Source organism: Megalops cyprinoides, chromosome 1, assembly GCF_013368585.1.
Source record: "Megalops cyprinoides isolate fMegCyp1 chromosome 1, fMegCyp1.pri, whole genome shotgun sequence".
NCBI lineage: Eukaryota > Metazoa > Chordata > Actinopteri > Elopiformes > Megalopidae > Megalops > Megalops cyprinoides.
Window position 1 is genome coordinate 19,501,145 of NC_050583.1, and position 286,752 is coordinate 19,787,896.

A 286,752-nucleotide genomic window follows, 5' to 3' on the forward strand; every position below is an offset into this window, starting at 1 on the left:
GATATGAAGGATTATGATGTCCCAAAAAGTGCCTGCTATGAAAAATGCTGCCAAATATTAGGGGTGATCAGGGAGGAAGACAAAATGGAGAGAGAGAGAGAGTAAACAAAAGGCCTGGTTTTATTACAAGCAACAATTTTAACAAAGATGAAAGACATCTGGTTATCGGCACCCCGCCACCACCAAGACGATTATATATATACCAGCACAACACAATGGGCGCTGCTGCACAAATAAAGTGGTTCTTGTGGCTTCGCTGCACATACGCTGCACTTTTGCCATTTTTAAGAGAGGAAGTCACACGTAAGGTACAGCACAAGTTGACCAGACTTTCCCAGGCCTGCTGTACAGTATTGGTTGTAAAATGGAGCTACAATTTTGCGGTACTTGCTTGGCCTAAGTGATATTTCCCTGATTTATTTTCTTCACATATTTTATTTGTGAAAAAATGTTTTTGTTAGTATGTGGTTATTTGGTTACATTTTGCTTGTCAGAAGTTCCTCTCAACTGTTTTAAGTAATGGTATAAAAATGCTCATTGACATAGCATTACATTGTGTTAACTAAGTGCAAACAAAATGGTAGTACATTTAACAACAAAAGGCTTATTCTGCTGCTCTTCTTACTGCTCTACACAGGATTGTGTATGTCAGTGTGAAAATGATTTACATGTCACTTGATGTCATTTATATTTGTAATCATATCATAATGTAACTTAGTGTAAAATGCTGTATTTTGAGTCTCGTAAAATAGCTTTCTTATTAAATGTGTGCACTCACACATATACAAATCCTTTGAATCACAGTGGCCAGGTCTCCCAGTCATTCCAATGCTAAAAAATGCACAAAAAACAACTTTGAAAGTGTAGGCAAATTCAAAGGCTCCCGCTCTCTGTTGTGTTGTAGGTAATAAGGCTGTACAATGTGCATGTTTTCCCCCTTCATTATCACATTACACAACACGGCCAAGCCTCACCCATGTCAATATTATCAGTAAACATTAACCCAAGTCCCCTTACTTGCTGCACGACAGAAACGCTCATAGTCGGAACGTATACACATCCTCACTGACCAGGCCTTCAGACTCAGTGTGAGGCCCGACCCAGGAGACCGTGACCAGCTGGGCCCAGCAGTGATAGGAGCAGGCTCCACAGGAAATCTGGGTTTCTAAAGAGAACAGCCCTCTCAGCACTACCAAGCCGGTGAAAGGGTGGAATGCAGCAGTGGGGTTTGTACCAGCCCGTACACTGCGTGTGAACTACAGGGCTGTGTGACCAGCCTCTTCTCCCTTCACCTTCCGTGTACACGGCACACAGCACTCACAGAACACGTCAGACATGGCCCTGGAGAGGTGAGTGACTGACCGAGCACCTGTTTCAATAATTCATTTTTAACCACTCTAAAAAAGGTTTGTTTCTAGGAAAGCAGGCAATGTGCTTTTAGAATTATACTGGTGTTTTGTGTGTTTTATAAGTGCAAATAACAAAACAAATCGGAATATCTCATTAAAGCAGCATACTGTATCTATCTTAGAGCATATATTTCTTAAACCAGAAATGCTATGTAACAGTTACATTACAGTTATTGAATTTGCTTATCACATGTTTTTACTCATGTAAAACACTCATGTTACTCTTTCAAACATGAGCTAAATGTTTCACCCCTGTGATCTCACGGTGACATGACAAAACAAATAAAAAACAAGGAAAGGAAACAGAACATGTGCATAAAATGCACTTAACCATATCCAGAGTCCTGCATTTGTGCAGAGTGACTCTGAAGAGGCTCCCCTGAGAGACAACTCTCCCAGTCACAAGTGTATATGTAAAATGGTCTCTGACAGAAGATACCCTTTTGTTTTTGTTTTTTGCCTGGAATCGAATCTGAGAGAGATTAGTTAGTTAGTACCTAAGTGCCTCTAACATTTCCTAATTTCCAGGGAGTGGCAGCATAAGCATGGCACCACTGCTAAAGCTATGGGTTCCCAGTCAGGAGGACTGTGAGCGTAGGTGGTCTTCATCAAATGTTTCAAATTACTTTAACTTGGCAAATTAATTGCTAGCACAACTTCAGTCCTCATAGTTTTTAATCATATGTAGTAACAGTGAAAATTAATTACCTTTTATTAGAACTACTACACCACTGTAATATGCAACATTACACCTCTGTTGTATGTAAAACTACCAATCTGAGATGGAAATGTTTCTTTTGCATGTTATTTTGTTCTCCATTTAACTGAGAAATTACATGAGATTTGTCCATTTCTATATTGCTGAATTTTTCTGTGAAATTGTTTTAATTTTATGAAAGTACTATTGTTTAAAATCCCATATAATGATAGATGGCCTCAGATCTATGGCCGCAGAAAAATATTTTGGGGGCCTTGTACTGCATGCATTTAAATCACTCTGCACTGTAAAGAAACTGCTGTTGACTGAGGTAACCTCTCAATATGGAGCTAAACATTCTATAGCTGATCATTTGCAAATTGATCATGTGTAAATCATATAAATCAGACATATTGAATGATTTGTGTGACAATGTCCCATTCTCCCCCAGTGTGCCAGAGTCACCTGGTCCGGATGGCACGGTGCAAGACTGGGCAGAGTGGGCGTTGCATCGGATGAGGGTGGAACCCTGGGCCCTGGGTGGAGCGGTTGTCATAGCAGCCTTCCTGGCAGGGTTCCTGGCCCTGGTGCTCTACGCCTTGGTGTATGGATGCTGCTGCTCTGGCAGCAAGAGCCAGAAGGACAGGAACAGGGTGCTCTAAATACCTGATTGCACCTGCGATTTCCCCCCTGAGAGCTGAACAAAGCTGTGTCAGTTACTCAGCAGTGACTCTTGAATTGTATAAACCGACCACATTGGGAATCCGCCTAAAGCTCCAGAAATATGAAGATCAGCCTGGACATGTTGTATTTTGTGCTCAGGTGACCAAATGCATGCTTACTGACAAAGAGTATCCTAAATAAATACAGAAGACCCTGCATTAATTCCTTTGAGCTGTGCTGTCAGACCTCTGCTGGCACTAACAGCCCAAAATGTCATGAAAATGTATGCGTCAATGGTGTTTTACTTGCTATTGAATGTGTCAAATCAGTTTACAAAAAAGATTTCCATATAATTAAAACGGAAATATATACACTCAGTTCTGTGTAAATTCATTCAGCGAAGGGTCAATACACAGGAGTGGTTCCCTAACAAAGCAGTGTCCAGTCTATTACATACAAAACAACACAGGAATTCTCCACAGTGTCTGATTATCCATATTCATATTTCTGAATACTGAAATTACTTCAGTAATGTCATCTGCTCACCCATGGACATGACTTTTAGAATAATTTATGGAGACCATATCCAGATCAATCCCCCAAGCCACAGAGAGGACCCTTAGAGAAGACCACAGATTCATTGTAACCAAAAGAGAGTGAATACTTATTCTGCAAGTTAAGACTGAGAATAATTTCATTGTGGACAGTAAAGGACACAACTAATAAACTCAAAGTTAATCATTTATATAAGAAGAAGCAAAATCTGGGTCTACCACACACATAATTTGAGGACAAGCAATCAATCCCCAAACAACGACGAACAGATGTGACAGGGGGAGTGCATTCCACCTCAACCAGCCAACCCAAGGCTTCGAAGAGCTTGATCAGGTTATGGCGTGTGACAACCCTACAATTTCAGAGCATGACAATAAACACGCTTGACCAAAGATGCCATTCATGTTCATCACAGCGTGTTATGTAGCCAGCTCCACCATCTACTGTTGATAATCTATTTTTAACATGTATATATATATTTTTATTAATTCACATTGTTCAGAAGTGGTTAAATTGGGTAACAGAATGCAATGAGATCGAGGATTCTGATTCTGATTCTGACAGACTGGTCTACAAGCCTAACTGCACAGACAAGTGCTCTTGGTACTTGTCTGTGCAGTACAAGTGTCTCTCTGGGGGATTTTGCTCATTGTTAGATACTTTTAAATACATAAACTTCATATAGTCTGGTCGGTGGATAAACAGTATGCAGGAATGAATTCAATATACAGTACAAAAGCTTGTGACAATTAAAAATGATATTAAATTATACCAGGATTGATGTCTTGGAAAACTTCTGGTTTACATAAATGCCCTGATTAATTATTTAACTATCTGAGTCAACTGTTGGCCGACTGTCAGTCGCTTCACAACAAGAATGACAGTATAAATATTCTCTTTCTTATTTCTGCACACCTCAGCTCGTTATCTGGTACTGTTTAAAAAAAATCACACAATCCATTAATCCAATAAAGTGGCTCTGAACTTTTTTTGTCAATTGTATCCGCATGCAACTGTATCTACAGTTAGCTACGGCTTGTTATTTTCACACACCACTACCGTACTTACTACTTCACCACTTTCTATACACTTTGTAACATGGTTCATGCGTCATCATAGTTTACCGCTCAAGCATGCGCACATTTCCCAGCTGCGACCACAATCCCGTCGTAAAGTGACGCAGAAATTGTGCGACTCAAACAGCAATGGCGAGCGGAAAGAAGAGTGTACCCCTGTCTTCGTTGGCGGTTTACGAATCAGACAATGATTCCGATGCAGAAACTGAGGATACAGGTAGGAATTGAACCCTGCTCTTTTGCCATGTTGGCAGAAGAATATTTTAAATGTTTTGTGTTTGTGTTCGATATTACTCTGTACAGTCGGAATTTGGCCTCGAATGTCGTATCAAACTGTACTCTGACACAAACTGCGTTAGCAGGCAAGCGAGGCACCTGGCTAAGCCTTGCCTCAACCCAGAAAATGTCCCGATTTAACTAGGTTATCATTAGCTATCTGCAGAGTCTTTCCAAAACCTTTACACTGTCTAGCTAGAAGGATAAGCTACAGAGGTTGTTCATTGTTAGCATTCTAGGTAACGATACGTCAAATGAAATTGCACGTAGTTAGCTAACTTGGCTAGCTAGCCTGGTCATGCAAAATCAGCTATGTAGAACTTTACGAAATTTCAGATGTAACTCTCAGAAGACGAAAAACTTGATCCGTATGATGTATTAAAGGCAATTGTAAGTTATAGAATCATAAGTATAAAGAAAATCAGAGGTGGTGTTGTATTGTGTCCCGACCTTGTTGTGAAGCTAAAAGCATGTCATAACATGAGACAGGAGTTGGAGAAAATCTTGCCTGTTGTTTTAGCTAAATGAACCGGTTTTTGGTCTAAGAAGGTCCGTGTCTCTACATACGAGTAATGTGGACTCTGTTGTTCATAGATGCTGTTGTTCACACGTCTTATTGGTTTGACACAAACATTGCTTTTACGCGTGCTTTGATCCATCACTCAGTTGCAGGTCATTGCTAAAGGTAACGTTGCTCTCGGTCTAACTGAAGCAACATGGTAAACAAAATATTTAGATCCTGGCGCGCTTAGCTAATTCGTTGAGTTAGTAAAGGATAATTAGCAAACAAACATAGCTAACCGAAGGTAGGCATGAAGGATGTCGTCATGGTTACCAGGTATGTTTTAGGCCTGATTCATTCAGCCACAGGTATGACACCTTGTTGATAAGGGAAGCTGTGACTGATGTGGTGGACTGGTTAAAGCAATGTACATTGACCCTTGACAGCGTGGATGGGTAATGAGACTGAACCCTTGCTTTATCAGTGCCACAGTAGACTTGCCAGGTGTCACGTTTTATGCCATTAGTTTGTTTCTGGTTACAGTACAATAAAAATGTTCTGCAAGGGGTATTCATCTTGTTTCTTGTATCACTGAAGTGTTCTCTGATTGAATCCAGCCTGGTGTGAGTAGCCTACTGACAGGATGCGCTGTCTTTCAGAGGGTCATGGGGGGCTGGTGTCAGCCAGCTATGGGGAGGACGACGTAGGCCGGATGGAGGAGGGTGAAGACAGAGCTTCGGGGGACGAGGACAGCGTGGACAGCTCCAGGAATTCGGTCAGTCAAACCTTCGCAGAGCAGCTGCCTTTAATAGCCTGTGCTTGGTTATTGGTCAGAATACACATTTAGTTGCCCCCTTGCAATATGTATTAAGTATTGTGGTCTAACTGTAGGGGGGTACACAACTGAACTGGTTCAGTGTCCTGTTTGGGAGAGTAGTAGCTGGCGTTGAACACATATTCTTTCAGACACGTAAATTTGAATGTGTGTGGATATGTCTGTGGTTAAAATCAGGAAGACAAATGTTTCAGCTGGCAATATGGAGAAGATCAGTTAGATCGGAGAGATGTGGTTTAATTGTGAGTGTGAAAGTACATCCTCCAAATGCACAGCAATTCACCTTAGCAGACAACAGAATAAGTTAACATTAATGTGGAATTAATAACAATAAATTGAGTGTGCAGGGTTGCCTGAGTTAGCAAAAGGAGGCATTCTTTGGATAGAATTACATTAGCAGCAGTATAATAATATCAGAGATGTGATTTTGGCTTGAGAAATTGCATAATAAAAAGCTTACTAATGTCACTAATGTTGTCTTATCAATTGTCAATAAAGTAAATTTTAATTTTGCAAAACTTTTAAATAAACTAAAAGTAAAAATGTTAAAACAAAACCCAGTTTCACGTAACTCAGGGTTGGTTTGGAGTGAATTCCAAATATAAATTAAAAGCTTGACTGCTTGACGATGGTAGTAACTGTCACTCATCAGTATGTTCTGTCAGTGGAAGTCTGACATTTGTGGTGAATGTGCACTTTAATGTCAAGACTGACGTCTGGTCCCTGTTTGTTTAATCTGGTAAATGTAGGCAGGAACTACGCTCTGCTTAATTATTCCTCCCCCTTAAACAGTGCAGCAAGTACTGTTGTACTCATTCGTTTTTCTTTCTGTAGCTTCTAATGGAGGAAAACAAATGAGTGATTTAATGTTGTGGTTAATGGTGAGACTATAAGCAATGGGTCAAAAAAAAGTTGGCTTGCTTAGATCCACAGGAAATGAATAGCATTAAATTTTGCTGTGATATATACTGAGAGGCATGAGAGGTGCTACGAATGTTTTTGGCAGTAGTGTTGCTTAATAAGGAAAATGCAGATTCGTTAAAAAATATTCCTTGGACCGTAAAATTGCCTGGCACATAATTCTAGGGCGCTTGATGCATGGATCTCCTGAGACTTTCACTGATCCAGATCATTCCAGAGGGGCTTTCATAGGTTCAGGTGAATACGGCGGCCCATTTCTGACAGCCGTGCGTTGCCGTAGTTGGAGTGTCTGACAGCACGTGTATGTCACGCGCATTTGCATTGTCAGCGTGAACGTGACGCAGTGTGTGGGGAAAGGCGCGGTGTTTCTGCTGTCTATCGCAGTCTGTGAGCCATCACTAAACCGGGATCTCCACTCGCAATGTTCTGCCGCCCGTGCCATCACACCGCCATCTCGAAACCAGTCCGCTTACGCAAACACTAGCGTGAATGATGCCGCCGTCCCCGTCAGCAGTACGCTCTCGCTCTCCGCCCCGCTTCTGCACCAGAACAAGCGGAACCCTGACTCACACCCGAACACCACGCTGGGCCGGTTCGCTTTTGGCCGCGCGCTCAGGCACAACATGTCGCCCTACGCGGGTTACTCAGCACCAAGCTGACGCGTGCACTGCGGGCTCTTAGGTCTTTGTTCTGTGGTATGTCGGACTGTAGGATGGTGTCTATCCCTGGGTGTCCGTATCAGAAATGTCTGCAGGCCATTCCTCCATTTATCGCGTGTAGCAAATATGTAAGACAGCTATTTGGTTAATATGAAGTGAAATAAATTGATTTTTATTGGTAATGAAACTGGGAAATACTGGTCATCTTGAATACACACTTCTGGGGAGATATTGTATTGCTTTTGGTAACAAGTAATCCAAAAACATGGAGATGGAATAGCTTGTGTTCTCACAGGTTGTATGTATTGTACACACACCCAAAAAAGCAGCTGTAATGTAACGTGGGGGTGCATTTAATGAGGCTTAAACACAATAGAAAAAAACACAAGATCAGTGTCATGATCATCATGTTTCAAGTTAGGGTTCAATATGAAGGAGACCATTAGGTTGAAATATGTTCTTACCAGCTCAGATGCATGTTTTTAAAAGTCACTGTTTCATATATGAGCATCCATTTATGCTCATATATCAGACAGTCCATCCTCTCCTTGTCCCTCACGGACAATGGTCTTCAATTTGGATTGGATGGTCTCTGCGGAGGAGCACTGTGCTTGTGTTGGTGTGTAATTTGACAGCATTTTCCCACAGATGGAAAAAAAGATCCCAAAAGATGGAAAAAAAAATGAGAAATGAGAATTCCTATTGAATGCAGACAGTGAAGTCAAGTTCATTTCATTTTCATGTTATTCTGATGTACAGAAATGAGGGGTTTCTTGCAGTTCGTGCAGACAGAATGCATTTAGACCATGACTTTTGTGTGTGTTATGTGTGTTAAGATGCAGATTGCTTTTTATACTGTATTTGAATGTTTTGAATTATTTCAAGCACTGTACTCTCAATGGTGTGAATCTCTCTCTCTCTCTCTCTCTCTCTCTCTCTCTGCCTGAGGCAGAGTCACACAGTAGCTAGGGGCTTCTGCTTTCAGGGTCTCGAGAAGAGGCTGTATTGACAGGTTGTACTTTGTCTTTAGAAAAGAGGAGATGGATACACCATCTCCTGTTGTTCAGACAGAAAAGAAAGGGCAGGCGTTTTTTTCAAACAAATATGAAATCATCAACAGTATTAAGATGCAAATGTTGCCTCGTTGCATAATGTGTGCTGCTGTGAACTCTGAAGAGCAGTTGGGATAATGTTTGCTTTTACCTGCACTGTAGTGGTAGAAAGCCTTGCATTGTGCACTTCTACACTGCTGAGTGTTGCTGTAGGTTAAAGGTCAGCGATGGTGTTGGATTTTTTGACTCCTCCTTGTGTTCAGCGACCCCCCCCCCCCTCCCCCTTGTGTTAACCCTTTGCATTCTTGTCTTTGTAGGAAGAGGACGAATCAGACGTTGAGGGGGGAGACGCAGATGATTTGAAGGTATTTGAACCCCCTCGTTTGAGGCTCCCAGTGGCTTGGTCAGGAAATTGGAAGGGGGTACAGATATGTTGGGGAGTAGGGAAATTTTAAAGGCACTGAAAATAGGAATAAATCTGTGCAGTTATTTGTTGATAAAAATGTCCACTAGGTGGAACCCTAGGTTTAGATTTTAACCCTCATTTGGAGGCCATTTTCAAGTTCAGAAACAGCAGTATCTGATGTCAAGATGACTGACAGTACACCTAGGCACATTAGCATGTAATGGAGTGTGCATTTAGTGGTATCAGAGTTGCATTAGTGACTTTGCATGATAACAAATGTTTCATGAGGAAAGAAATATAAAAAGTTGCTCCTTTTTTAACGGTTTTGTAACTCCAAATAGAGCAATTTGGAAAGGAAAGAGATTTTATAAATCATATACAAGTATGACCATACATCCTACATGTGAATATGTGTACATTTTTGTTTTTACACATTACACTAAATTTATTTCCACTTTGTTTTTGCTAGAGGAAGATGCAGTTGAATGTGCACCATTGGGACTGTCCATGTATTTCTGTACTGTGTATACACACTCAGGGAGCTGCAGTGGTTTACATAGTTTAAAGCTATATAGCACAATATGTGAGTCTCACTCTTTAAAAATTCCACTTCTGCAGTATTGCTTCTATTGAAAAAATGGATAATATGTAAAATGTGAGCCGCCTTAGATGAGAGCTTTTGAAAAATTGGTAATATAATTAACTGTAATCCACTCAGAGGTGAAAGGGGTATGTAGAATATAATCTCTTTGCCACCCTAGGATATCTAGTTGTGTAATATTTTGTTGGTGGTAATGGCCATTTGCCATTTCTGCTTGTATGGTATGCACTTCATGCCACCCTGCATAACGGTGTTTCCCAAATCAAGATTGTTAATAATAAAGACATACAAGTAATAGTGATACTACTACTACTGCCAGTCATAATAATAATAGTAACAATAATCACAATAATGGCTATAATATTGATAGTCACTTATTCTCATATCCTCTGTTATCAAGGCCATTTCCTGACTGAAACACCAGGAGGAGGTGCAGGAGGGTTAAACTCTAAACGAACACGTGAACAGCATCCAGGCACAGAGCTGTTTGTTTCCTTTCAACGTGCCCGTTATTCTAGGAGAGATTGTTGGCATTGGGGCCGCTGGGCCTGGCGCTGGGGTTGAGCCCGCGCTCACACAGGGGCTGGAGCCTGGTGGCCACAAAAGTCAGAAAGGGGGGGGGTGGGAGGGGAGCGGGAGTGGGAGCGGAGCCACTGCTGTTGTAACTGGCACATGCTAGGCCTCCGAGGTCCTTGCGACTTTATCAGGGAGGCTGGTATTTGTACAGGCCTGTCTTCCTATAGCTGTTTTTCTCATTGGCATTGGGTTTGTCTGCGGCCCTCCTGCCCTCAGTTTGTTTGTGTTGGATGGAGGCGTCACTTTGTTGGGCGCTCCTTGGCCTGGAGTGGATTGTGGAAATGGTGAGGTCCAGTGCTCTGTGGTAGTTGTGTGTTGCTGAGGTTACTGGATGATCAGTTGGCCTGCCGTTTACTCATCAGTCCTTCCACATGCTAACGCCAGCCATGTAATAGAGTTCACATTGAAAAGGGCGTGCTGTCAGTGTGAACTCGAAGAGCAGCTGACCCTCAGGTAAGGCCCCAACTGCTCTCTGCTCTTCTGCTCTGTGAATGCGCTCTATACATAAGGGAATGCTGCACCCAAGCGCTAATGTGCTCTTATTTTACACTTCTATTGTGTGAGATTGCTCTCATTGAAAATTAACCAGAGGAAGCAGGATGGAAAGACGATTACTGTATGTCTTTTTTTTTAAAGTCAGGTTCAAGTTTATTTAAGACAAATGAAAAAAACCTCAGGGGTTAAAGCAACACAAGCTCCAAGTCCAGACTGAGGTAAACCAAGGTAAAGCTCTGGCGCAGAGCTTTGAAGCGCACAAAGCTCTCTGGCTCTAAGCGGTTAAGAAATGGGACAGTTGCGCAACCAGAATGTAGATACGCAGCTGTGTCAGTGGCTTTGTGTGCTGCGTGTTCGCATTTGGAAAAATGGAACCATTTTTTGCAGTTCGCAGCCTCTGATAGCCTTTTAAGTGTAACGTCTGAATATTGAATCTTGAGTTTTTGAAAGTCAGACTTTTTCGTTGGTCACTTCTGCTGCCCTGACTGTTAAGAGGCTGCTGGTGAGTCAGTGTAAACGGCCCAGTGCCTTTTGGCTGCCCGGCCGAGGTCCTTGCCAGGATTATGTCTATGGTCTGTAGCTGTGGCTGTATCTGTACATGTCAGAGATACGAGCTTCCTCTTCAGGGTGTATCCTCTTTTGCAGTCTGATACCTGATAAACAAACACAGAAAAACAGGTGGAGAAATCTAGAGGCAATCCAGGAACCTGTGCTGGAGTTTCCTAAGAACATGAGTAATTTCATTTTCATTCCCTTTAATTTTCTTATCAACAGTTATGTTTCCTTGTCACATATGAATATTTGGACCAAAGTACCATTGTGGATGACCGTCTGAAATAGCTGTTGTTTGAAATTTTAGTTTGGCAGCATAATGTCAGCATTTTATTTAGTTCAGTATACAGTTGTGTTCATTTTCTGGTGCTGTGAACCTGCGAAAAAGGGGTCTCTCCCCTTTGGGATACTTCTCGCTGCCTCCAGCGTAGGTGTGCATACTGCAAACGTGTGTTTTGGTGACTCATCTCTCAGACTCCAAAATAACAGCTCTCCCGTTCCCGCTTGCACCGTGACGGTATTGGGTATCTTTTGCCGTGAAATTCGGAAAGAACATGTAGTTGAAGCTGATGCAAAACGAACTGCCGTGTACCACCTCCAGATTTCTTTGGACGCAGGCTTGTAGCCGGATTTATTTTCCTCTTTGTGGAGAGCGGTCTGAGGAACAAAAAAAGCGACAGCGGGGAGAAATGGGCTCGTTTCCACAGTTTGCAGTTTACTGTCACACATCAGGCTGTTGGAGAAAAGATGGTCTGTGCCCCTGGACCCCCCTTCCGCACCCCCCCCAATTCCTCCCGGACCGTGAAGAAGCAAAAATGTGGAATGGAGGCCATTTCACAGAGCTGCAGGCTGTATTAATGTTTTCTTTCGTGGGAAAAGCGCTATTGAGGTAGTGGCAGGGTAATTCCGGAAAGCTCTTTATTTTCTGATTTACTGTACGCCGTACCCCCCCACCTTTTAGAGCCCTCCCCACGGCTCCCCTTTATTTTTGTGCACTTGGTACTTCCCCCCTCTCCCTCCTCTCCAGGACAATGCTTGGATGTGCCCCCGCAGTTGCTAGGTAACTGGGTGGCAAGTATTGTGTGGCACTCTGAGGTATGTATGTGTGTGTGAAAGAGAGGGAGAGCAGTGAGTGAGTGAATAGGAGCACTGTTTCCCCTCTGCTGAACCCATGTGATGCCCAAAGTCTTGGCATGAAAAGGCAACCTTTTCGAAGCAGCGCTGATTACCCCACCCCCACCGCTGCATACCTCATTGTCTCAGATTGATCCAGTCTCTTTGTTAATAGAGATTTTGTCCCCCCTGACACCCCCCTACCCGCCACCACCCCCCCACCCCCCACCTCCCCCAGCAGGATAGAGATGGTGGAATCGTCAGGTATCTGTGTATCTCTTGCGTATTGTAATGATGTGGAAATTTATGTGAACAAAGTAATTCCAGTGTTGACTTTTCTGTGACCTTGCCAGCTGGTTAGCTATGTCACAGTAAAAATAGCTAATTGGCTGTTTAGTTGTACATTTACAGATGGGCACAGGCAACTAAATTAAAAAGATTAAATGTTATTAGATAATATTAAAGATAATATTATTGGCAAGTCACGTAATTGGAATGCTGTATTAAATGTCAACATCACCGGGGCTAAGTAGAATGATAGCATACTAGTAATTTGTTTAGCGGGTAGCATTATCGTGGGTGAAGTCTGAGCTATGATAATGATACATCAAGACGTGCAATGAAATGAACCAACAGACCACAGTAGCTGAATATTCACATTTTCAATGTTCAGCATCAGCTCTGCACTCTCCTCACTTGTGAATGCCCTTCCCAGTGAATTTAGAATACTCACCTTTTACAGTGACTAATACTGTGTTTCGTAATCACTTGTATAAAGTGTTTAAACATTTCAGTGTACTTTAGAGAACACTTGAGCCCATTTTGAACGCGTCAGGTCTGGATGTACCATATCTCTCCCTCATGACTGGTCTGCCAGTTTGGCCAGTTTGCTGTGCAGCGGACGGGTCTCACGCTGGCGTGAGTGTGAATGCCACCTAAGGAGCCCACGCCCACGTTACTCATCGTGACTAGAACAGAAGATATTAGGTGTGAGACGGCCACCGAGCCACTGACACATACATGCAGGCAGCAGAACCACTGACTTATAGGCCACACCTGTCAGGGCACTGAGGAGTTAAACAATGCAAATAGAGGGGTGAAATAATACACCGGAACAAACACCTTTCTCTGTACGTAAGCACACTTAATTAGCTTAACTTTAATTACACTATAAATTAGACAAAAAGTGTCTGGATTTTATGGTAAAGAACCTAGCTTGTACCTTGTCTGGCCAACCATTGAAACCTGGTCATGCAGCACTTCTAATATTGTTGACCCTTTATGGTTTTTTGCTTGTGTTGTACTCTGCTTCACTTGTAAGTTGCATCGGATAAAAGCATCTGCCAAATGAATAAATGTAAATGTATCCTCATACAATTTTTGGTAAAATCTGCTAAGGTTTAAGTGTTAAAACTGTAAATTGTGTAAATATAGTAGTACTGAATAAGATTATTTAGCGAGGGGTTTTTTATGTTTTTTTTTTATTAGTGGGCAGGGGGTGAATAGTGGAAAAAAAAAATCAAAATGTGGCATACAGAACCATTTATTACTCAGGGAGATGGGAGACAGACTTTGCTCTCATCACAGCCCAGTTGATGGTCCCACAATCTGTACAAAACTCCTTCCTTTTCCACTCAATGCTTTAAATCGCCAATTGTACATCTCACCGTGACAACCTCTGCACTCACACCTTGGCCAACATACTGACACATACGCACCCAGCCTACCTTGGCGGAAGGGAGCCAGTTTGTTCCCCCGCTGTGGGCTCTCTGTCGGTAGATGTTACAGCCCGATTCAAAGCCGTGCTGTAGGGCTCAGCAGAAACCTTGTCAGTTTGTACCAGACGACGGATCAGTGTGTCAGACATGCCCACGCACATCCCACTGATCTAATATTAATGTGGAATTGTGTGAGATTTCTACCTAGCGCCCGTTTTTTCCAGACTGGCAGAATGCCTTTTTTTTTTTTTTTTTGCATTTCGAAATGCTCCCTTGTCGAAAACTGAGTAAGCACAGCAGGACGACTCAAAGTCGCTGTCCGTGGGTGGTGTGGACAAAGCGGACATGGCTTGCATATGAAGACGGTGGCTGAGGAACACCTCCTGCTGGGCTTACATCCTCACTCTTGCTGTGGCTGTCTGTGTGTGCTGTAACCTGCGGTTTTACCTATTGTATGAGCACATTCTGTTACTTGAAAAAGCCAGAAATGTGGGTCAGCGTAGGAGCGCAATGAGTTGTTCCCTCCACGGCTCTCCAAGCTGGTTACCCAGGACCCCATCATGGGTGTTTAAGCTCCAAGCTTCATTTTAGTGGCGTTTCAACAATGATGCAGTCTGAAAATAGTTTAGCTTTCCCTTTGATTTCATCATCAATTTCATGACAGTATGGTTAAGACATATTTTAATTAAGTTCAGTCCAGCAGCTGCTGACTTCTATACGTATCACTTTGTGCATAATAGGTTCTGTGGGTTTCGTGCTCAAGTGACTCCATTATGTTGGTTATGCCAGTGACGCAGTGGATGTATTGGGTGGTTGTGCATCATTATTGCTTTTGGATGTTCTGGCAATTCACTTATTAATGTGGCAGATTCAAAGCAGGAATTTTGGAATCGTTTGAATGACTTGGAAACTGTCTATTCATTGTTGCACTTGCTGTTTGCTAATGACTAAAAGCCTACTTTCTACTGTGCTTTTTTTTTTTTTTTTTTTTTTTTACAGGATATCTCTGAAAGTGAGAAGAGGGACCCCAATGAACTTGTTGGTGAGTCAGCTTTATGCACAACAGCTACCATAACTGCTTGCTGCCTGTTCTCCTGCTAGGGCTGGTTCATACTGTGTTGGTGGGTGGGTGTGTGTGTATTCAATATATTGACCCGAGCTGTGGAACACGGCCGTTGTTGGCTTTGAGCCTGATAAGAGTACAGTAGACCGTTTGTCTGACATAACGCCACACACAGAGGTGCAGGTTACAAAAGTGCTACAGGAAGCTGGCTTCACCTTGCCCTGTGTCACGTGATCAGCACTCACTGGTTGTCATGGGTATTTGATTTTGTGAATCATCACCCACCCTGCTGTTAAATTCTGAAAACTGGCTTTCCTGATGGTATCATAGCCGCTGGGTGGGGCATAGTCAGGGGCAGGGTAAGCGTGCCAAAGCGGCACTACCCAGGAAGTGAGGGGCACGGCAAGCAGGATGAGGCGTGGCATCACTCTGGCGCTCTGCTTCACCAACTGGGCGTAAGATAGCGGAGGAGGTACTGCTCTTGTCTGTTTGAGTCACGTTTGCCAGAGGCTTTGCGCACACATGACCCCACAACAAGAGGCCAGAGACAGCCTGTGTGTCAACTTGAATAAATGCCACGCCAATATCCGTCACAGGCTTTTTACCTGTCTGAAAGGTACAGCACCCCCAATAGAACTGTACACGGTCATAGCTGCATTATTGGAAGCCCACACCAGCACTTGGAAGAATGTTAAGTGTGATAACACCTGTTTTTTGTGTGTTTGTGGCGTAAGTTGCTTTGAAATTTCGTTTGTATGCATGAAAGTAGGATTAATTGTGAATTCCTGGCCTGTTTCTTTCACTAGCGATACTATCGTGTTAGGTCAGAGTACTCTGCGAGTGGCTGCCGTTATTTCCTGAGATAAAAAAAGGAAGCATAAGCGAGCAGCAGTGTGCCCTCATGCTCGGCTTGGCTTTTGTGCCAGTCATAGAACTGGAATGTTGGGAGGGCATTTCTGTTTAATTTGATGGACCAAACACAGAGGGAGTAAAATGCTGGAATTTTCTTGTAAAGGTCTTGGGAGACGATTTTGAAGATCTGCTTTGTTTGCGGCGCACAAAGGCGGCGCTGATTTGGGCATTTTTCGGGCCTTTTCGCTGGTGTTGTTTGCGCCTGCGGTCAGTCTCTGTCAGCCTGCCTGTCTATGAGTGGGGACATTGTTACCATGCCACTGGCCGGGGTGGAGACACGCACCCCGCCCCGGCTGTCCCCTCCATGCTCCCCTCGCCCCAGCCTGGCAGAAGGCCCTGGAGAGCTTTACATGCACACAGAAATCTGTAGTAAGTCAGTACAGTATTGTCGTTTAGCAGACGGTCTTATTCAGAGCAACTTGCATAGGTTACAATTTTATCCATTTATACAGTTTTTGATTATGTTGTGTCCTCCTGCCACCTGACTGACTTAGGATTTTGGTCATTTGATGGTGTGAGTCAGTACTGGCAGTACTGCAGTTTCACACTGCTTTAAAATGCATGAAGTCTCTTTCTTCCCATTCCATTCCCCCTAATGCTTTAGTGTCTGCAGCTGTGAGCACTGTGTGACGTAGAGTGAGTGAAGGAGGAAAGAGAAATGGTTTACAAGAGGACAGGAATCTAGCATGAGAGATAATTGGTTAGAAATGGCATCCACCTGAAATATCGACACACAAGGTTTGGGCACCTTCCAAATGCTCAGATAGTTATCATAGCTCTATGCTAACTTTTTTGACCTAGGAGTATATCTCCTCTTAAGATGCAAGATTTAGATACACAGTAAGTGGTTAGCGAAAGGAAATGGTTTATTGAATTAATTTATTTCATTCTTTAGTTCATTAATATATTCAAACAATTACATTTTCCCCACAGTAAACAGATTGGGCATTCTGTAAATATGGTCTACTAGAAAGATGTGATAGCATGCATTGTTCGGGTCTGAAGTGCTCAGTGAGCATCCCGCTAATCTTCTGTTATTGAGCTACGGACAGTTATTTGCGCAGAGTTATTAATCCTCTCACACATTCATTACAGCCTTTCGTTACAGATCTGCTGTAGTCAGGATTCTGATGCACTTAGTATCGGCATGCAAATGTCAAAGCATCTGCTCTCCAGCAAGTTGATTGCCAGCAGTTTAATTATAACATTGTAATTCATCTGACAATCCATCTGAAAGGAGCAGAGCACTTGATTTCACTCTGCTGGGAGATGTACAGGTCTCCGTCAGTCAGAGCTGCTACGTAACGTGTGTATTTCACGTGAGAAGCAAAACTGGCTTTTGTGTGCTTTGCTGTTTGCCCTGTCGTGTCCCGTTATGTGATTGGGGTGACATGCCAGACTGACACTTCATCACTTTCCTTTCATAAGCAGGACACATTTTGTGAAAAGCAGTATCCCTTTGATGTAAACCCTGCTCGGATATTGCGCTCATTGGCCTGATGGCGCCTTCATTGGATTGTGCAATCCGCCTCTTCATGGCACAGGAAGTTGGTGCACATGAAAGGACTCTTGGGCTGATGTGCTCACGCATGAACATGGGGAGCTGTCTGAACACATTTTCCTGCGTTCTGACAAAGGCTCACTTTGCAGTTTAGGACCTTGTCTTTTTGCTGGATGCCAGGCAGGGGGAAATCTTTTTCCCGTCTGGAGTGACGTGTCCTCATGTAGGGGTGCTTCTGACAGGGGTGCTCCCTACATTTTTTTTTTTGCTTGCACTTGCTATAGGCCAGGCCCACACAAATTAACAACATTCCCCTGATACATTGCCATGGATTGTGAATCAACAGTGGACGATTTGGTTAAAGCTCCGCGTGGAGCGCAACCACTGCACAGTCGACATGCCTTAGCCCAAATGTTTTATTGGGCTGAATTTCCTCCCTTTCATGCTAGCCTAAACTTGTCGTAGACATACACCTTAGTAGTTTGAGTGTTTGTGGGCGCATGAGCGGTGATTTGCATATGTGAAAATCAGGTGCTCTGCCAAGCTCTGATTGTGATGGTGAATAGAACGGTCTGTCATTTGGAAGAGCTGTGACAAAGAATCCGATCCTCTGCGTGTGTCGAATAACTGTCCCCGTACCCGCAGGCACGCAGGGAGATTGCCCTTTTGGCTTTGTGTTTCGGGCTGGGAATGTGCTGTTAGTCAAATGGAGTTGTCTGACTTGCCCGGTCAGGTTCGGAGAGTGAGAAAGACAAGGGTATTTCATGTCCTGCAGGCAGTGTTATTTCTCCTGCTTTCCAGCATGAATCTTTCTCCTGGGCGTGGTTTTGAGCGTCTGTGTGTGTGTCAGGCTGGGCGATGGGCCAGGAGTGGGCGAGGCCAGGCCCAACCCAGTAAGTGTTTGTCAGGGCAGGGTGGGCTCCAAGGATTTCAGGAGTGTCTACCTGAGCAGAGCTCCTTCAGCAGCCTGGGGGGAGGGGTGTAGGGGGCACTGAGGTCAGCAACTGCCTGTTTGAACTGGAGCATTTTTGTATGTGTTCAGCAGGATATTTTGTGCATACATTCTGTTGTGAATCCCACTTCAGAGGGTTTCAGAGCACTGCAAAAAGCCCTCAGTTACACAGAATTCTATCAAAAATTGTGCAAAAGCTGTAGCTTATTAGCATGTCCTGTAGCACTGGTAAGGGAAACCACTCTGATTTGCATTTGACTCTTTCTTTTGTGTCTTCATCAAAAGGAATGCATGGCAAGATTGGTATGAAAAGTATGAAAAACAGGTATGAAAAGTAAGCCTGTTGGTGCATTTAGACAGGGGGACTGTTCTTCACTCACTGGTGCCTGGGGCTCCTGCAATTGAACCTGCTGTGAGTTAAAGATAGAAGCAGCCATGTGAGTTTTGTTAAAAAATCTTGCATTTTCACATGTGCGGACCTCTATTTAATGCCGGGAAAACTTGGCAAAATCCCAAGCCAATCTGTCACAACAAAAAGTGGAAGCTTCTGCAAACTAAGAGATTGTTTACCTTAGCTACTGGAGTTGCATTTTGGCAGGGAGAAGGAGAGGGTGTGGAGGTGGGGATGTTGATGGTAGCCAGCTTGCACAGAGAGGGAGAGATAAGTGACTTCCATGGTACTGTACTGAGGAGCCTTTGAACAGGTCGGTAGTGTTTGCAGTCAGAGCCTCAATGAGACTGGGATATTTTCTCAGAGGACCTCGTCCTGAGAATGAGAACCTCGTCCTGAGAACATGAGAAGCTTCTCCCAAACATGGCTCTGCCTCCTTTCGTCTAGCTCTCACACGCACACTCTAGGGAGAAGAGGACGGTAGAAAGCAACCAAGCTGTTTAGGGGCACAAAAGATTAAGGGGGGAATATAGAATGACGTGCATCGATGCCGTCCCTGCAGTTAGGAACAGAACATAACTGTACAAAAAAAGAGCTTCCCTCCCGGCACAAGCCCCGACACACCCAAGCTGGGTGGAGCTGAGACCTGCTCATTCCAGGACTTTGTTTCTTCAGCACGATATCTGTTGGCAAGAGTCTCAGGGATTGCTCCATCCTGACTTTTCATTCCATCTTAATTTCTTTTCATCATCACAGCTCTCCACCATCTTTCCTATTTTTCAACACATTATTTACCACAGAGCCGTCTTGCTTTAGACGTGTATGTGGCTTTTTAAGTACACAATGTGTATACAAAAATTCACATCATTCACTGTTTGTAACATTCACATGTAACCTGGAATAGGTTGAGAAAGATCTGCATAAACAGTATTGCAAATATTACAAGCATACCATAGCATTTTAAGGCAGCTCATTATGCGACATACGACTTGCATACAATCAGGCCACATGCGCGAAGTTGCATATGGTCCTCCTGTAGTCTCTATTGTCTTGTGCTGTGTGGTTGTTGCTGTAATCATCCTCTGCTGAGAGTAGTCTGTGTGGAAGCTGGTGACAGTGCTGTCAGTGTAAATCCTGCCCTGAAAGTTTGTCATTTTTGTGCTTTACAGCTCAGTTTTCAGAAAAAGTGAGGAACATGTCGCCGGATGAAATTCGGATTCCCCCTGAGCCTCCAGGACGTTGCTCTAACCACCTGCAGGTGAGTCCTGTCCACCTGCCCACACACCTGGACAAATGAATGAGTGGTGGGAAGGAAACTACCAGATATGCATCTCGAGTTGTGATTGGATAGTAAGGCTTTGTCAAACACAATAAAGCGTAGTGTTGCCATGTCCTGTCAATTGCCTTTTGTCGGAATCAATCAAGAGACTTTGATTCCACCTTACTGTTTCAGATCAATGAATTGCTCTTCACAAATGATAGCGGTGTCCACTTTCTTGTTGATAAAGCCTCACTCCCCTGTCAATAATCTCACACAGTTGGCCTGAGCAGAAATTGGTTGTAATTGTTGAAGCGATTAACACATTTAGCCCAGCTGAACAGGTCATTAATAATTAACCTTTATATGCTGCTGTAATCAAGCCCAAGTCCGTTTCTCAAGTAGTCAAACCTTCCTCTTTTGGCCGTCTGACTCCAGACATCCTGTTGGCTGGCTTCTGATGCTCATTGAATTAGGAAGCAGGATGACAGTCACTACACCTGGCAACGATAGTCAAACCCAGTGGCGATATTTATGACCAAGGGGTGGTCGTCTTCATTCCACAGAGACGAAGTTTGCATCTTCCTGTTGTTGATGCAGCGATATAAAGTGTTTCAGTATCTTCAAATTTCTCACCACTCAGCAGCGATACATTACTATATTTGAAACTCCTTTTAAATACTGATACCCGTAGTTAGGAAGGAAAGAGACCTTTGGGCGTGTGTGTCTGCGTCTATAGGCATATTATGGCGGGAGGCAAGTTTGGCAGAGCTGGCTGGCGCAGACGTACCCCTGAGAGGCCTGATAAACACAATGGTTTCCAGGTAGTAAATGGCCGCTTGGCTCCCTGGCAGACTTGCTGCTGGGCCAAGCCTCTGTATTGTCACATAAACAGAATGATAACCCTTTGGAAAATGTTCTGTGGAGTTATTGAACAACCTATAATAAACCTGCCTGTCTTGGCTGACTTTTTTTTTTTTTGAAAATGCTTTGATAAGCACCTGGTTGTCTCGGGACCTTTCGATCTTCACGAATAGATAAGTTTGGTAAAGTCAGAGCCAAGCCAAGGATCTGTGCCCTGTTGAGCTCATACAGGTGTCAAGAGCTAATTCAGTAAAACATTCTTCTGTGGCAGGCGTCCATGTTTTTTATTCATTGAATAGGTGCAGAAGCTCAAGTTAGTTCTTCAGTACTTCTAGCAAACCAGTATTTTGATTACATTTCTAAGTAGTAATACTAATACCATCTCACAAAGGCAAAGCATATGAAGGTAACTGGATAATATATGTTACTATGACAAGGGTCCTTCTCATCACTCTGTTCTGGCTCCAGACACAGTGCTTTTAGCGTAGTCGATTCATGCACAGTAGACTGCCATGGATTTCTCAGCTACACCAAGGACACTATTGGATTCCTCTTGCAAAAGTCTAGAAAACAGTGATGACTTGATGTGCAAAAATGCACAAATTTAAAAAAGTAAAAAACTTGGTGCTTGCCTGTCAGGGTTTGACTCAGATGTGGAACAGCGAGAAGCAGTTGGATTTTGTTGTCATCAAATTGTGTTTTTTTTTTTTTTTTTTGACCTCATCACACTGGTTTAGCAGAGACCCACAAGTTAATTTGTTTAGTGTCTAGCCCACTGTTTTATGTCCACAGCTCAGCAGGGTCATAGGTTAATGAATCTGAGTGAATGGCAATGTTACATTGTGCCGATGACACACAGTGGTACTTTGGGTGCGCCTGGGCACATTCACTTGTTTACTCTCTCAGCTTTCCTCGGAGCTCATATACACGCCCATAGCTGTGAATTTGGCTCTTTATCGTGGATTATATTTTACATTATTTATTTGCTCAGCTGACGCCCTTATTCAGGGTTCAGTTCTTTTGCTCAAGAGTAAAAGAGCTGTGTCCCACTAGAGATCTAAACCAGTAACAACCTTGTTTGAAGTCTTCCAAACTCCTGTTGCACACTGCTACCTGCGGGTAGAAGTAGGACGCTCTGCCGCCTACTCGGCTGTGGAGGTGTTCTCTGTGGTTGCTGCGGGCGGGTGGGTGTGGGAGAAATGCACCTCTGGTACCTCTGGTCCCACACTCGGCTCCACTCCTTTGTCAGCCTCCTCGTGACTAATATCCTGCCCCTTAAGCCCAATAACTGCCCCTCTGCAGAGGAAGGGCTGGGCTCTGCTTTTTCGGATAAAAACATTTCGTTGTTAGGGTACTGACTTGCTCAGTGCCACAAATTTTTGCCGTTGGAGTTTCCTGTTATTCGCTGTGCTGCTGTGTTTGCCCCCCTCTTGCCAATCTCGCTGCATGTTCCCTGCGCTTTTTTTTGGTATTTCAGTAGCTACACACCTGGAATACCCATCACCCCTTGCCTCTTCTCTACTTGTTTTCTATTGAGACCAACAGAGCGAGTGGAAAGACGGATTAGGCCTGGGTCTGTGCCAGTTTCCGGGGTCTCTCTTGAGCCTGGTTGTCAAATATTGCCCCCAGGTATCAGAAATGGTGGTCACACAATGACCCCATTCAGAGCCCTCTCTTCCCAGGGTGCAGTGGGATGAGGGTCAGCCTTGTGAACATACTGAGTGCAGGCCATCCTTCTCTTTCAGTGAAAAGACAGACACCGTGCACACAGACACACAGACTAACATGTTCAGAAAGGAGACAACTACTCATACATGCAGAGGTTTACAAAGATGCTGACACAGCACAAAGTCTCAGAGCCCCCCCCCCCCCCCCCCCATCTAGCCTTGTACTATGTTGGGACAGAGATATGTAGTAACTTTTATGACAGGAAAGTATGTTTCTCTCGACAGGAAAAGATCCAGAAGCTCTATGAGCGCAAGCTACACGGTGACTTTGACACAAACAGCCACATCCAGAAGAAGAAGGATTTCCGAAACCCCAGGTGTGTCACCTGGCTGCCACAGCAGTGTTCTTACATGGCATCAGTTAATACACAACAGGGAAAGGCTTGTGTAGTAAGAATAATCTCCGTTTGGAGCGCTGATGCTAGGACTGACAACAGCAGTAATGGCAGTTACACAGGGTCTTATTGTACGTAATCTGTAATCTGTGTTTGTTTTTGCAGCATTTATGAGAAACTTATCCAATACTGTGGCATTGATGAACTTGGAACCAACTATCCAAAGGTAAGGGTTTATGTCATCCATAATTAAGAAGTGTCCTTGCCAAGTATTTTAAGGTCAGATTAATTGAGATCCTCAGACCTTGCGTTTTAGCTGTGAGACCCCGAAGCAATTATTTCTCTGTAATCTGATTAAAATTCTTTGTGGATTGCTCAGGTCATTAAATCAGTTGTTCTCTTGTAGTGTCATTACCAACAGTAATCACGAAACAATTCCTCTTAATTGCAGGGACATTGGTGTCTATACTAGCTGGTGGGAGGCCAGCGTTCTGTTGTGGATATTGGTGGCGCAGATTGTATTCATATTGTGACAGTGCTTTCAGTGATTGGTATGTTCACGTTTAGAAAAGGGAGTGTTAATTGTGTTTACGTCTCCTCTTGTTTCAGGACATGTTTGATCCACATGGCTGGTCTGAGGATTCTTACTATGAAGCTCTAGGTACAGCGTCAGATTATTGTTTTGCTGATGTTTTGACTGGCTATTCCTTTTACTGCTGTTTGGCCTCCCAGTCTTTACTCAATGTGTGGATATGTGTGTACCCTGCAGCCAAAGCTCAGAAAGTGGAGATGGACAAACTTGAGAAAGCCAAGAAGGAACGGACCAAGGTGAGAGCCACAAGGACTCCTTGACCTGCGTAATCCTCTGCTGTTCACACATTCTGGAGAACAGTATGATTTTAAATCTCTTCTCAACACCGCAGAATTAGCCGAATGGTGTACGTCGCACAAATAGCAATTACGTGTCTTGTATATACTTGTATATGCCCATCCTGTGTGTGGTTTTGTTCTCCCAACCACATTTACACTGTGATTTCAAACACTGAATATGTCCATCACTTATGATGTGAAAGGATGCTTTTTGATTCCCTCACATGGATCCTCTCTGTCTTTCCCATTCTCTCCACCCCCCCCCCCCCCCCCTTCCCGTGCAGCACTTCTCCAGCCCAGTGTTGTGGGGAAAGCACACGTTCCAACACGCTCTGTTTAGTACGCTTAACATTTATTCCCGTTTCCACTGAAATACACAGATGTATCTGCGCGTTGCAGAGCCGTCTCTCTCTTCCTCAGAGTGGCAAGTTTTAACAGCTTGGGCCTGTTTACCCCGGTTTGTCATGATGACGCTTATTCTTAAACGAAAGGGTGTAGAACATTCTGTTCGATGAGTGCCCTCCTCCGAAATGCAAGCCCCGGAGGCAATGAAAGTCATTACCTGGCTTTGTAAGAAGCAACCTAGCACAGGGTGTGCACCACAAACACACACTGAAGAGTTTGCGTGTATTCACAAGACCACGATTGCGATTTTTGGCTGCCTGGAGTCGTGAAAACACGGGTTGGCAGGGAGAAAGGGGGGAGAGGATTTTGAATCAAATGTTTGAATTGTCATGACGACCACTTACAACCCAAGTTTTTATTTATTTATTTATTTATTTATTTTTCGCTTCAGATCGAGTTTGTGACGGGCACCAAGAAGGGCACGACCACCAATGCTGCAGCTCCCACCACCAACACGACCAGCACCACAGCAACAGGTATAGACCGATTCTGCCCTGAGCTGAGCCTCGGCACCGGTCCACGAAACACTCAATGACAGTCTTTCAGCTCTGCTTTGGTTAAGATGCCCTGATTGAATGTAGAATACTTTGTCTCGTTGTGATCTGTTTGATTGATGGGTTTGTAAGTTGCAGTGATTGGTCACCACAGGGCAGTGTCAGTGCTGAGCCTCTCTTACCTGTCTCTTAATCCTCACTGCTCCTTCCTGACAGAGGCCCAGAAGAGGAAGAGTAAGTGGGACTCCGCCGTGCCGGTGACCCTGGCCCAGCCGGCGCTCCTCACCACCACAGCCACGCTGCCCGGCGTCGTCTCCGTCACCACCACCGCCAGCGGCACCAAGACCACGGTCATCTCCGCAGTTGGCACCATCCTCAAGAAGGCCAAGCAGTGAGCAGGAGGAGAGGGTGTCTGTGTGTGGCACGGGCTGCCTGGAAGCTGAGGGGGGGGGGTGTCCATGGCAAACAACACAGAGCGTCCCCAGCCGCTGCTGTATCAGCCTGCCAATAGTGTGAAGCGCACTCACAGAACACTTCAGTCTCCACAACCCCAGTCCCCTCTCCATAACTCCCTCACCCTTCGGGCTTCATAGACATCATCTCAGGAGCCCCCCCCCCCCCCCTTTTTCCTCTTCCATTCTGCTGAAAAAAAGGTCATGCTGATTGTATGTTCCCCTCTATCTATGACCTCGTCCAGCAGCAGTGAGCACGTATGCGGTCCTCTCTCAGGGTCACAGGTTGAGCTGGCTAGAAGACAGACAGGTACGTCATCAGAACCACATGGTTACTTGTGTCTGCTCAGGAATCAAAGAAGAAGGAGGTGTTTCCATCTACCATTAAATTGGTTCCAGGATTCCTTTTCTTCATAGGATTTGGTTTCGTAGTGGTTGTGTGTATATATATTTTTTTGTCTTGATCACTTGGCCATGGAGTCGATGTCTGACCATCTTTTTTGCAGAGACGAGACTGTTTGGGTTTGGTGTTGGGCTGAATCGTACTAAGGGGTCAGGTACCAGTTCAGTCTAGTCACTCCTCCTATCTTCTTACTGGTTCTACTTCCATCAGGGACCTCCTCATTTTTGAGACAGCAACCAAACAAGGTGTTCAACAATTCAACTCCATAAAAATCCTTCCATTTTGGTGTCCAGTACAACTGGAGAGAGAGGCTGTGTGGGGGAACTTACTGCTGTTGAAATGTCACATTTGGAAAATGTTGAAATCAGTTTAGTTTGTGTTTTTTTTCTTTCTTTCACATTTTAAATGTAATTGGATTTTACTGCCTGTCAAAAGCCCTTTTTGGTAGTATTTTTTTTTTTTTTTTTTTTATACCTGTATATACCGCTTAATGACAGTAAGGGAAATAAAAGAGAACTCCATACCGTCTTTACAAATGACTGTCCTTTTTGTCTGCCTTTGAGTCATTTGCTATGTAGAGACTAAGGTGTTTTATTCTTCCTCCTTCTTCCTGTTCACTTCTGCTTCGCATTGGCTCATCTCATTGTTTCTATGGTCGTAAATGACAGCTGTATTCATTCCCCCAAGGAAATTACTGAACACAAAAGACAATCATAACTCAAAATGTCTTCCCTGTGTTCATGGGTTTGGTAAATTTGCACCCTCTTGCAGAGGACTATATATATATATATATATATATATATATATATATATATATATATATATATATAAATATAAATTTTGTTATTGAGGTTTCACCACATGGTCCACAATGGCCAGGCCTTGTACTACTGAAAGGGTAGATGAAACCCCCCCTGCCCATCTCCCTGTGAGCTGGGTTCAGTACAGCTCCTGCCAAACACCATGTGTTTTTTTTTTTTTTTTTTAAAAACATAACCATAAAACCAAAGGGAGGTGACATCCTCATAGTTTAAACTGCATCCATTCTAAATAACTTTAAGAGCAAAGGTAGTTTGGCTACAATAAAAAAAAAAAATAGTGTCTACAATTATGAGTGTTCACCAAGTGTGCATAACATCAAATCCTAAAAGGAATGCATCTCGAAATATTTCACCTTGAAACCTAGATAGGTTAAAATTCATTTCCAGTATGAATTTTGTAGTAGTGATTTAAAACCATAAAATTAAGTGTAGAAAATAAAAAAAAAAATCCTAAAAAAACTATTATATATGACATAAAATTGATCCAATGTCTTTACATTTTTAGTATTTTTCTTTGAGAGTTTTATCTGAAGGGTAAGGGATATAAATGACCATTTCTAGTGTTATTTTGGCATGGTGGTCTAGTGTTCTAATCCGCTTGATTTAGGACGGATCAATGCAGAAGAATGCTTGGCACTTTAGTCTTCTGCAGCTTTGAAATGCATGTGTTTTCCAGGTGAGCATTTGGTTTACACTCTTTGCTCCTATCTGTGCATCTGTTTCCAATCTTTCCCAAATGATAAGATATAAACTGACTCCAGATCTGCTACAGGAGCCCAAGGTAAGTGATTTGGATAGCAGAGGTGCATTACACAAACGAAGGACTACAGTTGGGTAAGAGTTTTGGAGTGGTGGCTGTGCACTCAGTGTAAACACTTTGTATATTAATTTCCTGTGGTCCCATCACAAGCAACGTGTGATCTGAAAGTGAACTGCTAAGGAAAATGTCCAGCCATTGGTTGCCCAGGAATTGTAACTGATTTTAACCTAACATTTTAAGTCAGAATTCTCCTGGTATTAAGAAGGCCATAAGGTAGCTGCTTTGTGTCAGCCTGTCAGTGAATGGGCCTTTTTAACAGTTTTAAGGAAAGGTCGTCATTGACGTGTCTGTGCTTGCCATTGGAGCCCAGCGGTGGAGGTGCTCCCTGCATTACTCAGACCAGTGTCTGTGAGTGGTTTTTAACCCAGGCGAGAGATCGGAATGAGATGTAGTCTGACCGCCAGATTTACCGACTCTGACTGGCTGTTGCGGTTTGAGTGCTGTATCAGCAGAGTGGTGTTAAGGCGGTTGCTCACAGTGTTGAGTGACGAAGAGGGAGAGGTATAGGTAGACAGCTGGTACGGGTTGAGTCATCCCTCGTAGGGGATGTTGTGTGAACCTCAAGGTAAGGTAAAATACAAAGGGTTGGAATCTCCAAGTACAGTTGGAGCTGCAGAAATTGCATGTTGTACCTTTCAGAACAGATTACCCTAAGTCTTCTTGCCAGAGGAAAAAATCACTCAAAGATAATGCCCCAACTGAGGGATATTTAATTATTCAGAATTGTTATATTTTTTGAAGAATGATAGAGTAACTAAATCTTTATTCGTGGATTGTGTCCCTTGTTTTTTTTTTTTATTATTTTGTTAGTTTTATTAGAGACTAGCACATTTTAAACCTTTGACAAAACTGGACACTTAACATCTAAATGTTTTGCAACAAGGACTTGGAAAGATAGTCGGATGGTACAGGTTGACACATAATGTCTTGGTCTGAAGAATTCTTGGGTAGTGCGACAGCGGATTACCTCAGCATATATGTATTCCTGTAGGTTGCGGTGATCGTGAACAGATAGTTCACAAATAACATGGCTGCCATATATCTTCAGCCATTAAGGTCACGTGTTACACCTTAAGACCTATCCCCCTGTGACCTGTTGAGAAACCAGGAGGAGAGAGGCATTCCTGCTGTAGACTTTCAGCTTGAGAAGGGCCTCATCTCATACTGTCAGGAATGTCAGGTTTTATTGGAAATGTGTTTGGCAGGCAGTACTTAAGCGGTACATTAAAGCAACTTTCCGTTTGGCTGTCTGTGAGCATAAAGGAAGGAAAATGAAAAAACTGAACAATGAGATCTTGTTACAAAGTAGAAATGTGTGTTGGGTTGAGGATATGCACACTGTAATGTAATATTTCATAAAATAATATAATTCACATATTACATTCCTGTCTTCTTTTTTTACCTTTGATATGGCGGACTATATTTGCATTATTGCAGTTATACTGTGAGCACATTTTTGCTATGTCAATGAGGAAAAGTAGCCTTGTTTTAGGCAGAAACATTCAGAACAACAGGAATCATCAGTGGTATCCTGCTCTCCCATTCTGTTGCCTACCTCAGTATCCTACTCGCACCCTCTCCTTTCTATTAGGTAAGTATCAATAGGTGTTTGCTGGAGATGCCAGAGGCAGATCTGTGCAAAAACCTAAGCACAGTGATGTTCTTTAGTCTCCGCAAATTCAGCTGAAGTTACGGATGTCACATCCGTTGACAGGATCAGTTTGGAAGAGCCTGCCTTTTTGGGTGAATATGCCTGTTTGCAGCCAGATACTTCTCAGCTGTGTTGGGTTGATGTGTTGAGCCTGCAGGTGTGATTTTTTTTTTTATCTGTCTCTATGTTTTTACACGTCTGCCCTTCCCTCACAACAGCCTGATCTGAAGGGGTTGTGGATGAATCATGAGACACACCCAGAGCATGCTGTACAGGCCTGGACCACACTCTTTTGCAGCTATTCATCCAGTACTCTGTGACACAAAGTTTACTCAGGGCCAGAGTGGGTGAACGGATGTTAATGAACACTCACTTAACCACAGAACATTAATTACACGACTGACCACTTATCATATTCTCTTCAATAACTCTGAAAAATTCTCTGCTCAGGTTTTATTGATGAGAATAACACACCAATTAACAGTGATGCTGCAAATACCAGATGACAGAAACGTCATTTTTTGTAAACCCTTCATGATATTTATGCTTAAGAGAATATAAAACCACTTATTTATTTTATTCCAAAAGAATAATGCAGTTTGACTGTTTAAAACTTAACAGTTAATATGTCCTCTCTCATGGTTTGGTAATATTGCTGTACAAATAATATTAGTTCTTGTACTAATCAATGACTTCCTTCGATCGGCTAAATTATTATAGTACACAAGAAATACCATGATGTCATAAAATTATAGCATATAAAACGTAACAATAATGGGTAAAAATATTGTCTGTATTTCAGAAACAAAAGAGATACTGCAGCAAAAAAACGCGAGAGGGGAGTTTTACCATATTCTACTAGTCTTTTCATCTCATGTGCATTATTTCGTTTTCTTATATATTTTATTGTAATAATTTGACATTTTGTCTTTAGTTGTGTGCCATTAATATTCCTCATGACGCTCTTTCGAAAACGGTTCATGAACTTGGTTCTTTCAGTCCACCGAAAAGTAGCCACACAAAGACTGCTGAATAGGTTCACTGATCTAAGAACGTGCGCAATTGTCATGGAAATTCTTGGGAGCTGGACTCAAGAGCGCAGGGGACGCAGAGAGCGGGAGGGAGCGAAGGACGGAGTTTGGGAGACAGAGAGAGTGGAAGCCTGAAAATTCCGGACCGGTGTTGACCTTGCCTCAAAAACTTTGCGTTGTGACTCACACTGAAATATTATGTAGCTCGATTTTTCGTCAACAAAAATGCGCTTGCAAAAGTCGCAGGCTTTTTCAACAATTCGTCAGGAAGGAAAGGACGCGAACGAATAACGGGACACCTCTTTCTCTCAACTAAAGTAAGTTGAATTTCTTTAATTTATTGCATTGCGGCTACATTTTCCAAATTATTTTGCAAATGAAATTTGTGTTTATCATATTATGATTTGGTTGTTTTGGAGTTGTGATACAATGTTTTGAAGAAAACGCTTCCCTTCGTTTCCCTTCGTAATATGCTAAATCGAATAATAGGTAAATTAAGATGAATCTAATTTAAATGCGGACTAAAACTTTTTTGGTCGTCACGTGAACAGGTGCGTGTCAGTCAGACATGTTCTGTCTGTTCTGCCATCGTCTGTATTCAGAGGATGAAAAACCTGATAGAAAGCCCCCATAGTCAAAAAAAGTTTTCCCATGATACTGAATACATTTACTCGCGTGCGCTATACGCTATCTACCAAGCTTGAATTAAACCGTTTGTGTTACGTCTTGTTGTATGTTGTGTTTTGTGTAGATTAAATAAAACGCACACACGCACGGGCAACAGCAGTTGTTGAACATGTCCACATGTTATTGTGCTGTCAGACATCTCCACAAAATGGGGTGGGGGGCAGGTGTGACCTGTGTGTGTGTTGGCAGTGTTTACATGCTGGGTGCATGAGGGACTGAACCTGATTTAGTCAGGAGTTCTAACGTGCAGAGCTCAGACTGCAAGGTGTCCCATGATGCTGAGAAACTTTTTGGAAAGGAGGGGGGGTGTCACACATAGGCATGCTGGTTTGTGTACTAGTGGGGTTTTCCCTGTGATGAATACAACAGAATGACACCCTGTCTTGCTAATGTCAGTCTCATAGCTGTTTGCTCATGTGTATTACATATGTTTTATATCAAACCCGTCAGTAGTACAGGGCCTGGCTGCTGCTTAGGGTGTGGTATGTAAGTTAAACACAGTAATCCAAAGGCACACTGCGCATAAGGCTTTGGTTTTACTCTGGATCTCTCCCTAACACTCTCCAACTCGTTCTGTCTGATCTCCAGCTGAATGTGCTGACTGCGAGATTCAGCGGTACAACTGTGGGCCGGTAGTGCCACTGCCCGTGACAGCGGCAGGTCCCGGACTTTCATGCCACAGGTCTACCCGCTGTTATAAAAGGCTTTAGGAACAGCACAGCCACCAGACCTGTGCGTTGGTGCCTTTGTTGCATACAGCACAGAATTTAATACCAGGCAATGCATGTTCTTATTTATTTTATTTATTTTTTTGTCTTAGAAGGAATAATACTGTACATTTTCACCTTATTTCATAAACAACAAAATTTAGGCCTAGTGTAAAACAGTGTTTAAGTGGCTGTACCAAAAGGAGGAAGAGGAGTGGATGTGGGGGAGAGGAGATTCATTGTAAAATAAATCTTTCTGTTAGTGCCTGTCAGAAGCACGGCTCCTTGCTTTATTTAACTGCAGATTTGGACGCAACTTCTGAGCAGGAAATGATCATTTCACCTGTGACTCATGTGCGCTCATTGTGTGGCAGCCATCACAATGTGTCACTATGGGATACGGCCCCTCTGATCTCTGATGCCCCGCTTGTTGTGTGTCTGGAGGGGAGATGTTTGCAGTATTCTGAGTCCTCCTTGCCGGAGCTCTTATCCTCCTGTCTCATCGCATAGGGAAAGCCAAACACCTGGTCAGTGGTTCGGAGGTTGCAGAGATAGAATAAGGGCCTTTCTGCAGGTAAATGGCATGATGGGGAATGTAGAGGCCCTGAGCTGAATGGTTATAATCTGGTACTAAAATGCAAAAGATAGGTATATTTTCAGGTTATATAGAAATGTTAATCTAGGCCTGCTCAGGCTATGGGCATTGAGTGCTTCCTTGTAGTAGTGTATCTCATCCTGGGTGCTGTTTCTTTAAAAGCAGTTCCAATTCACTGTGCAGCATGCAGCAAACGAACAAAAAGAAAATGCAAGACTCCTGAGGACAAATCAAGGCTGTAGATTGCTTTTGAGAAGCAGAGCCCTGGATCGGGCTGGAGAAAGAGCGTGTCTGGCTAAAAACAGGTCACTCTCTAGGGGGAGGGCAGCAGGGCTCCCTGGCATGACTGAGTCCCTACTGCCCAGGAATGTACTGCTTGGGACTGCCTTGTTTTCTACCCCAGTGACCCTGCAGGTCTATCTGCTGCTCAGATGTGTGTGTGTGTGTGTGTGTGTGTGTGTGTGTGTGTGTGTACACGTGCTTGCAGGCTAAAGTTTGAGAGTGTCACTCTTTGACTCCGAGCAGGATGTTTGCATGAATATGCCCGTGCGCCTCTGTGTGAGAAGGAACATGTGTGTGTGAGCATGTGAGAGCCCAGCTGCATGTGTACCTGTGAAAAGGAGAATGTACATGAGTGTGTGTGTGTGTGTGTGTGTGCGCGCGCACGCGCGCCTGAGAGAAAGGGAGAGAGAAAGAGTGTGTGTGTGTTTGTGTACTCCTGAATGCGAGCCAGTGCTTCCTTGTACGTGAGGCAAGGTACTCCCTGCCAGCGAGCAGTTTAAAGGAGCAGGACTTTAGCCTGTTGGTCTCAAGCCCGCACAGGTGAGCCACGGTTGAAGGAATGCGGGAGGGAAGGGAGGAGCACAGAGGTGTCACCCAATTTAATTTCTGACACCAGCAATGCAAAGGTAAGAGAGAGAGAGAGAAAGGAAGGGAGGGAGGTGCTATCAGCTCACCTGTGTTAAAGGAGTGCGTAAGTGCAAGTTGGAGGAGGGGTCAAATAACTGTGGGTGCACGCTAGCTGCTGTTCAGTCTGCGCTCCTCTCCTTACCTCTCTCACTTCAGCACGCCAACACACACGCATACACACACAGACACACAGTCCAGCTCAGAGGCTCAAGGGGATAAAAGTCAATATTTGATCAACAGCGGAGCAGCACAGAAAGGCAAGAAAGAAAGAAAAAAATAAGAAGTGTGTGTTTGCTTTTCTTTAGCATTGCTGTACAGAAAAATCTCACTGGGGACAAGGTGAAAGAAAGTTCATTTGAACAACACAGGTGGATATTGGATACGCCAGCCTTGAGTCTGCAGAAGTTCCAGGGGAAAAGACAAGGGATTTACTTCTTTTACCAGATTTTGGTTTGGACTTTGAGACTAGGATCGGGAAGATCGTCATTAAGAGGTTTGTGAGCTCTATAATCTCTATAAAGACCTGCAAAAATGTTCACCTTGCACATTCATCTTGTGTGTGTGTCTGTGTATAGTTTTGAGAATGGCCTGACTGGTCTACAGAAGAGGTGGAACGTGGTACTATTGCTACACTATATTGGCTAACTGGACAAAAATAATCTGAAAAGCTATGTTGTTTATGTGGTGAAATGGAAAAGTGAAAATGGGCTTTGTTCACCTGCTGTTAAACTGTGTCAGACAAGGTGTTTTCACAGCTCCATTGTACTTTTTTGTTCTGTGCCTCTCCCTCTTCCTCCTTGTTATTGTCGCTGATAGTTAGGTGAGCTGCATGAAAGCTGTGGTTAACATGCCGTTCTGGAATTCTCCTCAGGGGCTCGAGAAGAATTTTGTAACTTTGCTGGGTGTATTAAAGCCCACTGCTGCAGTACCATGCCTGTTTCACACTGCTGTTTATCCACAGATGTAACTCTGAGCAGAATAGATATGAAACTATAGATATAAGAGCAGTATAGAGCTTTGATTTTTGTGTTCTTAGGTCTGTCAATTTTAAAAGGTTTGTCATTCTGTTTTGTCATGTTAGTTTCAACTTGTCTGTTTCTGTGGTCTTCATGGATATTGCTCTAAAAACCCACAAAATGCCTTTGCAATGCAATAGTTACAATAGTTTAAAACACACACAGATGCAAATTGAGATATTTTGTGGGGCTTGACTGCCTCAGATTACTGTACTGTATGACCTTGGCATTTTTGTGTTTAAGAGGCATAATGCACTTTGTCTTGTAAGCTAGAAGAATAACATATTGTGATTGAAAACAGAGAGATGTCAGGTTTCAGAATGTATCTGTAGCAGCAGAAATCTTTAGGGAGATAGCTGGCAAAAGCTTCAACATGCAGCTCTCTGCCTTCAGTTTCTGCCAAGCCCTGGGTCGTAACTCATCCAGAGGGTGCGACTCTTGTCTGCTTTCTGAGAGAGATGGTGTACTCCTCAGCAGCACTGGCCATCCAACTATCAGGCACTGTGCTGCACCCCAAACCCTCGATATGACTGTTAACGTGTTGGAGGTTTGTATGTGGAGTTTATGGCTATAGACTGTATGGTTATTGTACAACAACAAAAACGTCAAAGAATTGCGAGCACATGAGCGCATGTGCAAAAGAATGGTACATTATCCTTAAACTTCTTAAAATGCTTAAAATGCTTTCCTTTCGCTGCGGGGAAGGGGGTGGGGTCAGGTGAAGCGGTCCAGGTGTGGTAGGGTGATCTTCGGCAACATTGTGCTCCCTCACGCCTGGGACCCCACCCTCCCACGCCTTCCTGATGACGCCCGAGGAAGAATGGCCTCGCCCGGCTCTGGAATTTTCACCTAGCAGGCACGCTATTTGCTCGCACAGAAGCGGAATCTGGAATAATGCACTTACATCCACATGAGTCACAGCCGTCGCCCCCAGGGAGGCTGGTGCGCTTCAAGGTGGAACTTCCACGCTCCTGGCTGGCTATCATCCTTCCTGCGTGTTTTTGTGTCTCTTCTTCGTTTCTCTTGGCTCTGCAGATAACAAAGAGCTCTTTGTTTTGTTTTTTTTTTTATTTCCAAGGGAGAGAAGTAGGTGCTCTTTTTTTCTTAGCACCATATGTGATTTATGTGACAGGCTAAGGTTGTGGGTACAGAAGCTCGATCAAGTTCACGATTCAGTGCAAAGTCACAGTTTTCCCATATTTTCTCAGAGGCACGCCGTTTTAAAGTCGGCTAGGTCCCTCTCACCCTCTTTAGAAATTCCTGCTGTCAAGACTGAGTGAGTGTGAGTCAAGACTGAGATGGGGATTGTGGGGGGTATTGCAGGAAAGCTCTGAGGACCTCCTCAGTACCCCAAACCCTGGTGTTCAGAGTGACAGGAGGCTGTCCTCACAGGTAGCAACCCTCAGAACTCATCCTGACCTCTGGTGAAACTTTATTCACAAACCTACTTCCCCTCTGAAGAGGAAATCAATCTGGATGTAGAACTGTAGCGGAGTTCAAGTGCTACATTCAACTGCACTACAATGTTCTTCACTTTGAGTAATGAATGAACAGTGTTACTTTTTGATAATGATGCATAGTGCATTAAGTGTTTTCTGGAATTAAGAAAATATTTTTAACAAGGGAGAAATAACATAATTTAATTGGTTGTTCAAAGTTCTCTTTAAAGTTCATTTAAAGTTCTCTTTAAAACACTTTAGGTGAGAACTCCAAAAATTAAATGAATTATCATTCGGCCAGTTAAGTGTCTGCTGGTAAAAAGCATCAATTCGCTATCCCTTTAACACCACTGCGGAGCATGTAAGATTGATTATCGTGGTGTGGCTGGGGCAAAATAGCTTTGAATGGCCGGAGCTAGAATATATGGGGGGTGAAATTGCCTTTAAACTTTTGAAGTCTGTTCCCTGTTTGCTTAACTGTGCACCTCTCTCTCTCTCTTGCTCTTAAGAAGACTGAAGCAGACAGCAGGTCTGGCTTTGGAAGGCAGGTGGATTGGGTTTCACCACTGTCTTAAAAGAAATCGTCTGCTGCTGACGTCATGTGCACTAATGCGATGCAGCTGTCCCCCTCCGCGTTTGATGTGGACATGCTCACCTTCAGCCTTGGAATCCTTATTTTGTTAGTCTTCTGTCTCTTGGTCAGTGTCATTGTGCCGTTTGCAGTGGTGGTGGTTTGACGTCTTGATTTAATTTAAGTAGAATAATCAGTTAGTTTGGATAACAATTTGTTGTAAGGTAATGGACAGCTGTAGGGTAAATATCAAATAGAAATACAGTGGTTTTCATTTATTTATTTGGGAGAAGTCTGTGTCTTGGGCAACCAACCAACAGAACAAGACACACTGATAAACATTCATTCTCTTGGATCCTGGTGACATGAAATGTGAATGATTTTTTTTTCATAAAGTATGATATCCTTTGGTAAAGGTATTTGTGACTTGGGGAACTGAACGTGGAATTAGTATATAATATCCACAGATGTTTTCTTTTTTTTCTACAAAGAAAAGCGTAGCCACTCCTTATGTGTAATGAAGTGAAAAATGGGTACAGGTGCTTGCGCACATTGATGATCCGGTTTCCACCTCCAGTTGACGAATTCCACGAGGGGGTGTTAACATGGTGTCATCTCCCCTGCATCACAGACCCCATTGCACTGAAGAAGAGCCTTCGAGATGAGGGCATCCTCATGTGGTCTGGTGATTTGAAGATATCGCCAGTGGCGTGCAGGGGTCCTCTTTAGTTTATGCACATCTCTGGTGGTGTCCCTCCTCAGAAAAGGCATCCGGTTGTGACTTGCCCCTGTGTGAAGTTAGAGACCCTGACGGTGTGCTCTGCTGTTCTGTGCTGCAGGAAGGAGATGGGGAGATGGGCTGTGCATCTCTCCTTGGGGGTGGTCCTTTTCACACTCTACTGGACCTCTAGCCATGCTGAACAAGGTAATGCCAACATTACACTACAGCCATCTGGGCTGAACTCTCACTACCCACAATTCCTGTTCTTCACGTTTGCGATAATTTGGGCTATCTTGCAAAACTGCTAATTTTTTGTAGAATGGATATAACAGGTATGCAGGCTCTCTCTGACGGTTTCTCCTCGGTCCTTTCCCTCCAGTCAATCACTGCCTGGCTGCTCAAGTCTCGACCTGCTCAGAGTGCATCCAGACTGGGAGAGGCTGCTCGTACTGCCCTGATGAGGTGAGATGGGGAGCGTGCCGGTTCTGTTTTACCTTTCCCCCGCATATCTACCAGTCCCTTGAATTGCTTATTGTTTGCAGCAAAATGAATAGAATGATAGTCTGACTCCTCTTCTGTCTGTACCATGTTTATTACATTCTCATTTCCCCTGCTCGTTAATACTTACTTTTCTGTCTGCTCTGTGTCTGTGTCTACATGTGTGCTTCATGTGAACACAGATCTTTGATTTTCCACGGTGTGACCTTTATGGCAACCTGGTTGAGCATAAGTGCAGCACTCCAGTGACCGTGAAGAGCGAGGTGATAACGAAGGAGGTGAGAGCTCTTTCAGGAATTGAGTCCAACGTGGATCAATGACCTCGAGGAATAATATTTTTAAAGCACACATTTTTAGAACACACAATGTCACCCCCCCACACACACACCTCCAGAACAACACTTCCCATTGACACTGGCTGACTCCATTTGTGTTGAGGTTCATGACATCAGGGGGCATGGTGCACACAATGGAAGCGTGCAGTGACCCTGCATGTGTCTTCTCCTGTGCTCCACAGAAGAAACAGATCAACGTCATGCTGAGGCAGTCACAAGTTGCTCCACAGCTTATGACAATGCGCCTTACCCCAGGAGAGGAGCGTGAAGTAGAGATGCAAGTCTTTGAGCCTGGCAGGGGTCCCCTTGACCTCTACATCCTCATGGACTTCTCCAATTCCATGTCAGATGATCTGGACAACCTGAAGAAGATGGGGGCACAGCTGGGTGAGTCTGGTGGATGTCTGGTAATGGTTGGAGTTGGCAGTATCGATGCATTGTGTTTGTGTGTGTATATATACAGTACCAGTCAAAAGTTTGGACACACCTACTCATAGAAGAGTTTTTCTTTATTTAATATACTGTTTTCCACGTTTTAGAATGATAGTAAAGACATCAAAACTATGAAATACCGCAAATGGAGCCATGCAGTGACCAAAAAGTGTTAAATCAAAACTATCATATTTTAGTTTCTTCAAAGTAGCCAAAAATATTTTTTAAAATTTTTTTTTTTAATGAAATTCATACATCAGCTTCACTATTTATATTTGTCTATTTTATTGAAACAAATTTCGAGCATTTAAGCATTTAAGCATAAGTCTTTAGATCAACATGTCTTTGTACATTTCCCATTATCTCCATTGTCCAAATTATTGACTGGTGCTGTAGATATATATAATACATATATGCATATATACATGAGCTTGCATTGTGCAAAACAGACAACACTGTGAGAGCCACTACCATGTGCTGTTTTTCCTTGGTAGCGGAGCTGGTGGGCAAACTGTCAGACGATTACACCATTGGTTTTGGGAAGTTTGTGGACAAAGTCTCAGAGCCACAGACCGATATGAGACCTTCAAAGTAAGGGAAATAATTTCGTGCTTTAAATACACAAGCACAGCGTGTGTCTGTGTTTGGATTTTCCTTAGGTAATTAGGCATTAATAATTAATTGTTCAGTCATTTCCAATTTTCCTGACTCTGAGGCTGTTCTCACCCCTGTCTCTGCCCTCTCCCAGACTGAAAGAGCCATGGCCAAACAGCGACCCTCCCTTTTCCTTTGAGAATGTGATTACGCTCACCAGCAACATCACCTCATTTCGTGAGAAACTGCAGAAGGAGCGCATCTCTGGTAACTTGGATGCCCCAGAGGGAGGATTTGATGCCATCTTGCAGGCTGCTGTGTGCCAGGTATTGCAACTTTCACACCCTCCCATTATTATGATTACCGACAGTGTGATGCCACTTGGTTTCCATTTATACAATTACTATTATTCTTACTGTCTGCTTCCATTACGATTCTCAAGATGAGCAAGTATGTTAGGGGAGATGTTTATCTTTTTAGCCACAAATGCTGGACAGAGGTTAATTTTTAATGTGACACAAAACAAAATTGGCTACACTGATTTTTTTGTAGCAACTGGCCAACAATGTAGCCAATTTTGTTTCCTGGTCATTGCTTTAGGTTAGTGTGCTTCTGATAGTTTACTTTCACATCTGTCATACAGGCGACATAAAGTGGTTTGCAAGAAATGCAACAGAAGAAAGCAGACTTCACAGATATTACCATGGTACTGAGCTCCATGAACAAATCTGTATCTTTCCTCTGTATGCAGAAGGAGATCGGCTGGCGACCCGACAGCACTCACCTGCTGGTCTTCTCGACGGAGTCTGCATTCCACTACGAGGCAGATGGTGCCAACGTGCTAGCTGGCATCCTGCCTCGAAATGACGAGGCATGTCACCTGGATGGAAAAGGCAAATACACGCACGACACGCTACAGGACTACCCATCTGTGCCCACTCTGGTGCGGCTGCTGGGCAAACACAACATCATTCCCATCTTCGCCATCACCAACCACTCCTACACATACTATGAGGTAAGTAACGCCATCAACCACATTGGTATAAGCTTTGGCAGGTTGGCTGGATCTCACATTATTTTTGATGCTTAAGTTCTTGGTTGATCGGAGGCCTGGGCCTTTGGACATAGCAAACATAATGCCCTTTTTTTCCTCCATCCCTGCACTCTTCTGAGGTTGCAAGTTCATCCATTCCTACCCTACATAAATTAACATCTCCCTAAAACCTCCAATCCACTGCCTTCTTTCATTTGTAATGCTTGAACAAGCCCAGCTTCAGATCTCAGCATTCTTTCCCCAGACTGTCCATACTGGGCTCTCTGCAGTCTGGATTTTGTTCTTTTCTCTAGTTATAAACAGCCAGGGAGACAGCTTGTATATTTGTAACTGTCCTGTTTCTGTCCGCTTTGTGTTCATGATCATTGCTTTAAGTCCTCTTGATCTCTCTGCTGTTCTCCATTCTCCTGCTGTAGAAATCCTGGGAATCACTCTGGAATAAATACCTGTCCTTCTCTGTATATTTTTTCTTTGGTTTGCCCTTGCTGCTTCATCTTATGTAACATTTGTAGAATTCCATCCTTTTCATGAGATGGTGTGAGTTCTACACATGTCTGTGGTCAGGCTTTGGTCATTTCGCATTGCATTGTGGATAATGTAGTGTTTTTTTGCTTTACTTCCTCTGACACTCTCTTTTCTTAAGTTAGTAGAGAATTCTGCTCAGCTTTGCACTGCTCTTTCTTACCCCTCTATTGCTCAGATCTTTTCATTGGCCCCCTGTTGTTGTTTTGATCCAGTCCAAAAGCTTTGCTCCTGCTCACCGCTGTTATTCTTCACATTTTATTCAACTTTTGTATTTTTATTTTACAGTTTTTGTTTGAGAATTTTTTTTTCTTAATGCAATTCATACTGTACACCCTATACATGAGGGTGGCTGCTAAAGGACATATTATTATATATTATATTGTTATTATTAACTATTGTTCACTGCTATTACTTCTAATACTACTATTAATGCTGATTGTGATAGTAATTATAATGATAATAATATTCCAAATTATACTGATGACACCCTCCATCTGTTTGCAGAAGTTACATCACTACTTTCCTATTGCTGATGTGGGACAACTGCAAGAGGACTCTTCTAACATCCTAACTATCCTGGAAAAAGCCTTTGAGGTAAGAGACACATTTTAATTCATTCATATACATTCATTCATTCATTTGGCAGATGCTCTTATCTAGAACGACTCACAGAAAGCATATAGTCATTAGTGCCGTTCTTGAAATTCCTTCATACATTCTGCTAACAAACCCAACAAGAACAACAGGAAAGATCAGGTATAGGGCTTATAATATGATGCTGATAGTTATCTGCCCTACTGTTTTTTTCTGTCTCCTCTGTTTCTTGACCCCCCCACCGTGTGCTGTCCTACAGAACATCCGTTCAAAGATCAGCATACGGGCTGAGGAGAGACCCAAGGCTATAGATACACAGATCTTATCTGCCAGTGGCGCAACGACTGAGTCCGGCATCTTCAAAATTACACCTGGAGAAACTGTAAGCGGCATCGTTGGTAGTCACTAATGTTAATGTTACAAATAAAAAGCTGAAAAGAGAAAAGACAAATGTCCTGTTTTTTTTTTCTTTTCAGTTCTTGCTTGTGTCTCCTCATTTTGTGTGATGTGAGCGTCTCTCTGCCCCCTTCAGGGCACATTCAAGGTTCGAGTGAAAGCGCACGAGAAAGTCGGTGAGCAGCACGTGTGCCAAATGCCTGACCAGGAGCGGGAGGGCACCATGAGGGTCAAACCCACTACCTTCAGTGCCGCCCTCAGGATTAACACTGGGGTCATCTGTGAGGTCTGCGACTGCGAGAAGGTATGGAGCGCAGGAGCAGGGTGGTGTGGAGGAAATATGAGGGGAGGCTGAAGAGGAATAAATATTTTTACAGTTTCGGAGAGTGATGGAAAGTGGGCTCTAGTGCTTAAACGTACATTGGAGCGGTGCCAGGAGATTCCACCACCCTTTTCCCACTTAAGTATTTATTCAGAGTCGGGCAGATGTTTGCTCTGGGTGATTGCACAGTGCGTGAGCTGTGTGTCTTGTGTTGCTGCTGGTGTTCTGGTGCCTGGGACCTCACTCCGGGTCTCTCTGCTATTGATTGCAGACCCCCAGCAGGAAAGCGAAGAGATGCAATGGCAACGGGGACCTGGTCTGTGGGAAGTGCCAGTGCCATGACGGCTGGTGAGGCTCGCGCTGAGACTCCGCAGGCAGACTCCATTTGAAAAGAAACCGATGGGAGAAAAGTCGAACGCCGTAGACTCTTTTAAGCAAAAAGTGTGAAAGAGTGTGGAACAGCAGTCGTAATCACAATGCTGGTCATAATGATTATATCACTTTTTTTTAACAACTAGCTGTAAAATTTCCGCTCATCATGTTATGAGCCAGCAGACGAAGGTTAAGTGCACATCCACAACGAAACCTGTAATCCTTTATGTAATTGTTAATGTGCTTTGGTGTAACATCTTCATCAGAATGCATTAGCGGTATAATGGTGGCCGCGCCCCTGACCATGCTGTGTCTGCAGGCTCGGGCCCTTCTGTAACTGCTCCTCCAGCAGCACATCGGACAGCAACAGCTGCTTGGCGCCAGGCATGACACAGCCCTGCTCAGGCCGTGGGGACTGTCTGTGTGGCAAGTGCCTCTGCTACAACCCCAAGCAGTACGAGGGCCCCTACTGCCAGTTCGACAAGACTCAGTGCCAGCGCTTCAGCGGCTTCCTGTGCAACGGTAAGGTTTACTTTTGGTGGCCGTCGCAATGGATGCTTGCGCTGCGTATGAGTGTGTGTGTGTGTCTGTTTCTGTGCGTGTTCATTGAGGTCTGAACATGTGTCTGTAGATCGCGGAAGCTGCTTCATGGGTCAGTGTGTGTGTGATGATGGCTGGGAAGGATCGGCCTGTGAGTGTCCCAAGAGCAACCAGACCTGTGTGGACAGTAGAGGGGTGAGAGCCGCCACTGTCCCAGTCTGCCAGGGAAACACTTATTATCACATTCTCTCTCATGTGGTGAGTTTAACCACGTGACTGAGAGTCTTCCGTGTCTGCCGTAGGGGATCTGCAACAATCGTGGCACATGCAAGTGTGGACGCTGTGAGTGCGAAGCCTCCCAGACGCCGCTGAGCTCAGTCTGTGAAGCCAATTTCCAGGTGAGCAAGATGGCCGTGCACAGTTGTGTGTGTGTGTGTGTGTGTTTGTTTGTCTGTGTGTGTGTGTCTGGGGAGGGACATGACTACAGCTGATGTACCAGTGAGAATATGGTATACTCCTATGTTTTCACCTGCTGTGGTCACAACTCCTTCGTCCAGGCCCAGCTGGGGATGTGTGAAGGCCTGCGCAGCTGTGTCCAGTGTTGGGCCTGGAATACGGGAGAGAAGAAGGGAAAGTGTAAGGACTGCAACTTCAACTTCGTCAAGGTGGATGAGCTCCAGAAGAGTGAGTGCAGCACAGAACACACTCGCAGAGCGTTTCAGCTAGGCTGTCCGAGAGGTGGCGGGGAGAGGTGTGATCTCGGTGTGCTGTGTTTGCAGAGGAGGACGTGATTGAAACCTGCACTTTCCGGGATGAGGACGACGACTGCACCTACCACTTCACTGTAGACTATCCCACCACCCCTGCTAAAGAGTATGACGTCCAGGTGCTCAAGAAGAAAGGTGAGTTTAGTTTGTGTGTGTGTGTGTGTGTGTGTGTGTGTGTGTCCTCTCACATTATCGTGAATGGTGTTGTCTTGCTGTGTTCCAGAATGCCCTCCTGGAGGTTTCCTGTGGCTCATCCCCCTCATCATGTTCCTCATGCTGCTGCTGGGCCTGCTGCTTCTGTGCTGCTGGAGGTACTGCGCCTGCTGCAAGGTACAGCGCCCGCGCCCACTGACCGCCCACCCAGAGCCCGCGCTCCTCTGTGTCCTCAGTAAATTCACCACCTCTGATGACTGCACACCTCTGTACTTCCGAGAACTTTGTGGGTCCTCCCACAAGGGCCTTAACTGAAATGCGTCCTCCGCGGTGTGAATATTCATGTAATGTCCGTTTATGCCTTTAACCCTCGCTCTCCCCCTCTCTGTCTCTCTCAGGCCTGCCTGGCACTGCTGCCCTGCTGTGGAAGAGGTGGGTACCTAAGATGCTTCCTGTGTCTTGGATATCACATTACATTACATTCATTTAGCAGATGCTCTTATCCAGAGCGACTCCCAGCACAATAGAACGTAAGTGTGTCCATTCAAGTTGAATGAGCAACAGTGTCCGACTAGGCTAACGACACTCCCAGACCCATGAGTGTAAGCATAATGCTATTCAAGCCCAAGTTAACTTGTGCAAACTGACTAGACAAGTGAAGCCAAGGATACTACATACATCGCTAGACCACAGAATCAGAAACTCATTGTGATATTACACATAAAATAAACAGCAAGTAATACATGTAGCAATATTCATAGAGCAATACTTCATAGCTCTGGGCATATTTTATCACTTGGTGAGATGACATGAGCCCTCCGTGTGAACGTGTCTTGACACCGTAGAGTAATGAATAATACCTGTGAAGCTGCACTGTGTTCATGACTACTTGCTTTATTTTTTAGGTCGCATGGTGGGCTTCAAGGAGGACCAGTATATGTTGCGTCAATCCCTCCTGACCTCTGACCACTTGGACACACCAATGGTGCGCACTGGACCACCCAAGAGCACCGACGTGGTGCGCTGGAAGATCACCGACAACGTGCACCGCCCACCCAACCATCCGCTGGCACAAATTATGCCAAATCCCAAAGAGATCAGTGAGTCGCCTAGTGCCTAGCGCCAGTCTATGCCGCTGAAAAGTCAAGGCCATTGAAGAAATCCATGAAGTGTTGAAGAAATTCCAAAAACTATATCTCTGTCACTTCCTGTTTCTCCCTTGTCCCCCTCTTTGCCCCAACTAACCATTTTTTCCTGTTCTCCTTCTCCTCACCTTCAATTTCCAGTCCCGCACCCAATTTCTCTACGACTTAATCGCCTGTTCTCCGAGAGCCTGTCCCGCCCTGAAGCCCGGGACACCGAAATTTTGCGTAGAGAGGTGGATGACAACGTGAGTGACACTTAACTTTGTGCTGGGAATTTGTGGAGAGAAGCTGTTTTGCTGGTTCACTAGCATGACTCATGTTGTACTGTGTTTGTCCCTATCACAGCTCAATGAAGTTTACAAGCAGATCCCTGGCGCACAGAAGGTTCAGAAGACGAAATTCAGGTGAGCCAGATGGATTTGTACAGATGGACCACCTGTGCAGATGTATTTTATGAAGTGATAAATCAGTCTTGTATGCAAGTGGTAAACTTGCAAGTGGTAAACCCACATAATATGTGTATGAATATGTTGTAAGGTTTCAAGTGGATTACTATTAGGTTTTATTATATTTTTGTATATTGTTCTATGTATGTGTAACAATAAAATAAATATTTTAAATATTATTATATTTTGTTCTATGTTTGACGTTTTGAATGCTTTTCTTGTTTTAGGATCCAACCCAATGCTGGTAAAAGGTAATAAAAATTATACAATTATATTATTATATATATATCATATACTGTTATATTATAAATGTATATTATGATACATTTAATAACATTGAACTGCCAGAAATAGACAGAAAAATTAAATGAAATTCTTCAATGTTTTCACTCAAAACTCAGAGTATTAGACTAGTTGAGCTTCAAACTTCAGGCGAAATGTTCCAGTTTTGCTAAAATCAGATGAGCAGAAAAAACTCCCTCAAGTGTCCCTCAGATAAAGCAAAAATGATTTGTGTAGTCTGCGCACTTTATTTCTAAGCAGTTGGAAATAAGTGATGTTCTGTATGACATTTTTGGACAAATTTCATGAAGTGTTTAATGGGCCTTAAAATATCATGAAATAGGCCCACTTAAAAAAAGGTTACAACAAACAGGCAAAAGAATAATGATATAAATAATAAGACTATGGCTCATACCTAGCCGTGAGCCTTATCTGCCTCTTTATTCTTTCCCACAGGCAGAACCACACCATTGTGGACACAGTTCTGTCTGCACCCCGCTCTACCTACCCTGACATTGTCAAACTGACAGAGAAGCAGGTCCAAGCCGCCAACTTCGGAGACCTGAAAGTTGTACCTGGCTACTACACTGTGGCCAATGACAGAGGTCAGACCCCGACCACGCCTATGCACGCTTGCACATACGTACACACACTTCTGTATCTGACAGCAAAGACCTCATTTCAATATGTTTTCCTTTCCCTCCTGACCCTGGCCTTGTAGAAGCGACAGGAGCAGTGGAGATGCAGGAGGGTGTTGAGATGGTGGATGTGCGTGTGCCGCTCTTCATCAAGGACGAAGACGATGATGAGAAGCAGCTGCGGGTGGAGGCCCTGGATGTTCCTCTTGGCATCGCTGAGATTGGCCGGCGCTTTGTCAACATCACAGTAATCAAGGAGCATGGTGAGAGCCAATCACACCTGCCACCCCTGAACTCCCATCCCTGAGCCCTGAGATTGGCCCACACCAAATATACTTCTGTTTACCACACATTCATTCATTCAGCATAGTTGCACCTAGGATTATTTATTACACTGATGAAAAATGGCCACAGTGAAAGACATTACAGCTCTGATTTGGATTTCCCATGAAGTTTCATAGACTAGCAGTATGAAACACTCCTCAAGTATTCTGGCCCACAGTGGGTGGTGCCACCCGATGCCCTTTGCTGCCCCCTAGTGCCTAGCATTGTGTTAGCACTGCTGGAAGTGAGTCTGATGTACTGTGCTCCCTCCTTCACAGCAAAGAGCGTCCTGACTTTCCTGCAGCCCTCGTACACTTACAGCCGGCAGGACGGCGTGGCTAATATCCCTATCAGCCGTGAGATCATCGAAGATGGGCGCACACAGGTCACCTACAGCACCCGTGACCTCACTGCCAAGGACAAGAAGGTGACATGCCCACGACACCTGTTTGTTTGTCTTTGCTCTCAAGGCATTGCTTTCATGCAGGCAGTCATGAAGCTGAAGTTCCATTCCAGTTGTACAGATATGATGTTGAGAAGAATAGGCATATTTTTAAATATATTTGACGTTTGCCAACAGTTGTCTCCTCTCCTTCTCCCTCTCTCCCTCTGCCTCACCTGCTTGATCCTGCTTCCTTCTCCATCCTGCTTCCTTCTCTGTCCCATACTTTCGTTCACAGGATTATGTCTCAGTGGAAGGAGACCTGACCTATCAGCCGGGAGAGACCCAGAAGATGGTGCCCGTGAAGCTGCTGGAGCTAGGCGAGGCCGACGCCCTTCTGGATGATAAGCAGGTCAAGCAGTTCGTCATGGACCTGAGCAATCCACGACAGGGTGCCAAGCTGGGCAGATATCCCCGCACCACCGTCACCATCACCGACCAGCCAGGTGAGCGGAGGGATGTCCGCCTCTCTAATAACAGACCGTGAATGTGCTCTGATTAGTGTCTCTGTCCCCTCTTTATGAAAACCAAAACCGATTATTTCCTGGAACAGGCTCAAGGTATTAAAGATTAATTAATTACAACTTAAATGGAAATGCAAACACAAACCAGATCAAGGGGATTCAAGGGAACTGGCAGTTTGTTTCTTTAGAAGAATGTGAAACTGACTGAGAGTAGACAGTGACAGTGACAGCACTGCAGTGAGCTGCAAGGATTAAGTCCAGTGTGCTCAAGGCACTTAACCTCTCCGCTCCTGTTGAGTGCAGAGCCCAGTGTGATGATGTTCAAGAAGAGCACCCAAAACTACACGACTTACGACCCAAGCTACTCCATCCCTGTGGTGAGGACCCGCAACCAGGAGGGCCCGGCCACCGTGCACTGGCGTACCCGAAAGGCCTCACGCTTCGACCTGTCGGGCGCCCTCAAGTTCGGTCCGGGTGAGACGGAGAAAAACGTGGTGATAGACCCGCTGGCGTACGCTGGCCCCGTCAAACCTGAAACCTTCCAGCTGGAGCTGTTTGACCCCAGTAGCAACGCTGTCGTCGGGGAGAGGAAGACCACCCTTGTCAATGTCACAGACCGTGGTGAGTAGTACAGGTCCCCACGATAGCAACAGTCTATGAACACTGGCATACGCAAGAACACATTCACACACACACACACACACACACAATTTTGACAATTAGTGACCTTTGCATGATTGAAGAAAGCACCAAGAACATTCTGATGTGAAAAACTCCACTCCCTGAAAAGAAGGCCTTGTCTGGCTCATCTTCCACAGGCGACAATGCAATGCAGACCATGGGGTTTGTCAGCCAGGTAGCCCAGTCACCTGGAGGACGGATGTTTCCCCCAGGAAACATCAAAGCCACCGCCACTGGGCCTAAAAACATTCGTCTCAATTGGACTCCGGCTACCAACGCCCTTGGCTACAAGGTAAGAGAGACATGTGCAGACTCACAATAATGTCCAGGGTATATACAATGCATTTTTTAGATCACTTCACTCTTCCACTCTTCGTCATCTTCCTTTGTCTGCTCTCACTCTCTTTATTGCATATTGTTGGAAAGTGTAAAGGTTATTTTACCCCTCCCTAATTTTCTGTTTTGTATTAGTCTGTCAAGCCTGGTTAAATGTTCATCTCTTTGTTCTCAGGTAAAATACTGGATTCAGGGAGACCCAGAGGCTGATGCTCAGGTGATTGACTGCAAGACACCACAGGCAGAGCTGACCAACCTGTACCCCTACTGCGACTATGAGATGCGTGTCTGTTCCTACAATGCAATGGGAGACGGACATTACAGTGACGTGGTGTACTGTCAGACACTGGAGGATGGTACGTCTGGTCTTTCTGCTATGCTGCTGTGAATTGAGGCAGTAACCAGTACAAAAACAAGCATTGTGGTGCTTTAAAGATCTAAACTCAACACACGTATGTACGTTGGATGCACTTCTCTGGTCAAGCAAAGCCTGAGTGCAATGATAAAGGCCCTTTTGATTTTGGATATCCTCTCTGTGGGAACAAACAAGAGTTTCCAAAAGGTTTAGTCATTTTCACCTTTTACCCATTTGCCTCCCTCAGTTCCCAGTGAGCCTGGTCGCCTGGCCTTTAATGTCATCAGCCCAACTGTCACTCAGCTGAGCTGGGCGGAGCCAGCTGAGACCAATGGCATCATCACTGCCTACGAAGTCAACTACACACCCATCGATGAGGACGGCAGTAAGATGCTTTTGGCTTTCTCTCTCCTTCCCCTTATAGATATGAACAGAATTAGCTGGATGATCTCAGAAGGAGCAGAGATCATCTGTAATGTGATAATTATGATAATTATGTCTCAGCCTGTTGCTTTGTGCAGCTCCTGACACCTTGTCTGAATCCTTGTCAACCGCAGAGCACACGGGTCCCACGAAGAAGGTGAAGATTGACAACCCTAAGAAGCGCATGCTGTTAATTGAGAACCTGCAGGCCTCGCAGACCTATATCTACAATGTCCGTGCTTGCAACAGTGTTGGCTGGGGACCCTTCAGAGATGCCACCATCAACCTGGCCACGCAGCCTAACAGGCCCATGTCCAGTAAGTCCAGAGAGCAGAGAAAGAGGAAGACAGCAGAGGCAGAAGAATGTTAAACGATACAGAAGGCTGACTTTAAGTTGAGAAAAGAGATAAATGAGAGCACAACAGAAGAACAGAACAGGAGAGCACAGGGAACTGAGCAGAAAGAGAGAGTAGAGTGGGGCTACAATTGGCATATATCTGACAGTAGCTGAACTGGACAGATTAGCTTTAAAAACCTAAATCAAGTAAAGTTAAAAGAATTTCAGAATTTAATCCGTCACTTGCTTACATGTGTTTTGCGCTCTGCTTGTACCTTGTAATGCATCTGAAGTCAACTTGGATAAGGACAGTTGCAAAATTTCCATAAGATTATTAGTCCATGTAATAAGGTGCAATTGCATTCTTCTGCATTCTGCACCAAACATTTTTTCTGATGGCCGGTAATAACCGCTCTCTTTGTGCATTTTACCTCTGATCAGTTCCCATCATTCCCGACATCCCCATTGTGGATGCGGATGCGGGTGAGGGCTACGACAGCTACCTGATGTACAGCAGTGAGGTCTTACGTTCCCCAGGTGGCAGCAAGAGGCCCAGCATGTCTGATGAAGGTTGGTATAGAGGCACTGCCACGTAGCACAGTCTCCTGACATGCACCCTGTATCCTATGCCCTATATATTTTACCATACACTGTAGCACATTTCAAAAGCCTTTACTAAGCTTTTAATCAGAATGCACTTTGTTGCACATATTAGTCCCCATTTACCCTCTTTCCCCTTGCACACTAAAATGTACTCATATACATGCTGTAAAACATCAGTACATCCCACTAGCTACACATGTATTGGGAATGTATTTTTTTTTCTTGCATAAGAAACACCACCCTCCCTCCCGATCTGCATCAGCAACTCTGATTCAGTACAGCCTTCTTCTGGACCGCTACATAGCTTCCTCCACTTACCTCAGACTGTCATTTTGAGCTCTATGGATTTATTTATTTTAATTTTTTTATTGAATTATTTTACAGAGAAGATGTTTGCCAATGAATTCATTTTTGTATTTTTTTGTGGTATGGTGTGCGCAGCACATTACTGTGTATTGCATCACTCCCTGATCTGTGAGATCTGGTGAACAGGAAGAGATGAGCGAGACTCACAGCAGCTTTGAGACCGGGACTGCACCAGCAGACTTCAGCAGTCATTATCTGCTGCAGCAGAATCACAGGGGGAAAAATGATTAAGAGGACACAGAACACTGTCATGAATGAAAACATTCGCACACATTCACCCACGGCAGTCTCCAAGCTGCAAGGCTTGTGTTTATTGTCTGTCTGGATTCAGTGATTGAAATGGTGTCTCTCTTCCTCCTTCATGATTCCAGTGCTCGTTCTCACTTTTTGTTGTTCGCGTCTTGATACTGGAGTGACAACCTCAGCTGTAAAGGGACTTCCAACAGTTGAGGGAAGCCTGAATGTGGCAGTTTTTGCCAGGTGTTTTGGTTCATTCTCTTAAATAAGACACCGCAAGGGCCGAGAGACAGCAACTTCAGAATACGGCTTTGTGAAAATGCATTGCTGAATTCAGGCTCATTGTACACTCACACCCCCATGGTTTCTTCTGGTTTTGAGGTGTCTATACCCCCTATGTTGTAGTGTATATGAAGAACCTCACTCACCATTCAGGCCTTGCCAGCCTCCTCCTCTCCACTCCCACTCCCCCCGGCCATCCTCCCCTGCCCAGCTTAGCTTAAAAGCCAATTACCCTGCCAGCAGACCGATCAACCCCCCCCACCATGCTTGCTTGCTTTCCCCCGAAAAAGGCTTGCGCTGGAAGTATGTTAAGCTGGTTGGTGACGACCTGGACCTTCGCAAGGTGTCCTGGAGGCTGCCTGCCGATATCATCCCCCACCGACTCAGCACTGATACAGAGGCCAGCGATGAGCCACCCCGTCCTTGCCGTGCCCAGACCCCGCTTCAAGGTGAAGACCAACCTGGTAGACGCATGCCAGCTGCTGCCAGCCCCTGCCAGTCCCTGCCAGCCCTTCATTGCCGCTGCGGTGCCCCCCTTCTCTGCCCCTAGCCCCTTCTGTTCAGACTTAGCCTGCCTGACTGAAATGCCCGTTGGTCGCGCTTTCGCCCTCTCCTGCCTGATTCGCCAGGTCAGAGAGGGGGGATCTTGCTGGCATCAACTGCTCCGCCCAGTTGATGATGGGAGGAGTCAGCATAGGTGGCTATGCCTCTCCTCTCTTCCCCTCGCTGGAGCGGAAATGGGAAGGAGGAGGCTTCTAGTTCTTAGCGCTGCTGCCCCCCCCACGAGTACAAAGGCTTAGTGTTGCTGTAGCGTTGGTGGTGTGTCCGTGCAGAGGAGGTTGTGTGGCCTTGGTCTGTTGTGGTAGTGTGTTTTTTTGTGCTTTGGTCTTCCTGTCACCGTCCTGCTGGTGTGAAGCTGCACTGTCTCAGCTTTCACTCACCATCGGTGGGTTTGTCTTTATTTTCTTGTGTTTGGCAGATCAGTTCAATGGCAAGTGGGACCAGAGTTTCTTGTACCCGGGAGGGACAGGTTCACTGACGCGCAACATGACAACTTCATCCTCCAGCCACACCCAGATCTCGTCACAGCTTAGCCCCAGCTACCGTGGGGCAGGGGGCACCATGAACATAGAAACCACAACCACCTATCTGTCAGGTCAAGGTAAGTTAGTATGAAGTGATTTTCACTTTTATCTTAGGGAAAATTCAGGTTCCTCAGCACCTTGGTTTGGTTTGTCAATGAGACCATTCAATTAAACCTCCTGCCTCAGCAAATAAACACTTTATGTAACCAAGTAACAGATTCTCAACACTTAATTTTTGCAATGTTTCTGTCATGCCCTGTCTTTATATCCTAGCCCGTTGTTCTTTGAGTATATCAGAGTGTAGATTTGCTCACTGTATGTTGCTACATGATACACCTCCTGCCAACACTGCCTGCTGTTCTCACAGGCTGCTTTCAGAAATATCCAGGGTTTAGGTGTAAAATCCCAATGGTGTGATTACTGTTATACTCAGGTGTAAATGGTAGTTCATGGGTGCTGGAGCACGTAATACAGAGAAACAGAAGATTGCTGGTTTAGTCTTGTACTGTGGGAGCTAGCCTACTAGATATCAGGCTGCTGTTAACTGGCTGAGATGTAATCCTTTAATTGATCTTTTTATAGCTACTTTGAGCAAGTTCACAGCCAGAGCCCTGTCGGAGGGTTAGAGAAACTCACAGTTGCACCAGTCACCAATTCTCTTTATGTGTAGCGGCAATTATTTATAAAAACTAACTTATTTTTAAAAGCTAAAAAGGCTGATGCAGAGAGTGGATATATCTGCCACTGTATGACACTGCTCTGAACATCATAAAAAGCAACCCATACGGTATTGCAGACTGTGTATCTTGAAATCCCAGCTCCATTAGTTACCCAGCACTTAATTTATACACTTGTGGGCCACTGGTGAAAATTGAAGTGTTTCTAATGTTCTGCCAAAGGAAGAAGTAGTTATCTATGCGTTTATACTCTGATTTTACTCATAGATTGCAGCAGTAGTAGGTCTTGTCTGTGGTGCTCACTTGATTTACTTGACTTACACATTAGAGACCAACTTGCTTTTGTGAGTGCAGGCTAATAGGGCCCACCCACTTGGAACAAATTTAAAGATCAGCACTGATAGTAGGAGTTCTGGAGGGGTAAACCTCTGTTCTAGAATATTTTGTAGAACAGTTTGTTACAGGTAGTTGGGACACAGTTAATTCCATTCCAGGCTTTGGAGCCCTGCTGAATTACTCGTGACTCAGTTCAACTCAACTGAGTTATCAACTCCCGCCTTTATCAGGGCAGCAGCGACTGAAGTAGAATCGGTCGGTCTCCCACAGCTAATGCTGCGGTACCTGTCCTGGCTTCACCAATACTCACCTCTGTTCTCCCCCACCCTGTACCCCCCCCCCCCTTCTCCACATCCCACCCCACACAGGGAACTCACTGTCACGTAGACAGGGAGCGACAACTAGGACAGAGGAAGTGGTCCTGAGGAAGCGTTCTGAGAGGGGTTACTATGACAGCGATGGCGTGAGGGATTCTATTGTCATGGTGGACATGCCCGGCGGGTTCACAGACAGTCTAGGTATCTATAGTCTCTGGGTATTCTTTTTTGTTTTTCTCTTTCCTCCACAAAGAGCCTGAAAGTCTTGATAGGGTAAATAACTACATCATACTCATATCTTCTGGGCCTTTCACCATTCATTGAGTTTGAATTGCATTCGGCCCACCCCATATACTGTAAGTTCCTGCATGTACCTGTAGTTTGAGGCAGAGAAACCCCTTGACACTTACTGGCTCAGTTTTTTATGTAATGAAATTAATTTAAAGAAAAGTTGGATGTGTCCATTACCTGTACTTTGGTGATCCAGTTTATTTCTAAAATGGGAAGCAATTATTTTTCCTTCTCTTCTTCTGCTGCTGTCTGCAGCCAGATAAACAAAATTACTCACCTCATGAATCAATATTTTCCCATAAATAAGGAGCTGCAGGAACAAAGTGTAATTTCAGAATAAGAGCTAGTTATCTCCCTGTGTGTCAGCACATCTATGGAAAAAAGAAAAGCTTTTCCCTTTCTGCGCATGGGGGTGATGGAGGGGCCTCTTGGATGAGGGGCTCTTTGGTGTTTGAATCTGCGCGTGCTTGCCCATAGCTCCTGCAAGACCTCTGCACTCACTGTCCCCATCCCCCTCTCTTTATTCCATTCATATCCCCCTCTTTGTATACACTACCCCAACTTCAACTCCCGCCCCTCACTTTTCATAAATTATTCCTCTTTTCCCACCTCATCTACACACCCTCTTCCTATACTTCCTTTACTCACCCACCCAACTCCCTCCTTTCTTTCCTGTCCCCCTCCTTTGCCCTCACCTGTCTCGCTCCCTTGCTCCCTGCTATCTCAGGTGGGTCGGGCTACAGCAAGACGCTGGTGAACTACAGCGTGGGTCACAGCTCCAGGGCACGCACGCAGTCGGAAGACGTCAACGACGCCCTGCAGAACCTGGACAGGGTGCTCCAGGGTGAGTGGACACACAGCCCATTACAGCCCTCACCCTCCAGGCTAGCCCAGGGCGCACCTGTCCGAAGCATGAGCTGTGTGGAGGCACACAGAGGGATTGGACTAACACAATCCTTATGAACTGAATTTTAAAATTCAAAATCGATGGAATTTCGCATGTGCTGGGATGAAAATCTACTGATGTTGGTATACGGCATGTGGTCATGGTTTTGGACAGGTGAAAAGTGGAAAAAATTGCTGTAATTAAAGAAATGAGAGTGGGTGAAATAATCATTTTAGTTGTTTGTGTTCCTTAAATTTAGATCTACATTTGATCCTTGTTTTGTAATTTTTTCCGCTCATAATATTTAATTGTAGTTTGTTCATACAGAGTGTGAGGGTCTCTAATGGGCTATGTGTCGCTGTGCTGCTGTGTTTTTGTGCGCCTTCAAGTGTGTTTGAATATGTGTGTGTGTGTTTGTGCATGTTTGGCTTTCTTATTCTTTCAAAATATTCCATGTATGTTTTTTCCTTTGGGGTTTTGTGTTAATGTGTGTCAGCTTGCACTACCAGTCTCAGTGCGTGAACTGCAGGTTTCCCAGTACATCTGTGAGTGTGGGTAGATTCTCACCTCAGCGTATCAGTTCTCCCTCACTCACTTTCAATCTGCCTGTGCCCTGATGCCCAGACTCCAGGCTGAATCCGGGAGTCCCGGACACACCCACTCGGCTGGTGTTCTCTGCGCTGGGGCCTACCGCCCTGAAGGTGAGCTGGCAGGAGCCTCACTGTGAGAGGGACGTCCTGGGCTACTGTGTTCTTTACCAGCTGCTCAATGGAGGTCAGTGCTGTGGGGTCAAAGGGGAAACGCAGAGTGTTAGTCTCTCTGTCTGTCTTACCATTCCTTTGTTCATGTTTAGACTTTAATAGCTCAAAAGCTCTTCAGAAGCTCCTTGCAGTTTGTGTTGAAGAAGATTATTTAAAGGAACACTTTGCTGTGAACTTTGTCATATTACTTCTTACTTGTAAAGTGGTGTGGATATGTTATGTTATGTCAAAGATTAATGTGTCTACCCTGAGCTGCCATCTATACAATATTGCACACGTGTTGGAGACTCCAGTGTTTTTTTCAGTGAGTTAAATGTGCCTATTAACATACCATACATTCTGCTTTGCAGTCTAAAATAATGTGGAAAAACATCACAGCAAATAATGCTTGTGACCTTAAGCAACCCTAAAACATTTTTCTCCCTTAGGTGAGGTGAAACGTATTGATGTGCCCAGCCCATCGGAGAACTCAGTGGTGGTGAAGGACCTCCTGCCCAACCACTCCTACATCTTCAAGGTCAAAGCACAGAGCCAGGAGGGCTGGGGCCCCGAAAGAGAGGGCGTCATCACAATCGAGTCCGCCGTGGACCCCAAGAGCCCCCTCAGCCCTGTCCCAGGTGATCCCCACACCCCTTTCCTCTCTCTCACACTTTCCGCTCCTCTTGGTCACCTCTCCCTCTCTCCCTTCTGAAACCTTTTTCGGTGTTTCCTTGTTTTAATCTGGAAATTCCTGCTTTTGTCTTACCATTATTCCATCCCATCGTCCTACTTCTGTCCTCACACAGTTTGCCAGGCTCCTCCCATTATGAATAAGCTGCCTTTAGTGAATCCACCTCAGTAACACGGCTCTCTCTCCCTCACCCAGGCTCCCCATTCACCCTCAGCACCCCCAGTGCCCCCGGCCCCCTGGTCTTCACTGCGCTCAGCCCTGATGCCCTGCAGCTGAGCTGGGACAAACCTCGCAAGCCCAACGGGGACATCCTAGGCTATGTGGTCTCCTGCGAGCAGCTGCATGGGGGAGGTGAGGACTTGGCAGGGTGCCACCCATTTAGACAATACCTGTACATTGAATGTGACTGGTGTGTGAGTCTTTTAAATTTCCCATGCAGCACTGAATTTTGATTAGTCTCAGAATGCTCAAATCTACATTGCATGTCAATTATGTTTCATACATCAGTTCCTGGCTGACAGTCTGTCACCTGTCTGTTTGCAGGTGACGTTCGCTCCTTCCAGGTCAGCGGGGACAACGCAGAAACCAGTCTGACAGTGTCAGATCTGACTGAAAATGTACCCTACAAGTTCAAGGTCCAGGCCAGGACCACACAGGGCTTTGGCCCAGAGAGAGAGGGAATCATCACGATTGAGTCCCAGGATGGAGGTATCCTCACTACATAGCCTTCTGTACTGTATGCTCAGTGCAATTCCACAGTTTTGACACATTTGCTTCTGGCTGTGCACCCTCCAGGCAACATGTCCCAGTACAACAGCCAGTCAATGACGAGGAGAGAGGTGTTCCAACTGCCTGGGGAAGTCAGCACTCTAACCAATGTCTCCCACACCACATTCAACGACCCATTTTTCTCAGGTACGGTGATCACCGCTATTAACTCTCCATGTCCGACACATGCTCTCGGTGCTTGTTGTCTATGGATGTATATAGCGCCATTTTGGAATTAGCCTGGTCATTGCTACACGCCCAGACGTGTTCACGCTCTTGGCTCCCCCCACAGATGGGATGATGATGACCACACAGCACACGGAGACCAGGGGCACAGTGACCCGACACATCACCAAAGAGGTGGTGAGCAGGGGCGTGGTGTCCGGGACCAGCATGACCAAGAGGGTGGAGAAGTTCTACGAGGCTTGAGGACCTGACGCCCCTTCAGAGTGAAGAGAAAGTCTTCAAGCCCCTCAAGCAGCAGATCATTCCCAACTCTCTTTCTTTACAAGAAATGAGGAGGGTGGGAAGGGAGAGGGTTCTAGAGTGGCCCCTCAATCCTCACCTTTCTTCTACGCATCTGTTACACCCACAGAGGGAACTTTGGCATTTGCCCCTGCTGCAAGATTTCCCTTTTCAAGTCTTTACTTATTTCTGTCTTATTTAACGGGAAAAAAAAGCTTGCATGAGTTATATTGCTCTCAGAAAGAACTTCCTTTTAAGTTAATGTTTGCCCCAGGATTTGTGTTGGGCTGTTACTGTGTCCCTTACTGAGGCTCTTAGATTAGCCTGGCCAGTTTATGAGACCGATCACACGGACTTTGCCCTTGTGAGATTAGCTGTGTGTCTATGCCCTGCAGGGAGCAGGCAGACACAGGCAGAGAGCTCACAGGCTGGAGGGACCGCAGACCGCAACACCGGACAGCAGCTCTTCACAGAATTATTACCTTTCCGACATCACAGTGATGAATGTTTTCTCAAGCTGCACTGCGGTCTTTGCAATGCGATGCAGCAAGGAAAGTTGTCTTAAAAATATATTTGAATCCCTCTAAAGCCATCTGAAAAATAGAAGTCCCTTTTATTTAATTCAAGCCTAAGATACCTGTACTAAAAAAGATCCATTCCTGATCCTGATACCAAATAACTGTAATTTTTTTCATACAAAGACAAAAACTGAATGTTTCTGTTTAGGATGGAATATTTCAGTTCACATTTGTATAGAAACTTGCAACATAGAACATTTCAGAAATGTCTCTATATTTCCTAAATCAAAAGTTTCACCTAAAGCATTTGATGGCTTTTAATGTTTTTGTATATAAAGCATTACATTTTAAATGATGTTAAGCAAAGCTTGGGTGCAAAGTATCCATGTCAGATACTGTATGTATTTACTTTGAGCAACCATTTTACATTGTTTTACTATGTCAGTGTTCTCATGGGATGCCTCAGTAGATTAGTTTTTTAAATAAGTATTTTGTACTAACAAATGCAGCCTTAAGCCACTTACCTGTGCCATAGTGCTGATCCACAGGACTAAGGTCCACACATTCACACTCTTAACCTGCATGACAGTTATCACTTCTTTGGCAACAACAAAAATATGTATAGATAAGATTGTATTTTCATTATTACATATATTATACATGTAGCTACATTACTCTTTGGTACCCTGCTATAAAATTGGTCACCATTAAATATTCAGAGCACCCATTTTAGAATTCCTTTTAATAAATGTCTTAATTTATGGTTAAGTTATGAGTAGCCTGCATTTAACGATCCAAATCAGTTGTGTTCAGCAGTATACCAACATTTCACAGGTAAACCAAAAACTGATGGACAAACCATTTGCTTTATTTTTATTTTTCAATAAAAATACACTTTTATAATTTATGGTGTACACCTACATGTCTACAGGTTCTCTAATGTCTTCTAGTTTGGTTTTCATCAAGCATGTCAATATATATTGCACTTACTTGTAATAAAAATGGCAATATGCTTTTAACAAGGATTTTGATTCCCTGAGATCATTCTATCTAGCTGTTGTAAATAGAACTTGTAATGTCATGTGCTGGCATATGTGACATAACTGCGTATTACTTAAAATGCTTACCGAACATTAAGGGGAAAAGAAAAAACAAAAAGTCAACAAGTTCAATTTTTGTAAATTTATTAATCACAGAAAGTACATAATTATTGCAATATTCAAATTGTACAAGTCAACAATAACATGACAACAATATTTTCTTTCAAATTTATGCAAATACACAGTATGAGCTCAATACACATTCTAGCAAGCTGGAATGAAGGAATCAATGTGAAAAGCAGCCAATGGTGGGCAATCATTTGAAAAGCATGCTGGTCTTTACAGCAGTGGATCTTTGTCTACTTACTGATTACAGGTTCTCAATCATATCTGTCTGACTAGGAGGGGTGGTGAGGATAACCAATCAGCCCCACAGACACGGACCACGGCAAAAGCAGTGGTCTCTTGTCCCTGCGGACCTGATGACCAGGTCCTTGATGATCTCCACGGTGCCAAAGAGCGGGTAGAGTTTCTCTGTGAAGGTCTCGCAGTAGGTGTAGATGTGCGAGCGCTTCTCCACGTTGTAGAAGGAGAGCTGGCCCTCCTCGTAGTCGAGGTACACGCCGACCTTGCGGGGAATGAGAGCCTGGGGCAGAGGTGTGAAGGGCACGGTGAGGGCCTTCAGCTCGGTACCCCTCTCCAGCCGCAGGGTCAGGTACCCCGTCTGCGTGTTCAGGGACTTGTAGCCCTTCCTCAGAGCCGACTCCTTGGCCACTCCCAGGCGCCAGTCCCTCTCGCCCACCTCCACCTCCCAGTAGTGCCGGCCGGAGGTGAAGCCCTCCACAGCCACCGCGCACCACCACCCGTCGAAGCGCTGGTGGTAGTTAGGCACGTCCTTCCTCTCGAAGCCGCACCGCATCCTCTTGTCATCGTGAGAGATCACCAGGTCGGGGTTGGCTGTGTCTGGGTCAAGGGTCACCTCCACTGCAGGAAATGTAAGGGATAGCGGGAAGAGAAGTGAGGGGTGCCATCTAAGCATTAGCCACATAGCGTAGATATCAAATGTCAATGGCCACCGCCTTACCTACTAACTATGAGAACAAAATGCAATAATACAAATTAAAAGTGATACTCTACCTGCAGCATCACAGATCCAGTTCCATACTGCAAAACAAAAAATTGATTTTAGGATTTTAAGTCAAAGTCCATGAATATATTCTTATGAAGTATGTTTTAGTGTATGAATAAAGTTGGATCATCATCCCTATCCTCATCTCCACCCTCAATTCCAGCACATCTGATTGGACTTTTTGCCTACCTGTGTGTGGAATGTATCCGGTAGCATCTGAAAGGAAGCAAAAGACAGAATCAGGAGGGGAGCTAACAAATTAACACGTAGTCACTCCAACTCCTTTTCCCTTTTGTAAACCTATTTATATCACAGTAAATTAAGTTATATTTGATTATTACTACACATTTGATTGTTTTGCTAATATATTAAATATTCCAGCACTCAAGAGAGGCCTCAAAACAGTTAACCCATGATATATAGCATGATACATACTTAAAATTTTGATTTTTTTTTAAAACTCCTGACCCCAGAGCTCAAACTCTGTGCTCACCAATGTTCTGACACCTCTGCTTCCTGGCGAGCCACTGCTGGGGGATGGTTTCCTACAAGAACACAGCCTCAGTGTGAGCCTACTTATCTCTGGTCTGGAGACATTGTAATGAAACATGACCATGTACTTTCACATTCCTATGAGGACAGAAACAGCAGTGTTGATGAGGGGAGAGTTTATGGTTACGAGCTTTGCTCATGCGCATCAAGCCTTATGTGGGCGTGTTGCAGTTCTCAGTGAGAGGCAGGCCAGCCCAACCTTGTCCTGGCCTTCTGTCAGCATCGCCCACATAACCAGCTCCATGGCGGACAGCAGGTTGGGCATCCGGCCCTTCCGCCACTGTGTCTCCAGGTCGTCCAGCATCAGCACCACAGGCTCCCCGGGCCACACGGCGTGCTGCTGGGGAGAGGCGAAGAGACGAGAGGCACCTCAGAAGTCGCAAAAACAGTGATAAAAACCAAAGTGACAGGGAGAGAGAGAGAGAGAGCGAGAGAGAGAGAAACAGAGTTCTACATGAGAATAAACTCCAGACTAGCGAGGCGTTGTCATTCAGCCTCTGGCAGGATGAATTTCTGAGCGCTAATCCTCTTTTATGCCCTAAACTAACCTTACATAACCTCCTACATATTTATTTCTGTTTATCGCCATCTTTTCCTGAACACGCTGCATATGTACATGAGGCTGTTCTTAAATGCAAAGTGTATGTTAGTCTGTTTATCTGTTTTAGAATGGGAGGGAGACAGAGGAGAGGAGACAGAGACAGACAGAGAGAGAAAGTGGGTCATTGAGCTACCGTTTAATCACAGGCTCACATATTGCACCAGAGAGTGAGAGGGAGGAGGGGTGGTGAGGCTCAGATGATATATGGGTAATAAGTTAATCACAGAAATGCACACGCTGGTTTTCAAGAGGGAGGAAGTGTCTCTGGCTCTCTGCCTGTGGACTGATTTTGACACACTGCAGCACTAATAATGAAGAGATTGCCAAAGCACAACATTTCACAAGAGGCACTTTTAAATTTAAATGGATGAAGGGACAGGGTTAGAGAGTTAGACAGTAAATTCCTTAAGAGCGCCCAAAGATGAAAGCTGTGAAACAGCAGTGAGTCAAACCCTTCCAACAGGCAGTATGCCATGACAAATATATTATGCACCAAAAGGGACTGATCACTCCTCTCCATCCGCCAGCCTCTATGCTGCACCCTTTTACCTCAGGCCTGTTCTTCACCTCTCTGGTCCAGTCCAATATGATCCTCTTAGAGGTCTCTACGTCCTGCTCGCTCCCCTGCACCAGCACCCCCAGCAGCTGCCGTTTCCAGTCACGCATCCCTGGCCAGCCGTCCGTCTGCATGGGCCTTTCCTGCACACGGGAGGCACGCGAGAACTTCACTGCAGGTGCCCTTCCAGACTGGTCATGCCAAATCAACAACAGCCTCTGCGGTTTTGGAGCACTTCTCACTTTTTCCCCCCGCATTCACTCTTTGGCCCGTGGTAAGAAACAGATAAAAAGCAGATGGGGTGATGAGAAGTTCAGCACCCTCTGACACACATCAGGAGCGAAGCAAGTGCCTGGCAGACTATAGTCGTCTGTCACTCCGCAGCGCGACCCTGCTGCATGGCTGCACACTCAGCTACTGCAGCACTGCACACTGTCCAACCTGCAATGGTGGACAGAACAAGCTGCAGCCCTGTCTCTCTCCAGGCCTTACCTTGCTCTCCAGCACGGAGCCCCACTCCAGGATGAAAGCACGGCACAGCAGCGGGGGCCAGATGTCCTCGCAGGTCCATATGTGGCCGAGAACGTTCGATCTCTGCAACACAGCACAAACAGGGCCTCAGAGCGTGAGAGCATCAGGGCTGTGCATGGAGGCATGCCTGTGTGTGTGTGTGTGTGGAGGTGGGTGTATTGCTGGGTCTGAGTGCTGTGAATGTATACGTGACTGTGGGGTGGTACTACCATTTGTGAGTGAGTACCTGGCACATCCGGTTGAGCTCCCTTGCCAGCTCCATAATGAACAGCTGATTCTCCACAAGAGGCTGTTTCTTCTCATTCCTGACCCTCTTACGAGACTCCTGCCAACAGACCCAAGGAGAGAGAGAGACGAATGAGAGGAAAATTGAATCAGAGAGAGACAATGACTGAAAAGGAAGTGACTGGCAGAGTGTGTGTGAGAGAATGGAATTAAAGAGAAAGCTAAGGACAGAAAAAAAGAGATAATAAGAGGTGAAAAGTAGGGATATTGTCATGGAATAATCAGCATGCATGACACGTTCAACTTCGAAAACAGCAGGTCATCCCTTTCTCACAACCTCCAATTCTCCAACTCAAATGGTGATATTTTCAGCAGTGAATTGACATCAATTGACAATCAAGCACAGCCGGTTCTGTGATTTCAAGTAAAGAGAAAAGCAATTAGACAACCATTTCCTTGTCTCTAAATGATGCAGTGAAATCAGATGTAACTGGGACCAATAAAACCCTCTCTGCAGCCAGAAATGACAGACATGTTTCCAGATTGTTTTGATGAAGTGGGCTGAGGGTGCAGGTGAGTCCTCACTGTTGGAAACACTCATCACACATAAATCGTATGGTTGAACTGGTGCATCTCAAAGATTTTTTTAGAATGATTTTAGATGCGCAAGGTCAACGTTAATATTGAGATGGTGAAAGGTGTTTCCTGTTGGTACCTTGAGCCGTATTTTGAGGTTCTTTGCAGGCTCGATGAGGAACTGTAGGCACTCCTTCATCATCTTGCTAGATCTGTGGGTGTCACGAGAACAAAAAACAAACAAAAGTAAGTACACAGGTCAGAATCAGTTGTAAAAGTATACCCCCAATGACAGGGGGTCACTGTTCCATTCATTTCTCAATCACCATTTCAGATAGTCCAATTTCATCAGCATTTCCACCAGGCTCTAATATATCTTTTCATTCCTGCACCAGAATTGACTATGTTCCAAACTGCTACTGCAGTCCTTTTTATCACCAGGGTGCTTTAACTATAAGATGTTACAGTGGGAGGGAAGAGATGCATTCAGCACTGTAAGGCAGAATGTGTGTGTGAGGCTCCGCACTGCGCAGGTCTGCATGTTACCCTGCAGACCCAGGGAGTCCACTGGGGACTCATTAGGGACTTGTACAGTTGCCCACTCCCATCCGTTACTTGTGAAATGACACAAAAAATTGCCCTATCACATGATTTTGAGACACTTTGGTGCTGCAACTACATCAGCTCCTCTTTATAAAAAAAAGAACAATCCAAGGAGATCTGAAACAGCATCTAAGAGCAGTTTTTTCCACGAACAAAGGGGTCAATAGTTTCACTCAGCTGCACTGAATCAGCATCTCTCTACAGCGTTGAGTGTGAGGGAGCACAACCCCCACCTCCCCCTCCCTTTATTTTAATCCCCTCTCCAATGTGCTGATCGAATCCCTCCGTTGGTGAGGCAGAGAGCGGTTTGGGGTGAACGGGCCAAGTTCGTCTCATACCATCAGCTCTGCCAAACAGAGCGCAGCGAACAATAAATAATTAAACATAAACAGGGGAAAAAAAACGCTGCGGGAGCCTACAGTTGGCTGTTTCAAATCCAAACACTTACTTGTGGGTGACAAAGGTACAAAGGACACCTCACTGTGTGCTTTTAACACTACCATGAAACCAAAACAAGACTAATGCCAGGTGTACGGTGAGAGTGAGGTGAACCACAGAGGTTATACAGCTCCTCTGATACACATGATACCTCAAATAAAACTGTCGACACTGCCTCTGCTGTAGACGCTGTTTCTTAAAAATCATAAAGTGAGCACAGCTTTTGGCTTTTATCCTATTTTTCTGTTTGTAACCAATGAATTTAACAAACGCTGAGTGCACGAGACAACACACATCTGCTGTTAAGCCGTGCTGGGTGTGACCACTCTGAGCCCCTTCGGTGCTGCTGCCAAAACAAATGCCCCTGAAAATGTTTGCATTCTCCCCACCCACCCCACTCCACCCCCCACAGTCAAACCCTGGGTTTAAACTGAAGCTACGGCAGCTTTGCTGTCACAGGTGACAGTCTTTACGAACAGGGCACGTGTGTGTCCACAGGGACAGCTCCCCGTGAACCCCTGCCACTGAGCCGGTTAACGAATTACACCGTGTAACCTTTTAAAACCTCTTAAGAACATGAAAGAGTGAGCGAACCATGGAACGACACCAATCAAGATGCGGGATGAGAAACGTAACATTGGGTAAAATACCCTAAATCTAATTAAGAAGACAAGTGGGAATGCGAATGGAGGGAAAACAAATAGGTGGACAATTACACATGGGAGGAAGTTGGGTACACCTGAAAGATTGCACAGAGAGATTAATGGAAAATCCACGGATTAATATCCTGCTAGGGCATAACAACCCGAGAAAGGCGTTTCCATTTTGGACACTGAACCTCCCGCTATATTCAATAAATGCAAATGAACAAGCAAGCACACGTACACACTTATGTTAAACTCATACTAAAAAATGAAACCATCAACTGCATTTAGGAGAGCGTGGGACATTTCTATAATAAATCGACTCAAAAATACATTTATTCTCTGAAACGCCAGTAAGCCACCTTGAGGAAACTAATGAAACGTCTGTCTCAAAAACCATTTAACCATTTACAGAGCATACACAGATCGGAACTGCGCAGTGTCTGGTTTATTTCCATGTTCGCGCTCGATAAAATCAGCAAGCTACTTTTCTGTTCTAAAAAATAAAAACCAATAAGCAACACATTCGACGCAACGCCCTGTTATTTGGAATGATTATTACCATTACCATTATTAATATTGGGAGAAATACTTCACTTTACCAATCCTTGCATCTAACATGATTGCAAACCTTTCACACTAGATTTTAAACCATGCCTTCATTTCAATCAATAACGGGGAGGAATCATAGCCTTGCCAAACCTTCCACCCAATCTGCGAATAATGTTAAATGACTGAAGTTTGCACCTGTGTACTATACATATCCTATGTCTGGACCAGACTATCACACGCACTAAAACAGTAAACATGTCAACACGGGTGACTGGCTATACATCGTTCCATTCAGATGTGCGTTTACCTCCATAAACAAATGAAAACTTTTTGTAGTTGAACTCATTGCCTTTAGCTCTGACTGTCGGAGCACAGTTTGCTAGTTTTTCGCATTTACAATAAATGTTAACGCTGGCATGCTTGTTGTCTATCTATTTAGCTCGCTATTTCAGCACCAGACATGTTACAGACATGGGAGAGGGAATCACAAGTCAGCCAATCAATGCTGTCATCAAGTCGATAAATAAAGTCTGACTCACCAGAACCGATTGCAGCGCTAACTAAAGTAGCTTTAGCAGTGGTCTCTTGCTACAGGTATACAATGCACGTAAGCGTGAACTCTTCTCTAAGCCAGCGAGCAGCGTTGTGTACTGCAGTGAGCGTCTGACCTTGTTTACATATTTGACAGGCGGAGGAGTGATCAACGTTCGAGCATCTCCGACTCATTCACGAAGACGGAGAAAGCGAGCGGCCATATTTGTTGTGGATACTGTAGTCCCACAAATTTTCTCTTTCTAACGCTACGGAGGTCAATATTTTCAAGTTGTTTTAAAAGAACTTTTTAGTGCCATGTTATGTAAGAACTGTAATCACACGGTGCGTAAATATGAGGTCCATGGCTTTTTCTAATGGTGTTTTTCCTACATCTCAAAGAAATATACAGACCGTACTGTAATTTGTAGCCTATCCACGCTACCCACTCTCGTCCACAGGGAGTCGCTAAAATGTCACGGATTATTCAATGACGGCGTTTGATTTTTAAGATTTAAACACTGGCTGTAATAATTTTCAGACTGTTACTACAGTGGTGTAAATCGCACAATTAAAACTGTACTTAATATGTATCATACAGAAAAGCATATTATGTCAATAGTAAGTCAATCATGGGTGTTGGGCTGTCTCTTGTTTTTCCGTTGTGGAATTTTTTTATTTCCCTCCCCCGCCGCCCTTATCAAAAACGGAGGCTGTCCCGGTATGTAGGTGTTTGCGGAAGTCTGCCAGAGATTCAAGGCGTTTTGACAGACGGTTGGCTCGGTCTCCAACGGTGGGGAAGATCATGTCACCCAAAGACCCGCTGCTCGGCACGCTCAAAGGTACTGTGGCTGTGTACGTTTGAGGAGGAGGGGAGGCGGGCTGGTACGAAGCTAGATAGCTATCTTATTTTACCTCAGTGGGTGATGCACTGTACTCGCTTATCGAACAGTGACACAGAACAGATTATCTGTCATTTAATTTCAATTTCAGCCATGTATTTATGTGCATTCGCTAGTCAGTAGTAGTTAGCTTCCGTCTTGTGTAGATCATCAATCATGTACTATGCAGCTTGGTAGCCACCTCGCTTTGAAATATGAAGGTGGACCGTGCTCATGCACGCTTTTCTGTCATTGAACGGCTAGATCTACAGGATGATAGGCAAGTTAGTAGCTGATGCCATTGATTCCTACAAGGTAAAATGTCATGACTGTTAGTTCCAGTGGTGGCCAGAGTAATGTGACCTGTGTCTACTACAAATACGACTGCAAGTCATCTGTTGCGTCTGTGTACAGGATGACGTGGTTCCAATGTAACCTGGAGCTGTCAGGCTGGCACAAACAGTTCTTATCCTCGTTTTTCAATGGCACGAACAGGTTTTCTTTTATTTACCTTGAACTCCCAAATTTGATCAATTGCTGCCTCAGAATAAGTCTGTCTGCTACTTAAAGTTCAGGGTTTGTTGGTGCTTTTAACTGTGAGACATGTAGTATGCTTTGGACATCGTCTACGCTGAAGTTTATAACATCTGCAGGTAGTAACTTGCAGTGATGCTTTTTACTTGAAAAAAACAAATAAAGTCTTTCATTGTGGTTATTTGTTCATCACAGTGTGCATCCTAGGCCTGCAGTCAGATGGGGCTACCGTGACCGACTCCAGCCCTCAGCTCTCCTCCTGCTGCCAGTTACTGGAGCTCATCTTTCGCAAGGGCCTGCAGCGTAAGTGCATGCTGACGGTCAGATCTGAAAACCAACCGATTTACAAACCGACTGATGGCAGCATACTAATCCAGTGAAGCGTGCAGCTGAGCGCACTGACCAACTGAAACACAGTCTGACTGGCACACTGACTGAGAAACATACTGACTGCTCATTCACACACATTGCTCTAGTTAACAAGTTAAAGCCCTGTCTGAGAATTCTCACCAGATCTGGTGCTTGTTTCTTTCTTATAATGGACCAGTGTTGTGGGGGTGGGGGGGTGGGGGGTGTTCTTTTGACATGACCTTAAAATAATGCCATGGAGATAAAGAGATAAGGAGATGCTACAAGGTGTATTGTGTCTTGTCCCTGAGTGGGTACTGGGATTCACAGTGTCATGTCGCTGGATGGTTATGGTGAAGTTCTAAAGGTGCAATGTGTTGTGCCTGCTTGGAAGGGATGACGGCAGCATTGTGTGTGTTGGATGCCTTCAGAGCCGGTCCTGGGGCTGGTGCGCCGGGACTACTGGCACTGCATCGAGCTGCTCCTCCAGCAGGACACCTGCAGCGGGTGAGCAGCGGGATCCCCTCCTCTCAGATGCTCTTTAGTAATGCATCAGATGCTGAGGATGCATTTTAGAGACCAGAACACAGACAGGGCAGACAATGCAGCACCTCACTTTCACACAGCATAAAAAAAAACATAAAAGTGTAAAATATGCCTAAATAAGAATTTGTATCAATAAAGGAATTAATTAAGATTTGTTGTAACGCTGTTCTTGTCTGCCTTGAATACAGGCTGAGTGCTCTCTCTTTGGCAATGGAACAAACATCCACCTGTAGAAAGCTGTTGACGGCTCAGGGCAGGGGCCGCTTTTTCTTGAGGTTGGCGCTCAACCGGAGGATTTTGGGAAGTGTAGTCCAGCACATGTTGCACACACCCAAGGTGCTAGAGGTTAGTATAGCATTTAGCCTACATAAAATTGTTTTGAATTTAAAGCTGGTAAATAAGAAATTTGTTCATCATGGCTCTCCCATTTTTCCAGTGCTACGATCCTGCTGTTTCTATCTTCAGGAATGAAGAATTTGTAGGTGAGTTTCCTTTGCACACAGGAGCCCCCATGGCCAGTCTGACATCAGCTGAGCAATGTGTCCAGAGATTATGACAGTTTGAGTTGATGGAGCAAAGAATACACTTATATCTTGTATCCCTACCACAGAGCCATTCCTGTCCCTGTTGCTGGTCCTGTCAGAGATGGAGTTCAAACTTAATATTGAGGTGAAAATGTTATGCAGCCTGTTTTCTCTTCTTTTCCAAACTTTGCATCCTCAGTGAGATATGTTTAAGGCATGTTTGTGTGAAATGACCCAGAATGCACAAATGTCATTTCCTGTCCCTGTTCCATTACTTTCTGTGCCCTTTTGTCCCTCTAGAACTGCAGCTTCTTGGATGAGAGTTGGCTTCTACCGGTGAGTGTTCAATATGAGCGTGTCTTGTTGGTTTGTTCAAGCCCTTAAAGATAGAGATGCAGATAAAACTGCATATGCACTGTGGACAGAAGAGGGTAGGGGGTGAGTTGAGGGCTCTCTTGTGTGTTTCAGGTGTGTGAGGTGTATGAGGCAGTGCCATGCCGGGAGCTGGGAATGGTGCTCAGGTAGGTTTCAGTCTTGTGCTTCTTTTGCCTGCCTCTTACGCTTTTGCATGCAAGCACACCTGTATTTTCCTGCTTGTGGGCTAGGTACCTGGCTGGGCGTGTCTTTGTGTTGGACCTATTGGAGGGCAGCCAGGCACAGGTAGACCAGTGTGTGCAACCAGGTGATGTCATTGATGAGATCAACGGGATATCCCTGAGAAACGCTAGCAATGGACAGGTGAGGGAAGGGGTGAACACCTTCATAACACATGTACACATTCATAGCAATTGGTCTGCCCAACCTTCTGCTGTACTGATATTTGTATATGCATAGAAGTCACCAACTGGCCTAATATTGGAGCCCATTTCCTGTGTCCCCTGCAGGCAGGTGTGGTGCTGGCCAGGTTGAAAGGTCGTCCGTTGTCCCTGCGCTTGCTGCGATGGAGAGGGGAGGATGGGGCAGTGTATCCACCCCTGATCAAACTCCTGCGGACCCTCCAGCAGGAGAATCCATCCCTGCAGCTAAACTCCAGCACAATCCTCAAACAGAGAGGCTGTGAGGGCCGGCAGCCAGGGCAGTCTCAATGCCTGAAGGAGGGCAGGTGGTTTCTCATTTCAGTTCTCTGTCTCACTGTATCACCCAATTGACATATACAGTACACAGTACAGCAACATAAAGTGCACTCTATGTTTACGTAAATGCCTGATTAAAGAGGATGGTACAAAATAAACAATAATGTATGTATTGTTTTTTGAAAGTATTGTTCCCATATTTGAATAAATATGGAAGGTGCTGTATATAATTGTTACATATACTATTTATAAGTTTATCTACTATTACTATGCTATTAATGATTAAATTCTCAATCAGAGGTCTCACTCCCTTTCACGTCTGCTCCTTCTTTCCTGTAGGATTGTGTACATAGTGCAGTACCTAGGAAGAGCAAACATTGGTGTGGTAAGTATTTGTATTTTGAAGAAAGTAGTTAGAGTATTAGTGCATTACATTACATTTGCTTAGTAGATGCAATTCAGAGCACATTCACAGCTATTGTGACAAAGCCAAATTGTAAGCTAAAAAAGTTTAGAATTTTTACATGGTATCCATTTATATAGCTGGATATTCAATGTTTCAATTCAGGTTATGTCCCTTGCCCTAGCCTTATACAACACCTCTAGCCTACCTGGGAGTCAAGCCAGCAACATTTGTCTTACAAGCCCTATTCCTTACGACTGCACAACCTTAGAATTTGTGTAACAGTGACCCCACTTTTATTTATTATTTATTTTAGTATAATGAAAAATGTTTGTGCACCTGGTTTGTGTATTTTAGTACGGGGGGAAGGAGGTGCTACAGCAGGGCATTCCCCTGGTGCTGGAGAAGAGACACCCCAGTAAGGTACAGCACAGGACCGCGATACGTTCAGACAGCAGAGGTGGGAGAGACAATAGCATGCGCCCTCTGAGTGCATCTAAGAGGAGTACACAGGGGATATGGAGACTTGCTGACTGAATTCTCCAGTGTACTCTCTGTATGAGCTTGCTGCCTCACAGCTTCCTCGAGGATTTACCCAGCAGTCTCAGACTCCCAGCTGTTTACTTCTGATGACAGCAAAGCAAGCACCTTGCTTTCTGAGTTCTTCATTTTGGTTCTCTTCCAAAGTAATAATTTGTTACAAGCCCAGTGACACTTGCTACAGAATTGGTGAGGATATAGTGGCTACTGTGCAGGTGATCTTGCTTATCAGTCAGAGAAATGCTGTGCAGTAATCATCACAAATGTAAATCATTGTGGTTAATTTACATTTATATTCTTTCATGCAGACAGTATTATTTGACCTGAAGGAAACTCACCTGACCTGCACTGAGAAATCAACCAAGCAAGTATGTGTCTTTCCTGTAATCATGCATACACCTCCAAAAGAGCACATGCAAAATGAAGTGCATTCAGGTACAACAGAAACGAACACACTCCAAATATAATAATGCTGTACATTGTAGATTTTAAAAAATAGTAGATTTAATGATGGACATTGTCCAGTGGAACAGCATTATACTGCAATAAGGTATCTCTGTCTCTCTCTTTCTCCCCCTGTGTTCAGGAGCTGTTCCAACATCACTACCCAGAGATCTCCTGTGTGGGGAGGTACAGTCAGCCAGACTACACCATCTTTGCCTTCTGTGTGGCGTAAGTAACCACCGCAAGCCAAGGCAGGGGTGCACACACGTCTGACAGATTATGCCAACATATATGACAGAAAAGGGAACACGCCACTATGGAAAATCCCTTTATTTTACAACCAGCATTGTTCAGAAGAGCTATGTAATGAAATACTGTGCAACTGTGGCATCATGATTTTAGATTGATTCATTTTAATATGATTTCATCTTTTATATCCAGTTGTTGCTTTGCTTATTAAAAACATTGAATGTTGTTAAAGCCACTGCTTGCAAGCATGCGCACAGCCCAGTTTATCTTCCTAAGAGTAGGCGGCAAATCAGAGGCAGCTCAACATCCTGAATAGAAAAAGTGGTTACATCCTGTCTCTCTGCAAGCCCCTCGCCTCCCTCTCGAGACTTCCTGGCAGCAGAGATGGAGAATGTGTGGGGAAGGGAGGGGTAAGGATATGCTCAGAGTGGTTGCCAGCCAGGGAGATCTGTGACGTGATTGGCCAAACCCAGATGTTTGCTGAGTGCATGATTGGTTGTGTTGCAGAGACTGCCCAGAGACCCCTGAATCGACTGGCTTCTGTTGTGTGGTGCTGCAGGCTGGCTCTGCCAGGGAGTGTGAAGATATTGTCAGTCGAATTGGTGAGTGAAGCGAGCCATTTTGAAACTGTTTTTGGTGGCGGGGGACTATTAAAAGCGAGATAGTAACAACTGGAATATTACCATTTTCACAGTGCAGAAAACATACGATGTCAAGTCAATGTTACATAATTTCAGACCATATCGATATAATTTTTTTACTTAGAGGTATTACAAAGATCATTAATTCTCATTATTTTACCCTCTCCTCAGCTGCTGGTTTCAAGCACACGGAGTGGTTTGTGTGACTCCATTGTCCAAGACTCTGCCAGCCTGGCCAGTATTGTGACCTCACACTCCTCTAAGCAAAGAGTAATGCCACCCTCAGGAAAGATGGCCACCATTTTGAAGAACACTCATGTCATTGTGAACTATTTGCAAATGCTTCACATCATGGACAGGTTTCACAGCACTACCACAACAAGATAAATGCAGTCACCCTTTTATTGCATTCAGCACTAAGTGGCTTTAATTTTACTTCTGGTTAAAAATCTTGCCAAAAGGAGAAATTCAGGTGTCTAGTTGCTGGTGGGAACAATGCCACAACTTACAAACATGCACTTTCTCACACCAGTTGACAAACCAGGATATTCAGCACTACTCAGCTCCTTCAAATGGTCAATACTAAGGAATCTGATGAAGGTGACATCAAGCATTTCACTCTTACATTACAGGGTTTTCTTGCCTTTGTGAATCAGTGCTACTGTAGCATTTATGCAGTTCACCAGTGCCATAGCAAATATACACAAGTTTATTCCTTATTGTATAATTCCAACTTCCCATTGTTGTAAGATGTCATTGTTCCTGTACATTTTGAAGGCCTCATTTGGAATGGATCTGTAACATTTCAAAAGCCTGTTATTGAGTTTTTTTATACAACCATGTGCAATTAAATGTTACCATATTGGATATGCAGACTTGCCATTCTAAGTTAGCCATTTTGAAGATTGCTTTATAGAGCAATCAACACCAAGAGCCATCTATTGCTGGGGTTGAACATATCTCCCATTTTCTTAAAGAGGTGTGCTTTGCCTCAGACACGGTACATGCTTCACAAAAATGAACACCACTCAATAGTACTCTTAAAGTTGTTTAATAGAAACACTACAATGTGACAAAACTTCATAAATAGTATTGTAGCTGCCAAGGTTTACATTGAAGAAAACAAATTATATAAAAAGCAGCCCAGAATATACAAAGGGCCTGCGCTGCTCCTGAATGACCGAATTAGTGACAAGTATCCAGCCATACTCATGACAGAGTGTACTGCCCAGAAGGGGTCTGCTGACTGGTGAGATTATTGCATGAGGGACCCCAGCCAAGCCAAAGCCCCTCCGAGACTGGAAGAGAATAAATGAGCCACCAGAGTATGCAACATAAATACACCTCCGCCCTATTCACAGCCTCTAGCACTAACAGGTTCTTTTTTTTTTTTTTTTTTTGCACGTGAAGGGAAGTTCCCTGCAATTTTACCATTTAAAAAAAGGATAGTAATTTGATATTGAGCTATCCTCTTTAAGAGGACTCGCTTCCCAATTCACATGCAAAAAAGAAAATGTTTAATACACAACATATAAGGACAATGGGAGAGTATCACTGAGCACCAGGAAGTAGTCTACAGAGACCAATCAGTTAGGACTCAAGTAACTCAGCCTGTAGTTAGTTCATGGAATGATTACAATGACCTCCATCCCATTTTAAATACACATGACCAAAAAAAAAAAAAAAAAGGAAGAAAAAATAAAATCCATAAATTGTCCACAACGTGGAAAAGTATGATAAATAGATTGTGTAACTGCCATTTCAGGCAAAATGATCAAATCAGCTGAAATGCAGTCTAGGCTCTCTCTCCTCTTATCCTACGAGCCAACTGGATGTCTTTGGGCATTATAGTCACCCTCTTGGCATGGATTGCACACAGGTTGGTGTCCTCAAAAAGCCCCACCAGGTATGCCTCACTGGCTTCCTAAAAAAAGAGAAAAGCCCAAGTATGTTAGGTAATGCCCTGAAAATACAGGAGTGAAATAACGCTTCAGATGAACATTCTGAAATGCAAGACTTATTCACAGTAGTGAGTGAGGTGGCCCAGAATGATTAAAACATGCATTCAGGTGCCCTTGCATAGGTGTAAGAAAAACAACGTGCCACAAACCTGAAGTGCCCCAATAGCAGCACTCTGGAAACGCAAGTCGGTCTTGAAGTCCTGGGCAATTTCCCTCACCAGCCTCTGGAAGGGGAGCTTGCGAATCAGAAGTTCTGTTGACTTCTGATAACGCCGGATCTCTCGCAGGGCGACAGTGCCAGGCCTGGTGGAGAAGAACGAATATTGAACTGTAACGTCTAACTGTTTAACGTCTAAATGAGTCAGTTAGGTTTTTAAACTGAGCGCTTGTCCAGTTGGAATAGTGAAAGTTGTTCGCTACCTAAGTATTGTGTTTGGCTTTTGTAGCGAATCCATAAACCTGTACAACCGCTTTTTCAAGACCTGCAAATTATAGACTTTGCCAGCGAGCTAACTCCGCAGTGGAGGTCAAGGTACCTGTAACGATGCGGCTTCTTCACGCCACCGGTGGATGGTGCACTCTTCCTAGCAGCTTTGGTGGCCAGCTGCTTCCTCGGCGCCTTTCCTCCGGTAGACTTACGAGCCGTCTGCTTAGTACGTGCCATCACTCACCTGAAAACGTGACAGGAGTGATAAGATTCCGCTCTGCAATTCATGAATGCACAGCCTCCACAGATGGGTTAACGTTAATTAGCTTCCCTAATGATCTCACCGCTTCAAGCACCGCTAACGTCAACACTGGGCAGTCTAGCGAATTTAGCCGTTCAAGTCGTATTAATACGACAGACTGGACTGTCACGAAAACAGTTTCGGTGAAACTGGTTTTAACCAGCAAATCTTCAAGCAAACGCTACCAAACTACATTTAGACATATTCCAAGTCATCAGTCGTTATTCAGCCAAATTAATTAGACAATGTTAGTCTAACTGTAAAACGAGCAGATACTCTGGGTCTCTGCTTGGCTGGATTAATTTGGCCCACTTTTGTTGGCCACCACTCTCCGATTGGGTTACCAGTATCTACGGCTCAACCAATACAAGACTAATTTAGCCACTCGAAATTGTATTCCTAACCCAGCTATTACCTTGTAAAAAAAAAAATCAGAAACTCGTGTAGAACCACCACTTGAGGAATAAATGTTTCCAACTTATCCAATTCATAAAATACGCTTTAAATCTGAACGGTGTGATTGCTCCCCTCCCCCTCTCACGGCCACTCGATCTCAAACACCCATGACGTTACGCCACTGGGAGGCGTCTGGTACATGAATGCGCTTCCGCGCCTGTGCCATTCCGATTACGAACAGACCGCGGCATTCACATCCCCGCGTTCACCGCAAGGCCCAGTTCCCAGATCTTACGCTGCGTAAATGGCCCTCCGGTCTTTGTTCAGCGTACCAACAACCAACATCGATGTCCCGCTTAAACGCCATATTTAAACGTTCTACCGCGCTAGTCAGGATAGGAGGCATGACAATATAACTTCCCAACTAGCGAACCAAAAATCTAGTTAGGTTTAATTATCTAGCCAGCAAGACTTAATTTACCGAACAATTACTAAAATTATGTGTCATTACTCGATTTACAGACCATATATACCAGCCAGTTAACCGTGACGGGATCGCTCGCTACCGATATTATAGAGATCGTGTTCCCTGTTAATTAGCCTGCTTAACCTTAACCTCTGATACGCTACGAGGACACGGTTTTCATACGAAATCAGCTATAAAGCCCCTAAATCAGACCAAGAAAATATTTTCAATAGGCCCACCCGCCACACACTGTTTGGTTAGTCAGAATGTACAGTTGACGACCCATAGGTATTTAGCTAGCATTAATCACCATAAAATTCAGATTTAAGCTATCTAGAGGGCTAAGAAATGTTACCAGCAAGATGAAATGTAGTGCACCACATACCGTATTGTATGCTCGACGTCCGCTTGAAATAAAAAGTAGAGCTGCCAATGTTCCGCACTACGCGAATCCACTGTCTTCTCCTTGCTACTCAGAATTCTATTTACATCCGAGAGGATGAAGATTTATAGTTTTGCCTGACGTCATACAACTTGATTTTTGAAATTTCTTTCGCCAGTCTGCTGATGATTGGATCATCGCGCAAAGGATTCTCAAGCCTATTGGTTAAAAAAACGAGAAATTTCATTGGCTTTCAGTGTTACTTTGCGATTGGCTCGTTGCAGAGTCTGACAAGCCATTTCATGACGACATCTGTCACTGTTAGGCAAAAACGTTGATGGAAAAAAATTGTCGTCCCATGTGGGTGAAGTGAATATAAACAATATCATATTTAGTGGAATGTTGATATAATACATATTTATTGCAAATTAGAATTGCCTAATTAAAGTAATTTGTATTCAATATGTTTAATTTACGAAGATGTCATATCCAAAAAGTCAGCAATCTAGCAGTTTTACTCCTATGCATGTTTTATATTTGAAAACATGTCGTTGTCACCTACAGCCTGGGTAAAATCTTGCCTATGTATCTCACGAGGGTTCTGTTCTGGACATTCAGTAACAAAGTCAAAAGTCAAACCACAATACAATAGTGGCCTCTCAATATGGTGTCGATGATCGAGTCAATGTGAGATGCAGAGAACACAGACGTACAATCCCCCGTTCTTAATTTGCAACAAATTCCAAAATAACCGGATCGGTATGGAGGACACACCACACAGTTAAGTTAGAAAGATAGTAACAAATCTTATATCACACTGCTGAATTTGCTACAGTAGAGGAAACATAATTCACCCCGAAACTGTAATTCCGTCAAGTTATTAGAACAAGCAGATCCAGATGTTTCAATGCATCATTCAGTTAGTAAATTTAGTAATGTAAGCAGGGTGAAAGAGACCATTTTGGCTATTAAGAGCAGACCGCAAAAATCAGTTAAGTTGCCCGCTTGATAACATCGTGACACACGAGCAATTGAATAAACTTAGGACCGCAGTGCCAGTACAAAAAATGCACTGTATTTGCACAAAAAGATCATTTGCATTTACCATGGCACTGTTCACTTCGCCTAAAGGCACAATTTTAACGTGTGTTTTAATACATCTAATAAAGGCTGACAGACAAAAATCTGCACAACTTATGTTATGGTTGCTTATATGAACATTGGGGGGGAATGCCTTTGTTTGAAATTCAAGTGCTACAGCCATTTTAAGGAGGAAACAATGGCATGAACAAGTATGCTTTGCTGATGACACACGGGACAAGATTGCAAACCTTTGAGTGAAACAACAAAAATAATTTTAAATGGTGACGTTGGAGGCCAGTTGGCTAATGCGTAGAAATACTTAATATTTTATGAAAGGCGATCATGGGAGATTAACTTGTAAAAGGTAGAACAACTGACTGAGTGTATTAACACAAAAAGGAGAGAAACACGCTTGAACGACTGAAGAGAGACATAGAACAGACGTACAGATACAGACTGCACAGCTGATTGGAACTAGGTAGCTCTTCACCAATTTAGATCTTTGGGCATAGTTTTTGGACCTTAAGTTTTATATTATGGCGATATGTAAAGACAATCGTTACTACTAAGCTTCCAAAACGAATCCTCATTCAAGGACGTACCTGCTGTCTACTTTCCTAAGGAACGGTCAGCTGATGGAAGCTAGAAAAGGTTAGTGACAAGCCACTTCACTAGCGAACGTGTACCAAACCAACTAGCTATATGTGGAACAAGGAAGGGGTGATGTAATTTTTACGCATGAGAAATGCTTTCTTTTCCAGCCGTCAGGAATTATATAATATCGAATGCCCTACATGAATAGCTATCTAGCTAGTTAACAAATTATGGCTTCATAGCAAAGACTACTTCCTTCATCTTGTGCAAATTTATGTCTTTCGAATGGTCTTACGTTAATCAATCACGATGTTTTTGACAACAAGTATGTTTACAGTTGTTATTGGTGCATTTGGCGTTGCTATTATCAGAGAAAATCCCCGATTGTCCCGGGGAACTACACGTCCCATCACCCTACACAATCCCTCCGTCCCTGGGCTTCCCCTTCCTCGTATCAAGCGCAAGCGCAATTCGACGAAGAATGCGGACCTCGAAGCGCTCAGAACAGTAATAAAGAAGGCAGGCAAAGAAGCCTTAAAAAGGAAATATGTCGAAAGCGCCTGTACAGGCCAATTCTTCCTCGGGGGCAACAGCCACCGCTGGACCTTCTTCTTCCTCCTCTTCCTCGTCGGCCGGCGGCTCGACGTCTCCCGCTAACGTACTGCACGTACAGCCCGAAAAACCGCAGCACTACACGTACGTAGCTAGCTAACACACCCTCACGTGCGCAGACACGCATAGGCCATACCAGAAACACCTGACGTGGCTAGTAAACTGGAGTTAGGTGTCTTCAGCGAACTGCCCGGGTCTGAAACACTTAGTTCCAAAAGGTCCATACCAGTTCGCACTAGTCCAAACCAACCCAGGATAGTTGAGGCCTACATGAGACTTTGCTCTTGGTAGCTAGCTGCAGTCCAGAAAATTAGGTCGTGGGTTGTTCTGCAATACCGAGTGGGTTTGCGGTCCATGATGATGAATTTCTCGGCAGTCGTGTCACCCTTGGTATCCGATGGTCGTATGTCTACGGCGAGTTAATAGGTAGCAGCCCAACGAGCTAATTGTATTCATGGTCACTACTGTGGTGATGGATAGAAGAAAACAACACAGGTCTAAAGGTTAAAAATAGGAAACTTCCTTATCTTGTGTCCTTGCGACCAAGGATGTTCTACTGCCATTCATTCATTCGCTTTTTTTCTTGGGAGTTTGCTAACTTTTGAGAGCCTACAGTCTCAAACAGAAACGCAGCGTAAGCAGGGACCGTAAACCAATGAAAACGTAACTCACTAACTACACTGTGCTCGCGTTGGGTGTTGTTGTGACATGGTTGTAAACATTGAGTTACCTCACATTGGCAAAACACTTGTCATTTTGTCCGCATTCTATTTGTACAATTACAAGCTGTGACATAATCATAGATTGTTTTGACGGGTATGTTTTATTTATTACTATGTTTTACATATACCCCCTCAATGCAGATAATTACCCCTAGGTGGAAATTCCTGAGTAATACAGCAATCTGTTTTATATGGCAAACAGCAGTGCTGGAGTACTTGTACATACTATGATATATGACATACAAAAATGTAGATCGAAATGGAGTATAGTGTATCTTGCTAGCTGTTTTGATGTCTAAAGAGGCTAGAAAAAGCTTAGAAACAGGACATAGGAAGCCAGAGAAGTAGGATAGCACTGGAAAGTTTTAGTTTCAGTGCTCATGTTGGTATATTATTTGCCATTTTATCAAAATGCCAAGGAAATATACCAATTTTAGATTTTTACAGGATATTGCAAGTACTTTGTGGATTAGATATCTTGCTCACAGTACATATATGTCCCGATAAAATTTCAGGCGTAGAGCTGAAAATTACAGTGATTTACAGTGAGCCATGTGCTGCACACCACTCATCCCTCTCCTCTCCCGTGCCGGGTTCAGGTACCTGAAGGAGTTCCGCACCGAGCAGTGCCCTCTCTTTGTGCAGCACAAGTGCACGCAGCACCGCCCCTTCGCCTGTTTCCACTGGCACTTCCTCAACCAGCGCCGCCGTCGACCCGTCCGGCGTCGCGACGGCACCTTCAACTACAGCCCAGACGTGTACTGCACCAAATACGACGAGGGCACGGGGACCTGCCCAGACGGGGACGAGTGAGTCGAGGGCGGGGTCAGGTGCCACCAGACAGAATGTTATTTGGAGGGCAGGTTGGGATTTGGTTGCTGTTGCTGAGTGAGACTGCTGATTTAAGGTGACTCAATCTGAACACCTCTCCACTTCTCCAAAAAAAAAATCTGTGAGAGTTTGCAGAAAGCATCAGATGATTGATAGAAGTAGGAATGACACTTCAGTTATCATCCATTTACATCATAACAGATCTCTTTTCTCTGTTCACGTTTTACCTGTCATACCAAAGTACGTTTGCCTGTAAAGTCAACCATCAGAGTGTACAGTGAATTGATTTGATGGTAATAGAGGTACTAAGCATCAGAAGAAGTGTGTCACTGTATTATACATGTGTGTTAGTAGAAACTAAAGTATGCAGAAGCATACAAAATTTTTCAGTCAATTTGATTGATTGATCATTTATGATGGCACGTGACACACTTGAATGACTTTGACTGTTGCATAAGTAGTGCATCCTCTTGTGAGAAAGATCATTGGGCATGGGTGATCACCTGTTGAATCTCAGGAGTGGTTAAATTGAATTGTCAGGCCTTTGTGGAGTTGTTATAATGCATATTTAAGAATGTCCATGAATTGAGATTCCTCTGTTTATTGATGCAATTTAGAGGTGGTCCAGTTTCACTAGTAGATCTCAGAAATGCAGCTGCCTCCATGATGCCATCAAAAGTGAAAACTCCTCGTCACATTTCTTTCTAAACAACATATTCCAGTAAGCAAAAAATACCATGAGAAGGTGGAATGGATATTGTAACCCCTTCATCTATCCTTAAATCCAGCCATGTTTGCTTTCTTTCTTGTCTGCGCTCCAGATGCCCCTTCCTGCACCGCACGGCAGGGGACACTGAGCGGCGGTATCATCTCCGCTACTACAAGACGGGCTCATGTATCCACGAGACTGACAGCAAGGGCCACTGCAGCAAAAACGGCCCGCACTGTGCCTTTGCCCACGGCTCCCATGACCTGCGCTGTCCTGTCTATGACATCAGGTACAGCATGGCGCACGGTGTGTGTGTGTGTGTGTGTGTGTGAGTGTGAGTTTGTGAGAGTGTGATGTACCACATCTGTTTTCACAGTGCACACATATTAGTGCAGCACCATGCATTTGTTAGTTTACATTTGGATGCTAGAATATATCCCACATGTAGCACAGTACTTAGCGTATAATATCCTATGGAGTCTGTCTACACTGTATGCATATATTAAATCCACTTCAGCACTGGGTAACAGTGTCTGTGATCATTTAGTCAATTGATTTAGTAAATATCCAGCTGAATTAATGGATATTACAAAAAATGTGAGCTGTGGAGGTGGTCCATAGTAAGGGCATGTGCCGCGCTGACAACTGCAAATAGTTCTGAATTCATTTCTGCTTATTATTCTTCACCATCAGTGCTAATGTTTGTCAGCTATGTGACGTGAGCATGGTCTTGAAGTCCTATCAGACGGAATGCCAAGGTGCCAAACATTTGTCAGACATGGTTTCCATAATGTCTCCAGGCAGTTGTTATATATTTACTGTCTGACATGCTGTACTAAATGCTGCACTGGATTATGCGGAGCACACTGATGGTTTGCCGTAAGTGCAGGTCTCTGTGTGAGTGAGAGTGCTGTGCAATGTGTCTTTAACAGGGAGGTGCAGGTGATGGAGGCTCAGGCTGGCCCAGGGGCTGCGGAGGGGGGCAGTGGGGAGGGGCAGTCCGGACTCGCAGCAAGCACTGCCCTCATTGAGAAGATATTGAGTGAGGAGCCACGCTGGCAAGGTATACTGTCCCTTTACCTATCCACCTTCCACACTGGCAGAACCTGCATGTTTACTGTTTCCCACACTTTCAATACTCTCACACACAGGTACTTCATTCACATTACGTATCATTGTTTTTCCATGGTATTTCATTAGCGGCACTGGAAATCATGCATAAGCACGCTCCCTTATGCTCATGCTTTCTTTCTCTTACCACATGGTGTGTTTTTGTCCCTTTGGCCCTAGACAACAACTATGTGCTGTCCCATTATAAGACTGAGCTGTGCAAAAAGCCGCCACGTCTGTGTCGCCAAGGTTACGCCTGTCCCTACTACCACAACAGCAAGGACCGTCGTCGCAGCCCACACAAACACAAGTATAGGTACCTATTAAACAAGTGTCTAAGGTGTTGATTAAAGTAACTTTGGGTGGAGGTTACTGATGTCTGGTAGTGGGTATATCATAGTTTGCATTCCATTCTGTGTATTTATTTGAGCATCAAATTATTAAACATCATGTACAATAAGATGTTGCAAATAGTGTCTTCTTTCACTGAAAAATGTAACTGATATGTTAGGTAGCGGGAAACAGAAGTGTGCTTCAGCGCATGTTGTTCTCTTCTGTAGAGCCTTGCCCTGCCCTGCTGTGAAGCACAGTGACGAGTGGGGGGACCCTAGCAAGTGTGAGAGTGGGGAGGGCTGCCAGTACTGCCACACCCGCACTGAGCAGCAATTCCACCCAGAGGTAGCGCCTCCCTACTGGACGCAAGGCTGTCACACTGTCATGGTTACACCTGTAACTTGGAAGACCAGTAAAATGTGTAGTATTAGTAGTGGTCATGTCTTGTGAAGTGTTTGATGTGAGATGATAGTGAAGTGTTCCTTATTCATTGTTGTAGCTCCTTATGTGGGGAATACTGCCCTGTTCTTTTCTGTGGTACTGTGGTGCATTTTTCTTGATGTTGCAGCGGTTCTCCTTTTCACAGATCTACAAATCCACCAAGTGCAATGACATGCAACAGAGTGGCAGCTGCCCCAGGGGCCCTTTCTGTGCCTTTGCACATCTGGACCGTAAGTCACCCCTTCCTCTCTCTTCCTTCATTCCATTTGTTATTTCTCCCGGTCAGTCTTTCCTTGCTCTCTCTGTCTCTCTCTCTCTCTCTCTCTCTATCTCTGTAATTTTCTCTCCCTCTGTCTCTCTCTTTCTGTTACCTTCTTAGATGGCTATGGTTGAATCTTCTGTCTTATCAGTGTTTTTCACTCTTGTGTTTGGACCCTGTGTTGTGGTTTCTCGCACAGAGCCTAGCATTAGCGAGGACGTCCAGCAGTCGTTCCCAAACCCCAGCTCCCCCCTGCCGTCGGGGTCCGTTGCAGAGGACTCGGGGCAGGGGAGCCCCGGCAGCCCCCAGACCTGTATAGGAGGAGGGCCCTTTGCTCCCTCCGGTGGCATTTGTGGAGCAGAGCAGGGTCTGCTGGGAAGGGTGCTCTGTGAGGAGTCCTCTAGCCTAGATGCCTCCTTGTCGCCCTGGGCTGGAGAAGGTGGCTATGGGCGTGCTCCAGGGTTTGAGAGAGAGGACCAGGTGAGGGAATAGGTTTCATTGGGGATTTGGCAGTCATGTTAGTTGTGATACGGGTGAAGTGCTTTGTGTGCTTTGATTTAAGTAGCTCTTTTCTGTTTTACCACTGTGTAGGCAAAACAGAAGACACTCTCCTTAGAGCACCGGAGCAGGGAAATGGCTCAGATGCAGAGCAAGCAGGTAAACACTTGAGTGCCCTCTTTTTGTACTACCACTCTGCCCAGGTATCACTGACATTATGGTTCTGTGATCTATATTACAATACCAGTGCCAGTAAGAACATGTTCTGATCATCTCTGCATTCAGGACCTGCTGGTATTCCTCCCTGTGGGCAGTCCTCTCAGCATGTCATCCAGTGTGCCCTCCAGCCTGGCTGCCACGCCCCCCAGCCCTGCCCCTCCCGGCCCCTCTCCGGGAATGAATGCCAACGCACTGCCCTTCTACCCCACTAGTGACACGGTCGAGTCTGTTGTGGGTGAGTCACAGTGGGCATAGTGTCTGGCGAGGGGCATGGCATCACCAGTGAAACGGCATTTTGTGTATCCCAGGACATTTAGATACTCCCTACACACTGCACCACAAATTGATTTCATTCAGTTGCATCATGCTAGCACAGATACTGGCTATTTTTTTTTGTAATACGTGTGCAACGCATAAATCAAATCTGTACCACGATCGATCTCAGCAGTGGTGTTTCTGTTCCACAGAGTCTGCCCTAGATGACTTGGACCTGAACGACTTTGGCGTATCTGCACTGGAGAAGAGCCTGGACAGCAGCACAGGAGTGGGCAGTGTTGGAGTCATGCTGGGTGAGACCACCTTGCACACTGTGCCCACACTGCCTGATACCTTTGTTAATCCATAATGTAACTAGTTAACCCAACTGTGCTTAATATTTAACTGTTTTTCCTGTAGGGGGAAGTCAGCTACAAAGCTCAGCACCAGTCAACATTCCGGGCTCCTTCAGCAGCTCTGGGCCATTCCGCTCTCACTCACCGTCTCCACCAGTCAGAGCTCTCCCTTCCCCCTTTCTTTCCACTCACCTGCCGCAGGCCAGCCAATCAGAGGGCAGCTTTTTGGGACCGTCGCACGGCTCTTTAGGTTAGTGGGATTCTTCTCTATTAACATGTTTCATGTGTGCATTTTAAATTGAGGATTTTTTATATTTGTCAATGGCATTGTATGTAGAGCAGCATCCTTCACAGTGGGCTTGTCAACAAGCATTTTGCAGACCCTAGAAGTTGTTGCTGTTATAGTATTACAAGGAAACTAGTAACGTAATAACTAAGGTGAATATTTCTTTTAGTGCATAAAATGATGGTAATGTTTATGAAAAAATGTCTGTGTAAGAGTAAGTTCATAATAAATGACACAGGTGGTTCAAAGTGATGGACAGTTGTTCAAATCAGATTGTCATGTACGGCTGTAGTCTGTGTGGTCTGTAGTTGTTGTTTGATATTATACTGTTAACAGGTGTTTGGCTGGCTGTAAGATGAGACGTTTGGTGATACAGCAGTATGGTTTGGGGGTATTATGTTAATGGGATAGCAATGACATGTTTCTCAAACGAAAGTTTACCTGCCGCAATTCAAATATGATATCTGTAATTGTTGCCCTTTGCTTCCACAACTGAATTTCACAGTCGGTAAAGTTTTGGGGAGGGCCATGCTTTGGTCTGGCAGGCTACTGAATGGTTCTGTAGGGCAGGAAATTTCCGTGTGACCAGACAGAAATCACTCCATGCTGCAGAGGGGAAGAACTTGTGTGATGACACTAGGGATTAGTAGAAGACACCAGTGGCTAAAATTGAATGATTGTATTTGTTTCCCCAACTTCTGTTGGTGTGGGTGATATGATATGAGTGAGCCAGTCACCCAGAAGCTCTGGGGTAGTGACCAGTGCCATTGGTCGCAAGTGTGGCAGTGACGTCTCGTCACTTTCCTCTTCAGGGCTGAATGGCATGAGCAGCAGCATCTGGGAGCACTTCCCCCCTGGGCAGGGCTCGCCCGGGACGCCCCCGGCTCTGCTCTCCACGGGTCTGTGTGTGGAGGCGGCGCGGCTGAAGCAGGAGGTGGAGGACGCCAACAGGGTGCTTAAGCACTGGGACCACAGCTGGAGGCAGATGGCCCAGGTGAGTGCCGGGAGTGAAGAGGACACGGTTTCTGTCATCAGAAAGCAGGCCGAGTAATATCTTTATGTCTGATAGTGTTTTGACTGTGTTGCGAATCAAAAAGTTGAGAAATGTGTGGTGGTAACTGCAGCTGTTTGCGAGTTGCAGTCCACTGGGTAGCATGCCATGCAAATGCATGAATACACTACCTTACATCACAGTACTGTTATAAAGCAGATGCTCTTATTCAGGGTGATTTAAAAAGGTTACAACTTCATCCATTTATACAGCTGGTTAATGTTGAATATTACTCTAAATACTATAATGGTAATATAATATTAATAGGTAATTATATAGTGAATACTATTATTACTGTAATTATAATATTCATATCATGCAACTATAATTTTAAATAATACCCTAATTAATTAGGTAATTAGGTAATATTAACATTAATTGGTAATGTTCAGTATTACCACTAACAGTGGTGACAAGCCTCCAGTAATGTCTGCCTTAAAACCGTATCTCCCTGTTTTCCCCTGCCTCCACCGCAGTCGTGGGCGGTGCTGAAGGCGGACGCGGAGGAGTCGCGGGTCCTGGCGGCTCGGCTGGCCGTGGAGGCGGAGCGGGCGCGGCAGGCGGAGGAGGAGGCGCAGCGGCTGGGGAGCCTGCTGGAGGAGGCGCTGGAGAGCCTGCGCAACGGAGAGAACCCCCACCTGTCGCTACACCAGCTGCAGCTGCTGCACCGCCTGCCCCTGGAAGCGATCTGCAGCCTGCAGGCTCAGCTCTGCACCTGCCTGCACACCGTGGAGCAGGTACCACCCCCCCCGCCCCCCGCCATAGCCTCATGCTCTCACACCCCAAGAGGGGGTAGAGGGTCACGCGTACTCCACCTCTGCGCATGAGCACGAGGGGTTGCATGGGGGGGATTAACCTGTTTTTGATGTAAATCTGCAGATAAAATGTTGTGTATTTGTTAGCAGTGGGTGGAAGGGGGCTCACGGCTGCATCGTGCTGGAGCCACAGAAGAAGTGCACTAGAGGGCACTTCAGCATAATCACGGAGCACATGGAGGATTTAATTAACAATTTTATAGTGGCTGTGTTACTTTTTCTGCACTATTGCAGCTTAGCTCATACTGGATTATATGTAGCTGTCAAAACACCTATAGAGCAGTTAATACATTTCTGGAGATAAGATATCATATAAAGTGTAATGCAAACGTACACAGATCACTGTCTTAGATTGTAATAGAGCTGAAATTTGAATGTTATCTTAGACAAACACAAGGCTTTGTTCATGGTGAAACTGATACATGTATGCCTGTTTAGGCTGTTTGAATATGGGTGTGTGTGTTTGTGTGTGAGAGAGAGAGCATGCAGTAAACCGTCTCACACAGCCTCCTTCTGTCTCTCTCTCTCTCTCTTTCTCTCTCTCTCTCACAGGCAGTATTCAGGAAGCAGAGACTGTGTTGTGTGGCGTGTGGTGAGCTGGGCTCGGTGACTCTGCCCTGCCAACATGGGCTGCTGTGTGAGGGCTGTGCCGGCTCCTCAGAATGCCCTGTGTGCGCTGAACACCAACAGACGCTGACCTGACTCCACCCCCTCCCCTCCGGCCCAGCCCAGCCCCCCGGCCCAGCGGAGCAGGCCCTGCCTTCAACTCAGTGGAACGCCCCCCCGGCCTGGACTCCAGCCATGCCCTGTTCTGCTCCAGTGGAATCCGGCTGAGCTTCAGTCAGATCTACCGTTTCCCAGCTCAGAGGGGTCAACAGCAAAAAGGGGTGTTACTACAGCTGCTGCAAAGAGCACCTCCCTCTCTCTCCTTATAGTATTTTGGTACTTTATATTGCTTCTGGCTCAAGGTTCTCAAAACAGACTGTCAAAGTCAATGATTGTGCCAAGGAAACAAAATTTTTAATGAGAGTGAAAGCGCACAGGTCCCCCCGCTACTCTGAAATGTTAATTTGAACCCTCTCAGGTTTTCAGTTTGTTTTATTGCCTACATAACGTATGCTAACAAGAAGATGGGAGCATGGGAACAAAAGCGGTATCAAAAGCAAGCATATTCAATCATCATGTATATTTTTCATTTAAAGAGAGGGGGTTTGTATATGCCAGTCGGTGTTCTCAAACAGCTGTTAATGTTTTTTTTTCCTATTTTTGTAATAATGTTTTGGACATGCATTATACATAATACATTGTAATCATTTTGATATTCAGTATCTTCAGGTGTCAAATACTGTTCAGTGATTTTAACATCTTCCCCCACACATTGAGTTAATGTTAGCATACAACTGAATCAAGCAGCATGCGTGTCAGAGGGCAGGTGAGAGGATGCAGGGGAAAGGGGTGTGTGTTGGGCCTCAGCACTGCACTCCAGGTGCAGGTATTGCCACCATCTCTGGAATTATTGAGAAAAGTGTTTCATTTTTTTGTTTGTTTTTGTATTGCAGAATAAACAAATGTATATTTTTGGAGTTATACGGTTGTTGTTTTGTCTTATTTTACAATAAGAGATGCAGTCTCAACAGCGTGCTTTGTGTGCCACATCGGGTAGGAGCACTTGGTACCCTAGAGGTTTGTAGTATGTGTGGTTATGTTAGAAAATTCAAAACTCAACTGAAAGTAAAGCAAATGCACTGTATTGCCAATAGGCCACGTTCACAGATATTATTAAGTACATATGGTCCATACTTCAACAGACAGAGAAGTTTCCTAAAGGCCATGTTCACATGCTCTGTATAGAGCACAGAACTACTGTATCATAACACCACCTTCCTCTCCCTTTTCTCTATTACAAAGCCATTCCAGAGTGCAGCAACATGGTCTTAAAAGTTTTGGATTGCAACAACAGCAATGTAGTTAACATTGGAAATATATACTTAAATAAAATAAAATATTCACAATCAAATACAAAGTTTCTCTAAAGCAAGAATGGAAAAAAATGGGTCTTGCGTTGTCCCTGTGGTTTACAGCCGGCAGTACTGGTGGGGAGTCACATGACCACTGCAACCACACAAGCCTGGCACAGCACACCACTTGACAGTCGTGGGTACCAGGACAATGTCTGTTTCCATGGTGATCGGAAATGAAGGCACTGTGCATTGCTGGTGTTTTTTTCCCGTGTGTTGAAAGGAGGCAGTAGCAACGAACAATGCCCTGATTTGAAGTGTTTGTCCTGCCTTCATCTTGCCTCAGTCACACCTCTTGAGACATCTTCTCTTTCTGTCTGCGCATCTTGACGAAGGCCTGTGCCTCCCGGTCGTCTCTCCTGGCCTCCAGAAGCTTCAGGATGCCATCCTCTGCAAAAAGGCAGACCCTTTACTACACACCTGAACATGTCTGCTTAGCACCTGTCAAATCTAGAGCACCTTTGAATTTGGTTTGTCAGATTCAACCCATGGATTCAACCCACACAACCTTTTCAGACATACAGTATCTTAGACTAACGGACTCACCTGCACACCAGCAAGTATTACAACACATTCACTCATGACCTCGTGTTAGAAGTCAAACAGTTCCATATTTTACATATGATGAGGTAATTGTTACGTATATAAGTGGTACTGTCTACTGATATGTCCAAGGCAAAAAAACAAACTATAGACGGTGTGTACCATTGGGCTTAGGATGCATGAGTGGCAGCCGGATCTGAGCTGAGGAGACGGCCTGCTGTTGGTCCTGAGATCCTTTGCTGCCGACCCCCGGCACGGCTCTCAGGGACAGGAAGGCCTCGCCCTCAAAGTCATCGCTGCGGAGTGTGTCATAATCCAGCACCGTCACCACGAGGGACGCTCCCGCGGCGTGGCACTGCTCCACTGACACCAAGCTGCCAGGGGAGGGGAATGGTATTCAGAAATATAATGATGTCTTCTTTGGGCTACATCACCTTTTCAACAGAAATCACTAAACAGCCAGTTAGGTGCAGCAAATGGCAAGTGAATTAAGCGCTCGTGTTACAATTCCACAACACCACAATGCTCACTGCAGCTACCCCATCTCTCATTAGCATGAAGGTGTGACTGAGTGTACTTGTGCAGGGGGCGTACAATTCAAAGGACTCCTCGAAAAGTGGGTTGAGGTCGCATTTCTTGATCTGTGTGCTGCGGGGTTCCACCTCAGGGAACAGGTGCCGTGGCTCCAACGAGAGCTGGACAAACGGGTCACTCAAGCCTGTGAGAAAACAGCACCTGTGAGAGACCGCTGCAGCACACATTTGAGGTCAGTAATGACAATAGCACATTGAGCTGTGTGTAGCTGTCTGAGCCTCTCACCATTGGAGTCCATGGGCAGAAGGTTGACAGCGTTGAGGACTTCAATGTGCAGCCGCTGGTCTGACCTGTTGTAGGAGCTGATCAGGGTGACTGCCCCATACTTCTCTCCACTGTGCACCTTCTGTGAATGACATTACATTACAGGCATTTTGCAGAGTGACTTACATCGGTTATAGATTTTTTACGATGTTATCCATTTATGCAACTGGATATTTACTGAGGCAATTGTGGGTTAAGTACTTTGCTCAAGGGTACAGTAGCAGTGCCCCAGTGGGGAATTGAACCAGCAACCTTTCAGTTACAAGTCTTGCTACTTAACCACTATGCTACACTGCCTTACACATGCAATATCAGACATACAGTGCCCCAGCACCCTTTTTTCGTATCTCACATGACTTCACCCTGTGTCCACCCTCTTACCTGCTCCCACACCTTTCTCTCCAGGAACTTCTCAATCAGCTGCTGGCTGCTCAGGGAGTTTTGGGTCAAGTTAGCTTTCAGCTTCTGTGAAGGTGAGAGGAGGGGAACGTCGGACACAATGATCCACATATATGTTTTCAATTAATCAGGCCAAATGTATTTAATAGAGCACACTTAAGAAAAGAAGTGTGACAGCACTGCAAGATTTGTATTCCATATAGAAAGATATTATATAACCTATATTATATCACTTAAAATGTTATTAACCAATTCCTCTGGAGGGGATGACCCCCTCCCCCCCATAAAACTGCCAAAGCTGGTGAGGGAAAAAGGTGGAAAATTTCCCCTCGGTCACCTAGTTCCAATTAAAACTACTTTAACAATTTTGATGGGCAATATAATTAAGATAACATATGACAAAAGACTAGGTTGCAATGGATGCACACAATTTACTGTATTTTCAGAAATTAATAGCTGATAAAGAAAGAATAAAAGAGGAGGATCTAGTGTAGACAAGGCGTCCGCACTGATCAAGGTTTGAATTTCTGTAATGTTAGCTGTTTTCTTTGTGGTGCTTCTCCCGTCCACGTGTCCCATTTTCCCTCTATCATGTAATCCTCATTTCCTTCGTGAAAGGCTGCTTCTACGGTGGGGAACCTATGGGTTGTGTGGCAGCCTGATCTCACCTTATACTCATCGGTGTGGAGGGTTTCCAGTGGCAGGCCATTCCCTTCAGCATGAAAGCACTGCTCCAAGCACTGCAGTAAAGACAGAATAGAACATCAGTGCTACCCACATTGTCCTGTTCTCACACAGACAGTCTAAGGCTCCTCCTGCTCATATAGTTTTGTCTCTCCATGTGAAAATCAAGGTGCAGTAAGAGAAAAAGTGAGAGTGAAAACTGATTTTTACCTATTGCTCAGGCTGTTTTTCTCCTGTGGAGAGCAGAGAGACAGAGAGAGAGGGAAAGATGGAGGCAGAGATTGAAAGTGAGAGAGGTAGGGAGGGAGAGTACTGACCTGCAGTGTGTAGTGCAGTCTCTGGTAGAACTCCATCACCCCGCTCTGCTGCTGTGACACTTGATTCAGGATCTGCACAGAGTTAGTCCACAGTGGAGCCAATAGACTGGCAGTGGAAAGAGAATGTGTCAGATACACATAGGAAGAGAGAGGGGGAAGGACACTGGACAGAGACACTGTGTCCACCTTGTACAGACTAATAGAAAACCACTGGACAGACTAACCGAGACGCAATGGCATGCGCTGCCACATCTGTACCTGTTGAAATTCTCCTGGACCAGGTTCTCATTCATGTACTTCAGCTCTTTCTCCAGATACCGCATTAAAGGAACCACCGCCTGACACACCCGTCCAAGTGTGGGAAAAAAAAAAACATAAAACTTTCCCAGGGTTTCATTTCTTTCATATCTTAACAGGGCATGCATGTGTAATTCTTGTGCAGTACACTTCCTCAGAGCACACAAGGTTGCGCAGCAAGGGAAATCATTGAAAGCAGGATGTGAAGGATCTGTGAAATGTGGTATGCGGTGTGTTGTTTCAACACTTCTGCCTCTAGTGCAAGTGTAATACTTGGTAGTGGATGTATACGTAATGACCATGGGGTCTGCAGGCCTGGCTGTAATAGTTGCTCTGGCTGTGCGGGGGGGGAAGATGCTGTCTTACGTCCTCAGTGGACCTGCTGGAGAACCTCCGTCGAGTGGCCATGTTCAGCACATACTTCTCAATGTCTGCACGCAGCTGGAGGGGAGAAGACGGATGAAATTGCCCATAACATGCAATCATTGGGAGATGACCAACAAACTTCAAATAATCCTGAACCATTTTATCAGCCAGTCCCACACAGTACTTATTAGATTTGAGTAAGTGGATTGCATTATTTTCAGTTGATGAACCCATATTGGAGCTCTGAGTGTTCTTTTGGGTATGTGAACACCTTAAGGGAAGTATAACATTTGAATCTTTACACTGTATTATCAGACTTTAGACTTTAGTGCATAGGCCTCACCTTCTTTCCCAGGGTCTCCAAAGCCGAACGGATCTCCCGGGTCAGGACGCCCTGCGTGTGCAGGAGTTGAGAGGGTAAAGTGTTGTGGAACTGGACCTCTCCGATTACATCACGCGTGCTCTCACGCAGCCCCGCCCATTTCAGCTGCTGCGGCAGTTTGGTCAGCACGGAGCGAAGGTGTTCCAGATCATTAACCACCACACACAGCTAGAGAAGGAGAGCCATAGAGTGAGAGAAAGTGAAAAAGAGAGTTCTGACTATTCCCATAGTAAACATTGCATGATACACCCACAATGATCTTGATGGCATTGTTAACACTGCTGCAGAATGAACTGTATACAAAGTAGGAAGGGTAGAACTGCTCCCCAGGTCCTACCCCCCTCCTCCTTACCATGTTCACAGCAGTGCCAGGATCTGAATTTTCAGACAGCGTCTGCACCCGTTGCTTCAGCAATTGGCAGTATGTCACTGCAATCTTACAAATGTCCTGAAAATGCATGTATGAAGGTACCAAGTTATGGTCCGGCCGTTAACAAAAATAGTTCTCTATTCATACATTTATGATAACAGTAGCAGTGACAATAACCATGTGAATCCCTACATTACCTCTGTGAGTTTGACCATGAGCATGAACCCCTCCTCAGGGTCAGGCCAGCTCAGCTGTTCCCACAGCTGGCAGATGGGCTGCAGGCAGGCAACCAGGTCCACTGCAGACGAGCTGTGCTTGATGGGTACTGTGTCATCCAGCAGGGGCTGCAGCTACATAGGAGATTAGAGGGCAGGGGGCAAGGGTCAATGAAGGAGAGGGAGGGGTAGGGGGAATCGGGTGGCAGGATGAGACAAAGGAAAAGAGGAGGAAAGATGAGAGTGAGACTGGGGAAGCGCGTTAAGGAACAGCAACAATGAGTTCTGAAAATCTGTCAAAGAGGAAGAGGATACCATGTGAGAGAAAGCAATGAAACGAGATAGCAAGTGACTGTGATATCAGCCAGGGGCAGACCTGGTCCACCTGCACTGCCCTCTGCACCCTCTCCAAGGTGGTGTTATAGGCCTTGTTCAGCCAGTAGGGAAGAGCCTCACGGAAACACTCATGGATGCCTGTCAGCTCCAGTATCTTCCCCCTGCATCAGCAGCCACAACATCATTCAAATCATCACTGACAGACATGGCAGTCAAATCATTCAGTGACAGAATCCTACCGTTATAGGTCATATTTCATTGTCACTGTCATCACTACAACTGCAGTATTTGAAAATGAATGACTACTGTTGTATTTTTTAGGGTGAATTTAATTGTCAACACAAATATCCACAGAACTGTGGATCCACGGAACTGTGCGAGGGTGAGGACAGAGTGACCAACCTCTTTTGCAGGAAAGCCTTTTCCTTGTGAATGGCCTGCAGACTGAGGTACAGAGGGAACAGGCTGTTCGCCGGTGCCTGGTCCATCTGGTTCTCCAACTGGCCCAGGGTGCCCCTCACCTCCGCTGCCACCTGGGCAGATGGGAGAAAGACAGAAAGAAAAAGATCGAAGGACAGAAAGATGGAAGGGAGCAAAGAAAGGGAAGACATGAACAATGGCCACACATACACACAAGACACACAATGCATAAAAACAGACATACACAAATACATGCATGGAGACATGCACTCACGCACACACACACACACACACACACACACACACACACGCACACACACACTCTAAAAAAGATAAACCAAAACTTTCTCAACACAAATGCATTAATCAACAAATAGACACTATGATAACTAATTGACACTGTCTGACAGTTGCTGTGTCTGTGCCACTCACCAGAGAGTCGAACTCATAGTAGACTACCGTGAACACATCCAGTTGCACAGCACTGAAGGGAGAGATGGGAGACAGACACACAATGTGATGCGGCTGGAAGAATGCCCTCCCAGCACTATGAATAAGATGTACCGATGGGTTGAGAGGTGTGATTGTCAGGCAGTGCTCTCACCTGACAAACACCTTGTTCCATACATCCTTGCTAAGCCGTATGTCCTCTTGCACCTCCTGTATTAGAGTGGAAAGGGCACCCACTGTATCTGGCATATCCTGGGTGAAAGGGGGAGGTGGTTAAGAGACAGTAAGAAGAGAAAAAGGAGAAAAAGGGAGAGGGAAGTGGAGGCATAAAGAGAAGCTGCGACACACCATACAAAGTTACAAACAGGCCTGCAGTAATGAACACGTGGTGCCCCTCCGTTTAGCCGTTTCATATTACCTTCTTCATAGGCTGGTGCAGGCCCTTTTTAATGTTGAACCACTCCTGCGTGCCCACCTGCAACACAGACATGCACACGTTCCATCAAAAGTCTCTCACACTTTGGAAGTTATCACACCATTATTTCCATATACAGTGTGGAGGATTTTTTTGTGATCAATACAGGATTATGGTTATAATGGCAAATTTATATGCGTGAGCTTGATTCTCAGTATCTCTGATTCTGCAGAGGGGCACATTACTGACCGCCACAGCATCAGTGACCTCCACATGCAGGTCAAATTGGGCTGGATTCAGCTTCTGAAATGCCCTCGTCTTGCAAATCTGGACCAGAACCCTATCACAGAAAAACATTCTTCTCTGCATCAATGCATTCTTATTATCTATACTTTGTGGTAAACAAAAAACATGGCATCTTGAAAAAAACTTGCACACGGAAATTGAATTCCCTTGTGATGATCACACAAGCAGGCATACACATATGCTACCTGAGCAGTGTGTGCAGACGTGGGGTAGCACGGGGAGTTGGGGGGAAGATGTCTCTGTATTTGGACACCAGACACAAGCCGTATTGTAGGAAGCCATGCAGCGAGTCCCCCAGTTCCTGTTTCTGTGTACATACATTAACAAGGGCACAGCAACACAGAGCTTACACCCATACACCGTACAGAGATACACTATATGGCTCAAAGCATCTCCCACATGAGTGGCTATGTTACCTGCTGATAGGGGAGCTCCTGCTGGTCCCAGTGGTACTCAATACTCGTGAGCTGCTGGAACAGTACAGTGGAGTCCAGCTCCAAACTCTGGTACAGTTTACTATAAACCACCCACTTCCTGCAAGCACACATACAAATAGGCACGCATGACTGCAAACACCCCACACAAACACAAATGTAAGCAGGCCTACAACCACAAAGAATACTAAGATTAACTTGTGCTATCTCTGTACTCTTCAAACTCATCATCAAAATCATGGGGACTGCTATCATGGTAAATACATGTAACTGTGTTTTCAGTATCATCATTTTCAACTTCTATTATCATTTTTATTTTGTATTATGTAATATTTAGTAATATTTCACTAAATACTGTGTAATTTTTAATTACTATAACCTATGACAACCCTAGAAAACAACTTTTTTTTTCAGTTAGCATTAGCAAATGAGACTTACGCCAGGTCTTGCAGGAAGGGAGAAAGGTCATTTTGAGTAGCATACAGCTCCAGTAGAGTCTGTCCCTCCCCACTAAGCTCCCCCTTCCAGGTTCCATTACCCTGCTGAAGAACCAAGCACAACCCCTTTGTTTCAGCACATCTTTACTGTAATGGCAGGAACACAGTATACACATAATCTCTGAAGAACCCAGAGAAAACCCCAGAGCTGCCTATCACAGTCCTACATACAGACAGAGGATGAGGTTTGTCTCCATAGTACCTACCTGCTGCTTGGAGATGTGGGCCTGGACAAACTGCTGCAGGATCCCACAGTAGTTGACATAAGCATTTCGGCCAGCGCTAAGTGTCCCATCTCTCTGTCAAAAAGAAAACACTCTGCCCTGTGAGAGTCTCCTTACATGTACAAACAGTTTTTTGAGGCAAAAACATGAACACACAGGCAGGAGAGGGGCTTCTGAAAAGGGGAAGTTTTCAGTGCGGTCTCACACATACAATGGCACTGGGGCTTGAACACAAAGGCACTGAGCACAAAACAAATGTAAAACATCTGTGTTACTAATTATGTTACACAAAACCAGTCAGCATAATGTTTTCACATGCTACAAAAAAGCCAGAAAATATCTTTTAGTATGTTGGGTGGTATGTGTCAAATACCTATATCCACAAACACAGATGGGTTCCAGGGACTGAGTGTCTGGTAGGCCAGACACACACAATGGCAAAACTTAAAGAGTCTCAAAATAATTTAATTTTCATGGATAGGTTTCTGATCATTTAAACATATGCCAGGTTTTGCTTCTCCTGAGAATGTGAATGATATGTTTTGCCATATCTATTCATATTCAAAGTCAGAAAAGGCCTGGCCAAGAGGCCCAACACAACAAAAAAACAAAGTAAAAAAAAAGTCTCCAAACATTTTCACTCTGTTGCAGCTTTTTCCTGCTGAATATCTATAGGTGCCTCCAGCTGTGCTAGATGCAACGAGAGGAACTGAATTGAACAGGAAGGAAAATAGAGGGAAATTTTGGAGATGGAGGCTTCTGACCTCTTTGTGGATGAACTTTAGCTGCAGATGACATTTTCCTCTGTCAGGGTAGGTTTCTGTCCGAGGCTCTAGAGTGTACCAACAGTCCTCTGTACAATGCAGGTCCTGGGCACAGGCAGAAACAGGCACACACATGCACACACACGCACACACACACACACACACACACACACACACACACACACACACATATGCACATCCATACACACAATAAAGAGTATTATATACAACGAACTTTGGATGCATCACAAAAACCAGATTTGGCTGAATCACCTCAATGCACACATAAGTCAATAAATTTCTGTGCTTCTTTGAGCAGCAAAGGTGATTGGGAACATTACAGGATCATTTATCTGAAGACACATACATTTACTACTTATCATCATAAACACAGTGGAAGTGACCAGCCCCAAAACATGTTATCTTGTTCAGCATCTTAATGTTGGACAATAAAAATGATATATTGGTGTTACAATGTCTCTTTTAATAGAGACTCTGACAGGAAAAGGTACAACCAGGGACCAACCATGAACCAGGGACTGAAGCTGTACCTGCAGCCTGAGCACAACATTTCCCAGGAAATCATCCTGGCCCTTCTCCTTCTTTGCATCTTTGATCATCCTATAGCACACAGAAATACAATTGATAAGGGAGGGGTACAAACCTTTTTACTGTGGGTTTTTGAGAACAGTTGTTTTTTTCCATGATTATAAACAATAAGCAAGTGCAACTTGCAATATGCAACACCATAATTGTTAAAATAACTCCCCCCAGCTCCCCAGACATGGTAGCCCCCTTCTCTATCCCTGATAGAGTATCCCCATACAAAAAACATAAATAAATACATTGAATAAAATAATAATCATACAATTAAAAAAATAAAAATTATCAGTGCATTGTCAATACACCATCATTATGACAGCAGCCAAAAATGTCAATATTTTCTATGCTCAGCTTTTCAGTGAGGCCATAAATTTATGGTCTGCCACAGCCCTGATTAGGGCACTATTTTAATGTACTACTACAATTTAGACAGAGATAGAAGTAAAGAGAAAGAGACAGAATAAGACAATGAGACAGAATGAAGGAGAGAATGAACATACCTCCTAATTCCCTGAAAGTTGGTTCTGATCTCCTCAAGCTTCTGTCCCAGCGACACATCCTCATCCTTATCCCTATAAGACATTAAAATAACAAAGATGACAACAACATGAACTTTTAATGTGTTGAGTGCATGCTACTGTTTTCTCATTGTCTGGCAGAAACAAAGGTAATAAAAATTCCCCTGTGCTCTGGAACTCAAACCACAAAACACAAGTGTCCACATGTCAGACCAGATGAGGAGAGTTTCTGAGGAACCATGTACATGAAGTCGGCTGGAGAGGCGAGCACTGAAAAAGGTAGGTAGGCAAGGAAAAGGGAACGTGGACACTAGAAGAGAGAGAGAGAGAAAGGGAAAGGAAGACCATGACAAGCTGGTAAGAGGACCAAACGGAGGAAGAGGAGAGCCATATCCCTAAGTCTCCAATAACTCACCACATTTCCATATGGAAGTTGGCATGTTTAGGCTCCTCAAATTCCCTGTAACAGACAAAAATCAACACACCAGTTGCCAAATACAGTTAGCACAGCCTTTGAATTAATAACACAAACTTTAATGACACATAACACAGCAACATAAAACAAGGACAAATGTTACATGAAACTCTACAAGATAGATGTTTATAGTAGCCTGCATGTCAGCAGAAAAACTGCTCATCTCCACAGGGTGGAAACAGTCAAACACAAATGGAGGAGTGAAAAACTCAACATAGGACAAAAACATACTGTCACACAGATAAAACTGAATCACATAAACGATGGAACAATGACCTAAAAAAGCAATACTATGATACAAGATAAGATAATATTTCATGCTGGTGTAATAGGTACAATCTTTCACAAAGTTATGTCCCATTTCCCTTTTTTCAGTAAGTGGGAGAAATATCACATGCACGTTGACAGATGATGTCATGGTGACAAAATAAGTGTCATAATTAGGTGAGTGGGTGTTCTTACAGTATGAAAGTTTGGTTCCAAATGGGGTTGAGAGTCTGCTTCTTGACATCAGTCTGGTAGATCTCTTCAGCTGGCACCGCATCTTTCACCACTGCTTTCCTGGGTTTCAGTTGTGAAATGCTCTTGGTGCTATCCTTTTTCTCATGCATGATGGTAAGCAGGCAGTATGGGTCACTGAAGCCTGACACACAGGAGTAAGGGTGAAAAGAGAGCAGAAAATTTTAAAATGGACTTCTGCCATTCTTTCCTACTCGTTGCCTCTCATGAATTTGCCTGATTCTACCTTCAGTCATGGTAGATTACAGTGCACAGACAACCTGGAGCATACCACTGATGTCTTTTCCCAGAATCCCCTTGGCTTCCTTCACAGTGACCATCAGACAGTACACTGGAGACTGCAAATAGGGAAGAGGAATAGTTTATCAGAAAACTGGTTTCAAGGGACAAGGACAAGACAACCGTGATCTGAGCAGCAGTGTAGCATAGTGTTTAAGGAGCAGGACTCATAACCAAAAGGTTGCTGACTCAATTCCCTGCTGCTGTACCCATGGGCAAGATACTTAACCCACAGTTGCCTCAGTAAATATCCAGCTGTATAAACGGGTAACATTGTAAAAAAAATTGTAATTGATGTAAGATGTCCTGGATAAGAGTTTCTGCAAAATGCCAGTATTGTAATGTAATCTGTGGCTTTATCTGTCATCTCTTCTGATTGAGCGTTATTGGGCTTGTTTTTCAGTATGGTTATTTTTAACTGAGTAACTCTCCTTACCTCCATGGCCTGCACTTTGTCCAACAAGTTCAAGTGTTCTTCCTCTGTCAGGGAGAAAGCCTACCATTGGAAAGACAAGGAATCTCGATTTAGCTGTGTGAGTGCAAACCTTTTGGGAAAATGTGTTAATGGATGTATGTGTGATCAGGCTGTACATTACAAATGTACCATATTTGTGAAGAGTGAATGAGGTTAGATTTGGGATTGCTTTAGTGCTTACCTCCCTAATGAACTGATAGAGCTGACTGCTGTCAAACACCTCCTTGATAACTGGTTTGCCTAGTCTGTGGATGATGGTGTACAGCAATTCTTTATACAAGGGTTTTAACTGAGAGAGAGAGCAAGAGAGAGAGAGAGAGAGACAGAGAGAGAGAGAGAGAGAGAGAGAGAGAGAGAGAGAGAGAGAGAAAATATGAATAGGACCAACACCACAAAAGGAATGAAACATGTCTAATTTGAATATATTAGTCAAAGCCAGTGGCTGTACAATGTTTTCACCTCCTGTTCTTTGTGTCTTTTCTCTCTTTCCTCTGGGCTCTCATCATCCTTGAAACCCTGTGTGACAGACAGATGAGCTGAAAAAAGTTCTTAACAACACTCAGTCTCTGTATAACCACACTATTTACCTGTCATTCACAGGAGGTGAGAGTGTTACAGTACCATGTGCACAGAAAACAGTTATCTTCATAAGCACTCCATCCTTTCTAATGATGAGACTAACTCACCTTCTTGTCTTTCAACCTCCTGGTCATCCCCAATTTGCGAGCATGGACAGGAGACGCTTGCTGAGGAGATGACAGATGGGGGAAACCATGTAGTGCTCTTTCATAAAATAATGTTTACAAAGAAGATATAGCTGGAAAACAATTTAAGATAATTCTGCTGACTGTACCTGTCTCTGTTTGAACCGTGACTGTCCTCGTTCTGTTGAATGAGTCTGTGTGGGGTGTAGTGGGTGCACAATTAGAAACAATTAAAACTGAAAACAGAATTTTTTTGACACACTCACACAAACACTCACACACACAGGCCTCAAAAATGTCTGTTTAATTGAGGAACAGAAGCATGTAAATTTTGAAATTTTGGCACGATGGTTTACAGCATCATACTTCTGTAAATCACTTCCTCATTATAATCTTAAGACTCCGGAGGAGACAGAGCATCACAAACTCAACTCCACCCCGGCTACTTTCAAGTCCATCTGGACATGTGTGAGTGGAAAATGGCCTGTAAGAGACAAAGCCCGAACAAAGTGCCCTCAACCAATCTGCGAATCATACAAGCTTCTCACAGTGGAAGTTCCCAATAAGCATCATGCCATGACAAACCTCCATTTCCAGACCACCTCATCAGAAACAGAGGCGTCATGACTCATGAACACAACCACTCAAAAAATATACATGACACTGGTATATGTGAGACCAGAATGGCACTGCGGTCATACATTCAACAGAATAACGTCCATAACCATTATTAGCACAACATCATTAGCTTTTTGTTGTCTTTTCATAATAGATAATGTCTGAAAATAAACCTGGGGTTGTGGGAGTGAGACATCACCATACGCAGTCAACATCTCAAAAGAAACCAATAATAAATACAAAATTTCTACCAGCAACAGAAGAGTTCTCAGTTTCCTTCACTTAACTGCTGTGTATAGAGATTTAAAACTCTAAAACTTTCTGCCATGCCCTCTACACAACTTGACACTAATGAAAAGACAGAAGACACAGATACATGTTCAAGTATGTGCAAGTGCAGAGAAGCACACAAACACACAAAAACACTTGCCTGGTCCTGTGGAAGAGGAAGAGTGTCCCTTGATTTGGTGAACCCATCTTCTGCTGGCACCATGGTTCTCTGTGTAAACCAGATCTCTATATAGAATCGAGGAGATGTCCTGATTCTGTTCAACGGTATTAAAGGCTCAGCCAAAAACGAAGCCCCGCACTTAGCTTGGTTGCACAGGAGCAGCCGGAAGTCACCGTTTCCTGTTGGAGGTTGTGACTATGAGGGTTTCTGCATCTGCTTCGTAGCAGCTTCTCTCTCTCTCACTCTCTCTCTCATTTGCTCACCCACTGTCTCCCCTCCCCAAGTGTTCAATCCCTCCCTTTCTGTTTGAAGTTTGTCTAATCTTATCTCCATCTGAGGTCAATGCACCCTACGTGTCATTTTAATCTCATCCACTATTCTCATGTAACCAAGCATCAAGTCAGCTTGCTGCATTTGCATGGGGGGCAACTCACATTTTACAACTATCATCACAACAGGAGAAGGAAGTTCAATACATGTAAATATATCTGGAGTTTGGAGTTTGCATAGGCCTAGGGGACTGAGGGATTCCAGAAACAGAAATCTGTGAAATTACTCGTCACTCATCTGTGTATCCCTGCATTTACCTCTGTTTCCACCTGTTAGTATATATTTTTTCATTTCACTGGCTTAATTGGAAACATAAACTCATCATTGCATGCATACATGTTCAAAAATAAGAGAATGAATATCCAGTCATTTCCCCGCTTTAATAAACTTGTGCCAAAAGAGAGCGTGTTTTTTTTTTAAATAAAAGATTGAAAATCAAATTATTAACACTATTTCATACAAGTAGTCTATACAGTAACTCGAGCACATCAGGATTTCCGAACGGCTGAATACTGTGATACCAACGTATCTGGCATATTACTAAATATGTTTGTGATCAGTCAAGTAAAATTAACGAAACTTGCTCATGTTATCAGTAATATTGTAGCAGCATTACAATTTCCTGTTTACGAGACCTCAGTATTTTATCTGTGGTGTTGTCACTCAGCAAATTTTTTGACATGCAGCTGTGATGGGGTGTATGACGCATTGCTAGTGCAATAGCCATCAGTTTAATAGATAATGCATGATGCTGTATCGCTGTCACGGCTCAACTTCACAGAGCGTGTAGTAACATAAGACAAAACGGGCGCTCCAGCCAACTGCCTGTGAACCCAGCAAAACGCTTAAGATTCCTCTGCTGGTTTTCTCTGACTATCAAAGCTACATGATGAATATCAGTACGACTAATAAAAATTAACTGGCTGGCAAAGAGTCACTTGTCTTATTTCTTACAGCCTGCGAAAGCGGATAAACTTCAGTCTAATCTGGTAGCAGCGGGGCACTTTGCTGGGGGGGGGGGAGATGGGTCGTCGTCGATTTTTTTTGCATGGACAACCCAATCTAATTAAAGTCAGCTAACATACACTAACGTACGCAAATTGATTCAGCGAGCGACATTTTGTGTATGTTTGCGTGAGCTACTACAGCATAAGCTGCTAAAAATGCGGTTAAGGTGGTTGATGTTGAGTTATAAGCACGGTCTTGCAGTATTAATGAAACAAGAGCGTAGGCTGTTTATCAAATATAAACAAACACACAGAGAACAAAACAAAACAAAAATTACTGTTGGGACACAGACTACAAATTAGCTACACTGCTAACAATTTTAACAATCTAAAAGCTATCTGGCGCCATCCAGCGTTGTGCGCGCAAAAACAATTGCTAATTTAACACGATGAATGCCAAGTGCAGTAGTATCCATCACCAAAACATATTTTCATCATGAAATATATGTTTAATGAATATCATGATAAATTATAGGAATGACAAAATTGCTGTGGCACAAGCCTGTGGCTAACAAGTAATAACGGTCACTTTTAGAGAGAAAATTCGAGAAATTGGATGGGTTTTATCTACATGACGTCAGGATGGGCGACGCACTCGCCCGGAAGTGCAGGTGCGTCTGAACCGAGGAAGTGACACATAACTTAAGAAAAGGACTGACTCGGGTATTAGTTGCGTCTGAGGTAACGTTAGTCAACAGCTCTGATATTACAGATACAAAAACTCGGAGACGACGCCATGGCGCTCAACAAGAATAATTCTGAATCAGGAGGTGTCATCATCAACAACAGCGAGAGGTAATGTTAGCTGCCTTGTTGTTGCTGTTCTCTGCCTCTATTCTGTTCTCTATTCGCTATTCTGTGGAAGGCAGGTGCCGCGCAGATAAACTGATCGTCATGTTATCTGGCTGAAGGAGTGGACTGCTGTTGGACAGAGGATATGATAAATGCATTCTTATATATACAGATAAACGTTACGAATTTGCGCACTTACAAATCTGTGAGCGCAGTGACAGCTGAAAAACGATTCCCATAAACGAGCGACTGTAGTACTTGAAATTATATGGCTGTTGCTTTAATTAGGTAGCAATGACCAGAAACGTATTAAAGGATGTTGTTCATAACTAGTAGCTAGCTAACTCACAAGCTCGCTAAGCCTATAAATGACTGTTTTATTAATCACACGCTAGCCACATAGTCTACTGTAGCAACACCCACTGATTAACTGTCTTGAACATACAGCTAGCCAGTAAATATGTGCACCTTGCAGTGTTGTTGGGTGTAGCTATCGTTGGCTTGATAGTCTCTACGCCTTTATGGCAGCGAGTAAAACAGCTAGATAAATCCATGTCAGTAGGCCTCTGCAGTGTACACATGTTTTGAAACGCAGGTTTTCAACTTTCCCGAACATTCTTGTGTTTGTGGCAGTGTCACTTCGTTTAAATCCATCTTGCGTAAGCACATTAGCCAGTTGGCTAGCAAGAAAAAAAGACGCAACGGAGGCTTTACGGAAACCAAGAAAAAGTCAACTTACTAATGAGTCGCTCATGGACAGTTAGCTAAGCATCTTATGCTAATGTTAGTTAGCTAACGTTAACAAGATCAGCCCAAACACATGCAATGACATATTTTCAGTTGTTGTGACAGTGCTTTTCTTAGGTTACACAAGACTAGTTATCTCTGTTAATGAACAAATGTGCCTTTATACTTAATGGAAGCAGTATTCCTATTGAAACGCATTTTGAGAGCAATGCTACATTTCTGTTTAAAACGACGGCAGTATTTAAGTATGAACAGATGACATTCTTGAATCTAAAAGCCTTATATTAAGATTCATAACCATGAACAACTTACTCACCCCTTTTTCAAAGCGCTGGTTTAGAGGGCGTTTGTATAGAGACAAATCGACATTATCTTGTTTGTCAAGCCTTGTTTTTTGTAAATAATGAGCAAATTAAAATTTTATGTCAAACCTAAATGATGTTTGCTACAGGCCTGTGACTTGTTATTTGTCGCGTTTTGTCAGATACCTTTGCTTCCACTCAGAGAACGGCCATTAGAACCCCTTAAATTATAAACTTTGTGACCGGTTAAATCTTCAAATACCTCCGATGCCCTGCTCATGTAATGCTCAAAGCTTGTTTCATTTTCATCCTTGACATCTCACCCTTTTTGAAATCATTGAATTTAAAATTAGAATCGACATATATAGTTCAATAATCACTTAAGTTTCAAATAGCAAGACATATCTGATGCATTAAAACATACATTTCTTAATGTAACAGTTTAAATGCCATGTAACCCACAAAGCTGGAAATTGTGCACTGAAATAGTTGCTGGAATTGATGAGCTGCTGTACTGCAGTGTTGATCCTCCTTTGAAAAAGCTGATTTCCCTAACTGTTCTTGTCAAATTTGGTGTGAAGTCTGTTGCTTCTCCCATGACCACGTGTGCATTCCCCCAGTGTCCTGATGTCATATGAAAATGTGGAGCTAGTCTTCAATGATGCAGACAGCCTTCCAGAGCCCTTCAGGAAGAGTAAGAAGGGCAGCGTCTACCTGACCCCATACCGGGTAAGAGAGGGGGAGGGAAATGGGGGCTTGCTGTGTGTAAATATTTGATGTGGCACACTATAGATATGCAGTGAGTGCAAATTTTAAAAGAGTTTGGGAAGTGGGTGTGCACTGTCCGTTGGTCAGTACCATCTCAGGTGCAGAGGACTTTCCATTGCATTATTCAGTTTTTACTCACTATTTGTAAGATCTTGATATGAACCATCAATGCATAGTGCGGTGCTTGTCCAACACCGATTACCTCAGTTCAATTTTTAAGGTGAAATTGCTTTGGCAGTGATCCCACAGTGAGGCTGTGATATCCAGGGAGAAAATCTGCATTTAGTTTGCTGTGGAGGTATGAAACCACAAAAAAAATCTCAAATTAGCTTGTTTTATTTCTTAAGGGTTTGGGGGGAGGGGGCCAGTGTGGATTCCTACCTTAGAAGGAGGCACAACATACTTAATTGTGCATAATTGTGCTTGAATTATACTTGCAGTATTTTTAACAACAACCACAGCACCAAGTGGGAGTGGTAAGACTCTGCTCAAGGTGATGGGTTGAGACTGAAAATGGGGTTGCAGTAGCCCTTGCTCACAGTGCACCTGATTTTGTATTCCTGCAGCTTATCTTTCTGGCCAAGGGTCGGGATGCACTGCAGTCCTTCATGATGCCTTTCTATTTGATGAAAAACTGTGAGGTGAAGCAGCCTGTGCTGGGAGCCAACTACGTCAAGGGCACAGTGAGCGCGGAGCCTGGGGGTAAGCTGTATACTCTTTAGACGTGTAGAGGTAGGGACAGCTGCCCAGCGCTGCTTGCAGGAAGTCAGTTTGAGCCTTGATTAAATGACATGCCGGGACAGAAAGAACTTGGCAAAACTAAAAGTGAGTTTTGAGGGGAAGCTCGATCATGATGCGTAGGGAGTGGCCTGGTTCAGAGCCGTGGGAAACATGGACATGTTTAACGCCTTCAGCCTTCCCACGTATAGTTTGGTCTGTACATCAGAAGGGGAGCACAGAACACAACTGTCGTCCAACAGAACTGTCTGTCTCACTCAATGATGTTCAATGATTGTTCTCTCTCTCAGGTGGCTGGGAGGGTTCTGCTACCTTCAAGTTGGTCTTCGCCTCTGGGGGCGCCATTGAGTTTGGTCAGTACATGTTGCAAGTCGCAGCGCAAGGTAGGAGCTCAATGGTTAACAACGTATGGTAGGCAACTGTACATGCTACTAAAATGCAATGGCTAGAGCAGGCTGTAGCTCCCTAAACATTGGAATATCGCTGTTGCCAGCCACTTTTTGCAGTGGTTCTGCAGCTGCCAGTTATGTCATAATTCATGGTAATTTATACATGTGTTCATTTTTTTCCAGAAAATTTGTTGCTGGAAGTAGAGATATTCTTAGCTGTTCTTTTATCATCTAAACCAGAGTATGTCAAAATTCTCTTGCCACAAATTCAAGATCAAAGGACGCGTGCTTCCAATTGCTTGTCTTGAATAATTTTTACACCCACACAGTTCAAGTTGAAGACTCTACTGACAGGCAGAAATGCCACCACTGCTAATTTCAGCACCTACAGTTTCACCCTGTAACAAATCAATTCCCCTTTCAACACAAAATTAAGGGTGAGAAACCCGTTGTGAAGAATACTGATAATCTTGCTTAGTCATACCAGAGTGATGATTTCTCATTCAACACAAACAATTAAAAACTCAGTGGCAGAGTAGGTTTTTAAAGGCTAATTGCATATAATTTCACATTAATTCCATAGTTCGTATCATGATTCATAGCATGCCGAAAGCCTGATTAGGGTCCATGTATGAGTGTCACACAATGCTGTGTTTAAAGCTCTAATGATGTATATTCATTGACAAGGGCAATCAGATGTGTATGTACAAATATAACTGATTTTTATTTATCAATTACAAATGGCTTTATGAATATCTATTGATCAAATAACAGTATACTGTAAGAAATTATCCTAAGAAGCCTCTAAAAGCTACAAATACCAAAGTCGGCAAAACACTGTTAAAAGGGAACCATAATAGACCTGCATGAAACTTATCAACAGGCCTTTTTTCCCTGAGGCAGCTCCATCCATGCAGTTCATGAGCAGGAATATCCCGCCTGCAAGAAACCAGCTGAACCAGAGCAGAGGCACAGCAGAGCAATACAGCCTCAGGTTCACATTTCGTAATTCATCAAAGGGATAAAATTCAGATGTTTTTTTTTTCTAAAAATAGTAGGGATGGAGGCAGTAATTCTGGATGCTGTATAGATTTTTTCTGTGTTTCAATTTTTGGACTGTATGTACTTCAGTCAGATCATTTAATCTTTGTACTTCTATTGCTGTTGCCATTTCCTATCTATGACAAACAAGACAAGTTAAATAAGATCATTGGCATTGCAGGGAACATTTGAATGCTCAGCTCTCGAAGTGATCTGTGGTCTGTGATCTGTTCATGGACACAATTCTAAACAAAGGGCTTATTTTCCAGCCAGTGTCTTCCCATCTGGCTGTAGGCTCAGAATGCCAGCCTTTGAAAGGAATTACACCAAGAAATACTTTGTATTGGCAAGCATTTCTCTACTTAACAACACCAAAAATAGGACGTTTCTTAGGCTGTTAGAGCAGTGAACTGGGGAACCGATGGGGACATTACGGCCCTACTGATTACCTTTTTATTGGGTCATCCATTCTTTTTGTGCGGCATTAGTATTATGATTTTAAGGAAACTCCCATAATTGAGATAGAGGCTGCTATAACACTTCCTGTATCATGCACTTGCTTTCTATTTGCTTCACGTGTTACTATAAGCTGCAGACATACTTGTAAGGGTCTGTGGGGAAAACGTTTTCAACTTTTTCAGCGCTTGCATATGGGCTGGAAAGTGTGTGTTCTGTTTCCGTCCCTGTCTGTTTGTAATTGTACACATTGCATTTACACGTTGATGTTGTGCTAACATCTTGATGCTGCAGTATTCTTTAACTGAATGTCCCTTATTTCTTTACAGCGTCCAGAGGGCAGCCTGTGACTGCTGGTTTTGGTTGCCCTTACATGGCCAATGGAGCTTATGCTTATTCCCCTCCACCTCCTGCTAATGGGATGTACCCAGCTGGACCCCCACCAGGCTACTCCTACCCTACACCCCCACCGCCAGGTCTGTGTGTACTCGAGCCACTGTGACTATGATACAGTTTCACAGAGTAGATCGAACACACAGCACCATGCAGCTCCAAATCAAATGACATTTTTAAATCATTTATCAGGTAGGGCTGTAAAATAATTTGTTTTTCTTAGTTTGATTAATGCAGAAGTTTGTTTTTGCTTATGACCATATTGTGTATATTGTGTATTTGAGTGTGTAAGTATGTGGAATGTCCAGTATTACATCAAATGGAATAGATGCCCTTTTGTTCTGCTGTATTCACAACAACTCCTCTCATCTGCCTCTCCTCCCTGAACACTGTGTTTTGTTTGCCATCACCAGGCGGGTTCTACGCGGCCCCTCCCGCTTTTGACAGCTCAGCAGCCTACATGCCCCCACCTCCTTACTCTGGACCCCTGGGACAGGCCCCTCATGACCCTGACCTGCCCAGGAGCGCAGCAGGTATGGGAAATGACAGCAGACGATATGGGAGAAATGTTTCATGTTGTTGCCCATGCTGAATACTTTCCACTCTTTCTCTCTCTTTCTCTCTCAGCGGAGGCAAAGGCTGCAGAGGCAGCAGCCAGTGCAAGTTGTGCTGCAGCCCCTCCGTCTCATGTCTACCTGCCGGAGGTGAGCATCCCACCTAAACCTTGCTGATAATCCACACCCCCTGTCTCTTCACCCTATACTTTCCCCCTCTCTCTGCCCTAATAGATTGGTGCTGTGAAATCTGTGTATCAGAAAAATACTCTATACACAACACCATAAGCACATTTGAACAGATAGTATATTAATAAAATTATAATAATAGGGTACGGTAAAATAAAAAAAAAAACAAACGACCAATAAAAAGTTGAAATTTCTGATTAAGCACACCATTGAGTTAACGCCCTTTATGATTGTGCTGAAGTGCATGCATATTCCCCATTGTATCTGCAGTGCACGTGCTCTGTTGCTTAGTTACAGCGAGAGGTAGAAGGGTCTGGAGAGGTCAGTACGAGCAGTGAATGCAGTTCAGGGAGTGGAACAGGGCCAGACTGCACTCAACAGACCACATCTGTGCAGGAGCTCTCCCGCTCCACTCAGAGACCCTACGCAGCTCAGGTGCTTCCCATCTCACAACTGTGAATAGTGATAGTGAAATAGTGTAAACCAATAGATAAAACAATAGTTTTAATAGTGAAATATTATTCCAATTAATTCCAACTATTCCAATAGTGAAAACCAAAAGACATTCAGTAACAACTGAGACACCTACTGCCTTTTTAGGTATGTAGCCAATGTGTGAAACTGTAAGAATACAGTGCAATGTATGTATTAAAAAAAAGGTAGTACAAAAGAAGTTGTTACTCAATACTTGTAGCAGCCCTTTGGAGCTCTTGGGAATGTCTGGAATGCAATAATGCAAGTACTATGCACTGTTTATTTTGTATCTACTGTATGTGATTTAATAAACATTACATTACATAGCTTCATTTAGCAGACGCTCTTACCCACAGCGACTTCCAAATAAGTGCATCACTGTGCTGAGTAGTTATTGCAAAGTATTACAAGAGGTCAGTAAGATACTAAGTTAAGTGCTAAGTTAGTGTAGAGTGCTTTTTTTTGAAAATAAGGATAGATAGGATAGAGAGAGATAGAGAGGAAGGTAGAAGAGATGCAGCTTGAAAAGATAAAACGTAAGACTTGGATGTCATAGGCATGTTGCTGGTGCCATTCTTGAATGGTTTTACCATAGATGCAGTAAGTAAATACAAACCACTATTTAATATTTTGAGAGAGTACTGCCAAAAACTATGCAGTGTGTTACACAGTACAACAGTACAGTTGTATTTCCTTTCACTGTAGGACAAACCACCACCGTACTCTCCTCCTGAAGACAAGAAGACCCAGTAGAGACCCTGGATCACAGCTTCCTCCAGTCATGGCCTGTACCTCCCTCCTGTTTGTCCTTCCTCTCTTACCTGGCTGTTTTGTGTTACCTGGCTGTCAGGTGTTCTGTATGATCCCTGTCCTTGGCTGTCTCTCACACCCTTTCTCAGCACCCTTGCCATCTACAGTCATTCTATCGCTGTATGTGTTCACCACCATCTACCAGCAACCGAACACAGAGGAGGCAGGATGCTGATCAGTGCAGGTTTGAAACTCCAGTATTTTCAGCATCACCGTAGTGGATGTTTTGTGTTTGGCTTTTGAACCAAAGGTATTAGGGTAGTTTAGACAGCAGAGAAAACGCAGAGATCATTCTGCCGTTTTTGGAAGGATGTGAATTTAGTAATGGAAGTGATTATGTACAAGTATACCTTTGCTAAACGCATATAGTAGTTGATGAGTGAGTGATGCTACTGCATATTATTATCATTGACTGAAGGAGTCATACAAAATAAAAATTTATATTCTACCCAGTTTTAGCGTACAGGGCTTCCCAAGACTATTTTGTTTGTGAAGATAAGTTCTTCCTATCTCAAAAAGAGAAGGGAAAAGAGATGGGGATGACAGACTGAGTACACTTTAAGACAGCAGGCCAGCACATGAGGTACAGAAAGGGACCAGAAATGAATGGGAATCACTCTTGCTTTCTTACCACCTGTTTTCCAATGACTTTCCAAGTGGACAGTGTAGGGAATAGCACACTGTTTTGTGAGAATGTGAATGTAAAGTACTTCCTCTTTGAAGGCGGTGCACATATGCCCCATGCATAATTACTCATATCTTTCTTGTAACCTGTAAAGAATTTTGTTCATCACACTACATTTTACCAGCTCCAGATACACACACGCTCACCTTCCCGGTCAGTTCTCTTGGCCTGAAGCAAATTTTCCTTGTCTGCAGTGTGAACTGACATGTCTGAAGGCACTTTGTAGATGTTCTGAGCTGAGCACCTTATTCTGAGCCTGTAGCCTGTGTTCCTTTTTAATGCTGGCAAAAAGCAGTTGGCAGATCCTCGCAGTTAGCAAGTCTTGCACTTTCAAAATGGCTATGCATCATTCCCTCCCCGTCCTCTCTTGACTTGTGTATAAATCAAAAAAGAATGCTATTTATTTAAACCTCACTAATTTATGCATTAACTTATTTAAAGGGAAAATGTGAACGAATAGGGAGCATGGTTTAAATTGTGTGACTTATATACTGTGCATATAATTGGATTTTAATAAACTGAATTTGTGTGAAGTGTTGTCATGTGTTAATTTTATTTTTTCATCCCTGGTGACACATCCACTTGAGATTCCATTGTACTTCAACAATAAAGCTGACTTCATTCTGGTACCAGTAGTTAAGATTTGAACATGATTTTGAGCATCATATAAAAAGCCTTGACGAGGCGGTTCACCAGAACTCCCTTCTCTCATTCTAGTATTCAAAAATTTTCTACAGCCCATGCTGAAGAAGGGCTTGTGCAAATACTGTGTCCCAAACTCTTCAGTCCAAAGTCCAATGACCAGCGTTTCAAGGTCCAGAGTGTGCTTTTATGGTTTTGACATGGCTCAGTCAAAGCATCATGCAGAATGACCATGCTGATATTTGCACTGTAAAGGTGTGATCAGCACTACAGACATGAATGGAATCTCTAAAAGGAAAGGTATACTGCGGGCACTAAAGAGCCGTGGTAACTCTGCACCACATGTTTATACTCAGGAAGTTAAGTTTCACTTACAGTATGTATTGACCTCTATGTATGCCACAGCCTTCACACTAAAGGAAAAGGGGAGGACCACAGTGAGAGTCTGCTTTCAAACATAGCGATACCAATGCTGCTGCATTGGTTGGCCGATGCTGTCAGGGCGGACAGAGTGTCACGCTCACTCCTTCGCCGATCCAGCAGGCGGGGAACAGCTCCTCAGAGAAGGCATAGTGAAAGGCGTGCAGACGAGCCTGGCCGTCCCCGTAGTAGGTCAGAGTCCCAGCCTCGTAGTCCAGTAGCATCCCGATACGGTGCTGCTGTGGCTGTCCCGGCACAGACTCCTTCCTGCCGTTGTGCCAGGCGCTGAGCTGCCTCTCGTCCAGCTGCAGGCTCCAGGACAGCTCGTTCATGCCCACCATGCAGCGCTTGCCCTTCTCCTTGCGTGGGATCCCTTGATAGGTCACCCCCAGGTAGGCCCAGGGCTTGGACACCTCCACCTCCCAGTAGTGCTGGCCGTGAGTAAAGCCTTGGAAGCACAGCACCTGCCAGGTGGTGTCGAATCGCGCCTCGTGGGCGGGGACTCTGCGCGGCCCTGTGGTGAGGTGCTCCGCCCGCTGGTTTCCCTGAGACAGCTGCAGGTGAGCGTTGGCTGTGCGTGGGTCAAAGGTGAGGGCACAGTGAACTGTAGGGAGAGAAGAATACAAGAAGAATACAAGAAAAATGCAACATTGCTACTCATGCTACAGATTCAAATGTTGAGCAATTTTACAATGTTTCACAATTTAACTAAATTATGCAGGACTGTGTGTGATTGATGAATGACAGCAGCAGATGGCCAAAGAAAAAGTGGGCTATGAATTCATTAAAGGAATAAACAACTACTGCTGGGTGGGCCTCTATATTCTTGTAGAATGTGGATAAAGGGATATATTGGTCTGCTATGTTTGCAAACCTTATTCATAAAAGATCCACATGAAATGTTTTTTATGCTAGAAATCCACGCATTACTTTATCGGCAAAATTTTGTTATTCCAGTATAAACAGATACAGCTTGCTCTTTCAAAACACAGTCTGTTGTGTGTATGATTATGGTGTAGGGTTACATACTGGGTTATATTGAATGCTGGATCAATATTACTATTCAGCTTCTGTGGAGAACTTAACCATATAACTGTATAACTGATGCTTCACTCAATACAAAATAAATAGCTATATAATACTGAATATTTATTTGCTTTAAATCAGCTACTTCATTATACTGCATCCATCCCATAATGTGCATTATGTATTAAAACAACACCTACATGCACTGAGGCCCTCCCTGTCAGCTGGGTAACAAGGGGTGGCAGGGCTTGGGACTACCGCCAACACAGGACGCTTATCCTGGGGAGAACCTAGAATAGAGAGCCAGAGTGAGAGCATGACAGAAAGAAAAGAATTAGACTGGAAAATTGGGTAGAGAAAGAGTTATGTAATGGATATCTCACAGATGCACTGAAGCCTCTAAACGAGAAACCACGGTTTGACACATTCTGCGATTATGCACCTTGTTTGTCCTGCCCAACTGCTGCATTTATTGCCTTCTCCAAGTCCTCTGACACCAGCTTGGAGATTCGAGACAAGACATCAGTGACTACAGTCAGTTTGTCCTGAAGGTTTGTGGTGACACTCGGAGAGATTTCTTTCATCTGCGGGACCTCAACTAACCTTGATTCCTGCAGAGCACAGACAGGTACATTTCAGATTCTCATTTGCTGTGGACATCTGTCTCCACTTACTTCGATGGGAGAGCTCTCCTGCACCACCAGCCCTGCTAACCTGAATAAACTCGATGTCAGGCATGGCTTGCAGAGCAGCGATCTGTCCCTGCGTCTCCCTCAGCTTCTGGGCTCTGTCCTGCAGAGTGCTGAGGCGGGTTTCGGCCTGAGTGAGAGCAGTGTGCCGCTCTTGCTCTATGAAACTCAGGGTGGACTCCTGCTTCTCCACCAGCAGCTTCATCAGGTGGGAAAACTTTGCGTTCACCCACTGGGACGTCTGCTGCAGCGACACCTGGAAGGAAAGAGAGGGATGATGGAGGAGGACAGACTGCATGAACGGGAGTGGCAGGAGATCTTGGAGGATCGCTTTTCACCTTCACTTTTGAAAGTGAACATTCTGTTAACGTTAGATTAAATTTTACAAATAGGTGGCGTTTGATTTGTGTCTTTTTTGCTTAATGGTGCTGTTTGCCCAAGATCAAAGTAAAACGTGAAAAGGGTACTACAAGTTTTTCCGTATTTATTTCTTATTATACATCCTTACACTGATAGAAGAACAAAAATGACTACAGCATGCCTGAACACCAGTGCGACTGGTTCCCAAGCAATTTCATTTTGAATATTGTAGCTCTGAAACAACGCTATTCTGAATATCTCACTGTGGGTCAGTCAGCAGCTGTGTTCAGTGTGATTATGTGTATGGTGTCAGCTGTCAGCCATGTCCTACACTAGATTCAGTACTCCAAGCCATTTTCCCTACATTGATGGAGGCAAAAAAAGCTAATTGGTTTTCTAACACTTGTTCTGATACACAACTGTAAAAGACCCCAATCCAACATTACAACTTTACCCTTGCTTTTGCAATATTCTCTGTCAGCTCTGTGATGCTTTTCTCGGTATCCTCCACATGCTTCTCCAACTCTCCACTCTTATTCCTCAGTCCTTCCTGCCAAACACATCAGATAAAAATCATACGGCATCCTAATTCAGATCATGCTTGCTGCAAGTTCCATTCAGTGGCAAAGCCTGAACATAATATGACTGAATGATGTCCCTTCTGCAACTATACAAAGCACAAATGACAATAATTCTACAGCAATGCAGTACTTGCCTCTCGTTTTTCCCTTTCATCCTTCATCAGAACTTTTTCATGGTTGTTACACTCCCTGATAGCACACTCATAGCACACACAACGGTTGTCCTTCCTGCAGTAGATGACAAGAGGCTTCATGTGTCGGTCACAAAGAGCCTCTGGCAGGACAGTGGTGTTGACCTGCCTAGTTACTGGGACAGCACCTCTGATCTCTACACAATGGGGTGCCGTCTCTGTCAGAAGACACAGGGACACATTTCGTTTAAGGGCAGGTCTTGGGTTGAATGTCTCATTGCATATTGGACATTGTATATCCATGCCGCCTTCAGTCTTCGTGTCCCAGTGAAGAGTGATACAGTCCTGGCAGAAAGTGTGACCGCATGGGATAGTAACCGGAACCTTGAACCGCTCCAAGCAGATGACACAGCACAGGTTTGAAGACTCCATACCTCAGTCTGATCTGCTACGGTACTCCCTGACCTAAGCAACTGGAAACAATGTTAACACAAACGTTACAATATACTGTTTCAGTGGCTGTCAGCCAAAACCCCACAACAACAATCACAGCACTGTACATTGAGATGTTGTTTTGAAGAGGAACTCTAGATTTTTCCTGAAAAAGGTAACTAGCTAAGTGCCTAAGTCTTCAATGTTCCAACTGAAATGTTCAGATTTAGTGGATACTGAGCATAGGCTCTGTAACATCTTGGTAGATTATAAGAAAAAAGGCAATAGGCTAAATAAATGATACGGCTAACACATGAATGTAAAATACTGAAGGGCCGACCGACGTTGCAATTGACCGTTCATTTTTTAGAGAGAAAAATGATACAAGAAATGTTACCAGTGTTTCATTCAATCGACAGGTCAGCCACGAGGGGTTCCACTGCTAGCAAGCCAGCTAACTAGCAAGCGACGCATCACCATCAGCAGTCAACTTTTAATTTATTTTCTTTAAAAACAAAATTGAAATGGACAATGCATATATTCGGAAACATTAGCCTTGCTAATGTGTTAGCTCGCTAACGTTAAAACAGCAGGAGGCGTCCCTCAAAGCATGACCAATGCCGATAGTTCGTCTCGTCCATTATTCATACAAGTTTGGAGACAGGATGCTGATTCTAGTAGACATCACTTGCTATACCTGAAAGAAGCTGTTGTGGATCCTATGAGGTAATTCTTCTTTCCCGGAACCGAGTATTGCCAGACTACTGTTGTAGCTATTTGGCTTGAGATGACGGACTACACCCAAATGTGTTACGTAATACTCACCCATTGAACTCCTGCGGCACTGTGCGCATTTCGTCACACATCGGGGTACTTATTCATTCAAAATGGCGTGGCGCATGGTATGGGAAGGTGCGCTACGGGCAGGGGCGGATTTAGGGGTCAGTCATGTCAGGGGATTTGGAACTGCAGGTAAACAGCCGTTACAGAAAATGAGCTAAATCGTCAACATTATAGAAATCCTTGGTATTTGTCTGAATGAAAAAGTGTGTTAATTATTAGGACCGCATCCATCCCACAACACTTAGCTAGCTAGCAGATCATGACACACTGGTGTTTATGGTGTGGTGAGTTCAGCAATGATCTAAGTTGTATCCGTTGCTTATCACCCAGTGGTTCGCTACGTTGCTTTGTTTTTCATTTTCAAGTGCTGATATCTTCTTATACCCGGGAGCAGTAATGTATTGTGGTGAAGTGGAGCTACATGTAATTACAAGGATGCAGGGTCGTTGCTGCCTGTCTGCTTACAACTGCCTAGCATGGGTTACATCAAATTCCAGAATGTCAGATCCAGTTAATCTGTGATTGCACGCTGGAAAACAACTGAATTTCATGGGACTTCGCTCCATCAGTTTATTTTGAAACCCATCGTCATTGATGGCTTAGATGCTACACGGGCGTATTGCGTTGAGCATGTACGTTTTCTGGCTAGGTATTTTCTCTAAATTGTTTTATGTTTGTCTTTGTGTGTGATTCTTGTTGTAGCTACTTTATGTCGCCGGACTGCCCCATTGGGTCCAATGCCAAATCAAGACATTGATTATAAGAACTTGGAGTCACTGGAGAAATATCGCAGTTACACACGCTATCTAAAGGAAGTTGAGAAGGCCAACAACAAGACGCCCTGGTGGAAGACATACAGACAGTACCTTGACAAGGAAAATGGTGAGAATGGTAAGAATTTAACTTTTTTTGCTCTTCTAACATCTGCTGTGTGTGCTTGGAAAAAGCAGACTGAATCAGACTACATAGCTAATTTATGTATTCACACTTCTTTTTGTCTCTCTGAGGTGGAGAGTTTTCTAGGCCTTGAAACCGTAAACATGTAGACACTGCTTTCCTTAAGATAATATCAGTTGGCTCCATAAAGGATTGTTTTTTTGCTTACATCCAGTACAGAATACATTTACTAATTTTATTTAGCTGAGTCTTTCCCCTAGTTGGATATACCACAGTGTTTTCTGCATCGCAGTACTCTGCATCCCATATGTTTTGGTCACTGTGGCAGCCATTAATGGACCTTCTTGCCTTGCAACTCTTCCTATGGTGAAGATCTTCAGCTGGTTAACATCGGGCTACCCCACGACCAACCCTCCCGCATGGAAGAGGCAAGGGAAAGGAAGAGGCTAACGAAGGAGAATCGAAAGAACCCAGAGCTGGAGAGGGCCATGCGCTTGCAAACCTGTATGTCTGCAGCCCATGACTACACAGTCATACATTTCCTGGCACACCTTCCCATTGCTATCCATTTAGCACTCTTTAAGACATGTACAAAATGTTAGTTTAACGCACTCGTTATCTCTACCATCTAGCGTGTACCTTGTCTGGCCAACCATTGAAACATGGTCATGCAATGCTTCTAACATTGACTCCTTACGGGTTTTTATACCATTAGTATGGTATCAGTGTATTCTTACTGAAAATTGTTTGCGTGCGTTTCAGTTCGTATCCCTCTGGACCGGGTAAAGGCAGAGTGGGAAAGGACTAGTGGGCCTTATCACCTGCACAGGCTGGCCAATCATTTTGGCATCTACAAGGACCTCTTCCCAGGGGCCTACTTCATACCAAGAGTCATGCTGCGCATTGGGTACGGTGATGATGCCGGTGGACAAGTACATTACGGGAATCATGTTACACCCTCACAGGTGAGGTCTAAGAAGACATCCAAAGGTCTTCGCTTCTTGTTTGGACATCTCTTCCTCTGACCGAGGGCATCTGTTATTTTGACACTGGAAGTTAATCAGCTGTGTCTCATGCCCCCTCTGTTGTGCTTGGTCTCAGGCTCTGTCTGCTCCTCGTGTGAGCTTTGAAGCAGAGGAGGGCTCACTCTGGACCCTGCTGCTCACCAGCCCAGGTAATGGGAGAGGCTGCTTCATCTTGAATAACTTAATTTTTACATCACAGGAATGTCAGTGATGCCAACTTAATTACGTAGGGCACAGCAAGTCTTGAAGTAGCACATGCTCAGTTTGTCTCAAGTGCAAGACAAGTGAAGTTGATCAGTCTTTACATTAACCCTGATATGGGCACTTGTACATTCCGTTTTGCATTTTGTACACAAAAGAACATTTTAGCAAAGACTTTCAGTGTGCATATTTATTAGACTTACGTGTTTCCAGAAATTTCCACAAGAGGGCGCTGTATCCCACCTAATGAGAAGTTTCCTTTTGGTAGCAAAAGCACATGGTAACACGTTCCTCCTTGTGTCTAAAGATGCAGCATAGAAGCATGAGTAGACCAAAGCCCTGTTTGGCGTTAGTGTATATTTACTATGCCACATCTCATGACTATTATAGCTGTAAAGGTGATATATGCATCTCAACTACCCTACATTCACGGGGGGGGGGGGGGGGGGGGGCTTCTGCAGTGTTTATGAATGTTGTATTTTAACTTGCTAGAGTGCATTCTGCGTATAACAGTGGCATCTGATTGGTTTGGTTTTTACAAGTGGTTGATTCCTGAAAGCGGACTTCCAAACAAAGGTGTTAAATGAACATTTATATGGTAAACAATGGTTTTTCCTCTTAATCTATTTGAAAAATGTCCTTACTTGAATTATGCAAACATGGGATGCAATATATTTTACAGACTCATTTATTGAATATTGCTGATGTTGTGTGAGCTATATCAAAGTCCAGGTCCTTATATAACTGAAGACATAAACAATTTTATGACAGCTTCTTGGTAGTATTCTAGACAGTGTAGGTTATGCAATACCAGATTTCCTGGATGAATTCCTTTCATTGCTCTGAGGACTACTACAAAAATCAAAGGAAGATTTTATTTTATGTCAAAATCTTATGTATATGGTGCTTTGATGATTAGTGCAAGATAAGAAATGTGCTGTACTCAAATTCACATAGCTTTTTACTGTGTTACATGTTGTATCTTAGCCTAAATGTATTCTCCTAAGTTGATTGTCTGTCTGATTCTTACAGGCAAAGTTTTTAAATGGCATTAGTTTGAGTCTGTCAGAGTTGGGTTAATCATTTTATGCGATTGATTCTTATTACATAGTTTTTTCTTAGATGCTCTCAGATGCTCTTATTCAGAGTGACTTATGTCAGTACTTTCAGTATTTCACTGTATATATTTCGCTGTTTATTACAAGCAGAGCGCATTGAGTTGTGACTGGTGGTATTTGTATTGCAATTTTTACTTATTTTTTCCCCCATATTCTCATATTTACAAAACATTTTCTTTCTATGACAGATGAGCATCTGCTGGACAGTGAAGGGGAGTATGTGCATTGGCTGGTGTGAGTATTCTGATGGGTGGAGGATACAGCCTGTCTTTCTGTTGACTGCTTCGGGCGTGGAAAATCGTATTTGCACCGGTAGTATTGTTATGAAGTAGGTCTCCATTAAGAGTAATTAATTCATTTGGGAGACACTCAAAATAGCTGACAAAAATTCCGTTCATTAGGGTTTGGCTAGTAGCCATATGGGTACTGAATCATCAGATTCATTGCTGAAAGATAACGTCATTGTGGAACACAGTGCTACAAAGGGCATAAGTGCAGTCATAAACTGCATTGCCATAAACAACTACAATCTCCAGCCAGCAAGCCTTTACTGCCACAAGCGTTTATCAGCACAAAGTTGCTGCAAAAGCTTATAATGCCATCAGGCCTATACTTTCAATTCTTAAACTGCCATCAAGTTTTTTTCTCAATACGGCGTTTTGAGCCTGCGCTGAATGGATAAGTGATCCTGCTGTGCTTACTGTTTTTGGGAAACCCATTTCACCTCTTGGGGGCCAGAGTAAAGAAGGGGCACGATGGGGATTAGCAACTCTTCCATAAAGGGATGATAATGTGACCATAGGTGGTGGAGCTGAGTGGTCTGGAAGAAGTATAGGCTGTGATAATAGATTTTAAGTGTGACGTGCTATTCTTATTAATTTTGGTGAGATGGAAGTAGTCTTCAACTTTGTCACAACAGTCACAACAGGAAGCCAGTGGAAATAAATGAAGAAAGACATTACGGTATTTTGGCTGGCAGATCAGTTAAGCAGGATTCTGAATCAGATGGAGACGTCTGATGGTGCTTGCAGGGTGGCTAGCCAGAAGAGAATCACAGTAGTCCAGTCTGGAAAGCACGATGTGTATAGATCAAGAGTTGTACTGAGTCGGGAGTTCAAAATTGGTCAATTTGCAGATGTTATAGAGCAGGAATGTAAGTGTGTTTCCCTGATGTTCAGGCAATTTGTATTTTCCAGCACCGCCTCCAGTCTCTTGGCAGCCTGGGATGTCGACATGGCCACATTGCGGAAGGTTACACCTAGGCCCTCAGTCATGCACGATCCGTCCATTTAGTTTTACTTTTGGGCCAAATGGGGTAGCCAAATCTGTAATTGAAATCAGATGTTGGGATTACAGCGGATGTGATGCCTTTTTAATGATTACCCAACATTACTGGAAAAAATGCCTGTATTTGTTTGCTTGACCCTCTTTTTTTCGAAGCTGAGAAGGAAGCTATACCAGATACTTTTGGCCATATAGTGTATGTCGACACCTGACCATCACACCTATATGAGCTTATTGGACACCCCATTCCAAAAACGTGGGCAGTAATATGGAGTTGCAGCTGCTCGGCCATGGAAACCCATTTCATGAAGCTCCCGACGCACAGTTCATGTGCTGATGTTGCAGCCAGAGACAGTTTGGAACTCTGTAGTGAGTGATTCCGCAGACGGTAGGCGGTTCGCTTCAGTGCTTGGCGGCCCCGCTCTGTAAGTTTGTGTGGTCTACCGCTTTGTTGCTGAGCTGTTGCTTCTAGACGCTTCCACTTGACAATAATAGCACTTACAGTTGACCGGGGCAGATCTAGCAGGGCAGAAATTTTGCTAACTGACTTGTGGCAAAGATGGCATTCTATGAGATTGCCACATTCAAAGTCACTGAGCTCTCCAGTATGACCCATTCTACTTCCAAGGTTTGTCTATGGAGATTGCATGGCTATGTGCTTGATTTTATGCACCCGTTAACAATCATTGTGGCTGAAACACCTGAACTCAGTAATTAGGAGGGGTGTCCCCTAGGGCTGTATTGAAAAATTTGAAGCTTAGAAGCATCATTCATTGAATTAGCATTTGATTGTGAAATTAAGCATTCAATTATTAGGATGGGTGCTCAGTTGCAGTTTTAAGCTTATTGCTGCTGTAATACAAGAAATTTAGATGTTAAAGTGGCCTACGTGATATTATCATTTAACATAAACAATTTTGCCAATAAACTGTGGGGCGCCAAGTGTAACAGACCTTTTTTCGTAGACAGAATGACTTCTGTGTTACGAAACACATAAATTCATTTAGAAACCATGTCACACCGTAACACGTTTTGTCCACGAAAAACACAAATGCATTAGCAGTGTGTCCACGAAATATTGAAGAGAGAAAATACTTTTGTGCACAGAAAACAAAACTGATGATTCCTGTCGTGCACTGAATTGACCATTGTGCTTTTCATTTTGTGGACAAAAGTAATTCTGTCCACATAATAGATGTCCTAGGCCAGCATTTATGCTTTTGTGGTACGACATGCAGAATGCGTTATACTGTCATCATTCTGTGCCATCGAATGTTAATTTTGTCCACTGACTGAATTACTGATTACTGAAAGTATGATGTGCACGAATTTAGCATAATATATTCCGTGACTCCACAGTTACAGAAGGTATTCTGTCCACAAAAGCAAAGGCTGCTTGAACTTTCGTAGACAGCAGAGTTTTGCCTATGTACAAAAGTAATTATGTTCATAGGCTATATTACTGAAGGTATGATGTGCATGAAAGGGCTTTGGTCCAATACATTCCGTGAGTCAGCAGTTTACGGAATGAATTATGTGTCATGAAATTGCACAGGGATAATTCCGTACACTAAACCAAATGCTGGTTGAACTTTTGAAGACAGAATTGTTTGTTATATTCATTTGGTCACTTATGAAATGCCGAAACAACAGGCCAAAATGATGATGCCATGTCACAGGCATTCAAACCTTTGTTCAAAAAAGGTTGGGTAAAATTCAAATGGCAAAAAATGGCATTTGATACAGCCCTAGTGTCAACATACTTTTGGCCACATAGTGTATGAGATGCAAATGTTCACATAGGGTGACTGAGATTTGTTTGTTTTTTACGCCATGTTGGCTTTTGTTTTGGGATTGGCTGTAATATGCACTCAAAACCGTCTGCTTACAAGATGGTCCCAGAGTTTTACCAAAAACGGTTTCACATACTAAGCAGAAAATCTGGGCAGATGGATATCGAATGTCTGCTGAAAGGAACCCCATTTTGAACTGCTGTGCATGGCTAATCATATTGAGCAGGGCTTTAGAAAATTCTGACATTTTTTCTTTTGGGGGATTTTAAAGGTTGTGTAACACTGTGCGTAAGTAGTGCTGTTCGCTTTGGAGGCAGGTGGTTGCTGCAAATGATTATCAATGGATGCACAAAGCTACTCTTGATAAGGTGACACCTTTAAGCTACTGGTGAACGGATAGAATTATAGCTACGCCTGTGAGTCCTGTAATCCATGTTTTTGGCATAATATCCCCTTGGCAGAGTTGGCAGCATGTTGCCAGGAGTCCCCATGGGTCACTGCAAGGAAATGGGGCATATAAAAGCAGAGTGCTGGAAACTGCAGCGGTAAGACGTTACCCAAAACAAACCTGTTGCTTTAGTGAACAGTGTGGTTGAGTATTTTACCACTGGTGATGAGGCGTGACTGTCAACAAAACGGTTGTTTTGTTTCCATTAAATTTGGGAAATTCCTGTGCAGTGCGGACACTTGTGTGACCTTTTCTGTTAACAGGCGCTTTTGCTCTGCCTTGTCGAAGGCTCGTTCCCTGGCACAGGGTGTAGGTGGGACCTTTGTGTCAGTGCTATTGTGCGAACCTTTCTTCTTATAGAGTTACTCTGAACTTAAGAAATGACCTAGAGAGAAAGGTCTGTGCGACGGTGTTGGTGTCGCCTAGTCCTGTTGTAATTGTAATGTGCGGCACAGAGGCCTGCACGGTCCCACTTTCTTCATTAATTCACACACATGGGTTAAGTGCACAAATATCATCTGTTTCAGTCCTGAGGTTTGAATCAAGGAAGTACATTAGCATCTTGTTACCGGAACATACTGCACTGCTGTTTGTTGAGGCTCGGTAACGTGCCAGAGGTTTTTTTAGGTGTCATCAGGATGTGCTGGTGAGGAAATGGCAACTGATCATCCAGCTGATAAGGCAGGATGTTTCACTTCTGCGTAACTCAGACTAAATGCAAAGACCTGCTCATAAAGTACCCATGGCTGTATACCTCAGCATCAGAAAGACCCATGCCAAAGCACTGAAGCATTTCTGCTGACCAGACATGCACAAAGATGCTCTTGCATTTTGTGTGATTTGGTGTGCCGTGCCTGTTGTGTAGTCGGAAAACCTAACTACACAATTTCACCAGGTCCATTGATCTATCTACTTTTTAATCTATCTCGTTTCAGGAAGCTCACTGCCTGAAACTACACAGGGAAATGAGTGTTTTTATTGAAAGGGATATTTTTTGCCTAACATCCTGTGGCTGTTTTCCAGAAAGGAGAAACAAGCAGGATAAAATGTTCCGGATCACTCGTTGTGGCTCTAACAGAAGTCCAGTAAAACCAAGGGTCAAATTTCATCAAGCCCTTAGGAATCCTGGGGCTTGTACACAGCAGAGGATCCCTCTGGGTTGGATAGGCTATGTCTATGTTACACTATTACTGAAATCTTGCTTATGTGCTTTAGACTTTTGCGTACAGTGCTTCAGGAGGACTTGCTGTGCATAAAGGTTCAGAACCAAGAATCGGCTAATATTGCAGTTGTGCTACCCTGCACAACACATTACAGGGAAAGGACCTTAACATGACCCACTGTTGGTGCTGTCACTGTCAATCTGCATCGTGAACATGGAATTGGATTAAGGAGTATGGATCTGGGACTATGCAAGACTCCTTTGAAACTGCGTTGGATGTAGGAAAAGAATATGACTCGGCTTAAGTTATTTTTAAAGTTATTTTATTAAAGTTTCTCTGATTTAATGATGTGCACTGATTAAATGATTGATTAATTCGTTCATTATAATTCCAGAGGGAATATCCCAGGAAATGCAGTGCAGTCAGGAGAGGAGGTGTGCCACTACATACCACCATTCCCTGCCAAGGGTACAGGCTTCCACAGACTGGTCTTCATCCTATTTAAACAAGATGCACCTGTTGACTTTGAGCATGAACGTAGGCTCTCGCCCTGGTAAGTAGCCAACGCTGGAGAAATGACTCCTCGCTTCTCATGCACACTGGCCACATTCGAAAACCTTTGAATTGTTGAGGATGCTAAAAATTAAATGCAGATTCTACAAAGCCCCATTTTTCAAAATAATTACAATACTTTTGTGTTCTCCTTCCTCCTCCTCCCCTTTCCTGTTTTTGCCTGGTAAAAAGATGAAGGTATGATAAATCTCAGCTGTGGAAGAATCCATCAAGCAGGATAAAAAATAAGCTGTTACATGCTTGTAGTTTTTTTTAAAAATTATTTTCCCCAACAAGCCTCTGTGCACTAAAATGGAATAGATAATGACATGTTTCATTTTGATCAGCTACAGTCTGAAGCAGCGCACATTCAAGACAGTGGAGTTCTACAGGAAGCACCAGGACCTGATAACCCCTGCTGGCCTGGCTTTCTTCCAGTGTCAATGGGATGAGTCAGTGACTAACATCTTCCACAATCTGCTCAGTAAGTGTCCTGCCACAGCATCTTTAATAGGAAACACAGTTCATTGACACTGTCGTGGTATTAGGTCTAAGAGGCTTGGGCAGGAAGACAAAAACCAAAAAGCACAAAAGATGCGTGAGTGTCGGCTGAAGGCTGATGCATAGAGACCTACACATACAACGGCAGTAATTGACGCTGTCAGTTTTCTTATTATGTCAATTTACTCAAACAGAAATCTGTACACGAGTTGCTATGCTTATGTTGTGGGTAGATTACATTAGATGACTTTATATCCCCTGAATTAGGGCAGTCTTTCCATACCTAATACAGGAAATGAGAGAAATGCAGCAGGTAACAGTATAACAGGATAGCAGCACAGAGGATATGTACAACCCAAAAGCGCACTTTATACAGTAGGACAATGTTGAAAATGTCAAATAAGCCCTAGTATATTTCATTCAGAATCTTTATGTGGAAACTGGGAAGCTCTAAGTGAAGTGCCCTTTTATACAGTGCAGGCAGAGGTTCCTATGGCCTGGACGCAGTTTTATTACAAAAGGTTATATAGGGGCTACTCCAAATTATGATTGCTAATGTGGTCTTTACATCATACAGCCTTGACAATAAGATTGCAAATGAAAGCAAAAAAGAGTGAGAATTGAAAAACGCATAGATAAGCTTACAGGGGCCATTTCCCGAGATGGAGAAAGCACTTTCTGAAACAGGCCAGTGGCAGGAAATGACAGTCATAGTTACCAGTGCCCCTCCCTTCTCCTCAAACAGACATGAAAGAACCCGTGTTTGAGTTTGAGCGGCCTCCTGTGTATCACCCTCCTCAGAAGAAGTATCCCCATGGACAGCCCTTGCGCTACCTGGACAGGTACAGAGATGGACACAAGCCCACCTATGGCATCTACTGACCTCATTTCACCTCAGCTGAGCTGGGAGATGCAAACAGAGGTGGAGTTGTACAGTGTTTACATTATACTTGTTTCTAATAAATATGGATAATATTTGGACTCGTTCATGGCTTTTTCTTTTTCATACTCTCACAATCGCACCCTGAACATGTGATCCTTTTACTGTGGGTTTTACTACAATGGTGCAACATGCTACCAAGTTCTCAGAAAGGCTGCTAATCTCTTATGAAACCTGTTAATCCAGTTTTATTTTGTTGACACAAGAAAATAATCACTTATCTGGCTGTGATGGAAACTTGGCTAACTATATGTGTGGGTTTTGTTCCTTGTAATGCACAAGTGATTGGTGTCAAGTTTCAGTTAACCCTTAACCCAAGCACAAACAAAACACCCACACCCATTTCTACAGTTTAGTCTGTTTCAGAGTTTCAGGAGTATGAAAACCGATACCTTTGTCACATTTCATCCATATTTCAAAGAGAATCTTGTTTAGCGTTATATAATCCTTCAACCTCATAACTTCCAGATTTGAATGTCTGAATACTGAGAAGCCTTTCAATTATGTTAAGATGACCTGCCTTTTAATCACTTTGGAGAGGTTTGGCTTTGGTGGAAAAATTAATCTGTTGGAGAAGTTTACTGCATTCATCCACATTGGCCTCTGTCCATACAAACAGTTCCCCAGAGAATCTTCCTCTTTAGGGACCAGGCAGAACTGTCCTCTTTCACTTCATCTGTTTGATGTGGCCATAGATTCTCTTGCCATGACACATGTGGGATGGGTTGCTGGATTAGAGATGACTTTACTGCATGTATTATGGTCACTGTCTATCCATTCTTGAAAGCTCTGAGTGAATTTTAAGTTGAAAAATTTAATGACCCCTTTATCAAAGTTGCCTTTAAAAATTGCCACAGATTTCCTCAGTATGTGTGAGTCACATATTAAAATATTTTTGGTTATAAATTTGCTTGTCTTGTGTGTATCAACATTTAAAATGTTCTATCCAGCTGTAAACCCTCACTGGCTATATTAATCCTATTACAATCATTGTTAATGATCACATTTGCCACATTTTTCCAATGCAATTCCAAAAGCTTTTTATAAATTGATTTTTGGATGTACCAAGGACACATAGGGCTTGCCTGCAGAGACCTAAGAATCTTAATGTCATGGCATTGCTTCACTTTTGGTTCCATTTTTGGGTGGTTAATTTTCCACCTATCCTGCACTGCTGCTACAGATTCTCGAACCTCAGCCCTGGATTTTGGAATCAGTGTCATGACCTGCTGTATGGTGTCCCAACAAGACATTATTCTAAAAGCATGGTACAGCATGGTGACTACACTCAAAATTGAGATGCAATTTCAACACTATTGTGGTCAGTAATCAACATTGTTCTCTCTTGTCTCTCCTTTTAAACCTATACTACATTTCCCCAGCTATGGTCTGCAGTGATAAGGTTACTGTTCCATGAAAACAATTTTGTTTCCAAATTTGTTTTAATGCAAAATGAACTGTGGTTTCCAATGTATCTTCATGGTAAAATATTTTGTACATTTTTAGACTTTTTTCCCCATCTATGAGAATCCTTTCAACAAGGAAGAAGTTGGAAGCGTCAAAAATAATGAAATGGCACAAATCAAGGGCGGCTATAGGTGTTTCTGGAATCTAATAATAGGCCTTCTTGTGTGTCATGCTGTGCCATTTTTCTTTCCTAAATGCTGAAATTGTGCCCTGACCTGTGCACTCCAGTCATCATAATCCCACTTCCAAAGATATTCAGATTCCTTTTTGACAAGATTCTTGTTCTTTTTCTTGACTTCACAGGTAAAATTATTGGTTGGTTGACAGTGTTTTTCAGGATATAGAGCACTGAACCACCTTAGTCAGACATGTCTGTAGTAGCAAAGGTGTGTCAGGTCATTGATACAGGATTACTTGCCAACGTGCATCAGGTGAGTTTTGATGGACTGGTGAACTTCATTGCTCCCCATAACCTGAAACGCAGGTTTAGCATGCGTGAGACCATTTGGCTTGCAGTGTGAGAATTTCCTGTGGTGGGATGGGAAAGTCCCAGAAAAACAGAGGAGCAATACAACTGGCTGGGAACAAGTGTGCGCTCATGAGTTGAGTATGCAATCTGCTGTGCTTCTTTCTTGCAAGGAACAAGAATCCGGTTTTAAGGGAATTGAAGCCAAGAATGACAGATGTGATATTGTAGCATCTGAGCACAGGGCTTTGCAAAAGAATCTTTTTCTTGCGATAATAAAAATCAAAGTGACGAAGAAAACAAATGGAAACTACTTCTTCATTGCTCACTCATTTTCGGCAGTAACGGATAGTGGTCAATCCACACACCTGACCCTGAAAATGTACATGTCAGATAATGGAATGATATATACACTTCTAGCACTACTGGTAAACAGTGGTTAATACTTTATTTTAAGCTGTATTACTTGCTGCTTATTTACTTGTAGTATTGTGATGTGTTATGGATATTATGATCTGATAACTGTGATGTATGGTAGTGTATGTACTTGACTTTGCTTTCTTTTCTAGGCTGTCTAGTTTTAGGTTAGCACAAGTTAACTTGTTGTACTGCTTAAATAGTGTTGTGCTCGATATTGTGGTGGTCTGACACCGTTAGTCATTTAACTTGGATGGATACACTTCTGTTCTCGTGCTGAAAGTTGCTCTGGATAAGAACGTCTGCTAAGTGTATGTAATGTATTGTAATGATTCACAGACAACAACTAACTGATTTACATATGACTGCCCTGTTGGTTGAGGTAGGCAACTTCAAGCATATTTCAGATTGGGCACCTCATAAGGATGACAATGACAATTTTTCACACCAGTAGCCCAAGGGTGTCATGAGAAGCCAACATTTGACTGCTAATTCAAGATGGCTACCAAATCATGTCACTTACTTTGATGTTTGGAAGAGAGGAACTCTTGAAAGTTTCTCATCTTTAAAATATATTATTTTGAAAGAAGGACACATTGAAAATTTGACAGAGGTCAGCAAAGCCATGTGACCTAACTACAGAGATTACTAGAGATTTCCCATAGCTTTCAATAATACTGTCAATTTTCTGTCAAATGTTTCTTAACTACCATTATCAGGTTATGAAATCTGTGCATCCAAAAATTCCAGGTGTCAGCAAACATGTAGTATTTGCCACTGTAGTGCAGTCACTGGTGTGCATGACCAACAGACACCATTGTCTTTTTCCCCAACAAAAACAACTGGGTACTTGTCAGTTATAGCAAAGGTATAATGCCAACTATGGTGACTAAAACATATATTACATGTTCAAGAATTCTAACCCACATATTTCATCTAAGAAAAACAAACCTTCTGAAAAACAATAAAACAATTCAATATCGCTTCAATACCATGTGGCCAAACCTTATCCTTTGTAACAAAGAACTTATAGTTCATTAGAAGATCAGATTAAATATTTCATGCAGCATTAAAAACCTGCAGCATGGTTTCATACACTTGTATCTCTGCTAGCTAGCTTGTACCTTGTCTGACCAACTATGGAAATTTGGTCATGCAGCACCTCTAATATTGTTGACTCCTTATATGGCTATTTGCTTGTGTTGCACTCTGCCTCACCTGTAAGTTGCTTTGGATAAAAGCATCTGCCAAATGAATAAATGTAAACATAAGATCTCAGTGGCTCTCACAATCTAACCTGTTGCTGCTGAGTTTGTTAACCCCAGAAAAGGGAAACTCAGGGTTTTCGGTTCCAATAAAAGACAAAACTAAACCTCTGGGTAAGTTACCATAGTAACTTACTCTGTGAACATAACCTACTCTCTAGCAGGTTTTGTTGAAACAAACCCTGAGTTTCTGTGTATCTCCTCCCTCCTGCTGACCAGCTATTGGACATGAGTTGTGATGTCGTCGCCTTCCCGTTGCTGTTAAAACCAAGTTAATTTGCATTAGGCCATGTAGGAAGAAGAAGCTGGTTCCAGTTTCTGCGAAGTCCTTACAGACTTTTTCGTAGGCTACTTAATTTAAGAACATGGGGTGTCCTTTCATGAGAAATCCCATTGATATTGAGGCAGAGCTGATTTGCGCAGATTTACGTCGGGAGAGGTTTTTCCGACCCCGTGTAGACATATTCCCAGATGAGTACCTAATAGAAAGATATTGGATTTTTTCACAATCACTTACATACCTCAACAATATCATACGGCCTTTCATCGGCAATATCACTCACCGCGGGCATACGCTGAAATCAGAACAAATTTTGTGCATTGCTCTACGCTTTTTTACCAATGGAAGTTTCCTATACAACATTGGTGATGCAGAACACGTAGGCAAAGCAACAGTTGGCAGAGCCGTTAGAAAAGTGTGTCTTGCACTTAAAGGTCTGCTGCACAATTTTGTAGATTTCCCCGGGCACAAACCTGTCAATGCCGTTAAAGAGGAATTCTACAGGATTGCAGGTGCCTGAGAGTTTGTCATCCATTCAATTAATATTAATTTTGTCAATTGTATTACTCATTCTGCTGCAACCTCTGCATGGTCATAGCCAGTTGCTCATCCTCAGTCAGAGGTGGTGGCGGTGGCCCACCCGTTTTGCGGGCCCCCGCCGTCTTTAGCTGGAAAGAGGCAAAATAAAAAAAGTTACCTACTATATCAAGGAACACTTAGGCCTATATGTTAAACCGACACTTAGCTCTACATACATAGTCTAAATTTCACACTATATACACACACACTTCAAACCAAAGTCATATGCCTTACCTGTTTGCACGATGTTTTTACATTTCATTTTTAACTGCTGCCATGTGCGCTTCACGCCAGCGGAACTGCAACTATAGATATTCTCCTTAGACGGAAATAACTGTCCTACTGCAGTACTGTGAAACTGCAGTTTTCTGAGTATCAAAACTGCATTGAAACTGCAGTATTTGAAGGATTATTTGCAGTTAATATGCAGGAAATGCAATATATTTACTACACGAAAAAACATTGTTTTTCAGTCCCATAACTGCAGTTATTTTTGTAAGGGCCAGTTTTATTGTCAAATAAACCGAAATAGCATTTAACAATGGTATTCACTAGCCTATTCGTAGGGCCTAATTATTTAATAGGATCATACGCTGTTAAGAGACAAGAAAAGGCTGAGCAATCTACATTATCAAAGTTACATACGCATTGACTCTGGCAGCAATGGACTCCCATGCTGCCTGTCTTGCCTTTTGCTGCTATGTTACTTTTTTTCTTATAATGTGTTTGTAGTTGCCGTAAGCTTTTAGGAGTATCTCTAGTTCCAGTGGCGTGAAATACGATGAACGGTTGCGTTCGCCTACTGCCATGGTGAATCAATGAATTGGAGGTCTATTGATGACGGCTTTTTATAGTTGTCGGGCACGTGCGTAACTCGAGGTAAACCTACTCAGAGTTAATTGAACTAACCCAGAACAGCTGTATGGGAACCGTAAACTCAGAGTTTCCTGTCTCAGAGTTTGTTACCTCATAGGTCAGGGTTTAACTCAGAGTTTGTTGAACCTCCTTTCTGGAATACACCCCTGCTGTTAAAAATTGCTGTGTTTTTTGTTTTTTGTTGTTACCGCCTTCACTCTGGCACTCATCGCGCTGTTTTGAATTTGGATCTTGTTAGCTGCCCTATACTCTGTGGTTGTATAAATTAGCTAGTACTGCATCCTGTAACAGACTTTGCTCTCAGCTGAGAACTACTGTCTTGTTGTGGAACTGTACACATCATGTCCCCGCACTGTCACTATACTTACTGTATGCACTTTTGTATGTCGCTGAGCAATCATAGTGTACAGAGAGCCAGCATTCCCTAAATAATCTTACACCCCAATTTGTTCTACAGTTCACTAGAAGATTTTAAGTGTTTTTCGATCAACAACAAATTACCAAGAAACTGACTTTTCAGTTGTGGGTTGTCTGGTAATCTGTTTATCTCAAGAAATGACTATCCTGTTCATGCTACTGCTTGAAGGAATAGTAGAATTTTAAAAAATAATATTTTAAAAAACCGTACCTCATTTCATATCGAGTGAGAGCTTGTAGCGGGTACATTTCTGCCTCACTGTAAAGTCTGGCCTTTCAGTGCTGTGGTAATGTGGCTGACCTGTGGAGACGAGGGTTTTGATCCCAGCTCCACCCATTAAGCTGTCTTCCTCCCCTGGAAACCCCATCAAGTGCAGCAGCAGCAATGTATCAACAATTCAGGTCAGACACATATGGTCCTGTATGTGGTATGGAGCACTAATGGGTTTGCATGATAAAGTCTTTTAAAGGAGGGTAGGAACACATTGTAGATTCATAATAACAAAATATTAATTAGGAACAGAATACAGGAAAAGATATGTGAACAGTGCCTATTAAAGAAAAAATCTACAATTTCTGGCATTATTCTGTATTATGTATTGCCTTGCATGTCATGGCCCAAGAAAGACAAGAAAAATTAAGTTTGTGATTTTATGGCTAGGACATTTCTGGACTTCTATACCAAGCACAGATAAACAAGTACAATAATAATGATAAACTTAAATTGACCTTCGGCTGATCTGTGACGGAGAGTAAGCGGGGACAGGAAGCTCAGAGCATTAGCTTAATCTTCCTTCTCTTTAACAGTTTCCTTGATTGTCTACTCAAACCTTGCAACTATTCTGAGTGGGTGGTCTTAAAAGGTTTAAAGTAAGGACGGCAACTATTGGAATTGCTGGGATAAATGTAATCCAGGCTTGCTTAAGTATGCAGTATGTCATGTTCTGACCCATGTCCCTGTGAGGACTCTGCGAATACTCTAGAAGTTTCCACCCACCACAGATGTCACACTGTCTACCTTAATTGAGACCTCTTGTGTTTCCCTGTGTGTGTGAGCACCCTGCAATGAATGCTCATCATCGTATGAACATAACAGAAACATTTAAACTTTGCACCTCTTGCACTAGTTTATCCCTTCAACTACCTTCAGTTTTTATACTTTTAATTTTTTTTCCCAGCATGCTGCTTTAGGCTTAATGGTGTATGCATCCAACAAGTACTCCTGATTAAAACAGCGCACATGTATTGAGTACTCCCAGTAAATATACTTAAGATGATGTGAGCTATCCTTATAATCTTCAGTAACTGGTAACTAAGTAATTATTGTGTGCTTCCTTTTGATGCCTGTGGTCAAAAATAGACTCTCGTAACAATTATTCTAAAGATATTCATTAGAAATATTGTCAGGCACTTGTCAAGTAAAAATGATTCGAGTTCATTTTTTTAAACTAGACCGGTCCCTAGATTAGATTAGATTTCCCTAATGTTTATGCTATCAGTGCTCTGCTGCCTTTGTGATCAACCTGTGTAAACATGTTTGACATGTTTATGCCTTTGAAAGGTCTTCAGTTGTTTGTGCATCTGTTTGAGGACAGAGGTTTGAATGTGGATCACATTCCACACCTTTGATCACTTTCTGAGCCCTTATGTCTTCTGACAACACAGGTGCTCAGAATCAAAGGCTCAAGCTTGTTTTGTGCAAGATGTTTTTTATTCTTTTTTTCATTATGACTCTAATTTCCATAGGAATCAACTGCTTTGTTAAAGATTTTTTTAAAAGGTCTCCTTTATGAATCCCATACACTCTTCATTCACAGCTCTGTATGATTTATTTAAATGTTTTGTAGGTAACCTCTCCTGGTCTCAGATTGTGAAAAGTATCTACATTATCATGGGGAAATGGACATACAGTTCACAGGGCTGTCTCACTTTACTCAGGTCACTGCAGGCTATATCAGACTGTCCCGTTTTCAGCTCCAAGGAATGCTTCATGGAATACGGCAGAGTATCTGACAAGGTGAAAAGTTGATATTTTCTCTCAACTGTGTTGAGAAAATGTGTTTAGGAAAATGTACGGTAATCTTGCCTTGAATGTTCTGAGGAAACATGTATGGGGAAAAAAAAAAAAAAACAGAAAAACCTACTTTTATAAAATTACCATTATATGGTATTTTTGTATTTAAACATTAAAAGGAAAAAAACTGCTGTTTACCTTCTGCAAAATACAGTTCTGGGCTAAATATAAATTACAAATTATAAAAGAATTACCTGTGGCCAGTAAATGAAAGTGTTAACTTTATGTAGCATTGGGATTTATATTTAAGTTGTTTAGTATGTGTATCTTAAAAAAAAAATCAAGAACTACCTCTCACAGAAGCTTTTCTGTAGCCAGGCTGCAAATTTTTTATGAATCCAAAGTAAGCCACCTGAATTCTGAGGGTAAAGGAGGGCTACTAGAAAACTGACTAGTTTGCAGAAACCTGTCCACCTCTGAACACTGCGGCTGCTGCAGCGCCCACGGCAGCAATTCCTGCTTTGCTTGTGCCCATAATTTCAGCCGTGATCAGTAATTACACCGCCAGGGACAAAATGGCTGCCACGGGTGATGTTTTCAATCTGACAGCTGAAATGTGCGAGGTACTGAATTTCCACATTATCTATCTTTTATTAAAGAAAATTGGCAAAACGTGGATCACTGACGAAAAGTTGAGTAAAGCTGCCATTGCTACACAATTATGACAGCCTCACCATGACTGTGTGCCAATGTAAAAATGCTTGTGAGCGTTTGTGCCCTTGTGCCCTAATTTACTGTGTCTGTGACCCTCAGGCATGAGCTGCCTTCAGCATCTCTGCCACATCCAGCATCTTTTCCCTGGGTTTTCCTGCTGCCTTCCCCCTCTTCATCTCCTCTGTGTCAATCTTCTCCCAGTCCGAAAATGACACTGGGCTCACCCCTGTGAAAGCACACAGTTGGGACAGTGTAGTCAGAGCAATGCTCCAGGTAGCACAGAGGCACACAATCAGTGTAATTAAAAATGAGATAACAAAGGAATACTAAGAGGACAGGAGATATACAATTATACAAGGTACAAAATACAAAGTCCTGATTTTTTAGTTGCTTTCACTTACAACAGTGTTGCACGCACACACACACACACACACACAACTATATATGGCTGAAACACAGTGTAGTGCTGGGCAGAAACACACAAATGGATGAAAAGCACATCTCAGTAAGCCTCTTTACTGCTGTGCGGATGGTTGCTTTACCTCGCTTCAATAGGAGGGGAGCGACAGCTTGTGAACCCATCTTAGCAGTAGAAATGTCAAGCTCCCCAGTCTCCATGTCCTGGATGAGCGAGCGGGCCGTGTCGAAGCTGTCATTCATGGTGGTGGCAATGACCCCCGTGGGACCACGTTTCACCCATCCACTGCAATACAGACCTTCAGAGGGTAGCAACACAACACGAGGTCTGGATGGTTACGTGTTGATGGCCCGGGGGGACTCCCACATTCAGACTGCTGTTTGATTACACTACGGTGAATTCCAGCCAGATGGTTTTGGAACCAGCACTATCTCATCCAGAAAAAACATAAACCATAAGCCCTATCACCAATTCCAGCAGGAAAGCAGAGATTAGTTGTGCTCCCTTTTAAAACATTTCCTTTCTGTCTGCACATGGGGGACTTTTTTCCCTTCACTCAGCCATGAGTTCACTTGTACTGACTATACATGTAGTAGATTAATGAGGCTATAAACAGACAATACCACTTTTGTTGGGCTCAGACCATACTACTTTGTAAGGAACTGAAAAAAAAGACACTTGTATGTTTTCAGCCCACTGGTTATGCTGTTCTGAATTCCAGTGCCACTGAACTTATGGTAATATTCACCCTATGCCATCACTGTGTAATCAACAGAAAGTCTAGGCTTTTCACAACAATAAAATCTTTGTGGCCCTTTTACATACTCGTGCTTTTGTGTTTTAAGTTCATGAACTTAAAAGTTCAGTTCTCTGTTCAGTCTCTGATCACTCCATACACTCCAACCAGATCTCTCCACTCAACCTCCTCTGGGCATCGGGCGGTCCCCTCACTTTGGGAACCTGGCAGCCGTACCACTTGGCCACGTCTTTTTTCTGCCCTCGTTCCGTGGTGGTGGTCAGAACTGCAGAATCACTCACAATCTTCCGCAGGAGCCTAAAAACCCACCTTTTCAGAACCCACCTGTCCCCTATTGTGTAACCTTTCTGTTATGTATCTATGCGTCATGGTATAAAATGTAAAAAAAATCTTCTGTACTAACCCTGTCTCTATGTTGCAGGTTTTGCTTGCAGATTTATGTTTTAATATTTCAGGATATACAGGAGCATGGTACTGTAAATAATTAACTTGCAGTCCTACTGTGATCTTTTGCCTATGAGGAAGTCAGCTAAACTTGACTGATGCACTAATTGTAAGTCGCTTTGGTTTAAAAGCCTCTGCGAAATGCCAAACTGTAAATTGTAAATTGTAATGAACTCATTAGAACATAAGGAAAGATTGTGCTAAGCCTTGTCTTAAACAATCCAATTGTCTCTTCTTATACAAAGAATCCTGATAATCTATTCCCAGTATTGATAACTGTGTAAAAAATATTTCTTAGAGTTTAAAATGTACCTTTTGCTAATTTCTACCTTGTCCTGCTGACAGTACTCAACATTGAAATTGCTTCTGTCACACACTTGACTGCTTTCCACCTCTCCTCACCTGCTGCTTCCTGCACTCTTCCCATCCTGTTAGGGATGATGGCCTTGCGAGGGTCAAAGGGCACAGCAGGGTCGATGGGCAGGCTTTGGTACCCGATGCTACTTATAATAAGACCGCACTCCACGTCCTCGACTTCACCAGTTGGCACGGCCCGGGCCCCCTCCCCTGAGCCCTTGGCACAGAACAATAGAAGGATTAAGTGGGCGATATCAAGGCCACAATCTGCGCAAACACAGAGTGGGAGCAGACACACATTCTTGGGAAGTATGGGCAGATACAGTGCAACGTATCCAGATAGAGAAACATGGGCAGACATGTTGCAACACGCTGCACCAGTACTAGCTCTAGTCACATGAATTTTCCAAATTCCACCACGGCAACTCTTATCAGGCCATCGGTATTTGGTGGAGCGGTGGAAATTTGGGGAAATTTGATCTCAAAGTGCACTTTCACTTTAGGCCTGTTTATGCAGAATCCAGCAACATGTGAAACTTATTTTGCACAAAAATTCTCATCCATATGTACTGATATGCCATTATCAATACGCAAAGCATGATTTTTTTTTCACATTTACAAGCTTCATAGAAAATCACTGAATAGCTCACTCATAGAATTCATCTAATGCTGTTTCATGCTAATGCTAATTCATGTGACTTGACATTGCTTGATCTGTAAGACTTAAAATGGAACGGAAAGATGCCCTTTTTGGTAACAATCAGAAATGAAACTAAAATACATGCTCCCATCTGCGTGCACGAATGCAGCATTACATTTTTGACATTGTGGGACAGGAGAGACAAAAGAGAAGCTGTGCAGTGTGTGTCCCTCGGTGTGTGACCCTCAGTGTGTGGCCCTCAGTGTGTGGCCCTCAGTGTGTGGCCCTCAGTGTGTGGCCCTCAGTGTGTGGCCCTCAGTGTGTGGCCCTCAGTGTGGGGCCCTCAGTGTGTGTCCCTCGGTGTGGGGCCCTCAGTGTGGGGCCCTCAGTGTGTGGCCCTCAGTGTGTGGCCCTCAGTGTGTGTCCCTCAGTGTGTGTCCCTCAGTGTGGGGCCCTCGGTGTGTGTCCCTCGGTGTGTGACCCTCAGTGTGAGGACCTCAGTGTGAGGACCTCAGTGTGAGGCCCTCAGTGTGTGGCCGTCAGTGTGTGGCCGTCAGTGTGAGGCCGTCAGTGTGGGGCCGTCAGTGTGGGGCCGTCAGTGTGGGGCCGTCAGTGTGGGGCCGTCAGTGTGGGGCCGTCAGTGTGGGGCCGTCAGTGTGTGGCCGTCAGTGTGGGGCCCTCAGTGAGCCTGACCTCCAGCCGGTTGATGCCCAGTCGGATCCCTGCGGCTCTGCTCACATCAGGAGCGGGCAGGATCTCCACGGGGCTGCGCAGGAAACGGAAGCCCCACCTCTTCTCCGCGCCCCCACCCTCACAGCTCCCCTGGGCTGCTTTCAGCATGAGCTCCGTCAGCCTCTTCCTCGGCCTGGGGAGATCTGAGCAGAATCACAAAGGTAAAACAACTGTAATTAAAGAAAAAAAACATATATAACTGGCATTGAGATTCAAAAGTGTTACTGCACCTGTCATATAACTACCCTTGAAAAAACATGATATAAAAGTACATAAGACAGAGAATACATGTGAAACAAAAGCAATAAAATGTACATATTTGATTTTTTTACATGTTGTAACAATCACTAATTACAAATAACTAAATGAAGATAAAACTATATAAACTACAGGAACCTAACAATGTAACCCTTTAATCTGCTTAATGCCTTTGTTTAAAAAAAAAAGCTGCAGGGCCCCAAAGGTTACATGAATACCACACAGAACTCTGCTGACAGCCACCTTTCTAATTAGTGATCCAAATCACTAATTTTAACAAAGAAATCTGTTTGCATAGCAAACGGCTGCAACAAAGTTCATGTAGATGCTTTAACAATCTACAGTCCCACTTATTCAATATCTACAAATTTGGCAGCCCAGCCAAAGAGACAATGATTGTTTTGAGATGGTTGTGATATCTGCTGGCTCTGTCTTAAAACCGCCTAGATGATAAGATAAACTATCCCACTACAAATGAATCTGCCCTTGTGCAAGCCAAGCTTGTATGGCAAGAAAATAAACACTGTGTGACATCAATAGTTGCAAGGCCAGATCATTTCATCATTCACACTGCACTTAACTTTTCAAGGAAATAAAAGTAGCCTTGGTGGTTTCCTTCTTCAGCCCAGTATATATGCGCCATACCCTTACAGGCACAATGATGCCTAAGCAGACTACAGGGCTGCAGGAAAAGCCCAGCGATACTTCACAAGACAAAGATTTCAGTTCAGACTCATATGTCTTGGATGTTCCTTTGAGTATAATGAACCCACTTTCATAAATACACTTTCTGTAGTTTTTTTCTCTATAGCCCAATATTTAATGAGTCATACATACCATAGGAGCACAACAGTGCCATGTAGCATATTGGGCTACAGTAAAAGCCCAGCAAATATAAGACTTTGTAAGTTTTCTGTTCAGACCCATTTATTCTGGCTAGAGGGTGTTCTGACTCATTTCAACTGCTTTCAAAGTTTGAACTCCCATTAACGTAAGAAGCATTCCATTAAGGGAATTATTATTCTGACCAAAAAAAAAAAAAAAACAGGAAGTGTTAATATTTCTTAGTTTTGCTGGCTTGATTGAGCTCAGAGGAAGTCAACAAAGAACAAAGAGGGGCCAATTTAGAAGGCGAACTAAGATGACCGAATGATTGAATGCAAGGCACCTGCACAATTCTGGCACACTGCGGGCACTGCAAGCAAGACACTAGGTAAAGTTGCCATTTAACCCTTATTTTTAAGTGCTCACTCTTTGAGGGGTTTGATCATTTGTAATGACGTATGGATTGGTGCAAATGAAGAGTGTAATAGTATTTAAATGGTCCTTATAATCTGCCAATGCAAGTACAATTGTCTGTAATACCAAAACACTTGACAGGTGGCTATGAGAAGAATGAAGTTGGTTCAAACAGGCCTATGTGGAGAGGCATCCACTACTACTGTAATAACAACATTTTACATAAATCCATTTCACTACATATGAAATAAATGTTACCATTGCTGTTTTCCTATGACCATTTTGCTTTGTGTTTGTTCACAAACACGGACAGAATGTGTATCGGTAAATATAGGCTTGCAAATAGAGCACACCCACAACATGGAAAGATCACCAACCAAACATCTGTGGTTTCAAAACCTGACTGGACCTGTCATGCATGCTTTGGCTGTGATTGCGATAGCAGACACAAAATTAAATCAAGACGATAGGTGGAAGAGTTTGGAATGCGAAACACTTGATAACATCCGGAGTCAAAAGTTTTTTCACCAGCTGATGAGCAGTGAATAATGAGATACCACACACTTTCGATTCCATTGACAAATGCGCTAAAGTATCGATTGCACGTCTTTAACATGACAAACGCAGACACATTACGAGTCAAATTTTCAAGTCTGATGTTTTCACAGTGAAGATCGCTGCCTTCAAAACAGGCATGCAATTGTTTTTTTATATCATTATCACAGTCTCTCTGTAGTGGTAAAACTTAAAAGAAAAGAGCCAACCCAAGCACCAGTAGGTATGAACCTATGATACTATTTAATCTCCCATCCAATCAGTCCCATAGATCTACCATGTGACCTCAAAGTGCATGTACCCACATGGTGCCACAGACTCTTGCGATTTTACAATGTCAACAAAAGAATGAGTTGTTTGGCCTGACTTCCAGTGCTTTTGATCTCCATCCAGCTCTGGACTGTTGCGACAGCAAATTGCACATAGATAAGATCGAAGGGCATAAGAGAAGCACACAAGGGAGTGGGTATTTCCCGCTAATGAGATCAACTGAAGTAAGTGTGAAGGACATGCTGGACAGCTCGTTCCACAGTCCTTAGAGCAGGATCAGTGGCTAAACTGCTTTTGCCACCAGTAACCCTGCGGTAGTAAGGCCTGTGGATAAAACTTACACTTTAGTCTAAGATGCAATGATAACTTTCACCCATTCATCTGTTTATAAACATTGTCTGGCCCTTTGTTAACAGCAAGACAGCTGGAATTTTGATTTAGTCAGTGCTATCACAAACGTAGGATTAACGTCAGACTTCAGGGAACATTACTATGTATTACACATATTTGTATTTTTTATGTACACAAAACACCAGGTGTATAGGTCTACTACCAATTCAAATGTATATCAAATATACATCAAATAAAACAAAGATGCATTTTATATCATATGGTTTAAAGAGATTAAAGAGTTATCGTATCATTTTAAGACCTGTTCATTCTTTCTGGCTGGGATGGAGGACGTATCCTTAAAATTGGTGTTCCCTATTTACAAAGCAAAACCACAGAAAAGACATTTATGGCTCGAGGGAGCTATCGGACAGTGCTCGTTCAGAACTTACTTTTAAGATATTCTACAGCTGTGAAACTGATAACTGAACAGTGTGGCTAAATCAGTCATGTCTTGGTGTCATGGTTTATGATTATGCTGCCTTTAATTAGGAGTAGAGGTCATGTAAAACAGCAAGATGCTTTTGCTGTTCCTCTCACTATCCATTTTTAAATCTCTATTTCTCACCCCCCACACTTCCCCACTCTCTCTTCGTTCAGTTCTTTCACCTTTCAGTGCCTCTGCTATGCCTTGGAATTCCGCAGTCACCATTTCGGGCTTTGTGCCTGGCAGGTTGACCATCTCTCTGAGTTCCTGGGTGAAACATTTGGCATTAATTGAGCAATGATATATTTTGGAGCTCTCAACAGATAATAAGGGGAAATGAAAGCGATACATTGCTATTTGTGCCTGTAACGAACATGAGACCACATGCTTTTCTGTGCAGTCAATATGGAGACTTTTTAAGCATAATTTGCCATTTTTAAACTCAGTAACAATTTTTTACACAGATAAATACACAATATTAATTTTAATTTTTACAGCTCTTCATCAGATCCCCTAAACTATGCACATTTAAAACCAATGCCTATGACAGATTGTTGCGTAACTCTCAATTACTCTCATCCTTACACACATTGCCAAGTCTGATGACTGAAAATAAATCTAAATAACCTGTCACAGATAAACAAGGAAAAATGAAAAAGATCTCAGAGATGTTCTCATAACAGCACCCTACCATGACCACAACACCTACTGAAGTAGGCTCACTATGTGACATCAACCAAAAAAACCCAAAACATCCATATGACAATACTTTCAGGCTGCTTACTGCCTGTACAATGGAGTGGTGGCACTATGAACTGTGTGCTCAGTTATAGGAAAAGGAAACTGAATTAATAAACAGGTATCGCAAGTTGATTTTCCATGACCCAAGCATTGTAAATGCAAAACTTCATTCCATCACTGGATGAACCTTTTTCACCTTCTAAAAGACTTTTAATAGAAGGCTTGAAACTTTGTTTAAGGAAAAAAAAAACATTTTCACCCTCTATTGACTGGTTTCTGTTGAATGTATCACATCGTGTAGACCTTTGAAATGGCAAACAGCAACCCCTATGAAGGTTTGTTTAAAGTCATTGTGATCAGTGCCACAATGCTGTTGGTGAAACCTGACTAAAATGTCAGACCTACCATTGTAGGTCTGACATTTTAGTATGCATCAGGAGAGATGTGGTGCGAGCAGGCTCACTTTGATGGTACAGGCAACCTGGAGGGGTCCCCGCCGGCCCACGATCAGGACCCGACGTACCCTGCTGGCAGCCAGCGCCTCTAGGGCAGGCTGCGTAATGTCCGTCTTCTGTGGAGAGGAGAGGCGGAGTCAAAGAGTCAATGGTGTTCACTGCACACATGCGGGACAGAACAGACAAAATGCGACAACCGTTGGGGTGTCAAAAGGAAAGAGGACAACAAACCTTCACACACACACAAAAAATAGTCCTTGGCAAATTAATCTCTGGCACAAAGTGTGCAGAAGTGAAAATGTACAGATATTGGAAAAACCCAATATTTAAACTTGGAAAAGTAGTGTCTTTAAGGTGAAAAAATACAGTAATTTTCATGCTGCAACAGATGGTTGAGTCTGCTAAAAAGTGGAGATTCTCAGAAGACTTTAGGCAGGACAGAGTCACTCTCAGCTATTTCCAAGTTGTGTTCGATAATGCTTCCAAACTCTTTACTGTCCCCATTTGGATGGATGAGTATTAAATCAAGAAATTGTGAGATCTCATTTCCTTCCTCTTCCCATAGGGTTTGCTTGCAATTTTGTGCAGCTGCGATACCATCTGACACATGTGCAGAGCCCATTGGGAGCACCGGGACATTTCCTAGTGGCCTGAGGGTCGTTTTGGCCTGCATGAACAGTCAACTTGACCAGCGATAATATAGCGAGCAAGAATGAGTTGACGGACCGAATCCACGCATCAGGCGCAACTCTCACTCTCGCCGCATCACGTCTCTAGGCGACACACATAGCAACCGTCTACCTGCTTCTCCACCGATAGCATTTTAGACAATTCGCCCGCCAAAGTGGACAGTCGTCACGGTCAGAAGAAAAGAAAAAGTGGCGCAGAGAGGGAGAGAATAAAAAAGAGAAAGGCCTTTTTTCTTTCTTGCCACAAACGCAGCTAAATGCGGCAAAATAAGTGACATGTTCTCCAGTAAGGGACCAGGTCAGTCAAAAACACTAGCTAAAATACACATACACACACACACACACACACACACACACACACACACACAAACACACACACACACACACACACACACACACACACACACACACACACACACACACGTCACACCCGGCATGGCTAGCTAAATACCTAATAACAGTGTGACACAACGGCCCGTAGGCTACACAGTTTGCACGTATTACGTCTTCGTGGAGGAATTATATCATAGCAATGAGTGCAACATAGCGATCATATGACACTGAAGGCAATATGTTTCAACTAGTAAAAAATAGTAAACCTAGACTATGGACTTGCCAGCACTCGGTCATGCCAAATAAGCTAGGGAAAATGCACACACTGCACAGTGAAACAGGCTACAGTAACATTAGATATAACGTTTATACAGAGGCATGTTTATTGGCCTTTCATATTATACTTGCAGTTATGTAGCCAACATTCAATTTCATTGACTCAGTGTATAGATGGGTTTAGTTTTGTGCTGTTTGCTTTATGGACACCAGTGAGTGAACATTGTAATCTAAAACTTTTTACGTACTTACACTGTTGTAGCTTATGTTCAACTTCAGTGAATGTGTGTGTGTGAAGTTTTTTTGATACTTTTGATATGCTTGATGCTTGAATATAAAGATAATCATTTTACATTTGAGCTAACTCTGTATCTCATTTTCTTTTTAAAAAGTGTAGCCTGATTGTTTTGTGTGTCTAGCCTTGTGCATTTGTATGTGCTATGATTGGTGTATTCCTACTGAGTTTTTGAGGGTTCACTCTCAGCTATAGCGCACCTTGAAAACTCAGTATTCAGATAGGCTACTTGTTGGTCAGTCCCAAATTTTTGTGTTTTGTAGTCTGGATAACTTTCTTCCCAGATGAACATAGTGGCCAAATTTATAACTAGTCTGGTACCCGTTACATCAACAAATAAGGCTAGCCTACAAAATTAGCAGTCTGGCGGCTTGCGTGAACAGGGTGGCCTAGGATGGAGTCAAATTCCCGGCCTGAATTATTGATTCAGTCCGCCCCTGCCATCTGAACATTTGTACTTTTAGTTTCATGTGAAATATTATTTATATAATCTTGCATCACACTCCACATTATGAGACTAGGGGCCAATACCTTAAGCTTTGGCTAGACAAAGCTATTACCATAATATTCCTGCTATAATTAATCTACTCTTATTAAATTTGAAAGCACAAAATAAAAGGGTTCAACCTGACAGAATCATGGGAAATTGTGAGTGGAAAAGCTCAGTCTAAAAAAATAATAATTGCACATAATGATTGATGATGTAAACCATCCCAGGCATTGTCAAAAAAAAAACTGTCTGCTATTTGGAATGATAACCGTTAAAACTGACAGATTGTTTGCATTGAAAAGAACTGGTTAGGTCAGGGGAAATGTTTAGCCACACCCACCCAAGTGGCATCATGTTTATTAAGGGAAAATCTTTTTCCACTGTCAACAGACAGATGCCACATGGTAGGAATTTTAGGAGTGTCCTATCATAATGACACTCACACATGTGACTTTTTCCACAATATTAACATTCCACATTGTTGCAACATCAGTTCTACATTAAATGCTGTCCAAACAGGTTTGTCAGAGAAAAGTAATGATCTACAAAGAGAATAATATACGGTATTGCTGCAGCTCTGAACATTGACACACTGACAGTAGGCTTCCAGGTAATGTCAGATTATTTAAATTTTCAGTCAGACAATTAAAACCACAGCATTTGGCCAATCAATAACAAAAATATAATGGTTAACTACGTTCTGACAATCTGGACTCCTGGTCATTATTGGCTAAGAACACTGCCCAGACCTTGTGATATGTTCAGCTGTAGGGATCAGCCTATGCTAGTAATAAGCACCTCTGACTGACACATTATGCACCTTTGACTGACCCCTGGGTGACCCCACCTTGGATTTTAGAATATTTTGGGACATTTATAATATACTAAATATTTTATATAAAATATTTTATAACATTTTGTAACATAAAAGCACAGATCTACCTATGTTTCTCCTGCATTACAATGAGAGAGAAAAAAGGGGGAATGGTGAGTAATCAGTACAAGTTACTATCTTTTCACACAGTATTCATATTTAAACACTGTTTTAACTATGAATACAGTGCTAAACATAAAACTGCTACTGTACTACTCTCATATCCAAATACCTTTGAGTCAATTAAAAACATGTCTATTACAATTATCTCCACACCCACACTACAACAATTAAAAATCTGTTATTAACATCATATCCACATACCTTTACAATTAAAAACATGATTTTATGATTATAGCCAAATACCTCTGAGCCAATTAAAACATGTCTATTACCATTATATCCACATACCTTTACATCTATTTAAAACATGTCTATTACCATCATACCAACCTTTATTCCAATCTAATCTACCACTATATGAGAAGTTTTTGTTCTCACCTTCAGTATGTCAAGAGGAGAGAGCAATATCCTGGCCACATCCAGAGCCACATTCCCCTGACCCAGAATAACTGCTGTTTCACTGCGCAGGTCAGCCTTCAACTGGACACAAGCAGAGACCCACACAGCATTCGATTACCAGCAACTGACATGAATATGGACAGTTACATTTCAATAGCAAGATCCTTTCAACAAAAATAGTCTGGCAACAGAAAATGATGATTTAGAGGCAAACTCACGTCTTTGTTGCTGGGAAGCCCGTTGTACCATCCCACGAAGTCTTTAGCGGAGTACACTCCTGACAAATTTTCCCCCGGGACCCCCAAACTGCGGTTCCCCTCAGCTCCATAGCTCTGCATATGTGCCCATACACAGACACACACCAGCAGACAGACAATCAGAAACAGCATCTAGTGCTGCACCATATCAGTGCTTTATATATCAGACATATCCTTTATGTTCTCAAAGGATAGAGCCAGGGGAGGTGGCTCAACTCATGTAGATGCTGAGGGAATCTCACCAGCACTACAGCGTGGTAAGCCTGCTGCAACTCCTGCACGCTCACATCCTTTCCCACGTTCACGTTGCCATGGAAGCTACAGCGCTCATGCTGGGCAGTCTGAGTGAAAGTGTTGATGACATTCTGTGGGAGAAACACATAGACAAAGGCTTGTCACACAGGGAGGGTAGCACATATAGGTTTTACTCATTAGACCCGAGTCTCATTCATTTGGCTATGCCATCGGTGAACTGCAAATGCATTTTCCTGGCCTAGTTATCTAAGAGTTGTATATGTTTGCCTCTCCCAATTCTAACCTCTTTGACTCAGCACTCTCAGAACTGGGGTTGGAGGGTGACGCTCTGGTGAAACTATAATATACATATGTCAGGCCAGACTACTTATGTTATTATTAAAAGTTTACAGCTGTCTCCATTTTTCACCATAGGGCTGAAACCAGGCAAGCATCACATCCAATATTGAACATCTGCCCAAATCAAACTGATTACCTGGACTTTGTCTGCACCCCAAAGTTGAGGTTTTCCTTAAAAGATAGGCTCCATATTATTCCTATCTAGTTCTAGGTGTTTACTGAATTCATCGATGGCACCGTGCTTTTCTCCCTTACAATTTTATCTCCGTAGTTTTTAATGCTGATGTTAACTGTAACTTGCCAGTTTCACCCAGAGCTAGTTCTAAGTAGACTAGCAACAGTAACACAAGCAGACCCACAAAATCGAAGATGGAATATCCCTCATATCCTGAACTAAACAAGCTAGTCTGGTGCCATCTCTACAATGGAAATTCCTATAATTTGCACTTGTGAACAAATATGTGGCTAGGCTTCAGTGTTCACTTGAAACAAACATTTCTATCCAAGAGGTCCAAAGTGGAGAAAAATGCATTTACCTTGACTTCTGGGTGGTCAGGTGCCACTCCAAATCGCACAAGGCCAAAGGGTATAGGCAGACGCTCATATATGTCAACCTGTACAGCTGGATGAGCCTGCAGAAGGGAGAAGAGACGACAATTCCTTAAAAAACAACAACAACAACAAAAAAAAAACAACACCCTCACAAGCAAATGCAAAACACAGATAACATTAGACACATTATCAGCTGATCTCAAAGCTAGCTAGCTAAGTAGCAATCAATTCTCCAGAGGTTGCATAGTGACAAACAAATATTCATAGCTAGTCCATTTGGCTAGTCCATCATTTAGTTGAATATTTTCAGTAATAAATATTATAAGTGTGTCTAAATGCCCGAGAACCATCAAAATCAATGGCTGCTTGATTCACTTGATTCAAAGATGGTACGGGGGATTAAAAAGTGCCATTAAATTATATAACATTAAGTTTTAAAAGTTTAAAACTCAAAAGTAGAAAACTTTGTTTCTTTGGGTTTACAATAAAGACAGATAGGATGAAAGAAAGAAAAATCAGATGTAAATAGTCTTGGACTGTTTCAAGTGCAGACTAATGACACTTAATATAAGTCACTCCGAAGTCATTTCTTGAATATTCAAAATTGAATAAAGAAAACTTGAGTACGCTTTTTCACATATGATTCATTAAGGTCTAAAAGCCATTAGACATTAATCTGACATAGCACCTGATATCTGCCAGGTCTGAGGTGGGATCATACTTTCAATATTCCTCATAACACTACTGAGTGGAAAATTCAGTATATTGGAAATAAAGTGTAAATATTTCGATTGAGCCTATAAGATAAAGTGTACACAACATAGAAGAGTATTGCAGAAGATTCAATGAAGACTGAGATAAATTACACTACATCACACATTCAGAATACTGGCTTCAGCTGTTGCCACCACACTATAAAAAAGATACAGAAACTCTAAAAAAGGTACAGAGACCAACAAGGCTAGTCATTGGTCTCAGATCTTATGAATAGAGACTCAAAGAACTTAATCTCTTTAGTCCATGTAAAGGGAGGCTTGGTGGGCTCAGACACAGGCATTTCAAATTCTAAATGGGATTAATTAAAAAGGTGGGCCATGAAAGCTATTTCCAGTTCTGTCAACAGAGGACACAGGGGTGTAAATGAGTTCAAAGTAAATCTCCCACTGACAATTAGTAAGCACTTCTTCACAGCATGGTTATTGCAGGATAGTTATTGCCAGGCTTTATTTATGGTTCGCGCTTTTTTACTATTTTAATGTACAAGAAATACCACCCAAACAAAGCTTATTGTGAAAATTTTAAAGTATGTGTTAAAACTTAATGTGGAGTTTAACTTGGCCCTCATCATGTGCAGTATGCATTAGTAAGTTAACTTAAGTGATTCTTGGGTGCTTTCTTACAAATGATGAATCTTACCAGGGATCAACCATGGAGCCCCTCTGTCTCCTCTGGCCACCATTTTAGCATGATAGGCTGTTCAATGCTGAAAGAGTGCAACCATGAACTAATACAAAAGCACCCGTGTTATGCTCCAACAGGCTGATAAAAATGTATCTAACTATACATAGTGCAGTTTGTTCCTGCTACTCAGTAGTTTGTTGGTTAGAGAGCTGTCAAGGTCAAGCACCTCCATGAGTCTAGGTGATGGCTACATATGGTACATATAATATGAAGCTGAACCTAGGTAGCATTCACTAACAAGACATTTAAAGCTACTAGAGGGGTTATCAACCTTGCCCAGTGGACCCTTACCACATTGTGCTGTGAGTAAAGTGGCTTGGAAGACAAATTCATACCCAAAGGCAACACTTGGAGGAAAAGCAGTTCACAAAACCAAAAAATGGCAAAACCAAGAAATAATGAAGAGATGTGCATGCAAGCACTGTGTTGTAGACATTGTAGACAGTGTTTGCGCATTCTCATTTGCAAACTATTTGCATGTGTGAGTGCAAGTGTTCCTCTTCCTCTTTTTTCCTCATAAATTAATCTCTAAAGCTAGAAGATCTTACAAATGTAAAAGCAGCACACAGACGTGTTACACTGCTAAACAGAAAACCATAACTGAAAGTGCAAATGAACAACTGATTAATCGTTTCTCTGTCTTCCTTTTCAAACCCTGACTGGTGGAGATCAGATTTCACTATTTTAGGAGAGAACTAAAAACTTGTACAATAGAAGCGGGATACTTGAGTAGGAAGATTAACACTAATGTGCAAGCAGACACAGAAGTGGTGAGATGTGCTTAATATACAAATTCCAAAAGATGGTTGTATAAAGAGAAAAAAAAAAACATTAAAAACATTCTAAAATTTATGGTGAGTCTGAATAACGAATTCCTGTCATATTGGAAGTATGCTCCATGATCTTGTTTAATCATGTCATCATGTGCTTGGATAATTGGGGTCTAAACATCATCACTGCCTGAACAAATCTACTTGTGTCCTTATCACTCTTTAACCTACTGGACAAAGCATACATATTTTTTTTTTAAAAGTTTTGTTAAACAGAAAATATTACACAGGACCATCTGCACATTAAGCTACATACTGACATACTGAACTGAAACCTGTTTACAGCCAGAGCAAGATTCAAAAACAGATAACTTCTGTTCTCAGAGCTTGTCATCTAGTTGAACAAACATGAAAAATTGCTTTAAAGTTTGTTTGCCTATTGAGTGAGGGCAGGAAAAACACACCCGGAATTCTCACCTTCAGTAGGTGCTGAGCAGTGTAGAAGCCTGCTGGCCCTCCACCTACAACACACACCTTGGGACAGGAGCCAGGTGTAGATGTCAGCCTTCGCAAATCTGTAAAACAAATGTGTTATTGAGCACAATGAGCAAAAATGAGAGCTACTGAATCTTTGTGTAACTTTTTGCATAACAATGATTGATGAGTGAGGTCTGTGTGTTTATATGAGAACTGAACAGTGCTGTATTTTGCACTTGATGACTCTTGACCAACAAACAAACAAAAACGTCTTATTGAGCAGCTGACCCTTCTGGGCCATCTCGGGATATTATCACTACACAGAAAACATAGGTTGTTGTAGCTCTGCTCCAACCAAATATCTTTGGCACGTGAATACTTATCACAAGCGCATAATAGGGGAGACACCTTCATTAAATCACTCCAAAACGGATTTTGTAAGACAGTCATATGATATTGCTCATTTCTTGTAAGATTACATTTTGAATATAATCACATTATTAACACACGACAGCTTTGTGTTACAAGTAAAAGTGTGCTGTTATACTGCACTGATTAAGAAAGCTGTGCTGCAACGCAGCTACGATCATGAGCTAGCTATATGCCTTGTGACAATCAAGTGAAAAGACCATTTTAATACCAAACTTTATATTTAATACTACAGGATACGTTTTTGCGAAGGCATCGATTTTTCTCGGTCGTTCGCCATTTTTTGACCAGTGACCGCTGCTCAACAAAACCATGTTTTCTGGTCAAATGCGAAATATTAGGATACAAAAAGAACGGCTCCATAAACAAGCACAGGTCTGACTGCAAACACGACTACTGGCTATTAAGCGAAAAAGTTAAGCTTTTATATTAGCTGGGTCACCCAACAGACAATGAAATTGCGTATTTTTACAAGTAAAGTAAAAGGCGCCAGCAAGTAAAGTTTGTTTATGCAATTTCTTCACAGTTGTATCATTTTCTTTTGCATATGTCGTTCACAAGTGCTTTGTAAGAGCGAATCTTTTAATGATTGTATTCATAACTGCGGTTTGTAAGGAGGGCTACTGTATATCGTCACGTGACACACTTTACTCTTTGGTTACTCACCATTGGAAGGAGCAGCACTTGAACATTTGACTCTCAAGAGCGACTTCAGCTGCTTAAACACAAACACTCTTGAAGTGTTCATCTTGGCGTCGTCCTCTGAAACGGGCGGTATTTGCTTATAAAAGAGGTTTAATAACTAGCTTCAACACCATTGACCAGTTACGTAGTTAGCTCATCTCCGTGCACTCAAGCAAACTGACGTTCCCTAGGTGTTTGTTTCGTTAGCTAGCTTGTCATGTATTGGTTCACGTTTTTAGCTAGCTAGTCAGCACGTAATGACCAGCTAACAAATGTTGAAAGAAAGACGTCGAAACTCAGCCGTGCTAAGCCAACATGTTAAGTAGCAAACACGCGGTTCATTTCAGGACAGTGCCAGATAACGTTAGACTTGGTAGTCTAGCTAAGTAACGCTATATTTGGCCCCATTGGTGGCTAGCCAGCCATGCACTTGCTGCGATGTCATAACACAGAAGAAAGCGTTTCTCTGTTGTGTGGCTACCTATTGGCTTTATAGCTTGTTCAAAATTTAAAACAGTTGTCACAGTTAGTCATTTGACTGGCTACAATTTCACCAGTTAGCTCATCCAACAGTAGCAAGATAGCTAGCGATACCACTGCAGTAACACTACAACAGGTATTATGGAGAGAGCATATCAAGTAGCAACTACTGCAGACATCACCGATAGATCAAATCAAGTACACCCTATTCTCCAACAGTTTGTCCAAGGGAATATCTTCTGTTAGTTTGCCAGCTAGCATTAGCTAAGTTCAGTGTATTTTACCGTGCAGTGCTGGCAGCACTCCGTCCCGCAGAAACAAGTATCTTAAAAAATAGTTCCGCTTTTCTGAGCCATGGCTGTAGTTAGATTTTGGACATTGTTCTTTGCTCCGAAGGGTGATCACCGCTGTAGCAGGACAAAGAATTGGAGATAGTCGATACAGCGGACGCCCGCAGATTGCCATGCGTATCAAGGACATGCTGTTTTTCAATGTTTGCAGTATGGGTGGTCCACTTCCAATTCTGTAGTGAAAATGTGGCCTCTTCATATTGTTTGTCTACTATTTTGGTCGTGTAAAACGTTAGGAGATGATTATCTGGTCTTACTGTATAATGCCTACTAATAAATCTGAAAACAAGACAACTTTGCTCTTTGTTGTAACCTATGTTAAATGAAATACATTTTTAATACAGTGCCTTCCATATTTATTTATCTTGACAAAACAGTGACAAAAAACATGACAAAACTACTTAGCAAATATCTTTTGATAGATACAGATAGATATGGATTGAAATAAAAATAAACTTTAATCTCAATATAGGTGTACAGAGCAAAGTCATATTGTTTACAAATAAAAGATTTTCTTCCCCAAACAATGCATATTTTTGCATGCTGATACCAACTAATACCAGGTCACCATTAAAGGCACTTACATTTCCTCTGTATGCTCAATTGTCTGTTCACTCTGGGATGCAGGATTTATCACATTGAAGCCATTCTGTACATTCTTATTGCTGTCCTTCTGCCTGGATTATTTTAACAGCAATGCTGTAGACTTCTATTCCTCACTCCCTTTCCTAACTGTTACAGACCAAGTGAAAAGAAGCAACATGAGGAACATGGAGTAAGTTTACTGTGGAATAGTGCTTGTAAAGTTTGTTTGAGGTGGCCCAGATTGTAACATGGCTTCATGGTAAGTTTAACACGGCTTAATTTTCATGTTATTTTTTTCATGTCATTTTCAGTAATTTTAATGGCAGACCTATTTAGAATGATACTGTGAATACTGGAAAATGGTGACAGTATTGTTAGTCAGGGTGTTTAGACATGATGACTTCAAAGTCTGTAAATGGTGAGTATTTGCATGTCAGAATATGGGATGCTGTACATTTTCACATTCTATTATCAAGATAGCCAGCTATTCAATGATTTAGCTGGCTGATTTAATATAATGTAGACAGCAAACAAGAGTAATTGTCAGCCTTATTTTCAGCCTAGATAGATTACTATCTAACTAACTTAGGCAATTGTGAAACTACAGTACCAGTAAAAAGTGTGGACATACCTACTCATTGAAGGGGTTTTCTTTATTTTTACTATTTTCCACATTTTAGAATAATAGTAAAGACATAACACAAATGGAATTATGCAGTGACCAAAAACTGGTAACCAAATCAAAATGTACATTTTATGTTTTAGATTCTTCAAAAATATTTTTTAGAATATTTTTTTTTTGGAAGGAAATTCATACAAAGGCATCTACTTCATTATTTATACTTGTCTAGGAAACAGATTTCAAGAAATTAAGTATAAGTCTTTAGATCAAAATTTCTCTGAATGCATGTTTGCAATCAGGTGTGTCCAAACTTCTGACTGATACAGTAGCTAAGTAAGGGACCAGGTCACTCGTTGAAAATAAATTTCCATAGGTAGCTAGCAAGCAAGAGCAATCCATTGTCAAATGTATTTTATAGCTAGCTGGCTAGCAAATTTATGTTTCAATCTTTAGTCAACTCTGGTGAAAATAAAAATAGCTACTTAGCTTGCAGGGTTCTATAATTCAGGAGGAACAAATGGGTTTACTTATAATCTGCCAGTAAGGCTTATAGAATTCTATCACTAATGAAATATTATGTACAATGTCAGTGCTGGCCAACCTGTGGCCCTTCAGAGCTTCTAGCTCATAAAGAAATGGGCTAATCATGAGCAAGGTTTGGGTCATCTCTGTCATCAGAAACACTGAAAATGTTTGTGTCTCTACTCAGCTGTGTGAAGGACACCTTGGTGCACAAAACGTACCTGATACAGATAAGAAAGAGCAGACATCAAGGACCAGGATGTGGTGGAAGTGTGTCAGAAATGATCTAAGATTTCTGCTGACATTAACACTCTGACAAATATTTGAAGTGACTCACACGCATGAGAAAATCATTTTTGTCTTTTTTTTCCCCTTCATAATGCATTATTTCTTACTTTCATAAAAGCACATTGAAATGTTTTGAACTTCAGGGATGGCTATAATAGGAACTTACAAAAATACACCAGGTGACACAAAATCACATTTTATCTGAAGGCAGGTAAGTAAAAACAGTATCACCCAATATGCGGGGAGTACCAGAACACACAATCATTTCAATTTATCAGCACTTCAGAGAAAAGAAAACACAACTGTTTCTTAGCTAACTTGCTTTTTAAAAGTAAATTTTACCCAGGGTGCAACTGTATTTTCTTGCTTAGATAATGGGATAAATGTGCCTTTGTGTCCTCTGTTGACTGTGGAGGCAGCGATGTTTTTTATTTAGTCCAGCTGGTCTGTAGCTTTCTTTGGTCTGTGAGGATATATGGCAGAGAGAGAGAGAGAGAGAGAGAGACTATAATTCCACAATCTGTATGTTATTGACAATTTGATAAACAATTAATTAAACAAAAGTCTTTCATTAAGAATTAACAAAAAATTCATTACTTGGTATTACTTACATATGCAAAATTAATGAATGCAAAACCTAACAACACCATCAACATTAACATGTATCCATTATGTTTCTGAGGGCTTACCCTTGTGCACCACCACGCCAGCACGCCAATAAAGGCACAGACCACAACCACACTCACTGTCACGCTCAACAGGAACAAAATGTGATGCAAGATGTGACTTCGATTGCAGTCCTCCTTTGGGTCTCTCTCTGGGCAGGAAATGATAAAAAAAACTGTTGACATATGTACTTCGTAGGACTGAAAAAAGGTACCTTATCCTAGCATTGAACTCATCTGAAACACATCTAAGATTAAGTTTAAGGCTGCACTGTGATAACACCACCCATCATCCCGTTTTGTAACTCCTCTCTCCCTTATCACTGTGTCTGGCCCTCAGCCTGGAATGGTCCTCTGAAATACAAGCCTTAGCAGCATGTGTTTGTTCAATGCTCAATGCTCTGGTAATAGGTGCTTGTCTCGGTAAGCGTGCAGCGGTCTGCCAAAACCTGAGACCACGGCCACACAGCACAGTGTTGAGGATGTGGTCACTTGCTGGTTTTGATTGTTGTGTCCCTGCATTTGGTAAGAGGTTTCAGGAATGATACAGGTTTGCAGGACTTTCTAAAGATGAAGGTAATTGGAGTGCCGCAATGCAGCTGGAATGATCAGCTCAATCGATCAGCAGCAAGGGTTGGGCTCCTAATGAATACATATTTCAAAACCAATACACTGATCAAACCATGGCCTCCTTCTCACAGTGTTTTTCTGTTTCTCCGTGTACCTCTGATGATGATGATTGTGTCATTGCTCTGGTAGTATGTCGGTTCTGTTCTTTTTTCATCAACCTGGCTCCACTTGCAGTAGTAGCCATCAGTGTCTTCCACCCTGAGCTGGGACAGATGTAGGGTGAAGTCACAGCACTTGCCACTCACAGACAGCCTGTTCCGGTACTCTGGGCTCACAGTGAGCTTATTGCCAAGGAATGAATAGTACAGCACTTCCATATCCTTGGAGTAGTGTCTTCTCAAGGAGAGCCCAGCTGGACCAGGAATAGTGCTTGTGCACCGTATCTCAGCAGTGGAGTTCACCTTCATAAGAGAAATGGCTTTTGGGCTCTGAGAGACTACAATAGATTCTGGAGGGGAAAGAGGAGAGGTCAGGTCAGTCATAGGCATGTTGGGCAAACGGTAGTCTTCAGGATATGGACTCCATTTCCCCGCCTGATTTTGCACTGACTCCACTTAGTTCCATATAAGACTGAGCAGTAATGCTGCACCCTCTGTGGTTTAAGGAGAGGCAACAACTGGCCTTTCCCACACTGAGAGCTTTTTCTCATCTGTCTGAGTGCTGATTCCAACACTGCTGCAGTTGACTTTTACTATAGGTTATTATTTGGCATAATCTGAGATACAGTATGCTTAGTACAAGCACGGGGAATTTGTAAAAACAGAAATTAATTCTTTGCGATATTTTTCAGTGATAGTGATCAAGGGGCTGCTTCTGTGGACTGTAACAGCACTACCCTCATGTGCTCGCTCAGCTGTTGCAGACAACAGAAGTACTGCATGCTATGTGTGTCACAGAGTCAATTTCCCTTACATAGTTATGCTACAGAATGCAATTATTTATTAGAAACGGACAAGATCTTCTGAGCTAATCTATGTGACTGTTGTGTGTTCATCTAGAGTTTGAATGAGTTTGCACAGGTATTGCCTTCTCTGCTTGTGTGTGGATGTCTCCACACCACGACTAAAAGATTAATGTGCATAGAGGTATGGTATTGAACAAGAACACTTTACTTCACACTGCCATTTCCACTACCTGAATTGCATTGATACAAGAAACCTCTTTAAACCACTGGCTGCCCTCCCAGTCTTCACTGTTGACCAGATCACAAACTACCATATAAGTTAGAGATATGCCCGTTAAGAAAAAAAAAAAAAGCTCCCAATCACATGTACATGCATCACTTTGCACAAACATGAAGATATTCAGTGCAACTAGTTTGAGCTATGTCAGTTTATGTGTTTTTTTTTCGCCATGCGTTAACCTCATACATTAGCTAAATGATTGCATCATCAAAAAGTTAGGCATTTTGTGATCCCTTTGCTTTCCCTTTAATAAGGCAGTTATCCCCAACTCGATTCGGAAGAGGTGTACAACACTGCTCACTCACCTGCCTTGATATTTACTGCCAAAGTGGAGAGGAGCCCCACCACACAGGTCCACAGTAGAGGCTTCATTCTGCTGGCTGTGCTAGAGGTGAGAGAGCCTTTCAATCAACTGCCTCACAGTGCCCTCACATCAGAGGCTAATGCCAAATGACAAGAAAATAATGAGAAAAGACAAAGAGACAGTCATTTCCTCTGTCTCTCATGTGATCAGGAAGTGTGGTTTCTGCTATTTCGTATTTGCCTGGTAGCTAGTTGTGTTTTGAGACTTCAGTGCTTTCGGTCAGAGGTTGAGTGTGTGCATCAGTGTGTCTGTAAATAGTTCCGATTTCACACTGACATTGAAAATTAAGTGAAGGCATTGCTTTTAAGCATTTTGGGGCTGTTCTTTGAAGGGGAATGAGGCAATTTTTTGACAAAAATTGAAGCAAATGTGTCTGTGTCTGCAGAAATCTAACATCTAGCAGTGTGAAACAATTTAATTTGTCCTAGGAATCTAAAAGCCAAGGTTATAACAAATAATGTAACAATGATTGAAATATGTGTGTATCTGTACATATATGTTCAGGGTCAGTGGCTATATTTCCTTTATTTTAAACAAGGACAGACCTGTCACATCTGCCAGCAAACATTACATTCACATTTTAGTTTTCAAAAATTCAGTTTACAGTGAAAACATTAGTAAGAAGTATACAAGGTACTCTTTATTTGTACAATGCATTATTTACAAAAGGCTTCTGTGTTCTTCAGAAAAGAGAAATGTTCTTAAATTTTTAAAAAAGAAAAAAAGAAATGTTCTTAAATTTTTGCAACCTCTGACAAAACTCTCAAAGCCAGAATTTATGATTACACCGTCTGGTTCAGAAGTGTCCCATAGGAATGTATCCAATTTTTCTTTGTGACACAGTGCACTATCAAAGGCCAACCAGAGCCCCTGTGGAAACAGATAAGGTTCTCTGGGCCTACACAGTCTAGCTGCGCAGGCCATAAAAGTTCACTTTCTGAATGGCTACATCCTGAATTATTTATGTTTCCTCGATGCAGGAGTTATGTACACATAGTTGTCTAAAGCCATATGCATGTCACGACCAAGGCAGGATGGGGAGAACATTGAGCTGGTGTATAGAAGAGACTCAATTCAGAGCTCATTCTATTTCCGTAGGAGCCCTATTGCTTGTTTTTCTGTGCGGGGAGAGACACAGCCAAAACAAGCAAAAGGGCTCCTACAGAAATAGAATGCTGCTGGCAGGGATTTGGCACCACTGAACACACAAAGAAATCCACGTTGAATACGCAAGTAATGGAATTAATGTGTTCATAAGTACACTGGTTGTGTCTATACATACATGTAAGGTTTACATGAACAACATACATCAAGGATAAACATGGATGCTTGCTTATGTACTGTATCTATTACATGTATCAATGCATACACACACAGAATTTGAAATAGAATTTTCCGTTTTCAGTGATGTTTATGTACATATGAGGTATATTTATGAGCATGTCCAACATGCCTTTCATGAAACTTAAAAGGGTGTGTAAATGCCATCTTAGATCTGAAGAATGAAAAAAGAAAAAAAAGTCATTTTATGGAAACACATGTGAAAATATAATTTAGTTCATATTAATGTACTTCTGTATATGTTAATATTTACCTATGGTAGTATGGTGGATGAACAGATTGGTTTGTTTTGTACCCACAAGAAGTTTGCACACTGTAATCATATTTTCCCTCATCCTGTTTTCTAGTGTTATTTATCTGAAAGAAAAAGTTCAGAGAAGTGCTGCTGTCCTTCTGGTGGGAACATGTGAAGCGACCTTGATGAGCAGGGTTAACTTGGTCACTGCTACAAATCTTTTCAGAGTCTCTGAATCACATGGCTTTCCTAAATGTGATATCTGAAGAATCGGTGCATTTTAAGGAACAACACCTACATCACTGCAGGCATTTTACTAAGGAATTTCCTGTAATAGTCTCAGTCTCAGCTATCCAAAATGACAGAAGTACTGTAGAATCATATTTCTGCATTCAGAAAAATGTCTTTCATCTTTGCTAATACTACTTCATTGTAAAGTACTGTCTAATTAGCCATGAGTACTATGCGGGCTGACGGTATAGCATAGCGGTTATGCAGCAGGACTTGTAACCAAAAGGTTGCTGATTCGATTCCCCAAGGGGGCACTGCTGCTGTACCCTTGAGCAAGATACTTAACCCACCATTGCTTCAGTAAATCAACTGTCTCACTTGTCCTTAGATCAATTATGACCTGGGTTCTGCTCAAGGTTTCTTCCTATTAGTCAGGGAGTTTTTCCTCGCCACTTTTGCCTTTGGCTTGCTCTGAGGGGGTATCAGGCCTGGAATACCGATGTAAAGCTGCTTTGTGACAACTCATGTTGTAAAAAGCGCTATATAAATAAAACTGAATTGAATTAAATTGAAATGATAGCACTTCCTTGCCAGTCTGGTAGGAGTAAGAGAGAGAAAATGACACTGTGAATTACAAAAAATTAAGTTTCTTTTATTTCAGACAAAGTTCAGACAGGGATATCACATCTTCCAGCAAACATTACAGTCACATTTTAGTTTTCACAAATTCAGTTTACAGTAGAAGCATTAATAAGAAATGTACAATATCATCTTTGTAATTATTTACAAAAGCATTATTTAAAAACAGCATTTTAAAAGGAATACATAATATTAACAAAAGAGACAAAAGTTTGTGTGTTCCTCAGAAGATCTTGAGAAGTGTTCTTTTGTAGAACATGACAAAAGTCCCAGATTATGTCACAATCTGGCAAGAGAGATCTGAAGTGCTACTTACAGTGGTTAATTCTGAACAATATGTTGAAATTGCATACTTACACAAACAACAGATAGTAAACGTTATTTAAACATAGGTTATAAAAGGTATTCTTTGTGATGCAGTTCATTGGCAAAGGCTGACCAGAGCCCCTGTAGAAACAGCTGAGGTCCTCTGGGACTACACAGTCCAGCTGCACAAACCACATAGGTTCAGTCTCGGAATGGCTACATCCGACTCCCTGGACCTTACTGACATTGACAATAAATAAAAATTCAGTGTTTGTGGAAATTTCACCGAGATTGAGTATTGGAGTGTTGGTGATAACATCATAGAGGGCATTTTTAGCCTCTTCAGCCTAAGCTGATGTCCGCCTTTCACACCCAGCTTGATGATGTCCTGTCATTGTGTATTATACATCCTCCATAGACTCCATTACTGATGTGCTCTGATGATAATGACATCTCCGCTTTTTCCATACAGCGAGAACCACAGCTAAAATGATCAAAATAGCTGTAACAGCTAAAATAGGAACGATGTAATTGGACTGCTGTTGCGGGGTCTGAGTAGGATTTGGCTCCCTGTCTGTGGTATCTGTACCTGCATTTAAGGATTACATGAACAAGTTATGTCAGGAATAAAAATGGCTACTTCAACATACGTCGTATCTATTGCAACATATGAATTCTTACACACATAGAATTTGAAACTGAATTTCAACAGTATTTATGAGGTACGTTTATGGGCAATAAATATATCCCAAATGCCTTTGATGAAATGCATATGGGTGAATAAATCATAAATACTTCATATTATTCTGAGTAAACAATAAGTAATAAAACACTTGTATGATGTGAAAAGAGAAGTGATTACCTTTTTTTTCTCCTAGGGCTGGAGAAAGAAAAAAATAAGTAGTCATTTCATGGACAGACATTTCAAAATATAATTCTGTTTGCAATGTACTGCTTTCAACTTTAATATTTACCTATGACGAACAGACGAACAGGTTCATCTTTCTTGTACCCACAATTAGTGTGTACAGTGTAGGTATATTTCCCCTCATCCTGCTTTGTAATGTTATTTATCTGCAGGGATATGTTCAAAGTGCTGCTGTCCTGCTGGTGGGAACATGTGAAGCGACCTTGATGAGCAGGGTTAACAAGTTTACTGCTGCAAAGACTTGAGTTTCTGAACCACACATCATTCCTGAATGTGACAGGTAAAGAATCCCCACATTTTATGGAACAATTCAGCATCGCTGTGCTGCCTGCTGTGCTGATGAGGTTACTACACTTCACCATTATATCTGAAAAACAAACAAACAGAAAGACAACAATTAACTTACCATAAAAATAGGATAGAACATACATGACTGCTGGCATGTCAATGAATAATTTCCTGTTATAATCTCATCTTGAATATCCATCCAAAATCCACAAAAAAGCTATTCTGAATCCAGATGACTGTCTTTCATCTTTGCTATTATTATTTCATTATAGTGTACTTTCAGATAAGCCTTAACTACTCTGCACCAACCAATGTACCAGTGTGTGATTGCAGGCATTGTGCCAGCAAGACTGTATCTTTAATCAAGCTGACATTATAGATCCAGGATTGAGCTTTTCTCTTGGAGCAAAGGTCAATCATGAAACTACTTACTGTTAATGTTGCTGTTATAACTTTGCTCACTACAAAAATCATTACTTTCTGTGCTTAGAATGGTTACACTCACCAGCCCCAGCTCCTGACAGGACACTCAGGATAAGGATATACACATACGGTGTTGACACCATCTCTGCAACAGATGTATAACTTCAGCTGGGGACTCCTAAGAAAGCAAAAACAATAATTATGTTCATTTGCATTGTATGTCTAAAGCATATCCTGGTCCTATTTTGTTTTCTCATCTATACCAGTTTCATGTAACTGTACCACTAAATAACACGAAATATGGAACACTGAGCTAATTCTTTACTGTGCAAATAGTCTACATGACATACTACTATTTATACCAAGGGACAAAGATAAAATTACAGGTATTCCTGATGTAAACTAAATGGTAAATGTTAGGGAGCGCATTTGTCATTACCTGGTGGCAGTATAAACATAAACAGTTAATTACAGAAGCAGTACAAAGTCAACCGACAACTGCAAGCAAAAGAGAGTATCATAAACAAAACCTACTTTAATTTGTAAATTTTTTTGTCTTATATAATGACACAATTGTGGTTTGGCCATAATTTCATATAGACAGTGCAGAGAGACCTCACACAGGATTAGGAAAAACTGAAAGCACTGAAGCTGTGACAAGTTTGGAACTTTCACTGTCTGAAAAGCAGCTATGGAATTCTATGTGAAGTACTGTCGCATTTCTAAGAAGTTACAGAACCAGACTAGTATTTCCTTTACTTCAATTGGTTTTTTTAACCTGTCTGCACCTTCACTGCAGCACATGTATACAGCACAAGTTGAAGGTTTGGACACACCTGATTAAGATGGGAAACATGCACTCAAAGACATTTCTAAAGACGTATGGCTTAAATGCTTGAAATTTGTTCCACAGACAAACATAAATAGTGAGCTTTATCCTTTTGTATGAATTTCTTTTTCAAATAAATAAATAAATAAAATATTTTTTGGCTATTTTGAAGAATCTAAGATTTTAAAAATAGTTTATAATACTTTTTGGTCACTGCATTAAATTTGTGCTATTCCATACTGTTGATGTCTGTTATTCCAAAATGTGGAAAATAGTAAAAATAGAGAAAAGTGTGTCCAAACTTTTGACTGGTACTGTATATTATTATGCTCTCACACAACCACAAGATTAATGCTTATATCTGGATTTGTCATAGGACTAACCATTTTAAGTGAAGGCAATGCAGTGAAGAAAACAAAATGAAGAAAAAAAATACTATAATCTATGAATACAGTCACATGCATCTTAAGCTACAACATGCTACATGGTGGTCTCAATACAGAACTGCAGTTAAAACTGCATGTAAAACCCAAGTTAGGTAAATATAAGTTCATCATAACAAATAAGACAGGGTAAATGGGATAGTTGTGGCAAAACAGAACAATTACTATTTGAGAAGACAGCTATTTCATGTCAAATAACACATTTCCTTTTTTGTATGAAGCTATATTTTAAATAATTCCTTCCTGATTTTATCAAATCGGGCTTGGACAACAGACACTAATTACAAAAATGACCAGTTTAGATGATTGGACGCTTTGCGGCTCTTTGACTTAAAATTAGTAATAATACACTTTGTCATGACAAATGTGCAGCTCTCTGTGTGACCAATGCCTGACATACTATTCTATGAATTCTGCTCATTCCAAACTGTGATTTAAGTAACGCGCAAGCATGACAAAATGAGTAAGAAAAAGGCATGCCCGTACAAAACACCCAACTGAGACATGATTTGAAGGACATCAGCTCTGATGGCAAGCAACTCCAACGATAAATCAGGAGCATTAATGACCCGAGCATGATCTCTGTCTGCATGATATCTAATCCTTTTCGCCATACTGTCCTACTCTCTGACTCACCCATACCCAAGGCTGATCAGGTACAAAGACAGGAAAGTGACACTCAGCAACTCACAGCTTTGATCCGTTTTAATCCTCACAGTCAGAGCTCTCCCGCACGATGCAAGAAGATGAAACATTTCCCTCTATTTTGAGGTTAAAGAGAGGAGGAGTGAGGGAACACTTTCAGTTTCAATCTGAACCAGAACAAATATCACACCTCTCTATGACTGAATTCTACAGCCAGGCCAAATCAAATTACTGTCACAAAGCCCCATTCATGCATTGAATCATGGAAAAAACTAGTGTAAATGTTTAACAATTAATTTATCCACACACTGTAAGCCTCCTGTTCTGGAGACAAATCATAGCACAAATCAGAACATAAATTCACTCAGTGGGTTATCAGTAAATATGAAACAGTAGGAGGCTGAGGGTCTTTTTCAAAAAATGTATTTAACTTAATATTTGCTCTCATCTTAATATTTAAATTTTTGATCTGATGAGAATGGGGGGGGGGGTGTTTATACATAATAGACAGTATTATCTCATACACAGTTTTTTGACAATGCAAGCTTTAGATTCATAATCTCTTTGCTATGTTACTAATTAAAGCAAAACTTGTACATCTGTAAGAAATTTACAGGTTTTTTCAGCAGTTGTATGCTGACAGAAACGGAGGTGAACCATTTTCAGTTCAGATTTACTGATTTTCAAACTGGGCTGATACACACACAAACACCTTTTATACATGACACAGAAACAAAACAATCAAGTATTTTCATCTTTTCCCCAGTTGAATATGAATATGAATTCATATTTAATTTAGAACATGTTTTTGACAACATAGCATCTCTGAAATGCTTCACAATGTGAATGAGTTTAAAGCATTTAAGCTGTTTTAAAGGTACCTCTACGCCCTAGATCAAGCTTTTGATACCATGTTTACATTGCAATTGGCATCCAATCCACAAAAATAACAAAGACATTTGTAATGTAAATGACAGTGATTTAAAAACAATAACAATAACAGTAACAAAAGTGTCTAAAATAAAATAACACTGCACTCTAGTGGCTTCAAGGATACATGACCACCAATAACAAAATTTGAATGTAGGCACAGCAACAGGGATGAGGGATTATAAAAGTTTCACTTATACTTGCAACCTAAAAGTTATGTAACTAAACATAAATGCTTTATCTGTGGCTGTTCAGATGTAAGTTGGAGTTGATGTATAAATTATGAAGTATCTATTACAAAAGGAAAAAGAAACTCAACTGCTGAGACAGCATTATAGGTTCATTAAACACAAGTGTGCAGCTTCTTAAAGATGTATTACTCAATATGTCAGAATGTGACACAGACACAAGTAGATTTAGTACAATCAGGTATATAGCAAAAGCCAAATGAACAATGATTAACTATACTAATCTGAGAGTCTCTGAAAACAAGTCAATTATTTACTATGTGCTTTCGATTTAATATGTAAATGTTACTGAAGCTTCAGACTAAGAGGTCATCTGGAAAAGCCAGTACACCAGCACAACAAATATCCTTCATTATAACATAGACAACATTAATTTAAAGATTATGACTTTTTAATACTGCGCCTGTGTGATGTGTGTTTGTGTCAGAATGTGTCACAATAGTGCACAACCATATGTTTACATATTTATAACACACTGGTGTACATATATTTTATATTCTAGTGTTCTCTGTGTGTACAGATCTTTTTATATTTTATTTTCTAGTTAAAATAACTAACAAACAAACAAACAAAAAAATAAATAAAAAATAAAAAAATCCTTTATGGTAGTGTGCCAAAGGAGGACCAGCAAAGTAAGAATTTCATTGTATGGTGTAACAACACGTTTCCACTGTGCATATGACAATAAAAGACTCTTAACTTCTCTTGACTTGACTTCTTCTCTTGAAACTACAGGTAGCAATGTCTTGTTTCTGTTGTCAAAACATATTTTACTGAGTAATGGGTAAGAAGACTTTTTGTCCCCCACACCATTACTTTTCTTCCTCTTCGGTGTGCTAAAAATAAAAATGGTTAAAAAGAACACGGTTAGAACATAATGGGCCATATGTATCAATCTTTGTGCATAATTTACCGTAGGACCATGCGTACGCACAATCTCACGATTTGTGTACGGAGGTTTTTCGTCAGAATTATCAAACACCATATACGCCTGATTGTCTTCATAAATCTGATCGTAAATCAAATTGGCGTGAGATTTTGTGCACATGAACGCGCTTAATGTCCACTCCCACAATTGTTCTTATATGGACCGAGACACGCCTTTAATTCGTTAAATTAGCATATTAAAGATGCCAGGTGAATCTGAGTGAAATGCAGGGGCTGATGTTGAGGATAAATGGCAGGACGTAAGAAAACAAATTTTAGGGACACGGAGACAGAAGTGATGGTTGATGAGGTGGAGAGGAGAAAAACTGTTCTTTTTGCAGGCCAGACTAGCGGCATTTCAAATCGACGGAAAAATGCGGAGTGGCTCAAAGTGGTGACTGCTATGAATGCAGTTTCACCAGAGGTGCGTACAGTGGAGGAGGAGAAAAAGAAGTGGTCGGATTTTAAACCTGAGTGTCCACGCACCATTTAGGGAATCGGAGCACTCGGAACGTAGGTCTACAAGACGCAAAATAATAGAATTTATAAACGATTCTAACCACTGAGAGATGACTGCTAAAATCAACAAAATAATAGCCAACAGTGTTAGGGTCATTAAGTTAAAAAAAAAAACAAAGATAATCAGATCGTATTGTCTGTCTTTCTACTCATGCCATGCAGCTCTCTCGCTCTCTCTTTCTCTCTCCCTCTCTCTCGTTGACCGAAACTTTTCTTCCCTGTCGTTCCAACGAGTATTCCACTTCATCCTGGCGCGACAACACTCATCAATGATTGACACAAGACCCGTTTATTTGCATCATCGTTAGTTTCTCTTGGTGTCGCTAATCTGCAAGTTACAAATTTTATGCGTACGCCACCTCGAGACCATGCGCAGAGGTACGCATGTTTTCCCGGGTAGTATCTTTTCATGAATACCGTTTTATGTGTAGAAAAGTGCTCAGCACGATTTTAGTGCGTACGTTGATACATGTGGCCCAATGTGTTGCATTATACCCCCCCGCCCCCATTTTCTCCCCAATTTGGAATGGCCAATTCCCCGAATTTTTGGAATGCCCAATTTGTCATCGATGTTCGGCCCCATTGCACAACCCCCATTGTCAATCCGGGAGAGCGTGGACAAGCACTTGCCCTCCTCCGAGTCTTGGTCTTCTATCACAGTATGCCCTCTGTAAGACATGCAACAAAATTACTAGGCATTTAACAGCACATATCACATTTCACACAAGTTTAGAGAGACAGAATTATAAATATACAAGCTAGTCTTTGTTTGTACAATGCATATGCACAAAGTTTTTAAAGGTTAAATGGTTGTTTATTGGGTACAGGGGTGAAAATGTGAAAATGAAGATGTGCATTTTTGCTGTCATTCCCATTTTAGTAACCCTTGGCAAAACTCCCAGAGCCACATATGACTACAGAATCAAGCTGGCAAGAGCAAGCTACATACAGTAGTTAATGCTGAACATTACATTCATATTTTAGTTTTCACAAATTCAATTTACAATAGAAACATTCATAAGAAATATGCAATGTAATCTTTGTCATTATTTACAAAACCAAATTTACAAAGGTATGACCAAACATTTACAAAAGTCACATATTTATGTGTTCTTCAGAAAATCTTGGGAAATATTCTTTTCTAGAACATGACAAAACTCCCATATCATCACACAATCTGGAAAGAGAGAGCTGAAGTCGTGTCCCACGGGAATGCATCCAATTTTTCTTTGTGACACAGTGCACTTGCAAAGGGTGTCCAGAGCCCCTGTGGAAACAGCTGAGGTTCTCTGGTACTATACAGTCCAGCTGCACAGACCATAAAAGTTCACCCTCAGAATGGCAGCATTCTAAATTATTTACATTTTCTCAATGCAGGAGTTAGGCATACATAGTTGTCTACAGTCATATGCACGTCAGGGCCAAGGCAGGATGGGAAGAAAGTTGAACTGGTGTATAGAAGAGACTCAATTCAGAGTTTATGTGGCCTGAGCTGTTGAGTGCTGTTAGGCTTTGTCTCCATATACAGGAGTACATAAAAAACTGCAGTATGAAGATCTGAAGAGAGATTTATGTCTCCCCAAATCCCTAGCACCTCTAATTTCCTGAAACTGCTGGGATGTTTTTTTTTCCAAATTGTAAAAAATTATTTCTTTGGAGTATTTCTCCTAGTCGATGATAAGAGGTGCAACATCACAGATGGCAGTATTCAATCTCTTTGGTCCAAACTGATGTCTGCCTTTCACACACAGCTTGATGATGTCCTGTCAGTACAACTCGTTAGTGTGCCTTAAAACATTTCTGTGTTTTGGTGATAATGAGCTCTCTCATTTAACATTTTCCGTATGGTGAGAGATACGACCAAAACAACCAGAACAGCCAACACAAGCAAAACAGCCCCTACCGAAATAAAACGCTGCTGTTCTGGGGTTTTGGAGGGATTTGGCGCCATCCTTTGTATTCAACACAAAGAAATTTTTGTTGAATACACAAGGAATGGAATTAATGTGTTCATAGTACACTAGTTGTGTCTACACCTGCATGTTAGGTTTACATGACCATCATATATCAAGGTTAAAAATGGATACTTACTTATGTAGTGTATCTATTACATGTATCAATGCATACACACACAAAATTTGAAACAGAATTTTCAGCTTTCAGTAATATTTATAAGGTATGTTCATGAGCATGGAAATGTCCCAAATGCTTTTCATGAAACTTACATGAATTTATAAATGTTAAATGCTTCTGACATTATTCTGAGTAAATAGAACAATGAGTAAAACACTTGTATAATGTGATAAGAAAAGTAATTACCTATGGAAACATGTCCTGTTAGATCTGATTCTGAAGAATGAAAAAAAAAACAAGAAATAAGCAGTCATTTTATGGAAACACGTGAAAATATAATTAGATTATAATAAGATTATATTTAGATTAATGCATTGCTGTATATGTTAATGTTTACCTATGATGGATAGATGAACAGAGTGGTTTATTCTGTACCCACAAGAGGTTTGCACACTGTAATAATATTTTCCCTCATCCTGCTTTCTAGTGTTATTTATTTGACAGGAAAAGTTCACAGAGGTGTTGCTGTCCTGCTGGTGGGAACATGTGAAGCGACCTTGATGAGCAGGGTTAACTTGGTCACTGCTGCAAATCCTTTCTGTGTCTCTGAACCAGACACCATTCTTAAATGTGATATCTGAAGAATCAGTACATTTTAGAGGACAAGTCAGAATTGCTGTGCTGCCCACTGTGCTAGTGAAGTTATTACAATTCACCAGCATATCTGAAAAACAAACAAACAGAAACCAGTTAAAATAGCATAAAAATATATGATAGCACATACATGACTACAGGAATTTTGCTCAAGAATTTCTTGTAATATTCTCAGTTCATATGCCTATCTAAAATGACAAAAACACTGTAGAATCATATTCCTACATTCAGAAAACTGTCTTTCATCTGTGCTCTAATTACTTCATTGCAGAGTACTTTCTAATCAGCCATAACTACTCTGTGCCAACCAATGTACCAGTGTGTGATTGCAGGCATTGTGCCAGCAAGATTGTATCTCTAATCAAGCAGACATTGTAGATTCAGGCTTGAGCTTTTGTCTTGGAAAGGTCAATCACGAAACTACTTGCTGTTATTGTTGATGTTATAACTTCCACCACTACAAAAATCATTGCTTTCAGTGCTTAGAATGGGTGTGCTCACCAGTCCCAGCTCTTGACAGGAGGCACAGGAGATGGATATACATGTACATTGTTGACACCATCTCTGCAACAGGTGTATTCCTTCAACTGAGGACTCCTAACAAGGCAAAAGCCTAAAATGTTTAAAAATGTCCAAAGCACATCTTTTGTTCCTAATTTTCTTGTCATTTATATCAGTTTCATGTAACTGGACCACTAAATAAAATGAAATGTGGAATAGTGAATTAGTTCTTTACCATGCAAATTATCTGTTTGACATACTGTTAATTATTCAATGGGAGAAAGATAAAATTACAAATATTTGTGATGAAATAAACTAAATAGTAAACCGTACAGAGCACATTTGTCACTCACAGGTTGCAGTATAAACATCAACAGTTAGTTATGCAAGCAGTACAAAGTCAACTGAACTCTAATAGTAGTTATTCCACAACATACAGCATGGTACAAGCAAAAGAAGTATTTTCATCAAAACAGAGCACCATACTGCATAAACAAAATGTAGTTTCAATTTGGTCTCATATAATGACACAAGTTTGGTTTGACCATAACTTCATATAGACACTGTGGAGAGATGTCAAAAAGGATCTCAAATCAAGAGATGCTGAGGACATAGGAAAAATTAAAATCACTGAAGCTGTGACAAGGAGCTTTCACTGTCTGAGAAGCAAGTATAGAATTCCATGTCAAGTACCGTGGCATTTCTGAGAAGTTGTAGAACCAGACTTCTATTTCCTTTACTTCAATTGTTTTTTTTAACCTGTCTGCACATTCACTGGAATTTCACTGAAATTTGTTCCACAGACAAACATAAATAATGGCGTTGAGTCATTTGCATGAATTTCTTTCCAAAAATAATGAATATTTCCTTGACTTCAATTGTTTTTTTTTTAACCCGTTTGCACTTTCCCTACAATACTTGCATATATTATAATGCACTTACACAACCCGCGGGATTAATGCATGTAGTTGGATTTGTCACAGGACGAAGCATTCTGTAGGTGAAGGCAATGCAGTGAAGAGGACAAAATGAAGACATAAAATACTATAAATTATGAATGCTGTTAGCATCTTAAGCTAGAACGTGCTACACAGTGATCTCAATACAGACCTGCAGTTAAAACTGCATGTAAAACATTCCAAGTTTGAAGTAAATATACTATACTAATCTGAGAGTCTCTGAAAACAAGTCAATTATTTACTATGCGCTTCCGATTTAATATGTAAATCTTACTGAAGCTTCAGACTAAGAGGTCATCTGGAAAAGCCAGTACACCTGCACAACAAAACTTAGGAAAGTGTTTGCATGAAAGTACCAATCAGACTACAAGGAGGACGTGTAATAAAAATATACAATAAATACTTATCACATCAAAACCTCTGGTTTATTTCCACTCACACAAAGGCCTTATTGAAAGAGCTCACTACTTTAAAAGATCTCAAATATCCATCATTATAACATAGACAACATTAATTTAAAAATTATTACTTTTTAATACTGCGCCTGTGTGATGTGTGTTTGCATTTCAGCAAACATCAGTGCATTTTAAAAATCAATTTTCAGGATATACGTGCACCCCTTCATCTACACAATACACATATGAAAATTACTTCTGGGATCTCCCTGGCGGTACATGGGTTGTGGTTATACAACCCTGAAGGCTGGATATTGGCCATATATTGTAGATTAATTTTGTATGCAAAACTTGCAACATCCATTGTTGAAATTTTTCAGTTTGTGTAAGACTACGGTCTCCCACATATAGTTTTTCCCTAAGCAACAGAAGCTGCACTTGACTTCAACAAACCAAACAAACCATTTTTTCCTGCTGTAATTAGTATTCAGAATTTAAAAGATGAGGAGTTTCTCATGACAAATAACTAAGCAATTATTTGTTTGTATCGTTACATGCTTTAATGCCAGAATGGTAGTCATATTTGTAGTATTTTTATATTTGCATGTGTTATATCTGAATAGACTTTTTGAATGTGTCTATTTAAATTTGATGGTGGGTATGTAATATATCTGTGTGGAAGTTCAAGCAAATTTCCTCAGTATGATTTAAAGTTTTTGATTGATAGAATTTATGTCTTTAAAATTTGCGTTTAGAAACGTTTTGCTTGAGTACATTAATTTACATTAATTTATATTACAAAGCAGCATTGGGGTCACTAATTTTCTCCCACACCTCTGACAATTAAGTGATGACCTTTCAAACTACAGGTAACAATGTCTTGTCTTTGTCGTCAAAACATATTTTACTGAATAATAGGTAAACAGACCTTTTCTCCCCCACACAATTATTTTTCTTCCTCTTCAGTGTGCTAAGATTAAAAATGGTTAAAAAGAACAGTGTTAGAAGATTTTGGTCAGGTGCACACATATTCTGTTGTGGTTTTGAGATATTCAAATGTGTTGAATTATACTTAACATAACTTATTTTCAGCAAGGGATGAAGAACAACTACAAATCACTGTAAATCCTTTAATTTCAGTATCACCAACCTGACTGCCATGCTTGTAATTATGTAAAGACCAATTTAAACGTTACCATTTTGAGACAACACCCAGTGAACAGTGCGAGCTTTATCTTCTATCACAGTATTCCTTCTGTAACACATATAACACAAACGTTTTTAAGGGATAAATAATAAAAAACAAACATATCAGAAAATCTTGAGCAATATTCTTTTGTAGAACATGTTTATTAGGTATGGAGCTGAAAATGAAGATTTACATTCTTGTTGTCATTCCCATTTTAGCAACCCTAGCAAAATTACCAGTACCATACATATGACTACAGACTCTGGAAAGGGCGAGCTGAACTGTTACATACAGTAGTTAATGCTGAACATTACATTCACCTTTTAGTTTTCACAAATTCAATTTATAGTATAAATATTAAAAAGAAATATACAATGTAATCTTTGTCTTTCTTTACAAAACCAAATTTACAAATGTACGACCAAATATTTACAAAAGTCTTCTTAAAATGAATACATAATATTAACAAAAGAAACAAACATCTATGTGTTCTTCAGAAAATCTTGAGAAATGCTCTTTTCTAGAACAATCTGGCAAGAGTGAGCTGAAGTGGTACTTACAGTGGTTAATGCTGAACAATATGTAGAAATTGCAAATTTAAACAAACAGTTGGTTGAAATTATTTACAGATAGGTTATAAAAGGTATGTCAAAATTACCCCAGCTTTGCCCCACAGGAATATATCCCAATTTAATCTTTGTGACACAGATCACTTGCAAAGGGTGTCCAGAGCCCCTGTAGAAACAGCTGAGGTTCTCTGGGGCTACACAGTCCAGCTGAACAGACCGCATAAGTTCAGTTTCACAATGGCTACACCCTATTAACTTGATGTTAATGACACTGATAATTAAAAATTCAACTGTCCCATGATTTCCTCAATAAGTCTGTATATGTTTAGTTGTGGAGCACCCAACTGGTTATAAAATGTTGTTTGTGACATTTTTGGAAACAAGTCCAAGCAGGTGGCCAACTTTTTCTACCACAAAGATATAACAGTGAAAAACGAAGACTGTTGCGTTAGTGTATAGAGGAGTCTTAGAGTGAAGAAAGTAAGTGTTTGTGTGAACCTGCCTGGATGGCATTTCACAGTAGATGGCAGACCACTGCTTAAAGCTTAACCTGGCTAATACTAAGATGCTTTTCATACCATCCATGTTCTCTCCATTTCAAGACCTCTCCCTCAGCCTAGACTCTACAAGCCTTTTCACCAATGCCACTGTCAAAAGTGTTAGTGTAATACTTGAGAGAAAACTGTCCTCCTCTCAGTCTGCAGTGGCGAGTCGGGTGTGCAGATTCTTTTCGTACAGGTGAGGTAGGATCTGCCTCTACCTCACTATGTAATCTACGCAAGGTCCTGGTTAAGGCCATGGTCCTCTCATGCCTGGCTTACTAATGCCCTCTTTGCTTGTCTTCCTACCTGTGGTATCAAACCCCTACAACTAATCCAGAATGCAGCTGCACAACTTGTCTACAATCGCCCTAATTGTAGTAAAGTTACTTCCATCCTTACCTCAGTTCATTGGCTTCTTGTTATCGCTCACATCAAGTTCATACTTTGGTACTGGCATACAGGACAGTGAATGGGACAGCCCCCACTTACCTACAATTGCATAGGTGTCATTTACATTGGGGACGCTGGGGACATGTCCCCACCACTTTTTGTTGTGGCCCATTTCATCCCCACCACTTTAAAAAGGTGTGAACATGTCGTTGTCCCCAGCACTTTTCAAAACAAACTGACGCCCATGTACAATTGGTCTTCAAACCCAATGTTTGTTTTGCCAAGATCACAACTGTCTGCAACCATGGACCAACTGACTGGCCCATTCCTCTCAGAGGGATGACCTATCCCTCTCATGCTCCCCTCAGACGCAATCCCTGTCTGTGCCGGTCTGTGAGTGGTGGAATGAACTCCCCAACGAGGTCAGGACAGTGGAATCACTGGCCATTTTCTGATGCAGACTGAAAACCGACCCTCTCAGCTGAGAACTGTCTCATTGTTGAACTGTACACATCCTGTCCCCGTACTGTCGCTATACTTGCTGTATGCACTTTTGTAAGTCGCTTTGGATAAAAGCGTCTGCTAAATAAATAAATGTAAATGTAAATGTAATGTAATGTAATGAAATGACTGAGTCTGATTTTAGTGCTATTCTGCTTTATCTCTATATGCATGTACGCCTATGTATAATAAAAAAACATCTGTTTAGAAGACCTGTATAAACCTGCATTCCTGGCCCCTCTCACAGAACCTGCTGATTTCCAAACCGCAAATCATTTGTAGAGGCAGTTCTCCTTGTTAGTTAGGTTTAACATCACAGAGGGCAGAGTTCAGTCTCTTTAGTCAAAAGTGATGTTTGCCTTTCATACACAGCTTGATGATGCATGTATGTATAATAACAGCAGTTTTGAAGACCTGTATCTGCCTGCATCCCTGCCTCCTCTGTCACAGAAATTCCTGCAAAAAGTTCCTCTCAAACAGCGAAGCATTTCTAGAGGTATTTCTCCTTGGTAGTAATTAGAGGTGTGGTATCACTGAGGGCAGTGTTCAGTCGCTTCAATCAAAAGTGATGTCGTCACATGGAGCTTGATGATGTCCTGCCATTGTGTGTTGTACATCCTCCAAAGGCTCCAGTACTGTTGTGCTCTGATAATGAGTTCTCAGCTTTTTGCATATGGCGAGAACCACAGCTAAAATGACCAAAATAGCTAAAACAGCTAAAATAGGAACAATGTATTTGGACTGCCGTGGTGAGGTTTGAGTAGGATCTGGCTCTGCTGCAGAGGAGAGGAGAGGAATTTAGCACAGAATATAAAAGTAGTGCAATTAATTTATTCAGAGTATGCTACCCGTCTGTGGTATCTGTACCTACATTTAAGGTTTACATGAACAGGATATGTCAAGAATAAAAATGGCTACTTGAACATGTTTTATATCAATCACAATGTATCAATGATTACACACATAGAATTTAAAACCGAATTTCAGTGTGACAGATATTTATGAGGTACATTTAGGTGCAATATATCCCAAATGCCTTCGATGAAAAGCATATGGGTTGATAAATACTTCTAAATCATTCAGTTTGCATTAATGTACTGCTTTATACTTCATTATTTGCCTGTGATGAACACATGAGAAGTTGCATCTATCCTGTACCCACAAGTATATACAGCATAATGATATTTCCCCTCATCCTGCTTTGTAATGTTATTTATCCGCAGGAATATATTCAAAGTGCTGTTGTCCTGCTGGTAGGAACATGTGAAGCGACCTTGATGAGCAGGTTCAGTATCTTTACTGCTGCAAAGACTTGCAGAGTCTCTTTTCCACACATCATTCCTCAAGGTGATAGCTGAAGAATCAATACATTTTATTGAGCAATGCAGCATCGCTGTGCTGCCTGCTGTGCTGGTGAGGTTACTACACTTTATCTCTGTATTTGAAAAACAAAGACACCAAATAACATGAAAGTAAACGCATGCAGGTACTTTACTGAAGATTCTCAAATGGTCTCAGCTTGTATACCTATCCAAAATAACCAAAATGAGGTTTTGGGGGGAGTTGGCTCCATTGAAAACAAAGAAATCCTTATTGAATAGTAGTAATGAAGCTAATGTATTCATAGTCTATTTCTTGCCCGTCATGTCTACACCTGTATTTAAGTAGTAAATGACCAATATACATCAAAGATAAAAATGAATACTTAAGTATATACAGTATTGCAAGGGTGTAACTTTGGGTTGAACATTGGGGGGGTTGAGGTCTGCATGAATATGATTTGGTGGGGGGGGGGGGTTGATTATTGGGGGGGTTCTAACCCCCCCATCATTTACGCCCATGCAGTATTGTATCACATGGATCAATGCATACACACATAATTTGAAATCAGTTTTCAGTGATATTTATGAGGTTTGTTTATGAGCAATGAAAATGTCAAATGCCTTTCATGAAACTTACATGAGATTATAAACGTTGAATATTTCTGACATTATTCTGAGTAAACAGAGCAATGAGTAGTACATGCATAATGTGAAAAGAATAATTACCTGTGAAAGCTTGTCTTGCAGCTGAAGAATGAAAAAAAGCAGTCATTTCATGGAAACACGTGAAAATATAATTTAGCTTACGTTAATGTACTGCTGTATATGTTAATTGTGACAGTTCAGGCAAAGACCACAGGAGCGTCGAATTCCGGGCGGTTTATTAGTCACAGGCAGGGTCGTAAAACGAAAAACAAGCAGGGTTAAAACCAGAGAGGCAGTCTGAGGGCAATCCAGGTTCAGGGAAACAGGAGCAGGCAGGGTCGAACACCGGGCAGGCAGAACAATAGGGCGATCAGGGCAGAACAGCAGGCAGGAATCAGGTTGAACAACAAACAGGTCAGAAAACGAGATAAGCGCACAGATGAAAAACGGCAGGGCCGAAACAGGTGAACACACGCTGCTATGAACTAGCAACAGGACAGGGACACACGGGGAAGATATAGAGCAGGGCTAACAAGGGAATGGGAAGTAGGTGTGCAGGCAATCAGGCGGTGGGAGATCGGGCAGGGAGCGGGGCAGGGCTAGAACACAAGGAAAACAAAAGCACATTGACAGGAAAAACAAAAAACACCACAGCTAAGGGGGCGGAGCACTGACAGTAATATTTACCTATGATGGATAGATGAACAGATTGGTTCACTTTGATCCCACAAGAAGTTTGCAAGCTGTAGTAATATTTTCCCTCATCCTTCTTTCTAGTGTTATTTATATGAAAGAAAAAGTTCAGAGAAGTGCTGCTTTCCTGCTGTTGGGAGCATGTGAAGCGACCTTGATATGCAGGGTTAACTTGGTCACTGCTGCAAATCTTTTCAGAGTCTGTGAACCACACAGCTTTCATTAATGCAATTTCTGTGGAATCAACGCATTTTAGGGAACAACTCAGCATCGCTGTGCTGCCTGCTGTGCTTGTGAAGTTACTACATTCCACCATTATATCTGAAAAACAAACAGACACCAATTAGCATTGCATAAAATGTGATAGCACATACATGACTGCAGGCATTTTACTGAAGAATTTCCCATAATAGTCTCAGTTGGTAAACCTACTCAAAATAACAAAAAAATACTGTGGAATCATAATTCTACATTCAGAAAGCTGTATTTCATCTTTGTTCTTATTACTTCATTGTAGAGTACTTTCTAATTAGCCATGACTACCCTGTGCCAACCAATGTACCAGTGGGTGGCACTGCTGTAGTACAAAGGAACCCCGACACACAGGTCCTCGGTACAGCCTCCATTCTGGTGGTGAAAGAGCATCACAATACACTGCTTCACAGTGTCTTTCATCTTTGCTCCTATTACTTCATTGTAGAGTACTGACTAATTAGCCATAGCTACTCTGAGTCAACCAATGTACTAGTGTGTGACTTTAGGCATTGAGCCATCAGGCACCAGTGATCAGTGGTTAGAAGAAGCTCTCTGCTTTTTCCATTTACACCCAAACAACCAAAGCAGCCAAAGCAACTAAAAGGCCCACAGTGGAAATGGAATCTACAGCAGCCGTAAAGAAGGAAAATCAGTGTTGAATATACAAGTAATGAAGTTAATATATCCATAATGTAATACATGTCTTTAGTACTTTCAACTGCATTTAAGGTTTACATGACCAATATATGTCAATAACGAAAATGGATATTTGGGCATGTTCTATCCATTACATTTACAATGCATAAACACATAGAATTTGAAACTAAATTCCAGTGTTACTTACTTATGATGCATTTTATGAAATATGATAAATGTATCCTAAATCACTGATGAAACACACGTATGATAAATAGCAAATAAGAAATGCTTCTGTATTATTCTGAATGAGTAGAGGAATGAGTAACACACTTGTACAGTATAAAAAAAGTGTTTACCTCTATTAACCTGTTATAGAGAGGAAGAGTGAAAAATGAGCATGCAGACATTCTATGGATAGACATGCCAATATATATTTGAGTTAGGATTGTTGTACTGCTTTGTACTTTAATATTTGCCTATGACAAATAGATGAAAAGGTACGCCTTTCTTGGTCCCTCAAGAAGTTTGTACACCGTGCACGCACAGCTGTATCTCTAAACATGCTGACATTGCAGACCCAGGCTTGAACTTTTACCTTGAAGCAAAGGTCAATCATGGAGCTAAGTGTTCTCATTGGGAAAACCCTAGTAACTTTCCTCACTCCAAAATCATTATGTTCAGTGCTTAGAATGGTTACACTCACCAGCCCCAGCTTCTGACAGGAGGCTCAGGATAAGGACAGAAAAGCATAGCGTTGACATCATCTGTGCAGTGGTTATGTTCCTTAAGATGAGGACTCCTAAAAAAGCAACGGCAATCAAAATGCACTTCTTGGTTCTAATTTGTTTGCTCATCTGTCTCAAATTCATGCAACTGGACTAGGAAATAACTCGAGAAGATAAAGGTTTAGTGACGAGAACAGGTCAGCCCGGCTAGGTGTATGATTCTGGCTGTAAGCTTGAGTGTGTCTAAGATTGCCTCAGATCAGGTGTTGAACACTCTAAGGGTCTCTGCCTCCACTACGAACCCTGGCAAGCTTTTGCATGCATTTATAACTGCTTGACTAAAATATATCCTAGTATCAGTATGAAAATTACATTTAACTAATTTCCACCCCTGCCCTCTTATTCTGATGACAGGACCATAACATGGCTTCTAATGGGATGGATTTCACTCATCAGTGTCCATTCTGCCTAAAATTAATTACTTCTTCTCATTGACATCACTGATCCCCAAATTAAACTGACTTATCTCTTTAGACCAAGACTGAATCCAGCTGAGGTCCTGTCAGTAACCAAGAACAGAAACCAAGACAACATGTCACCAAATTTCCTCAGGCACTGTATTTCATATCAGCTTCAATTCTTGGCTAAGTGGGTTATTGCACATTTTGATGGCTCTCCTGCTCTCCTCCTGATGGAGGGAGGGAGCAATGGAAGGGGGAGGGAGTGAAGGAGGAAGGGAGAGGGAGAACTTTCAAAGGAGAGAAGGTCACTGGGGAGCACAAATAAAGAACTTAATAAATAAAGTACAATAGACTGTGAATACAGATATATACTTCTCAAGCTACAACAGGTCACAATGCAGAACTGCAGCTAAAACTGCCAGTAAAACATCCCAGGTTGGTTGAAAAAAAGAAAATAAGACCAATTAAATCTTCCAGTGTGGTACAAATAAATTCTTAAATTATCATTTAAGAAGCTATGTTGTGTGTCAGATAACACTTTTCCTTTTGTATAAAACTGGATCTTATTATTATTATTATTATTAATTATAAAATGACAAGTTTAGACAACTGCATGTTCTTTGGTAATGTTGTACTTCAACATAATAAATATGCAGTTCTCTGTGTGACCACCACAACATTGTGATACAATGCCTGACATAGAGTTCTATGAATTCATCTTAATTTATAATTTAATCAATGAGCAAAAAGAAAACGGCATACAATTACAAAAAACAGGATTGAGAGTTATGATCTGAAGGACATCAGCTCTGACAGGAAAACTAATAACCCAACCATGAATTCTGTCGGCATGGCATCTAATCCTGTTCTCCATAATGTCCTACTCTCTGACTCACCCATACCCAAGGCTGATCAGGTGAAAAGACAGAAAAGTAATGCACAGAAACTCACAGATTTAATTGGTCTTAGTCCTCACAGCGAGATCTCTTGCACAATGCAACAAGTTGAAATATGTTCCTATATTTTGTGGTTTAAAAGGGGAGGAGTGAGGGAACACTTTCAGTTTCCATCTGAAAACAAAATTTCCCCTCTCTACCACTGTACCCCACTGCCAGGCCATACCATGCTACTATGACAATGCCCCATTCAAGCATTGAACCATGGAAGAAATGAGTGCAACGGTATAATGATTAATTTATCCACATACTCTAAGCTTCCTGTTCTGAAGACAACCTTACACAATGCAAGAGCATTACGTCCCTGTAAATGCACTCAGTGGGTTATCAGTGAATAAGAAACAATAGGATGCTGAGGGTCTTTTTCTCATATCAAAGAGACAACTGATTTACTCTTAATATATTTTTGTTTAAATTTATATATACAGTATATGTGTGTACACACAGACAGACAGACAGACAGACACACACACACACATACACACACACACATATATATATATATATATGTGTGTGTGTGTGTGTGTGTGTGTGTCTGTCTGTCTGTCTGTCTGTGTGTACACACATATACTGTATATATAAATATATATATATATATATATATATATATATATATATATATATAAACATAGATTCATAATGTCACAAGAAATTTAGGCTCATGCAGCATTCATATGTTGACAAAAACAAAGGTCAGCCATTTTCAATTCAGACTTGCTGATCTAGTTTTTCACGTTGAGCTAATCCCAAAAAACACTGTAACACTATAACAACAACAATAACAGTGATTTAAACAACACTGCACTCTTGTGGCTTCAAGGGGCCATGACCACCACTTTTACTTAAAATACAAAAGTGATGTACCTAAACATAAATGGTTTATCTGAGGCTGCTCGGATGTAACCTGAAGCTGAGCTATGAATTATGAGGTATAGATTTCAAAGGGAAAAGAAACTGAATTGTTGAAACAGCATTATGGGTTCATTAAACACAAGTGTGCAGCTTGTAAAAGATGGATTGCTCAATGTCAGAATGTGACACAGATGAAGTCAAGCACAACTACATTTAGTACAATAAGTCATACAGCATAAGCCAACTGAACAATGATTAACTATACTTGTGTGAGAGTGCCTGAAAACAAATCAATTATTTACTATGCAGTTACGATCTAACATGTATAACTGAAGCTTCAAACTAAGAGGTTACCTGGAAAAAGCCAATACACTCTGGAAAACAAAGCTCTGGGATGTTTTTCACATGAATATACCAACTACATAACAACGTCATGGGTGGCCAATCCTCTCCTGGAGAGCCACATGTCCTGCATGTTTTAGATCTCTCCCTGCTCCAACACAGCTGATTCAAATGATCAACTCGTTATGAACTCTTGAAGCTGCTGAATAACAAACTGATCATTTGAATCAGCTGTGTTGGAGCAGGGAGAGATCTAAAACATGCAGGACATATGGCTCTCCAGGAGAGGGTTGGCCACCCCTGACGTAGATGTACAACAGTAATATATAATTATAAATTCTTGTCACATTCAAAGCTTGGGTTTATATTTTCAGTTACTCATAAGTCCCAATATAAGGGCTTTCCACACCTTGAAAAAAAAAGATATCCTTTGTTATGATAGAACCCATTAACACACATCTATGACTGTTTAATACTGCCCTCTTGTGATGCATGATTACATTTCAGCAATCATCTCTGTGTTATAAAAAATGGTTTTCAGGAAATATGTGCACCCCTTCAGTTTTGCTTTTGGGTGCTTTTCCTTTAATTTTAATTGATCAAAAAAATTCAGTTAAAATGAAAATCAATAATTTCAACAGCATAACATTTAACTACATATCCTCACTGAGAATGCTTATGAGCATGATTATATATTATACACATACAAAAACAGGTAGACAAGTGGTAAAAGTCCATCTCTTTATAACATCTGTAAAATCCACTCATTTCTTACCATAGTACTCATAGTTCTTACTCATTACATACCATAGTACTCTCCAGTGGGCCACTGCAACACTCTTCTGGATGGGCCTCCCAGACAGTGGCATCATACTTCTGGAGCTGATTCAGAATGTGTCTGCTGGACTGATCTACAACCAACCAAAATACTGCTATCCTGATAAACAGGGACATGAAGTTGTGGAATGAACTTCCCAAAACTTTCAAATCAGATGGATTACCATCTATTTTCCAGCACAGATGAAAAAACCCACATTTTCAGACTTCAACTGGACTCCCCCAACCCCTCTCTTAACACTCTATGAAAAGTTACAAGTTGTAAAATGTTTTTCTATTTAAGCAAAGAAGATATAAGGCTGGTGGCACTTCAAGCATTTGCAGTGGCATAAGCTAAGTGGTAAATGTGTATGGCCACAAAAACTTGTGAAGATACAAACCTAGTGGCTGGATAGTGGCGATATAAAGTTTCAGGTTGTAAGTCCTATGACAACAGTTATGATAAGGTTTCTCACGGTGGTCCAACATCTAAAGGACGGCACTTAATTGAACGTTCGAGAGGAACATCGGAGAAGACTTTTCAAACTACGGGTAGCATGTCTTGTCTCTGTTGTCAAAACACATTTTACTGAATAAACTGGCAATCAGACATTTTTTCCCCAAACCATTATTTTTTTTTTACCAGTATGATAAAAATTAAAATGATTAAAAAGAATGCTTTTAGAAGATTCTGGTCAGGTATTCAATTACACACACATATTGTATTGTGGTTTTCAGTACTTAAAATATGTCAGATTATACACTTAAAGAACATCAATCACAAATTGAACATAAAATAGTCGTGGTCTGTACTGGTCTTTACTTACTCTTTCAGACTACAATTCAAGAGGTGTGGCATATATATCGAAAAGAATATGTTAAGAATGTTGAATCCACACTTGTAACAGTAAAGAAAGATTTCATCCAATCAAACCTTCATTCTGAAATATTTTAATCAAAATACATGACATTTCTGCTGCCATTTAGCAGATAAAATAAAATAAAAAAAAAAACATAAAACCTCCTTACTGTCTTCAGTACCACTGAACCAGATGTATTCTGCTTTGAGCACTTCTGATGGACAACATTAGAAAATGGTGACAAGACTGATGACACCTTATTTTCAACAAGGGAAATGGTGTGAGTTTGGGAGAACAACTACAAACCACTTGTTGCTAACCTGACTTCCATGGTTGCAATTATGCAAGGACCACTTAAAATATTACTATTTTGGGATGAGCCCAGTGGACAATGCCTAGCTTAGTCTTACATCACAGTATGCTTTCTGTAACACATATAAGAATCACCATACATTTAACAGCACTGAGTATAATTACTTTATGTTGGACGTTTTGTGGATTTTCATTTAACTGGGATGCAATGGTGATATCCACCTCATACTCATACTTCCACACTTACATTCAACCCATGTAAACGGCTTGATTCATCCCCAGACAACCTTCATTGAGCATTTATGGGTTATTTCAGGGTTATTGCTGATTTAGATGATGGAATATCACTCATTTAGTAGATGTGTTACATGGGAAATGACTCCAGATGCTTGGCAAGGGAGCACCTCTTGTCATGTGCCTTTCCCAAAAACAAAAGAGCTCCCGGATATAACCGACGGCAACATGCGGGCGAGGTGTGCTGTTGCTGTGCGTGGAACTCCGGGCCAGGCAGCAGCTCTGGGCGGGGGCCTGCCGCTCCCCTCACCACTGGATGTCGGGCGGCAGGGTCTGTGGCTGCCGCTGCTGGGAGTACTGTGTGTGGAGGGCCTGCAGTGTGCGCGGGGAGTCCTGGCCCTCCAGCCAGTCCTGGTAGAGCCGCTGAAGCTCAGGATTCATCTCCGGGAGCCTCACAGGCAAACTGCTGTAGGCCTCTTCCATCTGCTGAGAGAGGGCCTTATCCACACGACCTCCCTCGCCCTCTGACTGACCACGCCCGCTCAGACAGCCTGGAGGATGAGACGGTGCGGAAGTGGGGTGAGAAGAGAGAAGAAGAAACCCTTAACCTTCTTAATCATCCCCGGTCATTCTCTCCTGCGAGTACACGAGTAAATCAAGGCATCCAATTAGAACTGTGAGAGTGACAACACAGGCTGTGCTTACCACCTGGGCAGGACAGCACCTCCACTAACTGGTACGGCACCCTGCCTTTTCTCATGCGGTGCACCAGTGTCTGGATGTTGCGGAACCCGTAGATTGCCGCAAACTGCAGCAGTGTCTCCCCATCACGCTCCAGAGTCACCTCCTGGAAGTCACGGTTCCTGGGACACACGTAGACCATCAGCATCAGTGACGGTTTCTTTTCCCCTCACTACAAGTCAGGAAGCAGTTGCCACTCGGAAAATGGGCACCTCTCTAATGTCATTTCAGCAAATTGCAGACACCCTGGCTCACCTAATCATCTCTATCCTCTAAGCTGTGGGATGGTGGTCATTACTGGCAAATGACCCAGCCACCACTAAAATTGGGACCCCAAAAATCATTTTTAATTATGGCATATTTGATTGGTCATAAAAAACAACACTATTTAAGCATGATATTCAACTCACAATAAAATATGAATGAGAAGCAAAAAACAAAATGGCACATATGATCTATAATTCCATTAGTATTTTATATTTCTATAAATGTTTTGTCATCTGTGATTTGCCACACAATTTCTGCTCTTGTATAATACAAACAAAACCCTATAGTTTTTTACATGCCATAGTGGTTGTCCAAAAACCTTTTAACATTAGACAAAGTAAATATGTTTATTAAGCCGAGTTCAAGCTTCATGAGAAAAAAATTCAACATTACAAAGAAGACAGCTCCCTACTACTTTAAGCCGCAACCTATTTAGCTGTGTTGCTCATGGCAAAGCTGTACTAGGACTGGTGCTAGTAAAAATGAATGGGAAAGAGCGCCTAACAAACATGAGGGGGCTAAGAACACTAAAAGAGATTATTGTTTGGGTTGACATCTGTGTTGATTAATTGCGATGGATACTAAAGCCTATTGTTCTGCACAACAGATTGGCCAATTGTCCACATTACATTGCATAACATTACATTCATTTATTCACACATCACACATTCTCCTTTCATCACAATGAAGGAAATTAAATTCACTTTCATCCCTTCAAAAAGGGACTGCAATAACAAAAGATGTAGCTAGCCTGCCAGGATCTGTACAACCCCATTCACATCAGCATACAACAATTCTCATACAAACAACAGGCTAACCTGTTTTCCAACAGAAATGTTAGCTTAATGGCAGCTTGATGACTTACACAACAACAAATTTAATATTAATTACCAAGGTATTACATGCATAAAATACAGAAAAATTAAGTTACGTTTGCATATTGTAAGGAAATCACCTTTGGCCTCAGAAATGAGTAATATTGTAATTTCTCAAGGCTCCCTTAGCTTGCTTGCTATGTAGCTGCGTAGGTATCCAAGCACAAATCAATTTACCTTTTATATGCAAAAAGGTTATCTTATTAATTAGCTAGTATTAAAAACCTGTGACAGCCCTGCACCCACCACAGCCTGTCAGAGTCCACCACCAGGTTGCCTTCTGGGCATGTGACAGAATATAGACTTCACAGTGAACTGATGGATATTTTCATTTACTGGCTTTCAAATATTTCTATTCCACCATTTTCAAGAGGTCTCAACTGCCTTTTCCTGAAGTCAGGGCACCATGTTATAGCTTTCCCCTAGCTGGCCCTGGGTTTTCAGGTTTTCCACTGCCCCTGTAAAACTCACTCAGTGACAATTCACTTGAAAAAATATGCTGTAACAAATATAGTTTTATTGAATGATTAATCGAAGGAACTTAGTATCACTAGTAACAAATGATACCGGCACTGAATTAAATCAAACATTACAAGGTAGGTAAAACAAGTAGCTATTCGCAGGCATCTCTAATCTGGGACAAAGATCATTTAGAATTTGGCATTAATGTAATATCATCCTGACTAATCCTTCTTACTAGGGAAACTACATTGCGGATCAACATGCTGTAAAGATCTGAAAATACCCTACATCTGTGGAGCATTTAAGTAAACAGCAGAACCTTCCAGATCTCACACACTTTTCAATATGCATTCAATAAAGTAAGCTTAATATTAAAAACTGTTTTCAGCAAATTTAAAGACATCACAGCAGATCTGAAAGGTTTTAGTAAATGCTCTTGACCTAAGTGTTACCATTTGTGATGTTCACCCAGTGATTTAATAAAAATATAACAAAACAACCTGACCTCCTGTGTCTTTTGGTGGACTACCATTTAGCTTTGCTTTGAAGAGAGATCCTGTGACCTAACCTTAGACCCTCTAAGTGGAGACACTGTCAGAATGTTCATACATCCTGTTTCACCAGCTCCCACCTGACTCCAGGCTCTCACCTGAGTGTCTTATACACTATCTCCTCCACCTCCAAGCCAAACAGCTCCTTGGCAGCATATTTGAAGATGTGTTCCAGGAAGCCCTCCGAGCCTCGGCCCTCGTGTCTCACAAGGCCTGCTTCGTCGGCCTCCCCAAACCTGGACACAGCCACACACAATGAGGTCACCCTACCATGTCCATACAAAGCGAACTTTATTTTTAGCGGGGTTTAAAATCTCCTTTAAGTACAATTCCTTTCTCTGAATCGCCCATGAAGAAAGGCGTAAGAACTCACACGTGATCTAAAGGGACGGAATCCACGTCTTCAACAGTCACTTTCATCTCCTCCATTAAATGAAATATTTCTCCTGAAACACATGATACATAAGATACAATAATGACACATGACTCGTTACTGTAATATGGATGTAAATGGTCATAGGAAATGCTCTCATTAATAATTAAGGTCAAGAAGTTGAAAATATGGGAGCATTCGAAGCATTATTAACTCCAAAGACATTTCCTATCAAAAAAGGGAGGACACAGAGATGAAGAGACTACCAAATACAAAAAAGGGTGAAAGACCAAGAGTGGGTGAAAGATACAGAATTTGTGACGGGTGAAGAAAGATAAAAAGAAAAGTCAGACAACCTGTACTGCCCCAAGGCACAGCGAGAGACAGAAATGCCACTATTGAACTGATGTGTGAACAGTGAGTGTGAGACAGGTGAGACAGATATTTTAGGAGGCTGAAATGGTTGGTGTGACTGGTAGTGAAAGAGGAATGTGGGCTAGCTGTGTGAGATGGGTGGCAAAGCTAGAGTAACAGATTGCAGGAGCGTGACTAAGGAAGGCACTGAGACCTGAGGTGAGCACACAGTCGACGTCACGACTCTCCAGCACGCTGTTGTAAAACTCTTCTCTCACTGCCTCCAGCTTCTTGTCAAAGCAGGGGGCCACCACCACATGGAAGACCTTGTCCGGGGTCAGCTTCTGTCATAATACAGCACAACACACTGGCTCACTTACAGTATTCTGCCTCATAACATCTTACAGACTGCCATGACTTAAATACCGCCAAAACACTCACCTGCAAAAATCAGCAAGGAAGTAATACAACGTAATAGCAGAGTAGAAAAACATAACTTTAAAAGAAATCGCCTGAAACTCAGAGCAGCACTATGAGGTGTATTTAGCTTTGTTATATAAGTTACCTTCAAGGAGTACTTTTTCATTATCACTTAATGACAGACTAAAACTGCTGCCTTCTGTTATAACTATATAATTAGTGACACAGGAATGGAAATAACACTTGCAATGCCCTTTAATCTGAGCAACTCCAGTACAAGCTGGAAGCAAGTTAAGAGTCCTGAGTGAAAGCCACAGTTGAATCTGCCACGCACTGTGAGTGCCACTTCCATCCCTGAGGACAGCAATGTAAAGTGAGGGAGCTGACCTGTTGCCTTGTGAAGAAATCTTTGACCAGAGAGCCCATGACCTGTTGAGGGGACTTGGCTGTGCATATATGTGGGGTGACCAGACTACCCAAAACCCGCTCTGCATAGCGTATCCATCCTACACACAAACACAAAAGCAGACAAAACATACGCAATGCAAAAAAAGACACACAGTGATAGAGTCAATTTAGATTGTGGCTACTTGCATCAATTAAATTAAGAGGTTTGAACTTGCTTGTTTTCTAGTTAGCAAGGTGACATATTTCAAGTGAGAGCACAGACCGAATGGAGGGATACAAAGAGGTCTACAGAGCACTTGAGTGAGGCCACAGAGCTCCAGCATAACTATCTCCAGGAAAGGGTGTGAAGTCACCCCACCACCTCTATCTCTCTCCCCCAGGAGCGCTGTGCTATCTCTACACTGTCACACCTCCTCTCAGGAGATTACACTGTCCTCACTCTAATACCCTCTTCAAAGTTTCCTTGCAATTTATTTCATTCCACAAGTCTTCTTTGTTTACGCAAGTGTCATGTGGTTACAGAATAAACAACACTGTAATTACATTAAAGCAGATAATTATCAGCCTGAACAGATTCTGTGTCCCTGACTCTCACTAGTGTGGGTTACCTGGACAAGAGGATGTGAACATAGGGAGGGCATGAGAATCGTGGTGCCTGCGTCTGTGTCTCTGAACAAACTCCCTCTGGCTCTCCAGGATACTGAAGCCAGCTGCCAGCATTGTATCGAAAACATGATGAACTCCTGAAGGGGAGAGAGGAAGTCATTACAATGAAGGTCTCTATGGCAATATGCTTTCACATGCGCAAGACCAAGCATGCACTTTCATTCTCACACATCTGAAAAAGTGCTTACACTCGCATACAAGATACACATAATCTCATATATGTGCACACATGCAGTCGCCCACATTCCCCCACAATTGCAAAATTCAGAGAGCAATACTCTACTTTTAGATTCAACTGACTCTCCATCTCTTCCAGTGGGTAGAGCCAGTCATCGTTTTGACTCACTCCTTCCTCCACTCCCAGCTCACCAATATCCACACTCTGCACTTACCCAAGCTCTTCAAGAAGCCACAGAGTTTTTGTGTGGCCTCTGGGATGCCCAGACCAAACTTGACAGCGAAGAAGGGCAGAGACTGGGGGCACACAGAGACCACCAGCACCTTGTGTTTTGAGGCATCGCACCGCTGACGTGAAAAAGGGGAAAAATATTTGAGCTCTTTTAAGGACTAAAGGTAGCATGACTACTGAAGCTAGTTAGCTGATAAATCACCTACAACCAGTTCAAGCTGAAGTTACAGTGAACAATAAAAACACATATGAGAGAAATCTATAGCTAGGAAGGCTTCAGCAGGGTCAGACATTCATACAAAAAAACTCTGTACATGTTAACTAGCTATGCTGTAAATGAAAGGGAAAATAATGGCACATTTCTCTTATTGTCATAAGTTAGTATGCCATTTGTTAAGAGTCTAGCATTAGGTAACTAGTTTACTTTAGACAGCCAGTAAACTAACATTAAACATTTTAAACAGGAACAGGTGCATGATGAACTAAAAAGGTATGTCTGGAGGCAAACTAAGTTGGCTTGAAAAAGCCAAGCATGGTAGGAGCTAGTAGTCACAAGCTTTGCTCATGATTGTAGCTGAAAAACTGTAGGATGAGTTACGTACAGAAAAACAGATAGAAGAAGAAGTAGTTGTAGAAGAAGAAGTAGTAGGAGGGAATAAGAAGAACAGTAAGCTGTGTTATTCAAGCCAGCCTAATATAAATAAGAACAGTAAATACAAGTCATATTAAATATTACCTACCTGGCTAGCTAGCTAACATTAGATGAATGGGAGCTAACAAGTAAAGTGAAGGTCTTTTTAGCTATTTAGGCAGAGTAACTTTCCATTAAATAAACAATTAATCATTTAATGCAAAAAAGACATATTAAGCGACATGCACAAGCTACTTAACCATTTTATATTTAAATTATTGTGTCATGAGAAATAAAATACACACAAAACAGTTACCAATGACCAACTATACTGATATTTACAAAATGTCAAAGACAAGCACTTACTTTAATTTCGTTTAACAGCAAGCGAGCTCATAAGTCTCAAACTAATGTGTGAGAGTCTTCCAGATGGTGCTGTGCTTTGGCAATGTATAGCCGTAGCAGATGCTCTTATCCAGAATGACTTGCATAGGTTGCAATTTCATCCATTTATACAGTGTGGTATTTACTGGGGCAACTGGGTTAGCTGCAGTGCCTATGGGTACAACAGCAGTGCCCCAAAACGGAATCTAACCAGCAACCTCTTGATTATGAGCCCTGCTCCTTACCACTACAAAACACTGCTGCCAAAATACTGAACAAGGTCTGGAGACCCTCCTCCACGAAAATAACGACAACTAGGCTGACATTCCTCACAATGCAATTCACAACCAAATTTTATTCTGCTACTGGATGATATTCTTTAAAAAAAAAAAACATTCACTAAGATTGACTAAGGTGCCTTGCAATCAATCAACTAGCAAACTCTTTGGCTAACCTATGTTAGACTCTATTAGTCACACCACAAACAACTGGCCTTCAAAGTTCTCTTTAGTTCCATTAGAACCATCTCATTGTTAATTATAAATCTAACCATTCGCCTCGAGACCTGCAAGTATGCGTAATCAGTCTTTCAAGAGATCCCCATGCTCCAGCTTAAGTACAGAACATTCCCCATATGTAACGAGGACACTAGAAGGAGGCCTTGTAGTACCTTGTTGAGGCTGAGTACTCCCTTGACCTCCTGCAGGTTCTGCTGGGAGATGCGCTGGCTCTCCTCCTCAGACACGCAACCCTCACAGGACAAGCATGAGCTCAGCAACACCTGCTGCACATGCGGGGGTTCACTCACCTGGAGGACAGAGAGAAAGACTAAGAGAAAGACAAACCACAGAAACCGACCTAGTGTGACTAATGCACAATGCCTGTACACATACCAAATGTGACAACGCATGCAACCATGTGCTCTCTGACATATTTCTATCAGCCGGCCAGAGTAAAGAATAGCTTCCAAACATGCGATAACTGCTCGGGTTTCTGGACCATCAATAAATCGGTTTCAAGCAAAACGAAGTTACTTCATGACAGGAAAAACGTAACGGCCTTTGTGGAGATTTTCCTGTCCCTCCCCTACCTCTCCATTGACCACAGCCTTCTCCCGCAGGGAGTCTGAGCCTTCATCGCTCTGTTTCTTGCTGCACTGCTGTCCATGGTTCAGTTGAGTAGAAAAGAAATACAGCAACAGGTGAAAATAAACACACAGGCAGGCACAACGCTTATGTAAAAAAAAAAACGTGCCTGGCTGATGATACAGAAAAACTGATTTCATACCAAAACAGTGAACACGAAGAGAAACTGTAACACTAGTACTGGCATGTCACTGGAGAGGTATCAATTGCCTTTAGTTTACACAAAACATAGGGATGTGTCTTACCTGCTTGGAGCAGTTCTCACATTTTTCTTTTCGCCTTCCTATATTGACTTCTGACATTTTCTTTAGAGACTCTGCCAACCAAATGTGAAGAATACAATTGATGGCTCCATTAATTACTTTCCAGCTGATGCATTCTGTATTATCAACATTTTGTATGTCTTTTTATTTGTAAAGCGATTTGAGCTGCGATTAATGTATGAAAGGTGCTATATAAATAAGCACTATTAATATTACTAATTGCGTTTCGGCTAACAAAGTCAATCATAAACCCCGCAATATAGCAACAATTTCTCTGCGGTTACGTTCACTGTACCGCTGTGCCTGCATACGTGAGGCACTCCAAGCGCAAAGTGGCTGATACAAACTCCGCCCTATCTGCATCGTTTCCCCAGTACAGTCCAATCAGAATGTGCATGCTAGTAAACAGAAAGTAAATTAAACTGGAGGAAGACGGCGATACTAAGGCTTTACGTGACAATATTGAATGACAATGCACTTTTCTGTTCAATCACAACGATGCTGTATACAATGTAAAAAGATTAAATTACTGAGCAGATGCTGATACGTTTGACTCCAACAGCAACAAAGACTGCAACGAAGACAAAAACATTCAGCTGTCAAACGCGGCCATCAAGTTAGCCGCTCTTAAAAGACGACTTTTCTATGTGGAGATTAGATATTGTTCCCAGGCAATGACTGGGTAAAAAGAGCCGTACAAAACATATGTATTTTTGCCTGAAAATATAAGATGTTTAAAAGCTTTATCACATAAAGTCAGACTGTAAACTTGCGATCAGGTCCATTATACGTTAAAATATCTTCGAACAAACAGCAATTATACAAAATGTAAACGTCTATCTAAAGATATCAATCGACTCTGATTATTCGGATTGGAAACAATGAAAATGTAAAGGGGAGAACAGATTTTTTTTAACCCGATATAGGCTAAGTTGCCGCGGGTGACCTACCGAACAAGCTAGGGAAGATGTGTTCAGAGTACACAAGCGCTAACTGCCTATAACAACCGATAAGTAAAATTTAAAGCTGTGACTCACCGATTTAAATTACAGAAGCATGTACCCATCTGCCTTTTGACAAAGGCCGCCAGACAGTGCAGACTGCACCAGTGTGGAGAGGTCCTCTGAGACTGTGTAGTGCTAGCTGGCTGCTATAATAACGTTCATGCTGTGTGCTAGCTAGCTAGCTATATTACATGTGTAACAGTTGATTTCTTGCTAACACCTGCGCGTTGTGTAATCCCAAAACAACCTATTGGCGAAGCCGTGACTGTATAGTAGATATTATACAGCAGCGCAAGAACCAGCGTCCACGTTTGACAAAAAGTCTGCGCGATGACCGCTTGAAACAACCAAAGATCGCGTGTACTGGGACTTATTGTGCGGTAGGCTCCATTGTGTCCTCTAGGCAAGAGACAGCGCCTGCGCGGCACTCGGTCACCCAAGAATGGGTGGATCAAAATGCCTGCAGTACACTTTTTTCGTATTTTTCTGTTAACTTACCTAGCTACACCTTTTTTTTTGCTCACACGGGACCTGATATTATAATTATTTTTTTTTACGTACAAGCTAGTGAGGAGCGTTACATGCAGTTTGGGCGCACGTTTTCAGCATGTAATTAATAAAAAATAAAATTAAATTACATTGTCAGATACAGGAGGCGATATAGGCAATCGGGCTTTACGTAGTGCGATAACTGCATACTTTTCTATCTTCACATTCCACAGCAAGCAGAAGGAAATGGGGGAAGTGCATGTTTTTAAATAGCCAATAAGAATTTGAGTGTCCCAGGAAGGAAGTAGAACCCGCCTAGTATGTATCTGTGTTTTTCTCGCTTCCTTATTCTGCGCGTGAAAGTGCATTTCATTGTCAGAAATTGAAAACACACAGCACGTTTTAGAGCATTGTTCCGAACATATAAAAAAGGTAAGATGATGATTCATGATACGCTTTGAAGTTTTTTTTTCTTTCCAGTCCTTGGAAAGTGAAAGTAACTGACTACCAGTAGTAACCGGCTAAAATCTGTTAACTCTAGACTAACCACTAACTAAATTGACAAATGGACAATGGGGAATCAGCGTGTAGCCTCCTTAAAAATAGTAACAATTGGCTGGTTACTTAGCTAATCACAGGGTGAAAAAATTGACATAGGGTTTGATAGGGTGGATTAACTACGTGTAACTAATTGTACGAAAAACTACTTCCTTGTATTTAGCTAAGAGATAGGCCACTTTCAAGTACCCTGTCAACAAAATGGAGAACTTTGAAACACCTCAGTATTAGACAAACGTGGAATAATTTCATACAAAATAAAAGAAAGGATTTAATGGCCGTTAATTACACATATTTATATATTTTTTGTTTGCGACATCCTTAATCATAAATTGGCAAGTTGCAGTCAGCTGAGTTTCATTCATTTAAATATGCTCATCTGTTTTTTTTTCCCCATACCCCATATGTAGATGGGGTATATGACGGTGGAAGAACAGACTGCCGATCTCTTACACCTGAAGAGGTCACCTGGGGTTCGCTCTTGGTCATTGCTTGTTGGTATGTGAGTACTGATGGATCATCAGTGTGGTGCTGCACCATGTAGGTATGCAGTATTGTTGCCACAGTAGAGGCCCACAGATCTGCCTGCTCACGCTGACCACTCTTCTTTGACTGATTCCAGGTATAGCCTCAGTCGGCCTGGCAGCAGCATACTACAGTTCAGGTGAACACCTGCCACCCAAAATGTGCATTAATTCTTTCAGTGTATAAAAGCTGCTATTTAATTTGTGGATCAGGAATAGCTACACAGTTACAATAAAGGTGTTTGCCTGTGTCTTCTTTCCCTTGCAGATAGTGTGTTATGGAAGCTGTTCTATGTGACAGGTTGTTTCTTTGTGGCTGTGCAGAACATGGAGGAATGGGAGGTAGGAGACAAAAATACACACACATAAGACCACCCGGTTTCTGAAAGCAGTAGCGTGCTTTGATGGACATGTCTTTACTCAGCCACATTGACTTACTAAATAAATGAGTTTTTTATACGAGTGTTTAAATCATTACTGTTTAACTTATAGACTTATCTGTGTTTCAAGGAGGCTGTATTTGACAAATCCAAGAACCTGATAGAGCTGAAGACTTTCAGTCTGTATGCCAGGATACTGACCCTGTGGCGGAGAGGTCAGGAGAAAGGTGAGCATGACTTGCATCTGTGTCTGAACAAGGATGTTCACCTGAACCTGTAGACAGTAATCCTGTAACTTAAGTGGGAATGTGTGAAACTTAAGACACCTCCTGCACAACAAAGCCCATCTCACTGGTTGACTATTGCTAGGCAGAACTCTCCAAAAAGCCTTCTTTGCTTATCTGGACCTTCTCTTCAGCGCATTTGTTGCCCCTCCCCTCTGTCTCAGTGGTGTTAGACATGCGTCACCTGCGGGATGTGAGTGTGGAGGAAGAGAAGGTGCGTTATCTGGGGAAAGGTTACCTGGTGGTGCTGCGACTGGCCACAGGCTTCTCACACCCTCTCACGCAGAGCGCCACGCTAGGAGGACGCAGGTAAGGAGTGATGCGATAGTGGCTGGAGGCACTGTACAGGTGTGCTGGAGAACTGCCACAGAGACAGGTCCACTGGAGCAGTCCAGGGAACTACAGTGGTCGTTAAAGTGATAATTTGAAACTGAGAACGTTTATTTAGTTTTAAATCTGTGTCTGTGTTTCTCTAACCACAGTTTTGCTTTCTGTTCTGGATATCAATCTCATGCAGGCATAACAATATTATAAAAAAAATTATAATTAAAATAAGCAGTCACTAAAACAGTTACTAACTGTTTTAATTTATTTTTACAGTGATGCGGATGCAATTGCTGCCCTGTTGAAGCGCTTTCTAGGCCTGGAGGAGCTGCGACAGCGCTGGGAACAGGAAGAAGATGATGTGGAGGATGACGATGATGACAGCAGTAACTCAGAGGGTCTTGATGAGCACTGACCTTTTCCTAGACCTTTGACACTATGTTGGACAATGGGGATTGTCAAGGGTGAAACCAGTGTCTGGAATGAACCAGGACACTAGACAATGCACCCTCCACCATCTACAGACCCTCTTCCTCTGTGAATACATTCCATTTTACAATGACTCCTGACAGTCCTCCAGAATGTATTGGTCATTTTAACTAGTCTTAAATTTAGCCAATGTGCATTTCCCATAACAGAAATATAATTCACTGTTTGGCATATTTATTGTACATCAAAAAACAACCTTGGCTTTTGGTTGTACAGTATTTTAAGTCAGAGGCTACCCGCATGTTGCACTTTCCTCCTGTATCCCTCTTTGCAAGTATAAAATGCAATCAAGTTATGAGCATGCGAAATTTCAAGAATATCAAGAAGAATATTCAAGAAATCAAATTGTGGAAAAATTGCCTTTTATTTACAAGAAGGAATTGAGTAATGCTTGGGATAGTGAGGAGGCCAGTCCTTTTGGCTATGAGAAAAGGGATTTTGGTCCTCTCCTTGTTCACAATTTTCAGTTACATGGACCTTCAACACCTGCTGCTCTTTTAAATGCGGAAGCAGTGGATTTGGACAGAATGGATGATGTCATAAGCACATGGGCATTACTAGTTCCTTGTTAACAAAGCCTTCTGGCAGTGCAGTGGAATGTGAATTTCCACACATTCTGTATATGAGATAACTTAAGAAGTCAACGTACATTCAATAAAGACATCAGTAAATTAGTCCTGATATTTTCAATGTTACATTCAACAACCAAAAGGAATGTAAGTGACAATAATAAAAGTGTCCTTTAGTGTGCCGACAGGCCCCTTAAAAAGGATGGGGCCAATTATCGGATTTTCAGTATTTTGTGTTTGTGTGTGTTCCTGGGTGCGTATTCTCAGGACGTCATTGTGAAAACCTCTTTACAGGATTTAATGAATACCTTTTTTCAAGTGTAAGAGCATGTTAGAGTAAATAATTAAAATGACTGTTTTGTCAGACTGTCAGTTGCTTAGACATGTCCCTTTTTGTTTTCCATGTTTTTTTTCAGGTAAAGGTTTTCTGATATTTTTCCTTTGTCTTGTTCTCATTCCTCCTCTTGTTTTGTGCATCTTCATCCTAAAATTCCATGAAAATCTTAGTCTTTGACAGACTTATCTGATCTTCTATAATGTAAGAGAGATGGTTTCTACCCTTTCCAGGGGGTCTTTTGGAAAATCCCAGCATCCCTGGTTTCTAAAATGTCTCAAAGCTGTGCAAAAGGTTATTTCCCTGCATGTTGCCATAATTTAATTAACAGATGGCTAAGAGGACAAATATTTTACATTTAAGATGTCCAGGGAAAAAAAAACGTTTAAAAGAAGAAGTAGCAGTGCAAAGGATAATCACTCAGTTGGAAATCATTTAACTCAGCTGCAGTTGGTGAAATGATTTCCAGTGCCTAGTGGGTCTTAAATTGTTTGTATACTTATGGATCTCAGCTGTCTTTCATGTACAAGGATCCTGTGTTTGATGATTAACTCAAATATGTATGTATGATTTTCTGGAAACTCGCAGGACAGTCTTACCAAAAACCAATTAATTTATTTTAAAAACACACACACACAAACCAGAAACTAGCCAGACAGCAGCCTCTGCTGACTCAAATGCATCCTGCCCCACAGGTCAATCAGACAATTGTGGCTCATTAACCAGTGGGTGTCATAATTCAATTAAACACCCACCCCACACACATACATGGAATCAAAGACAATGGCAATTAACTGATTTTAAATGATGTCGATTGACAAAGGGTACAACTAATGTTAATTATTGAAGGTGGAAAACCCCAAAACCTCAGAATCCTCATTTAAACACATTTAATTGAACCATTAACAATCAATACAACAAACACATAATTAACAGTGCTTGTGGCATAGCTGAAGGTACAGGTCTATTCTGTGCTGTTGATACAGAGGAATATTATCCCCTCCACCAATGACTTCCACAAAGAAAATATTTCCAGTATCAGGAGACATTGTGATTCACATTGCACCTTGATTCATTGTACTTTTGTGTTCTACATCAAGATCCTCAGTGTGCCCAAATAAATGTTTTATGTGTTGTTGACAATCTTATGCATGTGTTCTAAACATGTTGTACAAATGTTGCAAAATTCATTTAATCTACCACTGTGCTGCACAATGACATAAAGGGAAATAATCTTCCCTTTCCCTTTACTCTTACATTCCTGTCAATGCTACATCATTACAGAGACCTCAGAATGCTTTACAAATTATACTGGGTGCATACAGTCATTTTAAAAATGCAAATCTATTTATTTTTGTAAAACCTAATGGCAAAAAAATCATACTATTAATGAGACAGTTTTGATTATAACTTCAGCTCAGATGCTATTGAAAATGTGCTGGAAAAAAAGAACTGTCTTACGTGAATTGTCATGTATGTTTGTTAATATGTGTTTCCATGATTCAATATTTATGTTGTTAGGAGGTTAGGGCATAGCAGAAAGACACACAGACACACTTAAGAACTGGGGTACAATCTCACAGGCCCTGGGCCCTGCCTCTCCCCTGCATGTTTCTTCCATCTGATAATCCTAATGCCACAGGTCGGTGCACTAAGAGTTACCCATCAGGAATGGGAGCCTCAACTCCAGCTCTGTTTCTCCTCCTGAAAAATCCTCCTCTTCTTCCTTTATTGCCCAGCAGGGAGGGGGTGAGCATTGGATGGGAGCATCCCCCGGATGGTTACCTGCACGTCTTCCAGTAAACTCTGGAGGGGCTCCAACACCGCACTCACGTGTTGCTGTATCCACTCCTGTGCGGTGGAGTCAGGAAACAGGTGCCTCATCTCCTGTGTCGCGGCCTCCACCTTCGGCTCTAACCTCGCCAGCAAACTAGAGGAAGTTCAGCACAGCACACCCTCAGAGTGGTAAGGTCTGGATTTTAGACCGGCCAAGAAACGAGACATGGGAAACGATTTGTGTTGAGGCATGCCCCAGAAGAATCTGATTGCAAGTTGTGAGCCATGTTGTAAGAAAACTTGCATTATAATGTGGTTGTATTGGAAACCCATGAATTCCTGAGATGGACTGGATCGAAATGAACATGGTTGACAGATGCTAGCTGATTAAACAAGCCCAACAAATTCTACAATAAAAATATAAAAATGGAAATACATAATACACAAATAACGGACTTACGTTGTAGCTTGATGCTGGATTTGCTGTAATATAAGGGGGTTGACGACCTTCCTCCGCCTGTGGTAGGGGGTGAACCATCCCTTCACATACCTACAAATCAGAGAACGCTTGCTTCCTTCTTTGCAGCTGTTAGCACATCAGCACTACCTTTCTCAATCATTTGCCTTTCTCAATCATTACCTGTCTATGTCCCCCTGTCTGAGTATTTTAGGAAATCCATTTGGGCACATTACCAGGTTGCACAAATCACACCAGTGTAACTGAGGTAGCAAGACTCACTGACTTGTTCAGTTCTCACTCACATGTTGGTGTCCACGAAACTGAGCTCCTCAGACTGCAGCAGTGCAGTCAGCTCCACCACCAGTTCTGCCAGCCTCTGCCCAGGGTACGGGGAAGTGCCGCCTGAGCAGGGGCTGCTGTACAGAGGCACCAAACGCAGCACAGAAATCATTACTTCTTACCCGGACCCCTGTCGTCACTGTGCAGCACTACCCGAGCTCAATCATATGGCTAACATGTTTTGCTGAAGATAGCAGAGATCAATGAGGGAAATTAAGTGGATCCTCTCAACACTTGCATTTCAAGTCAACAACTTGTCAGTAATTAACAAAATGATCGACAGAAATGTCACTCCTAGAGCACCACTGACATTGTTATCACTAGTGAAGATTAAGGCCTCACCACAGCAAGCCTTCTACCTCCACGGAGGAGATCCCAAGAGCCTCTGTGACATTTCTCTGAGCCTCCTCACTGAAGCTGCCTGCAGCACACATTATTAACTCAGTAAGTAGCATAAATAAATAGTATTGTTATTATGCCATTGAGTTAAAGGAAATGTGTTATTTCTGGCAGTGAAGGAGAGTGAGAAGGGCTGACCACAGCGCAGCGTCTCCAGACAGGAAGCCAGGGATGGCAGGCCCACGGGCAGCAGTTCACACAGGACGGACAGGTGATCATACCTGGCAAAAGTGAACACTCCTATCACCATTTCAAACTGCACAACAGCCAAAATACAGACCACTTTAAAAACATTATTTTTTGAATTGTTTATAGAGTTACACATATGAATTGCTTTCAGGCTGAGCAGTGAACCAATGCCTGCTGTCTTCTCTGCTGCACGTGCTACATGACACATTATGAATCTTGCCTGTAAGTGTGCTGCTGTGATGAATAATTGTGGAAACCTGCTGCATGGGTATCACTGTCCAATTACATCGCATCCTCACCTTTGCCAGCCAGTGATGGCGATGCCCTGCAGTTCCACCCCATCAGGCACTGCGGCCGCCACTTGCAGCCACTGCAGGTGATTGTCCACGTGCCTCTGAGTGGGAGTCACGCAGGCGCTCACGTGAGTGGAGCCTTTAAATGAACTGGCCGCCCACATCTGGCAAAGACCTGCACTCCTGTACTTCTCCATCAGACAAACTGTATATTGAAATATAAACAAAAAAAAACAGCCAAACAGGTAGTGAGAGGGCGGGGGGGTGGGGGGGGGGGGGCGCATTACATGTAAGAGCAACGAGGGGGAGAAAACAGCAGAGTATGTGACACTCTTAGATGAGCTTGATACATATGGGGCCAACTGATCTACCTGTGCCTTCCACATCAAGAGAAGGGCTGTAGTCCCACAGCATTGGCTGGACCAGGTTGACAAGACCGCTGTCTGCAATGGGTGTAGAGGGTTTGGAGACAGCAAACAGGAAGTGGAAAATGCGGAAACAAAGTTAATTACAGTTACAAAATTACACAATGAAAACCACATGCAAGCCATTGTCACATCTGGTTTTATGTTTTGTCAAACCAGTTACACACTTTTAATGAACCCTCTCCTTCCCCCTCACCTTTGAGAGTGTCTGGGCTCATATTCCTCAGCATGTCATCCCAAATTACTAGACTGAGGTGAGGCCAGGTTGCCCGTATACTCTTTGCCACCTTCGTCACGTGACCAAGGAACAACTGGTGAATGTCCTGGCCAGGAGTACTCAGCCAACGCCTGGATTCCTCCCCTTGGCCTAAGAGGTACACCTGAGGAGTAACATCTCATTTAAAGAGACATTCACAGTTAAAGAGAATTAGGGGCTGTGAATGTGTGACAGGAAAAAAGTAAAATATGTATCATTCAAGACAATTGGTGTGTGCATCTACTAGCTAAGTCACAGGATAATGTCTCAGGCATTAAATGCAATCATACAAGCATACAGTAGGTGGCACTAAACTTGAATTAAACACAGAGCCACAGAGGTTTTAGTCTTGTAATAAAGCTGGCCAATGGTCACCATAGGTAGTATTACTTGCAATTGTTTTCAGTTATCAACTTAAATTTTAACCATTTAAAGGTTGCTGGTGACTTAGTGTGCAGTCTTTTCCTGCAATAATAGTGGGACAAAAATGGTAATGAAACACTATTTCTCCAGGAACCCCATGAGGTAACAAATACATTTTCAGTGCTGTATGTCCTAACTATTTTGTCAAAGTTATGAGTAATACAGGATGCAAGGAACATGGATGAGAAAATAAATATCTATGCAGAGTCTATAGATAGTACTACTTGCCACTGTAACTGTAGCAAGTAGCATTTAATGCCCTGTAAAGAGCAGACCAAGCTGACTCAGCTATGGCTCTGATTAAGAATAAATGATAATCAAACCAGTTACTGTAAATTAAAATCCAATTTAAATGTTTGAAATTTCTATTCAGCCTAATTCTACGCTTTATTACATTACAATTGAAGTTATCAACTAATCACATTATATTACACATCACACATAATTTAAGTTTAATTAAGAAATGAATCACATCCTGATGCATGGCTAAGTTCAAATCCACCCAAATCCAGCACCAAGTTCTTATTTTACAACATGATTCCATAATTATATTTACTTAATCCTATTTCAATGTCAGATACATACAATATCTGATTTATACTAATCTGATGCTGCTTCAGTTTACAATTAGCAATCCTTTATCCATAATTATGCTATGGAAATGCAGTACCTCATCTGCTCCGATGTGTAGGCACTTAATATCAGGGTGTAGCTCCAGCACCTGGTGCACCATGTCCAGTAGCAGCTTCACACTCTGCTCCCGATGAGGATTCAATGTGCCCAGACAGAAACCCACCTCTCGCAGCTCCCAGAATGCCCTGTGCTTCAGAACAAACTGAGAGAAGGGAACGCAATGTTTCAGAAAATGTGACAGAGAGAGCGACAGAGTGAGATACTTGACTTCTGACACTCTTTATTGAACCATCAAAAGACTTCACATATTAGTGAAGACTTTAGCAAGTGAAGACAGTGACAGAAAAAGAGAGACAGAGAGAATGAGAGTGTGTGGGAGTCTGAGAGATGGAATATGAGACATTTCTATTTTTTGGGGACAATTCTAAGGTAGTCATGGCAACATTCAGCAATACAGTACAAGCTTATGTCACTCTCCCATTCCTTTCCCCAACATGGACATTATCTCACACAGATTATACAGACAGTGACTACAGTGACACAGGTGGCTTCTACAAACTCACCTCCAGATGTCCAAAGGTCTGTACCAAGGGAATGACCTCTAACCCACTGGACTTGGCCATATCTTGGATCATCTTAATCTCCTCAGGACTGTGAGAAAAAATCATTTTGCCAATGAAAATGATCAAGTCATGATCATATCCCCTTTCCCCCAGTCATGTTTCAAAGACATGACTAGAAAACTTGAGAAATCATTCATAACTGTACATATCAAGAGGAAGGCTGGAGGATGGTGGGAGGTGTAAGTATCACAATGTAGGTCTGAAATGCACTTTGGAAAATTATTAATGGAAGCTCCCACACAATAAAATTCTGAAATAAGTATTTTTGTAGTTTTTTTTTGTTGACAAAAACATGCAATAACAATATGGAAGAGGGTGTGGGAGTCAACATATGCCATTACAAAAGCTTTCGAAGGTTTGTGTTAAATAATGGTTGCCTAATAATTATATAAGGTCATCAAGTAAAAAGTAAATATGCTGCCTAATATTGCAGAGGAGAGCTGTGGATAACTTTGGTGAAAAAAAAAACAAACAAACACAAAACCTGAAAAGTACTCAGGACTGTTTTGAATGTGCTATGTAGAAGGGCAATAGTGTTCTTGTTACCACACCTGTACGGAGGATGATCAGTAGCTTGAAGGACCTTCAGCTCTCCATCATAAGGAAACATGTCTTCGTACTCTAAAAGTAAGCCATCTGCACCCAGGTCAGCAATCAGAGGGATGAGCTAGAAATACAGGTGGGGAAGAGAGAGAAAGGCTGAGAGAATACAGGAGATATCAACACAGATTTACAAATTTGGGTTCAAAAACCTCATGCTAGCCTTTAGTTTCAGTTATTGTTGATCGTGATTCGTTTTGGGTGATGATAAAATTGCAGAGTGACAGAGCTTTTGAACTGCACACACACATGTGAGAAACTATAGAACAGATGTCTATCTATGCATATGAAAATACTGTGAGGGAAACTCACAGTATTAACTCAGTAAGTAGTATAAATAAATAGTATTGTGAGTGGGACAGAATTAGAGCATTACTTCTTTGCTGATTGCTAGAGAATGATTGCTATATAATTTTACCTTCTGCAGGTAGCTCATTCTAGGTGGAGCTCCCTTGAAATCGAGGTGAACAATTTTTTTCCCAGTGGTCCAATGTGAGATGTTCATGGTTAGAGATGTGTTCGAGATCTGAAAAGGAAAAACAGCTTTGATGATTTATCAGTGCTTGAATCTGCATATTGCATTTTTACACATCTTGACTGTGCATGCAATTTTAAGCTTCAGTTAATTATTTCTAACTGACTAACACTAGATTATGGAGGTAATTGTGGAAGTAAAAGGTCAGCGGACAAATAAGAGGACACATTTCACTACACATGATATGGGTGAGATTATTATCAGAAATATTTTCCTGCCATGCCATCTCCCTGCTGCTCACACATGTCCCGTACTCCAACTTCACTTGAAAACCTGTAAGCCAGGACACAGGCTGAATAATGACATATATACAAATTTCTGCTACTCACAAGACCAGCTTCAGGGAGCAGGCAGTGTCTAAAACTACTCACGTTTTTCATGTGGTGTCCACACATCAAGCTTTTAATGCCTCATGAGTGTGCCCAGTTTGCTTCAGCACAAACAGAATCAAATGGGGCTCCACTGAAAACACCCCACTGTGGATTGAGCCACCATATAGCTTGGGGCAGCTTGCTCACGCCTGTGTAGGCCATGAAAACACAGCATCTATTATTCTGTGTGCAGGACCTCTGCTTACAGTTGGCACATCCCAGTACTTTCCAAGTCAGTTAACCTCTAAGTGCCCTAATAGGGCAGAGTGTGTGCAACTCACCACTCTTCTCAGAAGAGTGTGGTGGCAGATGAAAGACAGATTCAAATATCTGATTAACACATGTCAATGACAGTACTTTATGCAAGAACAGCTGGGATATTGAGAGGCCCTAGATCTGCCCTCAGCCACCGGCAGGAATGATGCATGGGCTGAAAGAGAATGTCGTTTACCCACACACTTTGCCCATACAATCACAAACAAAGCAAGTTATGTTTAATGGAGACAAGTAAAACAGACTGGGTAGCACATCTACACACAAATGCACCAATTCTCACATAAGTCCTAACTGAGAGCAAAACCAGAAGGCACATCTCAAGCTCAACTCTGTGAAAGTGAAGAGGCAGGATGTCAGTTCAGATTGCATTTTATACTAAGAGGACTTGTGCTCAGGACAGGGAGATTATTATTATTATTATTATTATTAATAAGCATTTTTTGCATAAGTATCTCACAAATATCGCTCTGAATGAAATGATTCTATCGTTTGGCCAAATATTTCGTAGGAACCACATCTGAACATATATGGTGGGACATCCGGATACATGAACATACAGTACTCATAAAGTACACACATGAAGTGTACGTGTCCAGAGAAGCTGTTACAAAGAAATGCGTTTTTTGAGTTTTCCAACTGTCAAGTCCGTATTTCAGATCATTACGTTGGTAGCACTTTCCACCTCATAAAACACTGGGTCGAAATAAGTTCCAAGATTTGGATCTTGAGTAAATAGCGATATTGTGGACAATTTCACACAATCTCCCATCAACTGCAATACAAAGAGGCGCACTGTCCTTTGCTACGTTCTTAGTCGCTCTGCCAGAGCCCAGACCTTGGGGTGAATCGGTTTTCTCGCATCTGGTCTGGCGAAAGGCGACCCATTACGGAAATGAAACATAACAACTGTATTTATAGTGACGTATTAATTCTGCAGACGCTCTTATTCAGGTCGCTTTAGAAGGGTGCATTCAATTAGTGCAGTAGTGCCACACTTAATATATATAATATAGCGCCATTGTGGGCATCAATGCCACAATCAGCATCTGTCATAAGGCGTACCCCTGATACTATATCACCATTTTCATCAGCCAGGCTTCTGCCACCACTAGCTTCGATCAACTATAGTTGAGTGCTGTTATTCTAGCTTGCGCATTGGTTGTTGTAAAAACCACCGTACAGCAGAAAGCAGCCAAACATTTGCGGAGGATCAACTGCTGTGACAAGTCAGCGCACAACCATCTCGCTAATAGTAACTAAAATGTGTAACCTTACCTGCTCTAGCTAGCTACCTAATTGACACAATCCATACAAAGTTCTTCCGATTTTCCATCTATTTAGGTATACTAGCTTATTTTCAAGCATGCAACTATACCGACAACAGATGCAACGGTCAGTCTCAAAAGAGATAGGTGACAAGTACGCCTTATTATTTAGGTTCTGGTTTTAAATCCAGACCTTGTAAACAAAACGAGTAATCGATTAATTTTGCCTGATCAAGTTCCGTAAAGGGTTCGCGTTGATTCTTCGTATGAAAGATGATCCAGGATCAGCTAACACAATCCACACCTAATACCCAAGCTATGATAATAAAAACTGAAGCTGATCAGGAATCAGCGTATGCGAGCTGATTCTATATATATATACTTATAAAAGATGTCCAGGAACCGCATACGATGTCGCTTTGTAATTGGTCCTAACATAACAATCGCTGTAGTTTAATTGGTCCCCTTGGAAAGAGGCGGGGAGTAGGCATAAAAGCACAGCTCAAAACGAACTGAAATTGAATGCGAAGTATTGTTGTCTTCTTGAATGTATTTCTTTCATATCTGCTCTTTAGCTGATGCAGATAATTCTGGAAACTAGCTAACTATTCTTAGTTTCAGTTGTCGCCGTTGTCAGGTAACGGGCTAGTCCGTTCCCACCACACTGTATCAACGGTGTAACTAGCGATTATGCTACAGATATAGCAGCCTTGAATAAAATGTGAAAACTGAAGTTGTTTCCTGCAGCATTTGGTTTTTTTTTCAGTAAGAATTGCATACACAAATGAACTAAATTCAGCTGAAAAACAAACGCCACGACATGCGTTAGCCAACTACGTGTGAATTCGAGACAGCGCCGCGTCATCAAACTGTAGACGCATGAAAATGTAGACCAATGAAAATATAGACATATGTAAGAACCAGTTAAAATACTGGAGTGACGCGGTTCTTAGGGTCTAATCTTATGTATTGGATCATGGTTTATGAATGAAGATGAACACAGTACTGTCCACCGCGTAGGTAGCCAAAAATCATTCAGGCCTTTACTAACATAAGGCAGAGCCTGCAAAATGCCTATACAACGAAGAGCGAATGCGAAATCAACTGACAATAACGGGATTGAAAAAAAAATTAAAAGGTAAGTTAGCTAGTGAGCTACCTACCAAGCTATTTCTAGCTTGCATCGTTTTAATGAAAGAAAGTGGCGGGACACTCAAGTGACTCTCACATATCCACGTGAGGTATAGTTCACTTAATTAGCCAAGCCGGTATGACGGTAAGCTCACTGTCGAGCTGTCCAGATAAAAAGCTAGATAGCTGCTTATCGAAGGACAGCTCAGCACAGCCACAGCCTGGTCAACGAGACTAGTGGCGAGTTCATGACCACCAAGAACCTGCTCAAGTTGAAAGGTAGTTGGCCTGTTAATATCCCATTCTGCAAATGATGTGACAATCATGCAAGGCTGCGCAGCTGGATATTGGGCATCTTACTTGTAATGGTTTTTAGAAAAGCACAGTGTAAGAGAACTAATTACAGCCCCTAAGTGAATTAGTTATCCACTAATTTTTGACCATTTTGAACCCCGTTTCTGAGTTTTCATTTATAGCACGGAATTGCGCGTAATTTTCTTTCTGCTCATGTCAAGGGACAAAATAAAACTAAATATCTTTCAGTTCCGACCCATCCACTAGATGGCAATATTAGTACCTTTTTTCACAGTAGGTCTGCGTTAAGATGCAGGTCACAGAAGCAATCAAGCAGTCAACCTTTATCTGCAGAGCAAGAAATACAAACTTCGTTTTAATAAGGAAAACTTTTTTTTGCCGTGATTGTGATACATGAGAGAAAGAAATCAACAAATGATAGTTTCAAAACCATTTTCTCGAATTGAGAATAATTAGGGCAGGAAGTGTAATTATGTAGGTTTATGGGAACATTGCCTAATAATCTGTACATGCTTCTTGTTAATTAAAATAAACCTTTACTGGTTGGTACATACGCTTCTTGTCCCTGTGTCAGTCTTGGCAGGGCACTGGCTTGCTACCTCATGCACAGTTTTCCTCTTTGGAAAACAAATGGAATTTGTGAAGATTAAAGAATACAATTTTCTGACTTCAAAATTTTGTGACTTTTTTAATTGATTAGTTTTAATTGATTAATTGCCCAGCTTTACATGTCTGAAACCTGTCATTCCTGCAGGGGAAATGCTCACCGACAGGCCTCTTTTTGGAAAGGGCCCCGGAGTTTTCTACTGGTTTTGATAGCTTTTGTGGCATGTGGTGGAGCGGGCTGGCTGTACTTCAGCTTTGACAGTGACATCACAGAGACCCTTGTCCGGCAAGGTGAGGTCGTCCAGCAGCCAAGGGTTTTCAAGGTCCAGTGCTCTGAGGATTATGACAGTTACAAGCGCTACCCAGGTCAGTTAAGGCCCTTCATCGCTCTCAGGAAGTGGTCTGTTTTGCCCTCCTGTCTCATCATTCAAGATTTGTGTTTTTTAACGTGTGACTGGTTTTCGCTAAGTATGTACTATATTAGTGCAAAGACGCTGAGGTAAATTGAGGGATCTGATTTAATCTAAAACAGTAAAATACAATGTTCTTCAAAACTGTTTCAGAACGGTCTGTCTTCATTATTTTTAGCTGGTGAATTAGCAATGCTGCTGGCCTTAAGAGATCTTCCCGTGGTAAATGTGTGTAAATTAAGGTGAAAGAATTATGATGACATAAAATTTCTTCATGTGACATGAATCATGCCCATTGACTTTATCTTTACCCAGTTTTCCTTCAACCATTTTTGTACTTTCTCATTTTTCCCCTCCAATGGAAAAATGAGAAAATGAAATATGGAAGTAACAGTAAAGATTACCACATATATGGGAATGCTCATTTAAATTGTTATGAATGTTAAGCTGCAGAACAATAATATTTTAATACACATAACAGGGAAGAACAGGGTCCTGTTATGCTTTTATTGATGGAGGTAAAATGCATCAGTCTGGAACCTTGTTCTCCTCATAATTAAATGAATAAAAATGACCTCAGTCACCTGGTTTACAGCACTCTGGTAAACAATAGTATGCTGAGGGGCTCTTACAGAGATTGTCTGATTGTCCTTTGTAATGTTCTCTTTTCACTTAAAGACTGTATGGATTTATAGGTTTGAGACTGGGGTTATGTTGACTTGCACAGGGTAAAGTTGAAAATGTCTCTCAAGTGAATAGGCTGCTTGCTTCAAGCAGTTTACAAGTAAAATAAAAACAGTAAAGTGTGTAATTGAAATTAGGGTCTAATATGGCAAAACTGGATGGACAGTATATAGGCTATGGCAACTAAACCTGAGAAAGTCGGCTACCTGATCCAGCTTCAGGAGTAATTCAACAATCCATTTAGTTTACTTAATTGCCCTTTTCATGAGGTACATTTATGAGATCAATGATATAGCTGAAGGAGTTAAGATCTAACAAGAGTCCATTACAAATAAAATGGAGACAGTAGGTAATCATTTAGTGCTTGGTATTGTATTTTTGAATATGGAGCCTGAATTGTACCAGTAAGTGGTATGCTTATACAGTATGTGTTAGTGTATAATGTGGCTGCATTGTGCCAAAATGAGACGAAAATGCAAAATTGAAGGCGTACTTGCAAACGGACAAAAAGTACTCGCAAATGCTTTTGTTTGATCAAACCTTGGGGTGGGAAGATGACTCTTTATAATAAAACACTGCACAGTTACGAGTTGAAACTATGTGGCTGATATTACTCAAGTCAAAGAGACAATGCATGTGTAAAGAAGAGGATTGCAGCTGCTCGAGTGGTTGGCACAGGGCCTTAGATCACTGGTGCGTGATGGGCAGCCTTTACCTCCTCTCCACAGCTCTCCTGAGCTTCTCGCATATGGAATGTATTACCTCCACAACCACTTCAAAAGCACTAGCACCCCAAACATGGAGTACTCCTGAGTTAACAAGTGCTCCTGTGGCCCTAGTCCAGGCCACACATTTTCCATTGTCCATAAATCAACAAGAAGACAAAAATGCGTCCAGAATGAAAACACTATTAAAAAAGAGGCACTGGTGTTATATATCTTGTTGAAAGAAATATTTTTTGTTTGTTTGAGATCGTAGTATATTTTTCACAGCAATCACAAAGGGTGTAAATTATTCCACCCGAATGAAAGGAAAAGAAGACGTGCAACAGATATCTTATTTTGGATGAAACCATAATTCACAGACAAACCAGTTTTCACCTGTTGCTTTACACAGCTTGAGAAATGCAAAGGCATTACATTTTTGGTGTAAAAAACAACATGTTTTTCATGAACACATTACCTGCTGTGATGGGTCAGAGCCCCCCTCCTTCATGGCCAGAACCCCCCCCCCCCCTTTCTTTTCGTGTGACGTGACATGTCTTGCTCCCAGGTTGTACCCCCCAGACTTGTGGACGAGCCGTGACAGACAATGTAGTCACCCGTGAGGAGGCCGGGGGACTTAGGAGGTGAGGAAGTCCACTCTCTCACAGAGTGTCAGACAAAATTAATACACTCTTGTGGGCTGACCCACTTGCTCTCAGAGAAAGCCTTTTAAAGTCTCTTCTATGAAATCCCATGGCTTTGCCTGTGTGTGTGTCCACTTGCACTCAGCTTACCTGCCTATTCCTGTCTTCACCTGCAGGTTGGCAGACAGGGGGATGGCACTGGCGGGGTCTGATGGAGGTGTGAGTAGTCAACCTATAGAATAATATACCAGTAGAAAGCTACAAGTTTAACAGAGCCCATCTATTAAACAGACAAAGAATGATGAGTAGATGAAATGAGCAGTGTTTCTCTGTAATATCATGGTTCCTAGCTTAACAGAATCATTTCTCCTAGCTGATTTTGTATCATGAAGTTCAGAGGACTCTAATGGATAACCATTCCAGCATTGTACACTAGAGGGCAGACTGCTACAGGAGCCAGCTCTGTCAGTAATCGCTCCAGCCGTACCTTTTTACTTGTGAATATGCACTGGACCAGCAATTGTGTTTATGGAAATTTTTATACAGTGGGATCCCAGGTGAATTCCACAGCCTGTGGTCAGTGGAAGCAGTTGTGTCCCTGAGAAGTTGCTTTGTTCGGTAGCGCACTTCTCATTATCTTCCAAGAAAAGACTCCACTATGAAATATTAATGTATTGCTTCAGTTATGTATGTATTTGTATGGACAATAGTGAAAAAAGAGTGCCTGTCATAAATTACGCACATAGAGTAATATTATGCGAACCTGCTTGAATAATGTGTGCATTTCTCTGGGGTCTTGCATCATTATATTGTAGTGTGGTAATAGATACATTTTAATTTAAATGCACATTGCTTTGTGTTGCTGATGTTTCCCTGCATAACTGTAAAACTTAAACTCCCCCCAGGGGAACTGAGTGTTTGCAAGGTCACATATCCTCCTGTCATTTCAGTGGGTAACTGATATTTTTGACCCAGCCTTTAGAAAGTAGTTATTTTGTTATTTTGGAAGTCTTCTGTTTCTGTGCGTTTGGAGCATTTAAAATAGGATACAATTAAAGCAATTAAAACTGGTCCACCAAAAGACTGCAGTTTCAGACTTTTGTAGTGTCTCATATCATATTGGACTGAATGGCCTCGTTACTTCATTTCCTTCAGGCTGCAGTAATTTGCGGTAAAAAGGAAAGCTCCAGGTGAAAGCTGAGCTTTGGAGATCAGCAACTGCTAAGCCTAGATGAGTCAGGGTTCCAGCATGCTCAGCCTCTGAGCTCTTACTTTAAAAATGTGCAATCCTGGAAAATCCAGGTCTGGTGCATAATTGTAGTTGATGATGAATTATTATTCACGCCAGGGGTAGGAAACCTAAGTGAGACCAAGGCCCAGCATTGTGACCCTTTAAAAACTGTGTGGGTATTAGCTGTGGCATTGATCAATGTAAAATTTCTTTGTAAAAGAAATAAAGGAACTGAAATATTTTTAAACTGAATGGTAAATGGTAAATGAATATCCTGGGTTGGATCACAGTTGTTAACTAATTGTGCGGTTACTTGAACAGACACAAACAACCATTCAAAGTTTGTGATATTTTTCTTTAAAAACGGATACTTTCACCAGTATGAAATATCCTTCACTGTTGTTCTGATTGGACAAACATTGCTTTGTGTATTAATGTAGAGGCTGTAGCTTTAAATTGTGGTTCTTATCCTTTCACTGAGAAAACACAACTGGCCAACCTTTTACAATAATCGATAAAGGACCTTTAAATTCTTTATCTAGCTTTAGCAATTTAAGCCACCCTTTTACCTGGTATTACCTATTGCAATACTACAGTTGTAAAATAAATTCCTGACATTAGCTATATACTACTCTCTTAGAGCGGCTTCATGAAAACACTCACTGGGCTGAAGTTTGCCCACAAGCAATTAAGCAAGAATCCTCGGAGTGTTGAGAAGTGCAGATATTTGTAGATATCGGGCCTCAAAAGTAAGGTGGATCCAGCCTAAGATTGAATTGACCTTGAATGACATCTGGTGAAATTTCAGTTTTAACCTGACTCAATCCAAAGGTCCATAAAGATTCATAAATCCAAGTCTGACCTGGCCCAACTTGTGCTAATCATAAATGTGTACTTTTTACCCCACAAATATTAGCACACTTGTATATATATATATATATATAACACAATGTAATATGTATGATGTATTAAAATTGCAAGTTTGGTTATTGAAGATAGCAGCAATTTTTTTTAATTTAGGTACCTAAAAGCAAACAGAGCACTTTTCATAGAAGATACTGCACTTATACCCTAAACGACTCAATTTAAACTGTCAAGATGCCATCAGAAAATGAAAGCATGTGATGCAGCCTAAAGCTGGTGGTGAGCATGTTATAGTAGAAAGGAAGTCCTGGTCTTTCTACTGTTTTAGTTCTTGCATATTTTGCCCTGTAGAAAATGGAAGGTACATTCACTGTTAACCACCAAATCAATGTTTTTCTGTCTCTCAGATTTTCCCTTTGAGCTAATTGCCACCAGAGCACATTTCCCGATAAGCTGTCTTTTAGATAATTATGTCAGATTCTATTTTTGTCCAGCAACAACTAACCAACACGCTGCCCTGTGGTCATTTGACATGAGAGCATCAAAGAATAATAATAATAATGCAGCATGAAATGTTTCAGGCTACAACGGTTAGTCATTGGCCAGTTTTTCTTAAGTGCATATTCTCTTTGAAATATTTTACATTAACATACTCCAGCCAAATGTGGCCCAAGTGGGGGTCCTTAATGATATTTTTAGCCTGACCTGATTCAAACCTGATGATCGAAACTCCAGTATAAGTGGGTTCTAACAGGGCTTTAGCTGGGTGAGGGGGACATTCTTGTGGTTTTGAGGATGTTTTGCATAAACAGATTTGGAGAGTTCGTGAATGACCCTGCTGTTTTCCACCCTGCAGCTGAATGCAAAGTGTTTGCTTACTGAGTGTGAAGGTATTTAATGAAGGGGGGGGGTTGCTGACTGCAGGGAGGGAGCCTCTTTCACAACGTGATCCATTTACTGTGTAGTGAGTCAATATAGGTGATCCAGGGACAGCTCACTGAAATGCAGGTTCTCTCAGATTAACTTGTGGTAGAGCTTGAATGGCGCTACGCTCACACTCACTGGTTTGGGAGTGTTGTTAGCCTGTTCTGACACTGTTGCTCATCTAACTTGAATGGATACATTTATATTCTATTGTGCTAGAAGTCGCTCTGGATAACAGCATCTGCTAAATGCATGTAAAATAATGTAATAGGTAACCTGGCTTTCGTGCCTAGGTACTTTCCTGCCTAGTATTCCATTATTTTTCAATAGGACACTCACAAAACCTGTGCAAAATAATATCTTGACAATTTATGTCTTTTCTCCTGCCAAGATGTCCACATACCTATACATATATATCACTTGCCTGTATCTCCTTCTGTTAAAATTTGTGTGATGTGCCACAGCCTTAAAGCTGTAATTGAAAACTGTACCTTATCAGCCAGGCCCAGATAGGTTCACCTAGAGAAGGTGTGGTTGGTTGAAGTGGCCTGAGGCAGCAAGACAGCAGTCTGGCTGAGTTTGGCTGAACCACAGTAGAACCTGATCTATCCTTTTTTTCACCAGTATAACATTTATATCAACATTTGGTTTGACAGTATCTTCACAGAAACCAACTCCCACTCTGTGGGTTTTATGATAAGGGATCAAGTCAAAATCCTAATGCACAGAGCTTGATTTTTTTCATTGTTTTCCATATCTTCCCATCCAGGCTTCCATTTTGGATTTACATTCTGGGGCCCTGTCAATGGGGAAGCAGTTTGTGAACATCTACAGGTGAGGGAAAACTGATCTCAAACAGATCATCTGGATGCTTTGTGATTTCCCTGTCTGACCACCCCATTTCCTTTGGTTTGGCCGTTTGTATGTTTTCTCTATAGATCAAAGAACATCACTGCGGGGAATTCAGATTTTAAATCCGAGGGTTTCTTCACGCAGAGCATGATAATCTTGCCACAAAACCCTGTCCTCCCCGCGGAGGCCGGTCTGATTGTTGTTTACTGTTTCTGCTGCCTGCTCACGCTCTGGAACATTCCCTGTTGGCCCATCTCTGTTCCCTGTCCATGTCCCAGAGCTCAGGGTCATGACGACCGACGGCCTTAAGTTCCCCAAAGCAAGGCTGCGACAGCTGTGTATTTCATTGGTTATGACAATGTCACACAGTTGGCTGTGTGTCGATCCAGCCACCACTCGCATACTAATTATGGCTCCTCATTAATGGTCGATAATCAGGTAGCTAACGTGTTTATGCAGTAGCTATTTTTAAGTCTTGGTGAATAACTCTTACAGTGCCGGGTCCATTTTACCATTGGTAAAGTAATTTCCACTCTCTTTCCCTTCCTCTCTGTTGGTCTAGGTATTTTGGGGAGCAGATAAAGGAAGTATTTTCTGAGGAGGACTTCCAGCTCTACCGGTATGCTGATCACTGATCATACTTCTTTTCATGCATCCTTCAAGTGTGAAGTGTGATTCATTAGTAACCTTGTGGGCAGATGCTTGGGTGATTTACATTCAAGATGAACACATGTTGTTTTTCTCATGCACATTCAGATTATAAGGTTTTCTATGTACGTCCATCTCAGGGCAGTGCGAGCGAGGATTCAGGGGGTGATAGCAGAGACGTTTGGACTGGACCCCGCCCGCATGTACCTCACCAAGCCCACCTTCTTCTCCCGCATCAATAGCACCGAGGCCAAGACCACTCATGATGAATACTGGCATCCACACATCGACAAGGTAGCACACGTGCACAGACACACACACACACTCGCACTCATACCACATACACATATACCTAGTTATGGACATTCAGTGAGAAGTGCACTGGCATAAGTCTCCTGCATACACTGACAGCGCTTACATTCACCTCTCTGCTTAGCACATACAAACACACACTGAGGCAAGGCACATTGCACTCTATGCATCCAGACAGCCTCCTGCAATCTGTTCCCTCTTGTATTCTAGATCTTAACTGTGTCAAAAACAAGGGATGCCTAATATTATGCACTTTTATGTGTACGCATAATTACAAGTTGAAGTCCATAAAGTAAAGTGAGAGCAGACAAAAAAGGTAAACTGAATGGCTTTGATTGTTTAGCTAGATTTCTCAACAAAGGTTTCTTAATATGACAAAACAATAAAAGAAAGTTGAATCAAGGTAATTTCAAAGCTGTATAGATACTATACCACAACAAAACCCAAATAGCATACCTTTATTTATTTATGGATTTATTTTGTGCAAACATTGTACTCTTTAATAGAAAGTAAACAGATTTGATCAAATTAAACTTCAAAATTCTTTCCCCCTTTGAATTGCCTGTTTAAAGTAGTTTCATTTAGGCCTGTTATGTTCGTCTGCTGTTCAGTGCTTTTTGTTGGCGGCAATGAAGCATTGATCTTTAAAAATTGTAAAGTAAGTTCTATTTATGTTTAAAACAGCCAGTGGGAAAAATTAGATGAAGGGTTTGTTTTGTTTGAGTCTCTGACAACTTGTGTTTGCTTGCAGTTCTTACCTTAGTTACCTTAAAACATAACATAATCACCCTTTTAGACATTAAAGAGATCACTTTGCTGTCTTTTACAAATTGCTCACTTGCTACACACAATGCCAGTGTTTCATAGTCTGGTCCTGCACATTGTCACTGGTATAGATGAGCTCCCAGTGAATCAGGCTTGAATTATAAACACTGACCTGGATTTGACATTGACAAGTATCTGCAGTTAGCTCTTTGTTACAGATATGGTCTGCTGGATGTATGTTTGATCAAAAGGTAAAGGTATGTCTACAGGTTATTTCTATTTATTTAAGCTCCTTACACAATACAGACGCATTCCATTTTGTTGATTAAGAGTAATTTGTTTTCCGTAGGGTCTAGAGCAACTTTACTTAGCACATAACCCCATCTAATGGCACATATCTTTCACAAAGAAAATGGAAAATGAAATTTAGGTATGTCAAACAGATTTCAGTATCTGCTCAGATTAATTATTGAGTAAAAAGCAGTGCATATGGTGTGTCTGGAGAACTACAGCTACAACAATTGTTGTTTATTTTTTGGGTTAGTTTCACTCTTCTGAAAAAAAGTTTCTAGAATTTTTAGATATCCCCTGGTCAGCTACCAGCCTCTTTGTTTGGGGCTCAATTATTTGCTGCGTTTTTATTATTCTTTTTTTGTTGCTTGCCAGATGCCCTCATCCAGTGTGATGTTCACAGTTCTTGTTTATACAGCTGGATACTTACAGAAGCAATTCTGGTCAAGCACTGTGCTCAAGGGTATTACGATAGCTCCCCGCTAGGGAACTGAGCCTGCAGTGTTTCACTTACATGTCTAATTTGTCAGCCAAACCATGTGCTGCCTGCATGTGGCTATATCACCTCTGTCTGATTTCTTTTAGGTTTTCATGTTTGCCCATACAGTTGAACAAACTGAAGCAAAATAGGACAACTTTCTTTCGCCTAATGCTTAATTGCTCCTAGTCAACCCAACTTAAATCTAAATATTTTCATGTCTCTCAGGTATCAATTGTCTTTGTCTTTGTCATTGTCATTGGTCAAACACTTGAAATTGTCCTGTACACTGTGGAAGTTTACCTAAATTAGTTCAGTTATCTGGATAGAGTTACTGTAATGGTGTCAGCACTTGCAAGATCATTTTGTTTCATAAACATAGTACATGATGATTATGATAATTATGCTGTTACATTCTTGGATGCTGCATCCAAGGTAGCATCCTTAGGTGAGATCCTTAAATGTTTGCACTGAGGCTACATTACCATAATTGTACCATAACAGTTACAGATAAACTAGATAACGTGTCTTTAATATTAAGGAGTTTTCAGAATTTCTTATTAAAAATATTAACTTAAGAATTGAGTTTGTCCAAATTAAGGATTTTTTGAAGGATACAGATGTTAGCTGGCTGTGAATATGCAAGCCACTTTAGCTACTCACTGCAATTCATTATCTTAAAGAAGTATATTTTCTCTGTTTATATGTGTGAGCAGTAAATATAAGGTATCTGTAGGAATGAAATTTGGTGAAAAGGTCCTTGTTTTTCTTAGTCATGGAGATCTGTGGTTTTCGCTTCCTTTTGGTTCTTGACGATCAAATTTGACTAGCTAATTTGATGGGTAATTAAATCATCTGCGGTTTCCGAGGTTAATGAAAGGTATCTCTGTAGCCTGTGGGGTTGCAGCTCCTCTAGATATTTGGTAAAATCACTTCCAGCGATGTCTTTAATGTTTCAGCCCTCACTACTGTGTTCATTTCCTGCAGGTGACGTATGGCTCCTTTGACTACACGTCATTGCTGTACCTGTCAGACTATGGCAGTGACTTCGGTGGGGGGCGCTTTATCTTCATGGACACAGATGGTAACCGAACTGTGGAGCCTCGTGCAGGTGAGAAGGGTGTAGTGCATATAGTATAGAGGAGTGAACTGTCCAGTTTTTCAGCACTTTTCAGATCTATACTATAGTATTACACATAATGTGTGTAATATTCAGTCTCTGCTAGAGTTTTAAAATATGGTACATGTTTAAGAGTAAGGAGAAACTTGAGGGGAAAAGGTGGATTGTGTTTTAACTAGCTCAGCTAGCTGAGACTAGCTGTCTCCAGGGAATGGTGTCTTTCCCACGGTATTAAAATAGATTCCAGGTTCTCCCTCACCACAGATGATTCTCACATATCAAGACAGTCTTAAGGTGAGGGAGAACCACGAGAAGCTGCCCTGTTTAGCAAAACATGTATCTCCCCTGTGGTACCATGGACAGAGGACCTGTGAGGAATTTCTAGCTAGTGAAATGATACAGAAATACCTGCCCACTGTATACTCCTGCTGACCCTCAAAAAAAATAGTGGAATGCTATGGAGAGTGATGTAAACATGGGGGGCCTTGAAACAGTTCCCTGCATTCATGCTTTTGAAGAAAAAAAGCAGTGCTGCTTCTGCTCGTCTGTGTGTGGATTTCCATTTTGCTGCAAACTCCACTGTACACTCAACTATGTCTTGTGACAAGTAAATATTGACTGCTGTGGGGCGGGAAATGTAAGTAGAGAAAACATTTTTTTAAGGCGATGACAAGGACATGCCATCATTTCAGATAACGCAGGCACTGAGGTGTGGAGGTGGCCAAGGCTCCTCAAAAAAGGATGAATGCAGCATTTGTTTTCTTTTGTGTAGCTTGCAGTGTACAGCTGGCAATTGTGGCAGTTATAAGGACAAAAATTTACTATTTGCTGCTGCTCAACAGGATAGTGCTCACCTGATTATGGAGATTATGGAGACACTGACTGGCACAAGGATTAACAACAAAAATAGCTGTGGAGCAGAGCAAGGGGGACAAAATCACATTGAAGGGAATGCTTTGCAAAGACATGTGCATCCTTAGTACAGAATGTCCCAGTAAACATATCTGATAAAATTAGTAAAACAGATAGCTCATAAAGTTTCATTAAAATTTAACAGATGTACCTAACCTGGCTATGCAAAATCTCAGTCTTAAAATGTTCAAGTCAGGTCCATATTTAATGTTTCCAGTTGGGAAATTGCTCACAATAAATGTAATTAAAATGTACCTCTTTGACATCCAGATTCCCATGGTTGAGTACACAGGAGAGCATAGCTTCACCGTTTTTTTAAGAGAATTCAGCAACTTCATTATTCTTCTCCATGATAATGAGCATGCCGTTCATGATCTCTTAGCAGAGACACTCTGGGTAACCCTTTAACAATAGCAGATTATAGTGAATAATAGATTACACAGTACAAGTCAACCATTTGGACACACCTGATTAAGGTAACGTGAAACATGCACTCAAAGACATTTTGATCTAAAGACGTATGCTTAAATACTTGAAATTTGTTTCTTAGATAAATATAAATAGTGAAGTTGATGCCGATGTCTGGATTTCTTTCCAAAAATAAAGGTAATTAAAAATATATAAGAGAGTTTTGATTTGTTTATAACACTTTTTTGGTCACTGCATAATTCCGTTTGTGTTATTTCATAGTTTTGATGTCTTTACGATTATTCTAAAATGTGGAAAATAGCAAAAATAAAGAAGGAAAACTGTGTCCAAACTTTTGACTTTGGCACTTCATGTCACTCATGGAGACACATCTCCAGCGCTCCGCTCCACTCCAAGCATAGGCACATTTTTAGAAAACTTTTGAAAACTCTCACACTGCACAAGATTTTACTGAAATGTATGCATTGGAGAAGCAAAGGAAATTCAGTTTTCACAGGTGAAATTTTGCGACTGTAGCAGTGTTGCGGCCCGGATGAGAAAGTTAGGTTGTATGAGGTAAAACAAGGCAGAGAGGCGGTGCTTTCCTACTCTTCCTCTCACAGTCCGCAATTGACAGAATGGGAGTTTCGCCTGAGGCTGCTTAATCGATGTTGATTGGAGTTACCAATGCCAGGTGCTCACCAACTGTTTGAGACAGAGATTTTAATGTATGAAGTGGGCAGGCAAGCTATCCTCTTTGAAGTGGTAATAGTAGTAATTAACGATTGAAATCTGAGCTGTTGTGACTCCATGCTGCTTGAGTTTGTTGGTGGAGTTAGCGTCTGAATAGCATCATATTTTCCTACAGTTTATTTGAAATGTTAACTCACTAGAAGACAGGCTGCCAGGCTGGCCAGGCGGGAGGCGGGAGATGAAGGGCATATGGCAGCTTTTGACCAAAAGATTCGTTGGCCTGTTTTCAACTATGCAGTCCTGTTTTACCTAAGAAACTTAAGACATGTGTCACGTTGTCACAATCATAAAAGAGAATGTCATTTCAAACATGGTTTATGCAGCATTTTAGGAATAATGCTGTTAACTAAAGCAATTTTACATCCTTTTGGTGTCCAGTATTATGGACTTATAATAGGTAGGCAATTATTTTGATGAAATAATGAACAATGAATAATAGTGTCATCTATTGATAAGTCAAAACCAGTGGGCACAGAGTAAAAACTGTTTCTACGGTTACCAATAGAATTATCCATTAAAAGTGAGGTCAGTGAGAGTATTTTAGAATGATGTATTTGCATTCATATTTCAGGGATTTGGTGGCAGTGCTGCACTTCAATTTGTGTAATGTTATATTTTTCCTTTCAGCTATAACTATTGACAAGCACATTGTTTAAGCAGATTCCAAACCCTGTTGAACTGTAGCTGTGCTTTAATTTAATTTTCATTCTAAGCAGACACATAAAAAGAAAATCTATAGATGGTTGAGCAGTCAATTGTATGAGTCTTTAAATAACATCCCTTCTTATCGACATTATACTTGTCTGAGGTAAGCTACAGTGGCTCTTTTTTAAAGCAAAATAATATGTAGTGCTAGACCAAGGACCATTCTACATGCTTTTACTCTGAGTGTGTAAATCCCTAGGTAGGTTAACTCAGGTGGTAGCCAAACTGAAGTCTACTTTGGCTAGACTGGTATGGTGAGACATTACACCAATACAACAAGCGCACATGTACACAAAACTTAAATAGAATAGGAATATGAAGAAATAAGAGAGGCGCCACATTTGGGTTGCAGTCATGTCACTGGTGGTTTGAATTTGATTTTGGTCTGTAAAAAAATAACCAAGTGTATTGCTGTGGGTTATCCATTTGTGAAGTTACCATGATGGTCTTCCTGGGTTTCTGTTTGATGAAGACATATTTTGTACTCTCAAGCACTGTTTGATTATCAGCAAGAATAAGTTTCCATACCTTATATTGGTTTACTCACCTCAGGTTGTGCCAGTATAATCAGTATAAATATGTAGCATCTAGAGTGGTGGAGAATGTCATAACTGACCTGGAGGCCTTAGAGACTGTAGTGTACTTAGTGTGACCAGTATATGCCCCAGCTGTGCGTGCAATGATGTGATCGCACTTGCACAAAACCACGGTTTGTCTCATATATTGGTTTGATTCTCTCATACGCTTTGTTACCTTCTTTTAAAAAATGAATGTTGTTGCTTTAGGCTCAGTTACAGTGTTTAATGATGCATAATGATCAGAATCAAGCATTTTTGCCTTGTGAACTTTTGCATTCCATAAGTAATGGAAGGAAGCATGTTCCCTTTCATTCAGCACTGTTGTTTTCCCAAGGCATGGTCCACTCCATGGACAAACTTGTACTATGTATAGTAATTTATTTCAAACAAAGATGGGTATTTTGTACATATTTCTCTTGGTGAATCATGAGGTGAATAGTGGTATGGTGGCATGGAGTGTAACTGGGTGTAATCATGACAGATAGACATTAACAAGAAAGTAAAGAAAGAAAAAAACAACAACATCCAAACCAATCAGAAAAACTGCCTGGAAAATGGTCAGTAGTGCTTTGTGGCTGTGAAGCTTTGAACTTAGTATAATTATGTTGTCTAAGACATCCCTAACCTAGGTTTAGGAGACCCCTTATTTGGGTTTCCTTCTTTTATGGTAAAAATCATAAAAACAGCAATTACAAAGACAGTTTTTAGTTAACAGTTGTTTCTGTTCCTTTTTGTCTTCATCGCATTAGCTTGGGAATGATTTTAGCTCATGCTGTACGTTGACTATGTGTTCTGTGAGGAGTAAATGCCATAGCCCAAGGATGCAATCTCATCATTGCCGTTTGTGGATGGAAATGACCTTTTGGGATTTGAGTTCTGTGACGCACATTATCATTTGAATAGTTCTTCTCTGGAAATATGTAGCAATTTTCAAAATGCATTTACAATTACCTTCAACAAACTAATGAACACTTAATGACTGCAAATGTTTCTGCAAGAGTTATCATACAGCACAATTTACTTTGAAAACAGGACATATTTGATGTTAGTTTTTTTTTTTTCCATTTTTTGTAATGTTCATTTTACTGTTTGTTTATCTTTTTCAATTTAAATACTCAAGCATCTGGTTTGTGTATCTTTTTTCACTCTCAGCAGTTATTCATGTAAGTAGTTTACAGCAGCCTTAAAATCAAGCCTTTCCTGTTTTTATTCACTGTTGTATTTTTAATGCAGTGTACTGCATGTGCTTTATGAAAGAACTGTTAAATACCATCACAGCCCCATGTTCATCCTTGTATTTGGAACATGGTCCACATAAGGTATCAACAGATGGGCTGAACTTCTGCATCTAAGCCCTTTACGAGCAGGCTGAATCTGGGGACACGAATGTGTCATTTTTAGATGCAAAGACAAGAGTGCTTAATAACAAAGTTAGCTGTTTTGAGCTGAATTGAGCTGTGGCTATGCATATCTAACTAGCTGTAGGCTGAGAGAATTAGTTCTGGGTTTGCGATGCTACATGGCTAATAATTAACTTTCCGTACACTTTGTGACATAGTGAGCTATAGTAGTACAGTGTCAAATCGTTCACCTGAAACATTTCCGTGCCCTATTTATTTGAATCTGTTATTGCAGCATTTTCCAGTGCTTCAGGGAACCTACCTAAACATGTCTTCAGTGGACAGGGCAGAATGTATTCTCGCTGGCTACTAGAGTCAGATGTGAGGCTGTGCACTCTGCTTACAATTGCAGCTTTTGTGTTACCTAGATATGGAAATGAATGGAATGGAAATTCTACTGTCACTTACATTGCGGTATTTTTTTTTACTGCATTGCTTGATTGAAGCCACGCATTCGATATTTACATTTAACTTCAATGTGAACTGCGATTCCCTACTATCTATTCCCATCCTTGTCATTATTTCTTGGCCTGGTTCACTTGGAGATCAAGGGAACGGTCGTGAGCCGTGTTCGAAACCTCTTTTTTAAATCTACCTGGCTCTTCAAAACTTCAGTTCTCTCCGAACGTCCCACATTCTCAGACTTTCAGGTTTTAGACCCCAAGTACGGAGATGTCACGTAGCCTGAAACGTCCCAGCTGTGTCCGCGCCTGAGCTAACGCATACTGTATGAAACGGCGGTAATATCCTGGGGCTGGCGTCTCGCTGCTCTGTGCAGCCGTCTCTTTGGTTCAGCGCTCGCTTGTGTTTTATTCTAGGCTGTAGTGTAGAGTGGAGCATCAGTCATGAGCAGTGACGGCGTCCTTCGGATGAGAACAAACAGAGGAGACAGTGTGTGACGGACTAATGCAAATACAGATGCGGCGCTTTTGCTGTTCATTTTTTTTTTTTGAAACACTCTTGCATTGTGGCGGCTCGAAAACAAATGGCACAGACCTTTATCATTTATATAAAGGCAAAAAAAAAGAAGCCGTGCAAATCCAGAATCACTGCGGTACGGTCTCGCGACTGAGAGAAAGCAGTTGTGTTTCTTCCAATTTGCTTTACACAATTTATTTAAAATCATATTTTAAAAAATAAAAATAGTGGTTTTGACAAATCCTGACCTACCCTGAAGTTCAATGTAAAGCGTTCATATTCGGGTTCCAAAAATAGAATGTATGTGATATCACATTGAGTTACCAGACATGCTTGTCTAATGAGATTGTGAACATTAGAATGGTAATTACTGGTCATGGAGATAATGACGGTGGATGGTCTGTAATTATGACTACAAAGAGACAGTCAGCCCCAGCTCATGCTGAGGGGAGTGACAGCACCAGGGGAAAGGAGAGAAGGACAAGTGGAGAAGCAGAGGGCAAAGGAGGGGAGAAAGTTTGAAGGGCAAGAGTGGGTGAGGAGAGATGGGAATGAAGGAATGAACCAGAAGAGGACTGATAAATGTGCAGAGCCAAGGAAAAAAAAAAGAGGAATGAGAGCAGGAGTCATGAGTGCACCCTCCACCACAGCCTTTCAGGAAAGTGTCTGGGGCAAGGTTGTCAGAGAATGGACATAGCGCTAACACAGAGCACTGTGGCTACTCAGGCAGAGAGCTTATTCGTCTGTAGTCTAGAGTGAAAATGAATGGTTATATATTTTTTTTAAACTACTTGACTCCCACAGTTCTTTCTGTTGATACTACAGGACACACACTCACATCTGCAACACATTTTTTTTCTATTGGTAACTATTGCTGGAATTCTTAAGTGCATTTGCAGTTCTTTTTGGAGCATATGAGGAAAAAAAGTGAATTCTGTGTTGCTGTGGCGCTTTTTGTTATTTTCTGAGACCAAAGTCTTCCCTTAACGTTATTCGTTAGACTGACCTCTGAATCTTATGAATTGCGTGTTTTAATGTCACAGGAAACCAAATGCATTCGAATAGCTGTAATTTTGTTTTTAGATTTTTACCCCTGAGTAATCCATCATGTGATGTTGCTTGTGCTTTTGTTTTTGTTTGCTTGTGTGCATTTGTGCGTGCAGCTCTACGTTTGATTGTTTGGACTAGTGCATTTGTAAATTTTTATTGCCGTGATTTCATGTACAAGAGTCCAACGAATAGGCAGTCAACAAACTGACAACATTAAGAACTGTGCATTTTTAAAATAAAATAATAAATCAAGGCAGATTAAATAGACCTGCTATAAAGTCAGCTAAATATCATCATTAGTAATATATTTCACAAAACATCAACATGCACAAGGATTTTTAATAGGAAAACAGGTATTTTATGAGATTGCATTACAAACAGATTGTTATCCTACACTTTGAACATATTCTGTATTCTTTTACTTTGAATACATGCTTTTTCAGTACAGTTCAGTCCCTAAACTTACGCAAAAGGAAATTAAACTACACTGAATCATTCACGCTGTCACCAACCACAAGACTACTGAAATATTCAAACACCCTGCACTTCAACACTTATTAATGGAAAGGGAATTACACATTTGTGGATTAACTAGAGGTGAAATCAGACAGGGAGCAATATACGAATGAGCTGAGGTGATTACTCCTCATTTTTGTAAGTGGAAATGGGACAGGCATGTAACCACAGGCCAGATTCTGACTTGAGTTTTTTAAATGACTCATGCACCTGATTAATAAAGAGAATTTGGACACAAAGTGCTCAAGGGTACCTCTCAGATTCAGTGTGGTAGCTGTACACTTGAGGTGAGGTTTCATGTAAAAAAGCTATTCATAATCATTTGTAGGATCATTCATAGTTTTTCCTGTATTGGCATTTAAGCAATTAACTGATTTTTTTTTTCCAATGTAGCCATATAGCTATATATTTAAAAAGCAAGTTACAGAAAAGGCCTAAATGGCATAAATGGTGTTTATGCTCAGATTAATTTTATGACAACTAACAGTTACACTTGTGCGTATATTTACTGTCAATTTGAAATATTCTTTGGTATTGTCATTTTAATATTTTTGCATTTTGTGCAGTTGCTGATGAGATCATCTATGGTGTTGGGGCTCCACATACATGGGAAAAACTGCTTCGCTGCCCCCTGCTGCAGTGACATTATGGATTTCTGTTGCTTTCATCAGGGTTCTTTGCTAAACAACATTATTGCAGAAAAAGTTAATGAAGTTAAACCTTATATTCCAAAATTAGCTATCATCGTCCAATGTTGGTCCTATAGGGGATGTCAATTAGTGAGCAAGCACTTTAACATATTATGAATGGGTAATTCCAAGGATTTCAACGAAACTTCTCATTGATGTGGAAGAGATGTATAATTACATCTCTTCCAAGAACATTTGGATTTTTCTATGGAATAGGCACCACACAATTTTGTGTGTTGATTACATTTACACGTGTAATACCTTAAAATACTGCAGATTAGGAAAATCGAATCATAGTGCCTGTCTTTGAAACCCACATGACTCAGTTTTGAATGATTGTGGTACAAGCAATTAATCTAATGTTTAGCTGCAAAACAGTATGCATTTGAAAATGACCATTGACTGCATAAAGGTACTACTACTACTGCAAAAATGTTTGCAAACTGGCTTTCGACTGTGTAATTTTGCCCAGCAGTTCCAAGTCACAATAAAGCCCTATGTGCCAGAACATAATCACCACTTGCAGGGCTGTAGTTATTTACTCTTTACAAAGAAACAAATGAGTTTTTTGATGTCAGATGGGCAATGGTGTTTTCATTTAGCTGTTTGAATCATTTCTGCGCTTCTCTGCAGAGGAGGCCTATGTTGCCATCCTCTGTTTTAGCCCTTTTGCCTCTTTTTGGTCCCAGCTTACTTCCCTTCACCCAGATCTCATTACTACGCTCCGCTTAATGTGCATTTTCTCCTTCGTCCTCTAGGTCGGGTGTCTTTCTTCTCGTCTGGATCGGAGAACCTCCACCGTGTCGAAAAAGTCAGGTGGGGCACACGCTTCGCCATCACCGTTTCCTTCACATGCGACCCGGCCCATGCGATCACCGACCCAGCCCTGCCTTAGGCGTGCTCAGGGTCACACACTGCCCCTTGCTGGCTGGGAGGACTTCCTGGAGAACAGGCACAGAGCATGGGCAAAAGAAAGGAGGTATACTGGTTAATACTGATGAGTGGCGCCAATACAGGCAGTACATTTTTTGTTGTCTTTGTTAATAAAAAGAAAATGCAGAGTAAACGTGAGTGCAAAAGAAATAAGTCAGAGAATGATCCTGTGGAGCTCTTTCTTTCCCGTCCTTTGCTGAAGGATTTGCTTCCTTTTCACTCCAAAGCTTGCCTCATTAGTGAATGTACTGCAACATGGTCAGATGGGTATATTTTATGTTTTGTAGTAACATTTCTTTTCTCGCTGCTGTATGTCAGTGCACCAATTATTTTTTTCCTTTCTTGCCATTGTTAGTTTCTCACTGGCTGTCATGAGGAGAAGGAAAAAAAAACTGAATAAGAGCACAAATTATTTCAAAGAATTTGCGGTTAAAGAGGTGGGGTGACACAGGGAAAATGGATAGAGCTAATTCATCTCTCTTAAAACTCTGGAGTAAAGAACCCTTCTGGACCATCTTCCCTAGAGTGACGTCAATCAATCAATGAGTCAATTAGCTGAGTCCTTGCCTACATTTTTGCATGAACAAAGCACCAAGTGCTGAGGGAAGAATTTTTTTGTGAACAAACTGAAAAGCTGAACATGTTTAGATTTCTTCTGTGTATATATTAGTCAAAGAAGTCTAATATTTGTGCTTTGTTTAGGATATTTTGAGAGTTCAAAGCAGGCATAGTAGCCTGTTTTAATACTCATGAGGCCCATTTCAGCCCTGGTGCTGATATGCACTAATGGGGCTCTAACTTAACCAGTCGTGGGAAGAATTACAACATGTATTTGTAGAGGCAAGACAATGGTCTTCTTTTATTACACTTTTTCCCTTTGTTGGAACTGCCAACTGACACAGTAGAGGTTAACCAAACACCTCATGTAGACCTTGAGTTACACATCTGCAAAAAGGAAAAAAAAAAAATCACAGTAAAACGATAACTTAAAAAAGCAGCATTAACGCATCCATAAATTCATGACTGAAGCTCAATTGTAATACAGATGCTGTCATCTCTGCTCTGGTTTCGCTACTTTTTATGTGACCTGCTGCCCCGTCGTGTGCTCTGATGTTCTTACTAGTGGTGTTGTTTCCACTCTGTTAACTAATTATCGTGTAAAGTAAACAGAAGGATATGGATGGCAGTGCGGGCTTCATGTGTGTCGTAGGACCAATCATATGATACCCTTCAGAGGGCTTGTTTCCAGTCAGTGGTCTTCCCCATTCTGTAATTTATGAACTTTCCTATATACAGTTAGAATGGGACACTATAATCTGATTCACAACCATGGTAAGTGATTTTACGTCTTGTTGGTAACCAGGCAGGGCATTAAGTGCTTATCCATTCCTATCCCACACCAACACACTTAATTTAATTTCTTCAGATTTTGATTATGGATCATGCATTCTTAGTCAAACAAAACCCAGCATTTAAGGAGCCTATCATCTATTGAATAATGTCATTCTGGAGTAGTTTCTAATATTAGACACACAGTGAGAATTAAGAGCTTATGTGTGAATTTTCAAGTTTGACATGAGGTAACAATTCATATATTGCAATTTAATGTGTGTATGTGGTGCATGGGCAAAAAGGAACTGTGCAAAACAGTTCTGGTCTTATGACCATACAAGGTGTATAGGCTTATTGTAGTATACACACCTTTATTTATGATTGTGAGGTGTATGTTCATGCTTTTAATCAACACAGACTTTAATAATTTAGGTTTAACAATTAGGTCTGAGATCTCTGGTTTGACATGAGAAAGGCAACACAAACAAATGCCACTGTTTCATAAATGCTGCTTATCAAGTATATAAAGTGTTGAGATGTCCACAGTCAATCAGTCATTTATAATGACCTAACAATACGAAGTGTTTTACAGAAAACACCAAAGATCTAGAAATGGATAGGATTACATTTTTTCCCAATGCAGTGTCAGACACTTTTATTCAGTGGTGTCCCCAACATAATATTTCCATTAAGGGTAGGCTAGGTAAAGGGAGATGTTGGGGACCTAGCCGCAATTAGAAACAGTAGAAAAAAAGTAGAAATTGATAACATTATTGATCTCAGGAAATCTTGTGGCAGAACAAGGTAAATATGTTTTTCCCTTTTGTTTATGTATAGTTAGGTAGCTGCCATTTGTCACTAGGTTTGGCAGATATTTCCCTATGGGACCCTGTTTGATTCCATTAAGTTTTCAGCATGTTGGCTTCAACATTGCCATGATGGCTAATTTTTTGTAACATACATGAAAAATACTTTATATTTTTTAATAATGAAATTGCTTTTTCAATATTGTGTGTAAGGCTTAAGGGGGGGGGGGTATTAAAAATTCTATACAAATACTGTATAAGGTGTCCTTGTGTTTCTGTACCTCTTCTGTAGGTGTTCCTTAATAAGATTTTCCAAAATCTATTTAGGTGTGGTGCTGTATGCTTCATTTTTGTGCAGGAAAACTTCAATACTGCTCTGTAGCAGCTGTGTGTGGGTCATGAATATGCAGACACATCTGTCTAAGACATCCTGTTGTACCCAAGCTACGTCATCCCAGCGGGCTTCTGAACACTGACAAGGTGCGATGAGGGGGAACAGCACCCACTGCTGAATAGCAGATTACACTAATGTGGTATTGGGAGGGGGACTTGCAGCATGGGGGGAAGGAAGGCTGTCAGTGGGGTTGAAAGTAAATCGAAGCTGTCACTCGGGAGTGGTAATCCTTTTAGCCCTTGCTAGACTGTTGACAGTATGCTAATCTTATTACTTGGCTCTATCCTTGTACCTCAATCAGTGCGGGGTCTGAAAGGAGCAAATTTAGGACACTTGGTCCCTGTTGATCAATGTCATGCTAGGAGACTGATTTTTTACTACATAAAAAGTAACATGAAAAGGATATTAAGGCAATCTCCATAAGCTCACAACCTGTATCTGAAGACAATGAAATTGCTGTGAAAAAGTTGGTGTGAAAATGTCATTAAATCATACCCAACACCGCTACCCACTCAATCGTTTGTTTTTCACACGTTAATTCACAGGAAAAAGAAGTTATTTAGATGAACAAGAGTGTAACATTATTTCAGGAAATTGTGATTTTTTATTTACAAAACAATCTAGGGGAGAAATACATTTTCAACGATGGGTGGTAGTTGTGGGTGGACATAGAAGATCCAGTTCACACTTATGTGATATTAACGCTGGTTATGAAGTGTGTGCTGGTTTCACAACTTGTCAGATTAGTCATTCCTCCTTTGTTCAGCACACTACAAATAAAATGCTGGTTATTGGGCTCCTTCAGAGTGGTTGTAGTTGCAGCTTTGGTGATCAACTATTTACAAAAGTCTTTCTGCAAAAAAGAGGGTCTTTCTTTTTTATTGATTGTTGTTGGTGATGCCTTTGTTCACTGTGGCTCCCAGGGTGTTCAAAAATGAGAACATACTGATGCTTAGGTTTTTTCAGACCTACGTACCACTGGGTAGACAACCTTAGACAACCTTCAACCATAGTGAAGGAAATGATAAGTCATTGACACTTCAGTAATCAAATGACTCAGTACATAGAATCCATACTGCCAATTGAAGGTATGTTCATGGTGCTCAGCAATTTGTCGCAATAACCATTTTCTGGTTTATGGTTTTATGTTAATTTGTGTTTTTGAATTCATTATAGCCTAAGGTACCAAGTAGACTCCAAGTCAATGTAACTATTTTTATACATTTTTCACAGGGTGACTTGAAGTGCCTTCATACCATTTTTGGTTCAATATTAATGCCTCATTTTATTTAAAAAAAATACTTTAGTAAACAGGAAAAATGGAAACAATGAAAATGGAGTGTATAGTATTTTTGAAAAACAATTCCCCTTTAAAAAAATGAAAGATGCGGACTGCCAATGATCTGTAATGATTGGGTAAAGTTTAAAGCTGTTAAAAGCTGAAGATAAAGCCTTCAGTACAATGATCTTTTCCATTTCAGCTCTCTGGGAACACAACAACAGTGTGACGTTAATAACTGGTTGTGTATTTCCAATAGTCATTATGACACATTGCTTTTCCCTCCTAAGTGCTTCCAAATGCTTTGTATCACATGAAACACCTGCAAAAAATGTCACTTAAAAACAACAGGTATATTCCTCACATCTGTCCATGAAGCTGGCCTGTGCCCGAGCTATGAGGGTTTTTTTTAATTCACAGAAATATCACGTATATTTAAAGAAACATGATTTCTTATGAATGAGCATTTGAAGACAGACTTCATATATGAGATTTCCCTGATTAAGATGAAGTACGAAACGACTCTGATATCTTCTGAATGCCCTGAAGTTGCTTAATGGGCAGTATCAAAGAGGTGAAAAAAATGACACGTGACATGAGTAAAATGGTAAGAGCCATATACCCATTAAAAATGTGCACACGCACCAGTGTCTATGAGCTAGTTCTTGTTTTCCAGGATGACCTTAATATATAGTTGGATACTTGCACGTCTCTGTCTCAGTCAGCCTTGATCATCAGAGTCTCTGGGCTTTTTTTATAAATGTGATGGATTCTACCTGAATCCATCACCTGTTGATACCTACCTGCTGATACTGTGACACATTGCAAAGGGTAACCAAGTATGAATTACACCAGTGTTCTTGAATGTCAATGGTAAAAAAGTCTAGATTTATTGTGTTGCCTTAACAGAATAAAGTGGACTCCAAGCTGTTCTTACACTACAGGCACTTGCACACACAATCTGTTTGAAGTAGAAAAAAAAGCCACACAGCAACACAGCAGTAGATTGCACATAAAATTATGGGCAGCACTGACATTTTGGACTATTTGGTGCTGTCGGGAACAGGAGTGGGCAGCTGAAGCCAGGAGCTGTTCCTCCAGTACAGGAACTTAAGCCATAGAACTTTGACCAGCAACATATAAACACTACTTTGTGAATTTGCGATATGTTTCCAAATTGGTCTTTGTACAGCTTTAAGTGTCACCCCATGACATCACTTTGAAGTAGACACAATCTTAAAACTGGTAGCTGCTACAGGCTGCCATTTTATCTTATTTATTTTTTTGAGAAGTTGTTTCACGTTGCAGTTTATTTCCATCTTTTCAAGCTCCTTTATGACTTTGTATACATTCTTCTGTTCAGCTGTTTCTGGATTTCAGAATCAGACTAAACAGCTAGCAGAGCTTGAGTGTCCTCCGTGAATCAGAATTATCTCGTGTTATCAGATCCTTCCATTATTCTTTGTGATACTCTAACAAATCTGTTGTTTGCTCTTTGTTTCAGAAAAATGGCAGTAATCTACACCTTGGTTTGTATGTTCCTACATGTTATCCATGTGGATGACATCTTTCCACCTTAAGACCTGGCCTAACTCCCGTGGCCCTATTGGTACCAAGGGGATTAATCTGGTGCCGCAAGCTGGTTAGTCAGTTTTTAGCAGGAAACTAGTAACTGGAGAAGAAACAGTAATTTACAGGCTGGGTTCAAGCACTAGGTTTGGCCCTCAGAACAGAAGGGGCGGTGGAGAGGTGGATCATCTGTTTTTTTATTAGTTTATAATTGTTGGATATGGATAGAAAGCTAAATCACTTGATGCTCCAGGTGTAAATCCATTTGTAGCTGAAAGGTAACTCTAGAAACACCAAGACTGACCCTTTGGCTCTTTTTCCCTCTCCATAGCTCCTTCTTCCCCTTTGCAGTTACAATGTCCCCTCACAGAGTTTGTTTATGGTGGAATATGCCGGTATTTTAAAGATCGTAAAAGCACATGGTGAGCCCCTGTATCTGGTGACTTTAAATCATCAATGACACCGTATGCAGTTATTTTGGAGGGAAAAATAACTGAAGACCAGCTGTAGCATGCAGTAACTCACTTTTTCCACATCCACCCAAGTGTCCCTCTGTCTCCATGATGCCCATAAAGCAGTGCTGTATCCTGCCACTGCGACATTAACTGTACACAGAAAACAACCCTGGATTCCTGTTAGCGCACATCAGAACTAGGAAACAGTCATAAATAACAGCTGTGCTTTAGGTACGTGTCATAGTTACAATTTCCCAGAATAATGATATGACTAAATAATGTAACATTCACAAACAGATGATTTTAGTGATCATATTCATTTAAGTGTTTAACATGGATTATCATGCATCTGGTAACACATGTATTAATGGCTGGAAGCTGAGACAGCAGTAAGCTCAAGGAGACCAATTGCATTTTTTCACCCATCTCCGATCGTGTTGCTTAAGTCACCCTTCCTCTTTATTTTTGTGAGTAATTTGCTCACCCTGTCAGCAAGCTCTCCTGCACAGCTAGGGCACAATTCTAGCTGTCACACCACCAGACTCCTAAAGGGTGTTCAGGAGACCCCTCTGCTGTACCTAAATCAAAAGTAGAGCATTTCCACTGAGTACTGCATTTCATGATAAATGTACAAAACTGATTTGTACCTATATCTCTGAATTATTTGTTGTCATATTGTTATGATAATAGAACTCTGGTTTTGACACCTATGTAAAGGTGATGGCATGAGGGGAACAGCACTGATCTCACTAATCCAGCCAATGCATTGCAGTATGTAAATGACATAGAGGCCTATAAATGATGTAGCACTGGTAACAATGCCCAGCGGGAGTGCTTACAGGCAATTTCTGTCTGGAGTGAAGAGGAGGCGTGCAGAGCTACTTGTACTCCACGCTCTGCTACAGCTGTAGTGCAAGCCATTATCTTAAGAATGCAGAGCAGTGCGATTTTTTTTTTATTGAATTTCGCTTTTTATGTAGATTTACTTGAAATTATCTGTTGTCCTGAGAATCTACAACCAGTAACCCATGTCAGATTTCAGGCTGTTTCATTTTTGTGACCTCCAGCACTCAGAAAGGCATGGTTCCCATTCTCAGGTGTTTCTGCTTGATCCACTTAATGTCAGTGGATTACACTACATTTAATTGACTTCATTGTCTGAAGGCTCAGATCAGAACCCAGAGAGCTGAATAATTTTGTAGCCTAAAATGTCCGTGTGATTAACTAGCTGCCAGAACACTTGGACCCTGTGGATCTGCCTGGGCTGACTTGGCTGATAATGTCTCCTCCAGTTCCCATAAAAGTGGACTTCCAGCCCACTGTATAACAGTCTCTTTTGCTCTGCTTAGTGCTGAATATTGCTGCTGACTTCCTGTGGCTGCAATGTAATGAAGGAAAAAATAATCCTCAGCTGGGACACAGTCAGTTAAAGTTTCGGTGTTTTTTTTTTGCCACACTGCCACTTTGGGTCTTTGGAAAGCCAGCTGGCTATGTAACTGTCATTGGCATGCTGCTGTTGTAGCTATCAGAATGTGGTAAAGTACTTTACAATAACCAATAAAACGAAACATATTGTACACACAGAGATTATCTGACTCACTATCTAATGTATGTTCTTTTCAGCTTTAAATAAATTGTGCTTCAGTCAAATTTTGGCTGTAATATAATATTCTGTTACCTATACCTAATACCAATGTCAAGACATTTAGGTTTCACCTGACCATAAGGTTTATTTATTTAGGTTAAAGTGACATGGTGGTTGTGATGATCAGGTTTAGTAACACATGAGTTAACAAAGTTGGAGTAGTAGGGCTGTTTGTGTACAATTCATTCAACATTGAATCAAGATTGATTTTGATCTTTTGAGTACCAAACAGGGTACTCAAAGGTTTCTATCACATCATGGTGAGTGTCAGAGTTGCAAAGACATAGGATTTTTTAAATTCAGACTTTCTCAAATATCCAATAAAATTCTGGCTTTGCTAAAACACTATAAAACATGAGAATACAACTCTCAGACATCAGCATGACTGAAATGCACCTAGCAAACTGGCTGTGAGGTAAATTTAGATTAACGTGCTTCACGTTAATGTTTTAAAAAACATATACATGAATCCATGTTTTACATGTGGGTGAATTTGCAAAGACTAGGACTGTAGCATAACACCTTTAATTGACACAGGGAATAGGCTGCTGAAGAAAATGTGCTAGTGCTAGGTTTTGATTTTTTGGGTTTATTTCTTTTTATAGCCTGTGCAGGAAGAAGGAGAGTACATCCCTGACAACATCTTAAAACAAACACAAACAACTCGTGTTTCACAAAATGTTCTTTAAATCAGACACTGGAAAGCCTACGTTATTTTCCTCTGAGTGAGACTGTGTTTATAGATCTTCTGTCAATCCAGTGTGAGCTCTTGATATTTTGATATAGACAGACCTGGGAATGCTTATCCATACAGAACTGTAATTATCAGATGTTGCTGACAACAATAAAACCGATAAACACCTACTCATATTAAATCATTTCTAAAGATAAAAAATCCTGTTGAATACAAAAACAACAGCGGATGTAGTCGATCTGGTTTTCCAGTTCCTCATGAACGACAGCATGATGCTGGAGTAGTCATATAGCAGCAACATAAATTCAGTGAAATGAACTAGCTTAAGACAGAATACACAGTCTCACAAGTGATTAACACAGCATGAGGGTAAGCACAGAAGCCCTACAGCTGTGGTGGACGTTTTGCCATTCCTGAGAATGCCATTGACACTACAGTTTCTCCAACAGTAAATTTCACCTCCTGCATTTTAGATGTGAAAGACATCAAACTCTGATACCACACATTTACTTCCAAAAATGGTTTCCTTTCAACTAAATGTGACAGAACCCAGGTCTTAAGATTTTGACATTGCTGTAAGGTTACTCCCTTTGTTTTTGTAAGTGCTGAAAGTCTGTGGGTGAGGCTAAATATATTTGAAAACTTCCACATAGAACAATCAATCAATATTTAGGTCTGGCTTTAATCCACACTTGTCCTTTAGTTTGGCTAACAAATAAATGCAAGTGTTTTTAGAGAAGTACAATGTCTATTTTATTACTTTTGGTGCTCTCTGAATTTGGCAAACTGTTTAGAATAAAAGTAAGACTTTTATTTAATTATGAATCAAAGTAAAGGACAAATCATGATTGAACTCAGCCCTTAATCCATTTTTTTGGTAGGGTTGTGATAGGGGGATGCTATAATTGTAGAAATGGACTAGTCTGTGGCTAAAATGTTTTGAAAAACTGAAATCCTCAACTGGGGCACAGTCAGTTAAAGTTTCTGTGTTTTTTTTAATTTTTTTTTGCCATTCTGGCACTTTAAGTCTTTGGAAAGCCAGATGAATATGTAACTGCAGTTGGCATGCTGCTGTTGTTAACTATCAGTATGTGGTGAAGGACTTTTCAACAACCAATAAAACAAAACATATTGTACATGCTGACATTATACGTATGTTTAACCCACAATCTAATGTGTATTCTTTTCATATTAAAATAAATTATGCTTCAGTCAAATTTTGCTTGTAATGTAAAGCTGTACCTAATACAAATGACAAGACATTTAGGTTTCAGTGCCTGCCTGCATTGTGATGTAATGTGGGTATAAAACGAACAGCCAACCAATATGCCATAGATATCTGACAAAAAGGTATGATTGACATGGTGGTTGCGATGAACAGATTTACATTCTTATTTATGGCACATCAAGTTAACAAAGTTGGAGTAGTAGGACTGTTTGTGTAATAACAACACAGAACCAAGATTTAGACTTTTTGAGTACCAGACACATGAACTAAGGTTTCCATCACATCAAGGTAAGAGTGAGTGTTGCAAAGACAGAAGATTCTTTAGGTTAGTTATTTAATGTGTCCAATAAAATTCTCACAACCAAAACCCACCTTAAACTGACTGAGACTTCAATGTGACTGCAATCTAACCAGCAATGCCTGAGGTTATAAACTGGCTGTGAGCTAAATTTAGGTTCACATTTGCCTCACTTTAATATTTTCAAAACACAAAGACAAACATGTCCATGAACAGACCTTTCGTGTTTAACATATAGATGAATCTACAAAGGCTAGTTTACATCGTTAAGCCTTCACTGAGGGTTGGGTATGGGGAGGTTGTTATAATTTTACAATTTTATATAATTTTACATGCATTAATGCCTACCTGTCCTGCTATCAGAAAATATCAGATAATCAGGCTAAGTGCTCATTAGCATTATCAGTATTCCAGAAAGAGAGCGTGTGTGTGTGTGTGTGTGTGTGTGTGTGCATGCATGTGTGGCGGGGGGCACGGATGCTAAAGGGGGTCTGGAGGATAATTAACCTGAAAAATGCCACAAGGCGTCAGCTCCTTCAGGAAGTGTGCCATGAGAGCTCCATCGGGGAGCTGGAGAGAGCCCGTTGGCATCAGCACTCCACACTGGAAACAGTGCAGGATTCGTTGGGGACGATGTGCATGAGTGTATATGGATGGTAAGATGCGTGCGTGTGGGTTGAGGACCATGAAATGAAGAAGATGGGAAGACACAAAAGAGGGAATGGTAGAAAGTGATCAAAAATGACACTCCGTAGAATCTGCTTAAGCTCCTATTTCTGCTGCATTGAAATGTTTGCCCTCTGATTGCCTCACTAATTACAAGCTCTGCACTGTAAAAGTTTAATGTTCATCTTCTGTCAGGACAAAATTGTTCTGGTCACTTGATGGCCATCTGCAAATTTCACACTGAGGAAAACGTAATGCTCATTTCAGTTTAATACTTTACTTTCCACATGGCATGGGAATTTGTGATTAATGTGTACAATTACTAAGGTTTTCAAAAAAAACATGCACAATACAAATTACTGTGCCTCAGGGGGTGGGGGCATATTCTGAAGGGGGAGGAGGAGGAGGAGAAGTGTCCTAAACACCTGAATATTTAATCAAGTGTAACACCTATCATGCTATAGTTCAGTATGGAGGAAGCTATTTCACTGTCCTTACATCTTTTTAATATTCAGAAATGTACTGCGACTTTAAGACTTCAAAAGAGATAAATGGGAATACTCAACCTGAAAAGCTGATGTATAGTTTATATAAAGCCTCATTAGCCTATCTGCCAGCACATTTTCATCTATATATTTATCTAGGTCAGGGGTGGGTAACCATTATGCAGGAAAGGGATGGAAAATTCATTCAATCTCTAGGGGAAGTGGAGATCACACTTAGTATAATATCGTACAAAGCACACACATTTAAATGAATTACTTCACATAATTTATGGTTGTTCAAAAACAATCCTTTTAAAATTTCATGAAACACTTGTTTCACAAGAGAAATAATTATACATGACTGGACACTTGGGACCACCCTTTGAGTTTTATAATTGGTTAACTGTTGTAACTGCAGTATTTGTGCTTGAAAAGATATGATTTTCCGTGTAAATTAACAAAATATGAATGGACACTGATGGAGGTTGTGATTCCTCAGTGAGGTGGTACCACCAGATTCCCCTGTGAGAAGAAATTGCATTGCACTGAAAAGCACTTAAGAGACCTTACAGTTTTTCCACATTCAAGTACAAGTGGTCCTTGTACCTTTATTTATACACCTTCATTCTTCATGCATTTTCTCTCCTCTCTCATGAAATATTTATTTTCTCTCTCTCTCTCTCTCTGTATATATGTATATATATATATATATATATATATATATATATATATATATATATATATACACGTACAAACACACACACACACACACATATATATATGTGTGTGTGTGTCTAATGTATATGAAATGCTTTGATTGTCTTACATACATTACATTTAACATTACTTTAACCAATTAAAAACCCATATTTGGGCCTGAAAAAGGGATGTGTTCAAGTGCCACCCTCCCCCCCAACCCCATTTTGTTTTGTAATGTTTTCCTTCACACTTTTAAACTTCTCTTCATTCTAATGATTCCCATGTCTTCAGCAAATTTAACCAGATTCTGGAAATACAGGGTTGCTATAGTGAGAGTGATAGGGGTTGCTTTGATGTCAATACTTTTTCTGTAATTTCCCTCAACTGCCTATTTGCCTGTCCTGAGAAGAAAAATATTAAAGAGATAGGAATCATTTTACTCCCATGGCAGTTTCAGAGGATACCTGATGAATTAAAACATGAAAATGTGAATCTTCACTAGCAATAATTCTGCATGGTGAGAAGGTATTTTCACATGTATATCTCACAAACACAAGGTCCTCCAGAATACTGGAAACCTCCTCTGCACCCCTCACACAATCACTCTAATTAACAGCTAATCCACAATGAATGAACGTGAAACCAATGTGTCTGCCACGGGATTCACACAAAACTGTGGGTTGGTTGTCAATTTGGTCATCCTGACCTTGATCATGCCTCACACTGGGGCTTAATAGCTGCTTAAAATGTTTATGTTAAACATCACCAGGAGCACAGATTACCTGGCTCAGTAAGGCCTTTGAGCTGAGCTGTATACTTCAAAGTAAAGGAGTGAGGCTGTGAGATGTCAGAGCTGTGCTGAATTGCCGTGAGTTCCCACGCTGGCCCAACGAGTACAACAAGCTGACCAGTGACACTGGCTAGAAGTTGCTGATGATACTCTGCCTGCACTCTTTACATAATAACACGCAGATGGATGCTTGTGTGCACCTGAGAAAGAAAAAAATCCCACAGCCGAATTGAGAATTCTGTCAGAAGCAAGAACTTGGACAGTATGCATCCAGGCAAAGGAAAAAAAAAAAAAAAGAGTTTCAGCCTGTCAAGAAATGTGAGTGAAAATCTTTCAGAGGCCACCTGCAGTTCCCATCTGTGCTGAGAGGATTTAATGTGATATGCAGAGTTTTCGGCCCGGTGATTGGACACATGAATTCATTTGTGAAAACAATCATCTGCATATCCAAGGCAAGTCATCTGAGTGCTACCGTTGCCAGCACATTTGCGGTTATGATTAGGTACAGGATTGTGGACAAAGTGGGAATCATGTTAATACACCAGCTTGGAGGAAGTCCAAAAGGTATGTACTAGCAGTATTCATGCCATGCGTTTCTTTGAAACTAGCAGCCATTATGTTTAAGTGTCAGTCATTTATTGCTTCAGTGTCGTAGAAAGGGGAGCAGATGGTGGTCTGGAATTAGACTGATATGAAAAGGAACAGAGTAATGAAAGTCTCTAATACTTCATCTGAGATTTTAATGGCAAATAAAATATGATTATTACACATTGCTACCTCTATTGTGACGAAAAGTGAGATATTGTTCAAATATAAATAAAGATTCTGTCAGAAACACAGACACACACACACACGCACACACACACATTTATATATTTATATATACATAATAATAATAATATATAATAATTGCAATAATATTGCAATGTTTTATAGTGTGTCTGTTCCACAGTTTCTCCCATATAGTTACTTAAATATCCTCAAGGAAAGCAGAGCATCTGCGTTTTCTGAAGTGACATTGGTATTTGAGGGGGCAATTACAGGCCTTATGCCTAGCCCTTTCTTCTGCAATTCAATGTGACGTGTCAATTTTTATTTACAAAACAACCTGAGAGTTGCTGGCTGATCAAGGTGAATAATCATTGTCGCAACATATTTTGAATGATGAGGCTTATGTCACGGGTAGACCACAAATATTCGACGTCACTTGCACAGTGTAACATTTACAACTGACAAAGAAAAACCCTTAGTAGCTGCAGGGGCTCGCTAATGAATGACTGTACAGTGGTTCTAGCACTGCAAAAACAGTCAGACTCAGCGATAATTTCTGTTTATCTTAAAACAGGCACAACAGGTGCAGTCCTTACCTGATGAGGCAACTTAATTCGTTATTAATCTTCCAAACAGGTCACTGGTTCCCCTTCAGCGTTCCCATTACCAGCGTCTCAGAATTGAAGTCGAACTGGTTACTGGAGGACGCCGACTTTCCCAGTGAGTACAAGCTGGGAGGACGCTTTTTAAAGGATGATGTGTACCGGTAAAAACTCCGGTGGCGATTTTTGAGGTACTCCCGATAGTTTTTCGTGAGAAGTGTATAGAGAAAAGGGTTGATGCAGCTGTTGCTGTAAGTGAGAGAGGCCACCAGGTAGTTTATGCAGGTATGGGTGTGGGAGGCCAAACTCAAGGGCTTGTGGTACAGGGGAAGAAGCTGCCAAATCCAGAATGGGAGAAAGCATGCCCAGAACACCAGTACAATGGTGAATATCATTATTAGCACTTTCTGCTTTGGAGAGCGCTTATTCCCTTTGTTGGTGACCGAGTTCCTTTGAGACTCTAAGTACGTGCGGGCTAATTTCGTGTACAGGTACCCAATTATTATTCCGGGCGCCATTATACTCGTGCTGAAAAGGATCGTCAGGTAGATCTTGTACGCCTCTGCTCCCCAGGTGGGCGCGCACATCCTTTTCACACCGCCGTCCGCGTGTTTGGTGGTCTGGTTGACCATAGTCATCATGGGAAGGGTGAGGATCAGTGACAGCATCCAGACGCCTCCGGCCATGGCTTTGCGGTAGCTTTTGGAACGCTTAACGGTATCCAGCGGCTTGGTAACTGCCAGGTAGCGCTCGGTGCACATGACAGTTAGTGTGAAGATACTCGCATGCATGGTCAGGAGGTCGAGACTTAGTAGAATACGGCAGCCCACGTCTCCGAAGTACCAGTCCTTGAGGAAGTAGGTGCAAACCACAAACGGGATGGTGGAGAGGTAAAGCAGATCGGCCAGCGCAAGATTAATGATGGAGATGTACATGGAGGTAGCGAACCGGATAGAGTGACACATCACGACAAGCGTATATACATTTCCCGACACCCCAACTATATACACTAGCGAAAGCAACGTCCCAAAAGTCGAAGTGATGACCAGTTCGTCCACGGAACCTGAGCCGCTGTTAGGAGGAGGACTGATGCTGAAGTTCCCAGACTTGTTATGATTCATTTCCCCTTCTCTGTTTTGCTTCTTTAGTATTACGTTGTTTAAGTTTCACAGGAACGATTTGTCAGGTATACCAGAACAAAATATGTTGGTGTAGAGAATCTGTACTGTCGGGGTTCGCGCAGCTCCTGACGTCACACACCCAACTCTTCCGAAGATGGTTCACCTACAAAATAACCAAAGTAACAAACTGATTGGAAAATCATTGCCTCAACATGTAGCTTTCATTCACTAGTATATCCCGAAGACAGCGTGCTTGTTGTTTTCATGCGAAACACCGTGACGCTATACCTTCTTGGCTAAATCGTGCTTGTCAAACGATGTGATCAATGTGTGTGTGTGTGTGTGTGTGTGTGTGTTTTGCGACTGCGAGAGAGTGAGGGAGAGAGCGAGACAGAGAGAGAGAGAGAGGCGCTGAAGCAGGGAGAGCGCAAGCAGGAGTCCTAATTCAGTTTTATCATTTTATTGTTTCTACAAGGCTAGTCAAACAAACACAAACTCATGTCTGTTATCAGCCGCTCATTTTCACAAGATCATAGTAAAAATTCACAACTGATGTGATGATATGCATTTAACATTATTTAACGGTTTCCAGTCATTGGGTTCCTAGTCCTGCCTCCCTTTTACGCACCGAATTTATAGGTAGCCTAGCCATTTACACCATAGCGACTTGCATAAAGAACAAGAATTGGAAAGTCAAAGTTTCATTTTTAAAATGTAATAGTTTAAGAGCATTGGTGTGAAATATTACATCTGTGTAATAGGTGTTTAGACTGAGTCCCGAATAGGACTGAGGCGCCAACACGCAACATCCCTCCCTTACTCTCGTGCAATTAACTTTCTAACTCTGTCACTTAGCATTTATTCTGACTTTCACATTCTGTTCTATAGTTGCCAGACTCCCTTTAACATATCTATTTGCATTTTTATGTAATGTATTTGTTAAATTTTTTGTGTTCGAAATATCTTTGCGGTAACCAGTGAATGCACTCCATGTACACATATACCACATCACCTGATATTAACCCTAGCGATTTTAATTAAACGCAGGTGATACAGTGTTTGCATAATAGGTGTGATGATGATTCATAATCACAATATGCTTGTGTAGCAGCCACTTGCAATACCTAAATTTTGATTTCATGTCAGCAACCACACTACCGATCATTCACACTGTTGTCTGACCCAAGGGTGTGTCAGGAAGTTTATTTTCACAGCATGGACTTTTCCGTTTATTTAGGAACTTGTTGAGCAGATGCCAATGAAATCGTTATTTTGAACAGTATGACTTTATGACTGATGTATGCAATGACATTAAGTGTGGCATTAATATGTTGATTTTTTCCTATTATATCACGTTTCTTCTTACTAAATCATGAGTATGAATTCACAGGGAGCACATTGTATATGTGTGTGTGTGTGTATGTTTAAAGATATGACTTCAACTATGTCATATGCTTACTTTTGGTATGTGTTCAGTAATGTGAATGCAGCATTAACTGCTAACTGACTCATGGGATAAATGTATGATTGAGTATTGAGTATTGTATTGATTGAATAAGCTGGTTGCTTCCATAAGCCCAGAGTATTGTATGAAAGCCACATCCATCCACTGAACAATGTGAAGGAAATGACGTATAGGCAACTAAATAATTGTTTGAAAGCTGTGCCTTGAATGAATGTTTGACATGATACTTAACAACAACAATTATACATTTTATTGTACTGTACAGTACAGGATAAAATGCAATGAAATGATTTGGGTTTATTGGGACGACAACAGGTATTTGCCAAATTACTATTCAGACGTACCCCCTACCTGTAAAGCCGTGAGACTTAAGCCTTTTTTGGGGCAGCCCCACAAATAACCACATTCACCCTGAGGTCTGTGATGATACAACATGGTACTAGTCTTTGTCATTAAATTCATCCTGTGGCAGCCCCTGTTCATTGTAGCCTTTTTAAAATATCTTTAAACATTGTAAATATATTGTATAAAGCATTTTAAATATCTTTTTGAAATGACATATTCTGCCCATCATTGAAATGTCCTGTTTGGATAGCTTTAATTTCCTCATAGCTAGCTTATAGTCACATATCCACATTGCATTCAATTGCATGTTTGCTGCTTCCCTTAACTTGCAGTACATTATAGGGAATACTACATATGCATCCACTGTAGATGTTCTGGTGAGAGGGATTTGCTTTTTATCAGGCCAAGGAGATTTCATATCTCCTCAATACTTTTATATTAAATAAAATGCATATATTGTATTGGATAAGGCATATATTGTACTGCTTAAAAGTCCTGTAGTACATAGATGGCTATTTGATGTCTTCAAAGTCATGTAGCAATGCAGTGCCATTGTTTACAAAAACGTATGCAGTTGCTTTACTGTTTTCTAGGGCTTGGGTAATGGCAGATCATCTTTCTGATTGCAAAATAGCATCACTACATGTCCCATTCTACAGATTTGCCAAACATTTACTTCCATTAGAGTGTGTGTATGCATGGATGTGTACATACGCTTGGGTGGTGTTTTACAAGTTCACCTGCATATCATTTTAACACATAAGGTACACCACAGGAAGCCATGACATCTATGATAAGGAGATTCTTTTAAGTGCACAAAAGGCCAAGTGACTCACAAGTAGAAGTAAATCTGTACATACACATCTGCAAAATAACCCTACCTCTTATTGAGTTTGTAGATGATAGCAACTTGCATGTAACAAAGTTGCCCAAATTGCCTCACGCACATGAAAGAATCACTATTCCAGAAAAATGCTGTCCAGAGACTCCAATCTTTTAAGTAACTTGGCCCTGTAGTTTATTATTTCAGAGTACAACTAGAATCTAGTTATGGCGTGGCATAAAACTGAAGTAAAGTGGCACCAGACAGCACATGGTGAAAAGCCTTAAACATATGCAACTGTTAGACAATATGCATTTGGCCAAATGATGCCCATTTCTCCAAATCCATTGTCATTTCTGAGTGATAACATACAAGATAGAATTCCTTTAAGATAAAATGAAAGAATGCATAGCATAGCACAACAACAATATTGTTTGATGAGTGAGACAGACTCATTCAGTCTTGAAGGCCATCGTAGGCAGTCCTCACTTTTATGACACAATGTGTCTCTGGAAACCCTTTTGTGAGGTGCACTGACAGGAATTAAATCGTGTGTTCTTATGGATGCACAGACTAGAAATGGAATTTTCCACAGAAATGTATATATATATATATATATATATATATATATATATATATATATATATATATATATATATATATATATATATACCACCCCCAACCCCCTGTGTGTCCCATTACTAAAAACTTCACAGCACACATTGAGCACATAATATTATAAAACCTCAATCAGTTTCCCTTCTTGATGCTGACTGAATATTCTGCAACCATGTCCTGGGCTGAACCATGTATATATAACCAAAGAAAGCAGTTTTCATTTCTTCACTTATGTGTAGCTTTGAAGGGGGCTGAGGTTAACATTCACCTTGGTTATAGCTATGAGAAGGGTAATTTTAGAGGAAAAAAGCAAGCATTTTAAGAAAAGTACACTTCCAATAAGCATCATATTTTTATTTTCAAAAACGAGGTTGACATATTGTCTATCATTAGGTATTTATTTGGGTATTGTATGAAGAAAAAATCGGTCTGTTCCCTACTCTAATATTTTATGATCTGATTAAGCAGATTAAGATTATCCATGCTTACTCCATTTATGTAGTAATGACAGTCCACCTCACCAGGCTGAGGATTTACTCATTGGATCAGGTAAATGAAGGTAGGGGGAATTTAAATAACATGTCACTAATATTCACTGCACACTCCGACAGACTATCAGAAATTTAAAGGTGGAACGGCCTTGCTAAAGCCCGAGGCTAAAGTGAAAATAATGCATTTCCTGTTTCCAAAATGTTACTGACGTGTCTTTTATGTCTAGTAAAAGATTTATACTGGAAAAAAAGAACAAACAGTGAAATTAAATGAATAGTGGAGGGCCTCAGAAGACCTTGGCCAGTAGAGCAGAAAGATATAGGAAAGGAGGCATCACTCAGTGTGATCAGTTAGCTTTACCTGTGGTGGACTACAGGCCACATCAATCACCACACCGGTCTGTGTATGCACCACAAAAGAGGGCAGGAGTGTGCATACATGTACACTGCCCCCTGCAAACAGAAAGGGCCTGAGGTGTCGAGCAGGGAAAGCACAGGCTCTGTGCTACACTCTTAATAAGGCACAAGAACATTTTGTGCAAATACTGGATGGACACTATTTCTTTTACTGTAGGTGCTTAAAAACAAGATAACCTTTAAATCTATTAAATATTAGGCTACCATTCACTAGATACAAATTTCTATGCAATCAAAGTGTAAAAATTGCAGTTGATGTGGGTTTAGGGGTATATATATTTGGCATGGAGTCTAATTAGGGTATTGCACCTGGGCACAGGCCAAAGTTGTTGAAACCCATTTGGACATCACAAAAAGGGAAAACAGGTGGGATGAGGTGGTGGCAAGGATGCTGTGAATAGCTGATGCAGAAATTAAGCGGTAAGTGGGTTATTTATAGTTGTGGATGGGGCCATTTTGTTTAGGTTTGATTAATTGCATAGGGGCTGCCTGAAAAATTCATAGTTTTTGTTTGGGACTTCGATAAACGCAAGAGCTTTGAAATTAAAACATAATCTACTGTTTAATACTGCGTAAATAATCAGTGTTTTCATTTTCACTATAAAAACAATGATTTGTTGTTCACACTTTGCTCTTTTATTTTGTTGAAAAAGGAGGTGGATCATATTAGTGTGGTGCAGTCCATTGTTGGCTTGCATTGCCCTGGGTAGAAATAGACAGGGGAACGCTAAGCACTGCTGGGTTATCTACATGGGGTTAAGCTACAGAACACTCAAGAAACAAGGAAAAGCTGAACAAAAAGTCAATGAAACAACCATTAATCTGCATCACATACAAACTAACTAGATAGCTGCGTTACACATTCCAGTTCTCATTACCTTGACTAACCACTTTGAAAACATTGAAATCCTGAGATAATCATCTTGTGAGGTGTAATGAACCCAAGAAATATCGAAAGGCCTCATCAAATTACCGTCAGAACCGCTATAAGGTATAAAGCTTTCTGGGTTTTTTTATTTCTTTCTACACGTAGTGAGCAGCTGTATAAGCAAATGCTGATACCTGAGAGGATATTGTTGTTTGCCGTTTTTGGTTTTTCGGTTTACACAATCCTATTCGGAAAGACCAATTGTTCATTAGGCTCGTCTCACCATGACAACCTCTGCAGTTGTGCAGGAACACTGAAGTGATAGTCCAATACACTCACTTTTAGCCAATGACTATTTTTCACACTACGTGTCACACAAAATGGCACTTAAGTGGAGGGTAGGTGCTGCTCAACTGACGTCATCTGAGCAATTTGCAGGTGCCCAACAAATTGCAAGGTGCTTGAGAGCAGTGAGATGAGGAAACCCCGGCTGACCTATACCACCCTTATCTCCTGAAGGAATGAAGTCGATTTTTTCCACCACTGTGGGCTTCCGGTCATTACTGGCAGGTGTCATGGCCGATTTTGAACCCAGGCTGTAAGACTTAGCCTGGACTCAAGTTGAACATCTTTTCCAAGTCAGCCACTCGGCAACCCTGAACTTTTCTATCACAGAACTATTACATTTTGAACATTTACAGCAGTGTAAATGGAGGTGCATTTTAGTCTTCTGCTGAGGGGTGCAAATAATCAATAGGAAAATTACACAACCAGGAGCAAGCAACTAGGAGTATGCTAGGAAACTTAGAATCCATTCACACATATTCACTGATTTTGAATGTTTGACAATTTGCAGTCAGAATGCAGATAACTAATATGAAATCTGAGTTAATTTGAGCTATGAGATTGCCAGCCCTCCTCAAGAAGGTATATTAGCAAACTAATTCTATAATGAATACATTCTGTCCAAATGCATGTAACCTACTGTTTTTGGCTCTAGTTCCTAAATCTTGGGGTTTTGAGAGTTTCATTGTTCAATAAAACAAGTAATGTCCCCCAAGTGATCTGCTTGTTTTGTAATATTTATGCAGTTCTGTGGGTTCACAAGCAAACTTTCAGAGATGCCATTCAAACCTTTCATCCTCTGAAGTATTGCTTTGTTGCAAAACAAGGTGCGAGAAATTAGTTTGGTGTCACATTGGTTATGAGCTATATGTTTGCTGACATATAGATACATGACTTACTTTTTCATTAAGGTCAAGTCACACGTAAAAACGTCATGGAGGGAAATCGGAAATCCACAGCAGAGGGATTTATGGCCAGCTCCATGGGGAGCTCAACCATGGGGAACTCTTTAAAATTTCGTTTTTATGTGCTGTAGCAGGAGAGAGGAGGTAGGGTCAGGTACACTGTACCATTGTGAAAAACACCACAGGTATGCCATATTGGAGAGAGACATGTGATATAATGAGTAATACTTGCATTAATGAACAGTTGTCATGATTTAGCTGTACAACATCAACTGTAACTAAAAATAGTGCCTCAATTTAATTCATTATATAGATTTACTACACAGTAGACAATTTAGTGAGCACAACACACTTATACTTGGTTTGAACTCTTGGGTGTACTATTCATAATTGACATGGTATTGTCAAGTACTGTCATGGTACTTATTAAATGCTAGGAAGATAAAGTAGTGAAAGAAATTATTTGTTAGTGAAGTGTTATGTGGCAGTGCCACCAACTCTTCAGCATTTGAAGAGTCACTAACCACAGTGCAGCCAAAGCCGTCTTTTGTGTATGCTGTTAGAAATAAATTGTATTGAAATTATAATGTATTTGAATTGACAAAACATGTACATGTAATGCATTTTGACATGAACAAATAATTCAATCTGCACTTTTTCTTCTTATTAAATGCACAGGTCACATTTTGTTCCCTTACAGAAAGTGTGACTAGACTACTTCATGCCACTATTATTTCCACACACTTTGCTTCCAAACTCATCTCTTTGGAAGAGGTCTAGCAATCGAATGCCTGTACAATTAGCTCCATTACATGAATACGGAGTTCAGATAGCAACTATTGTGGCAATATGTGAAAGCTACCTAAGAAATATCTTTCCATACAGTATTGCATACTAAACATACAACAAAAGAGAGAAGGAAAAATGCATCTCCTTCTTTAACTGAACACAACATTGCAAGCAAATTAACTTCTGAATAAATCATCTGAGTTGTCATAAAGGTATGTTTTACTTTGAGATTTGGCACAGAATTTCCATGCATCTACCTTTATTGAATTATGCTGGAATAGACTGTGAATTTCTACTGAAGTTTGAAATGTGGTCTTTGACAGATTTTGTGTTCATTACTCCAAAACAGGCACAGCCCTGGTGACTGTATCAGGAATATCTTACAAATTATACCATAACAAACTAAAGACAGTGTTTACTGTAAAATGTTAACAGCACATTGTACTTCAGCAATAGCAGGTTTGTATGTTATGGCTATACATTTGTCATAGTAAAAGTTTTCTTTGGGATTGTTTTTATAATGTGGCCAGTGCTTACCTCATCACCAAATACCACTACACTATCATAATGTCCATCATTATCCCATGCTATTCTGGAGATTTGGAAATCTTGTGTGATTTTTCAAGATAACATTGGACATTGCAACACCAAGGCAATACCCTGTTCCAATTAGCAGGCTCAGTTCCTAACACCACACATCCTGTTCTCTCTCGCTGCTTTTACTTACTCTACTGTATGTGCATATTAATGCAAAATGACCCCAAAACTATTTCTGTAGAGACAGAGATGAACTGATACTAAAGCAACAGATGTAGAGCTCAGGCTTAATTACATAGTACACAAGCATTGGTGTGATATAATTAGCTGTGCAATGTTTCCATTACCTCTATTAAAATTAAAAAGTACAACCTCCAGATGCCAAAATTGTGTAGTGTGGAAAATATTGAGGTCCACTTACATTTATGTGTGCTATTATGATTTAGATAGCATGATAGAAAAGTCATTCAAGACCAAAACAGACCAGTTCCCACTAAGTTCACTGGATATAATTGAGATAATGCTCTTGAGATAACCACGTCCTGTGTTATGTAACTTGTGATTTCTTGATAACATTCAGTAATATCAAAATCCCAAGAGAATTGTCCAAAAAATGTTTTGTTCATCATATACAGCTGCCATAATGAACTCTTCATTCATACAATGAAATCAAGCATTTCTCCAACATAAAGCAATGTTGCTTTGATTATTGGACATTAGCTACATGGGTTGGCTTTGATAATTTACATTGAAAAAATGTCATAATAGAACCCACTCCTTATTATGCTCTCTCTATATATAGAGAGAGCACACACACACACACACACACACACACACACACACAGTATATGTGGACATTTCCACAATATGGCTGGATAGTTGCAGTCTGGTTTCATCAAATACAAGTACAGATGAAAGGTTCTGATTTGTAATCAGGAGGTATTTCACTTATTCATTGCTAGAAACTGTATTTCTTGGAGACTACTATTTATATACAGCATTCATCTGTTTAATCAGATGAATTTGATAAAGCATAGCTAGACATCAGAACCAACATTTCAAAGCATGGAAATAATCTCCCTACTTTCAAATATTATTTATCACTCCTAATTTTTTACTAACTGAGACCATTCATTCTTGATTAAGTTTTGAACTATTCATTACATCTGGAATTCTCTAACACAGAATGATACTGCGAGAGCAGCAGTATACATATGCCTGGACATGTTATAATGAAAAAGGAAAGTAAGGTGATCTACACACTCAACTAAACACTCAGTCTTGGAGTATTAGGAATGTCAATACTGACTGTAAGTTCTTAACCATCTGGCAGGCCCAGATTTTACAATGATGTGTCACTGACATAGCCCAGCACTAAATAACATTCTGGTCTTATGCATTTTGAAAGCAAAATGTTGATGAACACAGATGAAAATAAAGCATGCACAGTGACAACAGAATTACTTAGTGTACATTTTTTAATGAATTAAAAATTAAAATCTTGATTTATAAATAACAAAAGAGCATAACTGCTACATTTCACCCTTCTCTACTTTGTCTTTTTCCACCCTTCCTGTCTCGCTATCCTTCAGTGGTATATACTAGTGACCATGCAAGTACATGGACTACATAAACTGTGTTACATACACAGTAAGAATAGTGTTACAAAAGAACTGCTCACTTGCAACATGTTGTTAACATCTGATATAAATTATAATCATGTCTTTATTTTAACATCTTCTGTGCAATTTATGTATTCTCCTCTGTAATATCTAATATAATTTTGCAAATGATTAATTTCAACTTTCAACCGGTGAACATGCCTGTAGCTTTTTTACACTTCATTTATTTATTTATTTATTTTTAAAAGAAACTAGGTTTCTGTCTTTCCAAAAGTCCATCTAGAGACAGGTATTAACATAAGCTATAAATACTATAATACAAAACGTGACAGCATTATATAAATTCATACTCTTTTTTCCCTATCAAATAAAGAATCAATGAATAAATAAATGAATGAATGAATGAATGATAAATACATAAATACGTTTAAGGATGGTTATGCCATTCAGTCCATCTAGACTTCTGCCTTTATTTGAGATTGCATTTATTTTTGTGTGGTCTTTAACACCCCAAGGGCCTCTCCCACTATTACTGGTCCTGCTAAAATATTAACAGATTCATTCATTTATGTAAAAGTTGAATTTGATGTTGTCTTCAAACTTAATGGTATATTCTGTTTTATCTTAAGCTTAAGTTGAATTTGATCCTGGCTAATGTCAATGAATTATCTTTCTTACACATCAGTAACATGTGTGGCTCCCAGATTTCCCAGAATTCTTCATGACATTCCCTTCCCCTAAGGATATTACTAAAGTATCTAATCCCTTGACTTCGAATGATTCTTAAAATAATTATATTACTAACTTTGTGTTTCACTGTGTTGCATTTACTTTCTCCTGTTGTATCCTGCCATGATGATGCCATGATGCATCGTAACATATGCCTAAAGTTGGAAACTGAAATGTGTCATAGATTTAAATATTGAGTGTCAGTTAAATTGGGGTATTTTTAATATTGTGTCAGGCAGTAAGATTAATTCAGCTCTAATGACCTCAAAGCAACAGCATAATGTGATCTCCTCCACTAATTGAAGATGCTGCCACAACAATGATGTAATCATGTTCAGCTGTGCAATGACTGTGACTTGGTGCTACAGCAGGCCTAGGTGATCAGTACAAAGCCAGCTAGTACCTGCAATGGTTCCCATCAAAAACAGGGAGCGCTATGAAGAGGACATGACCACAGTAAAGACGAAGAAAGTACCAAGCTCAACAGGAGCTAGAGGAGGGATTTGATTGCAGCCATGAGTGGCTATCCTATATCCTTTATCTGATGCCCAAGACAATGTATCCTGTAGTCCAATATGACGTCCTACAGACTCAAGTGCATGCTTCAGTTATTTTACTGCTCTCGACTGTGAAAAGAAACTAAGGTGAAATGGAACTGGTGTAATTCCTTCCCTTCAAATAACACAAACACAAGAGTTTACTCTTAGCATGAGAATACGGGCACACAGCACTTTGCACAGAAAATAGGACGCACCACATCTGAAGATATGAAAAGCAAATAAACCAGGTGTATCAATAATCAGGAAGGATGCTGCATCAGAGCTAGATCAGTTTTTAGCAACAAAGCACAAACTAAAGGCTGACTACGTAAGGATAATTGCGTGAGGGTATTTACTGCAAAAAATCTATAAATCAATATAAATATAGAGTACGCATTTAGTAGTTATGTTTGTTGGGATTTTTTGTACTTAAACAGGTTTAAGCTCCCCCTTGCTCCATACCTATCCCTCTTTGCACTAGTTTGCATGTTCACAGATTCATCAGAGTTGTCACGATGAACAGGTGATTGAAAATGATGTAAAAATGCGGTGTTAAGTGATGTAAAAATGTTGGAGAAATGTTGATCTGATGTCTGCTCCTACTGGCAATCTCTCACATCTCAGCTCAGCTGAGAATCACTTTTTTATAATACCCAAAGAAAATTACTCCAGAATTAGTTTTTCACATGGGAATGTGATAATTATCAATGTGGTCCATGACTGCTGTTTTTCGAGTTGAAAAGAATAATTTTTTCTTTACTCAGTGATAAACACAAGGAATATTACTCCACCATATGATGAATTATGATTCTGAATCTAATGCTGAATCTTATGCTTCCAGATGTACCTCAGCACTGGAGTGGTCTCTGCAAAATGCTTCCAACTTGATACTCAACATTGGCTAACCCAGCTGAACAGATGTAGCTGTGTTTTTTAACTATATTGAAAGAATGAAGGAATCTGGAAGCGTTGTTTGCTCATGCTTTCAGTAAATGAGCTGTACAGAAAAGAAATGTCTTTGCATTTTCTTGGATTTCTGCAATTAATATTAGTTACAAAACAGAGGGAAGGCTATAGTAACTTCATTGGGTAAGTCCTATCTTGTTGTTAAAGTTGTGACTTCTTGTGAATGCAGAGAACCCTTTAATACTGTGAGTGTATTAAAGAGTTTGTGCTGACTAAATAATCTATTCTTGGGGTGTTGTACTTGCTTTGCAGAGGGAACTACAGACAGATGGTGCTACCTAATTCTGAGCAGGGTCAGTGTGTATTCTTACATTGTCAGTAGTAGTCATTGAATTATTGATGTGGTTAATGAATTACCCATTAGTTATCCATTGATGTTCATAAGTGGGTACAATTAAACAAAATTTCAAACTGACTTTCTATTGTTGAACTGCACTCAAATGCAAATTATGGGACACCGCTCTTATCTTAACTAGAATTAGCTGGAATGTGAGTATGGCAGCAAAACTGAATAAAAGACTAATGTAGTCATTCATAATTTTGCCTCTTACAGTTTCCGTGTTTTATTTTCAAGTTAGCCTCCATGCTGATTGCTGTAAATTCTATGCAAAAGCAAACTAAAAATTCAGTAGATATGAATTTCCATTTATTAAAAGTGTGAAAGCTGTGAATGATGTGACTTTATAGCTACACTTTTATTTGTCTTAGAATCCCACAAAGGGATTGCACCTGCTTGTGGGCCGAGGTTGTTGACTCACATTTAAACATCATAAAGATGGAAATAAAATGGGGGAGATACATTGGAGGAGGGATGACATGATCAGCTCATGCAAAAAGGAAGAGGTAAGTAGGATTTTCATACTTGTGGATGGGATCAATTTTTCTGTGTTTGGTTAAATATGTTGAGATTGACTGAATATTCTCCTCTTGAATCATTGCTTTGAACTTCACACCATTTATGCAGTTGGAAATCAAGAATACTTGATTCCTAATACTTGTTAACAAAAATGCAAACAATAATTTGAACTAGGGATGCAATGAAGGATATGATTTCAGATTTGGCCGAATACCTCCACTCTTTCCTGAGACTTCAGAATTGGTGAGACAAACCCAAGTCGTTTGTACATGACACTGATGTAAGTTTATATTTTTGCAAGATTTAATGTGTGTCCCATTGGTGTGGTTACTATACTTTTTGTTTTTCTGGCTGCCACAATGAATTGTGTCTCAGAGAAAAAGCCCATTGTTACAATATTTCATTATGAAATAGTGTGATTTGAATAAAGCAACAAATAGGAGGTGAAAAAAGTCATTCTGCTGCTTCTGAAACATCTTTAAGGGTGCCCATCTTTAACATATATTTAAGTCATGTTCATACTCTTGTTCAGTATGTTTGACCAGTTACAGGTTCACTACTGGTAGCAACACCAAACAAACTTTCAGACAGAGGGTGGAAATGTAACTCCAGTAATATTCCTGCACTTCGAAGCCGAAAAACAACATTTTGGATTTTGAACCACGCTTGTGCTAAAAGGATTCGTGGAGCTATTGTCAAGAGGATAATAACAAATATACAAGCTTGATCTGTTCCGGAGCTACTTGAGGAGAGGTACCAAATCCAATCTCACCCTGTTATTTCTCTGAAAAATTGTACCTATTATATTCGAGAACATAATAAAGCACGTACAAGAATCCATTGTCACATCAACAGCATCAGCAATTAATATGGACATTTGGACAGGAGAAAAAAACTACAGCCTTACATTTGATCTAGTTTCACACTAGATGGATGATGATGTTAGTCACAGAGGTACAGTTATACCGTAAGGATTCTGATGGCAGGCACAGAGCAACATTCATCACAAATTTGTTAGTGAGAACAATGACAAATATGTAGGACAAAGATTTGCCATTTACCCCATTTGCCAATTACCACATTACACATCACAGCAGTAAATATTCCATTTACTCAGGTCTCCTGAGGCAAGATGAATAAAGTCCACTAATAGACTTGAACACAACCAACAACAATTTTTTTTGCACTACAAGTCACACAGCACCATGCAGTGGAGCGGGCAGTCAGTGCAGGACAGGCTCTTCTTTGCTGATGTCATCTGATCAATTTACAGGTGCCAAATGAATTGCAGCATGCTTGATTGTGATGAGACGAGGAAACCCTGACCAACCTATCCTCCCCTATCCCCACTAGAACAAAACAAATTTGTTCTGCTGCAGTGAGCTTCTGGTCCTTGTTGACACAGCTGCAATTAAAACCTGGGCTGTAGAGCTCAGGTTGCGTTCAAAGAGAATGCCTTAACCAATGAGATACATTGATCTACTTACTCTTGTTTTTGACTCTGCATTTGATATTTGAATCTATAAAATGTTTAAGGTTTGGTGTTATGTTTGGCATTTGGCCTAACCTTTCATGCTGAAGTCAGTATACAGCAGAATCTATATAATATTGATTTGATGCCTCAGAGTTGCCTGCTACAGCTGAATATAGCCAGTGAGAATATGGCATTATGATATATGGACAAAGTATGAACTCAAGTAATGACATAATAGGCCGTTTGTATATATGTTTGTGTGTGTACAAAAGTGTATCTTCTTTCTAATGTAACCTCTGACCCAGTGCAAATTCCCCATTTCAAAATCCATTCAACTGGATCCGTTGAAACATAGGAGAACTCAGCTGCTTTGGCCCTGAAGGGGCCAAGACCCAGGGTGCAGATACTGCTCAAATAGACAGAGATTGTGGAAGTGCAAGAAAGATTGGTTTTTTGATTGGGTATTTTATTTTTGTCCAATTATTGTTATATGACATAGTCTCTGAGGAGAATTTATGGGGCTGTGGGTCGTGGCTTCAGTCAAGGGTCCAGAGGTAAGTGGAAGACCTGAGAAAGCGGGATAATGAAGGACATACAGACAAGGCAACAATTCAAGGTCAACCTACAAGGTTTCTTTGATTTTTTTTTTCCTGAGGACTTCTCCCTTCTGATCTTTTTTTCCTTTAAAGATTTCAAAACTGACATTGTATTTCATTTGATGTTTGCGAGACTCCATGATGCATAAGTTCGGGAGTGTTATGGTGTGCTTGCTGAGGTTGTATTTTGTGTAAGGCAAACATTTAGCTAAAAAAATATGAAGGGATAACCAGACCTTGGGTCCAGTGGAGTTGGTGTTATATCAGAGATTAAAGACTGAGAACAAACGAATTACAGGATAAAAAACTGTGCTGCATGAATCTGCATTCTAGGGAACTGTTGACCCTACAGAAAGAACACCTCTACACCATGCACACACATAGTAGGGGTCTATTTTGTCTGAGAGAGAGGGTTACAGATAAACTTCCACACATTTGCTCACACTATCAGCTCTGAACTAGAGACCATATTGATCTTCAGTCTGTGATCCACACCTTGACAGCAGGAGAGTAGATTTAGGTGTTTTTTTCCATTTCGGACAGGAGATTGGCTTCTGTGATTGACAAGGATCATTGTCAGTCAAGGGATATTTTTTCAGTCCTGTCCACACACCGATTTGACCCCAAGATGTGCATATACACATAACCACAAAGAAGTTAAAACTGATCATGGCATGGAAATATTCTTACCTCCATTAAGATTGCTGATGTGGGTCATGCACTTGTATCTCTACCAGCTAGGTCGTAGCTTGTCTGGCCAATTATTAAAACTTGGTCATGCAGCGCTTCTAATATTGTGGATTCCTTATATGTCTTTTTGCTTGTGTTGTACTCTTCCTCACCTGTAAGTTGCTTTGGATAAAAAAATGGATCTGCCAAATGAATAAATTTAATTGTAAATGTAGATGTGGCATACACATATTTCAGCATGGCTGATAAGATGCCAAACTTGGCTTTGAGATTCATAAGAAAAACACATGGGTTGAAGTAATTTGAAGCAACCTGTTTTGCGTTTCTGAAACTGTGGCCCTAACCACATTATGTAACCAAAGTTTAGCAATCATGTCCAAAAATATACATGTCTTCCATGACTTTGATTAAACAGTGGTAAGGTATCCAGGCTATTGTGAAATAACTGGGGTTAGTTCATTGTGATTTCTGTTCCAGCGCACTACATTAAGAAGAACTGTATGTCACAATGCTCAATCATGAATCAGGAAGTATTCATATGTAAAGAGAAATACTGCCACACACTGCTACAGAACATATACCTAGTGTAATGGAGGCAGGTCTGCCATGGGACTCTAATTGCAGCCATTACTTTCTGCACCGCAAAGTAAGAAATATGATTTGCTGAGCTAAACCCCCGGAGCAACGTTACCTGTAGCACATGCCCATGTTCTCACTCACACAACTGCACAGTCTGCGACATCAGAAGGTATTGTTTGTTAATGCCTTGCAAGATATGTCATGCATTTGGATTTACAGACAGTTAGCTCATAATGCTTTTAGTTTTTGTGCAACGCCATTGTCAAGTCATCACCATTGCTGCATGGACTGTTATGCTAACTGTTAAGGATAATGTGATAGAATAAGTGAGATACAAAAATGCCCAAATAAGGCTGCCGTTATTATAACAATTTAGATATCTTTTGTTATGTGTTTAAACAGCTTACTTGCTCACATAAACAGGTGCCTATTTCATGAGGCAGGATTATTTAAATCAGGATCAAGTTTGATTAGAGAGCCCTGACTCACCTTGGCTGTTTTAGGAGACTGGTTGCAGATCAATACTGTCAAATTAACTCAAGCCAATTTAATTTCATACCAAGCTAAGTGTGCATGCACTTCAAATATTTAAATGGTGACAGTCTCTGAGGTCTAAGCAGCAAGTCTTAACAGAAAGATATGACCATGGAAAGTAATTTGTTCCAAAAGTCAGAATAAACATTAAATGAGAGATAGGAAAGTCAGATTAGGACAAGAGATATGATTCAATGATTCACAGTTTTGAATACTCATGCCTAGGAGCAGACAAAGCCAGCTCACAGATTCCCAGTGTTCCAAAGCCACAGAGTACCACATCAATTCACATTCCTGGACATTTATTTTACATATTACACGTGTTTATAGAGGCAAATATAAAATCACTTATTTACTGAATTTTGTGATACAAATGTGATTTGTACATTTGTACATTGTACATTTACAAATGACATTGTTACTTATACTTATACTTATACTTATTTGTACATTTGTACATTGTACATTTACAAATGACATTGTTACTTATACTGAAAATGTGAAGGCTTTATGACTGGGTCAGATGCTATTTGTGCAAGAATCTGTTTTTCAGCTCTCTCTTCAAATAAATTTTATCTCGACTGTTGCTGAACAGTGGAGCTTGGCAGCCATCATTGGTTTTCCAATATGATCAGCACAACATAATGCACCTCCCTTCACTTGCACACCTTACACCCAATATTTAATCACTCCAAATACTGAGAATAATCCAATGTAGTGAAATGCTTCCTTTACAGATTCTTCTTAGGCACTGTGCCTTTAACGCAGTATCACGTTGGTGTTATAGATCATCACCATGTGAACATCATGGCATGAAGTCATGCCGCATGTATAGATCTAAATTAGGCCCTATGGGTGTATTAATATGATAAAGGACTGTTGCCTGTAAGGACAACTGCTATGCTGTGGGTGTATACTAAAACAATTACTGTTGTAAGCTTATTGTAGCACTGTTTTGCAGATGAACTGCTGGCTATTATAAATTTATGTTCTTGTTGTTCCTTTGATTAATAATAAATAAACATTTTTATTGGAAGAACTGTTATTCAATCCACATCCAGCTAATCTGCCCATCTGAAACAAGTATGTTGCTGCCCAATAGCTGGGAGGCACACTGCTGTATAGCAATATTGGGAATGGTTTGATGTGGCAGATGGCTGGCTCGCTGGTGAGTAAATGTCATGCATGAAAAATGTATAATCCCAGATATGGGGGATTATTAGACTTCTGAGTGAGTTTGAAGACTTCACCTCTTTCTAACCCCATACATAGCTGAGTCTGACTTCACCTCTTTCATACCCTATATACCCCTTCTTCCCACAGATGACACGGAATATATCCTGGAGCTCTGTCTGCTGAGATTTTGCATCCACAAGCTGTTCCAGAGTTGAGATTCAACTCCACTCACAGCAATGGTGGATGGCCTTCCTAAACTTAGCAGATAATAATGAGTGATTGTGTGCTCCACAGCATGGTGTTGCACCACAATATTCCTCTGAATAGGGGGGGTGGGGGGATGGGGGGGGGGGGGGGTGGAACTGGGGCACTCTTTCCTGTGCTTGGCAAGTCCCTGAGAATATCATGATGCAAAATTGTATGGGGAGTGCCTTCATTGCATTATTGAATTCCAGCTAAATATCATCAGGTTAGAGTCAGAGTTACTGTGTACTGATATCTCCACTAACACTATTGCCCTTCATGCTTTCCAAGCAGGATGGTTTTCCAAGGTCTGACCATGGTAATGACCTTCTTCTGTCATCCAGGTTAGTGATGAATTAGCTAGCCCAGCTTTGGCTGACAGGTGTAGAAACAATCTAAAAATCTTGTGTGGGATTTTTATTTGACCGGTTACTGATTGTCAATGATAGTAGCTTGAGTGATTTGGCCAGTTTTGTGGCTCCAGTTATTTTCTGTACACAGCTGCTGATGTGATGACATAATGAACATGTGCAGCATTACTTTAGATGTTACATCTTGTGTGCAACAAGGAAAATGTAACAGACTCAGTTTGAAGAAAAGTAGTGGAGTAAAAGAAAACTCAAATACAGTAAGGAGAGTATTTATAGTCCAGTACTTTATAGCTCTTGTTGAAACAGATTAAAAAATGATCTGTGACAACCATTCTCAAAATAGGCTATGTGGACATTCTGTCCATTGAGAAGGTTTTGACAACACAGATCTTAATGGAATGTCTGCTGCTAGAAAGGCAAAAAGAGTGAGTTTCACTCTGTGATGCTGTTACGTGCGGGTTAGCCCATTTTTCCCCTCATAAGAAACAGATTAGGTGAAAAGGTGATACTTCCAATGCAATACCTTATGTCCTCTTCCTTTTTTGGGACACTGGTCAAAATGTCTTCTGCTTGTGTCCCTTGGGGCCGATAGAGTGACATTATTTCAACATCTAATAACACTAATATTAGTTCATACTGGGCTGTATTCCCTCTGGCAGATGGGAATTCAGAGCTGCCAGTCGCTTCTTTATCTGTATGAAAATAAATACACTTTAATTATGATCCTTGCCACAGTCTTTTTCTGTGGACACAATTCATATTTTGATCACTTGCAGAATGCTTTGCTAGGTTTACAGCAATAACCACTCATCCAGAGAAGCCACTTATCTTGAGAAGACATTTTAGGGAGTGGTATGTTGTTACTGGAATGATGGCACTAATGACAGACTACCTGATAATAATTCTTTGATTGGTGGAGGCAGTGTTCTCTTTCCATAGCTGTTGAACTCCTCCTGTGAGCTGCAGTGGAGTATCAGGCCTCAAATTTCAGTGAGTCTGGTCGTCCAATGGTGCACCATTTACAGCCAAGGTAATGTGGTGCTTTGGTGCAATTCTTCAGTTATTTGAAACACACAACACAGCATTTCATTGTGCCTTTAGATACAACACTGACATATCTACTTTTTGCTTTTCACAGTATAGCCATTTAATATAAATGTGCAGAGTTATCTCCCCCAATGAAATTTCCTTACCATACATCGCTAATATTGTATATGACAGATTTCAAGGCTAAAAGGCACATACACATGGGCGTGCTTATGGAATAAGCCTTAATTTTAGAAGGAAGCCTGCAAGTTCGTGTAAAATGCCTCTGAAAATTTGATGAATGAGGCCACTGCTGATGACTACTGAAATACTAGCTCTCGCAGTACAGAAATGCATGTTGCAAATACAGAACAAATAAATATGTACTGCAAAGTTATGTTAAAGTACAATTCTAATATTAAAGATATTTATAAATGAATGTGTTAGATGCTTTTAACTGAGCATATCTATTTTAATTAAGTTTAGAGGCAAATAGAATTTTTACGTATATGAAACTTGGAGCAAAATGTTGGCACTTGTGTTGGAAAACCGTCTCCTCAGAAGTCAGAAGTATGTAGAACTTACAGTCTACCATGGCACACACTACACCGCGTGGAGATGAAGTATATGTTACTGGGCACTGAACTGTGGAAACCAGTAGACACTAGAAACTATCACTGCATTTTTTTAGAGGAGGACTTGCTTCTGCTCCTCTTCTGTCTGAGGTGACATCTCTCAACACCTTCTCTGCCCCTGGTGTGCCCCCCAGTAATCTGTCACTTCCTCCTACTGTGGCACTGAGCAAGGCCCTGGGAATTACCGTTGGGGTCAGGCAAGATATGAATGAAAGAGGAGAGAGAGCTGACAGGACTGTGATAAGGAGCACAGGTCTGAAACTGAAGGTACTTTTTTTTCCTCCAGCAACCTCCGTGAGTTGGCACAGTCACTTAATGTATTCTGCAAGTGAGTGTATATCTGTATGTGTGTCTGTGTCTGTGTTTGTGTGTGTGCATGTGTGTGTGTGAGAGGGAGAGAAAGTGTGTGTTTTGTGTGTGTGTGTGTGTGTGTGTGTGTGTGTGGAAAGAATTCCGTGAGCACTCTGCCTCAGGGGGAGCTATTCATGGCTTATAATGAAAATGAAGTGCCTTGAACACATTGAGAATAGAACATTTATAATGAGGATCTTTCATTTCCCTTTTAGTAAGTTATTTCTTCTGAGCTTTTGGCACTCTGTAATGGATATGGTATCATCCTCTTAGCAGCAGTGTGACTTTCTAAGTATTTTTTTCTCACTTTCAGCAAACTGTCATTCAGTTCTGTAGCTACCTGGATATCCCTTGCCTCACTGTTCATTTTCTGCTTGGGCATAATGGATTGGTAGCCAAAGTACCTCTTGGGGAAAAACACTGCTCTGAAAAGAAATGTAGTGCGCATGTTGTGGGGGAGAGTGTAGTGTTATTTAAATACAATATTAATTGTTTAAATAATATTTAAACAATCCAATGTCTCTTGACAAGGGTGTTTTTAAAGGTGTGATTTCCTCACGGGGAAACAGGATGAATAAAGCTATGTGCACTTGTTTACAGTCTTACATCATGTGTACCTGTCATTTTCCATTCCATGCAAAGTTCACTCACTGCTGTGTTCCTGTGAAAACAGGAAAGCTGACTGAAAACAGCTTGTCACGATCCGCATTAGCTTAAAAATAAGGTTTTCCAATTCTGGTCAGATACTGAAAAAAGTCTATAGATTCAATTTTGCTTGCTTCGCATGAGTTTACGTTTTATTTGAAGAGAATACAGTTCTTTAAAAGAAAGACAGCTCTCCCTGAATGCTAACAGCATGTCAATACCCAGAGTTACTGTCATAATAGTTCACCGGACAGCTAGATTCGTTTGATACAGTCTCTGACAGCAAACCCAATCTTCATAGTGAACATGAAACAGACGTGACTGGAACAACTAAAATTTAATCCCCTGCTCGCACCAGAGGCCAAAGCTGAGCAGCATATGGGTTTCACAGGATCAACCTTTCTGAGGAGAGGATTTATCCTGTTGTTAGAGGAAATATAAGAAATGAAAAACAAAATGCTGATAGCAGATAACAAGTTTATTTCATCTTTTTTGAGATTAACTCCCCCTCCCCCCTTAAGAAAGAGAAAATATTTTACCAAAACATCAAATGCTGGAATCCGTGGCAGTGTCTCTCAGACCCACTGTTTCTGCAACAGAACAAGAAAGTGTCTGATGTTTCGCAAAATAGGAGAGAAAGAAACGACGACAGGTACATCTATTGTTTGTCCAAACAGAAGCAATGATCAACATTTGACTTTGGGTCACAGATATGAGAGATACCAGAACTGTGTGTAACTTTTCTCAGGCTAGATGTCTGGCAGAATATTCCTGTTAGTTTCATGGATGATCCAAGAGATGCTGCAATGAAGGCCCATATGTGACCTTGGAGGTGCTCAATACAGAGGGATGTCTGGCCAAGTACTCACAGCTACCTCCACTGCCTGACTGCTGAATCAAGCACCTGGTTCTATTCCACCCCTCCTGTATTCCCTGGCCAAGGGTAAATTGTGAACTCCGGACAAACATTGAAAGACGTGAATGTGTCCAAGAGGCCGTCAGAGAAACGAAGGACTAACAATGAACAATGAACAAAGCACCTGTGTTTTTGAGGACTATTACATTTTTCATGTCAGGGAAGACGTCCTGTTTTTCCATTTCTGCTGTTTTCTACCACAGTAAGCCAGGACTATAAATGCTCTTCTCTGACATTGTTAATTAGTGTTATACTTCCCACCTTTGCCTTAGTAAAAATGTTATGAGTGGCATGTTTTCCCTTTTGGTATCTGCCAGGAAAAAAATGTTATGCTAGCCTTATCTCTAATACTGCCAAAGATGGTATTCACACAGATTTACAGCACTATACTGTCGGAAAGTATTATGTTTTTAACACTCTGGGTTATAATCAGGGAAGCCACTGGTAAGGGGCACAGGGAACTTAGAACAGAGGAACTTAGAACAGAGCAACTTCTTTCTGGGCTTTATGGACTTTTGCCACCCCTGCTGTGTTTTACATGATTCTCAGAACGGAAAGAGCTATGCCACACATTGTAAGTAACCTGAGTCAGTTTATATGTGTGTGTGTGTATGTGTGTATGTGTGTGTGTGTGTGCGCGTAGTGTTTCTATACTGTACCATACTGGCTATTTAGGCTTGTTGGTGACACATTTTGCAAGTGTACTGCTGCTTGTTTCAGGTGAATTAAGTCTTGAACGATTTATTTGTTAATGGCATGTTATGTGTTTTATGGCACATAGGCATGTGCTTTGTTTGCTGTGCTTTATACATTGTGGTACACCTCACACACAATAAACACACAAAGTGGACTCTGAAACGGATGTCAAGCACACTAAGATCAGAGGGACACTTGAGATGTGTGTTTCATGTGTAGCGTGCAGCATTGGCAAGTCCTGATGGGAAGCACCCTGATCAGCCACTGGGATATTTCCTGATATCTCCTGGTACCATGTCAGTACGATAGGTGACTCAGGGTCTTAAAGCAATATAAACATGTATTAACCTTTTTAAATGAATTTATATTGAAATAAATAAAATCTTTGCAAGGAAACCCGACCAGGTAATCATTCTGTGAAAATGGTACGAGACTCGGGACAAAAATTGCATACCCACTACCTTGCAGATGGATTCAGTAAAGGTTATCCAAACAAGAGTCTTCTAGTGTCACAGATAATAAAATGTATATGTAAATAATAATGAAATGAATATGTATGTTATATAGAAGTGTGAATGAGTCTGAGATATTGAGCAAACGCCGCCCGTTGAGCTAAACATCACATTAATGTCCCAAAAGCACTCTTGTCCCGATTTCACTGACAACAAGTGTGGTGATTAGGAGGAGAAGCAGGAAATCCAAGTGAGAAATTGGAATGGCTTTATCCAGAGCCTTGGGATAAAGCATGTGAAGTGTGATTGATGATTATGTGCTGTTTGTCAGCTAGGACTAAACACAGGGGTGTCACAGCAGAGGTATTCAGAATGATGGGGTGAACCACATAAATTGTCGGTCAGGTTTGCAGTTTTCCCTGTGGCTGAAATGTGAATGCTTGTGTTGAAATGGACAGGCCGTGTGAAATCAACAAAAGGTCCTCTGGGATTTATTATGGTCTCTGGGGCAATATCTGCCAACAATACATGGTAGTTGGAAGAATACAAGGTGCTGGGTAAAACTGTAAAGCCTCTCACATATACATAGTCCGGAAGTGTAGCCTTGTAGCAAAGTGGTATTCCTCGAGAGCACATTGAACGATAGATCGGGAATGGACTCCCCTTCTGTGCCTCCAGAAGCTGCAACATTAATAATTAATCAGAAGGGGGCATGTGTGGTTTGGAGAGATGGATCAGTGGCTGAGGGTGTGCTGTCACGCTTCTGAATGCGCTTCCCTCTCATGACTTGCAAGTAGAGCAGAGCTCTCTTTTTCGTGACGACGGTCTCCGCTGTCTGTGACCGAGCCTTCGCACATTACGCACATCCCTCAGCTACTCTCAGTTCCACAGTGTGCTGGTGAACAGCAGGAAGTAGCAGAATGTGTTAGAATGACAGAATTGGCCCAAGTGGCAGAGGATGGATGCTGCTTGTGTTTTGGATTTGAGTGTGTATGTCCTGTCAAAGAACATTTACTGTATGTGCACGTGCAATGCATGGACACATGTAAGGCATATGCAACATGGTGCATTATCTGTGATCACAAAGGTACTCACCAGTGGTCTGATATCAACCCATGTTTTATTTCTAAAACCTGACCACAGAGTGAATTTTTCATGCATGGTTTGTGTTGTGGATGAGATTAGGTAAAATTGCTCTGTTGGGTGTCTCTTGGCATGGTGAAAGCGGAAATAACCATCAAATACGTGTATTACTTTTCTCTACCCATGAAAGCAGTCATAAGCAGTCATGAAAGCTCCAGAGTACAATGCAGGTGTTCTGCACCTTGGCTTCTAGGTATTACTAGTCAAAGAAAGGACTGCAGAGTACAGATAGCATCAACTGATGCAAATTAAAGGAAATATATGATTAAAGAATCATTTGGCTGCCTTTGTGTACCTAACATATTGAGAATACTTTTAGAGAATACATTTTTTAATTCAAACCATATATTGAAAATATGTAAAGTATTGCTGTTTTGATATATTCCAATATTTCTGCATATTTGCATGAATAAATTTTGAACGTATTTGTAATATATTATCGGACTGAACAACATACACTATATGAACAAAAGTATTTGGCCACACCTGTTTTTCAGGGTTTGGGCTAGGCCCCTTATCTCCAGTGAAGGACAATCTTAATGCTTCAGCATACCAAGACATTTTGGACAATGCTATGCTTCCAATTTTGTGGCAACAGTTTGGGGAAGGCCCTTTTCTATTCCAACATGACTGTGCCCCAGTGCACAAAGCAAGGACTATAAAGACATGGTTTGATGAGTTTGGTGTGGAAGAACTGACTGGCCTGCACAGAGCCCTGACCTCAACCCCATTGAGCACCTTTGGGATGAACTGGAACGGAGATTGCGAGCCAGGCCTTCTCGTCCAACATCAGTGCCTGACATCATAAATGCTCTACAGAATGAATGGGCACAAATTCCCGCAGAAACACTCCAAAATCTTGTGGAAAGTCTTCCAAGAAGAGTAGAGGCTGTTATAGCTGCAAAAGGAGGACCAACTCCATATTAAAGTATATGTATTTGAATACAATGTCATTACAATGTAATGGTCAGGCGTCCGAATACTTTTGTCCATATAGTGTATTTCACATGTTACATTATGTTTCATTTTTATGTTGATGAATATATTACATCTTTTAAATAAATCAAACAAACAAAACATTAATGTTCTAAGGAGTGCAGCAGAAGGTATGGCTTTAAAGGTATTGACTCATTTTCATTGTGTTACTTGAATGTAAACTGGATGGTATTGGATTTTCACTTGCATTGTTTTAGGGGTGTCATAAGGGTTAATATATTTGCAATGCATACTGCAGTAGCTCAGTGCTCCTACTAAGTGGCTTAGGTGAGTTCTTTTGGACCTTTGGGCTTCCATATAGGATCCAATGTTAATCAAACTGGCTTCACTGCCTTATGTATATTTGATATATTCTTCCTTAAACCTTTCAGAGTGAGTCCTGTAGCTTGCGAGGATTAATATGATCTCCGGGGGTCTGCAAGGTTGATCTCAACCATCCTTCTTGGGATGCATAAAATATTTTCTTTTTCTTGTCTTTGAGTAATCATTTGCTGCACAAAGTACTGGCTGTAACTTCAGTCATATTTGAGGCAGGGCACTGGAGGAATAGGGAAAAAGAACACTGTCTGCCTACAAGAATAATCAAATGTTATTACAGTGCAGTGCATGTAATCTATTCCGCCTACAGGGACATTGAAAAATTTACACAAAGGAATCACTTGAATCGTTTCTTTTTGCACGGCTCACTGATCTGTCTGATCAATGATTTGGTCACATCCTTTGTTGGCATAACGTTCTTCCCCGTCTGTTAAAAGCTGCTGGGACAAAGACAAGGCCAGAGGAGCCCGAGGTAATTAAATAAAGTTTAATCAAAGTATATTTTCATGAAACATGCAGCCTTACATGCTGAATCACAACTGATACGCCTTGTAATGAGCGACTGACTGCAGCGATTCAAGGGCATGATAAGAATACTGAAATCAGGTATTTGTCCATCTGTGTGTCACATCAGTTATCTGTAGCTGGGTATAGACATATCACGATGTTAAATATTATGAAAATGCAGACATAGTTTAGCAAAGCATTGAAGTAGATAATGGGAGATTTTTTTCCTTGGCATTTTGCCTGATATATGATCCAACCAAAGCATTCCTGAGTGTAATTCATATGTGTAAAAGCAAAAAGTGATGCATACAAAGACATTGACATGGGGTTAACTTTAAAAATATAACAGTTGGTCATGTTTGGTCTGAAGTGGATGAAGAATGGAGGAAAAATAATCAACAAAACAATTTATCTGACAAGTATTAATGTGATTTCTGATTTGTTCCAAACCCAAGACAGCTATGATGACTACACATTGATTCTGTTGAGAGGTCATTAGTATCTCAGTTTCACAGTGCACCTTAAAGCAGGAGATTGAAGTATTTTTCTGATATTCAAGTGACTTTCAAGTTGCTGTGTCATCCACATCCTATGTCAAGAGCCAGCAAGGCCAGTACCAAAATGGAGGGACACAAACCTCTCAAGCGAAATCTGCATTGCAATTTTGTCTTGAATTCGACAGTGAAACGCAACTGAAATGTGAACGATAAGACCAAAATTTTGTCTTTTCATTTCAGCTCTTTTCATTAACGGGATGTTTGACTAGATTTCAGGATCATTTACATGCAAAGCAATCCTTTGATCAAGCTACCAACATGCAGAAAAATAAAGCAGGGGCTTCCACCACAGGCAGCGCCGCTGTTTAGTGGCACAAAACAACATTCTAGTTCCTGCGCTCGCGGATCACACTGAAAACCTTTCTCACATCAAAAGGAACCTCAACCTAAATTCTGATGTGGATCTGACTAATTAATATTTTTGAAGACAGAGTGTTAGAAACTGAAACAGAAATAATCTATTAGATTAACTCAACTAATGCTCCGCATCCACGGGGTAACTGACTGTCCCGTCCCAATGGGGTCGTTCCTCTCAGACAGGATCCCTGTCTGTACTGGTACATCAGTGGTGGAATGCACTCCCTAAGGGGGTCAGGACGGCAGAATCCCTGGCCATTTGCTGTCACAGACTGAAGACATACCTCTTCAGACTGCACCTTGGTTCTACCTCAGTTCGCCTCCCCCTAACACCTGCTACCTCTACAACTGATGTTTATTTTACTTGTAGTATTGTGATGTATTTTTGATTCTGTATTATAGTGTACTTGGCTTCCGTTGCCTGGTCAGGTTGCACAAGTTAATTTGTGGTAGGGCTTGAATGGTGTTATGCTCACACTCACTGGTCTGTGAGTGCTGTTAGCCTGGTCTGACATTGTTGCTCATTTAACTTGAATGGTTACACTTATGTTCTATTGTGCTGAAAGTCACTTCGATAAGGGCTCCTGCTAAATGCATGTAATGTAATGTAAATATATATAGACAAACATGTATAGACAAACACATCTGACACTATACCGTGTTTAACAGTCGTACGTATGGCAAGAGTGGCAAGAACACCTGTGGCAAACCAAATACCTCCTAATATACTCTGGCATTCATTAGCATGAGATATACCTATTTTCTTTTTTCTGTGCATCAGTGGAGGTCCTGCCTCGTTTTTTTTTTTTTTTGTAGAAGATGGACATGGTCAGCAAAGCCATCTGTTTGCAGATTTTTATTTATTCACTGAACAGTCTCAGTGCTTCAGTTCCTCTTGAGCTCCGCTTCACAGACTTGCTTTCACCTGTAACGACTCCTCTGGTGTGAACTCTGCTGTAGCTGTCAGAAGAGAGCTGCAACACCCCCCTCCCCACACACACACACACACACACACACATACGCACGCACACACACACATATACACACACACGCACGTACACGCACACACACACACACACACACACACACACCCCAGCATCTGTGGAGCTGATCTTCGGTGTCTGCTGAACTTGGGCTGAATTTCATTGCATTCGATTGTTCGGATTGAGTGGCAGAGATAACATTTCAAGTTAATTAGAGTTTTTGGTGCACATGCTGGATTAATTACTGTAATTTGCACGCTGAAGGAGAGAACTCTTGTTATTTTAAAATTCTCATAATATCCATCCACTGAGAAATTACAGATACGAGCTACCTATTAAAAATTTAACATTCAAACAGGTAAACCATTTCTAAAAATCACTATGCAATTTATTAAGTCAGGATTCTGGGTACCTGGAACCCTGACAAACTTTCAGTACTTCTTTCACTGGTTTTGTAGTACTCCCAATGTGCCACTTAGCTTGAGTGCAAAAAATATAATTACAACAGTGACAGACAGACACTGAGTGGCAAAGGGCTCCTTCAGAGATTGGTACCAACTTGCACTTCTTGGGTAATAGGATACATTATCTATCTCACTCTATGCTAATGGGGTCAAGTTACAGCGGGGCACACGGGGGGGGGGGGGGGGGGGGGGGTGAGCAGCCCCCTGTGTGTGGATGTGACTTGTTTAATGGGATTAGTTTTGGGAGCTGGAGTGGTCATATACTTCAGACGCTGTAGTAAAGAATGAGATGACAGAAGTTAATACAGGGGAAAATAACACTTGCAATCTGGTGGTGTTTCAAAGGAGAGGGTGGGGGGCGTGGATAGGACAATTATGACTTAAATTGACTAGAAGTGATTAGTAAGAGATTATGAAGATTCTCATTCAGCTCATGTGGTGAGAAATTTCTCACCAGCAAACTTATGCTGCTGCAGAGCCCCCATTTGCGCTCGCAAGAAAGCAGCACTTTTGCAAGATTTATGTATTCATCCATCCTTTCCGTAATCCATCGCCCATGTTTGTTCACATTGTTACGCCTGTCCTTGTGGTGAACACAAAGTATTGCAGCAGTGACAGGAAGCACGGACAGGAGAACCTTGGCGAGAGGAAAACATTAGCACTTTGTCAAACCATATGCTTTTCTCACAAGGAAATGTTCTTTGGTGGTGTTACTGTTGCATAATCTGTTCAACATGTGATACTTCTTTTCTACCAGTAAAGCAAGGTCAACTGTTGTCAGTAAAAAAGAAAAATGCTGTTAATTCTTTTCACAGCCATGGTGTAAAGATAAAGTGTAAAGATGGATTTACACTACATTGTCAGCAGTCTTGGTTTATACAACTTTTTTGGAGAAGACAGCAAGCCATTTGATCTTGTTTTGTTCATTAATTTCTTCGTCAGCTAAGAAGTTAAGAAGCAAAGGCTATTAAGACATGTTAATTAGAGCTTTTAGTGTGTCAGATAAGGAGAGATTAGTTGAAAGCACTGAAGGGTGCCACTTAAATGGTCTGATCTGAAATAAAGAGGCTGTCTGCATTTCTCCCTGCACCACTGTTGTGTCGTAACCTCTCCTTTCCCAGTCTTATGGTATTATATCAAGTAGTCACATCATTAACATTCACCTCTGCCCATGAATCTGAGAGGGAACTCCAGGGAACATGGGGGTGTGGGATGGGATCAGTATAGTTCACCCTCATCGATTTAAATTAAATCTACCTACCAAGCAACTCTGTCAGGGGACCCTGCATTTATTATTCATTTTAAATGGCCAAGATGTGGAAGATGAATTTTAAAATAATAATGATTTTATTACTGTTATTTAAAAAAATATATATATATATATATATATACCACTGTTAAAAGATTACTTTAGACTACTAACAAGGCATTTTAATCTGAAAGAATTAGCAGGTCCTTCTGTGAGTTTTCAGGAGCCTGAGTCCTGTCTTCTCACCTTACATGTGGTTGTGGGCTGTGGTCCTGTTGTGTATATCAAACCCCCATTCAAAAAAATGAGTGCGGTAGAGAAAGAGCGAGAGTGAGACTTTAAACTTTTAAGACTTTTAAAGCTCTTTATTTCACTGACTTGTTTCAATGAAACTGAACAAAGATATTATTTACATATCTACATATTTACAAGGTAGCAGAAAATACATAGATAGAACCAGCCAAACTAATCAATACAGATAAACCAAATCAAATCCAAAAATGGAGAAAATCTGCATCTTAACCATCACACCTTAGCTGGAGCTATTATATTAATTTTTTGTGACGACAGGGCCATGTTTGTATCATTTAGTGTGGAAAATGGTAAAAGAAATGGTAGAGAAATAAAAAAAGAAGCTACTGAAACAAGAGGATACTATTTTCTTCCTGAAACAAATCTATAATGATTCTTTTCTGATTGCTGTTTTTTTACTCTTTATCAAGGTTAATCACAGAGTAGCATTCTTTAATGGTATGCCAGATCTAAAAACAGTACCTCTTGTCCTCAATCACCAGAAAAAGGATGACTAAAAATACCACAAAACAGAGTGGGTGGAAGGTTAGATAGTGTTCCCTGACTGGCTTTGAGCTGAGACTGTGTCATATGTATGTGTCATTGTGTTGTTGCTTTAAACTGCCTTTCTGTGCAGCTACTGTGTAGTGTACCTGTTCTCCGCTCTTCCTTGGGTGAGTGGACAACACCATGCCATATGCTTGGACGCAATGGTAAGGGAACTTACCATAGTCCCATCTCCCTAAATAACCACCCCTCACCATCTCAGACAAAAAAAGAAAAAACAAAACTCCATTCTGTGCGTTCATGGGGTTCTTCTTGTTGAATTTTATTTTGTTCAGCATGTCTGACTGGGATCAGTAACAGCTACACACTGCACTGTATCAGATTTCACTTAGGAGATTGACTCTAAAGATGTCTCTGTAAGTGGATAAAAAATCTATTAGAGGAACCGGCTTGTGGATAAACGGTTATTTGCTGAGAACTGCTCTATACCTATACCAAAGGAAAAAGATAATAATCAGCAATTCCAATGAATGTGGAGGCAAAGAATTTGAAAAGAGGGAAAAGGTCTAATTCATAGTAGCTAACAAATACTTTGACACCAGTCAAGAAGAGATGGAGGTCTGGGCTACATTGGGCACTCAAGTATCATATCAAAAATCATTTAAAATTCAAGGAAGAATGAAGGTGACCTCACAGTCCTTTGGTTATACAGATGCTCATAGAACTGGTCATACCTCACTAACTGGTGGGCTAATCATTGTGAGATATTGAGAGCTTCTTTATTATAACTTCAATAGGCTTGGTGACCATGACAACCTTTAAAAGTTAGTGTTGTGATGGAATACACCTTCCATTCCATGTGATGTTAAATGTCAAGACTGAAAAATAATAAAAAATAGGACTATTATTGTACATCCAAAGGAGCAAAACTGAAACTGAAAGGATGGTCCTTGCATTCATTATAAGTGAAATTATATTGCCTTATTGTAATGAAAGTTGTATCGAATATAATTGCAGATTGCGTTATGTAATCTCTCACAAGCTTTAGCAAATGAGATTCTGCGGGTGTGCAACAAAAATGAGAGCCAATAGTTCTGAATCCTGGGAGAGATGCAGTCATTAATTGATGGGTCACAGGTTTGATCTTACCTCCAGCTCAGAGAGCTGATTACTTGGTCGTTGCGCATGTAACAAGGGGACTATTTTAAGTTGCAGTGGAGAGTATTATTATTACCGTCTGTCTGAGTTTGCGGAAGTTTGTTGCTTTGAAAGGGATGGAGGTGTGCATTTGAAGAGCTGTGAAATTGGAAGGCTGAATGATTCGTTCAAGTGGGCAATTCATTTCCTGTTCCCTCTCTATTCACTGTGCACTCATCTCTCCTACCGGGGTTCTCTTTCATCTTTTTTCTACTGGAACAAGTCATCCTTTTGGAAAATTGATGGAAAATGAGTCATTGTGCTGTGTACTGGCAAAGATTTGAGTTTTTGTTTCTGTAATTGGTTAGTTGCTCTTTGACTGAAAAGAGCTTTAATTCTCACTAATCATAAAACACTATCTACACATGCTGAAAAACATGTTGTATGGATGTAATAGGTAGAACAGGTTGAGAGAATATTTGTTCTATGTCAGGATATTTTATATTTTTATGTTCTATGTAAATGGAGGCTACAGTGTTCAATACTATTAGCATTAAACTCTGACTGACCTAAAGAGAAAAAGTAATCCCTGTAAAGTTCATTTGGTTCATTAAATTCTATCAGATGCCCTTTATTAATAGATATCTTTAGATCAAAGAGGAGCTAGCCTCTGAGAGCCATCACAGCTTGTAAAGACTATGGTGAGGGGAGACTACTAAAGAAAATGGCTGGAGGCCAGATATCTGTATGTAGTCTCACATTTGTAAAAGCAAATTGAAGTAAAAAGGAATGTCAACAGTTACTTGATCAAGTGCTTAAAAATTCAGAACAACTGTATATTACTGATTGACACTTAAAAGATTAGAATGATGAATATAATGTAACCTTATGATGAAAAAAATGTACACTGAATTTCAGGCTCGTCAGAATGTTAAAAACACACTTTTTGGAATTATGGTTCATTTTGCAGAATCTCCAAATTGCAGCAAAATTGAGCTGGTACAAATTGCTTGCAAATCATGAAGCAGTTCTTTAAAGGATTTAACATTAACATCCCAGGCCAGACAAGTGCATTGAGAACTCTGAGGGAAAGTGGTGAGAACTCCTTTTAGCAAAGAGCTCAACTTTGTGTTGTAGGTTAAATTATAGGTGAGGTCATGACCACTGCTACATAATCTTTGCTGGTGGGTGGACTTTCTCATTCCAGCGGAACCCCCAGAGGTGCCCCATCTGCATTGAGTGTGGACAGGTGGGATGTGTCCAACGCTGATGCCCTCAACATCGCTCTCATTGGGCATGGCTAAATGGTTGCCCTTGCCCTTGAGAAAGTAGGCAGCTGGGACAATGAGGGAGCTGTCTGGTAAGACCCGTTATCAGTCCTGTGATGAACCCAGCTGGATATGGACACCCAGCTGGGTAGTGGTTATGGTCTAGTTCAAGATCGGAGAATGGGGGTAAGTAGAGGGTGGCTCATACCCTTGTACAAATAAAGGAGAGATGAATTCCCCTTATTAATACCCAGTTGGTGCCTTCTGGCAACCATAACCTGTATCAACCCTGTAAAAGCACGCACAGGGCGTGATATAATGCTACAGACCTCCTGTCTTGGTTGAAGGTTGAGGTGAGGACTGTTCAGATGCTTGTAGGATACCTCTTGACCTCCCTGAAATGGATGGCCTGACTCCTCAACAGAAGTAACAGCTGCAGGCCCTCCTATAGCGCTACTCAAGGGTGTCTGGCCCATGAGGATGATTTAGGAAGGAACAACGCAGTGTTACATCATACCCATGCCTGAAATGCCCCCCACCACCTCCTATTGCCTTCTTCCTCCTGGCTTATACCTGCAGCTGCACACCCTGCTCAAGGAAATGCATGACCTCCATGGCTCCAGTTGCGAAGAACAATGGGTCGTGGTGGTTCTCAATGCATTACTGCTACCTGAACTCAGTGACACACAACATAGAAGGATTATGCTGCATATAGAACAATGTTTGATGGGATTAAAGGATGGAATGGTAATTTATCTTACAAACCTACAAACTGGGTAGCAGTGACATTGGGGGCAGACTACTTCCTGACCCAGGGCACTAGCCAATTCTTTTTTTTGTTTTGCAGCAATCCACGCAGCCTCCTCCAGCAGACCTGGGCGAACTGCTTCCCCCGCCGGCAGGAACTGCTCCGTTAGGTGAGCGAAAGGAAGCAGCCCCACTCAGCAGCACGGATGGTTTACACAGCAGATTGCTCTCATACAATGTGCCTTTTGGCAAGGCACGTTCTGTACGGTATGGAGCCCTCTCCCAATCTACGCTGTAATGCTCCGCCATGGGTGCCCGCACTGTCAGCTGGTGCTGCTGCCATCTGACCCTTTGTCTCTCTCTCTATCTCTTCTCTGCCACTGCAGGTCCGTCTCCCGGGAGCCGCCCTGCCTCAGCCGCCGCGCACCACCGCCGCCCTCGCCCACCCATTCACTCACATTTAAAAGCCAGCAAAGTCAACTTCCCATATTGAAAACAGAATCTGCAACGCGCTGCCAGCCTGCTTCCCTCACCATGAGTCGGCTGGAAGAATCAAACTGAGACTTTTTATGTGTTCCCCATGCCATCAGCCCTAATCATTAGTCCCTTACTGGTGCACTCAATAATCCCAAGCACCCCGTCTATCACTCTAACCGCAGTTTCTCTGCCCCCATTGACAATAGCAGGTGGCTGTGAATCCCCAGGACCATGAGAAGACAGCCTCTTTGACTGTTATGTACCCACCCCTCTTTACGCACTTAAAGGCACACAAACACTCAATTTTTAATACAACATCCCCAAGGAGCTCCCACTCCACCCCAGTCTGTACAAACAAAACACAATGTTTAATTACCTATTTAATTACCCAAAAGGAATCCTTGCACAGCATGGGAGAAGACTTTTATGTGTGCACTGCTTTACTAATATTATAGCATTATATACACTATGTATTTATCCTAAATGTAGGACATAACCATGAGAACACCAGGACATGGACTATATCCTCGAATAGGGTTCTCAATAACATCTAGAACCAGTTCATGTTGTAATGAGACCGAGGGAGTCGTTGTGGAAGGGCGCTGTGTACCTGCAGAGTGGCTCCATTCCCTGGCAGACTGGTGCCAGGCCATATCTTCCAGCCAGCCTGCAGCCACACACCTGTTGCCAATGAGCTCTCCCCTGGCTGACTTAATGCTCCCCAATCTCTCAATGGGTCTCTTTCTGCTGAAGGAAGAGCGTGAACCCCATAACCCCTTTCGGACGGTGTAGACTTGGCATTCTGCAGCGAACTGTCTTTGCCTGGATACACCACCGTTTTATAAGGTAGGACTCGGCAAATGCAACAGTCACATGTATCATCCCAGTCACATTCCTCATGTGAAAGGGTACTTTACACACTGGCAGAGGTCTGAGTGTCAAACCTCCCACTGTATTACACACAGCATGTATCCAGGCAAAGACAGTTCTTTGCTAAGGATGTTAGACAATAAGGTTTAAACAGCAAATGCAGAACACACATTTCTGTTTCCTGCGTCCGAGGACAGAGAACTCATAAAGGCTATTCAGAACTGTCCAGTGCGTCATTCAGTTCAGTTATTCTGGGAACCCAAGGAGACTGTTATGTGTGATGCTTTGCTGCTCATTTTGAAACGCCTTTCCTCTATCACAAAACTTTGTTAGTTTTCCAACAGCATTGCAACTGTGCCTCATCATTTTTACAACACCACTGGTCAAACACTATTAGAGCTGAATGAAGCCAAATCCATGTAACCATGTTAACAATACTATTGTACACATGTATCTGTGTGTCTTTAATTGATATTGGAGTCAATTGGTTGCTATGCAAATTCAATGTGGAAGCAAGGCAACTACATTAAGAAGGCTGGTGGCTGTCCCCTCAAATCAATTTTTGCAAGGTTGATATGACTGTGAAAGGTTTCTGTCTCCATACAAATAATGGAAAATATAGTGATACTCAAAACACAGCCCTATATAGCTTAGTATGGATACTCTGAACCATTACTAAACCTTTTATTGCACCATGTTAGAATACAGGGGTACTTTTCAGCACAGTGCAATAATATTTTTACATGGTGCAATAGCATAGGTACAATATACAACAGTAGCTTTTGATATGCCACTTCTTTTTTATTCTTATTAAATTATTCTTTTTTATTATATTATTATATTATCTTTTCATATTATATTATTATCTTGTGTGTTTGTGTGTGTGTGTACATGTGTGAAATGTTAATGTACCGTCTCAGGGGCTGCACAGGAAAATTTCATTGAACAATGTGCAATGACAATAAAGGCATTCTAATCTTCTAATCTTATTGTACTTATGGAACCTGGAAAGAAGCTTGGGAGATATTGATTAATATACTGGTTGTTAAGTAGATATCTGTGCAGTGTCACATGACTTGGGACCTCATGTTGTCAAGGAGTTTCAATGTTCCATTTCCTCCCATGTCTGTGTCAAAGTGAAGATATAGGGAAACAAGTAGATTTGTTTTAATTGAAAAAGGATATAATTAGAAATCTCGCCTTTTTATCAAACCATAAACTTTTTATTTCTGGAATAATATGGCTTTATTTGTGTGCTCACTGTGATACTGACCTTTTTCAAGCACTAAGGATTCACTTACTAATGACTGCGCATTGCGGCTGAGCTTGCCTGAGCTTCCCTTATTAAAAGTGATCATGTAGACGCCACGTGCTACAAACTCATTGGAATACCTTTTCCCACACTTTAATTAGACACCTCCAACAATAAATTGTGGTCTGTGTGTTTGAAGTCACAACAAAGGTAGTGAACAACCAAAGCAACCCCGCAAACACATGGCAGAGGGAGCTGGAAATATTCATAGAGAAAACCTATTTCCTCAGCAAAATATATCTGCCCACCAAAAACAAAACAAAACAAAAGCAATTCCTCTCCGATTCAACAACGAAAACAAAAAAGTGCACAAATTAAAAAAGATGACCTGACAAGACACACCAAAGGAAAATGGCTCATAGTAAAGAATCTGCAGTTGGGGCAGATAAAGGGCCTGTTGATGAGATACTATTAACACTGCAGGAGGAGCAGACATGTCAATTCTTTTAAAAGGAAAAAGTGATGCTGTATGGAGGTATGTAGAACAATGCAGACTCCACCTTTCAATGCACAGTGGTGACAATAACCATAACTTGTTACAATGGTGTCGATTGTCATGTGTTGTGAATAGAGCATCCTTTAGTTTAAGAAGGATAATTGCTGGGCAGTATTCTTGCTATAGCTGAATAGCCAGCTTTTTGATCCCAAGACACATCTTCAGAGGTATTACCATCACATTTTTTTGCATCATACAATGAATTTACATGAGGTTCAGAAGCAGTATTTTGGCAATTTATTTCTCTGTAAAGGTTTGTTGTGTTTAGGGTGCAACATTTGTATCCACCGTCTAATTGAGATAAACTGTTTTGAAAATAAAGCCCTGCAACCCGATCCAAACCCAATGGAACCTAACAAAAAATATTGTGTTTAGGTCTGTTCTGGGCTATAATTGCGTTATAGTGCTCAGGTTTGCTTCAGGTTGAGCTCCTCATTTCTTGATGTCAGTTTTTGAATGCACAGCCATCTAAACTCTGGGCTAAAATCTCATTTTGAATGAATGACATATACACATATACAAGGAATTAACATTTTATAGCTACTGAACATATCAAGCTTGTGTAGAGGATTTCTTTATTTACTTATCTATTTAGACAGAAAGTATTTATTTTTGTCCAAGTACCCTCCAATTTCCAGGAAAGGACTATTCATTTGGTTAAACTGTTGAGTTGAATTTTGATTTTTTGTTGTACAGTCTTCATTCACCACATGATGTGCTGATCTCCCAACAAGGATGGAATGTTGGTGTTCATTTGTTAAGCTTCTGAGTGCTATATACTCTAGGACTTATTTTTTTGTGAAAAGGGGAGATTTTGGTAAGATAATTTTGAGTTATGCAAGCTCCTGATTGTGATTTTGCTTTCATGTCATTATTACCAGTAAAACTTGGTGTCTCAGAACATGCTCATATTTGTTTTTGTTTCTGTACTGCTACATGCATTCCAGAATTGGAGCATGGGCATGCAGAAGACCATTTTTAGCTTGTTTGGTTCGTAGCATTTTCACACAAATTTCATCCCCCATCAGGTCAGGACAGGTTGTAACAGAGTAACAGGCTGTCATAATTTTCAGGTTGGGTTTGGTTTGGGTATTAAAGTGCATGGGTCAGGTGAAACTTGGGTTTCAATTTCTGGCCTGGAATGAATCCAATTTGTACTAATGACCTGGCTCGGGCTGAACCCATACAGAAAATGAGTGCCTTGTCAGACAAGACAATTCTTGTATACAGTTTCTAGACTCCTGTCTATTTGTATGTGCTTGTTTGTATTTTTTGGCAAAGTTTATTTACATTTGGCAGGCATCATTAATGCCATAAATACATTTGCGACAGCTATATACATTTTTGCATGCACAAAGCACACCTCCGTGCAGCAACTGTGCCAAATTTCAAATCTGTAACAATCCTTTTAAATGGAACAAAACAAAAAATGAGAAAACGCCACATTCAGGTTTGAGCCTTTTTAACAACCTCCCTGAGAGGAAAGGTTTTGCATTTGGAGGGGAGGAATACTCAACTGAATTTTGAAATCTGAAATGACCATGACCATTAATTAGTTTTTTGGGTACTGTCCATAGACCATGCTGTTACTTTGTCATGTGTGAGTCCTATTTATGGTTGAGTATTGTAGTGTTTTCTACTGTTCTACTATAGAAGATTCTACTATACTATACTACTAATTTACAACTAGCAGAATTTGGGGGGGGGGGGGGGGGGGCAACATGTTGTCAGAAAAGATAAATTTTTAGTTTGACAGTTGCAGGAATCTCATTCCGCTACCTGGGGACAAGGGCAGTGAAGGGATGTGAATAAGATGAGCAGTGCTTCTGGGAATGGACTACTTGCTGAACAGAGGTAGGGACCAGGAGTGATCTGGCTGATGGTGCTTGCCAGGAGGCCAGCCAGAAGAGTGTTACAGTCCGAAACGCATGAGGGCTCGGACCAAGAGTGGTGCTGAGTTGGTAAAAAGAAATGACTTGATTTCCCAGATGTTATACAGTATTATCCGTGGTGCTTTGAGTATATGAAACCTCTCAGTAGTTCACTGTAAATTATAAATGGTGATCCAGACCTATCTCTCCTTTAAAGCAGGGAGTGCCTGTATTACAAGAGACTGTGTTACAAGCGCCGTGTGTAGCGCAGAGTACAAAGGTTATATTTCATGGGGAAATCTATGACCTTTTAATGTTATTGTGAGCAAAATGGCATCTGTGAAATTCCCTAAGATAACTGTATTTTGTGAAAGAAAAATTTAACGCCTAGTGAGAAGGACTGGGAATGACCAGTCTGACAAGTGAATAGTTTCAATATTCCATCCCAAAGCCTACAGACAATAAGAAGGCTACACACACAGCTACAGTATATTGCCACTTTTGCTTGCATTTACTTGCTTAGTAGACACTCTTGTCCAGAGGAGCTCACATTGGTTACAATTGCTAAATGTTATGCATTTATATGGCTTATAATTAATTTATTCTGGGTTAGCTGCATTGCCCAAAGGTACAACAGCAGTGCCCCTGGGTATTTAAACCAAGAACCTTTGGGTTAAGAACTACTTAACACTGTATCACACTGCTGCCCACTGCCGCCCCGCTTACCTAGAAGCGTAAAAATGCTGAATAATGAACTGGGATCATGAACATGGGATCCAGCGAGTTTCGGTCCTTGTTATTGTCATTGTCTTGAATTTTATAGTGTTTTGTCAATGTAAGATTTTTATCGATGCACTTCTCGGCTGCGTCTGCATTTAAAGAATGCCTCAGTGAGTAGATTTTTAGATGGACAAGGTAGACCATATTTTTGACAGTCTGCTTACCAAAACAAATCGTTACACCTCTGTCATATCCATTCTAAATAGGACCCAAAGTAAAATCCATTTGAATCATTAGGAATGCAATTCTTAGGAATGAGTCCTGACAAAGATGAAAAGATACAAGCGGGAGCACAAATTTTTCTCCTAAAAGGCAGGATAAATATATTATTGTCAAATATTTATAACATGTTAATCCAGTTTATATATTTGCATATTTAAATATATCTACACATGAAGTACAGTGTATATATTTAGTATTATGACATGCTCTGTGTGATGGTAAGGGAATGACAGGGCATGCAGAAGAAGACACAACTCACAGCCTTCTGACAAGTGTTTGCTTAACTCCAGGGTGAGAGAGATGGAACATACTCTCAAAGGATTAAAATAATCTTGTTCAGCTCCCCTTTGTGAGGTTACTGAATGACAACAGCAAACTCCAAAAAAGACAAACTCCAAGAAAAAAAAATCTTTGTTGCCTTTTCAGATACTTTCAGAATTGTTGTGGACCAGATTTTTGTAAAAACTTTGACTGCCCGTATTGGGTTAACTGTAGTTTCATATGCTAACACACAGAAAAGGACGAATTTTAATAAATGTAACCCTTTGTCAGTGCCATGATAAAAATATTGTGCCTTAAATGTTTTTTTTTAACCAATTTATTCAATAAAGCAAAGCTTGCAACCATAATGTCTTCTTTCTACACATTGGGCAATTTGGTTGTGACATTTTTTTTCCATTGTATGGAAACCATTGTAAGAGAAGTAAACAGATCATCGCCATCACTGTTATGAATGTGTTGTGCTTTCTTATCTAAAATAGACTGATAATGTTGGTATGACCATGTTTTTAATGTCTGATATTTTATAACTCTTTTCGTATATCTTTCTTATATGCGCAAGAGCAAGCTGTACGATTCAAAATGGATTGCTGTGTGTTATCTAATACTCTTTTATCTTATTGTTTGCCCATTGAACTCACTCCTGCTGTGTATTTTCGGCAACCTTGTGACAGTCCCACAGACAGAGATGCAACTACAAAGGGATGTTTCTGTGTTTCGCAGCTGATGTGATGCAGCATATATTAATTTTATTTATTATATTTTATTATTATTATATTAAGTCGTATTTAATGACAAGAATTACTATAATAGTAGTTAATAATAGTCTTCATTGTGATTTTTTAAATTATAACATGACATGAATTCCATGACAACACCACCAAAGCTGTAGCTACTCAAATCTGAATTCTGTATTCATGCTGTGCCCTTCAGAGACTGTTTTTAACAGTGCAAACAGATGGAATAAAATGGGTGCATTAATTAAACTTAACCACACACACAACTTTACCCTGAAAGACAAGAAGCTGATATTTCCTTTTAATGTGTGCATGACTTGGATAACTAATGTGACAGCTGTGTGTAAGAAATGAAGAGGTCCCCTGTGATATGGTTGAGGAGGCAAAGGAGGCTTAATGAGGTATTGATTGCTCACCCTGCCTTTAACCAAGAAAACGGGAAATATCGGTGGGTTCCAGCAAGCAATAATCCATCTTGGAGGCAGGATGAACGACGGTTTCAAAAGGCTGACACAATGCTGGCCATATTGTGGATTGGCTGTGAAAGTTACAGAAAGCTGGCAAAAAGTCAGCATTTGTTGCAGCGTGAATTTGGCTGTAGAGTGGAAGCCACAACTTTTCCCATCACCAGATGGTGGTGTGCCCAATAACACTGTACCAAAGAACAAAGACAAGGCAGACAGAGAAGGCTGCAACCAATCATTTCAACGGTGAAGCAGAGATGATGGGAGATGATGGGGGAACGGAGGAAAACTGAGAACAGAGAAAGCTCTCAGTGTGATGTAGGAAGTAGTGATGTGCAGTTCGTGAACGAACAAATCCTTTTGAATGAATCTTTGAGGTGAACTGAGTGTACTGAATCCCTAGTCTAAAAAATTTGTTCCTTCCTCTTTGCAAACATGCGCGCTGATTAGCTGGCATAGCAGCGATAATTCTGCCTCCAGTGAATATTAGATATGCGGTCTGTCCACGAAGCAGCCTATCACATAACTATATCAGCAGTACTTTCATGACGATAACTAGCCAATGGCTGAAATGCTAAAAGTCTCGAAGCACCTCCCACTGGACATCTTGGCACAGCTGATGATGTGGGACAATGCAAAAGATCTGGTAACTACAAAGACACTAAACTCCCCCTACTGACCTGATGAACTGTTGACAAGTTCCTCAGTTCACCAGTTCCTTCGGACTCAAAGGACCCAGTGACTACAAAGATTCACTGACTATGCTGACAGGTTCCTCAGTTCACCAGTTCCTTCGGACTCAAAAGATTCACTGACTATAAAGACCTGGTGACTATGTGTTGCCAGAATCACTAGTTCTCAGTATAGCAAGCTTGGGCTACATCCGCCATTGACTGTGACCTATGCATCACATTTGTAGTGTACTATGTCTACATTAACAACAAACAAAAATAGGCCATCACTGACTAGGCCTAAAAGTATCTTAAACTGTTTGGGCTCAGTTAGTTCAAAACTTGTAAAATTAAATTTTTCGCTTCGGATATAAGTGTGGCTCTTTTTTCCTCAAAAAAAGCAGAAAAGAGTTTGGCTTTGCTTAAATACTGGAAGGTGTGGTTATTGATCAATCAAGCATTGTTGCAACTGTGCCCTTAAGAACTAAAACAAGTGAAATGATTGTCAAGGCAACATAGCGAACTTTGCCAATGCTTAGTGTTGCTTCTCTCATTGCACTCAAAGTGTACTCCTGTTGGTCTAGACACCAATGCGCTGATCACAGACAGGTGCTTTGTGTGCAAAGAGAAAAGCCACATGCAACATTATGTTTACTTTGGGCTGCTCCCACGTATTAATACCTCAACGATTTTATTTTAAACAACCCATACCACTCAATTTTTAAATGAGAAACATCTGTTTTCCATGAAAAATCAACCTGCCTTATCACAAGCATGTATCCAGGAGAATGTCCCAATATTCTGTGTCTTTAAATGCCATGACAATGGTCAGGATAAAGGCTTGAAAGTTATAGTTCAGGGTTTTATTCCTGGAGTGCTTCTGCATCCATATACTGGATTAGTCCTGCTTGGAAGTCTGCTGAGGTAAGATGCTTTTTTTTGTCTGTATACTTATCTTGCAGTTTAGAGAAGAGTGGAGGAGGATCATTTTAAATCAGCTTAAAACTTAAAATAACTTGAAATAACTGTTAATTGGTGTCAATTACAGATAACAGTTCAGCCACTATAATGTCATAATAATGATTAAAATATCTATGATAATGTCCCATTTTTTAATTAATTGTGTTAAAAACTTTTTCCAACATTGTTTTTTGTGTATGAATGAGTTAGGAACATCAGTAAATTTTCCGTATCAAGTAAACTGTATCTGCATGAAAATATGTTTGGCACATAATTGCTTATTGCGTCAGTGTGGAAATAGTACCATACTCTGTATATTCACAATCAAGTTAAAATGTTAAACCACCTCCCATCCCCTCCTTCTCAGGGCCTGATTAATCAGCACCAACATCACAATTCCAGGGCTATTGTCATTTTTTCCTTTCAGTAAAAACAACTTTGATGCCACTTCCTGCATATCATTTTGCAACAAAACCCCAGAATGTGAGGTAAAGTGGCTCTTCGCCCCATGGATTTCCAATAGGTTCATTTAATAATCACAACACTTCCCTTCCCAAGGGAAAGGCTTGGTACATTCACCCACTGAAATGTCTTCAGTGGGTCATTGGGAGCACCTGGATTTGTGTGCAGGATAGCCATCTCTACTTTGGAGTAGTGGATTATACAATGAATTCACATCGCCAAAGGTACCAATTTTATTCCGTTGACACAAAAAAAATCAACAGTAAATTTAGGTTATTTGTGAATACATTTGAATTCCACTGGCACTGTTCTCTGATGACTGATAGAGAGGGAGGTGCTGTGCATAAATATTAGGACGTTATTTTGGCTGTCCCTCCATCTTAATGTCATTTTTGTCATTGCAACTTCTACTACAATGACTGATGAATTTGCTTTAAACAGTGCATCACTCTGTTTATGGATGCTATGCATGTTTTTGAAAAATTAAAAATGTTAATTTTGGATAACAGATGAATATTTTTGGTATTGTAATGGAGACATTGACTTTCTGAATGAATGCGAGTGATTCACACAAGGCACAACATGGGCTTATCTGTTTCTTTTTGTCACGTTTTAGACAATCGCATGTGACCACCTGACCACCTTGGTTGAAATCACTGTGTGTGGTTCTGATGTGTGGAACATTGTGCTGGTTGCTATGTATGACACATCATTGGACAGGGAGATAATTTTATGATTGTTTAGGCTACAGGATTCCACATGTAGTGATTAATGGCCACCTGACTGCACGATGTCCTGGAACCTCACTTGCTGCCCTACCTGCAGTCTCATCTTGGCATGACATTAAAATCCCAGCAGGACAGCACATGTCCTCACGGTATCTGTGCAACAATGGCCTTCATGAAAGATGAAAATGTCAGTTATGCCACAGGTGCCCCTCATACTACAGCCCCAAAGACCTTTTATTGAATAAACTGAGAAAACCTCTGGCATTTGAGGCTAAGAGACAAACCAAATGGCATGTGCTTGTCAAGGCTCTGTGAAAATGATGGGAATGAATTGCTTAAGGAAATGTATGCAACCTCGTACAAAGTGTGCAACACAGCTGCTACCAGTGGTGGCCACTTTCACTCTAAGACTGTGACTTTTTGCAGTAGACCCCTTGTTACATCGAACGTTAATCAGCAAGATGAAGTTACTTATTTTATTTCTGCTTAATAAGATCTCATTGCCTTGCTACAAAACAAATTTTGAAGTCCTCCTGATACATAATTTGTGAATTTGTTTAAGCTTATCACTCTATAACAGTTTGCATATGGTTTCCTCACTATTCATCACTTGTCTCTCTGTTTGAATAATTAGTTTTTTCACCTATGACACTGTATGATTATTTATATTCTAAGAAGAAGTCAGCCCGTGTGCTATGATTTCTATATAACTTTCAACATCCTGATACTGCTTATTAACAGTCTTATTCTGGTGCCTCTGTCTCTTTCAAATTTAAATGTTCTCCATCAAGTGTCTGCACTATTCTTTCATTTGTATTAACTTTTACATTGTTATCTTGTAACCATATTTATGTTATCACCATTTACCTTTTTTCTTGCTGAAAAGCATTTTGGAACAGTTTTATTGTTAAGGGCACAGCACTAAGTAATATTTGATGGAAGAACTTGTACAACTGACATGACATGCTACATTCACCAAAGTAAAACAAGATGCTCTGCTTTTCAGTCTTGGATTGCTAAGAGTATAACAGAATATAGAAATATCTTTATTCTCAGTCATTGCTCAAGTAAAGATTTAAATTAACTGTAAGACTGCCTGTAATCCAGCAGCAGTGTAGCATAGTTTTAAGGAGCAGGGCTGGTATCCAAAAGATTGTTATTTTGATTCCCTGCTGGTACACTGTTGCTGTACCCCAGGGCAAGGGATTTAACTTATAATTTCCTCAGTCAATATCCAGCTGGAAAAATGGATAATATGTAAAAACAGTAACCTGTGTAGGTTGCTCTGGAGAAGAGTGTCTCCTAAATGGCAATAATGTAATGCAGTATTCTGTAAGTGATTATAAAATAATTTAGAATTATTTTTCATGTTGCCTAACTAAAATAGTAAGACCCAGAATGATTTCCTATAGATGTACATTTCAAACAGGAAAGGAGAAAATGTCATAATGGTCCTTGGCATAAAGGCCAGTATACCAGAGATGACCGATTGTACAGAACATTGTAAACCCTCCTGATTTCTGTCTGAGAAATGACATTTGCATACAAGAATTGAATAGCTGCACTATATTTTACATTTTAACAAGAATAATAAAGCAAGTGCTTCGTGCCATCATTTCTTCACAGTCCTCACTTTGTCACTTATTTCATTATTTCATCACAGATGTAGTGCTCAAAACTTTTCAGATCTGTAACAGGCAAAAATAGCCTTAAATGCATTAATTAAACATATTTGTTCCTGTATGGGAGCAAACTGTGAAAAGAGAGAAAGCCATTATATTTTGTGCGAAACACCCTGCTGCATATAAACATATACTGTATTATGATTCTATAATTTCAGGATGGCCTCCAGCTTCAATTGTATTACACAGTCCTGTGGGGCGTAGCATGTAGCATTAACTTGCTGCAAAGCACCGTAACTTTCCCATGTCTCTGGTACAGATATTTTGATATAGACATACTAACCCCTCTTTCATTTGTAGATTAGACTTGGTCTGCTTAACACCTGTTGGTATTAGACTGGGGAATCTTGTCAGGGAACTACAGTCACAGCAGTTTTTCAGTTCAGCAGAAATCTCACTGGATGCCTTAAGGACTTGAACTCACTCAGCTATTCTCTCTCTTTAGAGTTTTGATGTGGGAGCTGAGGTACCCATTGATATATTATGTCCTGGATTTGAAAAAAAAAAACATTAGGCAACAGCACATTTTTATTCAGGTCTTTTCTTCTTTTATAATCATGCTGGAAATGTTTTTTTCACTCCAAATACTAGCTGCTGGAGAGATAGTGGGGGGTAGTAGGGGGTCATTTGGCATTGTATGGTATGTGCATCTGTAAGCAATGCTGGGAAGGACAATGAGCTAGCGGGTGAATGAATACATACAACAGATTTGGGATGAAGCCACTTCGTGTTCATTTGTCTCATTTGGCATTGTACTCCCATAGAAATGTTCTAGCTTTGGTATTAGCTTTGTGATGTGATTGCTTAGGCTCTGTCACATGCAGTTTTTTTTAAAGAATACCTGCAGTAACTGGTTGACTGTTGTTCAGTGTTTGTGCTTAGTATCAATATTGAAACTTGGAGAAGAGATGAGTGGACAGAAGAGGTAGAGAATAGAAGGAAAAGGTGAAGTGAGCCATAGGTCGAAGGGAATAAAATGACCTATGCTGTATGATGATAGTCACAAGCACTGAGGCAGTTCTGAAATAATTGAACTGCACCACACACTATTACGCAGGGTCAACATCATTATCTTTGTCCTTTCCTTGAGTGTTTGCTGTCAAACCCATCTCACCATTAAATTCCTTTAAAGCCACCTCAATGTGATTTTGGATCCAATTGGTGGTGAGGATAATGTGAAAAACTGATTTTTCTTTTCTTTCTATTTTTAGAAGAAGTGTGTTTCACCAGGCTGTTGGATACCCATGCTCTACACCCCTTGGCGCGATCTGAGCTTGCCGCACATCTGCTCAGCCTTTTACCTGCAATTGTAAAGATCCTCTTCTTTGTTCCCGGTCTCAGCAGTTTTTGCCAGATGGTAAGAGCCCCTTCACTTCCACTTGCCAGTTTAAATGTGCTAAGTCTCAGCTTGCATGCCAGCCACACTTGGAAAAATAGTTAGGGAATTATCAGAGCTGCCTTTCAGAATGCATTTTCTTCTCCAAGCTAAAAACTCGTTGGTGACGGATTATACGGTTTATTTGAATAAATAGGTTTGGCTAGCAACCACAAGCTTGTTTAGTAGAAAATTAAAAAGCACTTTGGAAAAGTAAGTCATGGGAAATGCAAAAAGCCAATTTTCTGCTTGAGTGGCTGTCGAAATATTCTGGAGCCCCTCCCACAAACTTTTAAAAATATGACAAGCACAAGAGAAAAGCCCCAAAATGAGCCTTCACTGTGACAGTGTTTCCCCCACAGCATGTCCTTTTCATGGCTGAATGGTTTAGATTGTGACATGTGAAGAGTAACAACGCAGCAGATTGGCTAGAACTGGTCTCTCCGAGAGGGGAACATAAAACCCCTGAAGGGTTGTGTATCTGTGACAAGACATCTCTGCACGTTTGTGTGGCTCCAAAGTATTTTCACACCTAATCTCAAGTGCCACGTAGTGTTTGTTCAATCTTTCTGAGTAGAAAAGTAGTTGAAAATTACAGAGGAGAACTTCAGCCAGGACGGACTGATCCTCAGTCTCAGAAGAGTTCTGATGTTGTCTGCCTCCAAATTTGAGCACTAACATTGTGGGGCCCCAGAGTAGAGCACTGTGGTTGTCTGGCCCCAAGGTGGAGCACTGACTTTGTCTGGCTCCAGGGTGGAGCACTGCAATTATTTGATTTCAACTTGTCTAGCTTGCACAGTGACACTAGGATTTCTCCTTTCTTTGCCTGCACAGACCACATGTTTAGCTAAAAATGTACATGCAAGCCTGTACTGATAGCTTTAAGGTTCTGTGTGGCATTAAGGACTGTTTTATCATGCAGTAGGTTGTAATGTGGCATCCATGGGCCTGCTGGCTTGTGCTCCTGCC

The 286,752-nt window shown here is 41.4% G+C and overlaps 17 protein-coding genes across 23 annotated transcripts; 8 read left to right on the forward strand and 9 right to left on the reverse strand.

Annotated features, from left to right (window-relative positions):
- The first annotated feature begins 4,523 nt into the window (after positions 1-4,523).
- On the forward strand, positions 4,524-26,214 carry LOC118783482 (SAP30 binding protein). Its single transcript, XM_036537379.1, has 11 exons — positions 4,524-4,617; positions 5,838-5,953; positions 8,963-9,010; positions 15,106-15,148; positions 20,095-20,183; positions 23,000-23,091; positions 23,275-23,335; positions 23,719-23,770; positions 23,879-23,937; positions 24,776-24,860; positions 25,095-26,214. The coding sequence occupies exons 1-11, from the start codon at positions 4,530-4,532 to the stop codon at positions 25,271-25,273; spliced, it is 912 nt and encodes a 303-aa protein (XP_036393272.1). The 5' UTR covers positions 4,524-4,529; the 3' UTR covers positions 25,274-26,214.
- Positions 26,215-32,980: 6,766 nt separating this feature from the next.
- Positions 32,981-57,571, forward strand: itgb4 (integrin, beta 4). 2 transcript variants are annotated; one of them, XM_036527118.1, is made up of 42 exons: positions 32,981-33,447; positions 36,820-36,905; positions 37,081-37,163; positions 37,382-37,477; positions 37,717-37,921; positions 38,461-38,557; positions 38,715-38,886; positions 39,312-39,575; positions 40,644-40,733; positions 40,993-41,115; positions 41,266-41,433; positions 41,723-41,799; positions 42,143-42,345; positions 42,455-42,558; positions 42,666-42,761; positions 42,921-43,047; positions 43,143-43,265; positions 43,354-43,460; positions 43,682-43,715; positions 44,189-44,383; positions 44,570-44,673; positions 44,774-44,832; positions 45,102-45,125; positions 45,613-45,761; positions 45,878-46,057; positions 46,397-46,545; positions 46,799-47,006; positions 47,328-47,645; positions 47,843-47,997; positions 48,217-48,397; positions 48,644-48,781; positions 48,954-49,136; positions 49,598-49,726; positions 51,624-51,806; positions 53,111-53,260; positions 54,078-54,194; positions 54,861-55,010; positions 55,426-55,614; positions 55,863-56,018; positions 56,211-56,375; positions 56,463-56,582; positions 56,728-57,571. In XM_036527118.1, exons 2-42 carry the CDS (start codon positions 36,827-36,829, stop codon positions 56,862-56,864), a joined length of 5,787 nt encoding a protein of 1,928 aa, XP_036383011.1. In that variant the 5' UTR covers positions 32,981-33,447; positions 36,820-36,826; the 3' UTR covers positions 56,865-57,571. The 2 variants fall into 2 exon arrangements, with proteins under 2 accessions (XP_036383011.1, XP_036383019.1); XM_036527126.1 differs by lacking the exon at positions 54,078-54,194.
- A 1,049-nt stretch (positions 57,572-58,620) lies between these two features.
- Positions 58,621-65,527, reverse strand: zgc:194990 (uncharacterized protein LOC568410 homolog). 4 transcript variants are annotated; one of them, XM_036536803.1, is made up of 10 exons: positions 65,405-65,527; positions 62,768-62,840; positions 62,054-62,152; positions 61,789-61,890; positions 61,308-61,439; positions 60,339-60,479; positions 60,081-60,132; positions 59,777-59,803; positions 59,596-59,622; positions 58,621-59,442 (listed from the first exon to the last, which is right to left on the reverse strand). In XM_036536803.1, the coding sequence occupies exons 2-10, from the start codon at positions 62,828-62,830 to the stop codon at positions 58,883-58,885; spliced, it is 1,203 nt and encodes a 400-aa protein (XP_036392696.1). In that variant the 5' UTR covers positions 62,831-62,840; positions 65,405-65,527; the 3' UTR covers positions 58,621-58,882. The 4 variants fall into 4 exon arrangements, with proteins under 4 accessions (XP_036392696.1, XP_036392688.1, XP_036392704.1 ...); XM_036536795.1 differs by having other exon boundaries at positions 60,339-60,476; positions 61,290-61,439; XM_036536787.1 differs by having other exon boundaries at positions 58,622-59,442; positions 61,290-61,439.
- Positions 65,528-65,904: 377 nt separating this feature from the next.
- On the forward strand, positions 65,905-72,892 carry si:ch211-250n8.1. Its single transcript, XM_036528598.1, has 16 exons — positions 65,905-66,238; positions 67,007-67,114; positions 67,591-67,666; positions 67,894-68,050; positions 68,142-68,187; positions 68,316-68,374; positions 68,530-68,565; positions 68,698-68,750; positions 68,835-68,967; positions 69,114-69,331; positions 69,642-69,687; positions 70,063-70,128; positions 70,554-70,613; positions 70,832-70,917; positions 71,446-71,540; positions 71,751-72,892. The coding sequence occupies exons 1-16, from the start codon at positions 66,202-66,204 to the stop codon at positions 71,783-71,785; spliced, it is 1,311 nt and encodes a 436-aa protein (XP_036384491.1). The 5' UTR covers positions 65,905-66,201; the 3' UTR covers positions 71,786-72,892.
- On the reverse strand, positions 72,615-75,651 carry LOC118777557 (histone H3.3A). Its single transcript, XM_036528610.1, has 4 exons — positions 75,516-75,651; positions 74,077-74,211; positions 73,690-73,843; positions 72,615-73,503 (listed from the first exon to the last, which is right to left on the reverse strand). Exons 2-4 carry the CDS (start codon positions 74,202-74,204, stop codon positions 73,375-73,377), a joined length of 411 nt encoding a protein of 136 aa, XP_036384503.1. The 5' UTR covers positions 74,205-74,211; positions 75,516-75,651; the 3' UTR covers positions 72,615-73,374.
- Positions 75,652-77,670: 2,019 nt separating this feature from the next.
- On the forward strand, positions 77,671-87,204 carry unk (unk zinc finger). The gene is made up of 15 exons (XM_036530571.1): positions 77,671-77,885; positions 79,123-79,332; positions 80,176-80,352; positions 80,996-81,126; positions 81,354-81,489; positions 81,734-81,851; positions 82,093-82,177; positions 82,406-82,686; positions 82,798-82,863; positions 82,990-83,158; positions 83,391-83,492; positions 83,599-83,784; positions 84,633-84,814; positions 85,348-85,608; positions 86,239-87,204. The coding sequence occupies exons 1-15, from the start codon at positions 77,737-77,739 to the stop codon at positions 86,386-86,388; spliced, it is 2,403 nt and encodes an 800-aa protein (XP_036386464.1). The 5' UTR covers positions 77,671-77,736; the 3' UTR covers positions 86,389-87,204.
- Positions 87,205-87,744: 540 nt separating this feature from the next.
- unc13d (unc-13 homolog D (C. elegans)) lies at positions 87,745-100,759 on the reverse strand. The gene is made up of 34 exons (XM_036540113.1): positions 100,603-100,759; positions 99,704-99,748; positions 99,537-99,596; positions 99,310-99,366; positions 99,032-99,139; positions 98,812-98,871; positions 98,368-98,434; positions 98,040-98,220; positions 97,518-97,562; positions 97,085-97,156; positions 96,533-96,602; positions 95,982-96,086; positions 95,200-95,292; positions 94,935-95,035; positions 94,479-94,596; positions 94,248-94,369; positions 94,006-94,096; positions 93,760-93,816; positions 93,496-93,593; positions 93,324-93,375; positions 92,874-93,004; positions 92,512-92,632; positions 92,118-92,270; positions 91,903-91,998; positions 91,512-91,718; positions 91,169-91,243; positions 90,764-90,843; positions 90,506-90,611; positions 90,173-90,244; positions 89,487-89,570; positions 89,067-89,187; positions 88,842-88,965; positions 88,410-88,621; positions 87,745-88,094 (listed from the first exon to the last, which is right to left on the reverse strand). The coding sequence occupies exons 1-34, from the start codon at positions 100,663-100,665 to the stop codon at positions 87,991-87,993; spliced, it is 3,351 nt and encodes a 1,116-aa protein (XP_036396006.1). The 5' UTR covers positions 100,666-100,759; the 3' UTR covers positions 87,745-87,990.
- Positions 100,760-102,557: 1,798 nt separating this feature from the next.
- On the forward strand, positions 102,558-110,493 carry wbp2 (WW domain binding protein 2). The gene is made up of 8 exons (XM_036541703.1): positions 102,558-102,755; positions 104,422-104,530; positions 105,136-105,271; positions 105,598-105,690; positions 107,523-107,669; positions 108,000-108,119; positions 108,214-108,290; positions 109,509-110,493. The coding sequence occupies exons 1-8, from the start codon at positions 102,697-102,699 to the stop codon at positions 109,554-109,556; spliced, it is 789 nt and encodes a 262-aa protein (XP_036397596.1). The 5' UTR covers positions 102,558-102,696; the 3' UTR covers positions 109,557-110,493.
- A 77-nt stretch (positions 110,494-110,570) lies between these two features.
- Positions 110,571-115,353, reverse strand: trim65 (tripartite motif containing 65). Its single transcript, XM_036541716.1, has 7 exons — positions 115,277-115,353; positions 114,147-114,620; positions 113,890-113,981; positions 113,101-113,331; positions 112,829-112,997; positions 112,587-112,676; positions 110,571-111,964 (listed from the first exon to the last, which is right to left on the reverse strand). The coding sequence occupies exons 2-7, from the start codon at positions 114,577-114,579 to the stop codon at positions 111,438-111,440; spliced, it is 1,542 nt and encodes a 513-aa protein (XP_036397609.1). The 5' UTR covers positions 114,580-114,620; positions 115,277-115,353; the 3' UTR covers positions 110,571-111,437.
- Positions 115,354-115,458: 105 nt separating this feature from the next.
- mrpl38 (mitochondrial ribosomal protein L38) lies at positions 115,459-125,311 on the forward strand. Its single transcript, XM_036533464.1, has 9 exons — positions 115,459-115,551; positions 116,125-116,313; positions 116,692-116,823; positions 117,082-117,284; positions 117,421-117,493; positions 118,852-118,897; positions 123,746-123,904; positions 124,251-124,387; positions 125,150-125,311. Exons 1-9 carry the CDS (start codon positions 115,467-115,469, stop codon positions 125,284-125,286), a joined length of 1,161 nt encoding a protein of 386 aa, XP_036389357.1. The 5' UTR covers positions 115,459-115,466; the 3' UTR covers positions 125,287-125,311.
- Positions 125,312-133,347: 8,036 nt separating this feature from the next.
- Positions 133,348-151,002, reverse strand: fdxr (ferredoxin reductase). Its single transcript, XM_036538181.1, has 13 exons — positions 150,990-151,002; positions 150,208-150,303; positions 149,113-149,210; positions 146,389-146,484; positions 145,501-145,623; positions 145,220-145,333; positions 144,981-145,082; positions 141,531-141,638; positions 140,509-140,593; positions 137,149-137,330; positions 135,861-136,032; positions 134,382-134,555; positions 133,348-134,065 (listed from the first exon to the last, which is right to left on the reverse strand). The coding sequence occupies exons 2-13, from the start codon at positions 150,287-150,289 to the stop codon at positions 133,935-133,937; spliced, it is 1,467 nt and encodes a 488-aa protein (XP_036394074.1). The 5' UTR covers positions 150,290-150,303; positions 150,990-151,002; the 3' UTR covers positions 133,348-133,934.
- Positions 151,003-153,220: 2,218 nt separating this feature from the next.
- LOC118772417 lies at positions 153,221-155,976 on the reverse strand. The gene is made up of 4 exons (XM_036520724.1): positions 155,857-155,976; positions 154,462-154,815; positions 153,762-153,889; positions 153,221-153,535 (listed from the first exon to the last, which is right to left on the reverse strand). The coding sequence occupies exons 1-4, from the start codon at positions 155,921-155,923 to the stop codon at positions 153,440-153,442; spliced, it is 645 nt and encodes a 214-aa protein (XP_036376617.1). The 5' UTR covers positions 155,924-155,976; the 3' UTR covers positions 153,221-153,439.
- Positions 155,977-181,352: 25,376 nt separating this feature from the next.
- On the reverse strand, positions 181,353-191,102 carry narf (nuclear prelamin A recognition factor). Of its 3 annotated transcripts, none has more exons than XM_036526408.1 (12): positions 190,719-191,102; positions 189,664-189,734; positions 189,364-189,429; positions 188,944-189,081; positions 187,242-187,374; positions 186,792-186,926; positions 186,163-186,281; positions 185,570-185,699; positions 185,002-185,074; positions 184,727-184,864; positions 182,438-182,595; positions 181,353-182,283 (listed from the first exon to the last, which is right to left on the reverse strand). In XM_036526408.1, the coding sequence occupies exons 2-12, from the start codon at positions 189,718-189,720 to the stop codon at positions 182,039-182,041; spliced, it is 1,392 nt and encodes a 463-aa protein (XP_036382301.1). In that variant the 5' UTR covers positions 189,721-189,734; positions 190,719-191,102; the 3' UTR covers positions 181,353-182,038. The 3 variants fall into 3 exon arrangements, with proteins under 3 accessions (XP_036382301.1, XP_036382292.1, XP_036382283.1); XM_036526399.1 differs by having other exon boundaries at positions 189,364-189,432; XM_036526390.1 differs by lacking the exons at positions 189,664-189,734; positions 190,719-191,102 and having other exon boundaries at positions 189,364-189,574.
- A 425-nt stretch (positions 191,103-191,527) lies between these two features.
- On the forward strand, positions 191,528-193,679 carry LOC118776252 (cytochrome b-245 chaperone 1 homolog). The gene is made up of 7 exons (XM_036526436.1): positions 191,528-191,606; positions 192,143-192,230; positions 192,355-192,396; positions 192,525-192,598; positions 192,767-192,863; positions 193,085-193,229; positions 193,521-193,679. The coding sequence occupies exons 2-7, from the start codon at positions 192,143-192,145 to the stop codon at positions 193,657-193,659; spliced, it is 585 nt and encodes a 194-aa protein (XP_036382329.1). The 5' UTR covers positions 191,528-191,606; the 3' UTR covers positions 193,660-193,679.
- Positions 193,680-196,349: 2,670 nt separating this feature from the next.
- On the reverse strand, positions 196,350-203,854 carry hexdc (hexosaminidase (glycosyl hydrolase family 20, catalytic domain) containing). Its single transcript, XM_036526422.1, has 13 exons — positions 203,510-203,854; positions 201,471-201,578; positions 201,004-201,119; positions 200,393-200,480; positions 199,867-200,031; positions 198,714-198,897; positions 198,464-198,535; positions 198,099-198,297; positions 197,749-197,831; positions 197,554-197,632; positions 197,175-197,288; positions 196,873-196,962; positions 196,350-196,566 (listed from the first exon to the last, which is right to left on the reverse strand). The coding sequence occupies exons 2-13, from the start codon at positions 201,555-201,557 to the stop codon at positions 196,365-196,367; spliced, it is 1,479 nt and encodes a 492-aa protein (XP_036382315.1). The 5' UTR covers positions 201,558-201,578; positions 203,510-203,854; the 3' UTR covers positions 196,350-196,364.
- Positions 203,855-204,483: 629 nt separating this feature from the next.
- On the forward strand, positions 204,484-224,475 carry uts2r2 (urotensin-2 receptor 2). The gene is made up of 9 exons (XM_036545527.1): positions 204,484-204,637; positions 205,700-205,917; positions 207,918-207,993; positions 208,170-208,212; positions 211,782-211,846; positions 212,427-212,483; positions 212,653-212,806; positions 215,346-215,469; positions 224,166-224,475. The coding sequence occupies exons 1-9, from the start codon at positions 204,570-204,572 to the stop codon at positions 224,300-224,302; spliced, it is 942 nt and encodes a 313-aa protein (XP_036401420.1). The 5' UTR covers positions 204,484-204,569; the 3' UTR covers positions 224,303-224,475.
- Positions 224,476-238,088: 13,613 nt separating this feature from the next.
- Positions 238,089-239,174, reverse strand: LOC118776533 (urotensin-2 receptor). The gene has a single exon (XM_036526946.1). The coding sequence runs from the start codon at positions 239,172-239,174 to the stop codon at positions 238,089-238,091; it is 1,086 nt and encodes a 361-aa protein (XP_036382839.1).
- Between the last annotated feature and the right edge of the window lie 47,578 nt (positions 239,175-286,752).

Bases quoted from the DNA above. Each gene is read 5' to 3' on its own strand.
- LOC118783482 (XM_036537379.1), top strand. From the start codon at position 4,530: ATGGCGAGCGGAAAGAAGAGTGTACCCCTGTCTTCGTTGGCGGTTTAC. The intron at 15,149-20,094 runs GTGAGTCAGCTT...TGTGCTTTACAG, and splicing joins GGACCCCAATGAACTTGTTG to CTCAGTTTTCAGAAAAAGTG. The intron at 23,336-23,718 runs GTAAGGGTTTAT...CTCTTGTTTCAG, and splicing joins TTGGAACCAACTATCCAAAG to GACATGTTTGATCCACATGG.
- itgb4 (XM_036527118.1), top strand. From the start codon at position 36,827: ATGGGGAGATGGGCTGTGCATCTCTCCTTGGGGGTGGTCCTTTTCACA. The intron at 41,116-41,265 runs GTAAGCGGCATC...TGCCCCCTTCAG, and splicing joins AAATTACACCTGGAGAAACT to GGCACATTCAAGGTTCGAGT. The intron at 45,762-45,877 runs GTCAGACCCCGA...CTGGCCTTGTAG, and splicing joins CACTGTGGCCAATGACAGAG to AAGCGACAGGAGCAGTGGAG.
- zgc:194990 (XM_036536811.1), bottom strand. From the start codon at position 62,830: ATGATGAAGGAGTGCCTACAGTTCCTCATCGAGCCTGCAAAGAACCTC. The intron at 59,804-60,080 runs GTGAGCACAGAG...GCTTCCTTTCAG, and splicing joins GCAGAGGTGTCAGAACATTG to ATGCTACCGGATACATTCCA. The intron at 59,443-59,595 runs GTAGAGTATCAC...CATTTCCTGCAG, and splicing joins CTGGATCTGTGATGCTGCAG to TGGAGGTGACCCTTGACCCA.
- si:ch211-250n8.1 (XM_036528598.1), top strand. From the start codon at position 66,202: ATGTCACCCAAAGACCCGCTGCTCGGCACGCTCAAAG. The intron at 66,239-67,006 runs GTACTGTGGCTG...TGTTCATCACAG, and splicing joins GCTGCTCGGCACGCTCAAAG to TGTGCATCCTAGGCCTGCAG. The intron at 70,614-70,831 runs GTATGTGTCTTT...CCCTGTGTTCAG, and splicing joins CTGAGAAATCAACCAAGCAA to GAGCTGTTCCAACATCACTA.
- LOC118777557 (XM_036528610.1), bottom strand. From the start codon at position 74,204: ATGGCACGTACTAAGCAGACGGCTCGTAAGTCTACCGGAGGAAAGGCG. The intron at 73,844-74,076 runs GTACCTTGACCT...CTTCTCCACCAG, and splicing joins AAGAAGCCGCATCGTTACAG to GCCTGGCACTGTCGCCCTGC. The intron at 73,504-73,689 runs GTTTGTGGCACG...CTCTTTTTTTAG, and splicing joins CTGCTATTGGGGCACTTCAG to GAAGCCAGTGAGGCATACCT.
- unk (XM_036530571.1), top strand. From the start codon at position 77,737: ATGTCGAAAGCGCCTGTACAGGCCAATTCTTCCTCGGGGGCAACAGCC. The intron at 82,864-82,989 runs GTAAACACTTGA...CTCTGCATTCAG, and splicing joins CTCAGATGCAGAGCAAGCAG to GACCTGCTGGTATTCCTCCC. The intron at 84,815-85,347 runs GTGAGTGCCGGG...CCTCCACCGCAG, and splicing joins GCTGGAGGCAGATGGCCCAG to TCGTGGGCGGTGCTGAAGGC.
- unc13d (XM_036540113.1), bottom strand. From the start codon at position 100,665: ATGGTGCCAGCAGAAGATGGGTTCACCAAATCAAGGGACACTCTTCCT. The intron at 96,087-96,532 runs GTACAGCTTCAG...GCCTGTGCCCAG, and splicing joins ATGTTGTGCTCAGGCTGCAG to GACCTGCATTGTACAGAGGA. The intron at 91,719-91,902 runs GTAAGGAGGAGG...CTCCTTCTCTAG, and splicing joins CTGGCACTGCTGTGAACATG to CTGTGTGTGGTGGTTAATGA.
- wbp2 (XM_036541703.1), top strand. From the start codon at position 102,697: ATGGCGCTCAACAAGAATAATTCTGAATCAGGAGGTGTCATCATCAAC. The intron at 102,756-104,421 runs GTAATGTTAGCT...GCATTCCCCCAG, and splicing joins ATCATCAACAACAGCGAGAG to TGTCCTGATGTCATATGAAA. The intron at 107,670-107,999 runs GTCTGTGTGTAC...TGCCATCACCAG, and splicing joins CCCTACACCCCCACCGCCAG to GCGGGTTCTACGCGGCCCCT.
- trim65 (XM_036541716.1), bottom strand. From the start codon at position 114,579: ATGGAGTCTTCAAACCTGTGCTGTGTCATCTGCTTGGAGCGGTTCAAG. The intron at 112,998-113,100 runs GTTAGCAGGGCT...TGTGCTCTGCAG, and splicing joins CTGACATCGAGTTTATTCAG to GAATCAAGGTTAGTTGAGGT. The intron at 111,965-112,586 runs GTAGGTGTTGTT...CTCTCCCTACAG, and splicing joins CAGGGAGGGCCTCAGTGCAT to TTCACTGTGCCCTCACCTTT.
- mrpl38 (XM_036533464.1), top strand. From the start codon at position 115,467: ATGGCGTGGCGCATGGTATGGGAAGGTGCGCTACGGGCAGGGGCGGAT. The intron at 115,552-116,124 runs GTAAACAGCCGT...TTCTTGTTGTAG, and splicing joins CAGGGGATTTGGAACTGCAG to CTACTTTATGTCGCCGGACT. The intron at 118,898-123,745 runs GTGAGTATTCTG...TTATAATTCCAG, and splicing joins GAGTATGTGCATTGGCTGGT to AGGGAATATCCCAGGAAATG.
- fdxr (XM_036538181.1), bottom strand. From the start codon at position 150,289: ATGAACACTTCAAGAGTGTTTGTGTTTAAGCAGCTGAAGTCGCTCTTG. The intron at 145,083-145,219 runs GTGAGTTTGCCT...GCTTGTGTCCAG, and splicing joins GGCTTCCCAGCAACAAAGAC to TTGAAGGCTGACCTGCGCAG. The intron at 134,556-135,860 runs GTGAGGAGAGGT...TACCCTCTGAAG, and splicing joins AAGAGTGCAGGAAGCAGCAG to GTCTGTATTGCAGTGGATGG.
- LOC118772417 (XM_036520724.1), bottom strand. From the start codon at position 155,923: ATGAAGCCTCTACTGTGGACCTGTGTGGTGGGGCTCCTCTCCACTTTG. The intron at 154,816-155,856 runs GTGAGTGAGCAG...TTTCCCCTCCAG, and splicing joins GGCAGTAAATATCAAGGCAG to AATCTATTGTAGTCTCTCAG. The intron at 153,536-153,761 runs GTAAGCCCTCAG...ATATCCTCACAG, and splicing joins TGGCGTGGTGGTGCACAAGG to ACCAAAGAAAGCTACAGACC.
- narf (XM_036526390.1), bottom strand. From the start codon at position 189,558: ATGAAATCAGTTTTTCTGTATCATCAGCCAGGCACGTTTTTTTTTTTA. The intron at 184,865-185,001 runs GTGAGTTCTTAC...GGCTGTGTCCAG, and splicing joins TCCGTCCCTTTAGATCACGT to GTTTGGGGAGGCCGACGAAG. The intron at 182,284-182,437 runs GTAAGCACAGCC...CTCATCCTCCAG, and splicing joins GGTGCTGTCCTGCCCAGGTG to GCTGTCTGAGCGGGCGTGGT.
- LOC118776252 (XM_036526436.1), top strand. From the start codon at position 192,143: ATGGGGTATATGACGGTGGAAGAACAGACTGCCGATCTCTTACACCTG. The intron at 192,599-192,766 runs GTAGGAGACAAA...CTGTGTTTCAAG, and splicing joins AGAACATGGAGGAATGGGAG to GAGGCTGTATTTGACAAATC. The intron at 193,230-193,520 runs GTAAGGAGTGAT...TTATTTTTACAG, and splicing joins GCCACGCTAGGAGGACGCAG to TGATGCGGATGCAATTGCTG.
- hexdc (XM_036526422.1), bottom strand. From the start codon at position 201,557: ATGAACATCTCACATTGGACCACTGGGAAAAAAATTGTTCACCTCGAT. The intron at 201,120-201,470 runs GTAAAATTATAT...CTGTATTTCTAG, and splicing joins GAATGAGCTACCTGCAGAAG to CTCATCCCTCTGATTGCTGA. The intron at 197,633-197,748 runs GTCAGCCCTTCT...TGTGTGCTGCAG, and splicing joins TCTGGAGACGCTGCGCTGTG to GCAGCTTCAGTGAGGAGGCT.
- uts2r2 (XM_036545527.1), top strand. From the start codon at position 204,570: ATGCCTATACAACGAAGAGCGAATGCGAAATCAACTGACAATAACGGG. The intron at 208,213-211,781 runs GTGAGTAGTCAA...CTTCCCATCCAG, and splicing joins TGGCGGGGTCTGATGGAGGT to GCTTCCATTTTGGATTTACA. The intron at 211,847-212,426 runs GTGAGGGAAAAC...CTGTTGGTCTAG, and splicing joins CAGTTTGTGAACATCTACAG to GTATTTTGGGGAGCAGATAA.
- LOC118776533 (XM_036526946.1), bottom strand. From the start codon at position 239,174: ATGAATCATAACAAGTCTGGGAACTTCAGCATCAGTCCTCCTCCTAAC.